Below are 243,793 nucleotides of genomic sequence, written 5' to 3'. Positions count from 1 at the left end.
CATCCATTTAATACTACAGGAAGAAAACTCCATGTCTCTTTAACCGTATACCTCAGTAGTGACAAACTGTATTAAACGGTATTTTTTAATGTCTTTTTAAAAGATTTAACATCCTTTGCATTTGAAATTATATAAATTGAAGGACAGTTGCAGGGAGCATCAAAAACACAAACCGTCGGTGGTGCAAATCCACACACCATTAGGGGAAGTCGTGGCCTAATGGTTAGAGAGTTGGACTCCCAATCGAAAGGTTGTGAGTTCGAGTCCCGGGCCGGTAGGAATTGTGGGTGGGGGGTGTGCATGTACAGTTCTCTCTCCACCTTCAATACCATGACTTAGGTGTCCTTGAGCAAGGCATCGAACCCCCAACTGCTCCCCGGGCGCCGCAGCATAAATGGCTGCCCACTGCTCCGGGTGTGTGCTCACAGTGTGTGTGTGTATGTTCACTGCTCTGTGTGTGTGCATTTCGGATGGGTTAAATGCAGAGCACAAATTCTGAGTATGGGTCACCATACTTGGCTGAATGTCACTTCACTCATTAGGTGTTTGGAAGGTGAAAAGAAGCCCAATGATTATTTACTTTGATATAAAATTAGTTGCTGAAGTTAAAAATAAACCATGTAAATGTTTTTCCAACGTATTTTGACTGATATGATATCAGACAATGGCTGTTTACCTTTGCACCCAGATATTTTAGGGATTTTAAGTTAAAAACAATGGTGAAATAGTTTGTGAAGCGTCTTCACATTCATAGAGGCATCTGGGTAGGATATGTGTCGAGATAAAATAAATCTTTAATTTAATCAGACAGAAAATAACAAAAACATTTACTTAATCGCTATCTGTAGGGTCGATATCGTAAATTGAAGCAGGAAAGTGCGGTGGAGTATGAGCTGCAGGGTTACTACAGTGACGTTGCGTCCTTCCGCCGCTTCACTCATATAAAGCCTTGGAGAGGACAACCCCCAGCAGAAAAGACAAAGGCAGCGGGGGGGTTTCTATCAATAAGTTGGTTGGCATTAGTGCTTTTCATTGTTATATAATTGTTAAACCTTCTTTATAGAGTCTAGTTTTTTAAATTTAATTCACTCAGTTTTAGGAAGGAAGAGCAAACATCGCACCTGCCCTCGGGAGTAGGCTAGACTGCAGTTAGTCCATTCGTGTACCGGGGCAGGACCAAACCACACATTTACACTCACTGAGAGACAGCAAGAGGTGTTTTCACCCTACAAAGAACGATCTCTGTCATATCAACAGAAACTGTACACGTTTAACCGTACACCAAGAGAAATCACAGTTGCCAATCCCTGGACTATTACAGCCATATCTAAATATAAAGTGACAGCTGATTGTACGAAATATCAGTCGAAGCGTTATTTTAACGGACGAAATGACTCCAGTTCTAATCTCTGTCAAAGGCTTCTTCACTTTCCAGCTGCTTCTTAATTTATTCTCAAGTGGTAAGTTCGCGCTTTTTGTCATTGTACTGCGCACGCGAGTGATGCGGCACGCGATCTTTCAATGGGCTGCTGTTGAAGAGATGCGGTTTGAAGTTCATTTGTTGTCAACTTAATGTGCATTGACTGATCTGCATGTAGGCTAAATGGATTCAAACAAATGTGTATGTAGTGATGACACAGATAGTGTTGTGTTAGAATAAAATTACTCAATTGAATTAATGGTCAACAGTTTAATTGTTGTTCTGATATCAGGCTATTTTCTTTTTAGCTTTAACTTGAAAGTCACTGACGTTCACTGCACTTTTTAAACTATTTCGACTTCAGTTACCGAAGAAGAGAATTGAGAAACTGAAAACGAACGCATGAAAGAAATTACTATTTTTGTGGCAAATTAATTGGTTGGGAACAAATTTGATGTCTTTTGATACGGTGATGAATTTTTACAGCGTTTTTGTTCTAGTAACATAACTTATCTGAAGGGATTGCATTTACTGATGTGATTTTATTGATGTTCACTTTTTTCTCAGTCTTTAAAATAAGGTAATCTGCATTGATGTCATTTGATATGTTTCTTACAACCAAACGCTCTGCCTATACCTATACACAGATTGTTTGGGGCAGCATTTTGCGGATTATATATGCCTAATGGAGTGTTAGAATTTGCGGGTCCCAAATTTTGTCTAGGTGTGCAGCTCACTGGGTTTTGAGACCCAGTCATCAGCACACTGTATTCTGGAACTAAATGAAATGCTTATTTGGAAAGCAGAAGGTGATCTTTCCCTGCTGGGGATTAAATCATTTTACTGATGTTTGCTAATTTTTCTAGGGACCCCAGTCATTCCGGGAACACCCCAATCTACACAGCTTATGATGGAAGAACAGTAAGGGCAGTGGGCACTTCTTGAATTCCTCCATCCTCAGGGACTAGTTAGTCATTCAGAGTCACTAAATACTAGTTATTCCAAGAATGGACACACATTGTGTTCAAAATATCAGGTGTGTTTTTGCTAACATCCAAAACAGTTTATTGTATAGGGGTAGTATGGGCACATCTCCAGGTCCAGTGTTGTTTTTGAGTTTGACAAGAGAATATGTGTTTATAAGAGAAAGTATATTGTTGAATCTTGGCTACTTGGACTTCTGGCAGCATCTCCTTATAAACAAGAGGTATAGTAAAAGATGGATGCCATTGTTCATTGAGACATAGCAGTTGTACATTACAGATACAGGTCTTCCTCCTGCTGTCCAAACAAACATCAGCTCTTACTCTGATCCAAACAGAGGAAATACTGCTGCCCCCATGACTTTCTGGGTCTTCAAGCTTTGTCTACAAGGTCTCCAAGTAGATTTCCTTCACTGTCCTCGCACCATGCTTGGGAAAGACACATGAAGGAAACGGATGGAGAGGCAAGATTCTTGCTTACTCCTCTACTCCAAATGTGCGTCACTCGCCCCACCTCAAGACAATGGTAGTGCGGGAGAACATGCCATTATATTTTATATGTCAGGGTTATATGGTTAATCCATTAGTCAAAAATAGGCCATGAAGGTTAGCCGTTTGCCACTTTTCTTCTGTCATCAGATTTTTGGTGGTGCATTTGTGATTATTACATTTAAGTTTTGTTAGCTGAAATTTGAGAACTGATCAATGTAGCGCTACTAAATGTGGGGGGTGGGTGGGGTATGAGGTGCAACTGGTGCTGTGAATGGATCGAGGGGGAGCCCCCTCCCCAACTCCCCGGTCTTGTGATTTCTTAAGTATTAATAAATCAACTGAAACTGTTACAAGAAATATGAGGTGAGTCAGAGCCACTAGTCAAAATCTGAACTATAGCTCTACAAACTCATATAACACATTTAGAGAAGTGAAACACATTTTGAATTGGCTGTTAGAAATTACTTACAGGAATGAAAAGGATTAAAGATCAAGTCTGTTTTAAGTAAGAAAAATATCCAAAATGGCTGCTGTTTAGAGAGATATAAGACATCTTTAAAAGATCCAGATATTGCCCAGGGCTCTGTATTTAAATTTTGTCAGACCATTTAAAGGTTAAAATACTCCAGGAATTTTACAGATCTGAGAGCCCTCTGCATTGCACTACTTTCCAGAACTCACTGACTTTTACATCACCACATTGCAGTAATTCAACATTTCATCACTGGCTTGACAAATTAGTTCTGTTTCACTTTGCATGCATAAGAAGCACGTAAGCAGAGCATAACTGCAGGTTCACTTTGTGCTTTCAGTCTGGAAGCGTTCATGCTGCATAACAGAGATTTGACAGAAAATAAAATCATGTCTGATATCTTGATAACAAACATGCATTTTAAGAAATATTACCAGGAGTTGGCCAATGAAAACTTAAAAGTTGTTTAATTTGATTTGCATGAGGAAGTTGAACAGTAAATGTAACATTGCCGGATCCAAATCAGCAGTTAAAATGTGCCATGACCAACACTGATAATTCAACTTCAGTTTTCCCGGAACATTCAATGATGTCACAAAACGGTGATGACACAACTAACCTATAAGAGCATCGTTCACAAGTTTCTGCTTGGAACTAACTATTCAGCCTAGGTATTCAAACTCTGGGTAAAAAATGGGTTGTCAGGATGATTTAAGGCAAATATATAAATTACATTAAAAATATCAAAATTTGTTTCCATAAAAATAAAATACAATCATAATCTATATAGTAAAGGTATAAATATGTGAAATATATCTTGCATAAATAAATAACAGATATAAAACAGATGTGAGTCGCAGCGATCCGCAAACAAGTTCACATAAACGTGCATCCTGTTTGTTTGCTTAATTACAAAAACACAAATGTTCTTTTTATTTCGATAAAAATTTTTATTTTTTACTTTTGTTAATTGTATAATAAATAAATGCTAATAGTGCCTTTTAATTGGTATTCTGCTGCGTTCAGTCAAAATAAGTTCAGTACTGAAACTTTACTTGCACCTTGCTACACAGAACTTACTAAAGCAGTGTAAATACAGTAAACCATTAAATGGGTGGCAAAATAATTAATTGAACATGTACTATACAAAATAGTGCCTGCAGGGTTAAAAGTGTGTAATGTTTTTTTCTGGATTACATTTTATTTTCCAGGCTCAGGAAGAACATTAAGTGCAGTGCACAACAGCAGTGCATGTCGGGATTAATACAGTAGGTAGGGGTCAGCCAAGTGCAATTCAAGCTCATTCACTCATCCCACAGAGGTGGGGTGGCACACATTAATAGACTGTGCACAGACGTACTTCTTTCTTTCTCTCTTTCATGATCTCTGGCTTCTTCATTTTCTGCCTTCATTGAACATTAAAACATTATAGAGATATAACAATTTGACTGGCTGTCAATTGTTTTATCAGCTGGGAAAAAAGGCTTGTGAAGGTGATTCCAACAATATTATTCCTCTGTCATTACTGATAAAGTTGGGTAATGTGGTTATCCCACATGTTCTCATAGAACTGTAGTGCCATCGTCTATCTGCCATCTGTGCACAGGGCTTTAATCAGACAGGCAAAGAGCTCAGGTGGTGTGCTTTGGAGACATTTATGTATCATATTTTTGGTCATGGGTTATTACCTCCAAGTTGTCTTTTCTCTTTGACACACTAGTTAGTCTCTTTGCAGGCCATGATGGCTGCTCATGTTCCTTTATATTGCAGTTTCAAGGAGAATCTCCAGCATGAAGTATAGCACAATCCCTTGAGCTCCAGAAGATATTGTGGAAGCTTATGGGATAAAGATCCACTTATGGAGACTATTTCCAAGGTTCTTCATTTTCCATTGTTTCCATATTTGATCAAATATGACCAGAATTATCACTCGGCCTATAGTCAGCTGTTGTTTGTACAAGCTGTGTGTATGTGGGTTTTCAACTCCACCATCCAAAGACCAATCCAGGAACTAATAAAATCTGCATTCTCCATTGCTGTTGTCTTAACCTTGCGGTTTGGCAGGGATCAGTAGTTGTAGCAAAGGGACTTGTAACAAGAGAGCACTTCAATGAATAAGAAGGCACAGCAGGCAGCACAGCTGGAGGTTCTGTCTGCCATCAGCTCCTTGAACATCTTATGAATTTGTTTTACTGTTGTTTGTGTGACAGACCGGACCAATGATAATTCATCATTAAATGCCATTAATTATGTAAAAGCTGCATAATTAGAGGCAGAATAACCACCATTGAACTATCACATAAATTACAGTAAAATTATAAGCAGACATATGATTATGTTTTATAATATAGCTCTCAGGAAAACTTAATTTGGTCAAATATTTTTGATTATCCTATATGTGGTCATTTCAGGCTTCTTTAATCACTCTGTTATGTCTTTCTTCATAACAACAATAATAATATAAACTCAAATCAATATTACCAATAAATCTGTTATTCTAGTATTTATTTTTTCTGTAAATAGTATCTGGTAAATAGTCATTAATCATAACTGTACAGTCATTATAACAAAATAAACATGACCTGATTGCCCTGTTTCTTGATTTTTTGCCAACAATGTCCACCTCACTGTACATTACACATTACATGATTTATAATATAAAGTATATGGATTACTTAATGAGGGAAATTCTACAGTCACAGTATCTCTTATAAAAAAAAATCTTGTTTCTGTTATAATGTGTAAGCTTATATAGACAAATATTCACATTCAATTTCTTGTCTTGCATGTCTTGCAAAATTCCAGTATTTATAGATTTTACATGTCCCAGAAGGGTGGTTTGTCTTCTTTTGAAAAATAAATTAATGTGTGATTTCTCGCTTGCAACTGTTGCCTGACTTTTGGGTTTTGTGACTGTGGACATGCTTACTATTGTTTGACGTTATTTTTTATTTATTAAGAAGCCTTCGTTGCTTGTAAAGCCATGAAATTACAATGGATAGTGTGGCAAGGTTAAATGATTAATAAAAGTCTATTGTTGTGTAAGGCCAAAATCCCCCCCCCCCCCCCCCCCCCCATCCTCAGAGCCTGTTTTACCGACACTGTGTATCACATGGGTGGACGGGAAGCACAAGCAGTCTTGTATCGCCACAGAGTAGGGAATTCCGCATATTATGACCAACACTTACTGGGCAGCGACAGGATATCCTCTCTATAAAAGACAGTACAAGTAAATTGAAATAAATCTGTAAAAAAGTCTAACACAAGCATCATCTGACTTCATAAGTTCCAGCGTTTTAACATCCACCAGGGACGAATGACAATGTAGCTGAACAATAGGGTGGCCCTTATTGGGGGGGTAAAACATTTTTATTGTAAATATTAACCTGTCACCCTCTCATTTGTTTCTACACTAGAAGTATATAATGTAAGCAACATACCATACAGATAATTCGATTTTTTAGGTATGCTCAAAGAATGTACTTCAAGATTTGATTGGTAATTAGTGAATATTTTGTTCACTGACAAACTTTTGACTGTTTCTTATATCAGATCACTCTCTCTATTAGGCCACAACTGCCCCTTTCTTTATCCAGAAGTAGGGGCAGTTGTGGCCTAATGGTTAGAGAGTCAGTTAGAGAGTTGGACTTGTAACCCGAAGGATGTGGGTTTGAGTTTTAGTACTGGCAGGGATTGTAGGTGGGAGGAGTGAATATACAGAGCTCTCTTCCACCTTCAGTCACCACCTTCAGTAACAAGGCACCGAAGCCCCAATTGCTCTCCGGGCTCTGGAGCAAATGGCTGCCCACTATTGTTTGTGTTCACTAGTCAGTGCTGTGTGTGGATGGGTTAAATGCCGAGCACAATTATTATGTCACATTATGTCACAACAATGGCAGAACACTCGCAACTTCTTTGTTATTCTTGATCTCCACCAGGACTTCTTAAATGAATATCCTGGTTCCTGGACAATGCAAATGCAAGAAGGAGTTTGTCAGAGAGAGACAAAATTGGTTTCCAGCTCCCCACAAGTGTACTGTGGTTAAAGGACTTGTCGGATCATCATAAATATCTAGATCAGATCTCAGTTTTGTTCCAAGTTCACTTTCTTCACACCCCAAACACAGAAAGTTGGTTTGTGTCCATTTCTCATAAAGGGAAGTGAACAGTTTTTGGTCTAAATGTTTCACAACACAATGCTGATATTATTTATAGTTCTCCAGAAGTCAACTTTCCATGAAAAACCCACACATTTCAGCTTAATTTGAGAGTGTTTTGTACCTCCCCAACATTTAAACCTATCATCTTTGTGAAGGCTCCTCTGCTTTTCTGGACATGAACCTTCTCTTGTTCTTCCTAACAAACTACAAACATCAATTAGGACACCATGAATGACTGATTGCATGATTGTAAGAGGTCAGGAGGAGCACAACTTTTGACAGTGACATGTCTTTTACTTGTTCCCATGTTCCTAATTATGCGGGATGTGGCAACCCACATAGCATCAGCGCTGTGTTTTTTCCATTCTTCCATGGTTGTCTTTTATTTTTCACAAGCTTTAATTGAAACCAGGTCCCAGACCCCTTGAAACACCACAACAAGCCTCATTTTTGGCATTTTTTGTCTCTGTGTGGGAGGAATTCAGGACACAGCTGGCGGAAAGGGGGGCGAAGTGCTGGACTGAGGTCAGCACTGGGCAGACATCAGGGGCAGGTGGGGGGCTGTGTGCTGTTGGAATACGTTTATGTACAGCGACAGAGATGAGCTCTTTATGAGAATGTACTCCTCTTTAAGTGGGCTGCTGGGGGCCTCCTGCTGAAGAGAGCAAATGTGAAGACCTTGAGAGTTGCTGGGTTTTATAGGATGTCATTCACGGCTCATGTTTGTGTGCAGGTGTACATCTGTGAATGAGGCTTCATTGAAAAATAAGAATAAGTGGATGTCAGCAGGAATCAATAATTCTCATAAAAACTTACATGGTGTCAGACAAAAGCTTCTGTGTGGTAGACACATTTCAGAGCAGTTAAATCCAGTTTGACTCTCTCTGACTAATATCTCTCAGTTGCACAGTGTGAGCAGAATGTTCTTGTACAGTAACTCTGATTGAATGGATTTAGATGTACAGTGTTTCAAAAACATCCTTATGAGAATGAGTGATGATGACTCATAAAACATGTGGACAAAATTTACGAAATATGAGCTTTAGGAAATGTCATGATGAATTGTGTCTCAGACAGAAGGTAGTCAAGCAGAAAGTTACTGTCTTTGACACCATTTGTTCTGGGGCTTTTTTGTGAAGTCATCAACATCACAGCAAAGACATATTAAAGACATTTTTAATATGAGTTTTATTTTTTGTGTAAATGTAAATCTACAAATCAAATCTGTCTTAATATCTACAGAACAGCTTTCTAGAGCACTAAGACAGTCACTGTAGGGGAGAGTACTTTTTGACTAGTACCGCTGTGGTTATGTCTGGTTTTGTCTACTCTAGACAGAGGGTATATCAAACTGGTAGAGGTGTGTTCTTTGTGTAAAAAGCTCTGGTTACATCCCTTCCTCATGACTAACCATAGACTGTGAAATAACAATGACGTTGAAGCATACTGAGATGAAGTTCATAGTAAGTGGCAGTGTTGGTGTAGTAAATTAATTCTGTGCATGCAGCTGTGACTTTAAGCCATGTGAGGGAAAAACTGCATGAGTATTAGAACATGCCAGTCAGTATTTATTAGTAAGTATGTTTTATCAGAGAGAGAGAGAGAGAGAGAGAGAAAGTAATATGGGTATTGATAAGAAGAAAATGAACATTGTGTAATGCTGTTATATTCCTGACAATGATCCTTTTTAGCTTGCGTATTGAACACAGATGCCATACTATAGAACTTGCCAATCTTAAATCTTAAGTTAAGATCTGACTGTTCTAGATGAGTTTCTTACTCAAATAGTTACCAAAACTATTATGGGTTTTTCACAGTTATTTTAACTTGAGATGGTGATTTGAGAAGAATGAGATACACATGCAAGAGGCTCTGGAAAATTGAGGATGTCTGCAAACACAGAAAAATAACGAAAAAGTGAACATGTCCACCCAATATATGTTTTACATTCCACTTAACTAGTTTTGAATTGCCTTTTTTTATGTAAATGTGTACTAGATGGTTGTCTTCATCCTTGCACCACATCAAGCTGCTTTTTTAGTGTCTCATGCATTAGCACTGTGCTTGTAATACTAAAAAACTGGTAATCAGCACTGCAGTGCTGGTCCATTAGTTAGATCAACAAAAACCAGTGTGGACCAGAATGAAAGCCAATGCTGATCTAAGATTGTATTCGATTGTATTTTTCGCAATGGGGAGATTTCCCAGAAGGCTGCTCTTATAACAAATAAATTGAAACAATACCGTTTTTGCCTGGCAACACAAATAACCTGCATGACAATGCCACAACAGAAAGCGTTCAGAGAGTAGGTTCAAAAGAAGGAAATCACTTATGAGACAAATGTCACCCGTCCTGGGCAGCAGTGGGAATGATACTGCTTCCTGTCCTGAGCGTACTATGGCTCCTATCATCAGCTTTACCTGGCCCCAGACCAGCAGTGAACCTTCACTATAATAATAGCACACAGAACAGATCTCAAGAGTTCTGGGTTAAATGAAGCTCTTCATCAAAGTATAAAAGTACAAAATTATGCAAGGACAGAAAATAGGACTGACTGATGTGAAGGATGTGTTTAAGGACATCTGATTCATCTGGGTCTGCCTTGTTCTCTCACACACATGCTGACAGAGGTGACCCCTCCATGGGGGGCACAGCTGTACCTCTGGTCTCCCTCCTCTGATCTAAAATGTATACACATGCTCAAATGCACTTTTTTCCACTAGCTTCTGGAGTTCTGGAGTTCCACATGGGAGCGTAAAGGCTTTTGCATAACATTCAAGTTGGAAACTTGGAACTTTTTGTTACTGTATCGGAGGGTGTTAGTTTGACCACACTGTGGCATTTGTGATGCTTTTGCACTTGTGATGTTAGTGTGTCACTGATTTTGTGTTGTGTTATATTGTGTTTTCTGTAGGGTTGGTAGAGGGATCTCTTCTGCCTGATCCACAGCTGATTCATGCCGGAGACGCACACCTACAGCATGTTGGTGGCACACTCACACTCATCTGCAGGTACTGTGCCCATCAGCTGTCCCATCTCACACAAACGCTAAATCTAAAATATTTTAATTTTATTGATATTATACCAATAACCATTCCATTATTCAGACAGAATAAATGTAAACTCAATTTAGAAAAACATAAAACTACCAAATTATTTTAAATATCATCTTATGATAAATATCTTCTTCTATATTTCACAGAAGAAAGAAAATCAGACAGGTTTGGAACAACTTGAGAATGAATAACATAGTAAATGAATAAATGACCATTTTTTCAAACTATCCCTTTAGTTCTGTATAAGCAATTGGATGGCAGCTGGTGTGTATCCAAGCACACTAATCTCACACCAACACTCTTCAAAACTAAACTCATTTGCTTTTACTTTGACATTGGATGAGAGGCTCTCAGAAGGCAGTATAGTCCCAAAATAGCTATCTCATCCAAATGTAGGAAAGAGAAGGGGGACAGGGGCTTCTGAAACATGCACATCTGAACTCTGAGAGAACATTGCATGCTATTGCAGTAATGCCAGGAATGCTGACCCCGAAGAAGCTTAACTAATGCAATGCTTCCTAGAAGGCCGTGTGAGCCAGAAACTGATACTGTCTTTGGCTCTGGACAAAGATTTGAGGCTGAAGTTGCATGACCCATTAGTCTAGAGGCAGCAGTAGTATGTGAGATATGTCTGGTTCTCCATTGTGGTCCTTTTGATGTATTCTTTTAAAACAAACACTGTTTTAAACATGTAATTTAGACACTTCATCTGTTAAATACCTGTTCCTGTGTGAAAGTGGGACACTAAGAAACTTTAAAACTTTCCGATATAAGCCCATTTGAATATGTTTCTTTGAATATGGATGAGGAATCTGACATGCTCTTATTGTAAAAACTCAATAAAGATGTCAATCAAAATGCCTGCTGTTAATTTTATGATTATGTTTGTAATGTCAGAGTAAACTAAAAGAGGCTGCAGAATGTGTTTGTATGTGGTTGGTGGTATAATTTTCCTGATTTTGTTTTTAAGTTCGGTAATATTATCATGTATAGCTAAAAAATAAAATGGTGTAGTGACAGATACTCTCTGCAATGATTATTTAATCTGGCATATGCCTACTTGCCTTTAAAAAAAAGCTTCTAATGCTCTGTTTATTTGGCATGACTTTCATTAGAGGATCAACTTCCCTGCAGTGGAGGCTGGCTAACAGAAATGTGTCATTGGTACGGATTGAGCCATGCGAGGAGAGAATGCACAAGCACTGCAGCAAGCTGGTCATACACAACCTGATGTACAACGACACTGGCTTCTACACATGCAGCTGTCACCAAAAGTCTAGAGATCATGAGGTGTCAACATATGTTTTCGTTGAAGGTAAGATAATAAGAATACTTACTAAAGTTTTTAGCATAGAGCCAGAGATTGTAAAAAATTCGTTTAGTAATATATACTGTATATATTTACATAAAGCTTGAGATTTAAAAAAAGAAATGAAGTAATTACCTCACTGAAACTACAACAAACCCATAAACGTGTGAGCCAGGCAGTGGAGCTAGTTACTATGCAGCTATGACTGCATTCAGAAGATTTGAATCACTGACAACCGGACCATATCTGCAAGACAGAACTCAGCTGTCATAAGACTAGGAAATATAAAATCAGTGACACAAAAAAGCAAGGCTTAAAGCAAGGCTATTAAGCTGGATGTCTTTAGAGATGGAAACAGAGTTCAGTTGTTCTAGAAGCCTGGTCTTTGATAATTTCCTTTTTGGGCTTCTGCTTAGACTCTTCCTGTGCCTCCTGACAACTGTGTAAGCTGTTAACATTTTAAGCAAGTGCAATAGCATATATTTTTTGAATGTCCCAAGAAAGATTGTAATAATGAATATTGCTGTGTTTCCTGTGGTGTTTAATAAAATAAATTCAGTCTTGGTGAGCATAAGCGACTTCTTTTAAAACTCTCATTGGCCCTAAACATTTGAATGGTACTAGTGTATGTCCCAAAGAGCTGATCTACAGTTTATCTATAGTAAAAGACAGTGATAACTTTAGCTGTGAAAATGACAGCAAAGCTCACCAAGGCTCTGGCTCACCAACTGTTTTGTTTAGCATACTTCATCCACTGCAGACTGCTGCATGTACAGCCAATTTAGAACCTGATAGTCCCCTGGTTCATCTCACTATATTATTCCACTGTTTATGCGAGATAAGTTTGTTTAAAAATGTATTTTATTACATGAACACTGCCAGCACACAGAAGATCTTGTTTGTTTAATCACACCAATTTCACAGCATAGCTGTACAGTAACATCCCCTCCTGCCAAGCTGTTTCTGTTTCTTTATCCAGCAGCCTGTGTGGCAGTTTGCTGTTTAAAGAGAAAAATGATCTGACTTTATCTGGGATATTTAATTGCTCCTCTAGGATGGATGTCTAGGCATGTATTCGAAGAATTCACTGATATAAGATTAAATACTTTTAAAAATGCCATTTAAATTTATAAGTGATTTAATGAATTATTGTGTTTGTGGTCAGTAAATTAGATTTGTGCTAAACAAACTGTTATTATTTTGTGTTTACTGTATTATTTCGTGCTTGATTTTAAATCACAGATCACAATCATCCATTTGTGGAGGCTAACAATTCACCACACCTGCTTTTTGCATATCGGAATGAACCTTTTCTTGTGGTCCCATGCAGAACAACATCCCCAAATCAAAGTGTTATCCTTGAGACTGTGAGTATTTTTTTATGTTAGTTTTTGAACCCACTGAATGTAAAAATATTCACATATAATTTAAGGCCGTATAGAATGGAGGTGAAAGTTTTACCTGCTTTCCATGCCCCAGAAGCCTTGAATATAAAAAAGAGGATGTGTTTTGTATGGACTGACATTGAAGAATGCCTTGGACCATGGAGTTTCTCATACCCATCAAAGCCCTGAGTATTTGTATTCAGAGATAGAGACAGTGTGCCATAGCTCAGGGGAGCTCAAGGAGGCCTAAGGAGTCACTCTGTCTGCTTCCTGTGAGAACAGGAAGGCAGTGTTATACTGTTGTTTTCACTCAAAATAGAAACTCAGTCTATAAATAAAATACCTTTTTTTACACATCATGTCCATAAAGACTAGGTTATGGAAAAAAAACTGGTCCAGTTCACCAAAAATGTTTTTATTTAATTTAAATTTTATTTTATGTATACTAGCAAGAAGCTTCTTACATAATGTGTGAAAGCAGTAGCTTTCATCTATCAAACTGCACTGGCAGCAAGCAACTTCAATTATAGTGTTTTATCCACAATGGCCATGTAGTGGGTCTATGGTCATTTCTCACAGTTCTTTGCTATGGATAAACACTTCTAGGCCAGATGGCACAAATAGTTATGTGACCTTTCTGCCATTGGAAGATCTGTGGCAGTCTTTCCTGTTTCCTTCCTTCCCTTGTTTCCTAGCAGGGCACTTTGACTTCGAACAAACAAAAGAAGTGAAATGGAGTATACAACTCATCTATGATCAGTTCCTCACAGACAGGTTCATCCCTGTCTTGCTCATTACTGGATGGGCTACTAATCATGGGCCGTAAAAGCTTTACACAACTTGTTTTCTTCTTCACTGAAAGAACCATCACTTATATTTAAAGAAAGCTTAAGAAATTCTCTCCTCTTGCTCTTCAGATGAATCCTATGTCAGATCGTGTAAAAAGTGAGGTGGAGTGGGATCCAAAGACAGGATTCAAGATTCCCTTGAAACCTAATGACAGCTACCAACTGATTACATGTACGACCAGTGTGGATAACAAAACATTTTCACTGGACTACATCCTCTCAAGGCAAAGTGAGTCATTTTAATTAAGGAGAAAATCCCAGTTACCCAATTACCTTTTGAAACCTGTCATTGAAAATTACAAAAGCTTTTCATCATGACGTAATCTGAAGTCATGTTGGTACCTCGTGTTCTCTGTGCCTAGCGTTGGAGCTGAAAAACACTGCCATTGAACCAGAACGACCAAATTTATTGGTCGGTGACACCCTGGTCCTCAGCTGCTCTGCAGAGACCACTTACAACGGCAGAATTGAATTTGAGTGGCAGTTCCATAAGAGTCGGGTGAGTTATCAGGAGATGATAAGATGTTAAAAATGCTGGAGTTTTACCTAAAGACGTGCAAATTAGATTGCTAGATGAGTACACATGTGAAGCTTGGCCTGACTGACTGACTGACTCTGAACTTGCTGTCTATGCTTTTAGATCAATCGCACCCACCATAATAACAAGACAAGGGACAAACCTGGCGAAGTCATCATGATGACTAACACATTAATCGTGCCTAATGTGACAATGGAGGACAAGGGCACTTATGTGTGCATATCATCAAATGAAGAGAAAAGGAATGAAGTTTCAACTAAAGTTTCTATATACAGTAAGGATGTGATGTTGTTGTGCTACTACCTAACACACTTTTGTACATTCTATTGTAGAAAAGTTTAATACAATTCTTTCTGTTTGTCTCTACAGAGCATCCATTCCTTAATGTGACCCATGATAAACGCAACTTTATCTCTACTGTAGAGGGTAGAAAGGTGCAGTTTGAGCCACGGGTCAATGCCTTACCCGCACCAGACAGAGTGTTGTGGTAAATTCATGCTTTTCATTAAAAAAAAAAGATATGTGACTGGGATGCCATGAGAGGAATTTGATGTGTAGCAACCAACTAAAAGTATTCCACTAATCTTGAATTTATTGTATGATTATTGTATTGATTGGGTCTTATTTTTTTCTGCTGCCTATTTGTACAGGTACAAAGATGGAGTTGCCATTTCAGAAAATTCCACATGTTATGAGACAGCCGGCTACAACCTCACCATAAAACAAGTGAGGCAGAAGGATGCTGGGATTTTCACTATCGCTCTGTCGAACCTGGAGAAGGGCCTCTACAGAAACCTCAGCTACAAGCTGGAAGTCAGAGGTAATGCAGAAACCTTTATGGACTGCACATGATTATGATCAGCTGAGAGTTTTCTCTGTTGCATGCAATACCGGACCAAATAAGGCTGCCACAACTAAAGACAAAACACTAGTATAAATAGCTAACAGAACAAAATAAAATAGTTTTAGTTGCATTTTAATTACATGTACATAAAGGCAAACAGATTCTTATGAAAACATTATGTGTCAGGGAGAAAGCAAAATAAGCTGATGAATTGAAATGCTCTTCTCAAAAAGCTTTGGAATTTGCTTTCAAAACTGAGATTTTGATAATGTGCTGACTGGATTTATGCAGACTTTTTGGAAACCTTCCATCCCACAATGTACACAAGTATGATTACCCCCTCTGGCCTAATATAAAATCTTTATATAAATGCTTCTCTGTCCTCAACCTGAAACAAAGTATATGACATCATTACAGACCCAAAAGCAAAACCAAGGTCAAAAACAATAGAAACAGAATTAAGAGATTTTTAGAGATAATTATTTTTGGGGATCATTTATCAAATGCTGAAATCTACCTGATGCTAAATCTTCAAACATGCTTTAAACATTTCTCCATCATGGGGATGGAGGTGCACATATGCACTTCAATGACATCTATATAGGCAATATTGCTGCCCATTTTCTCTGTATTGAAGTTCATATAAGCCTGCATATTCTTATTCTTCCATATTGGAGTTATGAGGTGAACGTTTTTTAGTGTTAGCCAATGATCTTCAAATGATCTGTATTCTTTTCTCGGACTGACCATTTAAATGACTGATGATCTGTATGTCCACATGCACACAGTGAAGCCAAAGATCTTTGAGGAGGATGTGGCTCCAGTTGGCCTACAAACTTACAAATATAATGAGGGGCACCAGCTCAGCTGCACTGCATTTGGTATTCCCATGCCAAACATTACCTGGTTTTGGCAACCTTGTGACCCCAGACCTGATCTTACAGAGTAAGTCAATAATACATGCAAAGAAATCAGTTGTCATTCTCTTGTTTGGGAGATTTTTTTTCTTGGTGAGGTGTTAATATCAATGATGAATGTTTGCCTTTACCCACAGCTCTCATTATTCAAATGAACTGCATCTGTTTCCTTGATATCAGGCCAAAATAAAGTATGCTTACTGATGAAAAATAGCCCCAGAGCTGCATTTTGTAGTCACTGGCTCTGTAAATGTAGGACGATTTATTGTTCTAATTCCCCAAGCTTGCATTGTGCTGAAAGCAAGAGTATTGCAGTGTAAATACCAGCCTTTTAGTGAACCTTTATGGATGCTACGAATGTCCCCTAAACTTAGTTGGTGTGTCATGACAAGGTTTTTGTCGTAATTGAGAGTAATTATTTGTCAAGGAGTACTGCCAATTTTGCGACAAAAATACCATTTTGGCAGTTTTAAATACAATCAGAGATGGCAGTAAACATAACAGCTCATAATATAGATGCTGAGAAGTCCTGATTTTAAACATCTAATGAGAGAGGTACATTGAAGGGTAATTGCAGTGCCCTAGTTGGAAGGAAATGAAGAACAATTCTTTATTTTCAGTAGAATTAATTTATTTCTTGAGAAGTGACCAAAAAGAAAAAGTAGCTACATTCACACTGCCAGATTTGGGAGTTGTGGGAGTGAATCCCCTAGATGATCATATTTTAGTTGTGATGTGCCATTAAGTGTCCATAAAATCAGTGTTTTGTTGGAAGGGTCCCATTTTAGAGATCTCATTATTGGGCTCATGAAGGTGATCTCTCAGAGGTCTTCTTAATCAAGGGGCGCTGAGAAGTTATCAGCTGTCCCATGTTGACCATGAAGGTCTGGGATCAGCCTTATCTCAGTTGGCCAGAGACTGGGGGTGTTTCCTTTGAACAGTGACACATGACTCAGCCCTTCTTGTCATGCTGTGGTTTCCTCTCCGACCCCGACTCTCATTAATCCGATTGTTCCTCCACTCAGATTGATGCAAAACAGGTCTTTGGTGCCCTGCGGCTAAATAAAACACATGAACTGATGTATGGCGCTCACATTCTAAAAAAAAAAAAACTTCATTCATCGGAGTCCATGAAACTTTACGTTCAATGGCAGAAGATAAACGTATCTGTGCTGTGTTTGGCCTCATTTTTAAAAAAAAGTTAATTTTCCCAGCAGTTTCCTCTTTTTTGTAAGGGAAGACCTCACTGTTTCTCTCTCACAAGTTTCTCACTGAAAGTAGAGGGCATTCACTGAAATATTATTGCTTAATACCTTTGTATTTCTTTGTGTACATCCTGTTTTGACGTAAAAAGGCAAAACGTCCTCCGTAATCTCCAGATCAGTATCCATCGTTAATGTATCAGAAATATAATTTCTTATTACAGATTATGGTTCAACAATTATGATTTCTGTAAATGTGTGTGTTTTTGGCTGATAGGTGCAAACCATACACTGATCCTCTTCCTGTTGGAGATGCCACTGAATCACACAACCATTATCCTCATAATCTGATTAAGGATGTCACCAACAAGGTTGAATTATTGAAAAGTAAAAACAAGGTATGTATTACAGTATGTGCAATTTTGTTATTTATTTGTAAAAGTTTTTTTACTTCAAAGATGCACTTCTTTTTGTACCCTTAAATAAGTTTTATGCATAAAGAAATTTGTATATTTTTTGAAAAATGTGTTAAAATTATGAGCATTCACGTGAGACAAAAAAAAGCTGTTTATTGTATTTTACATGGAGCAGGTTTCGTCATTGGAGCTGTCATGTTGAGATGACATGACCAGGCAACATGTAACTTATTTTTATCTTGTTAATAACTCATGTTATTGCTCTCATAGTGGCTAACTGAAAATGCTGCTTTGCTTCAGTGGTATTGGTTAATGAAAATTTAGCATGACGCTATATCCACATCGCTAGGAGTCAGCTCAGTATATTGTCATACTGTGTTGATGATTGTCATACTGCTTACATAAAAAAATACTAGTGTATCTTTAAAAATGTAAAAGACTTGTTAGTTAAATATATGCAATCTGACAAAATGGAACAATTAAGTGGAAATTAATTTGTTTAAATGTCTGCAAGTCAAACTTTTAAAACTAAAGCTTTTACATAATGCTGAAACTGGGTTGCTCATCCAGATTAATGATACTTTCAGCTTCATTTTGGTCCAAAGTAATTGACCTCAAAATACTGCAATTTATGTGCTCATAAAAAAAACGAGGTGATTTCGAGGTGAAAGGGAAGAATCCAAATCTGATGTACAACATACATCTGTCTTCCATTTAAAACTCATAAAGTCTATTGAACATTCACATCACCAAATTGCCCCTTTAGAATGCATTTTGAGAAAATAAGTCTCAATATAATAAACCACAAAAAAAGCATCAATCTGCATTATGTTTCTAAACAGCGCAGTTCACTTCAGTAGTCTTATATGGCTGAAGTATAAATAGATTAGTGAAGAATGACATTCAGTGTGAGTGACTATGTGTGTGTTCTCTCCTAATGGAACTGATAGCTGAGGCACATTTAGCTCTGCTGTGAATTATGTTACGCTTCAGTCACCTTCAGTGGAGAACAGAGGCCAGTTAACAGGGCAGCTGCTGCTTTGAGTTTATACTGATATATCAGTCCATCTTACTGAGTGCACTGAAGCCAGTAAAATCCTCATAAACAGAACTTTCTCCCAGGACTATTCATGCACTGAATGTTGATTGTTTCAGGCCTGTTTTCAAATAAATGCGATGACTTCCAATGCTATCTATGTACAGGACACTCAACTAATGTGTTGAAATAGTTCCACAGTATCCATTGTTGTTTGCTTAGACCGATATCTTATATCTGTCACTCTGTCATTCTTTGATTGTGCTGCCAAATGTTACAGTGTACGCTGCAGATATTTTGGAAAACATCCCAAGAGGCCTTATTACCAAAACCACTATGTACCACTAGCGTACAGCTAGATTTTCCATACAGCACGATTTATGTGACACAGTATATTCTCACAGTAGGAATGTCATCTAAAATCAATCATGCCTGCCCTCCCTTGTGCTAGGAGGTTCGTTCTCACCATGGAATAGGTGTAATTTTTTAGCTTAGCTGTATTTAAAGGCTTTTGTGACAAATATATGATGCTTTGCAGGGATGAAGCACAGCGGTCAGTGATAACAAGGCCCCATTTAACAGGGTGGGATTTGTTTAGGGTGAATTCCTTTCTGTCACCTCATATAAATTTCCCAGCACACTGAATAACAGCCTGGTAAGAGTTCATCTACTGTATGGTGCCTTGTAACCAGAGAATAAGAAAGGGCGGTCACAGCAGCTAAAAGACAAAATAGGAAGGTCACTTTGAATTTCTGGCTACACCATTAGACTGAGAGAAATGCTAAATGTCACTCAGGAAATTTGACATTGAGTTTATCCAGTTTGTGAATAATGTACTATCTATGATGAGATTAATTAGCATGGGCAAAGAGGTGTGTTTACACTGAAAAGAATGACAATTAATTTAAAAACAACAGAGAGCTATGTTTTTCCACTAAGTCCACAGATTTACATTAAATGAGCTCCACACCTCATCTCTGTCTGTCCAGCATGGTAATGTTGTGTACAAAAGAAATTCTAACCTTTGCAAAAATTATTTTGTATTATTATGTCTGTTCTACATCTCTACAAACTAAAACGGGGGGAAAAAATCAATACCTGTTGTTCAGAGCCAAATCCATGCTTCTTACATTTCAAATACGTCTTATAAACAATCTGTGAACCCCAGGAAGTAAGCTGAAGAATGAGTACATTGCTCCAGAAATACACCCAGAGTGTTTTATACCTTTGATATGATGGCCAGGAAAACAGATGTTGTTTGAAACTGAAAAAGAGCTCCGGAATCTGGTATTTTGCCAAAAATCTGCATTATTATTAGTATGTCTGCATAGGCTATTAATGAGTTCCACTTGAATGGTGACAGTGTTAAGTCTGGCATTTTTAAATGTGTATCAGGAAATGAGATGGAACACAGACACACCTTCTTTGCTGTACTCTCTGTGCTGTGTTTGGCCTCAAAACTCCAGATGTAGTCTACGAAGCATGTGAGGCTGAGTGTAAAAAGGTCCAGTTGTGTCCCATCTACTTGTAGGTTATAAATGCCTCAAAGTTTAATATCATATATTGTATATACTGAGACTTATGTTATTGTGTCATTCCTGTTAAAAGAGCATTGTGTTATTTTCTCAAATTACGGATTTACATTCCTAATGATCTTTGTCCATTTCTTTAGACTGTAAGCACTCTGGTGGTGGAAAAAGCTAATGTGTCTGGATTCTACTACTGTACAGCAAAGAATGAACTTGGGAACCGGACTATGAGAATACCTTTCTTTGTGTATAGTAAGTGGACCATTTTTTATTTATCTAAAGTAAAAATTCTACTTTTTTTATAATTCCACTAAAATCTGTGGCAATTCATTTGATTCTACCACACGTGTCCAAAATATCAGTGTGGTACCGTCATGCTTTTTACTTCCTAAATGTATGTGTGAGTGTGTGTTTATATATATATATATTTATATATATACACACACACACACACACACACACACACACACACACACACACACACACACACACACACACACACACACACACACACACACACACACACATGAACACATATATATTTTCACAGAACCAATTGTATTTTTAATATTTCACAAATTCCATCTTTGTATTTAGTCTATTAACACTCTTTTGTCACGTGGTGAATTTTGGCAGATTTGTGACTAAATTCTGGACAGTAAACATGCTTATGATTTAGTAGTATTGAAACAATTTTGCCATGAAAAAAGCTCCTCACTCCAGGCAAAGTCTTGTAACTCCCCTCCCTGTTCTGCTTCTGCTTACATACTTTGGAATGGACTGTGGTACTGGAATGCCAATCATGGTTTTGTATCGAATCACTTTATTATGTAGCTGACCGGGTTCAAATGTGTTTGAAATTAGAGGCTCATTACATAATGAAGAGTGTGTCAGCTCTTCAGAATATTCAGAGTTACCTAGATTACAATGATGAGGAAAAAAATAGCTGGAATCAATATCAGACGAGACGAGAAAAATGAGAACTGTGCACTAAAAATGAAGACGGATAAAATGGTGGATGTCAAGTGGCATGTCTCCAGAACAGAGCTGAAAACCCCAGAGAATATGCTTTGCTATGCAAAAGGTGAAGATGACTTTGTGCACAGGAATGCTGGTCAGAGGGATGAAATAGTAATAACAGCTGTCTTCTCTGGTGGGACATATATTGCTGTGAATAAACAATCATTTTGCCAGCTCCCTGGAGGCCTGGCCTTAAGTCTGGTTCCTATTGTAATGCTTAAAGTCAGCCATCACTGCCGCCATTTGCCAACAATGTGCTTCCAATTAGAAGTGATGAAACAGGAAATAACTGCAAATTTCACATTCCTGGCATTGCAGTGTACAGCTTTGTGTGTAGTGTGGGCCAACAACAATCTCTTTCAACAGTACATATATAGCGTAGTTTCAGGTTTTCAGATTATGCATAAAAAGCATGCAATAAATGCATCATGTTGACTGACATGTTCAATGAATTGTTCTTTCCATCCTGCTTCTTGAAAATAATGTCTTATTTTATTTTATCTTCAATAGATCAGACACAGCCGTTTGAGATTGGGCCCTCGACAGCTGTTGCAGGAGATGACGTTACATTGACCTGCAGAGGCACGAGATACCTCTATGATAGGTTGCATTGGTATGGTCCACTGGGCCGCATAGTGCCCAAAGATGAAACCACACTTTGGATCGAGCCCTACTCCATGTCTTTGTCCATCAAGTTGCCCCGTGTGTCCAGAAACCAGACACTGGGCTATGAATGCCAGGCTTTAAACATCAACTCCAATGAAGTGGTCAATACAACATCTCATTTGTCTATTAATGGTGAGTTTCACCTACCAAGCACCAAATAATTTCTTTATGAAGAGCATTACACCATTTTACATTACATCATGTGATGTAATGTAAGACCCAGCTTATGTTACAGATCAGTATGAAACAAATGGCCATAGTGCATGAATCTCAGGAAGAGTTGTTATCGTTATACTTGGAGTTTTATGATTAGTAGCATGTATGGTTGCTTAATAATTAGTGTAATTAAATGCAATGCATATACAATAAATTCTAATGTATAATATCAAAATTAAATGTATTACCAAATATACATTTATAAGAAAAATAATACAATAATTGAAATCATCCAGTCCAGTTGTTTATATAAATTGGCATTTATTAAATGTAATTCCTTATACAAATACAGTTGTACAGTTGTTAACTCAAAGTAATTTACAAACAATTTATTATATTTATCTATTAAATGAATTTTTTATCTTTTATGCATATATTTAATTGGTGATACTTTACAGTAAGGTTCCATTAGTTAATGTTAGGTAATGTATTAACTAATATGTACAAACAATACATTATGACACTATTTATTCATCTTTGTTAATGTTAATGAAAATAACATTCACTGTCATTCATTGTTAGTTTATAGAAGTGTGGTATGTTAATGAGAACAATGTGTAACTCTCCATTGTCTGACACAGAGAGACAAAGGCCCACGCTGAAGCAGAATCTGACTGATCAGGATGTGAACAGCAGCAGCACGCTGATTCTGTCCTGCTTAGCTGAGGGTGTGCCAAAACCAGGTATCAAATGGTACAAAGACAAGACTCCTGTCACAGAGGGACCAGGTGAGAAAGCAGTAAATGGGTTTTTCTACGGTCACAAGTGATCAGTTATTTTATAGTGACTTTATATGTAGATCCTTTTATCAGGGATCTAGATCTTTCTGGATCTGTTCTGTTTTATATGGTGTACCTTTTTATAATGCTCTCAGGTATCACTCTAAAAGATGGCGTTCTGGTCATTGAGAGGGTGAAGAAGTATGATGAGGGCATTTATGAATGTCGTGCCAGCAATGATGGAGGGGATGCAATAACCAGTGCGGTCATTACTGTAGTGGGTAAGTACCTAGATGATGACCAACTCTTCACTTGCCTTTACTTCTTTATTCATCATTCATATTATAGGAAAGAATTAATAACTCCAACAGTTAATAACTGTGCAAATTGTCCTGTTATAAGACTTTCACTTCAATTCTGACATTGTGAAGATGATTCAAAATCTCGTAAGCACTGCTCTCAAAGTTTCCATATAGTAATGTAAACAGTACAAATAGCCTTTTTTGGCCAAACTTTAAATAACTATTGAATGAGAATGACAGGCTGCCAGGAATACCATGCAAATTCCTAAAATTCCCATAAAATTATTTTTAGTTAAAGTCAGGGAGTTGACTTCTTCATAGTCTTTAAGGATATTCAGTAATGACCAATGAGAAATGTCTTTAAAGAAGGAGAGGGTTTGAATTTCAAAAGGACCTTTCCAAAAAAAGTTCTTGTCCCTGCACCCCTCAAAGCCAACTGCAACACTCATCTCAGTAGTGAAATGCAGTTTCACAAAAAAAAACAGGCTTGACTTGATTTAACAAACCCAAGCCAAACACATTAACTTAAAGAGAGCAGAGTGTGCTTTTAATTCTTTCTCCTTCCTCTTTTGGAAATAAAAACATATTTTGCTGTATATTGTATGTGAACACTGAATACATGATAAAAGTGAGTGAGTGGAACACTGCACAGACAGTGTGTCAGATCAGAATCAAATTTACTGTAGGGCAAAGGCAGAAAGTAGCATGGCATGATAAATCCAGTTTACAATGTGAAATGTGGTTTTGTATTTGATATACTTGGTATGTGACTACATGTAGAAATATTATTAAAAACATGATTATCTGTGCAGATAAAATTTGTTAGACAAAAGCATTGTGTTGTTAAATATTTATTAGATAAAATCACTGTGATGAATATGGTACACATGGTTCTTTAATTGAAAACACGTTGTTTCCGCATTCAGGAGAAGAGAGTAAACCAAATATTGAGTTGATCATTTTAGTGTCTACTGGAGCAGCGGCAACATTTCTTTGGATAATGCTTATTCTCTTTATCCGTAAAATAAGAAAGGTAAGGACTTGACTCTAACTATATGTAAACTGTAACTGAACTACTGTAGGAGTTTTACAAACAAGTCTCTTATGATTACAGTATAAAAACTCTTACAGTTAAAATATCTTATTACTATTTTATTTATTAAATTTTTTTTACATAATTTATTTCTGTGATTTCTGTCATTACTCCAGACTTTTGTGATGTTTATTCTAAAAATGCTATGTTCGACAGTGCACACTAATGCTTATGTAACATGCGGTCTTGATTTGTCGTTTTATTTTTGTTACTTAGTCATGGTCTTCTCTCAAATCTCTTAATGATCTCATACCCAACAGTCATGCAGTTACATAGGAAGAATTACAGAACCCTGTTCTATTTTTTTTAAACATTTATTTACAAACTTAGATTTATTTATTTCTACCAGCCAAGTTCAGCAGATTTAAAGACAGGGTACCTGTCCATCATCATGGATCCTGACCAGATGCCCCTTGATGAGCAGTGTGATCGTCTGCCCTATGACAGCAACAAATGGGAGTTTCCCAGAGACCGCCTCAGACTCGGTGAGTTCAAAGAGCATTTTCATTCACTTTTACTAACTAACAATTCAGATTTACATCTGAGAGCAATGTAAACAAGAATGAACTCAAGACCTTCCTAACTCAAAATATCTTCTTTCATAGCTCAGGAGACTCATTAGAGATATTATGCTTCATTTAGGTGTTGACTTTTCCTCATATGTTTCTCTTAAAATGCCTTTGGACAAATAAAAATAGCCACAACTTAGATAATTGCTGTCATAAAGTATAGAACAATAAAATCAATATAGATAGCATAGCTCATACAACTTAGTTTTGGAAGAAATTGATGTAAAATGATAAATTTCACATTGAAGTCTCTTTCTTATGGGACTAAACATGTAAAGAGCCATAAAATACAAAGACAAACCTTTCCATACACAGCTCAACACAACTGGCTCTTTCTGCTCCTTAATTGCCTTAATCTTCAGGCCTATTGTTTGAGAACGGTGGGCATCAGGGTTGTTATGCCATTATATATCAGCAAGCCGATTTTGTCATTCAGTCTTGCTCCATGAATTCTCAGTGGAGGGTCAGTAAAGCAGTCCCAACCTCTGCAGGCTGTTTTAATTACAGCCTCACATCTTTTCTGACAGGGCATCCTGCCTGATTTATGAGCCCCAGGACATGGCTAGCTCATGGAGATTCTCTCTCTCTTTCTCTCCCTAACAGGTAAAACTGTGGGCCATGGAGCATTTGGAAAAGTTGTAGAGGCCTCTGCATTTGGCATAGACAAGATTTCTACTTGCAAAACGGTGGCAGTGAAAATGCTGAAAGGTATTTGTGATCTATGTTTCAATGTTCTCCAAAAGCAAATGACAAATTACAGTTTGAGTTGAAAGTTAAAGAGAAAAATCTAAATTGACATGCAGCGTTATGGCAGTGTTGAATACACACTGATCCAGTATATTGAATGCAAATGTAAATCAGATATTGAAAACAGAAGTCTATAGTGGATCTTTTGTATGAAGATAATTGGCAGCTCTTCAGAATATTGCATTTTGCATGTGATAGTCCACAGATATAAAACCTTGGACAACAGCTTACGTACGTGAAGTGAATGTGCCAATACTCACTTAGCATTTATCAATGAACAGATGTTTCTTAGATCACACTGAACCAGAACCATGTAATGTGTTTGCTATTTTATTGCTTACTTGCAAAATGTCTGCTGTAATACAACAGTATTGAATCAACACAGGGAATTTGTGTTATGCATTCAAGTAAACAAATATTTAGGACTGTATCCTCTTGAATTGGTTTAAACTCTGGCTGTCTGGTCAGCTGGCTGCAGTGTTTGTTTAGTGATGGTGCGTTCTTGCAGAGTAATGAGCGCCGCTCTGGTGGTGGTGTTTTGTCTGTTCTTGATGGTGATAAATCTGTCAACTTGTGTTTTTCCACTAATGCTATTACATCTGTCATCCCTGTGCATTAGACATAGAACTCTAGTAAGAATGATGCCTCCCTATGCACCACAGGTCACCTCTTAATAAAAAGTTCCCTTCATTTAAATCCCTTCAAATTATTAAATGTACTGCCTTCACACATTTTATTTCCAAATTATAATGTGGCCCTGCTAAACAAGCTGTCAGTGTTTCATTATTTGCATGTTTTTTCATCACCCAAAACTCTAAAAATGTAAAATGCAAAAGAAAAATTGGTCTGTCCTTCATGCTTGTTTCATACCTTCTTCTACTTTGAAACAAGGAGCGCCAATATTCCTCTCAGTAAAAGTCACTGTGTGGTGTCTTTGGTATGAATCTTGTACGAATTATTGTTCTACATCAAACATAGCTCTCCTGTGTCAAATTGATGGGTCTAAAAGACAGGACACCTGACGTGTTAAAACAACAGCCCACAGTCTGACTTCATGACCTCATAAGGTCACCAGGATAGTGTTCCTGACCACATATTTCCCTAGAATGATGTACAAACTACAGAGAAACTGAAAAAACATTGTTTCTATTTCTCTCGTTCAAATCCTTTAGACAGTTTATAACAATGTTTCCGCCAGATCTGCGCACTATAATTTATGATGTGCATTAGGTTGTCTGTTCAAGTTGTGTGAACCCCTTGATTATCAAAGTGCTGCTCAAAAAGTTTTTGTTGGTATGATTTAATTTTTGCCCATTTTTATTTATATGACAATTATGATACATGATATAATACAAACTTTTGTTAATATTAAACTTATGTAATGTAATACATTTTAGATATGTGCGATATGTAGATATGTGTGTTTATTGAACAAAAATATTAATGTATAGATTATCTATATTTATACAGATAAATTGTATTCTTTGTATCCAAAAAAAAAAAAAAGTTTAGCATTTTAAATATCAAGTCACATTTATGTCAAGAAGATATTGACAGAACATTTTATATCCATTGGAAACAATGGTAACTGTAATTGAAAGGTCCGCCTTTTGTCAGGAGTCCTGAATTATAAATCATGCTTGAGTCCTTCGCCACAAAAACATGCATTTTCCTAACATTCCAAACAAAAATCCTTTCCGATCATGTAAGACACTCCATTAATTCGTTGTCCCTCTTATCCTCTCCACTCAACAGCGGGAGCTACAAATAACGAGTGGAGAGCTTTAATGTCTGAACTGAAGATTCTGATCCATATTGGTCATCATCTCAACGTGGTCAATCTGCTCGGAGCCTGCACAAAGCGTGGAGGTTAGAGGAAGCTGACAGAGAGAATTCAACCATGCTGATATGAGAACTTTGTAACATTTTCTAAAACTTTTTCCTCTCTGTTTTTACATTTGTTTGGTGTACGCTCAGATCCGCTAATGATCATCGTGGAATACTGCAAGTATGGAAATCTTTCCAACTACTTGAGAAGTAGGAGGGGTGACTTTGTGGTTTGCAAAGTAAGCAGTAAAGTCTCTTGTTCATTTAAGCAGTGATTTGACATGATGACACATGATATTGACCCGGAATGTATGCTGATAACATCCACAGTCTCAGGACGATAAGGCTCTGCATTCCAGCTCTGGGTGTGATCTGAGCGAGCTCATAAAGCACAGGTTGGAGAGCATGGCCAGCACCGGAAGTTCAGCCAGCTCCGGCTTCATTGAAGATAAGAGCTACTGTGACTCGGAGGAAGAGGAGGAAGGTAGCGACTTAGTGTCTTCCTTCCCTTCTCCCCTCCTCCCTCTCAACCCCTCACCTCCACCCCACCCTCTCTGCTCTTAAGGCTACACTGATTGTTTTTTCCCCTTCAGTCTGATAGGTGACTTCCTCAGGCATTCATAAATACAACTGATATTTTGTACGAGCCACTGTCACCCACTGCGTGCAGAGCTAGTCTGCTGTGGGCACATTGGGTCGTGCTGTCCCATGCTGGTTATTTCTGGTTTGATAAACTGTTTAATCAGGTGGATGATCCACCCACAAGCCTCTCACTTGAGTATCAATGACAAAGTGCACGTCGCAGTCTTCATCTTAAAAAAGAAGTCACATTTCATTGTCTCCCTATTGGATGTGTGATATTATGAAAGCAAAAATATTACAACTTTATTAAGGGTTTGAAAGAGGATCCAAAATTTCACAGATTTGTAGTAAAACAGATTCTTGGAAATTCTTTTTCCTTTTCCTTTTTTTCTGCCTTCCAACACTTGCATAACAAAACAATGGTTTTGATTTAGCTAATACCCTTTTACCCTTTTCTTGCAGAGCAAGAGGATTTGTATAAGAAAGTGCTCACTCTGGAAGACTTGATTTGCTACAGCTTTCAAGTGGCTAAAGGCATGGAGTTCTTGGCTTCAAGAAAAGTAAGAATCACACTTTCTCTGGATTCCATGACAAATAGCTCTAACCCTTGCAATGAATCATTGTATTCTTAGTTTGTAATGGCAGGCCATTAAAATACCAATTTCCTTTTTAAATAATTTTCTGGCTCTTCTGGTTTTACATTAGTAATCAATCTCTGTATTTTGGCAACACTTTGAGAAGCTTGTCTAAAACTCCAGAATATGAAAACCCAAATTACTTTATTTATCCAACACATTCACACACATCCAGCAGATGAGATTAATTGCCACATATTAAGATGTGGTTTAGCATACGTCATTTAATCTCATCTCAGGTCAGAGGTTCCCCGATGGCAGTTCCATATGTTTTACATTATCACAGCTTTTCATCATGTGCTTCATCTGACAGCGTAATGCCACACATGGTTCAAATAAGACACAAAACACATCTTCACTACAATCCCTTTCCCTGGTCAAGACACTGAGAGTAGAAAGAATAAACAATTATATCTTGCTATTACAATAATCTGATAGATTAAGTTTTGTAGATCATAATGTAATAGGATCTCTCTTTTACTTCTACAAGTGTATTCACCGCGATCTGGCCGCACGTAACATCCTGTTGTCTGAAAACAACGTAGTAAAGATTTGCGATTTTGGACTTGCAAGAGATGTATACAAGGACCCAGACTATGTCCGCAAAGGAGACGTAAGTGTGGAAGATTCTCCAATTATTTCATATCGGTCATGGATACATGTTGCAGACAGGCTGTGTAATGTGCACAGTGTTTCAAAACTACTTAGTGTGATGGACACAAAGGATAACAGTCCAAAAACCACAGACACTGTGAATATTCATCTGGAAAAAGATCAAATGTTTCTGTTAATGCCAAGAGTCTTTGGCATGCTGTTAGTCATTTTATAAGCCCTAATAATATTATTCTGGTCAAAGGATGTTTTCTTGTGGTCAAGTGTGAGCCAAGACGTCACACAGATTATATTATCAAATAGACAGCATTGTATAAGCTACACTTTGTTGAACTGAATTTAATATTGGGAGTTGTTCCTTTACAGGTGAGAGTAAAATGGACTGCTTCTCTTTTTTAGGCCAGACTTCCCTTAAAGTGGATGGCTCCAGAGGCAATATTTGACAAGACCTATACCACTCAGAGTGATGTGTGGTCTTTTGGAGTACTTATGTGGGAGATCTTCTCTCTTGGTAAATACCATCACTGTCTTAAAAGCATAACTCACATTCCTTTTAATTCACCTTTTCATTGGAGACACACACAGCACTGTTGCAACGCTCCAGGAACTTGTAGTAATTAAAAGAGTTTAAAATACTCTCTAATGTTTTATTTTATATTGTCTGTTAACACAAACAATCTTGATGTAATATTTAGGGGAGATTCGATTATGAAACGATCAAAGTAATAATTTCAAGCTTTTATGAATTCAGGCATTCAGTTCTTGGAACAGTGTTTTCTGCTCTGATGTTTTCCGTGAAACGAAGTGTTGGCTTTTCCTTCCTTTCTTCTATATAGACGTCTCTAAGAATTTGTTTGTTTGCTTTACTGGTTCTTTGCATTTTACACCAACATAAAAAGCCCAGACAGGATTCAGCACCCATTTCACAGTTAAACACATGAAGTACGAAAGCAACTCAGCACATGCTGTGCTTCATCATTTAAATGGAAATAAAACGAACATGAGGGTACTCAATCAAAGACACCTGGCACAAACCAGGCTGCTCATGAAGTGCCCTGCGCTATCAACCTCCTCCAGATGTGGAGGGCAATAACTGTCAGCTGCTGTTAAAATTTCCTTTGGGAACAAAAAGGATTGCGTTGTCAGCTTGAAAAAAAAAATGCTATTTTCATTCCACTAGTGCAACAACATCTGTGAACTTCAATGGTGTGTTTTTTAATCTTAAATAAAGGTTGGAAAACAGGAGAAATCATCTTCCATTTGATCAGGTTTCAAACTGGAAATGTAGTTAGCAGGCAGCATTTAATGAAAACGTACTACAACCTTTAATGGTTTATTGTACAGTGTCGCTTTGGCACCTTTCTCATTAAAGGCTATGAGCAAACAACTTTAATGTGACCATTTGTATATATATGTATTTAAAAAAAATTCATTACAAATTTCTTTAAGACGATTACCAGGGCCCGGCGAGGGAGAGGGAACCCAAATGCGACTTCTATGGAGGGGAAACCAGTAATAGTGTAGAAATAAAAAATGTTGCAGAATTTTGCATTATAACTTTTTCATAATAACATCAAACATCATAACACAATGCAAAGTTTTTCACAATACTAAGTAACTAACATTCTAGATTATTAAGTGGTTTCAGACTTTTGCACCCTCATATTAATGCATTTTTAAAGATTTTCCTTTTAAATGCATGTTGAATGAACTAGAAACAACAGTAAAATTTCCCCAGATTTATATTCACACTTAATGCAATGAACTTTGTGGGAAAATAGTAGGCCATCATTTTGCATGTTAAAATAAAGCAACATTCAGGAAAACACAATATAAATAATCCATCAGTGATATTGAAGGAATAGGATCTTAACTGATGACTCTTAGCTGTCACAACCATTGAGCTTCAGTGATTTAAGTTGGTGTCAAATAGACTAACATGAAAAGTTTAGAAAAATTATTATTGCTACTTGATAGTATCCAGGGGAGAAACATTTGCACTGCACCCAAAGTACACTCTCATGTTTTGTGTTGTGGAATTGAATTTCTTATTCCTGTTTTTCTTGGCACTCCACATCTACTGCACTCTTTTCCCAAAGTTGCAGGAGATTTTCAAGTGCTGTTAATGTATTTGTTTTTAATGACTACCCAATCTATGTCTGAGGGGGGTTTAGATCATTGTTTAGTGAAAAATTTACCTTTTCTAAGATCTGTTATGATCCGCATATTTTAGTGGTTATCAGTTATTATTAAAAGGATTTAAGTCAAGTAAATGAAAATATTTTTTCATGAATCATGGTTTTTGCAAGTGTGCACCAAAGTCTCAACAGTCTCCAAATTCATGATGTCTTAATAATTGAGCGTTTCTGGAGAAAACAGCTTTGCACAGAAGTACAGTCAGATAGGCCCCACTGATGCTGATTGTGCAGAGGTCTTTCCATTGATCTCTCTGTGTTCCCAACCCACTTCACAGTTTAATGAGTTTCTTGTCAGACCCTTTGAAGTGGGCAGATCTCTATTTCATGGAAAAGTCTTGATAACCCCATTATTCTCTTTCTTCTCCCCAGGTGCCTCCCCTTACCCTGGCTTACACATTGATGAGGAATTCTGCTGCCGACTGAAGGAGGGCACCAGGATGAAAGCTCCTGAATATGCCTCCTCTGAAATGTAAGAGTCGCTCTGCTTGTGTCACTAATGTCAGGCAGTCCTGATTTGAAATTTGGGCCACTGTACCCAAAGTATACATGAAAACTACTATCTTTAAGGTATTTATTTTTAAAAAGTCTCTAAGTAAATTCCCTCTGTCTGATCCCAAGACTTTTAAACAAAAACAAATCTCACCTCTCTCTGTAACGCCCTTCAAAACTCTTTGGGGTTATTAGCTGAAATCTGCACTCTGGGGAAATAAAATCCTCTCCTATCGATACAGTTGAAATGATCAGAAATATCTCATTTAATTGCTTTGACACAAAACTGAAGCCTTAAATGGAAACATATCAATTATTCGCTGAGTAAAAGGAAAGGAGCAGCTTCTGATTGGAAGCTAGTTTATAGTGCAGCTGATGTGTGCTGGGGATCCATTACTGACTTACACCAATGCAGCTGAAACTCAAGCTCACATTAAAGGCTTCAGACTACCTAGGCAGCATGGGGTGGCCAAACACAGTGGCAGGGCCCCTGAGCATCAGACAGGGAAACCCATTGGCAAGATACTCCCATTGTGGTTACAGGTTTAGATTGCAAGCCAAACCTAAATCTGAACATTTTCAGATGTAACAAGATATGAGAGAAGGGGTCATGGTATCAGTTTTAAATGTGGAAAGGAAATGAAGCGGACAACTTCAGATTAGTGTTGGTTTTAAATGGGTGTGGAGAACTGAATCGCCTCAGTTTGAGAGAGAATATTCATTGCCTGTTCTCAATAACAACCCCTACTGCTGTCTATGAAGTGCTCTACTAAATCTTTGTTTCAAAACTATGGGCTGGTTCAGGGTGGTAATTTTTCATATCTGAAATTCTGTAACTATATCAAACCTACTGTCTCAAACATTGGGAAACCTGGACAGAGCACTTATGTGTAAAACATTGCATGTAATGCAAGTCTCACATTTGCAATCACACACACCAACTGAACATAACAAGAGGCCATTAAAGATGGTGATTGGAGATGACCTACAAAATAAAGTCCAGACCTCAGACCTGAATTGTATTTCACACTCATAAATACAGCCTTTCTGGTGACAAGTCCTCAAAACCCAAAAGTGTTTCCATTGAGCTTTAAAGAACTTGTCAATTAGCATTGCAGATATGGGTCAATTTAATATACTGTATCAGCTGTAGCACTGATAACACTGTTCTTCAAGAGAGCAGAGAATTTGATCAAGTTTAATGATGAACAGGTTTCCACTGTCCCACACTCGTTATTACTCAATACAATGAACTAAATGCTTTAGGCTGTCATTCATGTATTTTGCATTTCCATTTCCATAAGCGTGAGTATGATTTGAAAGGATATAAAACATCCTGGTGTTTCGTGGATTGCAGAGGAACCACCATTCACCATTTTTCTGGACTTCCTGTTAGTTTAAGGAGAGCTCCATCTGGATTCATTAAAACAACAAGTCCTGCTAATCTCCTTCACAGCCCATGAGAAGCATACCTCCTCTCTGATCACTAACATATTCAAGCCCAGATGGATATATTAGTTGATTAGCATAAGGAAGTAATGAGTCATCAGCTAGTACAGTAGTTTTTCCATACTCCAAACTGCACAGTGTTGTGCTAATCAGACAGGATCAGAGAGTTTCATGGGTAACAGGCTTTATTTATATAAGGACCTGTGAGGGCAATATCATAGTATAAACAGGATACAGCTCAATCATCATCAGTGATCATTTACTTGAATGCCTGCTCAGTGCATTGACGCCCCAGAGTTTCACAACTGAAACTTAGCCTTTAGATAAATGAAACCATTATAGGCCACTGCAAAGTCCAAAAAAGGACCCCAGACGTCCCTTGTGGAGAAAGATGCTGACAGCTTGTGTAGAGCAGGAGGAAGTTCCTCTCAACACAAACTCTCACCCTGAGAACGGTGCAATGAAAACACCCAGCCTCGCTCCTTGTGTCACGCATCGAATATTATTGATGACTGTAAATAATTGGATAAGCCGGATTTGTAGACTAACTTAGAGGTCAAGGCACAGGGTGTAATTCATGAGGGTTTGTGTAGCTGCTGAAGAATTGCAATTTATGGTTATGGTGTATTAATCACTCTGAATGTTCAAAGGAAGTTCTTTAACATATGCATGTTTCTGTCCATAGATATCAAACCATGTTAGAATGCTGGCATGGAGAACCATCCAAGAGGCCCACTTTCACAGAGCTGGTAGAGAGGCTAGGAGATCTGCTACAAGCTAGTGTACAGCAGGTAAGAAAGTCTCATTCACTTCATTACATTGTATGCCTTACTCACAGACTTTATTTAAACGTTTAGTGTTTAAACACATAAAACTTATGGGATGAGAGATGCACTACCATTACACGGGCAAAACCATGTTAGCCTGTCACTGCAAACTGTGTTTAACAACTAGTCATAGAAAAAAGGTGAATATTTTATAAATGTGATGAATGGAAAGATGCTAAGCCAAAGTTTAAATCTAACCAAAATCCAGAGGAGATTGATGGACGGACTGCTGTTTGTGCGACACATCAACTATTGGTTTGTTGCGGATGTGTGTGTGGGATGCTATGTGTTGGACCAGGAATATTGCCAAGGCAGAGGTTCATTCCATGGGTGGTAAAGGAGAAGTGTACATGTCTCTGTGTGTGTGTTTGTTGGACTTCTTACAGCACATAACTTTTGCCATCTGTTCATGACTGTCTCTAGTGACTGTAAAGAAAATTTAAGACACGCAAAGTCCAGGGTCACAAATAATTCTAATATGCTGATTATTATTATCAATTTTGAAAACATTTGTGCAGCTTCATATTTAGTTACATTTTTTCAGGATTCTTTGATTAATATTTATTTGAAATTGGAATATTTTGTAAAATTCCAAATGTATTTATTCAGTTTAATGCGTCCTTTCTAAAAAAAAAAAAAATCTTTACCCTAAATGTTTGAATAGTAGGGTACAGTATGCTACAGCATAAAAATGTATTTATATACACATATCATTTATTCTCAATTAGGGGTGCACCGAAATTTCGGCCGCCGAAAGTTTTCGGCCGAAATGGCATTATCGGTTTCGGGCCGAAATAAAAAAAACAGCCGAAAACGTAAACCGAAAATGAATGTCACCCGCCCCTCCCATCCGTGCGCAAGCGAGGTTTCACTCACGGTCGAGCTGTTATCACGCGTCTGCCTATCAAAGATTAAGCATGTCAAAGGGCTGTCACAATCAAAAAAAGCTTGTCACAAAAGCTGCACAATCGATCGGACCAACCAACACAAGTTTCGAAAACGAAAACAGGGAATCGATTTTAACGGCCTTCTCTCAGAGCGCGTCCAGCTCGTCACTATACGCTCGCAGCGAACGCGCGTCACACAGCAACGGCAGGTTTTGACACACACACACACACACACACACACACACACACACAGAGCCTATTAGTGCATAATATCAATGTAGCCTTCAGTAATGTTTTTCATTGATGTTATGGCAGTCCACATTGCTGACTTGTGCGCGTCTCAAGCGCCCTCTTTACGTTCGCCCTAATGCCTGTTTAGTTGTATGTGGATTTGTCTATATTTGGCGTTGAAAAACGGATCAACGCCAAATATAGGCAATTTACTAACGATACTAACACTTTGCCTATGTCTCAAAAATCGAACAGGATTTTTTTTTCACAAAAGTGACAGCCCTATACGAGAGGACACCAAAGTTGCAATATGTAACATTTGTTCTGCAAAAATCTCCAAAATTGTGGATTTTTTTGCACAATTTTTAAAAAACTATTTTATTTGATGGAACATAAAACTTGAAGAATAATTATTATTTATATTTATTGTAAAAAATATTTTATGTTTTGTTATGTAACTGTTAATAAAAGTTTGATTATTATATTGTGATTTTTCAATTTAGATCCATTAAATCCAAGCAATATATATATACGTTTTTAAAAGAAGCCATTTTCGGCTTCAGTTTCGGTTTTCGGCCAAGTGCATCCTAAATTTTCGGTTTCGGCGCAGAATTTTCATTTCGGTGCATCACTATTCTCAATTACAAAGTCATACAAATTCTCATAGATATTCAAACAAGAGAAAAGTTAAGGTAAAAATCTACAATTTATGTTAAACATTTGATGGCGTAGTATGTTCCTTTAAATTCTTCTTAGGTCAAGAAGAAAGTAAGGAATGAATCTGATTTATAATATGGCTTGAAGAGAAGATATGTTCTCAGTAAAAGACTACATAGAGATCAAGACATATTCCAAGCCATCTGAACAGGAAGCCATCCAAACTCCCTCTTTCTCACATAAGGAATCAAGATTAGAGAGTACTGCCCAGACTGCCCCTAATAACATCATCTCCTTAAAAAAATATTCTTCATACATTCCCTTGCAGATTTATGTACAGATTCCTCCAGGATCTTATAAAACCATATGCAGGGTGATGTCACAGTTTTAAAATGAGTGTTTAAACACTTTGTCTCTCTCAGGAGGGAAAGCACTACATCCCGATCAACACAGCCCTATTGACCAAAGCAGACCCCTCAAACATGAGCCCCACAGAGGAGACCTCCACCAGACCTGCCTCTCTTAGAGACTCTGGGACAGCTTGGTAAGATAGCTTTATCAGATCCATATAACAGATATAGGCTCAGACTGATTTGTATTTATTCTTCAGTTGTTAAAAATCACTAAGAATCCCATTTTTCATGAGGACTATTTCAAGCTTTTTAGAATGTTATTATTTTTTTTGTAGATAAACTTACTATACTATATATATATATATATATTCCTGTTTCAAAAATGCACCATACTTCATCCCATTGGCCTTGAGTTGGAGGGTTTAAAAGTAAAGGAAAGCACTAATTGGTTCTTGACAAGAAACAGTCCTCGTAGCATTAAGGACCCCTCAAGGAATTTCCTTTTTTGCCACAAATGCAGTTTCAGAAATTATGCCTACTTAAGATAATATTTATCCATCTTGTGTTTCCACAGCTCCTTTAAGTATATTTGTAGAGAATAGTGTCAAAATGCTGCAATCCCTGTTATCCCTTAAGCTGAGTTTACTTAACCCTGCTGAACAAAATTAAATAAAAAATATTTTTTCCAACATAGTATTGAACGTTTACTTGGAAACTGTGCTACCATAATGTGTTTCATGTTTTGTTTGGATCTGTCAGACATGATGTCATGATAAACCTTTCACACTGAGCTGATATGGAGTATTTGATGCTTTCAGGAACATGAAGATCCCTCCAGCGAGTGTGAAGACCTTTGACGAAGTAATCATGGAGAATGGAACCAACAAGATCCATGAGGTGAAGAGCCTTTTCTCACTCTCCCTCTCATAAGAAAAGTCACATTACAAAATAATCCAAATATATTGTGTCTATGGTTAAGTCAAGTTTGGTCTTTCACAGGGAGGGCAGTCAGACAGCGGAATAACTCTATCTTCAGATGACCTGAAGACACTGACACGTCTGGATTCACTGGCCAGATCCCAGAGTTTTATGGCCCGAGCGTGAGTATAGTACATTCACTCTTGTTTAGACCTTGCCTGGGCACATCCAGGACCACAGGAATATTGCATCATATGCCCCGGAGACCCTCCCACCCTCCCATACAATGGCACAGTGGAGAGATATTGCCAAAGGTGACAATCTCAACAGCCAGGCTGGGTGTGTGACTAGTTAAAGCTGGCTGTAAGGTCTGGTGACCTGCATCTTTTGTTTGTACCGGTTGTAATGATCTCTGATTCCATTACTGAAACAACACAGCTACAGATATGGCACATGGCCATCTCATACAATAACATGCATTTACTTTATTTTAGGAAGTATTTGATAGAATGAGTGTTTATTATTGTAAGTGATCACAATATATTCCATTCTAATATTTTAATACAAAATATAAGCTGTGAATATAACTTAATATTGAATGACTAATAAAAAAAGGATCTCATTTAAAACAGGGTCAGTTCTTGCCTGAGACCAGCCTAAGAATTTATTAACAACAGACTTAGGTGTACTGAGGTCTGAGACAACATTACTTGTTCATAAATGAGCCCCAGGGCAACTGGCGCTGAACAATGTAGTGAAGGTGGCCTTTTAAGATATTAATGGCAGGCCATTGGGGAGAATTAGCCTTGGTTTTGTTAAAGCGTTTGAGATCTGAGACAGCGTTTATGGTCTTCCAGTCCAGCAAAGGCTAGGGATAATCTACAAAGGTTATCCTCTAAATTGCATTTAAAGCCTTGTGGACTATACAGCATCCTAATATTTCAGGGCAGCAGTTTGTATACCACCAATTGCAGCTAAACAAATAGTAATAATCTCTTACTGATTGGAGGTTTATGACTCAGCAAAGGGGTTAACTGACTAATCTTGGCCATGCTAGAAGTTTTCTGTCTAAATATGTGATTAGCATTAGATAAGGGCATCTGAGTACACCACAATGCCAGAGCTATATTATATGATATTCAGCTATAAAAGGATCTTTTTTAATCATATAATGTGTCTTGTAAAAAAAATAAAAATCTATACTACAAATCCATGCACAGATTGCCATGGTCACAGGACGAAGAAATGAGAAGAAAGAGCCATTTGGAGCATGTAGAGAATGATGTATGTATTGTAAAGAGGCGGCCCCTGTCAAGGACCCATTCAATCACTGTCACCTTTGACCTTCTACAGCTTTACTGCTATGTCCAAGAGTCTCCCTCCACATTGTGCGTCTGGATTCCCCCTGGTACTCCCACATTTAGTATGCACATATGTGTAGTGCTTGGCACTGACAGCTCTGCTTCACACTGTGCACAGACCCCAATACATGCCATTCTGTTTTGCATCGGTATTTACTGCAAATTATCACCACTTGAGCCCCTGTAGACTTCAAGCAATGCAAACTCACAGACTCCCTCCGGGGTGTCTGACCCATTGACCCCAGATGAAGAGTTTCAGCAACACACAGAGCAAAGTACAACAGAATAATACTATTTCAATTTGGATTCATTAAAATCTGTTTGCTCCTTCCACAGGATGAAGAGCAAAAGTAAGGAGTCAGTTCTGCTGGAAGGCGAAAAGGAGAAATACCCACTACTTGTTTCCTCACTGGACTTGAGTCTAGAGGACTCCTCTCTCGACCCAGAGCTGGAATGTCATAGCCCACCTCCAGACTATAACTATGTGGTCCGCTACTCCACACCACCCGTCTGAGTTGATCTCCACTCTTTATTCGCCAGAAGTTTCCCCCATTTTTGGAGGATCTGATTGGTTGGGTCTATTTTATCTCTGCCCATTAGATCTGTTTTATATTTTCCCCTACTTCTTTCCATTCCACGTTATCCTGATACTGGAATGGTCACTCAGAGTTTCACATTTTCTCTTTCTGTGCACTTTTTCAAGTTAGTCTGTGAGTACAGTGGGCTGCCACTTATACATATCATCGTGGCAGTCTGAGATAATATTATGGACCACCTCAGATATTCCTGCTGTCTACTGTGAACACAACAAGCACATTTTATTACAATGATGGCACTGTTTATCCCAGTGAAACTGCATTTTTCATACAGAATGGTGGCTAATTATGAAATCATTTGTTCAGCTGTTAGAATGAGGACAAAGGCAATTCTTATATTATATTCTAGATAAATATTGTATTGTAATGAAAACTGGAATTTTGGTTATATGATTTTTTTATTTTGCTAAAATAAAAAATCTTTTTAGGGAAATATTTTTCTTTAGAATAAATTTCACTCATAATTTACTCTGTCAGACACAACTGTCAAAAAACACCACAGATCATGAATAATTTAATGTGTGGTCTGAAATTCCTTCCCAGAACTCAGTCTGAAATTGCAGGACACAATGATCATCAACACTAAGGATGCACATTGTGTTTCCAGGTTCTGTCACGCCAGTCTGAGGGCCGTTTTCCTGAGTCTTGCTCAATGAAGCTAAAATTAATCACTTTTGCTCCTGCATTAAGTATATTTATCATCATAGCTTTTAATCTGAATCATTTTAAAGGAATTAGCCAATATTAACATCTTCAACTGCTTACATATGGCAGGACAGAATGGCTTATGGGTGCCTAAAATCCAGTCTATCACTGTGAAAAGGTTTCAAAAGCCTTAGCAAGGAAATTATTCATGCACATTAAATAGGAAACATTCTGTTAATTATTGATCAAATTTGGACCACAATTAAACAGCCTTTCTCTATTCAACAATAATTACACTGCGTTGTGTACTTTTCATATTTATGTTGTTTACACTACTGTATACATAACAGCACGTAATATGTTGTGCAGCTATTAACCAGAGGAATGTATTCTGTTACTGATTCAGTAGTCTTTTATGCTAAAATACTACTAAGCTTGCAGGACGGGCTGTAATATTGTCAACAGGCTGGTCATTATATAAATGGTCATGATAATTATAATAAAAGCATGTGCACAAATGTAGTTGCTATCGGTATTAACTACTTAACATGATGAAACAGGTGGGAAATCATTGTATTGGTTAAATCAGATCATATATTGACAGTTGTAAAAGCAATTAGGCCGGCTATTGCTAATTATTGTTTTAAGTCCAAGAATTACATTCAAAGCTAAAAGACTGTCTTTCAAATAATGAAATGTATATACTGACAAATAATGCTTTCAGTAATGTTGTTTTGGCTCAGTTGTATTTGTGAAGAAGAATTGTATGCACTGATATTTTTTACATAATTTTTTTTATATTATACTTGTATTTTAATGTTAACCAAGCATAAATAAAGATCTATATATTTATATATAGCACCTTTTCAGAGTCATGATTGCATTTGTACTAGTACATGCCTGTATATTATATCTATTCAATTAAATTAAAGTTTATTTGTATAGTGCTTTTAACGATACAAATCTTTGCAAAGCAACTTTACAGAAAATTACGTTTCTACAATATTTAGTAGTAGCTTATTAGAGGTGACTGTCTGTTTATGTGCATATGGCAGAAATTTTCGGAAAAATTCATACAAGACGTAGTCAACCAGACGATGAACACTATTAACAGCAATTATTATATGATGCAGTCACACTTGTAGCAATATTTGTTAGTTCTGTAGGTTGTTTCAGGGTTAGCATCATCTGAGGTCCTCTGAAGGTCAGCATCATCTCTTCTCAGGTGTTCTGGATCCAGACTGGAGCTGGTACTAATCAAGGACATCCCGTGGCAAAACAGAGAAACAAATAGAGACATCATTAGCGTAGCTGCTGTTCCAACCAAGTAAAATTAATTACTTTAAACCAAGCAAAAGAATAATAATGCGCATTTGATCAGATATAACTGCAGCCCAAAATTATGAGATGCATTATTTGAATGCTTGGCAAAAGAGATGTATCTTTAATCTAGATTTAAACAGAGAGAGTGTGTCTGAACCCCGAACATTATCAGGAAGGCTATTCCAGAGTTTGAGAGCCAAATGTGAAAAAGCTCTACCTCCTTTAGTGGACTTTGCTATCCTAGGAACTACCAAAAGTCCAGCGTTTTGTGATCTTAGGGAGCGTGATGGATTGTAGCGTGGTAGAAGGCTAGTTAGGTACGCAGGAGCTAAACCATTTAGGGCCTTATAGGTAAGTAATGATAATTTGTAACTGATATGGAACTTAATAGGTAGCCAGTGTAGAGACTGTAAAATTGGGGTAATAGGATCATATTTTCTTGACCTGGTAAGGACTCTAGCTGCTGCATTTTGGACTACATGTAGCTTGTTTATTAAAGAAGCAGGAGCTTCTAGAATTATAATAGTCCAGTCTAGAGGTCATGAATGCATGAACTAGCTTTTCTGCATTAGAAACAGGTAACATGTTTCTAAGATGGAAGAATGGTGTTTTTGTATCTACTGCTACTAATAAATCAAAATGCACAGAAATAACAATACCAGTGGTTCGCCTGCCAAGTATCGCATTCTTCTTCCTACAGTGTGTTTTCCGATAGGTGTATACATAATTCCAGTAAGGTTAGGCTAAGTATTATAAGATTCTTGGTAGAGATGGTTGGGCTGTGTGTCATCTGTGCACACTTCTTCCTGATTCTTGGTCACAGAGACACATTTCCTGAACAGAGCGAGGTGACAGCAGTCTGTCTATCACCAGGACAATACCTCTATGACTATGACCAAGAAAAGGAAGGGCTTCTCATTCCCATCATGACAGGGTTCTAAACACTAAACTTACTAATGGCCAAAAATTCCCCCCAGCTTTGGCACTTAAACGCTAAAGGTGAAAAAGGTGCATATTGTTGCCGTTTCTGTGTTTACAGTGTTTAAGGTACACTTAAAAGCTCACTTGACTGATTGAGGATCGGCGGTGTGTTATTGGCTTGTTATGAAGGATATGAAACATGTAAACTGATTAAAGAATTAAAGCTATAAACAAACAAGGGAAGGATGTTGGGAGAGTAAGAGTTCATCATATTCTGGCAACAAGTGCAAACGTGGCATTCACGCACACCTCATATAACTTCCAAGCTCACAGGAACTACATATAGTCTCAGAGCTCTGCAGTTAATCAGTTCTCAATTTCCCTTGCTCTAAATGAATATGGACATTACATGATCATGCATAATTTCCTATTATATTTTTTACATTTTATTAACCAGGAAAAAGTACAAAATATCACATTTACATTAATCAAGCTATATACAGAATCCACAAGTCTATGGTCAGTAAGTTTTTTATTTTTATTTATTTTTTTAAGAAATTAATATTTTTATTCAGCAAGGACACGTTTAATTAATCAAAGGGACAGTAATGGCATTTATGATGTCACAAAAATGTTTAAATAATACTTTCTATTCATCAAACAATCCTGAAAAAAATATATTATGGTTTCCACAAAATATGAAGCTACACAACTGTTTTTAACATTGCTAAAAATTCATGTTAAATTTTAATAGTATTTCACAATGTACCTGTTTTTACTGAATTTTATCAAACAAATGTAATTTTGGTGAGCATGAGAGACTTCTATCAAATTTGTTTTATTTTTTTTAATCTTACCGTCCCCAAACTTTTGGGCCCCCTATATGACATAGACTGTAAACTGCAATCTTTGTCTAACTTCATAGTTTATAATGGAATCTTCTCAAATTATCTCGTCACGTATGCTTCTAATTAAAGGCTCTCTGCTATTGGGACTGTTTTTTGTTTTTTTTTTCTACAGTATGTAGTTCCCTTCCAAGGAAAATGGTGGTATATTGCCAAAACTCATTCCTGCAATTGGTGACAAACCAGAATGCCTTGAAATCCTATCATAGCCCATTATCCTTCCTCTGTATTCCCATTAATGGAGTGCTCTTCCCTCTGCTCACACTTCCCACGCTGTGTTCTGGTGAGGGAGTTGCTGGGAATGGCAGGATCGAGGGTTGGGGGAAACCACATCCATACCTCTCACCTACAGCCTGAGACAATGGGGTGAACTTCACCTACCATGTTAATAAACTCCCATGATTCCCAAAGACTGAGACAAAGAGTTCTGACTAAACTACACAGAACGTCTGTCTTAAAAATAGTCGTCTTAGACTTTGCCCTTCAGAACAAAGTAAATTATTTTTGTCCCCACTGGGTCCCGATGACTAAAAAGGAACTGTTTATAATCTCTCAAGAATTCTGACATTGAAAACAATTCAGAAATATCTGATCTACAGTACTATGGGAACTCTGGACAAAAAACTGCCTAAGCAATGAACCAAAGACTGTCTAAATGAAACTGTATGCTATTTGACAGGATACCTATTATACTATACTGTCTTGAATATTGTCCTGGTTTCTGTTGAAAAGAAAAACAAGATGTGGATTCTGATGAAGAACTCATAAATGATGAATGTTAATTCAAATTGTTGCAAATGTTGGCAAAGTGGGAAAAGCTTTCAGAATGAAAAGCGTTGTTTGAGTACAACCACTGAACTGATGGGGGTCTGTGGTTGTGTCTGACAGAACCCCAGAAAAAGTACACAGTTTGGACAAAACAACTAAGATCTCACCAATAAAATCAATAATGCCTTCATGTCTTTCCATGAATATATGAACATTTATGCCACTGCTCTTGTTTCAGATATGCTGCCTTAGAGCAACTCTTCTGTTTTGGAATTCGTTGGATACATAAATCTATAGCCATAGTATTTAAAAAATAAAAATCTGAGGATATACTTCAACAAAACTTCCCATGACATTTATTTATTTCAGATTTCACACAGGAGAATTAAAACCTAGGGAATTACTGTAATAAAGTTTCTGTGAGAAAAGCAAACATTGTGTAATGATTACATATAACATTTCTGAAATAGCCCATAGTTCCAAAAACAGAACTAAACTAAACTTCCTAGTAAATATAAATGTAGCAATATTCTTATGAACAGTATCAGGACCTAATTATCATGGTGGAAAAAAGAAAGTATATGATTCATAATTGAAACTATTTGGAGTACAATCTGTCCCCAACCCATTGTACATTACAGTCACATCATACAAACAAGAAGTTTCCAAGAAAGTTGTAAATCTGTCATGCTGAGAGCATCTCTGCCCTCAGATAAAGAATTTAATCATTTTTCAATAGACTGTGCACACACAAAAATGTTCCTTTATTTGTAATCCATCCCCATCCTTAAAGAATTTCAACAGACAAACATAACGTCACCATAATATACTAACAAATAATTAAATAATAAAATAGATTGGCCATTTCATTATTAGGCTACTACTAAGAGAGTGTTCTCTCTCTCTCTCTCTCTCTCTCTCTCTTTCTTTAGCAATTCTTATGGATGCATAGGCTTAGCCTAAACATTTTACTCATTTGTTTTTGTTCATGTATTAGAACATACAGTGTACAGTGTCATTACTGCTATCGCAATTGTCATATCTAAACAGCGTTCAGGCCAACGCCAAAGGTCACTTCATATCACATTTTCATACCAATAATGAATAACGAAAAGCAATGTGAAAACATTAGGCAATTGTGCAACAGAAATTTATCTGATCATATATGTCACATACAATCATTGCAAGTAATTCGCAGATATGTGATGCTCAGTGATCCGTAGAAGCTACGCAAACAAATGTCTTGGTGAATTCCGCCCTCTAGAGGTCCTTCTGTAATTGTGCTGATTAATTTATAATAAAATCACAAGATCATTTTTCATTTCATTACAAAATGAAAGGATGTAAAAATAACGTGTTGTACCATAAATGTCATCATAAATGTGTCCGTTGAAAATATGTTTTAATTCGCTACTTTTTAAGTCGCTCTAGCAGTTGTTTGACCAGCAGAGGGCGTCGCTGCGCTGTGCCTTGAATCTCCAAACCAACCTGTCGCCTTCTTTATTGCGTCTGCATCAGAAACGTGTGCTCACAAATCCCAGTTCTGACTTTCGGATACTGATGGTAGGATATATTATGAACACATATTCAGCTCAGACATTTTGGGGAATTCAGTGGCACTGAAACGGTCAGTGGAAATTCCTGACTATGTTCAAAGGTTAATCATTATCACACAGAAATCACATTAAATATTGTTCAGACATATGAGGGTTGTAGCATAAAAACGACTGATTGCATAAAGGTTTTATCAGTGCACCGTCAGAAATCTGCCAGAAACTATCCTACTTTTTCTTAGTTCACTGTATCATACAGACATGTGATGAACTATGATGGAAATCATGATCAGCTGTATGTTTTCCAAAAGTTTACTCAGTAAACTAAAATGTATTTATTCATCTGTAACAGTATATCACTTTATGAAGATGAGACATGGGTTTATGCATTGCCTTCTTGGAAATGATTGAAAACGTGTGAATGTCCCTAAATTGATGGTTTAAAATTATTTAAAACATTATTATAAATTGTAAAATTAATACACATGTATTTTATGACAGTGTATTATTCGAAAAACTTTATTCCTTCAACTTTAAAGTCATTGTATTTTATTTTTTAAAAATGCATTTGTGAGAGCAAAAGAATTTAAATTAACTGAAAAAATTTATAGTAAACGAATGTAACATGAATTAATCATAAATCTACAAATTAAGTCATTTATAGTAAATAAAGTCCAAACACACATATTTTCAGATGTAAGATGTTCTTTCTGCCCTAAAATCTGAGACAGAAAGTCAAGCCTGGACAGGCTACTGTCTGCATATGTTAATGATTCAAATACCCCAGAAACCTCGCAGTAAAAAGAATTGACAACTCGTTAAATATTTCGACTACATGGCGACACGCACGACACATTGTCGTCGCATGGGTACTGTAGGTGATACCTCACATTTCCATAAACCGGAATTAGCAGTGAAGTGTGACCCGAGAGTGTCATGGTGTGAGAGATACGGAATGTAAAGAGTTCGCCTTACTTCAAGACACCTTCTCCCGCTTTGCACCTCTTTTACAAGAGTATCCTTCAACCAATACGCATGGACTCCGAGGGCGAGAAAGTGGCATGGGTACTATGCAGATGTGACGTTCCCATATCCACAGGTTTAGCTCCATTAGAGAGAAAAGAGCAGTAAAACTTCAAGCGACCATTAATCGCTGAATGACGCTGCCTGTCTATAAGCACGTCACAGCTCATTTCACTTTTATGATCAACATTTTTTTTAACAATAAAATATATAATCAAAAGATGTCATTGCTGTTGTTGTTTTCGCTTGTGTAATTAAATACAATTCAAATTTAATATGCACCTTAATTTATATTAACAAAATAAAAACATTATTATATTTGTATTAATAAAATTATATATATATATATATATATATATATATATATATATATATATATATATATATATATATATATAGCTTAATATAATGAGTTATTAGTTAAGTTATAAAAGTTATTTGCTCCTTTGAACTTCTTTTTGTCTTTGAAGGACTTTTTTGAAGTCAGATCTGACAAAACTTCTTTCAAATTGGCTTTTTTATTTTATTTTTTTTTAGGAAAGAAAATTATTTTGAACTTATAATATTATTCACATTGTATTTTGTTGATTCCTTAAGTCATCAAGAGTGAGTATATATGCCTATTGAATACTGATGAACATTGAAAAAGTGATTTAAGGTGCGTGTAAATCTTAGGAGATGCAAAAATCTGGCGCTAGGGGAATCTTTGAGGGCTTCGTGGTGTTATTGGCTGGTCATTTGCATGCAAATCGAGAGCTTTTAAAGTCGTGGCTGACGTCAGGGGGGCTTGGTTATACCTTTTCCACCACCACCTTGACAACAGAGTCACATCATGTTTGATTGAAGCACGTCAGGGACTACGTCGCGTGACCTGGAGATCATTTTGGACTACCACACTTGAGATAACGAGTATTGAGTCAGGCCTTGGTTTTGAGTGATATTTGGCTTGATGTATGGCTGGCATGTTGCCTTAAAAAAAGTTATCTTAGGGGTTTCTTTCAAATCATGTACGTTGGATACCTTTTGGATAAAGACGGAAACATGTATCACCAAGGAGGCGTGCGAAGATCTGGCATCAGTCTTCCACCACAGAATTTTGTGTCCACTCCACAGTATTCAGATTTTACAGGATACCATCATGTGCCCAACATGGACACACACGCGCAGTCAGCGGGGGCATGGGGCCCTCCTTACGGCGCACCGAGAGAGGACTGGGGCGCCTACAGCCTGGGACCTCCAAACACTATTTCTGCACCTATGAGCAGTTCATCCCCGGGACAAGTTTCCTACTGCTCTTCAGATTATAATGCAATGCACGGTCCGGGATCAGCGGTGTTGCCTCCTCCATCTGAAAATATATCTGTGGGTCAGCTTTCACCTGAGAGAGAGAGACGCAATTCCTATCAGTGGATGAGCAAAACCGTGCAGTCCTCATCGACTGGTAAGGCCGACAAATGCCTTTAAATGTAATACATATATAATAATATAAAAGCTTGCTGAGAATTTAAAATATATGAGGAAAACGTCAAAGAGAAAACGTTTTAATATGTATGAGGAAATCTTAAAACATGCACACTGCGCAATAATTTAAAAGCCTTGAAATCAGTGATCGAAACGTAGAAAATGACAGTAGTTCACGCTTATGATGTATTTTCTCGATGCAGCAGAATTAAAATTACATAATTTAAGTCATGCACCCCATTGTAGCCAACTAATGTAAACGTTTTTATATATGTCAATGATTAGAAAAATATGTCTACAAAGTCTTGCAAAAAATTCAAGATCTAAATAGTTGCTTTGTTTTATTTTGGTTTAATATTTAACAAATAATTTGCACAAGGACAAATCGTGTAAAAGGCAACACTGAAAATATATATAAATATACATTGTTTGTTAGGCTAGTCACATCTAACAAAATATTACGGAATAGTAAGGCATGAGAAAATTGAATAGTTTTACACTCACAAACTTCATTATTTGCTGAAATCGTTTAGTTTAAAAAAATAATAATATATGAGTTATATTAATATATTTGTTCCTTTACGCATGGGACAAATAGTTAAAGTGTTGGGAATTGGCGCCAGGGTCACTTGTAATGCTAATTTGCGACTCCTGTAAACCAGATGTGAGGTCTACTTTTCCTGTTACATTGTCTCGGGTTTTGAGGGTTATCTGTCATATTCAGGCGGCGACTTCTTTCAACACCTTTTTCACTTTGATATGCAGCAGCGCGTCTTCCTCCGTCTCTGTTCTTGAGGGTTAGGCCTATATTACCTCAAAGAGTGACACATTTCACAGCACATAAACTTCTCCTGTCTCCGGCGCATGATAAAACAACTGCAGCGATTATTTTAAAGAAAACAATCACTTACAAAGTTAGCTACATGACCTGTAAACGGCCTTTTTCATTTCCACTGCTGAAAAACAGAAAGTTTGGGAAATGATTTGAAGTTAAAGGGTCATATTTATATTTACATTATATTTAGTCATTCAAAGCGACTTACAAATGAGGACAATAGAAGCAATCAAAACGAACAGATTTAACATTAAATGTTAGAACTTTCACTGTAGTGACTCCATCTAAAATTTTAAATAAAAAATAAATTAATTATATATATATATATATATATATATATATATATATATATATATATATATATATATATATATATATATATATATACAATTTGCGTTCTTAGTTGAAAGCTGTATAAAAATTGTTATAAAGGCTATAGCTGGTGTGTCCATCAAACAAGTCCAGCCTGCTCTTGGTTTGAGGAAAAGATTTTTGATGTTATCTCCTTGTAATTCTTTGTAAAACGTGTATTGTCTCTTAACACATCAGTGGCGTTTGTGTAATGTCTTTGCGTCTCTTTGTTCTGCAGTTTGTTCAAAAAATCTCCTCAAAGAAGATCAGAAGCTCAGTTTGTATATCTAGCAATGTAATCTTAGTTTATACAATTGACTGAACATTTCAATGGCGTTAAGATTTATAGCGTGGTTGAAATGAGAGATCATATAGGCCTAGTGATTGTAAATGCAACATAAATGTAAGATACGAATGTCAATATGATACGAATACTTTAAATATAACTTATAGAAATTAAACAATTTACAAGTTCAGTAGGCTACACATTTTACGCACGTTTAATTGGTTATTATTTCATCATTCATCTCTTATCCAGTGTGTTTTATGACGAATGTGTTCATTTTATCAACATATTTTTCACACTTATTCGTTCATTTATTTCTTAGGCAAAACGAGAACGAAGGAGAAATATCGAGTGGTGTACACAGACCATCAGAGGCTGGAGCTGGAGAAAGAATTTCATTTTAATCGCTACATCACAATCAGAAGAAAATCAGAATTGGCAGTAAACCTCGGCCTTTCAGAAAGACAGGTACAAATGACTTCACTTTAGATTTTTACTTATAGAATTAGATTCATCTCACTAGTTGACAATTAGACTTATTTAGTTTGTATTTTGTCTTCACAGGTAAAGATCTGGTTCCAGAACCGCAGAGCTAAGGAAAGGAAAATAATCAAAAAGAAGCTGGGTCAGTCTGACGGCAGCGGAGGGTCAGTCCACAGCGATCCCGGTTCTGTCAGTCCTCTACCGGTGCCAGGGTCACTGAGTCCGTCAGACATACACGGTTCTCTGTACCCACCACCAGGAATGAACGCCTTACCATCTATGAGGAACATACAGCAAGTGACTGTCACTCTGTGAACTCGAACTTGAAAGATCCAACTTTAACTGAGCACTCCAACACGCTGAAAGCGGACCGCTCTCGTGGCCAAAACGGATTACATACTTAAACATGACAAGCATCAAGGCGCGTGCTGTGGATTGCCACAGAAGAATCACGTCTTATATACAACGAAATGCTGGAGGCTCTTCAAATATTGTTTTAATAGAATAGTTTTTAAAATTAAGAAAATAAAAAACCGTCTGGATTGTCTGATCCAGAGACTAAATATTTTAATGGTTTGTTTGTGTTTGCTCAATTAAGATATAAATATCATTTTCTGTATGTGGTGAGTGTATCTAAATGTTTGTAAATAAAATGAAACTAAAGGTACAGCGTTTCTCGGGATGTGTAATGATCCTTACCCAGGAACTGTTAAACTTTTATTGTCTGTGTAAACCAATGACCTGCGATGGAAGGCTGTTTTATGCTCCAGTTTGTGTCCGAAGCGCACGTCGTTCACTTTCTTTTCACAGTGGTGATGTGCAGCTGTCACATTCCTAACACGGGTATAACGTTTGATTCCAACAATATGTAAATAAAAAAGTTTTGCAATAGTTTATTTTTTATTGTGTCTTTATATATTAGGCTATTAAACCAATTAAATAGCCTATTGTATATTTATCTGGTTTAAACATTTAACTTTAATTTACATTTTAAACGTGAGACCACAGTCACTCCGTAAATGTAGCTACAAACTGCATTTGGGCTTGTTTTTCAAATTAAGGCTGAACAACTTGAAAATTTTTAAGTTCTATAACTAGGATATAGGCTAATGTGTTTCTGTACAAATGCAGTAGCCTATTCATTGAAATCGGATGATTACACAAACAAAAATAGCTTATTTTGGCGTCACATATTTTCAAGCAACATAGCTACTTTTAAGTTAACGCTTTTCAAAAAACAAAACAGTTACAAATAGGCTAATGTCTGAAAACTAAATTGTGGGAACAGCTGTAGGTCATTAAATATTGAAAAAAGGTTTACACATATACAAATATCTGTGAGGAACTATCGTATTTTCTTAATCGAATAGACTTTGGGAGGGAAATCTGTACTATAGGGTAAATTTAATTTTTTCTTGTATCGGACTAAACACTGCACATCATCAGTAGGCCTATGACAAAAGTTATTTTATGTTTTAACATGCTTATCATTTATTTTTAATTAAGTTTGAAACAAACAAATCAACAGTTTGCTAACAGCAAGAAAACTGGTTTCACTGCTTTGCATTTATCTTTAAATGGCACATCCATAAATCCAATACGTGTCCCTTGACTTTATTAATTTAAAGCATTAGAGGCACAAATCCCTTTTATGTGAGGCTTGTTGTTGTTTTATATTCTATATTACAACAATCTATTAGGCCTACTGTATATAACATCAAATTAACCAGAAAAATATAAAATATCTGGTAAAAACAGCAACATAGGGATTTTGGCCTATACCTTTAAACAACTTGACAGTAGGCCTATAGCCAACAGTATTTTTTTCCAATTGATTATATAATTCAATATCACCCAAAAAACGTCATCAAACAAATATTTTTCCGTTAATTTTGTGGAAAAGGCCTATAAATGGAGGCCTTTACCTCCATATTTGGCCACAAGCCTAAATGTGCAAAAATGTTACACACTGTGATGTTTTTAAAATCGTGTCTATTTAGTTTTATTTTTATGTAGCCATTTTGTTTATTGCTAGAAAACTATAAAATCGCTCAGTTCGGGGTCATAAAAGCTCATAGAAAAACTGAAGAAAATTCAGCAGCTCAAATAGCTAGGCCTAATACTTAATTCCAGCTCTTGAAATCGATAAGCCATTAACAGCTCCTCACTTTTTGTTGAAAACGACACACATTGAAGTGTTTTAGGGTCCTTTAGTCATTTATTCGCGCGCAGTGCCAGAATGATGTCACCGGCGCTGTGCCAGAGACGTCATGAGCGTCCTGCTGCCCAACATGGCGGACTTTGATACCATTTATGAGTTAGAAGAAGAAGATGAGAGAATTGTGAGTGAAGAACATCTCGTCAGATACTGTCCCGAGCCTGTGGTCATGCGTGGGGCTGGTCACATCACCGTGTAAGCGTATGAAATCGGCACCAGCGCTGTTAGTCACTGTTAGCTCATGTCTGTGTTTGTAGCCTCCATGCTAAGCTCACTGCATGTTTCTGTCGCTAAGTGGGGGTATCAAAACATACGTAACGTTAAGCCGAGCTTCTCCAGCTGTATCCTGACAGTGATTTTAAGCGGAAGAATCAGCTCTCCTAACCCGAAGTCTTGTTGTTAGCACAGAGATTTATGGTTTTATTGCTGGTCGTGGATAAAGGCTGCCCCGCAACCACAATCAAATTCATTAGGACCTTCACTTTAATTTGAAGTTGTTTGGTAACTAACGTTATGATGTTCGTATGCTGAGGTAAACTTGAGAGATAATATTTTAATTAATGCAGTACTTACTTGGGACAGTATAAGTACCTCTGTTAATGCACACATTTCTGAAATTCAATCACCACCTAGACTAGTAGAGTTGAGTTTGAGTTATTTTATTATTTAATGAGGTAAACAATGTGATATTTCTACTTTGGGACAGAATAACATAGTACTGCAATGGATTATAAACAGACAAAACACACAAGACATTTACACATCCTTCAGATTTCCTGGCAGTTCAAGTTAAATGTAGAAACTGAACTCTCTCACTTTGTTGTATCTGTGTGTTGCTTGTCAAGTCTTTAATGACATTTACATCTAACTGAAATTAACCCAGTGTTAACCAGTGCTTTTTTATTTTATTTTATTTCCCCCTGTCATGACACATCCAGTCTTTGTTTGGAAGGTTATCAACCACATAAGAAAAAAAAAATCATGCTTTGGTAAACATGACTAAATATAAGATAAAAAGGCTAAATTGTGACATTACGTCATAATTATGTGATTAAAAAGTCTTTATCACATTAGTCAATTGACTGTTTATGCCTCAGACTCTAATTCCAATTTAGAGTGCCATAATTGAAATGTTTTATCTCATAACTTTGACTTTTTATCATAATTGACTAGTTCAACATTTGTACTTTTTTGTCATAATTTTAACTTTGTATCATTATTCTATCAAAGTATCTCATGAATATTGTTAACAAATACATGATGCTTTTGATATGTGGCAGAAATGGCCTTCAATATCTTTACCCCATAATCATAACCTTTTTAAAATAATCTTTGTTTGCAGGTTTGGACTAAGCAACAAATTTGACACAGAGTTTCCCTCTGTTCTCACAGGAAAGGTAATGATTTCTGACTCCCATCTATAAAATAAATCATATTAAATGTTCTTTATGGTGTGAATAAAATATCTTTCCCCGTTGACCTTTACCTTTACATCATTATTCACCATGGCGTGAGCTTTTGATTAATACCTTGATGACGTCTCTAAAATGCGTTTTTGCAACAGTTCTGTCAATAAGTAAACCGTCCAGGGCTCTGGAAGGCAGGGATCCCAGCTCTGGGGGGACACAGCTCCCGGTGACAAAATAATGAAAGAAACACTGTGCCATCCACAAGAATAGGAAGCTTCCTGGGTCGGACGCAGAAATACAAAAAGGCTGCAGGGGGATGAGCAGGCCGAGGGAAGTGCGGGGCAATAAAGCAGAGCTCCAGTATTGTGACCCAGGGTGACATGTGATGGATGAGGTCAGGATTATGATGACTGAAGGGTACAGATCAGGCCTGCTGGGCTTTATTCTGAGTTCTTTTGCTGTTTGCAAAGAGACCTTTGCATCCTGTCATAAAAGATTACGACCCCGGTTTTATGGCGTACATACCCAGAGAGGAATGAGCAGCCATTCATGTTGTTTAGACGGCGCAGCCACAGGCCACGGGCTTATCTCATCTTTTTGTTCTCCCTTTGCCCCGAGAGTCTCTGAGCTCGGTTGGAAAGTTACAAGCGTACAGTTGCAAGATCTCTACAGAGCATCTGCAAACATGGAAGCTTTTCTTAAAAAAAAAAAATTCCAGTGGATTTTTTTTATGAAACTCCTTTTTTAATGTGTTTTTTAAATGATCGTTTTGTTTTTATTTGACCACGTATGTTCTATTAAATATTTTTTATTAATATTCTGTCACTAATAATGCACAAAGAATGATTTACTGGCTTATTTACAGTCCTGTTTTGCTCCTCTCTCGTCTGCTCTAGGTTGCTCCAGAGGAGTTCAAGACGAGCGTCAATCGAGTAAATGCTTGCTTGAAGAAGAACCTACCGGTCAATGTGAAATGGATGCTCTGCGGCTGCTTGTGCTGTTGCTGTACGGTGGGCTTCAGCCTGTGGCCTGTCATATGTCTCAACAAGAGAGTGAGTCCTTCCTCAAACTTGACCGGTCCTTGTCCCATTAATCTATATTAATTACTTATTGCCTTATTTGAACGCCTAATAAATAAACCAACTCAGTGATGAAGCAAATAACAAACTACATCCACTTATTAACTGTGTGAAACTGATATATGTCAGATGTCATGGCTTGTTGAATTGTGGAAAGGTGGGGATTTTACAACTACAAATTTAAGTTATTGGCTTACAAGGTGCCTAACTACAAGCTTTGGTCCATAAATGTCTCTGTAGTCTTCATGCCCCGCGAGTTTTATTGCCATTTGTTAAATGTGTTTGACAGGGTGATTAGCTTAGAAACCTGTCTCTCTCTATTTTTGTTTGCGTATTATTATTAATTTGTATGAGCTCATTTTTGTTTGTGTGTTTCAGACACGAAGATCCATTCAGAAATTGTTAGAATGGGAAAACAACAGATTATATCATAAGGTAAGCTCATTGCAGAATTAATCTCAGACACATAAAGATGAGGACAGCGGATCATCTCCAATTTAGCTGCCCTGTTGTTGAAGTCTTGGTGTGTGGTGGATAGCGATCATTAAAAGGGCCGCTAACATTTGACCCTGTCAAATGCTTGTTGGCCTCGCAGCCATTTTGGTCTGATGCAGTGATATAGTGCAGAGGCTGACCAGACTGTGGAGAGGTCAGCAGTAAAAAGCCACGTTCGTTTTGTTGTCTTGAAGCTTTGACTGACAGTCAGTAGCGGCGCAGACATGTTAAGGAAACTCCGCTTGGCACTGGCCACTGCTTGACCTCGGCTAACCCTTGTGTGAAAAGTGTGTCTGAGCATCTGAAGTGCATGAGTCTATTTTGAAGATCTACCATGCGGCTTTGTCTAACCTGTCTCTTCCTGTGTCTCGCCTTCAGCTGGGGCTGCGCTGGAAACTCAGCAAGAGAAAATGTGAGAGCAACAACATGATGGAATATGTAAGTTTCGTAACAGTAATTAAAAAACTAAATAATTTATTTTCCATTTCAGGGCTCTAAACTGCTACTTTATTGCAAATGCAGCACAAAATTAAATGTTCTACAATAATTTCAGACAGTTAGGAAAACTTATATCATCTCATTAGAGAATTTGTCAGATTTATTTTGCACAAGTGAATTGTGACTTGCAAAGCATGTCTCGTATGAGTCAGTCAAAAAGATTCAGACTCTCTTGTCATTTTATAGTATGATTCAGATATATAGTTTTTTTTTATTGTAATCAATTATAAAAATCATTCAAATATTGTAAAAAAAAAAAATATATATTGAAACGAGATGCAATTTTAGGTTGCATCAGCTCTGATGGAATATTTGTTTGGATGACTATATTCAACAATACTGTATATTTTTATTTTAAAAACAGGCACAGATACAATTTTAAAATGAAGACATTTATGTGTTACAAATATAACCATATTCAATAAAGTGATGGCATCAAATTGTTATTTATTTATGGTAAATACAACTAGAAACACAACCTGTTTTACGGTACCTTTCAAAAATGTTTTTTAAAGATGTCTTTTATGCTCACCAAAAATTTCAAAAATACAGTAATATTGTGGAATATTATTACAAGTTAAAATAACACTTTTCACTGTTTCTGCATCATTACTCCACTCTTCAGTGTCATGTATTCTGATTTGCTTAAATGTAAATCTTTTGTTATATTTTTCATTTATTTACTGTCACTTTTGATAAATTTAGTGCACCCTTGCTGAATAGAAGTATAATTTCTTTTTCTTTTTTTTTAAGTCTTACTGACACCAAAAGATTGGAACGATAAACACTCGTAATCACAGTACCTGACTGTTGTTAAAAGCTTAAGTAGGAAACTTTGCACTCCGTGAAGGCATTTCTGAACAAACATGTTTATCTTGTGATTCTGTAATTTGTAACTAAAAGAGAAATTTTATTCCTTAAAGTCTCATTCAGTCTTTTTTTTTTTTTTTTGTCTGGAGATCTCCATTTTCTTGCAAAGTCAGACGATAAGGTTGTAAATGACGAGGCTGGTGATTTTTATCCGTCCAGTGTGCTTGCTTAACAATGCCTATTTTTCTGTCTACAGGTGATTCTTATAGAGTTCTTACCAAAGTATCCTATATTCAGACCTGACTGAAGGACTTCTACATGATCCTCATGGAAGTCCCTTTATTTCTCTCTTTAGTGCCTTGTATATATGTCGGATTGAGGGTCTTCACTGGGTTTCTACAAGACCTCTTCTCCCAGTACCTTGTACAGTAGAATTCGCTACACTGTCACTTTGCTTTAGAGCAGATTTTGCACATTTCCTGATGTAGTAGAAAGCACTCCTGTGTTGCACTCAGATGTGTTGTTACATATAATGAGAGATGGGAAGAAAGCAAACTCTGATGCTGTTTAAAAAGTGCATTTATCCCAAAGAGCCATCGAGTCCTCCTCCCCACATACTATATTATGGTATTGTTAAGAACAAGGCACCTTATGGTGTGAATTTGCCTTATGTTAAAGGACAAGCTTCAATTGGACGTGTAAGTGCAGGAGTCAGAATTGTGTCGTGTTTAAATGTTTTTGGAGTGTGATGTCTAGCATTGGGGCTTTTTGAAGCTAGTGCAGCAGATGTTTGAACTAGCTTAGAGAAACAGTCAGCACCGTGATCTGGCACTTTTGCGATTGTCTACTACACGGGGAAGTCAACAAACTGACTTGTAAATATCATGGACAGGATGTACAGTATGGTATACCATGTTTACATTATGTATGGTTATTAGTTTTTTGCCAAGATATTATTGTAGCATAGTTTGTTTATAAGCTGTATCTCTGTAACTTTAAAGTTTATATGGACCTGTTTACCCAGTAAGCCATAATGTACATACAAGATGCCACTTGAGTTAGGGCTGAAAATTGCACTTGATTGTCCTTGAGGTATTTGATATTGTTTTACAATGTCATTAGTAGTGTTTAAAAAGTATAACATATGCCAATCAACCAATTTGTTACCAAGAGTAATGTCATTCATTTTTGCACCAAGTGAAATTGATCTATTCCAGTTTTTGTTGGAATGTAATTTGTGCCCTGTATTTTTTCTGTTTTGTTTCTGTTCATTCAGTACAGCATCACCTTGAAGTATGTGTATTAATTGTGTTCGTGGATGCTGTATGCTGTGGTTCTGCTCCTGATGTAACTACACACACAGCATTGTATATGTAATGGTTAAAACTGCCCCTCATCTATTTTCTATAATGGTATGACATCTTTGCTCCACATACTGTAGACATGACTGCGTTAGTTGAGTGCCTCTGCAGATGGTCTTGAGAGGGAGCTGTGCTTAAGAGGAATGATTCTTTGCCTAGCAATCTAATGGAGAGAAAGGAATCTGCTCTCAGTACTGGTTCTGTTAAAGTACCTGTAAATGTTTGTCCCTACCTAATCCTATGGAAAGCTTCAATAAATTCCTGATTTTGATGTTTTTGAACAGCGTTCTTTTTATGTGTACTTTTTAGTTAGTTTATTTTAATTTTAACTAAGCATGTTTAATTATTGTTAATTTCAACATTTACTAATTATTCAATTTAAAGCTATCATTAGCTATCATTAATTAAGTTCATGGTTTGTTCATGTTAGTTAATACATTAACTAACAATAACTAATAGAACCTTATTGTAAAGTGTTACCTATATATTTTATATTATATGTAAGGTACCATTTAAAATAATTTCCCTTTATTTCATTATAATTTTGAAATATGGCTATTCATTGTTCCGTGAATTGGTCGAAAATTTAAGTTATGACATAATCAGTTAATTTGAGAGCAAAGTGAATAGTTGACTTTTATGCAAACATTTTTTGAATGTTTATTTTTTAATAAGGCTTATTCACTTGGGATCTTAATTTTACTTTCTGGCAAAGATAGAACTGACCAATTGGTATTTATTCCTTCACTTTCAAGCTTGTACTTATTTGAACAATGCCTGAAACTTGGTATTATGAGCTGTTTGCCTCTTCAAGAAGAATGATGGTCTGTTCACTTTCACTATTTAGTTTAAGATGCTTAAATATTAATTTAGCAACAGATTACAGGAAAAGAAAAATTGGAAACGTTGAGCTTTATATGGACTCTAGGGGGCAGTCTAAGACACAATGAAAAATCCGGTGCAGTTTGAGTGCATGAAATATAAAATATGGCCTAAAATAATGTCCGAACTGTCCTGGTACATGACATGTAATCACTCGCCCTTCAAACTGGTTAGAATGTGTAGTACTCCACGGGACAAAGCTGCAGATATTGCCTGGGAATCACACGGGGCCTATAATGAATGATTTGGAAGGGGAGTGAAATATGTGGCTTTAACATTAACTCTTGAATAACAGAAAAGCATCACTGTGTAAACCAAACAGAGTTAAAATGTTGATGCCACTGTTGTTCTGCCAGATAGGATTTTGATCTCATGCACTGTAGAATAATTATCAGCAGATTACATGTATATTTACATGTATATATATAAATATGTATATATATAACCATTATTTTGAAAACTGTCATTTAATAAAATTATATAAAAGACCTAATATAATAAATTACAAATATATTATACTACGAATCAGAAGAGTCAACATAAAACTGCCACTGCTTAGGACAAGGACATAATAAAATAAAGCAAATATTTTATTGTCATCATAACCCTTTTACATATACTGTGCTTGTCTAAAAACCAAACATCATTGAACTTTCCTAAAATGCATTTAAAAGTAAAAGGGTTGAACTTACAGATAAAAGAGGCAAAAAAAAAAACCATCCAATTAAACGTTCTACGGTTAATGAAAGCCCAAAGATAACAATTGGCATTTTGGTATACAGGCAATTAAGGCAGGTGTTGATCATTGTGTTTGTACATATTCATAGCCAAGGCACCCAAGAGATACATTCTTAAAAAGGTGTCAAACTAGCCAAGCTGTGGTTTAAAAAACTGTCCAACCTATCAACCAAACAGCAACTACATAGTTTTTCACAAATGTAACTATTCTCAGAACATATAACAGTGTAAAAAGTGCCATCAGAGAGGCCATCAACATGAGAATGTGATGTGGTTTAACTCCAGGTAGTCAAAAAAAATTACCTCACTACTGACCATTGGTCAATCATAAACCTTCGAAAAGATTATTAGTGGTTATATATGGAAACAAGAAGTTCCATACTAAAATGGCATGATAAATATAACTTCTTTTTAAACAGGAAGTCAAGCTTGTCCAGTTCCCTCAATTGCAGTTCACACTTTTTCCACCATCACAGCTCAATAAAGTGCACTGCACACTTTTGAAACACTGAATGCCTACAGTGGATTAAATAATGTCAACCTTTCGGCTTGCTTTTATACCTTGGGTCAATGATTGTTAACAGACTTCCTCAGTTTTCACAATGTTCTTTGGAGAGACCACAATAATGCCCAATACATCTCTTGTCTAATAACTGACGTGTGCATCTTGTGGTGGACCCAGTAACAGTGATAAAGTCCAAGCTAGTCTTTAAACCAGGCTGCCAGGCCAGGAGACCACAGTCAATGTGACTTTGTTCTTCTGCAGTTTCAGCATTGGGATCAAGGAGGAGTTATTCATGCCGACTGTAGTGACTCCATTCACAGCCACAATCTCATCACCACACCTGCAGGAGAGCAGGAGGGAGTCATTAAATAAAGCATTTCATTTTATAGAGGAAAACTCCACGCACTCAAGAAAGGTTTTTGTTCAGTAAGATGTTTTTGAAAGAAGTCTCTTATGTTCACCTGAACTATTAATTTGATCAAAGACATAGTAAAACCAGTATTGTGAAATATTACAGTTTAAAATAAATGTACTCCATTTAAATGTATTTTAGAATTTATTTATTCCTGTGATGACAAAGCTGAATGTTTCCTTACTCCAATTATCAGTGTCACACAATCCTTCAGAAATGATGCCAATATGCTAAATTGTTGAAATAATTCATATTATTATAAATGTTATAAAACATTTGTGCTGATTCATATTTTTGTGGAAACTGTGAACCCCAAACTTTGAACCAGTAATGCTGTTAAAGAGGACTGGAGACTCACTTGAGGCGTCCATCAAAGTGAGCTGGTGTTCCAGGCACTATGGTCTTAATGAAGAAGGGCTGCTGGCCACGACTCTCCTCATATCCTCCCACGATACTGAAGCCCCAACTCTCACTGTTGGTCTTCATCAGCATAATATCACGACACCAGTGGATGTAACTTGGGATTAAAAAGATATGGTCAAATTAAACATTTTGCTCATATTTAAGCCCTCACGTCCATATACTAGCCTAAACGTTATAGAAGAGGACATCAAATTTAAATATTGCACTCCATAATTAATATCACAACACGCCCAGTGAGAAAGAAAAAATAATAATCGCACCTAGGCAAACCCAACCAGCGGGTCCAGAGAGGAGCCCACTTAATGTCATCCTCTTTGGGTCCCTCCAGTGTGTCCATGTCTTCTCTAGTGCTGGATTCTCCATCCTGTTCCTCCTCCTCAGAAAAAGTTTGGATGACTTGCAGCGTTACTGTGTTCTGAGCAGCCTGAGTCTTTAGGATGGTTACCGCCTCATTGTAGGTCAGATGGGTCAGATCCATACCATTTATACTCAGCAATACATCACCTGGGAAACGGCAGCCATGAGATCACAGTTAACTCAAGCATTGCACATGAAGCTCAAAGAGAAGAGCATTTTATATGGAGCCATGACGGAGGAGACTAACCTGTTTTTATGGTGCCGTCTTTGTGCAGGCAGCCCACCGGCTGCACGCTAGTGATGTAGACAGGCAAATGGCAGCGGCAGTCTCTCCCGCCTGCGATGGTGATGCCTAGAGAGTGTCGAGGTTCCTTCTTCAGACTCACTGTCTTCTCTTGACTGGAGAACCCAACTGGAGGCTCCTGAATCAAGATAATGCACATTAAACAACTTGCAAAACACAAATCTACTCAAAAGAAATGTTTTAATGTGGATGTAAGTAACAAAAACTTTCACCAGCAGCTGAATTAAGTACATAAGTATATGCACAAACAGTCATGTAAACACTGTACCAGTCCAGTTTTTTTTTGCATAGTTGGACTAACAGATCTAGATTTTGCAATGCGATTGTAACTTGGTTTTATCTATTATGTACAATAACTTTCAAAAGTTGTTTCCCAAGATTTTTTTTCTTTGACCTTTTAATGTTTTTTTCTGTTTTGAATGTCTCTTTATGCTCGCCAAATTTGTATTAATTGATCAAAACTGTATTTTTTTCCTTTTATAAATAAATAGTACTGAATCCAAACTTTTGAACAGTGTTCATACAGTAAACGGACTGCCCTTGCATTGTGAGCATGCTTTGAAAAGCAAATATTTGATTAAGTATGGTTACAGTTGTGTCATGTATACTTAAAAGACTGTACCTCAGCTTACTGCAGATCCATTAACTGCGCATGCAAGTGTGCTTCATGATTAATGATAATTGAGTATTCTGAAAAGCTTTGTACTTGGGGGATGGGTGAAAAGTGAAAGCTTAAGACATGTGTCTGACTCCTGCGGTGAAAACATTTGTAAAAACAAACATCCCAGATCCTGCTGCGAAGCAGAGAGATGCGTTAAAGTGAGCGGCTCTGACACGCTGCCATCGTAACTCATAGATTATGGCAAAACGCTCTTCTTCTGCCCTATTCTCTTAGTCTTACTGGAGTCTTCCTACCCAGCAGGGTGGCCCTTCCTCCCAGCATGAGCTCAAGCTCCATCTCCATAGGTGAAAGCTAACTGTCACCAGCTTTGATCCCCAGCTAAAACAAACACAGAGGCTGAAGCAGCTCAAGAGCAGCACCCCAGCCTTTTGATCAGGGACGAGTCCCAGTGAGAGACGGGGGCATCTGCTTTCATCTCCCACTACCCAGCCTGTGTTTGCTGCCTCTGCCTTCAGCTGGTGAGGAAGCGTCACAAAATCAGGGTGTGACTGATCTCTGGGTCAAAAGACACCCCATGTGCAGGCAGCACAACCTATGAAACATGCAACCAAGTCTTTGCAGAGGAGTCAAACTTTAACTACAAAACACCTTTCTTTTACTTTTTGATCATAATACAATAAACTACCTCATAATATGCAAAACACTACAATACATGTTAATTTAATAAACTGCAATCCAAGATATAATTCATGATTAAAAATGTGAAATTTACAAGTTAAATTCATGCTGTCTCAATGATTTGCAGTCTTTCTTGTATGGTTTTCTTCACTTTGACCAGTTTTTTTCAGATATAATACTTTTATTCAGCGAGGATGCATTAAATTGATCAAAAGTGACAACAAAAACAAAAAAGTCTAAGTCAATTTCTACAAAAATAGAAAGCAACACAGCCATTTTCAACATTGATAACAGCAAATGTTTCTTGAGCAGCAAATCAGCATATGAGAAAAAAAAATTCTAAAGGTTCATGGGACACTGAAGGAGTAATGATGCTGAAAATTCAAATTTGCCAACATAGGAATAAAATCATATTTTAAAATCAAAAACGGTTGTAATTTCTATTTAAATTTTTAGTTTTTAATAATAACAGTATTTCACAATATTACTGATTTTACTGCCGTTTTGAAAAAAAAAAAAAATGACCCCAAACTTTTGAATGGTGCATACATTCTCTATATATTTAGAAGCAAGAAGGGGAATAGAATTGGGTGTGAGCAAAACTTGCATCACCTAAGTAAGCATTATGGTAGGCCACAGCTATGACTATTTGTGCCTTTAAACCAACTACATTATGCTATAAGGCTTGTGAAGCACGCTATTTTACCTTCATGTATTCGGATCGTCGTCTGAAGTACTGCGGTTCCGGGACCCTCCTTGCCCCCCTGCTCTGACCCTCACTACCCTCCTCAGAGAGATCATTAAGCCTCATCACTACGAAGTTCACGCGCATTTCACATGCCTGCCACACACATAACAGAGAGCATAACAATCTCTTACATTTACTATAAAAACTTAAATCCTATATTATATTCATTTATATTATATATATATATACATATATATATATATATACACACACACACACACACACACACACACACACACACACACTGGGTATGGAAAGTATTCAGACCCCCTTAAATGTATCACTGCAGCCATTTGCTAAAATCATTTAAGTTCATTATTTTCCTCATTAATGTACACAGAGCACCCCATATTGACAGAAAAACACAGAAATTGTTGAAATTTGTTGCATATTTATTAAAAAAAGAAAAACTGAAATCGCACATGGTCCTAAGTATTCAGACCCTTTGCTCAGTATTTAGTAGAAGCACCCTTTTGATCTAATACAGCCATGAGTATTTTTGGGAAAGATGAAACAAGTTTTTCACACCTGGATTTGGGAATCCTCTGCCATTCCTCCTTGCAGATCCTCTCCAGTTCTGTCAGGTTGGATGGTAAACATTGGTGGACAGCCATTTTCAGGTCTCTCCAGAGATGCTCAATTGGGTTGAAGTCAGGGCTCTGGCTGGGCCATTCAAGAACAGTCACGGAGCTGTTGTGAAGCCACTCCTTCGTTATTTTAGCTGGGTGCTTAGGGTCACTGTCTTGTTGGAAGGTGAACCTTCGGCCCAGTCTGAGGTCCTGAGCACTCTGGAGAAGGTTTTTGTCCAGGATATCCCTGTACTTGGCCGCATTCATCTTTCGCTCGATTGCAACCATTCATCCTTATCATCTTGCACTGAGGAGAGGCTTACGTCGGGCCACTCTGCCATTAAGCCCCGATTGGTGGAGGGCTGCAGTGATGGTTGACTTTCTACAACTTTCTCCCACCTCCCGACTGCATCTCTGGAGCTCAGCCACAGTGATCTTTGGGTTCTTCTTTACCTCTCTCACCAAGGCTCTTCTCCCCCGATAGCTCAGGGTCCTATAGTTCGAGTCTCGGTGCTGGCAGGAGTTGTAGCTGGAGGGAGTTAATGAACAGCGCTCTCTTCCACCCTCAATACCCATGGCTGAAGTGCCCTTGAGCAAGGCACTGAACCCCCAGTTGGTCCCCGGGCACTGGATCTATAGCTGCCCACTGCTCCAGGTGTGTGTTCACGGTGTGTTCACTTCTCACTGCTGTTTGTGTGCACTTGGATGGGTTAAATGCAGAGCACCAATTCCGAGTATGGGTAACTATACTTGGCAAATTATGGGGTGCTGTGTGTACATTGATGATGAATTTTTTTTTTTTTTAATGATTTTAGCAAATGGCTGGAATATAACGGAGTGAAAAATTTAAGGGGGTCTGAATACTTTCCGTACCCACTGTGTGTGTGTGTGTGTATATATATATATATATATATATATATATATATATATATATATATATATATATCGCAATCAATCAATCAATCTAGTGTTTAAAAGTAACAGATTTTATTAATTAAAGACATAAAGAGTAATTAAAGACATTCACTTTTTTCTCTCTGAAGTGATTCTGTCTGTCTGTACCTGTATGATCTGAGCTGCACTCTCTGGGGTGCAATGTCTCAGGTCTTGTCCGTTGATGCCCAGCACTTTATCATTGTTCCTCAGTTTGCCATCTTTGGCAGCCAGTCCCCCAGGCAGCAGGTCTAGGATGAAGACTCCTGGCTCCTCAGATTTACGGATGAGTTTGATGCCCAGCGGCTCAGAGTGCTCACGCTTTACTAGGGTCACCTGGATGATGGTGCCGGGGTTCTGGTTGGGACTGGGTGACTGTGACGGGGGAGAAGCTGAGGGTTGAGTAAGATGGTCCAGCCGGGGCTTGAAGCCCTTCTCCTGCATGACAGTTAGCCTGACACGGGAACATGACTGCCGAAGCACGGTGATGGCACGAATGTGGGGGATGGATGCCAAACTGACATCATTCACCTGAAAAGATCATACTGTTAGCTTGAGGTCACAAAGCAATGAAAGTAGCTACAGATCTTTTCTTTCATATCATGTCATATAGCCAAGTGAAACAGGTTATATATATACATATATATATAAAATAATAATAATAAAATTAGAATATAAGACAGGGACTCTGTTCTGTCCATCATTTATTGTTTGAGTGGAGGCAGATCTAAATGCAAGCTTGATTGTATGAAAGGAATGCGGTACACGTCACCAGAGAGAAGTCTGTAGTTTCAGAGTTATGACCTTTGGATTTTAAACAAGGTAATTCTTTTAATGGAACATGTATGGATGAATCATTTACAATAGGATAAATAAGAAGCATTTAGAAACAGATTTTTAATTTTTGCCAACTTGACACCAAACATCTATAAAGATCATTTAGATCATTTTGGTTCATTAAGCTTCATGTTTAAAAGCTAAAACACCCCAAACATGGGTATATCTCAACTGTTTTTGAGGCGTTTTAATGTTAAAGTCAATATTTTTTACTTGGACTCACAAAATCAAAGCACTGTCTTAATATCTACTCATGTAGGAATTCAAGTTAAAGTTGCACCAGACGATTTTTGAAAAACACTTTTGACCACAGTGTCAGACCGAGTCCCAAAACACACTCGCAGCTAATCAGAAATAAGGGGTGTGTCTAGTAATGATAGAGAGAAGAAAGTGAGAGAAGGCAGATAAAAAAAAAATAAATAAATAAAAAATAAGAGGAAAATTTCAGATGAACAAAACATTAAAAAGAAGGGTTACGATCAGGCAAGAGGACCGCGTAAATATTGGAGCAGCTTTCCAGCAGTGGATTGAACTCTAGGAGTGGGAGGGAATCGGGTGCCAAGGTTGTTTTGTTTCTTCTTGATAAAGTTGTGTTGATTTTGCTTTTCAACACAACTTTTCTGTGTTGGCTTCTGCTTGAATATGGTGCGGCCGACAGGCAGAGCAGATTCCACCATCATCGCCGCCAGGGTTGTGTACCGATGGGTTATGGACATGTTTGTTCTGGTACTTTCAAATATCAACATCTTTTGGCAAAAATAGCTAAATGCACCTTTAATGTCTTACCTTTAGATCCAACCAGTATGCTTTGTTTTCATATTAAAAAGGATCCTAAAGTAATGCTTTTATTTATTCTTATGGATCAAAAAAAAGAGAGAGAAAATCTTTCTGCCAGAGGCTAGGAACAGTCCTTTGTGATAATCAATGCTGTGTTGAACCAGAAGAGGGAAAAAAAAGAGATCCCATTTCAAGAAATAAGATATCTAAACCATCCACAGATCTTTACAGCCGTTAGCTCCCTAAAAAAGCCAAGAAGTTACGCTTGGGATACTGATCATCCTAGGGCTGATGGCTGACCTCATTGAGATTTCCATATTTATGTCCTCAGAGAAGACAAGCCGGAGGCATACATTAAAACTCAAGGTTGAATTTGAATGTGAACCCAGCCATACTGGTTCACTTAACTAAGGCATTGTATTCCAGGACAGTTAGAAGCAGAAATCCTAGGAGAATGCAGGATTGTGGGAACGAGAAAGTAAATTTGCTTAACTGAACTGAATTGTAATTAAGAAGCATTACTGTGTAGCTGAGCTTTTTAAAAGGTGAATTATGTAGTTTCATGCCAAATTAAAATGTTTTACAAATAAACAAATAAATAGTGTTTAGGATGAAGATAGTATGCATAATAGCTTTTTATGCAAAGTGTTTTAATTATTTTGCTGTGTTCCGCAGTGTTTCACTAATTGGAGAGCACAGGCCTGTCACAATAACAACTTTTTGTTGTGCGATATATTGCCCCGGAAATAATTGCAATAATCAATATTATTGTCATTTTAAAGACCATTTCATGCTACTGAATATAAATCATAATGTAACAGCATAAAATGCAAGAATGCCTTCACACTTCCAAATGACAACAAACTTAAAATTTTTGAGAATATTTAGATTGTGGAAATTAAGTATCTAAATATTAGATACCTTAAAAACCTTAATAAATAGTTAATAAACTTTTATTTTATTTTATTTTTTTTACAAGAAGTGCAAAGTAACGAGGGGAAAAAGAGAAAAATGCACAGGGAACTTGTATGGAGATTTTTCCATCTACAGATTTTTCCCGAACCTTCTTTTCTCTGTGAATAAAGGGTGCACACTAATGTTGAAAAACCACAATCACTACTCGGCAGTCAGATGTCTGTATGCAAAGGCACAGATCCCTAGACAAGACCAAGTTTCTTTGATTTTGCTGAGACAGATAAAGAAATTAATAAATTTGTAACTAAAACTCACTAGTGTAATAAAATTCTGATCTCTGTACTTAAAGAACAGCGAAGCTAACGTTAGCTAAATAACTAATGAATGGCCCATTAAAGTCTAAATTGGTCATAATGACATCTGAATTTTAAAGGGGTGGTTCATTGCAATTTCACTTTTTTAACGTTAGTTAGTGTGTAATGTTACTGTTAGAACATAAATAAAATCTGCAAAGTTACGTAGCTTAAAGATTTCTTTTAAAATTCTGGCAGTTTAATGCCTATAAAAACGGCTGGTAGGGACTACAACAAGTTACTTCACAGGTTCGTGACATCACAAACCCAGATAAACCCCAGGCGAGGCGATGCTGTGCTGCTTTAGAGAAGAGGAATAGAAAACTAGAGGTGCACGTAAAAGATTCTGTCTTCTAACGATTCTAATGGATTTACAAGTTTCAAAATCAATGTTCTAATTCAGCTCAGCCTTTGCAATGAACTGTTACAATTATACACTGCATGATCCTCTTCAATAATATCCTTTGCTTCTCAATCACGCTCAAACTGATAAGCGATATTAACAACGCCGCTGTTTACAATACAACTGGAGCACATGCCGCTGAGGTGAGGGGCAGGACGTTTAGACGTGCACAAGAGGCAGTTAAGCCAATCACAACACACTGGGCTAGCCAACCAATCAGAGCCCATCCCTTATTTCTGAAAGAGGGGCATCAAAAGAAGCAAATGATCAGCGTGTTAATTGAAGAAGGGATAGAGCAGTGTGGAATAAAGGTAAATGATGTGAAAAATAATGCATTTTATAAAAAAAAACAAAGCATTAAAACATGTTAGACTGCACCCCATAAACACAATCAAGCCTAAAAAGAAACCCTGAACTACACCTTTAAAATTTAACATGTGAATGACTCCCTGCTCCATCTTCCATTCTGTAACTAAATAAACAAACTGTAAATCAGCTAAATATGACCATTTAGAGATTGTGAAAAGTGGGTCAGTTCTATAGGATGTGTACTGATCTAAACCTATTTTGATACATGAACTATAACAGAATTTGTCTACTCAACTGAAAATGATTTTAATTTTACATGGTCAATGTGCTAGCTAGTGGAAATTTCCCAACATTTAGGAAAGCAAGGTCTTGTGACCTTTATCCAGGGATGTGACTGAAATGCAAACACAATGTTGCTGGTGTTTGAACACTGACAACATGAGAACTGGACAGAAAGAAAGATTCTGAGAGATAAAAGAGGTGGAAAACACCTAATGGGTTCACATCAATAGCAAATGATGATCTAAAACAAACATGATGGTATGGTGAGCTGAGATATGCCTCACCTCTAGAATATGATCTCCAGGAGCTAGCTTGCCATCCCGAGCAGCTAGTGAATCACGCACAATCTCCTGGATGACAATGTTGCCCAAGGGTGTGTCCTTCCCTCCTACTATACGCAATCCCAGATCCTTGTCTGGATCCTCTCGAAACAGTTCCACTACAGTCGCCTCTGCCACAAGACTGGATCTTAGAGGGGTGTCTAGGAATCCAAAAGACCATCAGGAATCTGATTTACAAATGCTTAAAAAATACTAAGTAGTTCAACATGTGGCAAAAATGCAAGCAGTTTGTTCGTGGCAGCATTGGAATGAATCATTTAAGGAAGCACACAAACATATGATGTAATATTCCCATGAGATTTTGAGCGAGTTGTTAAGTGACTTTATGACTAACAGCATTTCCAATAATCCAGATGACAGGTAAATATCTATGTGTATACATGTTATCAGACAGTGACGATTGTAGGTTTTAATGCCATAATTTATTCATCCTGATACATACTGGTTATCTAATCACAGGATAAAGGGGCACATAAAAAATTCCCTCTGTTTTGGTTTACCCAAAAGTAAACATAGCTGCAAATCAATTTCCTCTGATTTTCACTGTCTGTGCTACACTCTTTTCAACTTAACTCCTGAGTTACCACAAATCGAAAACATGTTACGTAATTCACCCAAAAAAAAAAAAACATTTTCTTTTATAAATCTAATCCTTACCAGGTGGTGTACAGTACAGAAAAAGAGATATTATATAAATAGTAAAGAGACAGCGATATTGAACATTTTATTTTTATGCTATAATCAATAAACAACATTCAAATTATTATTTTACCTTAAATTATTATTTTACAATCATCAAAAATTAAAAGTAAAACACTAAAAGCAAAATAAGTGATTTTAAATGTTCTAAAATGAAACATTTTATATTTATTGTGCTTTTGTTTGTCCACTGACAGTGTCAATCTAGGGGAAAGAAAGAAAGAAAGAAAGAAAGAAAGAAAGAAAGAAAGAAAGAAAGAAAGAAAGAAAGAAAGAAAGAAAGAAAGAAAGAAAGAAAGAAAGAAAGAAAGAAAAAAAAGAAAGAAAGATTGTCTGATAACCATTTTGGTACTGATATTACATAAAATTATTTATATATTCCTGGTTTTGTAATAACATTTAATGGACAGGGTACAAGAAAAACAGAAAGTGCCGCTATACCATCTTCACCCTCTTCAAAGGCTGGATTGACCAGTCCAGGTTCTAAGGGTCCATTGAGTTGACCTGTGTGTGCGATTGGGGTAGATTTGGCATCAGCTAAATCTCCATCTGATTTGCTTCCCTTTAACTCATTCCAGGAGGGTCTCTTTTTTCTCTCCGCCTCTTCCCTGAGTCGTCTGAATGCAGGACATCTGAGAAAGAGAATTGGAGCACACTGAGTCAGAGAGAACTTCTGCATCATTACTCAGTGGCCTGCTGTTAATTAACCTACGAGACATTCATTACCATATGGCAGCAGCAGTAACTAAAAATATCCTAAACATGCACCAATGCTGACAGCTGATCTGGATCTGCCATATTCAGCAGTCAGCAGAAAACAGCAGTGAAAAACAAATCAATGCTTAATCAGTTCAGTGCAAAGCTACATAGCATTTATCTATTAAAGACGAACATGCTCAGGGTGTGTGAATTCTCTGTACAGAAACAAGAGGAGCTATGCAGATGAAGTCACAAACAGGCTTTTCTACTGCATTGCAGTGATAGAGATGGTACAGGTTTAAAAAAAAAAGAGCAGTATCAGGTCTAGTCTTGGTTTCACCATGTCAACACCTCCCTCCCCATCCCACAGCTGCTCTTTGTGTTTACACTGGGCTGTTCCTGACCACGTGAACTATCAGCCAAACAACCTTTAGACCATGCTTTTACATCACAGAAGATAAGAACATGATAAAAACACAAGAAAAAAACCCATGTAAGGGAGATGAACGCTGAGGCACAGGGCCATTGTATGCAGTGTTCCAATGGCTCAAACAGTAGAGTAATAACACCAAAGTCATGGGTTTTATTCCTAGGGGCTTTTTCCTTTTTTCATACCATATCACCTATATCATAAACTATGGCTTTGCATTCAATGAATCAATATAGTGAATTCTTGTGAGTGGGGTTGAACTCTTATTACTGTGTAAATCCTGTAACTTAATATGTAAAAATTAAACTTGTCAACTCCCATGTGTTTCTGGCAGAGGTGACGAGGCTGAACTATCTGCACACATTCTATAGTAATCACTTATGTGATTCCTAATTAACTCCATAATATAAAAGAGAGACATCCAGTTATTTTAGTATTCAGTCATACTGTCCACTTATGTCTATTCTTTAATCCTACTCAGCTCTCAAATCTCTCCGTTCACATGAAACCTGAATAAGTGGAATTCCATACATTTTTGAGCACTTCTCTTAATGACTACATCTGCATGTTTATCCACGGACTTCTCATAACTGATTTAATTTTGATTTATACATAATGATATCTGCATTTTCTATGTCTATAGCTCTTTGACTTTATGCTATGCTGCCCTAGTGATATGTAAACATTTCCTTTATGGCATGCACTTACCTGTTGTGAAGATGGGGCTGCAGCTCGCAGCGTTGCATGCTCTGCTGGCACTCACTTTGGAATGGGCACAGAACGGCCAGTTTGTCCAGCAGGTTGCGCACCAGAAGGCTGGAGGCACGGCATTGCTGGAGCTGAAGCCTCTGGCGGTCGACAGGACAGAAGTCCTGGTCGTGCAGGAAGTTGCTGAGGCACTGGAAGCAGTACGTGTGGCCACACGGCGTGTCCATGGGCTGCAACAGAGGCTGCAGGCAGATGTGGCACACCAGCTCATCATCCACCTCGTCCTGATACTCAAACAGGTGACTGTCCCGACCATCATGACACTGTCCACATTCCTTACACACCCACACCCATGTTAAGCCACCCGCTGGTGGAAACTCCTTGGGCTCTGTCATGACCTGATGAAGTTAAGATGGACGTCAGCAGGGCTGGAGAGCTAATGCCACTTTCTCAGCTTGTAAACTCTACATCAGAGTCATCAGATGAGAAGCAATCAAATATTTCCAATCCAGAAAGAGAACAAACTATTAGCCGCTTCATCTACACCCTGGTTTCTGTTGGAAAAAAGAACAAAGGAAAAGTGAAGCTCACATCAAGAATTCTTTTTCTCGGGCTAATGCTGGCTGGACAGGAAATGACATGGATCCACTTAACCACAACAATATAGGAAGAGGGCTGCAGCTCTATCCTTTCCACGAGTTTCCTTCCTCAACAGCAATCTGAGTTTGGCTAACTATCACTGTTCAAGTCATTAAACTGTTTAAGCTCTGTGAAATGACAGGAGGGCAGAAGTCAATACTCACCTACTAGGGTGAACAAAGAAGCTGCTCAGAAAAAATAAAAAAATAAATAAGAGCAAGAACTCAAAATGAATAGTGTAGAAATTCCAAGCTTGTAGTTAATGACTTCATGCCCGATCAGTAATGGGCCACTTCCCTCTGTGAAGCACATAATCTCTGCTAAATCCATCTACAATGAAACCTAAACTATATGTATTGTAACATTACATAAACTACATTAACGATGTCATGTGGTGTGACTCCGTGAAAACTTCAATATTATAAATTTAATTGATAATAACACAAAAAAAAACATCTTTAACCTTTCATATATTTTATTTTAAAAAATACAACTTATTTACTGTGGGCACTCATGTCAGTAACCCTCATAATGAATGATACTACAAAAACTCTTGTTTAGAATACCATAAATACATAACCATAACTCTACACCAAAACTACTATTCAATACATGCAATGCAATGACACAATTAACAACCGGCATTTCAATGGATGAGCAAAACAAACACACCATCCGCCATGAATGTTAGGTAATAAACCTCAATCATTATTCCAACCCACCTCAGATGCTGGCAGTGCAGTCAGACTCCCAGCAGCCACTGCATGAAAACAAGAAACCCAAGCCCAACAGCTGCGCTGGCCGCCTGCAGCCTAACTGAAACCAGAGCCCGTCATCTCAACTGGGGACAGAGTGTGTCTGTGCATGTGAGTGTGTGTATGCAAGGACATGCAGTTAAAAGGGGAGCTCAACAGACTGGAGAGAAACGTTCAGAGTCCGGCTGTGTCGACTCAGGAGGAGGGGTTGAGAGCGTGCTGTATGCGTGTGTGCGTCGTGTGTGTGTGTGTGTCAGGGGACGAGGGGGAGTGTAGACTGCTGATGTGGTACTAGTACAGGCAAAGCATTCTAAGAACGAAGCTCAACCTCTGACCAATTACACAGTGAGGTGTGTGTGTGTGTGTGTCTGTGTGTGTGTGTGTGTTATCCATGGTTGAGCAGAACATATTTCTCTCCCTCACTCACCTCCTTCATATTCTACTGAATGGACATAACCCACCAAGTGAATTAATTAACACAAAATCAGTGATTCACAACCTAAAGCTAGGTTATATAAAGATATTATATATTTGGGGTTTTCAACATTTTAGATGCAACAGACCTCTAATATTATAAAATGTAAATCGAGGGACCCCCATTCTAAAATTTAAAAAGCGGCTTTATATTTCATGTATAAAGACCCAGTTTGTACTGGGAAAATTATTTATAATATAACATTATTCATGTCTAAAAAATTATGTGGAATTTTTTCTTACCTACAGTACTATACTGTTTGATGTATTATTTATATAATTTTGTTTAATGTTATTTTTGCTATTTATATTTACATTTTCTATATGTAAACTTTTTCCACCAACCCTCTCATGGTTTTATATATATATATATATATATATATATAAACTGCTCAAAAAAATAAAGGGAACACTTGTGGGTTACACTGTGTTGTTAAGTGTTCCCTTTATTTTTTTTAGCTGTTTATATAGCAGATATGTATATTTAATTGTGCTACTTTTACATTTGTTATCTTTGTTATCGATCATCTAAATCCAAAAGTTAAGCTTTAAAAACACTTTAAAATGTAATAATTTATTAATTTAGTTCACTGTTAAATGTAATCATTTGCAAACATCAAAATATCCCATTTCCATACTGTACATCATGCTCTGATGCGTACAATTTGAAAAGTATTTAATATGCCTGATTTTAAGTTTAGTTATGGTTTTGGAGACAAAACAGCATAGAATTATAATATCGGCTGTAAAATTTTAATAACTTAACAGAATTTTAATATTGCAGCTAGGGCTGTGATGGTTGCCCTGACAACCGCGTCACCGCGGTGGTCGGTTGCTACCATGGTTGTCTACTGCCACCGGCGGTAGTGCACGTGACGTCACAAACATACATACAGTCGTGGCCAAAAGTTTTGAGAATTAAATAAATATTAGTTTTCAAAAAGTTTGCTGCTAAACTGCTTTTAGATCTTTGTTTCAGTTGTTTCTGTGATGTACTGAAATATAATTACAAGCACTTCATACGTTTCAAAGGCTTTTATCGACAATTACATGACATTTATGCAAAGAGTCAGTATTTGCAGTGTTGGCCCTTCTTTTTCAGGACCTCTGCAATTCGACTGGGCATGCTCTCAATCAACTTCTGGGCCAAATCCTGACTGATAGCAACCCATTCTTTCATAATCACTTCTTGGAGTTTGTCAGAATTAGTGGGTTTTTGTTTGTCCACCCGCCTCTAGAGGATTGACCACAAGTTCTCAATGGGATTAAGATCTGGGGAGTGTCCAGGCCATGGACCCAAAATTTCAACATTCTGGTCCCCGAGCCACTTAGTTATCACTTTTGCCCAGTGTTGGGAAAGTTCACTTTCTACATGAACTAGTTCAAAGTTCAATTCACAAATTTTAAAATGAACTAGTTCAGTTCATAGTTCAAACTACAAAATTTTGAACTAAACTTCACAGTTCCAAAAATGAACTAGTTCATAGTTCTTTTTTTCCATACGTTGCTGCGAGCTATTATTTTTCAAAATTATTGCCACAGCCCATATAGAATCACAGACAGCAATTATTTTATCAGTTTTAACAATGAAGCTATGCGTCAGATTTCATCTTCATATCCAATTTTGAATCCTTATCCAACCAGGGTTTACATTAGCATTGAGGGGACAGCATTTCCCCATTGTTGCTTTAATGCTTTGTCTCCCATTCTCACCGACCTTGTCATAAACATCATAAAATTCTTTTAAATGATTATACGCCTTCTTGCTACATGCTGCTGTCGTTTGCTGTTTTTTTTTTGATGACGCGTCACGCAGGCAGCGGACGGCGGTGCGACACTGGTGGCTGGTGTTGCCATATTGGGTGTTTTTCCGCTACATATTAAGATCCGTTTACGGTGTGTTTTAGCCGGGTTTTCGCCTGGAAGGCTCTATAGAAATCTGGCACCCTATTGAACGAAGTTAACCTGAGAAAGCGTGCCATTCACAGACACCAGAATGAACGAGTTCACAGGAACGTTCATCAGGCATTAATACAGCACGTTCAGTTCACGTTCGCCCAAAATATGAACGAGTTCATGAACTATCGTTCAATGAACGCGTTCAGGCACAACACTGCTTTTGCCTTATGGCACGGTGCTCCATCGTGCTGGAAAATGCATTGTTCTTCACCAAACTGTTGTTGGATTGTTGGAAGAAGTTGCTGTTGGAGGGTGTTTTGGTACCATTCTTTATTCATGGCTGTGTTTTTGGGCAGAATTGTGAGTGAGCCCACTCCCTTGGATGAGAAGCAACCCCACACATGAATGGTGTCAGGATGCTTTACTGTTGGCATGACACAGGACTGATGGTAGCGCTCACCTTTTCTTCTCCGGACAAGCCTTTTTCCAGATCCCCCAAACAATCGGAAAGGGGCTTCATCTGAGAATATGACTTTGCCCCAGTCCTCAGCAGTCCATTCACTATACTTTCTGCAGAAGATCAATCTGTCCGTGATGTTTTTTTTGGAGAGAAGTGGCTTCTTTGCTGCCCTTCTTGACACCAGGCCATCTTCCAAAAGTCACACCTGCCTGTTTCCTTGAAGTTCTTGATGATCCTATAAATTGTTGATTTAGGTGCAATCTTAGTAGCCACAATATCCTTGCCTGTCAAGCCATTTTTATGCAACGCAATGATGGCTGCACGCGTTTCTTTGCAGGTCACCATGGTTAATGGAAGAACAATGATTTCAAGCATCACCCTCCTTTTAACATGTCAAGTCTGCCATACTAACCCAATCAGCCTGACATAATGATCTCTAGCCTTGTGCTCGTCAACATTCTCACCTGAGTTAACAAGACGATTACTGAAATGATCTCAGCAGGTCCTTTAATGACAGCAATGAAATGCAGTGGAAAGGTTTTTTTGGGATTAAGTTAATATTCATGGCAAAGAAGGACTATGCAATTCATCTGATCACTCTTCATAACATTCTGGAGTATATACAAATTGCTATTATAAAAACTTAAGCAGCAACTTTTCCAATTTCCAATATTTATGTAATTCTCAAAACTTTTGGCCACGACTGTACAAAGTTTTGTATATAAGTGTAATAACTGTAATAGTTGCAAATTCTAAGTCTAGGTATTTAACAAATTACCTCAAACACAAGAGTTTCCTTTAGATTGGCAGATTTGAGCGCAGGAAAATACCTGAAAGTTTATACATTCAGCAAATTAATTTAATGTTGGGCGATGGATCTTGTTGGGAAAGCAAATACCACCTCACTGATCTGGAGTCATCTGCATTCATGTCACCCATCAGCGTTTGCACAAGTTCTCGTGATCGCAAAAGCTGGCTGGTCAGGTTTGGTGAGGCTTTCTCCAAACGGGCCAAATACAAACGAGACAGCGATAAATAAAAGATGGTAACAAGAAATATGGCAACGATTCCTATTTCAAAGAGAGCGCGGACAGATAAGGAGTTAGCTACTGAGCTTGCTTGGTGGCGGAAAAGTAAACCAGCACAACAACCGCGTTGCGACAGGTTTAGTCTGTCGAGTATCTATACAGGACATTTGAACTCTGTGTCAGTAGCCTAACTCACAGACCGGACGGGGGATTTATCATGTCGTGTTTTGCTGCATCCAGTGTAGCATCACTGATTATAATGAGTATTTTGTCGCGCTGCGTCGCTCGCGTCCGTTAGACAGGGTGTATTTAACTTTCTTATTTAGGCTACTTTCTTGTAGCCTAAATAAGCATTATTTCTTTGATATTTATTTTAGTTTTTTTGCAGGTGGCGTTCACTGACCGAAGTTCTCAAATAAACACGAACTGACAAGTTAAATAGGATGTGTTAGATGAGTGAGACAGTCCCGGGCTGATTTCTAGACGTGCATATAAATATATCCTGTATATAATATATATAAAATATATTACATGCATGCACAGTTTAAGTCAGCTTTAATCACCTTTTTGGTAATTCGATGAATTAACTGACCACGACACTGCTTGCACATAGTTTATTTCGCAGTTTGATATGAAAGGATACGCACAAAGGAAGCGCGCACCGCCTTTGAGCACAGGACCGGCCGCGCTCGCTTAACTTGCACCTGATAATAAAGTGAAGGGGAGCGCGTGTCTGAAACGTTTCCTGTTCAGTCATTCTGCGAGTCTGCGACTGAATAAATTCACTTCTTGTCATGAGAAAAAGTGACAGCAGCAGTTGTGAGTGGGTGTGAATGGGAGTGGGTGGCCATCCCCGCCCCCACGTAAAATAATTTGAATACGTTAAACTGGAAAAAAATTATCGCCTTTGTTAACGAACAAGTTTTGACACTAATATATATAAATATATATATTAAAAAAAAAAATTTTCAAACACCGCTCCACCGGCGGTTGTTGGTCCATGACTACCGCGGTGGTAAAAATCAGCCACCGTTACAGCCCTAATTGCAGCCCATTCACGTTTAATACTACCGGCACATAGGCTACCGTAGAAAAATACTGATTGATGCTTGCCAATGTAAAATTCATCACTACAATTCTAGGGTGGGCTAGGTCGCAACTTGCAACTATGGCCCTGAATGGTACCAAATTAACAATATTTTCATCATAAGAAATGGTTTGGGATCCTACGATGATAGTAAATATACACTCTAAACAGTAAAAGTGCCTTACTAAACACCACAAATTAAGAGCAGCCTTGATCAACATTCTAAAACCCTCAGCCGTATGGCTCAGTGATGTGTTCAGCTAGAATTACTTCCACACTTGTCCACTGAAGCTGTGACCCTGGCTAAGACAGATGGACTCATCCCATAGCCTCATGGGAGTATCTTACACACTGGAGACAAGCAGCTTGTCAGTCTCTCCTCTCCAGTAAAGATGTAGAGTTTGTGCATCTCTCAAAGTGGAATTCCCCTACAAAACCTAACAAATCTAAGTCCACATACCTCTCTGAGTACACAAAGTATCACTTGTTTGTGTACCAAACAGTCACTTAACGTGAACTGTTTCAAAGTCCATACTGTGTTTCCAGAAGTTAGGATTACCAGGAGGCTGATGTCATAAATGAGCACTATTCCTGTCCTCTCCACCGAATACAGAACAAATGGTAAATCAAAGAAAAGGTGAACACCCAGTCTGAAATGATCTCACCTACACAATTCTAGCAGGGGCCATGAATCATTCCATCTGACACACCCTTATGAATACATGGACAATGGCACAGCCCCAACAGAATGACTTAGTTTGGAAAGTATGAAAATATTTCTTTAAAAAAAAAAAAAAAAAAAGAGTTTTTCTTCACTGTCCTCCAAGTCAACAGAAACAAGCAAAAATGCTGATTAAACTTTGTCTACTCTAACCATTAGTACTTGCACTCCCTCTTATCAACATTTTAGGCCTTAAAGAGGCAGTTCACCCAAAAATGCAGTTCACCCCCCCCCCATGTCATTCCAACCCTTTCCTTTTATGTGGAACACAAAAGGAATAAGGAGACATAATGATAGGGAACGACAGCTTCAGTCATCATTCACTTTCAGCGCATCGGTGCGCTGTCAACATCTTTTTTTGTGTTCCACAGAAGAAAGTTATACAGTAGAAGTAGTAAATGACGACAGAATTTCAATTTTCTGGAAGAACGAACAATTTCACAAGTGTGAACAACCAGTAGATCAACACACTTTCTCTTCTACAAGAATAAACAAGCTATATTAAAAAATACACACCACAAGCAAACAACCAGAACAATTCGACAACGAAAGTACAACATATATTATTTGCTTACTTCTGGAAGTCTGTTGCAGTTTTTATTATGAAAGGAGACTCCACCTCTTCTGGACAGGGGGGGGGGGGGGGGGTAAATTTATCCATTAAGCTAATTTTAACAGTAGCCTATGCTTTAAAGCATACAATATGTTTTACTTTATTACAGCATATCATCTGATACAAAACATTTCATTTTTCTAACCTTCTACATACTCTGACCCACACGTTGCAGGTAAATGACACAGGAGAAGGAAGCCATAAATCATTCATCAATCAGCCGACAGGAAATTCTGATGGGAACTTAGACAACCCAGTGCCCTTGAATCACATGTTGGGCTAAGAAGCAACACAACTAACGCATTTGTTTCTTTGAATCAGTGTTGCCAGACGTACGATAATTATCGTATTTGTAAGATAATCTTTACCTATGTACGATCAATAATGAAAAAAATCCCGTAATGTGCGATAATTTCAGAATTTTATGAAAAGTTAAATGATGACAGTTGCAGTCATAGGGCTTCTTTACTTATACACTTAATCGGCTCATTACAGACACTCTAAATGCGTTCGTGTGCACCTCAGGGAGGGTGGGTGCCCTGCTTTAAAGCCAACGAGCACTATGTTGCGGTCCATGACAGCAAGAAATCCTTCAACATCTGGCAACACGCAGTCTTCCAATGAAAGCGGCTCAGATGTGTAGTTATGAGTTAACTGCGCCACACCGCAACAGCTAAATTCCGCCTACACTGGACGCGACAAAGCAAATGTTAAAATCATTTTAATATGTTTTAATATGCGCCGCGACGCAGTCACTGAAAATAATGGGATAGTATTTTGTTGTAATGATTCCATCCAACCATATACGGCTTATTGGTAATTTTTTGACTCGTGTACGATAATTTTCTTCCAAATACGATAATTTTGAACATCTTGTACGATACTTGGGCATTTACAATCTGGCAACACTGCTTTGAATATATCAACCTAGTTACCTTTATCTGCTAAACCTTCCTACAATGTGTTGGAGCAGACCTGTTATGAAAGAAGCCTTGTAATGTTCGCTTTAGCCTCATTCATTCACATTCAATAATAATAAGGCAACAACGTTAACTTACAGATGAAGTTAAAGCAAATACTGTGAGATTAGTGTGTCATGTAAGAAACGAGACGCGCTAGATGTTTCGCGCTCAAGACCGAAACTAGTCTTACCTGTGCGGATTTTCCGGAAGTAATAAAACAAAGACGCTGTCGAAATATAGAACATCAGTCGTCTTCACTTCGTCTAAACTCCAAAATTTGAGTATCTCATCATTTCCTTTCCCACGTTTTAATAACTGGACCAGACAGCAGGTATTAATGAATGGTAGGCGACGCAATGAGCGTGAGTTTCAGGCAAACAAGTCGGATCTGACGCTTTCACAGGAAGTCCGCGCAGGTAGAGAATAAATTAACATTTGGACTCAAAAGGGCAGGTGCAAATATTAGTAACGCGGGTAAAATACTGAAATGTGAAGTCGGGATAATTTTTAAACGTTGACTGGGCATGCTGTCACACTGTATGGACTAAGTTGCCACAATGCTAATAAACAGTAAATTATAGCGACATTTAAACTCTTAACATATTTATGAAACACCAAGAAAATCATGAAACATTAACAAAATAGGCCAACATTTTATAAACTTACTAAATATAAACAACAATTTACAAACAGACCCAATAAAAGTGTGATTTGACATTTATGACGAAAACTTCATTTCATTTCTTCATTATATTGTTGACACTGATAATGGGATACTGTTTGAATGTGTCCCATTTATTTTTATCGTGCTCACTTGTTCACTAAACTGTTGTAACAAAAAATATTCTGATATTTAAATTTGAATGGAGTTAAGAATTTAATTTCCTATTATTATTCTAATTTAAAAGAGAGTGTGACAACTACCCCCAGTCTCCCATGTGCACAAAATATCAGTAGATTAATTTATGTGGCTTTCTCAGAGTTTTGATTAATCTGCAGGACCATTTTATTTGTTTTCTGAATGACTATAGCTATGAATATTGTGCATTCTTCATGCTTTGACAATAGTGTTAATGTTTAATGTCAGCAATTCATTAGCGGCTGTGAGAATAGCTGAAGTTTGACAACACTTGTATGGGCATCATTCATTTAAGAATAATGCACTTGTCCAACTTCTAAGTGTCCTCATTCAAACAGTTCATGAGTAATATTGTTTTATGATTGCATAATTAACAAATAAATTGCAAGGACCTTTGCTATTATTCTCTAGGATTTATACCCCTGTATGTCCAGCACAGACAATGACTCTTGTTTATCAAACTAATCACTGTTCAAGACATTACTTTTTTTCCCAAAATGTTGTCTGTTGCTCAAAATACTGTTCTAAGTTACATTATAAATTACACAATCTTTAGAAAACATCCAGGTCAAATCTACAGGCTTTATGATAAAAGCTGGTTTTGTAGTGAATCATAAATGTTTTTTATATTTGTCATTGTATCTAAATGTGTGAGCTTGTACAGTTGTTCAGCAACCCTTCGACCCAACAATACAGAGAGTGATGCACAAACATCACGTAAGTTAAATTGATTTCATAATTGATAAGTGAGCTAAATAAAATTTTCTTATTTAGATTTCAGCTGTGCGAGTGTCACATTTCTGCTGCTATTCCCCAGTTTACACTCACAGCTTGTAATCACGGATGTGATAAGTTATGTAATATGCAGAATAAATTTATATATATCCTTCAATGTACAGCCTTTATTTTATCTATAAATTGATTGCCATTTATAACCATAGTGGGATCTGATTGGTACAACACAATTTTCCAGCATTATAGCCACTGTATTCTAAAACATTCCAGCTGCGACCCTGGCTGTTGACGGGAACGTCTGTGTGTATGAAGACACAGCTAACATGAAAGGAAATGAAAAACAACAATGGCAACAATGACCCTTTTGCTGATTCAGTCCTATTGGCTCCTGTGTTTGAGCACAACTCCCACAAATAAGAAAGAACCTATTTGTCTTTCCTGGGATCGGTAAACATCCTCAACACAAACGGGCAGTGTGAGAGAAGAAAGTCACACTACCAGGGCAGCTGCACTCTCACTGTATGTGTCTTTTGATGTCTGTAGGAGGGAATTGATAATGAAGGCTCTTACGTCTTAATTCTTTTAATTGTCTTTGTCGTTGGGCCATGAACAAGAATTAGTCTTAATACTTAAGATTGAAATCTTTATATAAATCTTTTATTTCATCTATACATTTTCCAAACCTCTTGTCATGGTGGTCAGTCCACCAAAGATTTGATTTGATTCATCCATCCATTCATCTTCCAATCCACTTGATGAATGGTCTTTTCTGTTCTATTAATTTCATTATTCATACATTCATTCATTTTCCTGAATGGTTGACCAGTCCATTTAATTTAATTTTATTTTACAAATAGCTTGTCCTCAACTGATAGCCAGTCCATAACATATTTTATTTTATTTGTATCCTTTTTTTATTATTAATACAAAGCATGTTTTGCTTGTAGTCTTTAAGTGTGTGTAATGCAAGAGTGCATTGTCATCAAAAGAGAAAAGTCTTTGCTTGATTATTTATCACTGATGTAATATTCATGTGTGACCTCTCTATCCTGTCACTATATAATAGGTGCAAGCCAATATACATAATTATATACATGTGTACTCACAGATATCCATTGTAACTTACTGCATCCTTCTCTTCACATGCACACTTATTACTGACCTGGTGCAGGTGCAGTAAATATTGCAGCTCTGTTGCTAGGAGGACCAATCAAAGCACATTAACTCCACAGGCAGTTCCCCACATTTTGTCCAAAACAGACCCCCCTTCTCTTCTGGCCCGACAGCCAGGCATCTGTTTCAGGCTGCAGCTTGCACCCCCAGACTTCAGGCTCTGTCTGGCATCCACATGCAGGCTCTAAATGAGTGCTATGGGAGCAGGCAGATGCAGCCCACCCCCGCTATACTTTAGTTTGACACTCGAGTGTCCCTTTAACAATCTTCAGCCATCAAATTGTGCAAATGTATTTAAAATCTATGATGTCTTTGATTCAGTGTGCTGTTTTGGTGAAGCATGTTCTAACTTTGCCCTTAAGTTCTGGCATAGTTGATTTAGCTAAAAAGGAAGTTAGTTTATTTCCATTAGGTAAATGGAAACATGATCACCAGTGCTTGAAGTTATAAATAATGCTCTCTACTCATCCATAAAATATCTAATATAAATCTAAAATACTTTGCTCAGTGAGGCAAGTGTACTTTGTTAAATTTTCACTCCACTTTACTCCAAAGCAAAATGGCTGATTGCCCATCTGCCATTCCTCCTGTAGCTATCTGGCTCTCCTTGCAGACATCACCTCTGGCGCTGCGTTTGCTTGTTTGTACCTGTCACGTGGGTCTGCTTGTCCACCCAGCATGCCACTTGGTAACATCTTATCAGTTTCTTAAAGATCAAAGACCCATGATGATCTTTATCAGCCGATATATACCTCCCCTCGTTCTTCACTCGGCCTCCATCAAAGTACTAAAACAGTGTATACCATGCCTTTAAGCACTTTAGCCTTTCCTCTTCTTATCAACGGAGAAGGGGTTTCATTCTTCACAGTCCAATAAGGCCTTGGAACATGAGAAAGAGACCAGACTGACCTGTGTGTTCACAGTTACATATAGAAGAGCCCATTAGGGTTAAGGAGGGTTAATTCAACATTGTAAATCTGAGCATGTTATGTAAACTCTCAGTCACTCTGTGAAGTGATTTGTGTAATTTATTATTTATTATGATATAAATGTGACAACTTTTCTTGTGATCCTACTCCTTTGCTGATATTGTATAGTTTTTCTACCATTAGAATTTCAACTGACTAGAACTCATAGATTTATGATTGTTTCTTTTTTTTAATTTTATTTTATTTTTTTACTTTTTCCCGCTTTTATTCCCCTCTAGGTGCATTTCAAATTCAGCCTGATTGAACATTTATGCATATATGGATGTGTAGACAGCATAGACGGTTAAGGGGTAAGTTACCAAAGTCACGACCTTGCCCTGACCTGGGTGAAGGAAGTGGTCATGCAGCTCTGGACAAAGCTGTGGAGGAGAGAGACTGAGAGGCCAAGCAGTCATGTCTGAACAATAGCCGCCGCACATTCAGCCTGGGAGTTGCACAAAGGCCAGAGCTGCCCCCTTCACCCTAGTCACACCTCACCATAGAGCTGGCATTTCACACTCCTCTGTGAACAGTCATTCAATCAAACTACTGTTTAACTTGTTTTTTTTTTGGATCTTACTTTTTAAAATTGTGACATTGTCTGTGTTAATCCCTGGCACATACTGCTGTGTGTTTTAAGAAAAATGGTTTCCAACAATGGTTTTTACAAGCCTATATCATGTGGTGTTGTATTAATTATGACGAAAGTAGCCTTTGACTCAAATTTAAGTATTCAGATCTAGCCAAGGAAAGCCAATAATGTTAACCATTTATTAAATACAGTTTCTTATGTTTAATGTGAAGGTGTTAGATGGGTGTAGTTAATAGGTACACTATTAATAAGGTCAGTAAGATTTTTTTAAGTTATGCTTACAAAAGCTGAATTTATTTGACCAAAAATACAGAAATTGTGAAATAGTAATTCAATGTAAAATAATTATTTTCAATTTGAATATATATTGTAAAAGGTCATTTATTCCTGATAAATATTCAGGATCCATTACTCCAGGCTTCAGAGATCATTCAGACCAAAATCTCATATGCTGATTTGCTGCTCAAGAAATATTTCTATCATCAATTTTTAAAACAGCTGTGTTAATATTTTTGTGGAAACTATGATGCATTTTTCAACCTTTTTTCTTTTTGCTATATTATAAAAACTTTTATAATACACTTTAATGCATGCTTACTAAATAAGAGTATTCATTTCTTCTTCTTCTTTAAATATCTTACTGACCCTAAACTTTTGAATGGTAGAGTATGGTTAAATAAATAAATAAATAAATAAAGTACTATAGTATAGAGTACTGTTACATGCTGGTCTTGGAAGCTTGGAAGTACCATGAAGTACTATGTAAGTCACATAGTACATGAATTTGAGCACCAGGGTATATTAAAAAGTGCCACAGATACAATATATATATATATATATATATATATATATATATATATATATATATATATAGCATTTAAAAAAAAGGTTGTTTTATTATTTATCTGTTCAGTACTGGACACTGCATACATAAGTCCCATTAGGACCACAGAGAGCTCCATGCAACCAGGCCACAGCTGTGAGCAGTTCATGGGGCCGACTGCTCTGTAGGGAGTCGGAGATCCTAAAAGATTCTTTGTCTGAGTCTAGTGCCCTACAGCAAGACCTAAGAGGAGGATTCTACAAGCCCCCCCCCTTGTTACTCAATGTACTACTCCACCCCATTACCTGTCCCGGCTCTGGATCAAGGTGTTGGGGCTGCATATCAAACAGTCTTGGGCCTTTGATGTTCAGAGAAACACAAACACTGATCTGACCAGAGTCGTAACAGCTTATTTGTCCCCTTTAGTCATTCATAGCCTCCTTGTCGAATGTCTAAGCCTTCAAAGGCTCCTCTCTGTTGGTCTGGCTTACAGTAGCCATGCTGGCTTTGAGTGGCCTGTGACCCACTATGTTGAGGGTCTGGAAGGAGGCCATCTGGCTCCCTGCTAGATTTGATATTGATTTATTGGTTGTACATGTGAAGATAGGAGGACACCAGCTGCTAGGAGCCCTGGTCCATCTAGCACTTGCAAGCTTCTATAACTAAATGACTGTCATGAAAGCTTCTCAGTGCTCATAGTAATTATTCTTCATGAGGAGATGTTAATGCTGGCCTAAATTGCCTATATCAGGAATTCCCAAACTTTTTTTGTCTCCTTTGACTTCCCCATCAAATTAGTATTAGTTAGTATTTCAATAATTTAACAACACATTTACATGTTCACAGCTCTTTAATGTCGGATAACAATAATACATAACAAAGTATTTTAACAGTTATTTTATTTAAATATAATATTAAATATATACATATTACTTGTTATTTTATTTAAAAATATGATATTTTCTAATACTTTGTGTGTATGTATATATATATATATATACATGATAGTAAATGGTGACTGTATATAGCATTTCAAAAGCATGTCAGAAAATGAATAAAGCATTTTTTTTGTGTGTATGTGTTTATTAGTATTATAGTTTTTATGATACTTAATGACTACAAAACATAACAAAATATATTCTGAAAAAATATTCTTTTTATAAAAATATTTCCTTTCTGTGGAGTGGATTAGTCAACAATCTGCAGTATTACCAGGTGAAGCGTGTCAGTTCAGCCTTTTCTTCCAAATCATCTCGACATCCCCCTTCTTTCCCTTTTCCCACCTGGCAGTGGGCTGTGATGTGGCTGTGTTCTTGATAATGAGGTGAGAACTTTATTGCTCTTGTCTCTGCCCTGGCAGCAGTTTGCAAGAGGAGGCCTGTCTCCAGTGTGTGTCCACTTCGTCCACTGACTGACAAAGACCGCCCTCTTTTGATACTTAACATTTACAACACATTATATCCTGACCTGCAGGCCCACAATTGTGGAGGACCTCCAAATAGTTTACATTGGCTTAACATTATTTGAATAAACATATTCTATTGCAAAAAATAATTCATTGTAATTTGTGAGAAGAATTGTTTTTATAATAATATAAACTAAAGAGGGTTACAAAGAAAGGCTAGTTCAGAGACTATTGCATGAGTCAGTATCTCTTCCTCCAGAACTCCATTTCAAAGCCAGGGATCAAGGGCAGACTTGCGCATGGCATACAGTGAATGACAATAGCTGTCCTCTCCACTCGCAGCCCCCTAAAGTATAGAGAAGAGCAAGACAAAGGAGCTCTGGATGTTCCCAGGTTAATAAGTCCAGGACACAGAGTCAGTGCGGGAGTCAGGAAGGGCACTGTGTGAATTCAAGAGGAAGTCAGTGCCCTATCCACTATAGTAGATGCAGATCACAGAGGAGGCAGGTGAGGATGGCTAACAGTGAATAAACAAAGGTGAGAACATGATTGAGAGACACATTAAAGGGGCCCGAGAAGATATTTTCTCTCGGAAGCACACAATGTGTCCGTCTTGTCAAGTGGCTCGTCCACTAATTGATAAGATCCAGCACATGCGCACACTTCACACCTGATCTTTCATAAATATCACTCCATTATCTTGTAATTGGAGCCGCATACATATGACTGAAAGATCAAAGGAGTCCTTCTTGTCATATACAAAGGAAGCGCCGGGACTTTTACTGCTTCTGAGGGCAGAGAAAATTCACTCATTCTCACTGCCGTCAGATCTCAATGACAGTCAACGTGACTGTAAATACTGAATGTGTAAATAAAGTGACTCCCAGAGGAGGCTGTTTACTTTTTCACCATTTATGCTGCAATATGACACATATGCATAACTTAAACCTGGGTTTATTTATATGGCTATCAAATGTTAAATAATTCATCAATATGCGATGATAAAAGATGTCTCGCACTGCTCTAAGTCATACATGCCCACCCTCCCCCAGCAGCAATGCTTTGGCTCTTTTGAACAGACTGTCATTTCCTTCTCGGGGCACTGTTATTCCAGTAGCCTTTGTGAAAAAGCCAAGTGGTCCGGCTACAGACAGGAGGTGGGATCTTCACAGGCAGCTGAGGTTGTCGACTCAGCAGGGGAGGGAGGCATACATCGCAGGGGGATACAGGCTGAAAACAAACACTAGCCGTAACAGGAAAGGAACTACAAGACCCTGCTGGGAAATTAGGGGAATTGTGTGCTCATTTTCATACATAGGGCAACATGCCACAATGTGGCATCCTTTATTGTGTTTGTTGTCGTGAAGAGTTTGAAGGTATGATTGGCATGGACTAGTTGTTTATGTAACTCACAGTTTGGTGGATTAGAAGATATTGACACAAAGAGATAACCCACAAAACCAGTGTCTGCTTTGAAGATAAAGCATGACCCCCTTTAACATGTGTTTTTTAAATTAATAGTTACTCAAAGTGATCAAATGAAGCCATGAGATTCATGAACAAGGCAAGTTCCCCACTGAACTGATACAGATGCAGTTGGCATATTCAACATTAAATGCAGTAACCCTAAAGTAAAACAATGCATCTATTTTTATGTACTTGAATTGCTCTGCCAATAATTATGCGAGATTATGAAAGTGTTGAAATAATTACAAAATATTATTAATCTAAACAATGTGTTTTCCTTTGGTAATATCAATAGTACTATACATACATAATTTAATCATTGCTGAGGTTAACAGTATATCTCATTTGTAATGCATACTATCCGTGGTTTTGAGTAAAGACTGCCATCTGCTGGCTGTTTAACCAGCGGTGGATCATCATAAGACTTCTCTCTTTACGTAAAGCAATATATACAATTATGAAGAGTAATGATTGTATATGCATACAAAGAAAATTTTATACTGAAATAAACAGTTAAACTGCTGTTCAAAAGTTAATTTTTTTAAAAATATATTTTTAAAGAACTGTTTTATGCTGGATTTATTTTATCAGAAATACGGTAAAAAAAAACTGTTTGTAACATGCATACATATTGTATACATATTGTAAACAGTAATATTGTGAAATATGATTACAATCGAAAAAAAATTAAAATGCAATTTATTTTTGTAAAGCTATATTTCCAGCAGCCATTACTCCAGTCCTCAGCGTCACATGATTATTTATAAATTATTCCAATATACTGATTATCTGATCAAGAAACATTTATTATTATTATTAATGTTGAAAACTTGTTTAATGTTTGTGTTATTAATGTTGTGCTGCTTAATATTTCAACCTGGTGTGAAAACTGTGAGTTATGTTTTTTTTTCTGGATTATGTGCGTTATAAATTTATTTACTGTCACTTTTGGATTTAATGTACTTAATAAAAGTATTTATTTATTTAAATAAATAAATCTTAATGACCCCAACGTTTTGAACTTGTTATAGTTGTTTCTGGCTAATATTCTATATAAAGAATGGTGTGAGTTCATTTTTCTTCATTCTAAATACATGTTATAAGTATAATGTGACCCAAAAACTACTGTGGACTATAAATGTACAGACTATTCTAAAGACTTTCATCTTTGATTATATTGTTTATTAATTATTTGAGATGTATTTTTTCCAAACTTTATATTTTATGTATTAGATAGCTGATTCATTATTTCAAATTTTGCTATTGTTCAACTTCAACCGAACAATTTAAGATTAAACAAATAGATTCAACATAACTTCAAATTTTTTTTGCCCAAGACTGCCATCGCCTGGTCATTTATTGGTACTTTTTTAATGCCACACTACAAAAAAAAAAAATAATAATTAATCAAAAATTTAAAATAATATTTTAAATAAACTGTTATTTGAATGGAAAAAAGATCGAATGAATCTTTAAACATTTTTATTCTTAATATTCATCGATCTATCTTACACTATCATATTAGGCCTACACGTTATTCAGATATCCATAGTGAACCGAAAATATATATAGGCTACATTATGTGTACGATGTATTTTGAGACGAAACAAGACCCCAAATATATAAAAAACTATAATGCTCATAATTCTATACTGACTAATTAGGTCACAGAGTTCTGATGTTACCCATTTTTTTTCTTGCTGGAATAATAGCCCTACATTCAAATTTCCTGCAACAGAAGTACATATTGTAGAAACGCATATCTTCATTTAATGTATTTAGCTGATCTGGTTTTGACAAAGGGCTTTTCAAAACTGTTTTCACACACTGTCAAAGACTAAGAGGAGTGTATGTATTGACACCACGATGTGTCCATGATCCATTCATTCATCGTTTTTCAGACGATTTGCATTGGCCCCATAAGCGAAAAAAGAAAACACATTAAATTTGTGTGGCTCTCTTAAGAAACACAAGATTGTTTGTGGGGTTTCTTTCTATCTATAGCTTTTTGGCAGCTATTATGGCTTGATTTTGCATGCAACCAACCTTGCGCGTGCACTAACCACACCCTGCCTCCACCAAATGATCCACCAATGTGACATGTTGCGCTGCAGCCGGATGCCTGTGTGTCAAACAGAGCCGTTAGTGTTTATTTTCATCCGCTACTTATTTCTACTTTAACGGCTGGAGCAGAAAATCGTTGTCCTTATGAAGTATGGCCACAGTAAAAAAGGACGACCGACTGACAAGTTCTCAAAGTTTACTGTGCGTCGGTTTTGCCGGGATTTTTAGCAAAACAGTAACGTCGCCTCTGGAAGTCGTGAAGATTTTGAGTCAAATAGGAACATTTCACTGTAAACGCGGATTCATCCACAGCTTTGTTTTTATTTGTCAGAATGAGGGACTTCGAGCTTTTTGGAAGGGGAATATGGTTTCCTGTCTACGGTTGTTTCCCTACAGTGCTATACATTTAGCAACTTACAAAAAGTAAGTATGATACATTTCTACTATTAAATAATGAATGGTTGATTTTCGTCTGATGCACGTATTGATGACTTGTGTCATTCTTAAGATATGATAAACTTTTCGATCAGCTGTGATGGTAAACAAAGACAACAGGAAGTTGACGTGTTAGCTTGATAGCCTTTTAAGGTTGAAGAGTAAAGATAATTGAATTGTTAATTAATTATATACTAACAAATCAGGACGCATTAAAGTATGCTTAACAAGTTAGATTTACGATAGATCGTTTTAAGAAATTATGATTCAAATTTCCCTTTTTGCCTTTATTAGCTTAGCTTGTATTACTTGGGGGTTTACGTTAGTTCAACGTGACGTAATACATCACGCCTTCATTTCCCTGACCAATCGTGTAGCATCCTGAAGCTGCAGTGGGTGTGGCCTTAATTCTGTGCATTCATAAAATGAACTATGTACTTAGCCACGCCCATCAGAGGGGGCTCTCAGAAGTACTTCATAATTATACCGGTCACGAGTATTTTCACGTGCTGCAGGGGTTAACGGAGACACCGGAAACTGTTTTAGGAAGACTCGTACATAGTGTTCCAGTATTCCAGGAAAAAGAGTGGAGGGCATTCCGACCTGTATTGTTCCTATGAAAAGAACGTGTATATTAAATACAGTTAACAGTTACATTTTAAAACGTGAATAAAATGTATATGAGCAGTTTACTGTTTGAATATATTTTAAAATGTAATTTATTTCTGTGATGGCAAAGCTGAAAAGCTTTCTGCTGCTATTACTCCTGACTTCACATCACATATTTTTTCAGAAATCATTCTCATAAGCTGATTCCCATATGCTGATAACCTTTTTGGTTGGTAAATAAATAAATAATACACAAACTGATAATGTTATTTGCCATTAAACGTATGTACATTTCTTTCAACCTTAAGACACAACGCAATGCACAATTCCAAATATGGGTAAAATACCTGTGAAATTGCAATACAGTAAATTCCTGCATATTAACACTGGGTCATATTTTTACACTTTCTTAAAATTTAGATACATCGCTGTAAGTTTAGTAATTAAAAGATTATTAAGTTAAAGCATTTAACAAAATTTTAGCCTTTAGATTATTAGGTTTTAGGTGTCAGATGTATCTGGTAGATATGACTGATACTCTTAACTCAAAAATGCTGAAAGTTCTGTGGGAATGGTATTCAGCTATATTGCAATATCACAACTATTCATTTCATTATATTTTTGGCAGCATTGTCCACCTTCACATTGATGAACAGGGTGATATCTCGCAATGGAGAGCTATAGTTGCCGGTGGGCTGGCAGGAATATCTGCCGCTCTAGCAACATATCCACTGGAGGTGGTTGAAACCAGACTTATTGCTCAGAATTGCCAAGAACCAACATACAGAGGGTTGCTGCATTCTCTCTCCACCATCTACAGAAATGAAGGACTTCAGGCTCTCTACAGAGGTTTTTCACTCACTGTGTTAGGTATGTATTAGTTGAGTCTGTTTATGCCTCAGAACCTTCAAATTAAGGTAAACCTGCTTGCTTTTAATAACATCAAAACCAAGCTAAAACATTTTAATTAATAATATTACTAAAATTCGGGATCTCTCACAATTCTGCTTGGAAAGTTAATGGGACTTAATGTTTGGATTACTGTGGAATAGGTGCCGTTCCCTTCTCTGTTGGCTGCTATGCGGTGTATGTCAATTTGGACAAGCTGTGGCAGGAGCGTCATGTTCGCTTCACGTCTTTGCAGAACTTCATCAATGGCTGTCTTGCAGCAGGAGTCGCTCAGACTCTTTCCTTCCCCTTTGAAACTGTTAAAAAGAAGATGCAGGTGAGAATATTATTGTGTCCCCTTGTGGTGAGATGTAGCACACAATACAGTGGGTATTGTGTGCTATATCTCACCACAAGGGGACACAATAATACCAGTGTCACAGACTTAGTCTCTCTAAATTTCATACCTTTTTAACTTGGAGGTGGCCCCTTTGTTAATTTGTGTTAAGAATGAAACATTAAAATGTTTTAAAGAAACATGAATTTGAGTTCTAAATAGTCTAAACAGGTCACACAGAACAATGCGAGACCCCATTCTGAAGGACAGCAGCTGAGAATGTACATAGTGTCCAGCGTCTGTCTGTGCCAAAGATAAATTGTCTAAAGATAGTTGACCTCTCACATACAATACACACAACGCTGTATCTGATCTGGTTAATTTATGTTTTGCTTTGCTCAACTAGAAACAAAAAAATCTTTTTTTTTCCCGCTTTTGCAAGTCAAATTGCAATCTCAGGAATAAACCTCCCAAAGCTGCTAAATGTTCTGAGACTTTCAGTTTGGTGCTGAACAAAGTCTATAGCCTCAGTCAACACAGCACACAGAGAACATACATCAAGAGGGTTTAAGGGTAGATAAGTGTAGGAAAATGTGATACAGCAGAGTAGTCGGTTGTTACTGGAAAACAAATGCATATGAATTTAATAAAAACTGAATGTCTTATTTAGTTTCATCTACACTGTGACTGTGCATTGATTTGATGTAACTTATTCTCATCTACACTATGCATTAATTTGATGTAACTTATTCCTGTTTATAAACAACAGTGTCAGTATTCTCTATGCGAGTATATAGTTAAATCTTAATGATCAGGAATATTTCTCCAATCTTTACTCTAGGCCCAGAGTCTTCTTTTGCCCCACTGTGGAGGAGTTGATGTCCATTTTAATGGGATGATAGACTGCTTCAGACAGATCATCAAAAACAAGAGCATTGTGGCTCTTTGGAGTGGCCTTACAGCCAACCTGGTGAAGGTGACATTTGTTTTATATGTTTACATGATGACAGAGATAAAATGATTCAAGCACTGCATGATTTCTGTGTAAATTGTTCTAAAAAGTTTCATTAAAATAATCACAGGGTTGTATTATATCTTCAACAACAGTCTCTTTTCTTGCACTATATTAAATGATTAGGACAAATTGAGTTTCTTGAGCTGCCTCTGCATGAAATAGCATGCTTAAATGTTTTTAATTGGTGTTTGTGTAAGCACCTTATATAAATAATGCTTTTTTACTTCCTTTCGTTACTAATATTATGTTTTGTTTTGACATTACAGATTGTCCCATATTTTGGCCTGCTTTTCAGTTGCTTTGAGATGTGTAAGCAAGTGTGTCTTTACCGGAATGGCTACATCATTTCTCCACTAAGCTACCAACCTAAACCAGGCGTGGACCAGAGCCTGGGCCCACATGAACTGCAGGAGTTTAAGCGCTACCTGAGAAACAGAAAATCACACAAAGCACAGAGTTCATCCATAGGAAACCGCTGGTAACTAATCCAACAGGAGTTATCAGTAATAAACAAAACTCTGAGAAGTGCATTGATTTCATTTAATTTATTTATATAGATACTGATAACAAGTATAAGGTGTTTGTACTGCCGGAAGGCACAATGTATTAATTACAGATGTACATTCTTTAAACAAGTCCATTACGTACATTGTACTGTACCTCAAACCCATCAGACTCAAATGACCTTAAATGAAATTATTGCACCTAAGAGGCGGTATTAAAGGTGCCCTTTCCTTTCAGCGTTATGACATTTAAGGCTTTTAGCTTTATGCTCCACTGAAAGAGTATTTTTCAAGAACTGCAGAAATATAAAACGTTTGTTTTAATCACTTCTCAGGAAATATGTTGAACATCATTTAAAAAATATAGAGCAATGTCTTTATCTGAGTATTAGTTTTTACTGAAATTTAGCTCTTGGGACTTTTTAAAGGTCTTCTGTCATTTATAAACCACATGATTTTTAGGTCATATTGTGGTTAAATTTATATATATATATATATATATCCTGCTGATCTGGACACGTGGTAACTCTGTCACCATCTTTGATTCAGCTGTGAAAAGGATGAGATTTGTTAAAGATGAAATCTTTAAGCACATTGTAAAAAATGTGTAAGTATAAGCAATAAACCTATCTTAGTACTAATTGTCAACTTATTGTGTTGTTCATCATACTTTATTATCCGTTCATTTGTTTGTTATAATACAAACAAAATTTAATTGCATTAGTAGAGATGGTAGGGATGCAGGCAGTATTGATTTTTATTTATTTTCTTGTGATGTCACATGTTCCCTGTCAAAAGTCATGTGAAGGACTTTGTACTGACATGTTGGCTTTTTTTCTCTTGGAGATCATTAACTAAAGACAGTCGTGTCAAGCTAGTGACAAATATGCATGCTATGTCACCTTGTAGAACTGCTTCGTGGCTTGACAGCTGAAACTAAGAACTGGACAATCCTGATCCTCTTGCTGCATTGGATTATCAGTGGGCATCAAAAACAGGGCACATTTGTTTTTGTTATGTTTTAAATATTGTAAGTCATGAATTAATGATTAAATTGAAACATTTTTATAGGTTTTAAAAACTTCCTGTTGTCCACCTTGAGAAGGCTTAAGGTTACCTTTCTAACTTTGAGCCATTCATCTCTGTCATCATAAAAGCGTCCCGCCTTCAGGAATCTGTGACGTTTAGTCGACAGTCCAATCGAATCTTAGAAGCAGTGGCTACGTTTCCTCTCGCGAGACGAACCTTTTAAAAATCTCTTCTCAACTTTTCATTCGGCCATTTCGAATCAACCGGCCTTCCACGCGAGTCCTGTGGCAGAGCGGGATAGTCCTCTTGAAGCTACACCTCTCCAAGAACACCCAAGAATGAACGAGACCGCCATCTCTTTCGCCAAGGACTTCTTGGCCGGTGGTATCGCCGCTGCTATCTCTAAAACCGCCGTAGCCCCCATCGAGAGAGTCAAGCTGCTGCTTCAGGTAACGCTAATTTACGCGGTTATATTAATGCGATTATACGATTGCATAATTTTAAGAAATAAGATTACATGATGGGCTAAAATGTGAACACAAACAACACCGTGTTATCCTAGAAGAGTTTGTGGTTCAAATACAACCCAAGAGTGTTTTCAGATTTTAACCTGGGATTTTTATTTTATTTGAACAAAGAGCGCCTAACGAAACGGTGAACCTCTTGATTAAATGAGAATCTTGATCTTTGTGTGTTTCTAAAGTAGACTTTGAGCCGTTTGAAATAAAGCTGGTCGTAAAATAATTTGTTAGAAGATCGACTATGCCTTGAGTGCTCCCTAACATTTACCAACCCTCCTCGAGAGAACCTGAGAAATGCCTCAACCACTAACCAATGTTTGACCATTGTGGTGTTTTTTTTGTGGTGTTTTTTTTTTTTTTTTGTAGGGATTTGGAAAGACGTATTTTTTATTTCTTTAAAACCAGCATCCTTACTGATCGTGCCAAGGTCGCGAGAAGGGGAGGCCTGTTAATAGCTAGGCCTTTATTGCTAGCTTGCAAGCTAACTCTCGCGCCCTAGAACGAAGTCCCACCGTTATTGTTTGAGGACATGGTGTTTAATGGGCGTATCGTATGGCGACATTGATTTAATGTTGCATATTTCTAGTTTTCACATCCTTTTATAACAATTTCAGTGTTTTCGCCGACAGTTTTTACAGAAACCACCTAACCGTCACCGGAAGACATCGCGTATTTTGCCGGCTTTTTCCATTTCGCATAATCACGCGATGTTCGTGGATCCTTAGTGACTTTGTTCTGTACAGAGGAAATTGGTTTTTCAACTATTTTCCACCCATTTCAGTTTTAGTTGCTTCAGTTTGGGACGTTGGAGGCTTCAATTAGTCCATTTCAATCACTGTTTTCCATTGCATTGCCTTTCATTGTGTGCACTCACTGATTTTTCTTCTGTGTTTACAGGTGCAACATGCTAGCAAACAGATAACTGTGGATATGCAGTACAAGGGCATTATTGACTGCGTGGTGCGTATTCCCAAGGAGCAGGGTTTCCTGTCGTTCTGGAGAGGAAACTTGGCAAACGTCATCAGATACTTCCCCACCCAGGCCCTCAACTTTGCTTTTAAGGACAAGTACAAGAAGGTCTTCCTCGATGGTGTAGACAAGCACACCCAGTTCTGGAGGTACTTTGCTGGTAACCTGGCCTCAGGTGGTGCTGCTGGTGCCACATCCCTCTGCTTCGTGTACCCCCTTGACTTCGCAAGAACCCGTCTGGCCGCTGATGTCGGCAAGGCTGGAGCAGAAAGAGAGTTCAGTGGCCTGGGTAATTGCTTGGTAAAGATCTCCAAGTCTGATGGCATCAGAGGTCTGTACCAGGGCTTCAATGTGTCTGTGCAGGGTATCATCATTTACAGAGCTGCCTATTTCGGCATCTATGACACAGCCAAGGGTGAGTCATGTTGCGTTTGAGGTATCACCGTTAATGTGTGGCATTGCTAAAGTCATTACATCTGCTTTTTTGTCTTTAGGTATGCTGCCAGATCCTAAAAACACCCACATTGTTGTCAGCTGGATGATCGCTCAGACTGTGACTGCTGTTGCTGGTCTCGCATCCTACCCCTTCGATACAGTCCGTCGTCGTATGATGATGCAGTCTGGACGCAAAGGAGGTCAGTTGACCCTTTTTAAAGATGTTTCCAATACAGTTTAACAAGTTAAAGCAGTGGATTGACCCCTATTTTCTTTTGTTGCAGCCGACATCATGTACAGTGGCACAATTGACTGCTGGAGGAAGATCGCACGTGATGAAGGTGGCAAGGCTTTCTTCAAGGGAGCCTGGTCTAATGTTCTCCGAGGCATGGGTGGTGCCTTTGTGCTGGTCTTGTATGATGAGCTGAAGAAGGTCATTTAAGCGTTTCCTGTCTACCATTCAATGTGAGAGGTTAACTCTAACATATCTTGTACATTCGGAAGGACTCTCAAATTCCGCCTTATTTATAGGGACCAACTAGTATGTCCATACTAGTTGAACTGGGGGAAACTGCAAAAACAATTTTCTTTTGCCCCGGTTTCTCTCTTCTTGTTCCCCTCACCATCCTGTCATTCCCAGAGAGAAAGAATCCCAGGTGCTAAAATCTACCTGTTTTCCAGCTGGTCCGTTTTTAGTCAATGTATCAATAAAGACCCACTGAATGAACCTACACCATAACTTCCTGTGGTGTTTTTTTTTTTGTTTGTCTGTTCGTTTCTACCTTTTATATCTTGCTACAGGTGTTGTGATTCAGCCATTTGGATGGCTTCTGCCCAGTTCCTTAATTCAAACAAACTCTGTCCCCACACTTGTCAGCAAATTAAACTAGCAGAATTTTTTTTTTGCAGCTTAAATTGTCAGAAATTGATGAGATTTTCTTAAGGCAGTCAGGGAAGTAGGCCCATTTTTTTTACGTGGTATTAAAACAAATCAAGGAACCTTTATATAGCTGCCTCAAAGCAGCTTTACAGTGTTAAACAGAAAAAAATGTGCCGATAAGACCAGAGGACAATTGAAAACAGTCAGTTTATCAGTTAAAGTCTGATCAAATCAAACTGCAAATCAGAGAGTTGTCACTTGGAAGTGTCTTAGTGTTTCTTTAGATGCTAGATGTCTATCATGCCTTTAAGCATTTCCCTGAGTGTCAGGCGGCATTTCTTTTATTTATAAGCTGTAACCTCATATCCTGTTGGCCTTCCAGAGTTATGCTTGAGTCTGAGCCAAGGACAGCTGAGGGGACACTTGTGCCCCTCAATGTAATCCAGTCCCACAAGACTTATGTTTTGGAGCCCTACTTGTTTCTGTATACTTGAATCTCCTCAATTTGTATGAATTCATGTGCATCTGCATTTTTGCTGATTTAGATATTCCTTGTTCAAGTTCTCACAGACTGAAGATTCAAATGTTTGTGAATCAAGTTGAGATTAAAGCCAGTAGAGCAGGGTTCTTCAAATCTTGTCCTGGAGGGCCAATGTGCTACAGTTTAGCTTCAACCTTGATCAAACTCCCCTACCTGTGATTTTCTAATGTTCCTGAAGACACTGATTAGCATGCTCCGGTGTGTTTGATTCGGGTTAGAGCTAAACTCACATTGGCCCTCCAGGATAAGATTTGAATAACCCTGCAATAGAGGAATCCCATGAAAGAAATTGAAGGCAAAAAATGTCTTCAAGCTTGTGCTTCCTATCCATAGGTTATAGGTGATCTGTTAACATTTAAGAGGCATGAATGAAACTGAACGTTTATAATAGCTGCAAGACTAATGGCTCTTCTCCAGTGTAATCCAGTATGTTGGAAAAGGCGGCTTGTGTGTGACCTCTTAGCAGTCATCAAGCTAGTCGTAAATTAGCACACTAATCCGTCCTTGCATCACCCTCACTTCAAGCATGGTGAGTTTCTGAGTAGGGTATTACAGGATGTTCAGCAGGGATTAATAGTGGATGGTGGTGATAATACAGCCCTGAGATACTTAAATTTTTTTTTTGAGTTTTCATAATATACTTAAATTGTGTGTGATGGAAGCCTTTTGATTGCTTGGCACACTGCTGCCCCCCCAATTTTTTTTTATTTTTTATATTTTTTATAAATGTGACAAGAGCAAAGTATGGTGACTGCATTTAACCCATCCAAAGTGCACACACACAGACACACACACACACACTGTAAACACACACCTGGAGCAGTGGACAGTAATTTATGCTGCGGGCGCCCGGGAAGCAGTTGGGGGTTGGTTCCTTGCTCAAGGGCACCTCAGTCGTGGTATTGCCAGCTCGAGACTCAAACCCACAACCTTAGGGTTAGGAGTCAAACTCTTACCACTAGGCCACGACTTCATGTATTAGGATTAATAAATAATTTGGAATTCAAATTAATTAGCAATGTATCACGAGTAATAAACATTGATATGAATTGTACACATTGTATGAATTTGTCGGTTGTCCTGTTAACTCTTCTGTCACTGCTAGATGAGAAATATGCAAAGTTCACTAGAACAAATTAAAACATTTCTCTAAGGGATCGTGTGATATGCTTTAACGGGATACACCGATTACACAAGAGTCAGACTTGTTGAACGTGTCGTAATCCTGGGAAGGTGGTTCAAACTTGCGCTGGCTGGCAGCAGGTTCTACTCTCAGATCACATGACTTGTGCAGATTCAGTCATAGGGTTCTATTTTATGGGTTTAATCTCTGGCTGGCAGTGGCTGGGTGCTCTCCATGTGACTGTAGAGGAGAGTTTAATCATATGTCAGCTGCCTGAATGAACGTGTCCAGGAATCCAAGCCTGTGTCGTAACGTTCATACTATCCATCCTAAAAAATATGCGACATAAAAATAAGTGTGTCCAAAAGCATAGTGTGTTAAAAATAGTATGCCAGAAGTCCCCAGATGATCTACTTTTTCAGGTGGATTTTTGGACTGTGCATCCGTGCACACCAAAGACTCTAAAAGACTAAATACAGCTGCATGCTCTATGGCAACTATCTTCTTTAGTGTTTTATTGGCGGTTGGGAAACCAGCTTATAGGTTTATAGGTACATTACCTATCTTGTGGCCCAAGATTTATGCTATATATTTGATGGGGGAGAGAGGGGAAAGGGCCATATATATATGCTTACTTACTTGATTCACAATTGTCTTTAAGTCCAGTATGCCCAATTCTAAGACGTGTAATATTTCCTTCTCTTCGATTCCTACTCTCTCCCAACATAAATTGTTTTTTGTATTTTACAAATGTCTACCTGTTTCATGATCATCTCAATATATCTGCCATACTGATTGTGTATATGTTCTAATGTATACTTTAGCTTCTGCTTTACTTAATGGAATATGTAGATCTATTTGCTTTATTCTTAGTTTGTTTAGCCAGAATATCCACCTTCTCATTTCCCTCCACTCCAACATGAGCAGGAACCCAAATGAATTGTGTAGACTTACCCTGAACTTTCATTTCGTGCATCTTGCAGAATATTTCATTAATAATATCCATCCTAACTGATTACCTGCCAGAAGTGCTATCAGATGCAATGACAGTGTTATTTATTTATTTCTCTTCTGCCTACTGTAGGGCCAATAATATTGCCAATAGCTCTGTAGCATATACTGACAAATAGTTACTATTTTCTTAATATAAAATTCACACATTGGAATGTATACTGCTGCACCTGTATATCCAATATCAGGATCTTTGGATCCATCTGTAAATAAAACCATTGACTGTGGGAAATTTTGGTCAAAATAATTCTGGACTATATATTATATCAGAAGTTGATTAGAATTGTCTTTCAGTTCCTGTTGTATACCAAGGTCATCAGTTGGCAAGGGGAATAACCAGGGAGGAATAGAGGGAACTGATACTGTATTATTGTACTGTAAAATGATGTAATCCTATATTTCTTGCTTTAGTGAAAGTAAAAAAAAGTGAAAGTTGTGACGTTTGTCAAGTATGGTAAGCTTGGTAACCCATACTCAGAATTGGTGCTCTGCATTTAACCCATCCAAAAACACACAGACAGCAGTGAGAAGTGAACACACCGTGAACACACACCCGAAGCAGTGGGCAGCTATATACCGAAGTATGTTGATGAACTTTTTCCCTTTCTCCTTCATTTTATTCAGATGAACTTTCCATGTTAATTTTTCATCAAACCAAACCCTAAGAAACCTTAAGGATTTGACTTGCTCAAGTTGTTGCCCATACAGATTCAAAGAAAGAGATGAGATTTTGTGCAGTCTTAAAAAAAAAAAAAAATAACCTGTGATTTTTTTTTCTACAAATAATTTAAATCCCCATTTATTGGTCCACTTTTCCACTTCATCAATTGCTGCTTGCATTTTCTTATTGATATATGATATATTGGGGCCTCTAATCCACAAAGCCCCGTCATTTGCATACAAAGATTTATATCATTTTGAATAATAATGAACTACACGCACTTGTGGAGTACCATTCTCCACAGTGTATACTTTGCAATATTCATAACCTACCCTCACTTGTATTTTCCCGATAAATAAAAAGTCATAAACCCAATTATATATACCGTTAATTAATGATTTTAATTTTATCAGTAATCCTTCCTTCCAGAGCATATCATGCTTTCTCCACATCAAAGAAGACTGCTATTACTACTTTGTTGGTCTGTGCTTTTCTTTATGTCTGACTCTAGGCACAATACAGAATGACCCCTACGAATCCCACTCTGATATGGGGTAAAAGAGTTTTAATTTCCAGGAAGTATGTAATTCTTTCTGTGATAATTAGTTCCATGATTTTGCATTAATGTGAAGTCAAGGCAATTGGTCTGTAGCTAGAAGGACTTTATTCCTACTCTGTCTGGCCTCAACTGAAAGATTATCTCTTGTAATTCATAATTTCTTCTGACCCCCTCCCAATTCTTCTGATCAGGCCCCATACATGTGATAGTTGTACTTCTCTTCTACAACCCGAATTCCGGAAAAGTTGGGACGTTTTTTGAATTTTCATAAAATGAAAACTAAAAGACTTTCAAATCACATGAGCCAATATTTTATTCACAATAGAACATAGATAACATAGCAAATGTTTAAACTGAGAAAGTTTACAATTTTATGCACAAAATGAGCTCATTTCAATTTTGAGTTCTGCTACAGGTCTCAAAATAGTTGGGACGGGGCATGTTTACCATGGTGTAGCATCTCCTTTTCTTTTCAAAACAGTTTGAAGACGTCTGGGCATTGAGGCTATGAGTTGCTGGAGTTTTGCTGTTGGAATTTGGTCCCATTCTTGCCTTATATAGATTTCCAGCTGCTGAAGAGTTTGTGGTCGTCTTTGACGTATTATTCGTTTAATGATGTGCCAAATGTTCTCTATAGGTGAAAGATCTGGACTGCAGGCAGGCCAGGTTAGCACCCGGACCCTCTACGACGAAGCCATGCTGTTGTTATAGCTGCAGTATGTGGTTTTGCATTGTCCTGCTGAAATAAACAAGGCCTTCCCTGAAATAGACGTTGTTTGGAGGGAAGCATATGTTGCTCTAAAATCTTTATATACCTTTCAGCATTCACAGAGCCTTCCGAAACATGCAAGCTGCCCATACCGTATGCACTTATGCACCCCCATACCATCAGAGATGCTGGCTTTTGAACTGAACGCTGATAACATGCTGGAAGGTCTCCCTCCTCTTTAGCCCGGAGGACACGGCGTCCGTGATTTCCAACAAGAATGTCAAATTGCCTTGGCCCACAGGACACGACGGCGCTTCTGGACCATGTTCACATATGGCTTCCTTTTTGCATGATAGAGCTTTAGTTGGCATCTGCTGATGGCACGGCGGATTGTGTTTACCGACAGTGGTTTCTGAAAGTATTCCTGGGCCCATTTAGTAATGTCATTGACACAATCATGCCGATGAGTGATGCAGTGTCGTCTGAGAGCCCGAAGACCACGGGCATCCAATAAAGGTCTCCGGCCTTGTCCCTTACGCACAGAGATTTCTCCAGTTTCTCTGAATCTTTTGATGATGTTATGCACTGTAGATGATGAGATTTGCAAAGCCTTTGCAATTTGACGTTGAGGAACATTGTTTTTAAAGTTTTCCACAATTTTTTTACGCAGTCTTTCACAGATTGGAGAGCCTCTGCCCATCTTTACTTCTGAGAGACTCTGCTTCTCTAAGACAAAGCTTTTATAGCTAATCATGTTACAGACCTGATATCAATTAACTTAATTAATCACTAGATGTTCTCCCAGCTGAATCTTTTCAAAACTGCTTGCTTTTTTAGCCATTTGTTGCCCCCGTGCCAACTTTTTTGAGACCTGTAGCAGGCATTAAATTTTAAATGAGCTAATTAAGTGGATAAAAGTGTAAAATTTCTCAGTTTAAGCATTTGCTACGTTATCTATGTTCTATTGTGAATAAAATATTGGCTCATGTGATTTGAAATTCCTTTAGTTTTCATTTTATTAAAATTTAAAAAACGTCCCAACTTTTCCGGAATTCGGGTTGTAATACTACTGCAATATTGTCTCCAAAATATAAGTTTTTGTATTTTAATTGCTTTCCTTACTATTGCTTGGGCCCTTATTTATTGGATCAAAGCCTCCTGAGAATTATGTTTTCTGAGTTGCCTAAATGCTTTATTTCAACGTGATCTCATGAGAATACGTGTGTATTTTTACGTTAAATGTGGTTCTACCACACGTACATTTACTTACGTTTTCATGCACATAAAAACGTACAACTTAGACGTATTTATAGCAGTAAAACGTACAAATACGTACGTGTTAGCAGCTAAAAAAACGTAAATAATCTAACGTAAAGTGTGAATTTATATGAATTCCCATGTATTAATATTAAAATCGTGGCTTTAATGATTTAAATCTGTTGTATTTAATTGTCATATCAATAAATGTTTTTATTCAATTTATTGAAAGCAGTTTACTCATCTACTTAATAGGAAATAACATTTCTGTGCATGCTGCAAACCATAGATACACAAAGCACAGCATAAAATTACAAATCACATCCATTTTATTTGTTTGCTGTACTCCATATCTTTAGAATCCAGATGTTTGCAAGGAACATATCCATATCAATCGATCTTCATCTTCATTCTCAGCAACAGCGTCCGTCACAGTCAAAGCCCGCGCTCGTTATGATTCGAATTTGAAAATAGCGCCAGTGCGCCACAGGAACGTTACGACATGGTTTACGGCACTAATATCGAACTCTCATTGGTTCTCACATAATTCGTCACAGATTGCGACATGTCGTGTTTCAGTTGATCATTTGAAATCAGTACTGCTACTGCGCAAGTGCGCCTTCACGGAGAGAAGACAGATTCATAATTTCACGGATTAATAAATTAAATTCTGCTCTGTACCCTATAAAAATATATTACCTTCAGAGAGGACTGCGACTGGAACTCATTATCATTTGAACTACTTTTGATACCACTTTTGATATTTTTTCGCAAAAAATAAATGATTAACATTATGTTTGTTTGTTATTTGTTTATTTATAACAGTAAAGTTATGTAGTTTTAAGAAATGGTTATGGGTAGGTTTAGGGGTAGGTGTAAGATTAACGTTAGTGGCTCAAAATAACGTTTTAATGTTATATTTTTACTAAAATTGTGTTTTATTATGTTTTATTCTTTTAACATTCTGTATAAAATGGGTAGGTTTAGGTTCGGGTGAGGTATAGGGATCTTACATTTATCAAAAAAAAATTATAAAAAGGGAAAATATACATAAATATTTAAAAAAGTAATCTGATACGCATTGAAAAGCAGCTTCATGAGCAAATTTCTATGGATAACTGACTGGTCAGAGAACACGTTCTATCTGTACGTATTTGAGGTTGTTTTTACGTAAATTTCGATACGTATCGAACCTGTAATTACGTCCAGATAATACGTAAATGACACTGTAAATACGTAAAGGCACATACGTATTGGACAGTTTTAATTTACGTCTAAATATGTACGTTTTGATTGTGAGATCAGGCTGTTTATTTCTTTCTTTTATAGCTTCTTTGCACTTAATATTCCACCAGGGTGCACTCTTGGAACATCTAACTCATGTGGTTTTAGGTATTGTTTCCTCAGCTGACTGAACAATTTGCTTCCCAATTTGCATTCTCCAGTTTCCATCTAGAATTTCCATTTCAAAATAAATTTTTATGCCAACTTTAGTCACTATGGGGTAATGGTCACTCCCTGCAGTATTATCTTTGGACACACTTCATCTGCTGATCCCTGCTATTGAACTAGATATAAATGTCAGGTCAAGAACTGCTGCTTCTGTATTATGATTGTTATTATATCTTGTTCCTTCTCTATTATTAATACATACTAAATATTTCTCATCAATAAATTCTTCAATAACTAGGCCATTTGCAGCAGTATCATTACTCCCCACACTGAATTATGTTAATTAAAACCCCCACACCATGCTCTGCTGAATTGTTGTGGTCCCACTACATCTTCTAAAATGCTTGGATTCAATTTTTCACATGGATTACAATTATTAATAATATCCATACAACCTCTTTCAGTCCATATATTACTACTAAATGATTCCTAATTTGAATTTATTTGTACTTCCTTATATTTCATACCACTTTGAATAAATGTTGCTAGGTTCTCTGTCTGTTCTAACTACATTATATCCGTTTATAATAAAATCTAATTGTAGTTTTATGCATGTCTCCTGTATATATTACATTAGGTTTTTCTACTAAATCATCAATATACTTATTAAACTCTTGACCGTTCGCAATTAGGCTCCTTGCATTCCACTGTATAATGATCAACACCATTGTAGATCCAGCCCATGTCTGAGAGAGATTGTGTTTTTTCATTGAGGGCATATCTAACTGTTTCACAGGGCAACTCTTTTACATCTACTGTACATACTTCTCTGTTGATTTGACAATTATTTTGATCCTTTCATACGGCTTTTCATCTGTGTCGAACAATTTATTATTTCTGCTATAAACAGTACAAAATCGTTCTTTTTCACTATCTGAGACTCTTCTTTCAATATATCACATCCTTGACATTTTCCTATTTCTTTGTACATAATTCCACTTTGTTTTGTCATTCTCATATTTCCTGAAACCTTCTTTGCTGCCTCTTCATAGCTGATTCCCTGAACCACCTTGATTCTTTGTACTTACTAACTAACTTCACAGCCACAATACGCTGAGCTTTGTTCCCCTCCACAATTACAAAATTTCAGCTTTGCACCCTCATCACATTTGCCACGCTTGTGGTTTCCTCTATATTTACCACATCTTTGCTTTCCTTTGCACACCGCTGCCACATTTCCAAATGTCTGACATTTGAAACATCAAAGTGGAGGATGTATGTATAGCCTCCCATTGTAACACATGTATCCAATATATATCTTTCCAGGGAGAACTTCCTCATCAAAAGTGACCACAACTGAGGTACTATCACTTACACTTCCGTTCCTATTTGCTTTTAGACGTTTGACTTCACTTACATTTGTTATGATTTTTTTTTTCACATCTTCTACCAATTTGTTTACCGGGATTCCTGTGAAAACCCCTTTTATGAATTTCTTGCCATTAGCCGTAGAACATTCCACTCTTTCCATTTATCTTGTTCATTCTCATTACTCTCCCTTGATGTTTTGCATCCTTACAAATAATCAACAATGATCCATTTCTAAGAATTTTAGCACTCTTTATTTCACCAATTTCCTTGTTTAGCATTTTTGTCAACTGTATTGGATTCCTACCTTCAAACGAGTCTCTTTCATAATATCTTTCATAATCTCTCTCTTTATATTCCTTTTTCTTCGTTTTTTTCTACAGGTTTCTTTTTTCGTTTATTATTTTTAACCGTATCCCATTTTTCCCATTATATTATAATTTATAAATAATTTATAAATGTTTATTTATTTATTATAACTGTGTTATTTCATCTACAACAACAATGTGAATTTTTATAAACATCCGTTTTGCCATTAAATTTTAAATGCTCAAAAAGTGTGTACTTTTTCTTCACCAAAAGAGTACATACTTTAAGGGTGTAGTATAAGTAGGCACATTGTGACACAGCACATTTCTTTCCTGTAAACTGGATCCTGCAAAAGAGGAAGGCCTTACTCAACCAGTGATGAACACTTTAAAGGGGTCATATGATGCAATTTCATGTTTTGCTTTCTCTTTTGAGTGTTACAAGCTGTTCATGAATAGATGGGATCCCTTAAGTTGCAAAGACTAAAGTCTCAAACCCAAAGACATATTCTTTATAAAAGTTAAGACTAAAACGCCTCATTCAAACAAGGCCAAATATGTCTACCTCATGATGTGGGAAGATTTGCATATGCAACCCCAAATGTTCACGCAAAGAAAGAAGGTGTAACTTTATTGTTGCTACCACCGCCAAATTGTGAAGATGCTGCGTGTCTCATTGCAAAAGTGAAAATACTGTTTGACCTTCCAAAAGAGGACACGACTAGAAATCAGTGGTTCAGTTGTATCCACAACACTGTTCCAGAATGGTTCAACCCAAATATTCAAATGCAGCGGATTTTATAGAGGACTGTTTCATGATCCTGGGAGGGAAGACAACAATGCCGGCTGTAAGTAAATTTGCATTTATGTAAAGGATTTGCCACTTTTGATTCAAATGCATGTTTTGAGCAGTGTAGAGTAGCGCTTGTTGTTTGTCGTTTCTCTGATCACACGGCGCGATGCAACGCAAAGTGTTAAAAGACAGTTTAAGTCATTAGATTCTGTAATTGTGTCCCCAATGGATGCAACAAATGCCCTGGGGCAGCTGTGGCCTAATGGTTAGAGAGTTGGACTTGTAACCTGAAGGTTGCAGGTTTAAGTCTCGCTGCTGGCAGGAGTTGTAGGTGGGGGGAGTGAATGAACAGCACTCTGTTCCACCCTCAGTACCCATGGTTGAAGTGCCCTGAACCCCAGTTTCTCCCTGGGCAATGGATATATAGCTGCCCACTGCTCTGGGGTGTGTTCACTTCTCACTGCTGTGTGTGTGCACACTTGAATGGGTTTAATGCAGAGCACCAATTCTGAGTATGGGCTACCATACCTGGCAAATGTCATGACTTTTAATTTATAATGTGTTTTAATGTTTTTGTCTTATCGCGCTGGTGTTCTGACTGGGACACCACATGACAGTATGGTAAGAGTTGTAACATTTCCGTCAGACTCTTGCGGCATTCGGTCAATCACAACACACTGGACAGCTGGCCAATCAGCATACACCTTGCTTTTCAGACGATGAGCTTTGAAAAAAATCGACGTGTTTCACAAAGATGGGGCATAGAGGAGAAACAATAAAGTACAGTATGTGGAAAAACATACTATATTATACCATATTACTATATTAAATATTATATATAACATATATTATATATACCTTAAACCGCATAAACACATTTCATTACACCAAATACATAATAATGTTCTTTTTAGCAACATCATATGACCCCTTTAATTTACCTCAGTGACTCGAATCTGTTCACAAAGACTCATTCGTTCACAGTTTCGTTCAGTTGTCTAAAAGATAAGTGTGACTGAATCATAGGGAGGCAAAAATGCAGGGAGCTGTTAAACTACCCGTCCACTAGCCATATGGGGAAGTCGTGGCCTAGTGATTAGACACTATGACTCCTAACCCTAAGGTTGTGGGTTTAAGTCTCAGGCTGGCAATACCATGACTGAGGGTGCCCTTGAGCAAGGCACCGAAACCCCAACTGCTTCCCGGGCACCGAAGCATAAATGGCTGCCCACTGCTCCAGGTGTGTGTTCACGGTGTGTGTGTGTGTGTGCTCACTGCTGTGTGTGTGTGTGTTTGTGTGTGCACTTTGGATGGGTTAAATCCAGAGCACAAATTCTGAGTATGGGTCACCATACTTGGCTGTATGTCACTTTCATACTCGTCCCTCCCCCGTCCACATACCACATGTATTATCAAACTACTGATATAGACTGATATAGACATTAAGAGCTGTAATAACTTCCTTACGTAATTTTCATTTTGTATACCTGGTTTGTTCAGTTCAGCACAAGCGGTTGAAGCGAAATTAAACCAACAATTCAATATTTGAAAGATGTCTGTCTGTCACAACATCTGATATGTGCAACTAGTCTACCCGTGATGGAAAGGGTGCGTGACGTTTCCGGACAAAGTAGCTACAATAGGCGGTTAGCGAATTTCGACTTCAGAACCAGAAACTCAACACATCGTTTTGACGAAAAACGAAGCATGAACACGTTACACTGCAACCCATAAACACAAACAAGCCTTTAAAATACTTTCTCGTTAAAATGTAGGCTACTCAACGTGTGCCATCCTGCGGCGACGGTTGAAGAAAGACAAAAGAGTGAAAGTACACTTCACAATATGCTTGATGTTATCGCATGATGCGCGCTTTACTTTCCATATGAAAGTGAAAGTGAACGATAACGATTTTTCCATAAAATTAATGTTGAGCTACATGCTATACATGTATTACTTACACAAAGCAGATTATAGTAAAGATTAAGCAGAAGCACCATGGGGGGCAAAATGCAACACCTTCAAAAGCACCGATCATCGCAAGTTCCTAGAGCCAAACTAACCTTCCGGTTTTGCATTCAGTATGTCTCGTCTGTCTGGATGCAAGCAGATGAGAGGGAATATGTGCTGCGTTTAAGTGGACGAATTGAGCTAGCTGAATCTAATGTAAAGGAATTTATTTCTGAACCTGGACCTCTTTAACAATGCGCACTTGCCAGTACATCGTCTCTATTATATTTGTACTTCTTTGGTACTTCTCAGAGTTTGAACAAATATGGACACAAGCCCTCTGTTGTTTTTTATGCCTTATGAATTTCACTTTAAAAAAACAAGACTGTAACAAAAAACAAGCGAGGTTGGAAACGAGCACTCAGACGGATGATACACCTGAAGAAACAGAACTACAGGTAACAATCAGATTAATCCGGCGTTCCTGCATATTTTAACGTAGGTGACTTGAGAACACTAAGAATAGCCTATTCTTATTTATATTTGTATTTGTATTCTTACTTTGAACTTGTGTATGGAGTGGTTGATACCGTCTTGTTGAAAAATCGAATTAATTATTAACAAGGCTATGTTTTGCAACAAAAAGCTTCCATTAGCTGGTTTAAGCTGGTTATTAAATGTTGTGTTCCAAAAACCTGTTTAACTGGACTGCACTGACCAGCTGGTAGCTGGTTTCCGGCTTGTCTTTTGGTCTTCTAGCTTACACAATGTAAATAACCATTGCAGACCAGCTAGAAACCATTGTCTATGTCCCAAAACAAAGCTTCTGCAGTGAAATTGAATATTTACCTTTAATGGTTATTGTAAATTGATACATAACAAGTAAATGTTTAGGCAGAACTCACCGTGGGAAGCATTTGGACATGTCATTACTATAGTAGGCTATATAGCGGAATTATTTAACAATTTGGTTGGGACTTTTGGTTCTCAAGTCAAAAGAAATCATCAGATTACTTTTTGTTCCTTATTTCTGTATGCAGTGTCTTCCAGTAAAAAACAAAAGCTCTTACTGACCTCATTTCTGAATTCATGACTCTGATATTAGACATCATCAGTCAAATTACTGGAATTTAATCCTTTGCACTTTCACTATCCTGTTTCAGACAAAGAAAAGTCACCATGTTGGTGTCATTGATGAGATTGATGCTACCAGAAGCGGACAGATTTTGTCTCAGACAGTGCAATATCCAAATATACAGAGGTCACTTCTCCAGGGTAAATAAGAATTTTGTTTTTCATAAGCTTCACCCCCATTTTGCTTAACAAGCATATCTGGAGAGAGTGACTGAAGGAATTTTCTTGACATGTCCATGACATTTTGTTGTAAACATGTCAGAACAGGAAGCTGACAATCAGATAATATAGTAATACTTAATTGGTTTGTGTGGCATTTATATCCTGTAAATTTTCCCACCAAAAGTGATAGAGACTTACATGGTATAACAAGGGGATTATTGCAGATGTGCTTGATTTAAATTATTATTATATATTTTTAAATGTCTTTTTAGTCTTTGAATGTGCCTATGCTCAACTGGTCCAGCCGTGGTACACGGTTCCAGAATTTGGTGACAGTCAGCCCCTTCATAGGGCACTACAGACGGAGTTTAACCTGATAGTCGAGACACTCATTTGCAAAGCAAAGAACTTCAATCTGTCTCTTACCAGTGTGGGTTGTATTAGGATCTTCACTCAGCACCTGCATAAAGCAAAGCAGTCAGATGGGTGAGCAAGTTTTTTTGTGTCATTATGTATGCCTCATTTATTCTAATAATATTATAGTAGAATATTATGATGAGTGTCATCTTGATGACACTATCTAGTGTCATAATTTTTTTTCTTCCTTTTCTATTTAATGCTTGGTCCATTAGAGACCATCAGCATAGCAGCTGGGCTTGAGCTTATGTTTTAAAATCAAGGAATTTCTGCCAAAACATATGGACTTTCTATCCTAACCTATGACTGATCACCTGATGTAGTTCCAGGAATACTGCTAGTAAAATGAGTCATTATGGCTTGTTCGCTTGTTTACATGTTTCAGTTCTCCAATGTTTGGTTCAAGATCTGAGGAGATGGCAGTCCTCAGGTCCTTCTCTGAAGCTCTGGTGCGAAACCTTTTTCCTGAGTACCTTTTGGAAGCAAAACTCTACCAGTGTTTCCTAAATGAGATTGTTGCTACTAAAGGTTAGTCCTACTGACCTTTGTGCTATATCATTTCTAATGATATTTCTAATGGTCAGAACGTTCATCAGCTATCTGGTATCAACATTTGTAGCATTCATTGTTATGTTTAGGACAGTATCTCTGAACTTTACTTTGCCACTCAATGCTTCAAGGCTTGTCTCAACAGGCTTGTCACTTTCTACAAACTTGTTCATCTTCATTTTTGTGTGGATCACTGATCTTGCCTTTGTCCACAGTGGTTATGGCGACAAAGAGTGAATTATTTCTTGAACTGCCTCCAACATCATATTTAATATAAATTCAAAATGAAATTTATTTTATAGAATTAATTGTAAATCAATATGATTTTTTAAATCAATGTTTTATTTTTTTGTATACCAAATCATGATGGTTGGTGCTTCTTAATTGTCTTTTAAAAAGTGACATGACATGATGTGACATTCCACCAAGTATGCTGACCCATACTCAGAATTCGTGTTTTGTATTTAACCCATCCAAAGTGCACACACACACACACACACACAGCAGTGAACACACAACCGGAGCAGTGGGCAGTCATTTACGCTGCAGCGCCCGGGGAGCAGTTGGGGGTTTGGTGCGTTGCTCAAGGGCACCTCAGTCATGGTATTGCCGGCCTGAGACGCGAACCCACAACCCTAGGGTTAGGAGTCAAACTCTCTAACCACTAGGCCACGACTTCCCCCAAAACCTTTACTGTCTTTCTTAATATATTCTCTTAAAGCGCTGCACTCATCTGATCCAAAATGTAGAAAAAATTATGTGAAATATTATTACAATTTTCTACATCATTACTTCAGTCTTCAGTCAGTGTCACATTCTGATATATGGCGGCGTAATCTGTACATTTTGGCTCTCCGATTGGTAAAAGCCTGGGATTACATATGTTTTTTGTAGCGTGACTGCTCTTCACACATCAATGTGGCACACGGTGTGTTTCCCAGTCCCGAATGAAACAGGCTGGTCTAAATGGAGAGGGGAGGGGCAGGTGTGAGGAGACAGGAAATGGCACAGGTTCCAGAGCTCAGGAGATTGAATTCACCTCCAAATGCCACCCAGTGTTAAGGAACACAGCCCAGGGCTTTAGAAAAGAAAGCCCATTCTGATATGTTGATTTCGTGATAAAGAAACATTTCCTATAATTATCAATGTTGAAAATGTGTGTTGCTTAATATTTTTGAGGAAACTTTGGCTTCAGAATTGGGTAACACAATTGGGTAATACAATAAGGTTCTTTAGTTAACTTCTTTAACATGAACTAAGAATGAACAATACTTCTACAGCATTTATTAATCTTAGTTAACATCAACTTCAACATTTACTAATGCATTATTCAAATCAAAAGTTGTGCTCGTTAACATTAATGCACTGTTAATTAAAATGAACTAACAATGAACGACTGTATTCTCATTATTAGTTATTTTTCATATATAGTTTTATAATTTATTTCATATAAATATATATATTTTTTCATATACAAGTTATTTTTGTGCTGTTCTTATTGTATTGTGTAGTTTCTACTAATACACTGATTCTTTGTTACTCCTGTTGCCCATCTCTAGCTCTTGATGTGCTTGTGACATACCTCTGTAATCCAGACAACCTGAATCAGATGCTGGTTTCGCAGCTGGATAGAGTAACCTCTAAAAGCTCAACAGGAGACCGGCCAAACTCAGATAGGAAAGGCACATCATCTTCCATAGGATGTGAAAAAGGGTAAGTCATTTCAAAAACATATATTTTAAGCATATTTATCATATTAATCTCATTTGGTGGCCTTGTTATGGATTCCACAGATCGACAGATGAAGCAGAGGATGCTCGATCTGAAGTCAAAAAAGAAAAGAAGGGTGATTCGATCTATAGATATCTTGCTCTTTCATTTTATTATTTTGATTAATGAGCAGTAAGTGTAAATTAATAATGTAATAAAGTGTAATTGAAATATGTTTTATCACTGTTATTTAAGCAGGCAATAGGATCAAAGAAAAAATTAATAAAATTGTTGATAAGGTCAAGTCAAAGAAACCCAAAAAGAAAAAACATAAGGAGCAGAATACTTTATTGGCACAAGGATCTGCTGCTATGGAAGCTGATGATGAAAGCAGCAGAGAGAGCTCCATTAGAAGCAGCATGGACTCCGATTGTGTATGGAAAAATGTGCATATTAAATTCATTACAAAGCTTTTCAGTACAACTAAGTTTGTCTGTGCTTTCTTTTAAAAGGACAGTGAAACGGATGTTTACCTAACAACATTTTTCCAAGAGGACATGATGGAGTTTAAGCTTTCCTATGAGATGTGGCGGGTGGGGAAGTGGGCAGTCCGTGTTACAAATGTAAGGCATATTTTAAAACAAGGAAAGCTAAACAACGTGCAAGCTAAGTTGAGTTGAATAATTAAAAAACAAACAAAAAAAATTGTCTTAGGTTCAGAAGGAAAATGAAGAGCTGTGTTTCACGGTTCACCTGGAGGAGAGAAATAACCCTGAGAATCTCAACTGGGATGTGAAAAAGACCCAATCAGATATACTTCATTTTCACAACCTCTGGCAAGAGAGTGAGGAAATGGTGAGGAATCTTCAATGCATCCGTTCTATCAAAACCCAGACTATTTTGTATGTCAGACATTAATATTTTTTCTCTTTTATTATTGATTAATGCATGTGGCTGCTTGTTTTTTTTCTTCTTCTCTTTTTGCTGTTATTTTTAAGGGAAGTTCAACTTTACCCTCCGTATCTGCAATAGTAGAGAAGACAAAGAAGGATCTTGACAGTGCACACGCAGAAGAAGTTAGATCAGCCTTGGAGCACTTTTTGCAAGTAAGCGGGGACACACACACACACACACACACACACACAGACACACACAGACACACAGACACACACACACACGTTTGTTTTTGTGAAAAGTGGGGACATCCCATAGGTGTAATGGTTTATACTGTACAAACTGTATATAACTGTATATTCTGTAGGGGAATTTACAGTTAAAACCCAAGGACCAGATATGTCGCAATGAAGACCAGGAGTCAGAGATGATTTCAATTAATAATAATAATTTTACTTGAAGAAAATAGTTTGCAATTTCAATCAGCAGAAGTCAGCTTCAATACTCTCGACGGAGTTCGTAGGCCGCCCCCGTACAACTCAAAATCAACCACAGTTATACCCTGACAGAGGATACTAATTGCGTCATTACATAAGTCAACAAAATTCTGATTGGTTCCAAAACCTAGATAAACTCTCCAAAGACGTATATCTGATACACTGGACACTGGCAATTGATCGTTTGTCCTGGGACTGTCTGAGCTTCTCCCTGTGTAGACAGATACTAACACACATACACAGAGAACTTATCTAAAATTCAAGGCTTTCTAGCACTGGCGAGTGTCTTATCATTACGGTTGGATACACACACATAATATGTGGACATTAATCTTGAGGAAAAGAAATACAGGGTAGAACAGGATTCTTTAATATCTCATAAGCGCACATAAGGTTACACATTTCACTCTATGGCCCTACACCAACCCTAACCCTCACAGGAAACTGTGCATTTTAACTTTCTCAAAAAAACTCATTCTGTATGATTTATAAGCAGTGTTGGGAAGGTTACTTTGGAAATGTAATAGGTTACAGATTACAAGTTACCCTGTTTAAAATGTAATAGTAGTGTAACTTTTTCAATTACTTTATTAAAGTAATGTAACTAATTACTTTTGAGTACTTTTTGATTACTTTTCTAAATTTGTGAAAATTAAAGAATAATAAATAAAAGCATACACATCAACATAAATACAGTTATCTAATAAGCATGTGACATATTCTGTGTACTAAACTCCTGAAACATTGGTGTTTTTTTTAAACTGCTGTCTCTTTGTATATGATGATAGTTTTCTCAAAATAAGTAAAACGCACATGAAGTGACACAGAGCAGTTCTAGAGATTATGTTTATGTGCTCGTGTACTCCTATATTGAGGCAGCAGAGGTTGAAAACACTGCGAGCTTCAGTAGGCCTATGTGTAGTAGATGAAACCATGTCTTTGCCATTAATTTACAGGAGGGGCGGACTGGGAAAAAAATTCAGACTGGACAAATTCAAACTCATACAAACAAATTCATGGACAAAACTATTTTTTATCTATTTTAAATCTTTAATTTGGGGACATGCAAAATAATCAAAAGTTCTCTCCTGAACTGCACCTTCACTTCCATTCTTCTCTTCAGTCTCTTTATTTATCTCTCTCATGACTTTAATACTCAAGATTGAACAAAACTATACTTTACAATACAATACTCTACAATACTACAATATCTTTATAGAAAAATCCTAATACTGTACACGAGTCATATTTTTCCCTTACAAAAATTAACCATGCTTTTATTAGCCTATATAAAAGTAAAATAACCTTGTTATGTTTTTGTCTTTTTGCAAATGGATTTGTATTTATTTTTAAATAAATACATTTGTAAAATAATTTTACATTTTTGTTTATCACAGTTAAACAATATTAACCATTTTCTCTGGATTTATAGTTAAATATTAAAATGTTAATTTTCGTAAGGGTTGTGTTGTCTGTCGTAGCTCCCCCTAAACCTATAAAAAAAATCTGATTTTTTTTTCAGCTAAATTACTACTGTAACATTACAACTGATAATAATGATGTCCTTTATATAGTATTTTGAGTGATGACTGATGAGCAACGTGCTGCTGCTTGATTAAATAAATAAAAAACCAAAGACAAAAAAGCATCTTTACAGATGAAACTGACCCGAAACCCTGAACAGGAGTTCTGCTTCTCTGCTCCAGTTGTGCGCTTCCACATTCAACTCTATTCTCTCTCTCTCTCTCTCTCCCTCTCTGTCTCTCTCTCTCTCTCTCTCCCTCTCTCTCTCTCTCTCTCTCTCTCCATCTCTCTCTCTCTCTCTCTCTCCCTCTCTGTCTCTCTCTCTCTCTCTACCTCTCTCTCCCTCTCTCCCTCTCTCTCTCTCTCTCTCTCTCCCTCTCTCTCTCCCTCTCTCTCTCTCTCTCTCCCTCTCTCTCTCTCTCTCTCTCTCTCTCTCGCATTGATTACTCTGTGTCTGATCCAAACCGTTTGGCGCAGGCGCGGAGAGCGCGCGAGTCATGACTAACAATTCATGATTTATTAGAGATCAAATGGCGGATTCGCAAATGATCGCTTTAGTACATTCGGCAGGCAATTATACAATAATGATATTAAATAGTGGGGCAAAATCGGCTGCCAGGACACCGGGAATTGTCCCGGTTCTCCCGGTGTCCAGTCCGCGCCTGATTTCCACAGACACGCAGAATGTGCAAGTCATATATTGCATTTTTGGGGCTTAATATTTACAGACACTAGTCGATGTCATGTTTTGATTCAAGTGTACTGACCTACTTTTGATTTAGTCATCCAAAATGTGGCATATTCCGTCCGCGTTAGGCATTTCGTTTTTATGACTGGATTCTACGAACCAGACTGTATTTCCGCATCCCGGAAATTATTAGGGCGTATGTCTCAGAATAGTCAGTGAAATTTGGGAAATAAATCAGTTAAATCTGAATGTGGATGTGTGTAAATATTCAAATGTAATCCCCTTTGTAATCGTTAAAAATTTCATAAGTAACTGTAATTTAATTACTCATTTTTTTGTAGTAACTGTAACTAATTACAGTTACATTAATTTTGTAATTAAATTACGTAACGCCGTTACATGTAACTAGTTACTCCCCAACACTGTTTATAAGTGAGTTGTGTCCTGATCAGTGTTGGGGAGTAACTAGTTACATGTAACGGCGTTACGTAATTTAATTACAAAATTATAGTAACTGTAATTAGTTACAGTTACTAAGAAAAAATGAGTAATTAAATTACAGTTACTTGTGAAATTTTTTACGATTACAAAGGGGATTACATTTGAATATTTACACACATCCACATACAGATTTAACTGATTTCTTTCCCAAATTGCACTGACTATTCTGAGACATACGCCCTAATAATTTCCGGGATGCGGAAATACAGTCTGGTTCGTAGAATCCAGTCATAAAAACGAAATGCCTAACGCGGACGGAATATGCCACATTTTGGATGACTAAATCAAAAGTAGGTCAGTACACTTGAATCAAAACATGACATCGACTAGTGTCTGTGAATATTAAGCCCCAAAAATGCAATATATGACTTGCACATTCTGCGTGTATGTGGAAATCAGGCGCGGACTGGACACCGGGAGAACCGGGACAATTCCCGGTGGCCTGGCAGCCGATTTTGCCCCACTATTTAATATCATTATTGTATAATTGCCTGCCGAATGTACTAAAGCGATCATTTGCGAATCCGCCATTTGATAATTAAATCTCTAATAAGTCATGAAGTGTTAGTCATGACTCGCGCGCTCTCCGCGCCTCCGCCAAACAGTTTGGATCAGACTCAAGAGTAATCAATGCGAGAGAGAGAGAGAGAGAGAGAGAGAGAGAGAGAGAGAGGGAGAGAGAGGGAGAGAGAGAGAGAGAGACTATGGAAGCGCGCTGGAGCAGAAAAGCAGAACTCCTGTTCAGGGTTTCAGGTCAGTTTCATCTGTAAAGATGCTTTTTTGTCTTTGTTTTTTTAATTTATTTAATCAAGCAGCAGCATGTTGCTCGTCAGTCATCACTCAAAATACTATATAAAGGACATCATTATTATCTGTTGTAATGTTACAGTAGTAATTTAGCTGAAAAAAAAATCAGATTTTTTTTATAGGTTTAGGGGGAGCTTGACAGACAACAACATAACCCTTACGAAAATTAACATTTTAATATTTAACTATAAATCCAGAGAAAATGGTTACTATTGTTTAACTGTGATCACCAAAAATAAAAATTTAAAAATAAATACAAATCCATTTGCAAAAAAAACAAACAAAACATGACTCGTGTACATTATTAGGATTTTTCTATAAAGATATTGTATTATAGTAGAGTAGAGTATTGTAAAGTATAGTTTTGTTCAATCTTGAGTATTAAAGTCATGAGAGAGATGGATAACAGGGAAAATAAAGAGACTGAAGAGAAAAATGGAAGTGAAGGTGCAGTTCAGGAGAGAACTTATAATTATTTTGCATGTCCCCAAATTAAAGATTTAAACCTTTTTTATGTCAGGTCCATACAAAAAAATAGTTTTGTCCATGAATTTGTTTGTATGAGTTTGAATTTTCCAGTCTGAATTTTTTTCCCAGTCCGCCCCTCCTGTAAATTAATGGCAAAGACATGGTTTCATCTACTACACATAGGCCTACTGAAGCTCGCAGTGTTTTCAACCTCTGCTGCCTCAATATAGGAGTACACGAGCACATAAACATAATTTCTAGAACTGCTCTGTGTCACTTCATGTGCATTTTACTTATTTTGAGAAAACTATCATCATATACAGAGACAGCAGTTTCAAAAAAACACCAATGTTTAGGAGTTTATTACACAGAATACGTCACATGCTTATTAGATAAATGTATTTAAGTTGATGTATATGCTTTTATTTATTATTCTTTAAATTTCACAAATTTAGAAAAGTAATCAAAAAGTACTCAAAAGTAATTAGTTACATTACTTTAATAAAGTAATTGAAAAAGTTACACTACTATTACATTTTAAACAGGGTAACTTGTAATCTGTAACCTATTACATTTCCAAAGTCACCTTCCCAACACTGGTCCTGATATGTAACAAAAACAAGAGCACACACACACACACACACACACACACACACACACACACACACACACACACACACACACACACACACACACACACACACACACACGCACACACACACACACACACACACACACACACACACACTATCTAGAATTAAAGGAATTGTCAGTAGAAATAAATACCTGGCAATGTTTTCCTCTCATTTCCCACCAGGAGCTGGTTTCTGATACACAACTTGGTCAGACTCCGCTTGTATTCCAATTCTTGTGTCCCATTGCACAGCTGCTGAGTAATAATGAAGATAATGGAGGTGTCTGGAGTTTTCTGAATGGACTTGCAAACTTTCTTACTCCTGGCAAAGACGAGGATGAGGTAAAAACAGATTGTAGGTCAATAGCTTAATGGAAATCTCATGATGAAACACTATGGTTTAAAAGTTTAGGGTCATTAAGATTCATTTTAGAAATGAATTGTAATTGAAATCTTGTATCATTTTAACTTCTGTATTTTCTGTTCATTTGTTTTTCATTTTGTGTTCATGTAATTACAAAAAAAATATTAGCCAGCACAATGGTTTTCAACATTAATAATAGTTAATTTTTCTTGAGCAGAAAATCAGCATATTAGAATTTCTGAAGTGTTATTCGACACTGGAGTAATGTCTGCTGAAAATTCAGCTTTGCCGACAAATTATTAAATAAAAAAATGTAAATAGAAATAGTTATTTTAAAATGTCGTAATATTTTGTCTAACTGTAGCCTTTGTGAGCATGAGAGCCTTCTTTTTAAAACATTTTTAAAATATTTGAATGTATATTTGAGTGTATTTATATAAATATTTCATATATTTGGATCAATAGAAATACAGCAAGATTTGAAACCTTGTCCAAATAGAGCTACATTTTGTTGATTTATAGCATATGCTACAGGTCAAAAGATGATAATAAGATAATAATAAGTCCCCAGGAGTTTTTTTTTATTTTTTACCATTTTTTGTAATTTACAATATTGATGCTGTGCAATTTTATATCTATACTATTATATATGTATAACTCTGGGTATTTTTTTTTCACTTTAAAATGTTTATTATTATTATTATTATTATTTATTTTATTATATTTTTTGTAACAAGATAACAACATATTAACCAGCTGTCTTAGATTCATTAACTAACATTAGTTTAAGAATACCTGTTTGAGCAATTTATATGTGTCCTGAAAAAGGCTGTTTTGCCGAGACGCATAGATCTACATTTAACTAGTTGTAATGGTTTAAGCCTAGTTTATTAAAGGCTTTTTTTTTTATCTTACCACGCGAGTGCCTTGGAAGTATTTCGTCCACATACTGTAATTTGATGTTTATCTCCATCACATCCAATGAGCACCAGCGGCTATATAAATACACCCGTGTAGCACTCTCTGCTTCTGGTTTTGCAATATTTAATATATCTGGATCAATATATGTACACATCAAGATTTGATTACTTATCCAAAGAGCTAAAGTTCGTTGATTTACATTAGACATATATCTTTAATGTCAGCACAAGGTCAATTATTGAGAATACTGCCATCCTCTGGTGATATTATGTTTTTTTTCCCTAGTCCCATAACCCCAGAGGAGAGGATAAGCTTGATGAAGCAGGAGCCTCAGTACATCACAGTGGACCGATGGCACAGCCAGCCTGCATCGACACAGATAAAGAGCCAAAGGAGGACATTGTAGAAGGGCCAATAGCTACAAACGTCAGGTTCAGAAATGGAGAACCAGAAACAGAAGACCAGACCTCTGATGAACAGGATGTGGTTTCAAATGGACAGGAGAGTCTTGCTGAAAATTTAGATGTCTCTGTTAATACGTCAAAATTAGTCAGTCCTTCAGGACACTTGAGTGATAGCTCAAGCTTACAGTTTGACTCAGTCGATGGCTTTATAAGTGCTCAGTCTGTGGGGAAAACAAACAAAGAAGAAAAGTTAACTCACAAAAAGTTAAATGTAGAACAAAAGTTCAAAGTAAAAGTGAAAACTGGACAGCTCAAGGAAGAGATGGCAAATCAGCCAAAGGCTCAGAAAAAGGAGCCCCAGACCAACTTGGAGCAAACTGAGGTTACCAAAGCCATATTTGAATTACTTAAGGAAATAACTGGTATGATGTAACTCCCTTGTCCTGTTTAACTTTTATGATCACCAAGAACTGAAACTTAAAATCTGATTTTCTGCCATTCAATGTTTGTCTTTAGTGTCTGAAGGTAACTCAGTTCTCATTTACCTTTTTGATGTCCTTCTAAAAGCAGTCCAGCCTTTGGTTAAAAAGTAAGTATCCCATTTCATATCCATTCAAACACCAAATATATTTAACAGTATGAAAAGCTAAAAATAAGCTTTCCTCTCATTCAGGAAAATAAATAACTTTTTAAAAAGGATGCATCCCACTGAGGTTCAGATTGCATCCTACATTAACAATTTCCGGGAGAATATATGGCCAGAGGGAAATGTGCCCATCCAGCCGCCACGTGACAGTGAGGAGAAACAAGCGACCAAGGAGAAGGCTCTGCAGCTTATAAATTCAAATTGTAAGTGTAATATTTTCCCATGCCTTGTTTAAAGACCAATTTTAATAATTATTTCATCCATACCAATATGCAGTAATTGTTGTGGTGGTTTAGATTCAAACGTTTTAATCCTCAAGAAGACTGAAGTTGAAACTTTGTTCAAGATCTTTCAGGACACAGAGGAGAACAAGAAACTGGTTTATGTGAGGACTCTAGCTAAGATTGTTATGCAGTAAAAATCCATTTTGAAACGTATATCCAGATTAACATTTACATTTCTTTGTGTGTGTGTATGTCCATAGAAGCTGCTGTCATATGTTCTAGGGGAGTTCCTACCTGGAGAAACTGCCAAGGATTTTGTTTTCTTATAAAAAGAAGACTTTTTTATTTTTTATTATTGTAGTCTGTCTGATGTCTAATCTAATGTGAATTATATCGATATACCTCTGAAATCAGCCTTTCACTTACGCTTTAAGCAGTGTGAACAATCTTTTTTTTTTTTTTTTTTTTTTTTTACCGTTTAGCATTTTAACAAAAACACTGTAATTATGTTTCACTTCAACAATGTTACAATATCTTGGGTTTAAATTTTAAACTCATATTAAAAAAGATCACTGTATATGTAAGTTCACTTTTTGTTTTGTACCTTAAAATTGTACACTGTGAAGAACTTATTTCTATTTTAATAAACAGCACAGGTTACACAGGACAAAATACATAGTCATTGTGATACTGATTAAAATGTTACATTTTTAAAAGACTTGATCCACACTGTCGATCTGTGAGCACAGTATTCGAATAACGATAATGCCAATAAACTTATTTTACTATTAATTTCGAGTCATTACATTTTTTTTGCACCTTAGAAATTCCTAATATAAGCAAAAATATTATTGAGTTAACACTGTTTTCAAACATATTTTCCGTCATCGACTTTGAGTTACAATATCAAATGTTTGCTCCCATACCTACCACGTCTGTCAAACCCTCTGACTTCCATCAGCAAGTGCTGCTTTATTGGAAATTATTGTTCAAGCATAATTTTACGCCTCATAACACTCCAGGAATAATAGATATAAAAAATTTGGTAGAAAATCTGTTTTTTTTTTGGATGATAATGGGAATTTGTTCCTACATAGAGAGTTTTGTGAGAAATTCCGACTGCAATGTACCATTAATATTTACAATCGAATTATTAGAGCCATTCCAGTTGCTTTAAGAGTAATGGTTAAAGAAGATATTGTGAACTCCCAAGTTTCCCCGGAATTGAGGCAGCTTTCCTTAGAAGGTCATGATTTTTGTCATAAAAAATGCTCTAATAGAGTTATTAGAAAGTTGATTTAACAGGTTTTCTATCCGAACCCAATTAGACGAGAATATGTGCTTAAAGATTTTTATAGGAATAAAGTTAAAAAATTAGAAAAAACTATTTGTCTTACCCCCTCCCTCCAAAGGTTAAAGAGGCGTGCTTCAAGATTATAAATGAGATTAACCCTACCAAAGAATTTTTAAGGTTGAAATTAAATGTTGATGCAAATTATTGTGTATTTTGTGAAACAAGTATTGAAACTTTAGAGCATGTTTTTTTTTTTTTTTTGGTGTGATTCAGTTCACTTCTTTTGGAGTGAGATGCAAAACTGGTTATGTTCCAAAGATGTTAAATTACCACCATTCAATGTGAAGGTAGTTAGGTTTGGTATTTTTCATGAAAACAAAGATTTTTAATTTGCTCTCAATTCTCTGATATGTTTTGGGAGGTTTTTTATTCACAAATGCAGATGGTTTAAATCTAAACCCAACTTTATTCATTGGTGTAACGAGCTAAAACTTTTATATAAATCCTTAAAATTTGTTAAGAATAAAAAAGCCCTTAAGCTGACCTCTATGTTGGAATTATATAATTTACCGTAATTGAAAAGCCCATTTTGAAGTATTTTTTTTTATGTGTGTTTGTTGTTACAAGTTTGGTTATGCTCAACCAAGTCTGAATAATTGTGGATATTTTTGGAAATGTGTTCATGTACCTTGTTTGGTTGTAATGTTGTTGCAATAAATGAAAAAAAAAAAAAGTCTGTCAAACCCATGACGTAACTATGCTAGGCTGCTTCAACTGTACGTGTTTGAAGGGTTTTCTCTAAACGGCTTTAACAATATCTCTTTTTCTTTTTAATCATAATCACTCGACTTAATAATGAAGCAAGTCACACTTGATGTCGTCTAATGATAAACCACGAATAGGTTTACAGTTTTGTGAAAGGCCTCACTTTTATTTAATCTCACAGTTCCTTCTCCCCCACGTTATGTTGGTATGGTCCAGTCCCAGAGAGACGGGTTTAGTGGAGAAAACAGGCAGGAGGAAGATTCAAGCGAGCCAACGGCTAACGTAGATATTAAGCTGAATCGACGAAACCGACGTCGGTTGAACTAAAGTAACCTTATTCAAAGTAACAACGTCGATACCTTATGTTTACGTCTTGGCTATCCAATTAAACAATGTCAACCCCAGCAAGACGGCGTCTGATGAGAGATTTTAAACGGTAGGCGACACAGAAAATGCTAAAGGCCCTCGGTAGCTTTTTGAACACCGGCTTTAACATGGCGACTTTCCTCCCCGCAATAGCCATTTATTAACGCCATTATCCCTCTCCGATCGTGTATTTGGATGTCATGTGTGCTGTATTTAGTTTTGTCGTAGTGTAGGTGTAGTATATGTAGTGTAACTTATCCGGGTAACTTGTTTTTCAGTCTCCAGGAGGATCCACCAGCAGGAGTTAGCGGAGCCCCGTCGGAAAACAACATCATGGTCTGGAACGCTGTCATTTTTGGGTTTGTATCATTTGCATTTTTTTGACATCTATGAGGAGTAAACAGAATACACTGACAATTTTGTTTGTCTCAGACTATTTGCGGTCTGTAAGATGACATCTAGCTTGTTAGCGGTAATATAAGCAGTTTTAAATAGGCCAGATGGCCAGTGGTCCCCCATAAGAGGTGCTGGTTATTTGATCTTTGACTGTGACTGGCCTGAATAGAGCTGTGTGTTGTGTTGGAAACATGTTATTATAATGTCATATCCGTAGACTGTGTATTTTGTTATTTTGGGAATATAGTAATGCACGGGTCTGTTGCACATTGGCCAGTGCTTTTGGCTTTGTTTCTTGCTGTCACGCCAAGTGTTTTGTGTAACCTGACATGTTGACCCATTTCTTCTGCCTACAGCCCTGAAGGAACACCCTTTGAAGATGGTAAGTCAACAAAACACAAGCTGTTTTTTTTTTTTTTTTCAGTTTTAATGTGATAATTGGACAATTGGCTTTTAAAGGTTTTGGTTTATTTATATATATATATATATATATATATATATATATATATATATATATATATATATATATATAGGTCTTACATTATTAAGACTTTACAGTGTGACAAAAAATGGTCTGTTTAATGTGATCTTGCTGAATAAAAGTATCAGTTTCTTTTAAATAAAAACTTACTGGCCCCAAACTTTTGTGCTATGCTGTATTTTAAAAAAAATATTTCATAAAATTATAGTACTTTTAAATGTAATTTTTAATCAAATTGTGTAACATTATAAATGTCTTCACTGTTTTGATCAGATTAATATGTCATAATGTAAATCTTAATGTAAATCACACTGACTGCTGAATAAGGATTGAGCTTTGGGTTCCAGATGACAAGCGATTAAATGTGACACTGTATAATTGTGTACTGGTATTTGGCTTGGTATGGTTCTTTTTGTTTACATGTGGAAAATGGTTTTGCTTCATATTTTCTTTTACTGCCTGTCATAGGAACTTTCAAACTAACAATAGAATTTACAGAAGAATATCCAAACAAACCTCCTACAGTTCGGTTTGTCTCCAAAATGTTTCACCCTAATGGTAAGTTTTACATTTATCTTATTGCATTTATAAAATCTTTGCTTATTAGATTCACATGAGTGTGTACATGTATCACATTGTAGAAATTATGTGTCAGTGGACCATGAAATATAAGTGTATTTCTTTGTGCTCAGTTTATGCAGATGGTAGTATATGTTTGGATATTCTTCAGAATCGCTGGAGTCCAACATATGATGTTTCCTCAATTTTAACCTCAATACAGGTATGATATGTCTGCACTTATTTCTGTTTTTTGCACAAACTACAGGGTTCCAACACAGGTGTCACCATTGCCCCGTGCTAGGCATATTTTTAGTCTCACTCAATTCCTGATGGATCATTTTGAAATGAAAGCACTTTTTTTTTTATAATCAAACAAACAAATTTGTATGTCTTATAAGTAATTAAAACAAACACTTTAAACACACTTTTAAGTTCTGTGTGCTTTCATTATAACCAACAAAATGTAAACAAGAGATTCATTGTGCAGTGTAGATGTATAAATTGATCATAAAAAAATCTGATGTCAAAATAGGTAACTAATAGACTTGCCACTTGTTCTATATAATACATTTATTTATTCTTAATTTTATTACAGACTTTTCACTTGACCTTTATAAAGCAATGTTTACTTAATTAAAAAATATTTGAAGGCTACATGCTACAAATATTTTTTGCTTTTGTACTGAAATCAAGTGCAATTTTATTGGTGAAATTTCGGTACTGACATCACTGGTTGGAGTATTAAATTGTAAATTCATATTGTGAATTTGATCTTTAATCATTACACCTTTAATCATTGATTTTTCATAATATTGTTTGAAAATCTACAGAAAAGCCTTTTTAGAGTATGGAAAAGTATGGAATTTTGAAATTGGAAAATGTGTAGGACCCTAAAACTGAATGTTTAAATTAGCATGATTTTTTCCCTTTTTGATTGTACTGTAAAAATGTGAGGACATTATTCAGGTTGTTAACATGCCTTTCATTGTCACAGTCTTTACTGGATGAGCCGAACCCAAACAGCCCTGCCAACAGCCAGGCAGCTCAGCTGTACCAGGAAAACAAGAGAGAGTATGAGAAGCGTGTGTCAGCCATTGTGGAACAGAGCTGGCGTGACTGTTGACGCTCCTTACAGTTCACATATGAACAATAGTCCGCCTTGCCAACAAGAGGAAAACCACCTTGCAAAGAATAAAATAAAACACATCATGTTTTGAATCTCCACATACTCTGTAGAATTGTCTGTTCTGTAGCTGTTGAAGGATTAGAGTGATGTTGTGTTGTGGTCTCCCTCTTCATGCAGAACCTTATCCAAGATGAGGATAAACCTTAGTTTAACAAAATATTGTTGCTAGGGTTACTTGCTTTTGTTTGGCCTGCCCTTATTTTTGTCATCTTATTTCTTTGGTTTTATAAGTTGCTCCAACTGTGTGGGCTGATTTCATTTTGGGTATTAACATGTTGGTTGCTTTTTTCAGTATGAATCCAGAGTGATTATCTTTGCTTCTCTGCAAAATGTCATACAGAATGTCGCTTAATGTGTCTTTCAGAGTTCCAAATTAAACTGCAAGAACATTAAAGATGGATGATATATTGTGTTGTATGGAAAGCTTAGATGTTTCAAAAACATGCCTTTATAACTGCACTTGGAAAACCTGACCGGTTAGAAAAAAAAATTACCAAATGTTGGAATTGGCCCTTTTTTATCAAGTGCAAGTGGTTTGTTCTTTTAATTGAGCAGTTCATACTGCTCATGCATTGACACTGTGCTAGTTTGTCAGCAGTAATTGTTTGAAAGTACACCATGATCTGTCTGTCCCACAAAGCCCCATGCCTAAAGCCTGGGATTCAGAATATGACACATTGGCATAGTTGAGTGTTGCTTTTTTTCCCAACCATATTCATTATTTTGTGTCTGTTGCACCCCAGATGCATGGTTATTTTGCTTGTTTTCTTAAGTTCCATTAAAGTGCTGTTTATTTTTATATTAAATTGCTTCTCCAAACATATGGATGTGATGCTGTCATGCAGTATCCATTTAAGCTAATCTTCATTTTTCTAATTTACCAAGAGTGTTGGATTTGCACTAGTAACCCATGTAAGAAACTGTACATTTTCTCAATTCTTGTAAATAAACAGTATAATTAACTATATGGTGTGTGTTCTTGAACAGAGATAAGCATCTACATGTCATTAAATGGACTACAAAATGAACAATGACCAGACTAAATTTAATGTCAGTACAAGCAGACTGGTTGACAGTATTCGCAATAGCAAACTTACCAGGGATTGCTGTTCAGACGTTTGCCAGACAGGGAGTTGAAAGATTTAAAGTTGAGAGTAATATTTAATTCTACAATCAACAGCCAAACAAATTACAAAAAAATATATACTGTTCTGTAATTACTTAAAGGATATTTTTATATTTCAAGTGTTTTATCTTACAACAGATGAAAGATTGAGTGGATGATTTCATTGTGAAAACATAAAATGGAATGTAATTTCAGAGAGGAGCACATGCTGCAATAAGGCCCCACTACTAACATCCATATCAATAGATATAATTCACAGGATATATATGACAAAAGTTAGTAACATAGGTTTTCATCATATGGTCTTGAGCTAACCTATGACAAATCTGGACAGTGTACAGAAATATATGGTAAAGAGAGGCAAAGGGTACACACTGTAGTCATTGAGAACTGACAGGTTTTCCGGGCTTTTAAAAAATATATATTTTACACTCCTCAGAAACAAATGAACAGGAAAAGTGACAAGTAACACCACTTTGCTTTTATTAATGGTCATCTGTTGGTTTCTCAGCAGCCTGTTGAACCTAGTCATTGTGAAGCCTGAGGTTTCACCAGTTCATATCGTCCCACCTGCCCCTCCTGCAATAGCTGACCAATTAGCTGTTCCTTTTGAACTCTGCGGCTAACCACGAGGAAGCGCTGTCGGCTCTGTCCGTACGATTTGCTGCGCAGCCCATATCTTTGGGATACTTGGTGTATCTGCCTGCGCTCTTCATTGTTAAGCTCTGTGGAGAAGCGCAGGTCATCTTGACGGTCTGAACTCGCATAATTCCGAATTATTTCCTCAATATCACGCTTAGTCAGCTGATTACTGTGCCTGTCCATGTCCATACCAAGTCCTTCCCTGGTAAACTGCTCTTTGACCTTGATGGGTTCAGCAATACCCTCTCCTTCTCTACCCAAACCACCACCCGTCCAGCCCATCTTCCGTAGTAGCTGGTTACCAATGTTGTCCTCCTTGATCTCCTGCTGCGTGGATTCCTCACCAGAATGAGCCATGATTTGATTTCGGGAAATTGCATCCACATGGCCCTCTTTCCTGAGGTTGGACTTCACCACAGCTTGTGTGCGCCGAAGTGTGGCGATGGCCTCCTCTGCTGCAATGTGCTTCACTGTCTTTTTGGGTCCAATGCCTGCAGCCACATACTGACCATCGAGGTAAACTTCACACCTCCAGCGATGGTCCGGCAGAACCGTAAACTTGTAGTCAGCAAGCACTTTATTAAATTGAGCAGTGTCATTTATTATGCAAATAGCGTTATCAGAGTTTTCAAGGATGACCAATTCACCTAGCTGTGCTTCCTTGCTGCATTGCTGGGTGTAGTGACTACCAGGCTGGTCTGAAGTGTGGTTGCCTCCAGAAAAACTCTGCTGCTGTTGCTGCTCTTGTTGACGAGTAGCCTGGTTCATTCTCAACTTCCTTACCGCCGCCTCTGCCGCTGCATGTTTTGAGCTCTTCTTGGTTCCTCTGGCTTGTGCCACCAGCTCATCCTGTAAGTACACACTACAGAGCCAGAAATTGCCGTTGGGAACCGGGTCAAAAGTGTAATCAACTTTCATGCGGTTGAACGCAGCAGAGTTGTTGAGTATACAGATTGCATCATACGCGTTCTCCATGATTACAAACTCTGTCCAGTGTTTGCTTCGATCAGGCTCATACTGGCCCTTGGTACTAGGCAGTGGCTTGTCCTCTGGGTTGCGAAGAGGTGGGGGAAGGATTGGGTTTGGAGTGTTAACCTGGCATACCACCATATCATTAACGTAAGTACGCTTGTACAGCCGTTGCAGGACACGAATTTCCACCGGCCTCATGAACAGCTTGACGGCCTGTTCTGACGCTCGGTCTCTGGCACCGTTTTTGCTACCAGAGTACCCTGTGGCAAGGTACACAGACTGACACCTCAGTTCACATGCATACCCTTCAGAAGGTACTTTTCTGTTTTTAGGAAGGTCAGCCGGTGGAATATCTCTTAAATTTACATAGATGTACTCTGGGTTCGTCTTGCAAGCCTGAATGCTGCGGCTAAGTATGAAATTGTAGTTTGGCATGTCGGGTCCACTCATGAACGTAGGATCTCTCAAGGTAATGGCAACGGCCGATGATACTCTGGTAATCAGCCTCAGTTTTTCATCAATTGTTGATGAGGGGATAGAAGACGGCAGTGAGGGTGTTGGGAGAAGGCCAGAGCTGCCTCTGCTTGGACCATTGTATACCCTGTTGAAAGCCTTGCTGGACGTTGGCCTATCCTGATGTCCGAATCCCAGACCACGCCATTTGCTATCCCAGGTTCCAGACCGTCCAGCACTTCCGTATTCATCAGCTCGGCCTGCCTGTGAGAATGAGTCAGAATGTCTGGCAGTATGCGCCTCATATCTACCGGTGTACTCCTGTTGCACTTTGCTCATGAAGTTCGGGGTGGACCCTCTGCTGCCATAGCCAAACCCACTTGTGCTGCAAGAGGCCACATCCTTACTTCTGTGCTCAGGCCAAGAATCATAACCGTACCTCTCCATCTCAAGGCAGCCTGAGGAGGAAGAGGAGCCGTTGCCATGTATACCATTATACGGCTGATGATCTGGTTCCCTTTGCCTCATGTCATTTATATCACTCCTCCTGCGCTCCTTCTCGTTTTCTTTTTCGTCAGTTTCTCCAATTCGACTACCACTGCTTCCGCCACTTACAAAGTGTACTGGTTCAAATCGCGGTCTGGATGTGAATTTGGACAAAGGCATCTTCCTCATGGGCTCTTCACCTGAGACATGAAATAAATCATGTACATGCAAATGATTACTCAATGTTATTTTGTTTAAATGCTGAATAAAATATTTTTATTTTATATATCTGATGCAAACAGCCACAGAATAACTTTTCAATGCTGTGATATATGGATAGGTAGATGGATACGATGACCAATAAACAGACAGATAAGATTGATTCCAAGTATCGACAGACTTACTTCCATCAGATGAATTTAGCCTCTTTTTTGCTTCAAGGTTTGGAACTAGTTCATATGAGGGCATTTTCCCAACATCAATCCCTTCAGCCATCTCAAGCACCTTGTGCATCAACTGGGAGCCATACCTGCCCCCCAAAAACGAACATTCGTGATGTTTACTACATGCTTTGATTGGCATTACTACTGCATAACTTTGCATTTAAGATGGTCTGTATAAATAAAACACGAAATAAATTTGGCCATGACATTTGTGATATAATTATTCACTCAAACTCCCTCCAAAAATAAGTTAAACAGCCCATTTCTCACGTCCTATTAAATCAAATTCCCACCTGCATCCCAGGAAAACATGGTTAACCCACACCATCGACAGCGCCAGTAGCTTATCAAGAGCATTCCCCTCGTACTCTTCAATGTGTTTCACAATGAACTGACGTCTAGCAGACCACTGCTTGTCACTCTCGTACTGCTGACGGTAATCATCAATATTACAGTTCCAATAACGAAGACCAGCGGGTTTACTTAAAACACGCGGGCCCGTTGAATGAGGTTTGATCATCCCGGTGTCTGACGGTAGCCAGTTGCTAACCGGAAACAACGTAATGCGCGCAGTGTATGCTGGGAAGTTCACACGGCTCAATAAAACGATAATACACCCGATGCAGAACAGAATATGTAAACGAGCTAATGTTTATATAACAATCACGCAATTGATATTTTAGTATAGAGTCAGATTTTTAGTGTTATGGAGTGCTTTGCGTAACAAACTTAACCAAACAATATTCTCTGATTTGTATTTGCCCAGCATATTAACTACAGACCGAGCAACACAGTCTGTCCTACAGATAGATTTACAGCAATTTAAGCGATATTTCTCGGACATTTCTCGCAACTCTTTAAAGTACAGCGTTATTCAAACATGCACTTCGGAGCACGATTGTTATTTTCCCTTATGCTTAAAATAACAAATGGTTTCAAGTTAGTTTCAATGGGATTAAATTGAAAGTGACGCAGTTGAATCTTCATTCTCTCAAAAAAATATTTATCGCGCTTTGTCATCCTTATGCGCTTTAAATGTGAACTATGCTACGATGTGCACGAATGCATAGCAGAACATTAAGTGAAGCTTACCTTTGTCATACAGCAGCTCTGTTTAGGTGACCTTGAGTGTGAATTCAGACGCACAAGCGAATATGCAGCAAATTGACACTGCTAAAGCTAATCCACTGCTGCAACCAGGAAAAGAGTCATGCATGCATGCAGTCATTCATTCCTTCATTCATTCATTCATTTTGAATCGGCGACTCAATCGTTATCACCAGCGACACTCACGGTTTTAATCTGTTAAGAGATTATTTATATTCATAACACCCATTTAACAATACATAAGATTTGATCTGAAGTCAGAAGTTTATATAGGCTATATGTGTCATAACAATATGTATAATTTACTATTATAGTGTAGTAATAGTTTTAGGATGATAAATAGTAATAATAATCAACTGCTTCACTGCTCCCTTGCATAAATATAAAGTCATGATTTTTGGTAGTGGTCCAAATAACAGTCCAATGTTTATTAATTTCCACCATCACCACAGACAGAGAGAAAAAAAATATATATAAATATATATTACTCCTTTATATTTTACATTCACACACAAAAGGAAACCGAAACATTATTAATCTGAGATCCCATGATAAAGGCAGAATAAATAAACATTACATTATCAGCATCAGACCAAGCTTGATTTCAGCATCAGTGAGTTTATCTTAGTGTACAAGGCTTTTAGCCCATGTGTAACATTATACAGCTAATTCATTTTACAAATATTTGCAACTAGGGTCTAGTCTATGGCTCATGAAATTAGGTTGTTTGGAATCTGCATCTATTCCTGAGTGTCTCTCCTTCTAATTTGCTGCCCTCCGTCACTGGCTGTATTTTATTCAAGGTTGATATCAGTCCTGGATGATATGAGAAAAAAAAATGGTAAAGCCTCAAAGTCTAAGATTCAAAAGGAAAACAAAGATGTTTAAAATATTATTTCTGTCTCAACATGGAAAACAAGTTTACATGGATACTTACACTTCTGCTCAATTTGCAAATGCACAAGGATACAGTTAGAAGACAAGAAAATTACGCTTTTTAGAATGTTTCAGTGGCACTTTATAAACAGGGTATAATGTGTATTATTTGAAATTTAAAATAAGTTATGATCACAAATACAGAACAGAAACCTCACCTGCTGGTTTAGGTGCCATCAGAACCAGAGGGAGTTCAGCGGTAATATCACTGTGTACAGAAGATAAACATGTCTTGAGTACTTTCACTGCTCACAGTGGTAAATCACATCACAGCATGTACAGCTGGATTTATTTTCATTGTTGTTTAATGACAAGGTAACTAAGCAGACTGTTCTTTGTTAAGTAGTTGTGTTCGGGCATTATCAAGGGAAATGTCTTCTTTAATAGCAGAGGAAAAGTCATCAGAGAAAGAAGGAGGTAAAATGCTCTCTTCTATGACTCTTGACACTGAGACATTGGGATGATATGTAAAGATGCAAACCTTAATGTTAGGCTTCCCAAGAGGCCACCTCCCATCATGAGGGTAACCTTAATTTTGTAGGAAACAACAAGGCCTTGCATTTGTTTATCCATGTTGGGTAGCAGACTGCAGAGAGACAGGGAGATTCAGATATGTCACATTGTTTATCTGCCTGTGTATTTTTATATGTAAAAGCATTTAGATTAGATTTCTTTACTGTATAACAATACATGTCATTTGGATGCACATGAAGATGACTTTTACATTTGCCAACTACCTATTTAAGGATATATTCATGTTGTAATAAAGATAAACTGACATTGTTGAAGAAGCCAGGTTGGTGTCTTCATCTTTCAGTTTGCCATCCAATGCAAGACCACGTTTCTCTTTGTTATTGGCAAGCAGAGGAGTGACTCTATATTCCTTCTCAAAGGTGGAGTTTGCGTTAATTTGGTCCCTGTTACAAAAAAAAATTTTTTTAATCAATTATTATTAAATAATCAATTGTAATCTTCACATTTTTGATGTGAAGTTCTTTGCACTCACCCAAATTCTTCATTCAGGACACATTTGTTGTATTTGTCTGATGAGTACAGCAGTACATCTGTAATTTGGTGAACTGAAATATGCAATGAGCTAAAGTTTATTTAGGATCATTGTGGGAAAAACACACACTTCTACGTAAAAGCAGTAATGATTCATTCTTAAAGGTTCTATATACGCCTTTTAACCACTAGATGTCGCACTGGACCACTGCATCTCAGACCACATTGTCCATCCACACCTTCCTTATTCAACATATCAAGAAAACGAAATGTATAACGATACTGAGATACATTTGTCTTTGCTAAATAATGTCAAGTCACAAGGCCAGTATTAGGCTACACTAATACAGAAATGTGACATATATAATGATGGGCCACTCCATCTTGCTTTTACAGAGCAATAATTACCAAATTACCAATATAGATTAATCAATTTCCATTAAATCCAATACAATTCCCATTATAACATTTAAAACCATTACAAATTCTATAAGGGTTTCTATTGTTTTTATATATATAAAAATCATATATATCACTTTCACCTAGCGTAAGTAGATGAATACTGGCTGTTTTGTTCATTAAAATGAATAATAAAAATACTTACCACTGATTTTGATTTTTTTCACTACTTTACTGGTCTCATTATTTACTTTCACTTTGATAGGAATGGGATCTCCGTGATAGTAGAGCTGAAGGGTGAGAAATCAGCAGTGAACAGTGAATGCAGAGACATAGAACTGCATATGATGAAAACATCCCAATTTTTTATAAATGATTTACCACAGGCATTTAAAACACTGTACCTCTTTCTCAATGGAGGCCTCCACGTGAATTGGTTTGTCTGCAGTGATAAACTGTTTGTTGAGATCGGTTTTTGGTCCAGCTGCTAGCTCATTTGGTGCATACTGGATTTTACGTATAATCAAACGACAAGTGTCCCTAGTAGTGAAAGAGATATTGTAATCAGAATAAAAAATGTATTAATTGCATATGAGAGTGTCTTTATGTTGTAGCATTACATACTTCTTGTCAACTTTTTCATCTGTTTCGTCTTCTTCATTTGCAATATAGGCTTTGACTTCATAGTCTACCCCGCAAGGCTGTAAGAGTAAGCATGTTACATATTAGAGAAACAGTTTTCTGTTTGTAAGTGTATGTGCATGTATTTCTGCTAAAGTACCTTCCCGGCATCCTCTGGTGCTGGCTGAAGGGACACTGAGCATGGGAGATGTACTGGAATCTGAGACAGGACAGGAGAGACACAAATTAAGGATGTCCTTGAATGATTTCTCAATGTATAATGCATAATTGTGAATTTACATCAAAAGTGAATGGATGTCCTTGGTCTCCAGCTTTCTTCAATAGCGCATCCTGCATTGGTGTGTTTGAGGGCTTGGTTCCCTCGAAGGGATACATCTGAATGCGCTTTATCCAGATGTCTTTTCTGAAGGAAACGCCAATCACATCCAGATCCTCTCTGCCATAGCGGAAGGCACATGCAAGCTGTACCCACACTAAAAAATTCAATACATTAGATGAAGTGTCTAAATGATTTAAATTAGTGACACATCTTCATAATTATTACGTATTACATTAAATCATACCTTTCCTTCCATTAAGAGCTGAAGGATCAATCTTGAGCACCCCATCTGAGAGAGAAATTACAAGTCTTTTGAACAAGAAAAGTGAAGTGTGTATAGATATGAATATATACATTTAATTTAAAAAAAAAGTAAAAACTTTCCACAATATTAGGGAATAATACTTTTTTTCAGTGTAAAGTAGCGTAGAACATACCAACTGGATCAATACGTTCCACATGGTCCACAAAGTCTCTTCTCCCCAAATAAAGGCATAACTGTAATAAATAATTACTGAGATCATTATCATGTGTGCTTGTGTCTTATAAATATGTTGAGAGCAGAGTTGCCAAGTCTAAGGTTTTCCTGAGGAACAGGGCTATTTTTAAACTGTTTCTGGGGTTGTTGTTTTCCCAGCTTGACATATTGCATAAATTATATTTGACTGAAATGCCTAAATTGATATATTTTACTTATTTTATGATCTATTAATGATAAAACTGTACTAGATGATGCGTTTTGTGAGGGATGGGAGTCACTGAACTACTGTGAGGTCCTTTATGAATAGACTGTTTTTATGATTCCAGCTAGCCTATATAGTGATTTGAAATTGTGTGTAATGCATAACAGAGACTGTAAATTGTTTGGCATGTTTTGAGTTTTGATGTTTGGGCTAGGGCCACTGGGTTAGTTTTATTGCTCAGATCTGACAATCCTGATTGAGAGCATGTGCATGTGGAGCAGATGACAAGTAATGGGAAGTATAAGCAGTATAAAAGGAGCCTTACCGAACCATTGCCACTAGTCTTCTTGTAAACTCTGTAGAAACACAAAGGCTTGATATTATAATCATTTTGTATGCTTTTAATATGTTAGTCTCCGTGAGGTGATTAGTGGTCTGCATATGCTAAGCTTTGCACTGTAACTTTTAAACTCTTGTGGTAATCCTGTCAATCCACTCTAAAAGGGATTTCTTATAATCGGATAATCCACTAGGATTGAAGACCAGAAAGACTTCTACAGATTTAATACTACTAATGAACAGGGTGTAGGAGCATTACATGAAGGCTGCTTAATCTAGAGAGGTGTCAAATATGAATAAAATATCGAATAGTCTTTAGGATACAGAGAAATTATGGTCTTAAATGCCTTTTTAATGTTGATTATGATGTTTTAAATGTCTTAATGTGTAATATTTAAAGTATTTATTAATTCTTGGAATAAATGAATATGCAAAAACTTACTTTGTCATGGTTATGGAAAGTCAGCTGGGGCTTTCTGAAATGAGAAGTGAAAAGGTTGCAGTGTAAAATGTGCCAGTAGAGGGCAGTCGAAAAACCATTCATGTTTGTATGTTGTCCTGCTGAAGTTTCAATCCACTAGGGCTAATCAGGGAAAAGGAGATTAGCATAACGATAGACTGCTTCATAATCCTCCACCGAAGCCGCACTCAGGATTAGCTCTTATCTGTTTCTAATGTGTCTCTGTGAATCAGACCAACAGTTTCAAACCCTCAAGGAGCCAAAACATCAATGATATTTTTAAAGAACTGCAATGTACTTTACACTGTGTTTGAAAAATGTTTAGTCAACTTTTTCACTTATTAAAATGGGTGCAAAATGAGTGGCACTTTGCTAGCATTTAGTAATATTTAGTAAATATATTATAGAAATTTGCATAAAATATTTTAACAGAAGCCAAAGTATATTGCTTTGAAATGTGGGACTGCATGGCCTTTGGAAATATTTAAAAATAAATATTTAAAAATAAGGTGATTTAATTACTTTTAATTTGTAAATGAGTATAAATAAATCACATGAAATATGAGCCACTTATATGGCCTGCAAAATTTATCCATCATGCCTCTTTTTTTTAAATCATACTATATTTCTATTGATTTGGTTGTGTTCGTGATTCAAAAGTAATACAATTAAATGAATATTACACTTTTTGTTGTGCTATAGAAATTATAACAAAACACAATGATCACAATCTTTTCTAAAGTGCAATCAAGATGCAAAGTCTAAGCATCAAATATCATATTTAGATGACTATTTTTCTCATGATTGACTATGGATATTCTTGAATATGCAAGCAACTGATGCTCCTTGGTCTCTTGTCTGCACGATAGCATTATGTTATCTTTGTATTTAAGAACACTCTCAGAACAAAAAGGTAGAAATAAGCTGTTACTGGGGCAGTACCCAGTACAAAAATGTACCATTAATATACTAATATATACATTTACTCTACAAAAGTACCAAAATTTACCCTTTGGGTGTTAATAAGGCACATGTGTACCTTTTTTAAAAGGGTACCATCCTAGTGACAGCTTTTGTGCATTTTTGCTGAGAGTGTACAAATACCATGCCAAATTTCAATCTTCTCATAGCGGACAAAAATGCTTATCTTCACACTGAATAATCTCATATAAACAGAATCCAAATTAACAGCTGTCCTGAACTCTCTCCCTTGCACCTCAAAGTGTATGCATTTTTTTAAGTGTGATATAGTCCAGATCTTACCTGGTTTTGGGAGGGTGTCCTCTGCCTTGTTCTTGACTGTTGCACGTGAGCACCGTTCTGTAGCTGGTGTTGTTAGTTTTCTATAGTGTGTTTCCCAGTTTGTCTCGTCCACCTTTATAGTGCAAACTCTCCTCCCTCTATTTGGCTTATACGGACTATGTTATAAAATGTACATTTCACACCCAATCCTATTAGTTTATTAGTAGTCACCTTTTTCTGGCTACAATATGTATAAAAATAGACACAGAATTGGACTTGGAGGGATTAGCTATTGAGGAGTACATGTATAAATGAGAGTGTCAGCCTCAGGGTCATTTGGTTGGCTGTAAAAATACACTTGCATCTCTTGTCTGTGTGCAGAGCTCCACCTTCAACATAGCATGCATCCATTTAGGGCATGTCCTCACCCTGGCATCACTTTCCAAGTCATGAAGCCAGAATAACAATAATAACTGCTCCTAAAACTTCATAACATACAGCATGTGCATCATAACAGGACGAGCATGGACAGCCATCAAAGTAAACTAAGCTTTAAAACTCCTGCTCATATTGTTCCTGCTGGTGTAATACATTTGTAAATTGTTTTTCCTGGCATTAGTCTTCTAGGGTTTTGAGGGAATGAGGTGGATGTCAAACTTTAAAAGTAGTTAGAGGGACATTGTCATTGTACCCTCAGGGGGATTTGTGACCATGGCATATAATACAAACAGCTGGTTGGCTTTTACTACAGTATTTGCACTAACCAATACACTCTACTAAACATTTCTTGTGATAAACAGACATAGCTTACTTGAAAGTCACAATAAGAAACCCATTTTCTATTCAATAACACTTTTTGCTTTTGAAATAAATGAATCATGACAATTATACATATCTACAATGGTATTGGTAATTGATCATCTTTTTGAATGATACTGCATCAACGGCACTAGGTACCACTATTAGTTGTTTTACCTATCTGTTTAACTATCATTTTGCATTATTGACACACTGTTTTCCTAATGAATGTTGTTCAGTTGCTTTGACGCAATGTATTTTGTTTAAAGCGCTATATAAATAAAGGTGACTTGACTTGACTTGACTTGACTTGACTTGACATGATGTAGGCTAACTAAAACCCAGCTGAAAAAATATGTTTTAGTCATTAAAGTCCCCACTCTTTCCCAGACAACCTGAATTAGAAAAAAAGGGTTTGTTAAAAAATATTGAGAAAATCACCTTTAAAGTTGTCCAAAAGTTCTTAGCAATGCATATAACTATTTAAAAATTAGGTTTTGATATATATACAGTATATATTAATGGTAAGAAATGTACAAAATATCTTCATGGAACATGATCTTTATTTAATATCCTAATGATTTTTGGCATAAAAGAAAAATTGATAATTTTGACCAATATTTTTTTGGCTATTGCTTCAAACATAGCCCAGTGACTTAAGACTGGTTTTATGGTCCAGGGTCACATATTGTTATTAATAGAAGTAGTGACTGATGTAATCCTTTTTCTGATAATGAAAGCGAGAGGATCAGACTGGGACGTCTGGGCTCTCACCATACCTCACATCTGCTGTAACAGATGGTTATAGGGCTTGTGCTCTCTTCTCAAATTGCATGTAAAGGTGTTTTGATCACTGTAATGCTTGGTTAACTCGTACACCAACTGGTTAATTGTGTGAAATCTATGATTACTAAAATCAAAGTATCAATACCTTTGCCATAGCTGAATGGACAATAGTGATCACAGAACAAAATAATATTGACATAGACCTTGTCAGACCATTTTAAGTTTCCGTCACTGCTGTGGTGTGCAGAATTAAAAAAAAGTTATTCCAAACACACAGTTTGGAATATAACCCTATAACCCAAAATAACCCTAATATACATTATTTTGCACATAAGAAAAAAATGGATGCTGATTTTAAGAGTCTGTTTGTTCAAATGGGCATCAGTTAAAGACAGCTGCTTATGTCTCTAACCCTGCTGGACTGAACAGCCAGATCGTGACTGAGAGGTCACTAACACTTCTTTGACCTCCAAATCATTATACACAAATTAGGTTATGAAAAACTTCAAGTATATACAAGCCATTTATAAGTAAGAGACGTAGTGACTAATTAGACACAACTGGATATTATGCTTTTACATGATTTAAAATTCAGTATGATGTTTTTACTTTTAAAACCATTTCAGTAAGTATTCATTTAGGAAAAAACAAATATATTATTTGTAGTTTATTTATCGTAAAATGAATGTATAAAATTCAGAGTTATATTCAAAACGGATGGTCTAGATGAAAACAAATGACTTTGCTATCTCCAAGCCACAAATACTTCACATCTAAGAATTTCCAAACCAAATTTAGTTTTCAACTGTGCACTAAACATCTTGGTTTCATTTCCTGTGTCCTCACATGCTCAGTCACTCCCCAGATGATTTAAATGACTTATCTGAAGACTGCAGCCTGTTACCTAAAACTCAAGAAGGAATGTTTGATTACAGAAAATTTAAGTTGAATTTAGCATATATATATATATATATATATATATATATATATATATATATATATATATATATATATATATATATATTTTAGTAAAACAAACAAAGTGATTTATCTTGAAGGGGCTGATTGTTAATGCTCATGTGCTTGGCGTGTATTCTTAATCCTCTTTCCTAATGTCTTAGACCTCTTCTTATCTCCTCACGGTTCTCAGACAGACAAAACACACAAACATTGCTGTAACACGTTACTCTTATGCTATAAGACTGTCTCTTGAATTTCTCTCAATACTCAAACATTTTCTTTCAATACTCAGTACTCACATTTTAAAAACTCATATAGAAAGTAGGCCAGTAGACCTATACTGTAATACTATTTTCAAAAGCGTTTTTAACTTAAGCAATTTAAATAGCCATACATTTCTATTTAAGCATGAGGATTCTATCTTTAGAGAGGGCAAATCCTCTTCTATCACCTGTTTCTTTCTCATAATACTTTGGAATAAGCAGGTAATGCTCTTTACTAGTCTGATCTTTGCTGGTCTTAATGGCTCACACTGAATTACCGGCCAATGCAGTCAAAAATTAATGTGATTAAAATAAAGGTCAAGCTCTGCTTGTGCTAGGATTGGGGAGTTTTAGCATGCAGAAGCAAAGCTCTGAAAACAGTACTTTGCCGTGTTTGGTGCTATTCCCTCAGGTGGAAGAGTAGCAATAGATTATGTGACTGTATGAACTGTTGGACATTGAGAGCATGTCTTAGATGGCTTAGCCTTTGTCAGAGATGGATGTAATCCATTGTTTGTTGTGTAAATGTGACCCAGGAGTAACTGGATGGACTGTACATTCAGAAAAGAACATAGAAAAACTGTACCATTCAACCATGTGACCTTCAAATATTTATCCATGACCACACATCTAAAAAATCTGGATCACACTCAGATGTTAATACCAGGTGTACACTGCAATATAATTGCAATATGAATAATTCATGTTTTTTTAACTTAAACTTTTTTTTCAAAAAATTCTTTAAATAAGATCAATTTACTTGAGAAGCAATATTCAAAAGACATTTCCATTGCTTTCAGACAGTGTATCTTTAATAAAAAGCATATGTTTTCTTACTGCACCAGTAGATATTTTTTTCACTTATTTAAAATATAAACAAGTGAGAAAAATTGGAGAAAAGGAATCTCTTTTTGTAGGCAGACAGGGTAGTTTACATGAGATATCAAGTCTTTATCTTTAATATAAAGTCAATAAATTTTTTGATTTTAACTGGAAAAATTAGATAATTTTTTTTTTTTTTGCACTGATGCAAAAATAGATCACCCAACAATGAAAATTTCCTAAAACTTTACTCACTCTCAGTCCATCCAAGATGTTGATGAGTTTCTTCATTGGAACAGATTTGGAGAAATTTGGCATTACATCACTTGCTTGCCATTGGATCCTGTGCAGTGAATGGGTGCCGGTAGAATGAGAGTCCAAACAGCAGATTATAACATACAAAAAGCAATCCACTAACAGTGGAAGCACTCCAGTCCATCCGCTAACATTCTGTGAAGTGAAAAGCTGCATGTTTGGTAAAATCAAAGCCATCAAGGCATTTTAACCTTAAAGCATCACTTCTGGCCATAGAGCCCATAATCCATATTAACACTTCCTCCTATGAAAAAAATCCATCCACTGTTGTCCTCACATCTTTGTTAAGATTCGTGCTTGATCTGTGCATATTTTTCTCCTGATTGAGATGGGACATCTTTTTCAATGGAGAAAGCAATAGGACTCAATGTTAAGCTGGAAGCAACAATATGAAATAAAAAATGTTTAATGTTTTGTTTCCTACAAATACATACATATATTTATAATATTTAAACAAAATGCAATAAATTGCTTATCCTCTTCCCTTTTTCTGCTTACAGTACATTGCTTACACAAAATATCCAATGGGATTTATAGGCACAGCCTAGGGGCCCAAACGAGGAGAAGCCAATTTGTTTTTTTTTGGAGTGTCTTTACAATAAATGCAAATAGCGTGCTTGATGGCAAATTCTGTTTACACTAGCTCCGCCCACCAATGTCTGGTACACTAAAATTAAAAGAAGACACATTTGGTTCAATGTATTGAGTGGAGTAGGCAGTAGAGAGTAAGAAGCTCATGCGATCGACCTGGGTTCAAATCTGCCTTCTTCCAAACTATGAACAGTCATTTACACACTACAAAAATACACTCTACACTCAAAAAATACTGAAATGCATATTGTATCTTCCAGTTTAAAATATAGATAACATAATTACTACTTAAACTTATTGCAAAAATTGCTGCTGGTCCAGGAAAGCATAATCGCAATCAAGTAGTGTAAATCCTGTATGATGGAGGACGTATACATGTAGTGTTGATCAGTGTAAATCCTGTAGAATATACAGGTGTTGATATTGTTCTTCAGGTTGTGATTATAGGCTGTAACCTTTGTAACTCTTTTTACCATCCAATTAATTTGGGATGGATAAAATCAAATTCAAAATAGTATTTTTTTTACTCTGAAATGCATCACATTATGAAAGCTACTGCATGTACAAAAACCTGAAACCACATACGACCTAGTGTGATCTATTGCCACAACACTGAACAGACAACACTACGGATGAAGGGTGCGGTAGAAACTTCTAGGGCCTGCCTGACTTCCTTCATATCTACTTAATAGTGGAAAAACAATGACTTTTTATAACCCACTCACAACAAACAGAGAAATGGGGGTGGAGTGCTTTATTTTTTTGTCTGTTGGTGAGATTTGCAGACTACAGAGTACTGAGGGATGGTGTTAGTTAAGCAGCTGGAAACAGAAAGAGAGAAGAAAAGGAGGGCAGGAGGAGGAGAAGGAGAAAACAAGAGACACAGAGAAAGGGGGATGATCGTATCCATATGGCAGAGCTTGTGTTCTTCACTTCCTGTATAGAGAGAGCGAGATGGGAAGCCAACAAGGAGTGAGAGAAAACAACTGGAAGCGTAGCACAGTAACCCAGATCTTCTGAAGTTGTTAGCGTATGACTGGGAGAGAGACCGACTCAAAGCATGTGACAATGATTTAGCTACAGTGTAGCTACTGTGTAGGTTTTTCTGAAGGTCCCTCGGAGGGATAGACAGAAAGAATGAGTGAGACTGGAAGTTCCTAAAACGCTGCGTTCAGGTTCATGCACCAGCGATGATGTGAAGTCACTTTGAGGAATTCAGGTTAGTGTTTTCATTTTTTCCGCTCTCTCTTCTTCCTCTGCCATCTGGAGTTGTGAAGCACTTCCTTATTTTACCAGGGGTCCATCCGTTCTAATCTTACATCTACATGCCGACCCTCATGGTTTTCCATCTTTGCAAATGGAGTCCAGGTCTAGTTCTCACCACAAGGCTTGTTGGTGAACCTCTAGCTGGAGTTAACTGTTCTTTAGTGGAGTTTTCATACATCAGCTAAAGTTCTCAGAGGGGTGTTGCCTTGCCCTTATAAAGCAAAACCAACTGAGTGGAAAAGTATTTGAATTTGTGGTGGTACTGCTCCACTGCCTTTTCATGTCTGCGCAGTCTGGGGCTGGTGCTTGTCTTCACTCTTGGTTCCTCTTCTTGGATTTGTTTGCTGCCAGACAATAGGTGCTTTTGTCAGTGCGGTGGGCAGCATGTGTATGGATGCTCTGTCATCTACCTCAGTCTCACTCTGTAATGAGCTCTCACAAGTGGAATCGTTGTAGATCACAAGAGGAGGAGGCCGGTCCTGGATCTGCCCTCAAGCCAAATATGCGTTCTGCCTTTAAAACGCACATGCTCATGGGAAGGCAAACACAATAGACAGTGTAAACAACAAAGCTTTTGAATGCCGGAACACTCTCTGGATCTGACACTGCATGCTTAGCTCTTGATAGAGAGGAGATGAGAGTGTGGACCTCCGGTTTTGGGATCACTGGAGATCAACAGTATCAATATGAAATCTTTCATCAAACTTGTGTCAACCTCTTTGGTTTTTGGAAATTAAATTTTATTATACTCTTTTAGGACACTCTTTTGACACCATGACAGCAGCAGCATGGTACCATCGGGACATCAGCCGTGTTCGAGCCGAAGAGCTGCTGGCCCATGCAGGGAGAGATGGAAGCTTCTTGGTGAGGGACAGCGAATCTGTGCCTGGAGCCTACGCCTTGTGTCTGCTGTAAGTACAACACCTCAAGACTGGAATACACTACACAACAATTGCACAGAATTGCAGATGAGTGATAAGGCAATGCTAGCTACCAGAGAGTAGAACCAATTTGAAGATTTTGGGTGGTCAGAATTGACCAATTTCATCCAAAATTAACAGTGTGTAATGATTTCAATCAGTTAAAGGATTTCAAATATGTTTGGCATTTTAGCCAGTTTTACAACACATATAGTCATGCATCTTCTAGGAACAAGTTGCATGTTTCTGCATGAGTTTGTCGTGTTCAGAAAAACATGAAAATCTGGTAGTGTCCAATCATCAGTAATTTGTTGTATGTTCCGTTTTTTTTTGTAACCCCTTTACAAACTATATGATGCCTAGTGTTTTGAATACTTCTGTTCCAGCCTGTACACATACTTAGTTGTGATGTGATAAATTTACCTAGAATGAGTTTGGTACCACACCTAGCTGTCTATTTACAACACTTCCTGGTGATGCACAATGACATTTTTAAGTAAATCACAATAGTAACCAGGTATTGTCAAAAAGTCAATGAACTATTGTAGTTCTTTTCTATAGTCTGCCTGTGAGGTTGATTTTGCAGCCATGTGTCTGACTTCCCCATCAGGTTTCAGCAGAACTTTGGCAAGACAGTGACTCTGGCTACTTTTCAGATAGTTTAGTACTGTCTATCTCAATGCAGAAGAGCTCCAGGAGACAACACCCAGTCTACAGCAGTCCCTCTAGGCCCCACTCAGTCAGCTTTGTTCAGGCCTCAGTTTTCCCTGTTTTCCTCCTATCTCTGGCCCCTGTAGGAGGGAACAGGCTCCAGTGACCACACTGCTTTCTCTCCACAGCGGCCCACAGCCAGACACATTCCTGAAGGCTGAGCCCTCCAGCTCCAACTGCACTCCCTACTTTCTTTCTTCCATTCTCTCTCATTCATTGTATCCCTTGCCCTCTAACTCATTTCTTCTCTGTGAAACAGATAACATGCAAAACATCTACTCACACAGTAACAATTCCTCTCTGTGCTTTGATATCTTCTTTTAGATTACCTGGAAACACTGAGCTTTCTAATTATGTCTTTTCTGGGCTCAGTTGAATACATGTTCCAGGTTGTGTGGCCAAATGCAAATGATCACAAATTGTAGTTTATCTAACCTCCTATGGGCACAGAAATATAATCTTGTATGATATGACACATACCGATGGCCTTAATGACCACATTAACTGGTTGTCTTTTATTTTACTGTGGCCTTTTATATGGTATAAATTAATTTTTTCCCTACTTTCAGAATTAAACATGCTGCCCTGTGGTGACCATGGAAAACATCGATGTCAGGCGTGAACACATTGTTTCATGAAGCCACAAAATGTTCCATTTATGTGATTATTTAAAGGCTTGGTTGGCTTTCTATTTTCTGCTAAACACCAGATGAGAAGTTTAGCAGAATGTCTGAGCTGTTGTCTTGTGTACAAGCTGATGAATTCTTAAAAAGGACAAAAAGCACTATGGTACAGAACATGAGCAGCCTTATTAAGCCACATGTGTTAAAACAGACTGTAGTTTAAGTTGCTCTTCATTGAAAACCTAGCTTGACAGTCGTGGTCACCATTCACTTTCATTGTTTGGAAAACAGCAGCATAAACACCCCCCCCCCCCAACATCTCCTCTTGTGCTCCATGGAAGAAAGACAGTCACTAGATTTTGACAGACACAACAGAATATTCATTTTTGGGTAAACTTTAGCTTTAAGACTATTTTAGTGTATAATCAACAGTCTGTCTTGTCCATAGGTTCCAGCGACATGTTCATACATACCGAATCCTTCCTGATGCAGATGGGCTACTGGCTGTACAGGTGAGCAAACAAAGGACTTTACACAGTAAAATGCACAGTCACAAGTATAAAGTAAATGCAGTCGAAAATGTTGCCTTGTTAGGCAGAAGACCTAAAATGATGGTTTTATCTTTAAATGAATTTGCAATTTCACATGGAAATTGCTTGATACTAATCTAGTTACTTTCACTTCTTCATATTCTTTAAAAAAAGAAGCAGACTTGTTTTTGTCTGCTTTCTGAAGCATGGAGCTGCGTGTTTTCAAATTGGCCACGGTGGCACTTGCTATCAACAAAATGTTTCACACAGATTCCTCCTGCACCCACGCTCCTGATCCAGTACAGAATGACTGGAATGGGTTTGTCTGTCTGCGTGGAGATTAAAATATGTATGACATAATTGTTTCTATGTCAGAAGTTTTGGCCAGGCAGCAGTAGTAGATGTATTTTTGCTTATTCTGTCCTGTGCATGGATGAGATGTGTTGGTGTGTTTCAGAAACACTCTACCAATAAGGTTTATATTTTTAAAGTGGATTAAATTACTGATTCCTATTTAAAACACAGAATGGATAACATATACATGCACAAGAAGAGGCTTATTAAGTTAGTTGCTTTCTATTGTGAAAAAGAAACGTTCTCTGAATATTCTCCCCCTCGCAGTGTCTGATTTCTTTTAATCGCTTTTCAAGAGCTGCACTCTTGGAAGGAAAACATGCGTCTATTTGGAGATTTTAGGGGAAATAATTCAAAGTTTTAGCAAAAATGCTTTCATCGACCATGATTTCAAAATACAAGCTTCTAAAAAAAGGCATTCAAAGAGCGGTTATTTTATTTGTCATGATGCCTGATGGTTTAATTAGAGTATGTGTGTGTGTATGCAATTGTTTGCACAGTGGGTAGCTGGCTGTTCGCGTTATGTAGAATTTGGCAGACACTAGAATGAGGGCATCATAATGTAATTGTATCTTTGGTCCATAAAGCGGAAAAACATATGTTTTCGGAGTTACATAGACTACATAGACAAACTTCTTTTTGTGGCAAATCTAGCACATCTGCATTTTCTGCCATTCTTTTTTTAGTTTATGCAGGAGAGTTTCAAATAATATTTTGGCATGCAAGTTTAATAGGTCTGTCAGAATTCCAAATATTTGTTATTTAATAAAAAGTTAGCCAATTCTGTAATATAAATCAAACATGTAACCTCTGGTTTCACAGAGAAGGCTTAAGCCTATTCCCAGACTAAAATGCATGTCTGGGCTATTTTAACTGAAAGTTTTAAAATATGTCAGGGCAATTGTTTTTTCTCTAGATGCACACCAGTAATACGCATGTTTCTAAAAGATGTTTCTTAAATGTCCTAATTGAACTATGGCGTAAACCTGGCATAACTTAAAACCTGTTTGTGAACCCAGGCCTAAAAGTATTAGGCTGTGATAAAGTTCAGGATCTGTCATCATACAGATTTTGTAGGAAAGTTTTCACACTTTTGGCAGTATGATTTTTCTTGTTAACCTTCTAATACACTGATGATCCTTTTCCACCTTTCCAAATTAGAACCGAATTTTAAAATCTTGTGATGCATATTTCAAATACTTATATTGTCCTGCTGTAACTGATTCCTACATTTGTTTGCCTGTATGTGTCAGGTCATTTGTGTTTTTGTTTCAGTCCATGCAGGGAGTGCAGGTGAATTGTTTCTGTACTCTTAGTGATTTAGTTGTGGGTTATCAACACCCACACAAAGGTCTGGTGGCCCCACTGCTTTATCCTGTTATGCGTGAATCAGAGCCCAACGATGAGAGCTCAGGTAAGATAATAAAAGCCAAAACTGACAAATAAAAATCTCTCAATTAAGATGTTAGAAGTGCTTTAATTCAGTGAGTGCATTGATTCAAATTATAGTTTTTATAGTTCACTGTGCGGTGAAAAAGGGGCAATTTTGTTTTTTTTATATTTAAACTCGCTCATTTTTATTTTATTTGTCGCATTTGCAACCATTTTATTTGTGGCCTGAAGCGCTGTTAACGAGTTATTAGTCTATATTTAGTGTGAGGCTGCTATGACATAGTTAATCCCACAGACACAACATTCAAATGTTTAAGATTAAATGCAGGTGTCTTTTTGGTGCAGATGGAGAGGATGAGAAGCCAGGTTCAACATTTGCCACCCCTCCACCACGTGCAATGTCCCCTGCAGGCCAGCCTTTACCTTCACCTTCCAGTTCAGCAGCTCATTTATTGCTACAGAGGCTTCAGGAGCTCAGGCCAAATAGGTACATTCATTCACACATGACTTATGGATCAATATCAGTCTGTGGCTCTGTGCCTGTATATAAAATTGTGTGAAAACAGTGTCACTCCTTACAGCTCAGTGTACCAATGCTTACCTCTGCAGTGCAGGCTGTGAGATTGTACAATTACTGGATGAGTATCTACACAGTAATGTGTGTAAGGACCTGGAGAATGTGAAAGGAGGTGCATCAGGACTGCAACACTTTCAGTGCATCCTCAGCCGTGCATGTGACAGTCTGCACAGGTGCAGTTTCTCTAACACCACATGTCACTTCACACACAGCTGCAATTATTTGAAATAAGAATGTCTGAATATTTTCAAGAAAAAGTTTTTGCTGATTTGTTTACCACAGTGAGATTGACCAGACTCTTTCCAGTTTGGAAACCTTAGCGAAAGTGTTTGATCATCCTAGTGGGCACCTCACCTTCTCCACAATGCAGGTATACAAACCTAAGTCTAATACAGGCTGCTATTATCAATCAGTCATATTTTTCTTTAATAGATTTTAATATAGTTTCATAAATTGGCTTCGCTTGCACAATTTTCCTGAATCATGAAACACTGGGGAACCATAAATTCAAAGATTTATTACAGGAATGGGATCTTTACTGGTCTTTGCATCACTATTACTATTGCTCATGCTTCTTATTAGGAATTTGAACAAAGCCCTGAGCCCTTGACCCTAAGTATTAATATAGTTTAAAATAACTTAAATCATGCAGCTTGCTGAGGAAAGGTTTACTGTTTACTGAAAGGTTCTGTTACTTTTTCAAAGATGGATGAAGTTCAATTTACTAAACATCTTGATTATATGTTTTTTTTGAGCATTTCAATACAAGGTGGATAATAACAATAATATATACATTGCAATAATTGAAAGTTTTCTGAGGCCCCCTAGTGGGCTCTGGCCACCGGGTTGAGAACCAGTGCCTTAGATCCTATCATTAGGGACCAGACTATCATAGAGCCTTGGAGGCAAACTCTTTTAACTTGTGCCAAGAAATAATCACATAGTAATCCCTCAGAACGACTTTGCAATTTCGCATAATGCCTTAGCAACAGCATAGCATGAGCATGCAGAGCGGAGACATCATTCCTATTGTCTAACAAACTCTCTTTTTGTTAGAATACATGGAAGAGCCCTGAAGAAAACATGGATAATTTGCTTCACAAGCTCACTGCCCTCTGTAACCTGCTGTCATCTCTGGAGAAGAGGGTACAGACACATATGACAAAACAGCTTGCCAACCAACACAAACCGCATACTTGTCATCTTTTTGAATTTCTGTCTGTGATGATGATAACAATGTCTTTTCCAGGTTCTCAAAGCTTTACAAGAAGCTGTAACCAATCACAACCTATCGTTGCAACCAGTCACACCTCCTGAGTCCATCACAGCCCCCCAAAAACAGGCCAGACCTAACACTGCCCACAGCTTTCAGGTAATACATTAGTGCCTATTGTTTGCTCACTGGTAATATTTAAACTATGAAAGTGTTTGCATTTATTTATGTGCATGTCAAGGTCAAGGTGGTCAGGTATGGCAGGCAAACAGTGTCACTAGACATAGATGCAGGAGTGCTGCTGTTTGAAAAGAAGACTGGCTCATTCGGCGTGGAGACTGTCACACACAACAGAAGTGAGTTTATCTTGCCTTAAAACCTGAGTTACTTCAGTCTCCATTATTAACATACAAGGCTAGTAAATGCCATCTAATGCTTTTATGTTTTAGTCGTGCAGTTGGTGAAGATTCAGAGAAGCCCTGCTAAGCTGAAAATGGTCATAGACAGTCATCACAATCCTCCGAAAGAACTTGTGTTTGAAAGCATGAAGGTGAGGAGAAAGACTTGAACTGGCTTACCTTAAATTATCTAAATCTGATGTACTGCTATGTTTCCCACAGAAACGAGAAGCATTCTGTCGGCTGCTGCAGCTTATGAAAGCAGCTCACTCCCAACAATCTGAACTTAATGTCATCTCTGTGTTTGTGGGCACCTGGAACATGGGTATGGATATACAGTATATCATTAATGAAAGATAGTATGGCCTCAACAGTTGCAGCAAAATATTTCATTGTTGTTTCTGTATTTTACCTGCAGGGGGCACTCCACCACCCGGTTCACTTCAGTCCTGGGTTACTTGCTGTGGTCTGGGTCTCACCCCAGACGAGTCCATTGCCTCCCTGCCTCATGATATCTATGCAGTGGGCACTCAGGACAACCCGCAGGGCGAGAGAGAATGGGCTGAACACATCAGAGCCACGCTTCGGAGTGCAACCAACATCGACTTCAGACAGGTCTGATTTTATGAAATCAAAATGTTCATAGTCAAGAACACTCCACATTTCTTCTTTTGTGATCACATATTTATATTAATCATATGATTGGATGACATGGTGAGAGCAGATTGTGATGAGAGTGTTTCTCCTGTAGGTGGCAGTACAGTCCCTTTGGAATATCAGACTGGCTGTGTTTGTGAAACCAGAGCATGAAGGACGCATCAGTCAAGTAAACACTGCTAGTGTAAAAACTGGCCTGGGGAACACACTTGGTACAAATCTCTCTTGCTCAAACAAACCAATAAACACATTTACTAATTCTTCTTTTTCTCTGTTTTCTCACCTCGTTTATATCCTTGTCGTTTAGCCAAGCAGAACAAATCAAGTGCTAAATAAAACATACTGTGTTTAAGATATTTTGTTTTTTTCTTTGTGGTTACAGGAAATAAGGGAGCTGTAGGAGTTTCTCTTCTCTTTAATGGCACCTCAATGGGTTTTGTGAACTGCCATCTGACTTCCGGTAGTGATAAAACACTCAGGTATTCACGCATATCTTTAAAATAGAGAAGTCGATTTCAAATGTGGTGATGGATCAACAGTAAAAACTGCAGACCACATATCAACCCAAAAACACTTTAGAAAAAAGTAGGGCACAAAATATCCTTAAGGCTGGAATACATTACAAAACTTTTAAAATCTGAACAGGTTTTAAAGCACTGAACTTCCAGAGAAAAACTGTTCATCAGACAACTGTATGGCTATTAATGGCTTTAATGGCTAACTAACACGTGACACAATATGAAATTATCCAAAATTAAGGTTAACAAAATCAGTTATTTAATTGCTGTGAGTTGATGAATCAGTTGATTATTTCAATGTGTATGAATTATTTATTTTATTTATAATTTTTCAACTAATAACTCTTAGACTACAGTTTGAGAACCACTGCATTAGTAACCCTGCTCAAAGTTTTTTTTTTTTTATTTAAGTATGAATATGTTAGTCTTAAGGTTATCTGTATGCTAATGTGCTCTAAAATAATGGCAAAGTTTACATTTAGAAGATAATAGCATTCTAAACTTACAGTCTTTCAATTTGGCAAATATGGATAGATGATTTTGATGACATCACCCTACACGTCAGCTTCTCATCAGCTTTTCTGTCCAATCAGTGCTCTCTAGAATCCGAAGTGTCCCGCCCCCTACAGACGCTGATATAAACTGTCAAATGCGGCTTTACTGAGCTCAGCAGCTCTGGGGCCTTTAATGATAATTACTGAGTCATTTTATGATTTATATAATTATTGTGATTCATATTATTATTATTATTATAATTATTTATTTTTCACACACTAGAAATTTTAGTTTAACAGTTATTATAAATCATTTATTTTAAATAAATATTAATGTATACAGATCATGTAATATAAATAAGCCGTAGTATCAAAAGATTGCACTATTTAAAAAATAAAAAATCTGACCTTACATGTTCGAGTCTCTATCACTATATATTTTCAAATGTATAAACTAAGTTAACAAGTTTCACTTGTGACTGCACTGATATAGCAAGATCATTTATTTCATTTGTCCTCTTTCATGTTTCATATGACGTTTCAATTTGTCATATTCTCATATCTCTCAACCTTTTGAATCTCGCTGGGTCTCTCGCGAGAAGTAAATCAAACTTGCTTTATGTTGCAAAGCTCGTGATTGGCTGTTCTCCAGTGATGTCACAAATTCATGTGCACGCGCTCCACAAACTTGGGATCAAAGCCTTAGTTGACAAAGAAAGTTGATGATCAGCATCATGGTACCAACAAAGCCGGATTGGAGAGTTATGGTTTTGTCAACTCAAAACTAATCCTGTAACTCTGAATTTGTTCAGCTAACATCATGCTACAGGTCCTTGGTCCAAGTTGTGATATGAACAAAACACTATTGGATATTTAAAAAAAGGGTGGAGCTGCTTGATAAGTCCCACCCTGTCTTCCTGTTTCATTTAAAATTGTCAACACATAGGATGAGCTTGTCCAAATACCCCAACCTTTGGTCTTTTCACTTGACCGCTTGTATACTTGCATGACGTATTTTCTGTATTTAGCCCAAGACCACAAGTGTGTTTAGAACTTTTCTATTACCCGACGGGACACAGATATAGTGTTTTAAAAATGCAAGTGTTTACAGAGCTTTATTTAGATTTTCGTTACTTTGCATTAGGAAACAAACTTGTCTGTGTCTCTTCAATAGTCCCTATAACAGATGAGACAATTTCGTAATTGTGTTGCTTCTAATTAAGTGATAAAAAGCAGTTGCAAATGTTGTACAAAAGATACATACTCACCTTTGCGCCAATAAAATGGCAACACTTTGTGTAAAATTCAAATGATTATTCATATTTAACTTACACGACAGCTCGCATAATCTCTGCAAAAAGTCTCATGATTTATTTCTAGAACATGGTGCATTATGGGATAGCTATACTTAGCCTTGAATACTCCTGCCTAGTGTGGATTTAGTGTGGGTTAAGGGCAATGCACTTTGGTATATATAATGTTTATAATGTTAATATAATATATATAATGTTTAATAAAATTGATTAAAAGTGACAGTAATGACTTAGATTGATAAAAAAGAATTCAATTTCAAATAAATGCTGTTCTTTTGGATTTTCTATTTTTCAAAGAATCCTGAAAAAGTACTATTAGTAATATTAGTAACTAATAGTAATATTTCACAAAAATATTAAGCAGCACAATTGTTTTCAACAATGATTGATAATAACAAGGAGTGTTTCTTGAGAATCAAGTCAGTATATAGTGTATATACTGGATACACACACATCCAGTATAATGGATGTGTGTGTGAGTGTCCATTTTGCATTGTCCTTCTTTCTTGTCTTAGGAGGAACCACAACTTCCAAGACATCCTCAGACTCTTGTCTCTTGGAGAAAAGCAGCTCAGCACTTTTGACATTAGCCTTCGTTTCAATCATCTCTTTTGGTGTGGAGACCTCAACTACCGCCTGGACCTGGATGCTCTGGTCACATAGCTTATATCTACTTTATTTATTTCTAGATATTAGTCACTCCAGCTTTACTTATTCTCTCTCACTGCTTTTTATTAACTGTGATCCATAGCCATTCAAACATTGCTCTAAGGAGACCCCATTAAGCGCATTGAATTGAGTTGTTCTATGAATATTTGTGCTCAGTTGTATTATATATTGAAGGTCATCTGTCCCTGACTGAGGTCTTCCTTTTGTAGGACATATTAAAGCATGTTTCAAAGCGAGAATTCGAGGAGCTGATGTGTGCAGACCAATTGACCAGAGAGCGGCACAGAAGAAAGGCCTTTTTTAACTTTAGTAAGAACCGCAGCTGCTCTTCTCCTCCCAGGGGACACCACAGACACATGAAATCAATAGATGTAATTACACAACAACAGTGGGACAAAAAAAGCATTAACAGACACTTTATTATTTCGTTCTTGGTTATGTTCTTGCTCTCTCTGTGAAGAGGAGGAGAAGATTTTGTTTCCACCCACCTATCGGTATGAACGTGGTTCTAGAGACTGTTATCTATGGCAGAAATACAAGTCAAGTGGGGTAAAACTTTTCATTTCATTTAATCTATCAGCTTTTGTTAATGACATCCTGTTTACTTTGTTTTTTTTTTAAATCAATTCAAACTTTCCTCAGGTGCAAGTCAACGGGCCCTCATGGTGTGATAGAGTTCTGTGGAAATCCTACCCAGAGTCTCACATAATCTGTACCTCATATGGTATGCTATTCCTCTTTCTCCCAATTCTTATTCTCATTAGAAACAGTTTGAGAAGCTTTCTAATCACATGTAAAAGAAAAATGTAGACCATGCATTACAGCGTCTTCATATAGCATTTTGTTGGTTTGCACTTTAGCTTGAGGGAAGTAACTAAAACATTGGACTGCTATTTTTGTAGAATTTTGGAATGAGATGTGTGTAGCTACCCTGCACAACAAAGGTTTACTTTGGGTACAATTGTAGGTCTGCGGTCCACAATCAGAGTCATATCCTGTCTCTCTGTCTGCTCAACAAACGTGTGAATTCAACCTTCTCAGCAAAGGCCTCCAATGTATATTATGATAGTGTATATAAACACAGCCAACACTGGCCAAATGCTTAGTATTTCATTACTATCTAACATAAGTATTTTCGAGTCTTTTTAAATGGCAGCATTCAATGAGATTGGATTGTGATGTTTAATTAATTAGGTTATTTATTAATGGGATGGTTGCTAATGTTCAGATGACGGTTTGTATGTTTTTAGACTCATTAAATAAAAATGTAACTCCACCCCAACTATAGCTTTAAGAATTTAATTGATTAGTAAACAAATATTTTAACTGATCCTTTGGTTCTGTTCATCAGGATGCACAGATGACATCTTCACCAGTGATCACTCTGCTGTTTTTGCTACTTTTGAAGTGGGTGTGATATCACAGTTTCCCAGAGCAGGTATGGAGTCCTTTTCAGCTTTAGTCTCTGACACTGGTGTTTTTGACATTTGCGTCATTATATATATAACACAAAAAGAGTTAAATTAGGGGTTGCTGAAGATGCATTTCCTTAACCATTTCCCTTTGGCACCAAACACTTTTTTTTTCAAGGCTGGTTCATTTTAACAGAATCAACATGACAGCCTAAAAATATTTAAACTATTAAATCATTCTTAAAGGGTTAGTGTGCCCAAAAGTTTAAATCCTCATTTACTCACCCTAATGTTGTTCCAAACTCATAAGACATTTGTTCTTTTTAAAAATTCAAATGAAAAAAAAAAATTGGTTGTTGCCTAAGTTCAAACTTGATACGCAAGGACAAACCTCACTGGTTCTCAAACGTCAAGCAAGCACATTTGAGTTTCCATTTGCTGTGTTTGCTATGCTTTATGTATGTGCTCTGATCAATGTTTATATGTTAATAAAGTCATAAATGATCAACACTATTATATCACTTCAGAACACTTTGATAAAACAGCTTGATTCACATGGATTTCTTTTACAATCTTTTTTCTGTTCTTTTTTAATGGACTTTCAGTGGATGGACACTGTAACAGAAATCATTTTTCATTGAAAATGTGTTTCGAAGATTAACAAAAGTCTTATAGGTTTGGAACAACATGAGGGTGACAGAATTTTTATTTTTGGGTGAACTAACCCCATTAATAAAATCAGCGATCATAATTCAAGCATTTTTTGAATTGAGTATTTGTTTAATGTTTCTCTTAGTGTTATAAACATCTCACAGTCCTCTTCTTCCATCTCTGTGGATGTAGAATTGGGTTCAGAGAGAGCCAGTATTGAGCTGGAGGCGATTGAGGCCATAGTGAAAACTGCTAGCAAGGCCAAGTTTTTCATCGAGTTTCACTCCCGCTATCTAGAAGGTATCTTGTGTGCAATAATCAATCAGGCCATCGAGCATGCAGTGTTTCATTGCCAATCAGTTTCCTTTTGAAATGCCAGGAGGTCATGGGATGAATATATATTTTTTTCTACTTTATGCTTCTCCTTGTGTGTAGAGCCTCGACGTTCTGCTGAGAATGACTCACAGTACTGTGAGGTAGCAGGATTTCTCAAACTTGGCTGGTCTTCAAAACAGTTCCCCAAGGTTGTGATAGAGGCCATTTGGCTCAATTTGATAATTTGGAGCCATGCTATTTTTTATAAGGATTTGACACTTTTGGTTGGAACACCAAATCAATTTTCTCTTTCTTTTCAGCTCCACCCAGTGTTCTCCGATCTAGAGCATCTCCGGGATCAGCACTTGTTGTTGTCTGTGAAGTCATGTGATGGCTTTGAGTCATACGGTACTTGGTCATGATGAACTTCATGTATTTTTTTTATGAAGTTTCTCTGGAACTGTAGTTTGTAGTTTTTAGAAACCATTACATCATAACCAGGAAAATACACTTAATCTTAATTTCTTAATTTTTTAGTGAAGGGCACTGTTGAAACATTATGGTCATATTGATTTTATACGTAATCGGAGTTATGCCATTTCAGGGGAATGCTGTGTGGTGCTTCGCTCGGTAACAGGGAAATTATCGGATCCATTTGAGACATGCTTGACTCACAGAGGAGAAGAGATGGGTTCTATTCGTGGTCGAATCAGGGTTAATGTACCACCAGACCGCCTAAGGGTCCGGGAAAGGGTCAATGGTGTGTCTATCATTTCCTCAAATATTTAGTTCTTCCTCTGCTTCGGCACTGTTTTCACTTTTCTATCTACCATGGCTTCCTCTTTTGCTGCTGTGCTACCTAATCTTGTCCAGATGCATTCTGAGACTTTAACTGAAATATGAAACTTAGCGTCACAGATGATTACAATATTAAAAAATTTGGACATGAGACATGTCTTCTGCACTTTACAGAGTGGCTCTGCATGGAGAAGGATGAGAAGGAAATTACAAAGGATCATTTGTCTCGACCGTCTTCTTGTGCATACCCAACCCAGTGAGTCAAAAAAATAGACCTAGGTTAATAAATAATGTTCACTTCATCTATGGTAAAGTAGTTTTATTAACATACTTGTATAACAGATGACCATGTTCTGCTACCTTTTCCACTGGACATCACCTTGATTTACACTTCTTGTTCCCACTGTAGAGCACCATCATCCTCATATATGGCAGCGCCAAACAGCTACACCAATCCTGCATACTTCATCTTTGAAGGGGTGCCTGTGTTGCGAAGAGTTGAAGAGATTCCCTCATCCAGCAAAAAATCCCAAGTAGAAAGGGCCAAAGATGCTGTGATACAGCTCCCTAGAGTGACTGAAGGTCACAGCCATGGCAAAAGGTCTGCTCGGAGGTCCGATTTCACAGAGATTGACATTCCTGGATCTTTAGCACCCTATAAATCATCTTGCGAGAATCAAAGTGAACTGACATCAACTGCGTCCTCTTATCAGCTCTTCCCAGGTCCAGATGTTCCTAATACATCCCCAAACCAAAGACACACCACCTCCTCCAATATATCTTTACAATTACAATCCCATAAGAACAGTATGACACAGGATTCAGTATTATCAGTCAAAAAAGTCACAAACTCCTACATGAACAGTTCTGTTTTTTGTCGGGACATACAGGCACCACTCAAAGAAAAAGTCAGAAAGGACTATAACAGGATACACCAAGTTCGACCCATGCCAATACGGAATGGACCAAAGCTATACCCATATATGTCCACAACAGTTCCCGTTCATGAATCCACAGCACCTTGGACAGTAGAGCAGTCAACTACATCTTCAGGAGACAACTCACTTACAGCCCTCCAAATTGCTAAATCACTAAGTGAGGTGGATTTTCAGCCAGTAGACAGGAAGTACCAATATAATCAAATATTGTCTCAGGAAAGACATCATGGATATGATTATGGTTTAGCTAGTGAGAGAAACTACAGCTGGGAGAAAGAGGTGAGTTGAGTAGTTTTCGGTCATGGTTTATTTTGGTTATTGCACCATGTAAATATGGACTTTAGGATAAGCTTTGGGGTTGAGCTTTAATATTTACAAAGGCAACGTGTGTCCACAGGTGTCAGTCTTACATGGAGCTCCAGAAACAGTGTGGGAGCTGCTAAGCACATTGGGTTTGCAGCGCTACACGCTGGACCTCAGCCGTAACGGCTGGGATGATCTTGATTACTTCAGGTAGGTTGATGTGAAGTAGCCCAATATCTGACAGGCTTAATTTTTTTTCTGTTGTCACAGGCATTTGCTTCAGTTAATGATTTTAAGCAGCAATGGTGCTTTGTGAACATATATATATACAGTACACACTGCCAAATGTCATTGCGTGTTCTCTTCTCATGCAGTGGTATTACAGAGGAGGAGCTGTGTGCAGCAGGTGTGTCTAACCCGTCTCATCGACAAAGAATCTTGGAGAACCTTCCAAAGATCTGGGACTGAACTGAAAAGAAACTGAGACTATATGACAAGTTCAATATTTGTATTCTTAATACATATATATATATATTTAACTCTTGTTTGTAATTTCTAAAGTTCATTCATTAATAAAGTTCATCACACAATGTGTTAATTCTGTCCCTGTGGTCCTCAACATACAGCATGGAATAAACTACAGTTCAACAACTGCTTCTAACAATCAAAACAAATCATGGCTATCACTAAAATACAGACTATTAATTTTTTTTACATTAGCTTTGACCATCTTGAAACTCATACTGTGTATTTAGCACAACAATTTTATATGAGCATTAGCTGTGAAATGTTCTGGTTCAGTACCTTGTCTGGTGATTGAAATGTAGCTTGCCCATATCCCTGTTTTTAGCCTAGTTGCTGTATATTTTCCTAGGAGACCCCTTTAAAAGTTTAAAAGTGCATAAACCAACTGTTTGCTAAAGGAGACAGCTGATCCATTTTTTAAAGAGGAATAAATATTTTACTATTTACCCCAGGGATTTAATTGCAGTGATGCTGTTCTCCACTTTACTTAAAAGTAGGGGTGTAACGATTCACTCGTTTTCTCGATGCATCGATTAAAAACCCTGACGATGTATATGCATTCATCTTGAAACATTATTTTTGAATCGTGAATAGCCGATCTCAGACTGTAATCAATTAAGAAAGCTAAGAATAGAATGAATCGCGATTTCTATATCGAGTATTGCGCTCGCGCTGCATTCGTCTCTGACACAGCTGATGTATGTTCTCTCCTTAGGACTCGTGGCCCGTGGCCAGTAATACTAAAGTGAAGTAGTTTTACTTTTCTGTAATTTTTCAATGGCTCTCTGCATCTTACCAACAGCGTTACAAAAGCAGTTGAAAGCTGCATATTTATTGCATGGATGGAGCAGAAATGTACAGAGTCCCGCACATGACATGCAAGAAAAAATAAATTAATTGTGCGCACCATTTACTAATTTGTTCCCTCAATGTACTAAAACCTGCACACGATTACTATTGCGTTCCTTTGAATTGCGTTCCCTCGATTTGCTAAATTGTGCGCACGTAGTAAAAAAAAAGGGAAGGCAATAGTAATCGTGTGCACGTTTTAGTACATTGATGGAACGAATTAGTAAATCGTGCAGACGAGTTAGCCCAATATTTTTTCCTGCATGTCATGTAGAAGACTCCGTAGAAATGTAGGTTAAGTGTCTAAATCATATGCACAGTGCCATTGAATGATAAATGTGTTTTAACAATGCTGATGAACCGAATGTACAAAGGAAAATGTTAAAACAACCCCAGCATTAACAACGACCTTGAAATGAGACCACAGGGGTTTATTTGATAATCAGATGCATGAAAGTAGCGTTTTGCTTTAGCAAACAGACATCATGCGTTTTCTCTCAGAATCATCATTTGCTGATGGAGGGGAAAAGTTAAATAGCTACTATAGCATTTTATTTTGTGAAAATTAGATAAAAAAAGTTTTTATACTGAAAGAGAAGGCATTTTGGACTAGCTGGAGTTTGTTTATTAAGTGTGCAAAATAACCAACCAATAAAGCATTACAATAACCTACCTTGAGGTCATAAACGCATGGATTAACATTTCTGCATTTAAACATTGAGAGCATAGACCGTAATTTGCAATTTTACAAATGCTAGAAATGTGGTTTTCTAAGGAAAGATGGCTATCAAATAGCACATCTAGGTTCCTAACTGATGACGAAGAATTGACAGAGCAGCCATCAAGTCTAAGACAGCGTTATTACATGCAGAGTTTTTAGGTCCTACAATTAAAACTTTTTTTCCCCCAGAATTTAGCAGTAAGAAATTGCGCGTCATCCAGTTTCTTATATCGACTATGCATTCCGTTAGTTTTTCAAAATGGTATGTTTCACCAGGCTGTGAAGAAATATAGAGCGGAGTATCATCAGCATTAAGGTGAAAGCTAACACAGTGTTTCCTGATGATATCTCCCAAGGGTAAAATGTAAAGCATGAAGAGTAACAGTCCTAGTACTGAGGCTTGAGGTACTCCATGCTGCACTTGTGATCGATATGATACCTCTTCATTCACTGCTACGAATTGATGGTGGTCATATAAGTACGATTTAAAGCATGCTAATGCACTTCCATTAATGCCAACAATGTTTTCTAGTGTATGCAAAAGAATGTTGTGGTCAATAGTGTCGAACACAGCACTAAGATCCAGTAGCACTAATAGAGAGATACAACCACATCAGATGATAAGAGCAGGTCATTTGTAACTCTAAGGAGAGCAGTCTCAGTACTCTATCTTGTACTAAATTCTGACTGGTAATCCTCACAGATACTATTTTTCTCTAAGAAGGAATATAATTGTGAGGATAATACTAGTAATAATAGTATCTTGGACAGAAAAGAGAGATTCGAGATCAGTCTATAATTAACTAGTTCTTTGGGGTCAAATTGTGTTTTTTTATGAGAGGCTTAAAAACTTTAATAAAGTTATTAAAGTTATAAACTTAATACATTTTGTAGGTTTTGGGGACATATCCTAATGACAATGAAGAATTAATAATAGTCAGAAGAGGATCTATGACTTCTGGAAGCAACTCTTTTAGGAGCTTTGATGAAATAGGGTCTAACACATGTTGTTGGTTTAGATTTAACAAGTTTATACAATTCTTCCTCTCCTATAGTAGAGAATGAGTGGAACTGTTCCTCAGGGGATCTATAGTGCACTGCCTGATGTGATACAGTAGCTGATGGCTGAATGGTTACAATTTTATCTCTAATAGTATCGATCTTAGAAGTAAAGTAGTTCATGAAGTCATTACTGCTGTGATGTTGGGAAATGTCAACACTTGTTGATGCTTTATTTCTCATTAATTAAGCCACTGTATTAAATAAATACTTGGGGTTATGTTTGTTTTCTCCTAAGAGATGGAAAGTAATCAGATCTAGCAGTTTATAATTAATTTCTGTAAGATAGGTTACTTTCCCACCAAGCAATATGAAATACCTTTAGTTTTGTTTTCCTCCAGCTGCGCTCCATTTTCTGGGCTGCTCTCTTTAGTATGCGAGTGTGCTTATTATACCATGGTGTCTTACTGGTTTCCTTAACCTTCCTTAAGCATAAAGGAGCAACCGTATTTAAAATTCTAGAAAAGAGAGAGTCCATAGTTTCTGTTACATCATCAAGTTGTTCTGAGGTTTTGGATATGCTAAGGAATTGGGATACATCAGGAAGATTACTTACAAAGCAGCCTTTTGTGGTAGAAGTGATGGTTCTACCACTTGTAACAAGAAGTAGGATTTACAGTTTTAGCTATATGAAGTTTGCACAAAACTAAAAGATATCATTGCTTGGCTGCATAATTTCAACAACATCAACATCAATTCCATGTGACAGTATTACATCAGTAATAAATTGAAACGTATCATTTACATGAAATAAAGTGTCAGGAACACTTTTATATACTATTCGTGTAATTTTAGAGACGAACCTTACCTTAAATTAGTGAAAACCACATTGAGAGTCAACTTATTGACACTTGAGCTACCATCCTGTTTCCATGGTGACTTCCTCCGCTCCAGTTCAGCACACGCGCACATTAAAACACAGAAGTCATGCAGAATTTACGTTAAAGGGTTAGTTCATCCAGTTAATCATCGAAATTATGTAATTAATAACTCACTGTAAAGACTGGGTGAAGGAGTGGCAGGAAGCAAGTGCGAGATTAATGAGATTTAATGAAGACAATGAAACAATACAATACTGAGACACAAATGACGCTGGGAGGAATGCACAGTCCAAGATGGTGGTGATGAATGATGAATCCGGAAGGCGGAGGTGAGTTGGCAGCAGGAGAGGGTGACACAGAAACGGGCCCTCCATCAGCTACCGTTCAAAATGTTGACACAGAAACGCTACAGCAGGGCCCAATCGAGCCTTTGCATTCAGTTGAGCTAAAGTTTCTTTCATTGAAAACTCTGCTCCTGCTTGCACTGGCCTCCATCAAGAGGGTAGGGGACCTGCATGCATTTTCGGTCGACGATTCGTGTTCGGGCCGGCTGACTCCCAGGTAATCCTGAGGCCCCGGCCTGGCTACGTGCCCAAGGTTCCCACTACACCCTTCAAAGACCAAGTGGTGAACCTGCAAGCGCCGCCCCTGGAGGAGGCAGACCCAGCCCTGGCTTTGCTTTGTCCCGTCCGAGCATTAAGGTGCTACGTAGACCGGACACAAAGCTTCAGGACCTCAGACCAGCTCTTTGTCTGTTACGGAGGCCGGCAGAAGGGGAGTGCCATCTCTAAGCAGAGGATGGCCCACTGGATTGTGGATGCCATAACCCTGGTTTATCAGGCTCAGGATGTGCCCTGCCCGTTCAGGTTGCGAGCTCACTCAACTAGAAGTGTTGCATCCTCCTGGGCGCTGGCTCGTGGTGCCTCACTGACAGATATTTGTAGAGCTGCGGCTGGGCAACCCCTAACACGTTCGCTAGGTTCTATAGCCTTCGTGTAGAGCCGGTCTCCTCCTGTGTTCTCACCTCAAACGGGTAGTGGCACTGAGAGGTCCCGGTTAGTGTCGGCTTGCTTAAACTGCTCCAGAGTGTCCGTACTGTAGACCCTGTTGAGATCCTCCATCACCCTAAGCAGCTGGACGCGACGGAACGTCCGGCGCTAGGCCTTCATGATGTATCCGTGAGAACCATGGAAGGGTGGGTTCCACATTGAGACCTAAGCGGTACTCGTATGTGTATAGTCCACGGTATAACCTTAGAGCCCGTGTTTCCCCGGCAGACTTCTGCCTTCCCAAGAGGGTTTTTAATCACCTCAAATTTCTCCGTATACTCTTAAAACAGATGCTATATGTGTATTTGCCTCCGAGACCTCCTTCCGGAAGGATGGGGCTTCCGCAGCGTCCCGGTTCCAAGCGTACCTGGTACGTTTTCCCAGTGTTATCCAATCTCACCCAGTTTCGCTCCTCAGCGAAAAAACTGGAATGCATTGCACCTGCTGCCTTCTTATACTCACGCAGTGATCAGCGGCAGCTGGATGCAATAATTGCATGCTAATGTGCATTGGCTCGTTTAGTTTACACTCGAAGTAGATTGATCTATCGAAGCGATATCCCATATTCGTCAGTCACCGACGTGGTGTCTCCGTTCCCTCCTTCAGGGAATGAGGGTTACCATACGTAACAGAGACGTTTACATTACAATACTGAGTCACTGACCCATTCACATTCCTGTACAATTTATGCAATTTCCCATAATTCCTTTTTGGACTAACTATCAGGTCAGCACTGCAAAGGAAGTGGGTCTCACTATACCAACAATGAAAACGAATCTCCCAAGCTTTCATGACACGCGACTTAAATTATAATTTAATGTTTTTTATAACATCCTGTCAGTGATGTATAATACTAACACTATAAGTCTAATGAATTTGAAAACTATATTACAGATTATTTAACATCAAACTATATAGTTTATTACTGCAGCCAACATCATAAAACAATTGTGCAAATATTTAATGTGAACTTTAACTCAGAGAGGCATAGCACTCATGAAACCTATTATGACACTCAAACTGATCACAAGCAGACAAAGGTCTTGCTGTAATCTTTTGCCCTGTTCATTTAGCTTTTTAGACACTCGCTCTTCTACACTGTCTGCCATGACCAAACACTGTTTATATTATTAACGAAAAGCACATCTGAGTGGTCTGATATAAATGTGTGTGATGATTTCTGAGTTGCTAAAGAATCAGTTCCAGCACCAGCGTATAAGGTCTCTCTAAGGCTAACCTCACATTGGTCAATTGGGATGGGACTGTGTTTTACTAAAGATTAACTTTATTCCAAACAAATATGCATAAGCTCCCCTAATACTTTTGGGAAACACCTACATTTCTTTTTATCTCTGTTACTGTGTATGGAAAACATGTAACTTTCTCGGAAACGTTGTGGGATATATGCACAATTCCATATGGTAGCCCACACAGTCACATGATGTTTACTGGAAGTGAAATTACAGTGAAAGTGAAATAAAACAAAGGACTGTAATTTGTGGATACAATATCCTGAATTTTAAATATTAAGAGGGCCTTGCTAGAGTTTCCTGTATCTTACATAAAACGGAAAAAAGGAACACCATGTGTTCGATGGGTTAACGTGTCGTATAATTTACCTTCAAGGATTTTATCATAAAAACTGGGCAGTATAATTTACGAGAGAAAACATGTAATGTTTAAAGGGAATGTGAGATGAGCTTCTGCTTGTAAATTACTGTCTGTGTGATGAACAAAGATGGTAGAAACTGATAAGCGCTTGATATGATAATGAGACGAGTACGTTACAGAAAAATACAAGAGTTTAATATCTTAATTGAATAAAACTGACTATGACTTTTAATAACTTATCAGTTTGTCGTGGTATTTAAGAAAAAAATATGAGATACAGATCAATACCTCAGTAAATATTGGTGAATTGCCTCGAGGAGGTGAAGGGAGAAACTCAGTTTGGCTCTGATTCCCCGCCCCTCAGCTCACGCGCTCACTTACTGAAGCGGGACCTTATCAGCTCGAGCGCGCGCAATCGGTATATCTGGATGCGTGAATCTCTTAGACAAGTTGAATGGTTTTTGAACCATTAGCGTCAACCATCTAAGCTCATGTTTTTATCTATGGAGGGGCGTGTCGACCTCGTTAAACTGAGTGAACGGTAAGTTTTAGCACGTGAAAACAACTCCGCGTGCTTCTCTTTCTCTTATGTCTCTTGTACTACCCTAAATGTGCACGGTTGTGGCCAAAAAAACTTTTTCTTTTTGTTTTGTGATTTATGAGTTATGATGATATGTTTTCGTGTTTGGACATGGAGTTTAAATACTTTTTTAGCCCTAAACTATATGAGATGATTTGAAAAATCATGACTTTTAAGTACACATAAGAGTCTATTCTCTGTAGACACGTTCAGCCTGTAGTTCGTTGATTTTATAGCTTGTGACATAATATTTTACACTGAAATCTAATTTACTGTGTTTACTTCTAACTCATGTTTCTAAAATTGCTAAAATAATTTGTGTTGTTATTTTAACAGAGAAATGAATCCACTCTTAAGAAAAAGTGTCTCAGGGAATTTTTCCCTTCCTTCCACTTCTTTGATGCTGAGGTCTGAGAATGAAGTGAATTTCAGCTGTCTCTTCAATGAGGAGTTCAAGTATATTCTGCTCCCTGTATCATACTCCCTGGTGTGTTTCCTAGGACTGATACTTAACTCTGTGGCTCTGTGGATGTTCATCACTAAGATGAGGCCCTGGAAACCCAGTACAATTTATATGTTCCATCTGACCCTGTCAGACACACTCTATGTGCTCTCATTGCCTATGCTTATATACTATTATGCAAACCGCAACCACTGGCCTCTTGGTGTTTTTCTCTGTAAGATTGTACGATTTCTTTTCTATGCCAACTTGTACTGCAGCATCCTGTTTCTCACTTGCATCAGTGTGCACCGCTACATTGGAATCTGTCACCCCATTCGTTCTCTGACTTTGGTGAAGCCACGCCATGCCCACGTGGTGTGTGGTTTTGTCTGGATAGCTGTGATAGCCTGCCTGGTGCCCAATCTGAGTTTCGTCAACACTTCCCAGAGAGGAAATGATACTTTGTGTCATGACACCAGCCGCCCGGATGAATTTCACAACTATGTTACCTACAGCTCTGTGGTGATGGTCCTGCTGTTTATCCTGCCATTTCTGGTCATCATGGTTTGCTACTGTTTAATGGCATGGGCCCTTTGTCAACACCAAAAGGGCCTGTCCCAAAGTCAACAAAATTCATCCCGGAAGAAGTCTATTACACTTATTATAGTGGTGCTGGTTGTGTTTGCGATCTGCTTTGTACCCTTCCACATCACCCGTTCGCTCTACTACAGCTACCGTATTCTAGACGCAGATTGCAGGTCCCTTAATATTGTCAACTTTGCTTATAAAATCACTCGTCCACTTGCTAGCATGAACAGCTGTGTGGACCCCATCCTCTACTTCCTGGCAGGGAATCAGTACCGCTCTAAACTCATCGGAGCGTTCACTAAACAGACTCTAAAAACTCGTTCTACTATGTATGTGCATGAAAACAACATTGGGATGGGCTTTAAGAAACCAGATGCCCAAGCTGGCACTGAGTCGAGACTCTAGGGTCACATACCCAGACATTTTGGGTAATCATTTAAAAAGCAGTTCTGGAAGACTGCCTCAAATTTTGTAAGACATCTCAGGTGTTCTTTATTGACGGTCAAGTCTTCTACAGCCACAGACATATGCATCCAAAAGAATCCAGGACAGTCTCGTTGGAGAAAGGATGTTGTTTATTTCCTTTGAGCACTCTTCAATGATTTGTTTTTCATTCATGATTCCTGGTAGTGTAGTGCACAGGAACTGCAGCTCATTTTATAAAAGCTCTGATAGCCGATCACTCCTGGTTACTTGTAACGTTGAAGTTTCTCACTGTTGGTCAAGGACACAACTTGGCAGTGTTGGGGTTCTGTCAACACTGAAAACAAAGCTCACTCTATACTACTCTACAGAAATGCAAGTACAACGCCTTTTGTGTGTTCTGTTAAGTCTGAGTGTCCTATGGTAGGAAACGGAAGTGTGAAATCCTCTTGCGAAAACTAGGACTTGAGTTTTCATATTATTTCACAAATTATTATAATTATTCTTGAATGGATTATTAGAATACCAATTGTATTCTACTGTTTATGTTGATACTGAACACATTGTAATTTGTTTTATAAGAGGAGACATAAAATGCTATTAAAATATCATTTATTGTAAATAGAAAAGTTGGAAACCATTTAAGGTACTCTGAGTGAAAAGGTAAATGTTTGTTGGGGAGGCTGAAATTCAAACAGCAGTTGTGCAGATATTGCTTCATTCCTCATACAGCTGTTTTTGTCTTTTGGCGGAGCACATACAGCTGTGTTGCTGTTCATGTGTTTGTGTGTATTTGTGAGTGATTGCATAGCAGGGCTGAATGAAGGGGAAAAAAGCTTGAAATCAGATCAGTTTTGGCATATTGCAGAGAGACTTTTTTTCTTCGCATGTTACCTCTGTGGGGATGTTTGTGCACTTTATTATTTCCTGTTTAGTTTCTTGTAATGTAAATATTTTATGACAGTTCTGTGGTCTCATGGTATTTGTTTAAGTTTAAATTGTGTTTACATAATGTGTTTGTACTTTGAAGTGAAAGTACAAACAGCGGTTGACTTGATTGCAAATAAATGCACAGACACTATTTAACTGAACAGAGATGACATAATTGAATTCAATGATGAACTGCCTTTAACTATCATTTTGCATTTTTGACACACTGTTTTCCTAATGAATGTTGTTCAGTTGCTTTGACGCAATGTATTTTGTTTAAAGCGCTATATAAATAAAGGTGACTTTGACTTTGACTTTTGACTTTGAAGTGAACAGTTTTCTGTGTGTTTTCCGTCAGTTTTATATGCCCCTCTGATTGTCTACTAAAATAAATCAGAAAGAGCGACCATACCACATTGTTGCAAAAATACTTGTTTACAAAATAAGTATAATAAAGGGATCTGTTTTATTTGGAAAATGTGTTGCAAAGCCGATAATTTCAGTCTGCAATGTCCTTTTTAAACTGCCAAGCAGAAGACCGTAGACAGAAAATGCATTTATTAGTAATTTTTGTGAAAAATGGAAATTGCTTATGCTTAGAGAAAATTTCAAAAAAAGCCATTTGAACTTTTTCAAGTGATATGGCATTATTATGATTTGATAATGCTGCATTTGTTGATGTGATGTTTTCTTTTTTTTAGAGAGTGATGCTCTCAGGGGAAAGCTCTTCATTTGTTTTTCTTTAAGCCAGTAGAGGTCCCCAGAGCGGTTTTAAATGTTTTCAAATGAGGAATGAGTGCATGGACTTAATACCCACATATCCTTGAGCTCTCTGTCCAGTGCCTTTGACTGTGATAAATAGACCTGTTGGCTGCTGCTTTTGTGGTGGAGTTGTTGAGGTCATGAATAGTTTAATATACACAAGAGATGGAGAGTTAATGTCCCACTTTTTTTCTTGCACTAAAATCACCCTGAATATTTGTAAAACAAATGGCATCAAATAAGTCAAGGCCATACACAATACATGTATATAAATAATGAAAGTAGCCAAAAAAGAACTGCAATGTGGAGCAAGTTTACTCCGCTATGGATTTCTGTTTAAAATGGGAAAAACCTCTGTAAATAACAAACAAGTGTTTCAATGTTACCAATTGTAAGATTTGTTTTTGAGGTGGTTATAATACTTTTAAAAGTTAATATTACCACCCCCCCCCCCACCCCCGGCCGCTGTCTCTCATATCCTCAACTGTTTTCATTCTCTCATTCTTGTGCACTGCCCAAGGACAAAGGTTGGGAGAAATCATTGTGAGAAACGCAATACAATACTCATAAAAGACATTGAGCAATAAAATAAATGTACTGCTGGAAAAGTTTTACCAATCAGTTCTATAGCAATAAGTAACCTTTATGTGTTTTATTTGTGTTGTTCACCGATGTAAAAAGAGATTTAACAGTCTAAAGAGAATTGATTTCTTTAGTCACAAAAGCATGTCAATCTTTATCAATCTCTACATAGCTCTGTAAAATGGTAGTAACAGGGTAGATATTCATATTAATCTATGAAGCAACAAAACAAAGTGTGTGTTTGTGTGTGGAAAAGAATCACTTCCCTTTAGAATAATAAAATTTTGTTGCTTTGCAGTCTGAAATTAAGACAGACCCAGTTTTTGTTTTATCCAGCTTTATTTACTCTGTATTTACATCCAAGTGAAAGATATAACACCAACATGTCAAAAGCATCAAAACAATAAGTTTAATACAGTTTTATTTATTTTTCTTTACATTAAAATGTGTCCTGAACAATAAATAAATAAAAATTTACATATAAAAAAAATAACAAAAGATGTTTGAAACATTTAAATTAGACACTTTACTTGCATTTAATGTGCTTTTTATGTATGAAAACACCTTTGTAAATCGAATTTGATGCAGACACCAAAATATATACATATGCATACACACATGGATGCAATTTCTGTTTTATTTAATTTTTCTTTTTTGAAGAAAGGTGACATGATCCTTAGGCAGCCCATCATCTCCATCCAGAAGGTATGGTGAGAACAATGTCTCTATAGAAGATTTATATAGATGAGTTTATTGCCATGCGTTTTTACATTCCCACATACGTTGCTTTATATGCATGCAGTCAACAACAAAAATCATGACACATCTTTGCAAAAATCTTCATGTCACCATTAAACCTGATTTATATAAGGGTAGACGAGGAGTTATGGATGTGCTTTCCAGTCATACAGACGTTCTGTTTCTATCTACTAAGCCATACTTTTTATAAGCATAATGTTCAGCCTGGGATGCGTGATGTCTTTACTTTCATGTTCTCTCTGTCCTGTTTGTCACATTCAAGAATAAATGAATGATTTCAAGGATGTTGACGAGGACTGAGATGCAGAGAGTGGAGAGGAAGAGTAACATAAAGAGGAAAGAAGTTCATTACCCAGTTGAAAAGGAGGCAAATGGCTTTCATAGTCGCCATGGGAACAGGGCTTTCTCTCCCTGACAAACCTATAATAAGGTACTTCACTGGCCTAAACACAATTATTGCATGTTAAAAAGGGAAATATTGCTTTCCAGTGTAATAGGTGGTAGATATTGATTCACGTAGACCTTCAGTATAAATGTTTAATTTGCCTTTTAATTCAGATTTTGAACATTTTCACATGAAACTTTTCTTAATCCTATTACTAAACTGACAAAGCAGTGAATGAAGGGTAAAAAAAAGCTACATGAGCAATTAACCCTAACCCAATTTTGTAGTTGTTTTAATATTCATTTAATATGAGTCAAATGCCAAACAACTATATAATGTGAATGAAATGTGAATTTCCTCTCCATTTTTTATCCTTTTAGAAATATAATAGATTTTGCTGTCAGGTGTTACATTCTAAGCATAAAACACATCCACACACATAAATTACAAAATAATATTACTGTTTTAACATATTATTAATAATACTACTTATTTATAAATAACAGTGTAAGTAAAATAGCAGAATGTTTTATTTATTAAGGTTTATTGAAGTTCAAGATATGAAAAATTGTAACACATGATCATTAAAAATATTGCATTTATTTATTTGAAAGTGTAAATGAAATATATATTTTTTAATTGTATAAAATTGAGACATATGATTTTAACATAAAAAAAAATCTTGAAAATTTCAAAGAGTTCACAATATTTTGTAATATATAAATATATATATATATATATATATATATATATAAAATAAGCCTTCTCCGTAATGAGGGATGAGTTGCTAACGAAGCCAGAGGGTTACTGATCAATCTGCTCCAGGTGCAGCAGAGATGCATGTGGCTGATGATCACACATATAGAGCCGGGAGCTGTGTTTAAGGGTTACTGGGGATTAAACAGCCCAAATCAGCTGGGCCACCCCAACCTGGGCAAATTGTTTTAAACCCCATTACAGCAGCCACACTATTTCCTTCTTATCAAGCCCCCTGCAGCTTCTCATTAATATTCCAGATATATGGCCTTGTACTCTGTATCATTGTCTATTAATGAGACAGATAATCATTCATTCAATTATCAGACCGTAAGCCCATGACCGTGCCCACCGGTTTAGGCTGGAAGAGAGGGGTGCCAGTCAGGAGGTGAGGGTGATAGCAGGGATTACACCATAATAAAGCCTCTAATAAGACAAACAGCTACCAGGTTTTTTTATTGTGTGTGTGTGCTTACATAGAGAAACTTGTGAACAAGACAAATTCCTAATTAAACAGGAGCGGCCAACACTTTTAAATTGTGATGTGATTTGTGTATTGACATGCTCAATGAATCCTTTCTCATCTGCAGGTTGACCCTGACCTCTGTTGGCCAGAAGCTGCTGCGAGATCAAGTACATCAAGATATTCTGCTGTGAGGACAACCACCTGGGCCACAACAAACCGCTGAGGACAGTGATAAACATGTCTCTTAATTGACATACACACACGTTAGTATACATCAGAGCAGACCCCCAAAGCAAGTGCACTCACTCTCCTTGAATGAACTTAACTTCTGTATGCACTGAGCTTTTGCGGTTAGCAGGAGGCTGGAAGACCCCGGTCCGAGAGGGTCAAATGAGAATGTGGAAAAGATAGGAGGTGAAATGTTAGCAAAATCATAGAAAATCCTGAGTTTGATAAATTCCTGCATTTTAAATGAACAGAGGCGGCCGCGGCTGTGGGAGAGCTTTGTCGCCGGCCCATTTTCTCAGCACAAGGCATGCAGTCCCGGGGTCAGCGAAGTTACGAAAGTAATTAAAACAGCTTGATTCACTGCCTGCTGCAGAGAAAAGAAAGCAAACTGTCATTCTGATTTAGAAAAATAAATTACAATTTTAATAAAGGGGTGTGGGATGGGGGTGCTGCGCTGTCTGGGAGCTTGCTTGCCTGGATGGAGGAAGGGAGCAAGAGGGGGTGGTCTAAGGGTTTCTAGCTACCTACTTATCAATAGTTGCAATTTTTTGAAACCACATCGGTATTGCATTGCGGATACACAAGTGCCCTTAAAAAAAGAAAACCTGGGGAACATTAACATACTGATTTCATGTGCATGGCAAAGGGTCTGTGCCAATATCAGAGAGGACTCAGCACTCCCATTGTCTGCTAGAACTCTGGTCTCCTCTGATATGAAAATTCAATTATATTATAACTAGATCTCGCGCTGCGTTTTGACAGTCGACGGTAGCGCTTTGCCTGCTGCATCAGTGTGGGGGACCAGAGGGTCCTGATAGCGCTGAGGCAGCCTTTCAGCCATTGACATGTTTTTGGGGGACAAGATTACTTAAATGTGTCGCATTTAAGGGAGGAGAGTTAATCTAATGCATTGCCATTATCTTTCTCAGGTAATTCCAAGGCCACCCCCAATCTGAGTGTTTACGCAGATGCACATCCTTTCATATTCCCACTTACACTACGCTGCCATCAGATTCACTGCTGTCTCTCTGCTCAGCACAATGTGTGTTTATTTATTTTTTTATCTAGTCATTGCTTGTAAATAAACTGGAAGTTTGGGCTGACGGGAATCATTTTCTCAATGCAAAGCACTTTTTAAGTGACAGCTTTCATAGCTCTCTGAATGCCCTGAGAAGTGAATTACGTTGTCACTAAATTGCTTACATTCATTAATTATTTTGCATATGAGGTGCAGAGTTTGGAACTGTACGTTGTAAAAATGCATTGAGTTGTTAAAATACATTGCTTCACTCATTTAACTTATGCCTTCCGAGATGTATTTGCAAGAAAATTTAGAACCCTAAAAGTGACTTCAAAGAGCAAACTCCCTGAACTTTGTGCAGCAACATTTCTGTCACTTTTGACTTTTTTAGTCCTCCTGTCATTGGAAATGATTTGATGTACTTACTGTTATGTTCCTGTCAACTTTAGGCCTTAAAGGGATAGTTCACCTTAAAGAAGATAGTCAAATTGGTCTGTTGTCATTTTGAACCCCACTGACTTCAAAGGCATGGCAAAAACAGTTTTCTATGAGTTTATTCTTTTAAATTTCTTGTTTTATCTGCCATTGAATAAAGAAAGTCAAACAGATTTTGGACAACATGAGGTACATTTTTGGGTGAACTATCCCTTTAACGTAGATACTGTAAGTTAAGCTAGAGAGCACATAGAGAGTTGGAAAGTGTAGATATACTAGGAATCTTGATGGGGTTTCTTCCTTTCACTGGACTTTAGTCCTCATTGTGTGTGTATGTGGTTCTATCTATAGGCCAAGGCACAGGAAACGCCCCCCTCTTCAGGTCACAGCCCTGAGACCTGAGAGTGGACCCCCCATTAACCCAGCATGCAACACACATACCTGCCTCCCCTCATTAGGCCGTGTTGAAGTACATGCTCACCCAAAAGACGAAAAGAAATCCTAATTAGTATTCTCTGCACTGCCACAACCATTAGCACTTAATTAGCATAGAGAGCATCCCTCTTTTTGGGTGTGAGGTGGGAAGGGGGGTTATGTTGAGTACAATATTTCTGCATATTCGCTGTATGCCTTGGCCATGAAGAGTTTGCTTTTGTTTTGCATGTGTGCTTGTGTTTGTACTAACATTTCTGAGCTGTGAAAATATGACAGTTAAGGATCACGTCTGGATTTATTGTCATTCACTTTCATGGTCTAAAACGTAAGCAAAAAAAATACTGCAATGGGTCAGTCATAGTCTTTTTTTTATTTGTCCAATCTATTAATTTATTTAGAAATATAATAAAAATGCAATTCATACTGTATATACAGTGAATTTTAATATATCTGTTTTATGAATTTTGTTATTTTTATTTTTGGGAGGACATGAAGATTTCAAGGTGTTACAGCTGTCATGATGTCTTAAGAGAAATGAATAAAACCAAACGATAAAAAAATAAACGTGCTTCCGTTTAAGATAATATGTATGTATATACAGTATATATATATATATATATATATATATGATAATTGTCCTTTTTAATAATAAGGCTAGTTTAGTTCAGGTTGCAAAATAAAGACATGCTAAATGTGACACAGTTACTCTAAAAGTATGATTTATGAATTATTAAGTCATGATTTTTGATATTCCATGTGTAGACTCAGTGCTCAGAATAGAGATGCTGGGGATTTTATTCTCCTTCCCAATTCCTCCTTAAACTACTTTCAGTCCTCAGCTGAACTCAGGGTGGTGCCACCTTTCACTTCCTGAAACTTTAGAGGTGGAGAGTCATCATTTGACAATTTGGCCTGAATGAGGCGGCCAGCAGATTGAATGTCTTTTTCACACCAGGCTTCTCCATCCAGCCCAGCGTGGAGGGGGTTGGACGAGTAGGATTGGGTGTAATGTGCAGAGTAAAATTATCACTTTGATGGCAGGTAATTGTTTGAGATGAGTGCCACTGACGTAGATTTCCAGGAAGATCTCTCTTTCTCCCTGCAGCTTGCTCTCTCTTCCCCTACACACATGTAAGATCAGACCGGGCTGGGCTCTTCTGTCAAGGCTGTAATTTGTCCCTAATCAATATAATTATGCAATTCTAGTGTCCTCCTCCCGCTCAGATGGACAGTTTTCCGGGTAACTAATCCCATAGTTTAAACCCTGGGAAGTCACACAGACCAGATGAAGAGCACACCTCACAGCACTCCAAATTAATTTCCTTTAAAAGTCTTGATTACAGCATAATTACTGGAAAACAAATGCATAATAAGTGGCATCAGTTAAACTCTCTGTTATGATATAGTGTAACCATGTAACTTGAAAACAAATACAAAACTGCCCTCTGTGGCATGCATGGTAATGCTGTGGAGAACAGCTGTCTGTGGTCGGTAGGGTGTGAATGTGATGATGGCCTTTAGATGGGGCTAAGAGTGGGGTCACAGTAGTAGTGATTTCTCATCTTTTTTGAATGAAATGGTCATTATTCCTCTGAGAAGCTGAATTATGCCACGTAATTATGCATAGAAAACATAAATGCAACAGAAATTCTCAAATGCCTCATATTACCTCAAATTAGCCTATAAGGATCCCCTCTATGCTCATGTAAGCCTTCAATTGCCCCAGGTTGCATAATGACAGATGGCTGTTGAGGGCTGTGTTAAATGTCTTTATTAATCTGTGCTTGTCATTTTGATTAAGATGGAAATAAAACACCACTTACTGTCAGGAGCCATCAAGACAATCAGAACAACAATTAAAGGCTGAAATGGATGAACACAGTAGGGTTGTCATTTATATGGCAATTTAGGAACATGTTTGCATTGCTTCGATTTGACCTGTTCACTGTTCAACCATTGCGAAATGCTTTTTTTCTTTCTTCCAATAATGAAAATGTATTACATTACATTACATTAGATTTAAGGTTTTAGCCTTTTAATAAACCCTATTCCTGCTGTAACCATGAAGCATCTTGTTTAAGCTTCAAAACTAACATTCTGTTCTGTTTTATTTCAGATTCTCTGTCATATGCTGTGGTGCTTTTCAGGAGCTCCAGGTCAGCTTCCCTACCAAGTTTTATGTTCTGCCATGTTGTCCATTCTGCTCAGCTATTTAAAAAATTTTGAATATCAACAATGGCTTTCACTGGGGCATTGTCAACTTTTGTATGTAGCAATCTTGGCTGAATGTGATGGCTCCCAGTGCAGGGAGGGCTCGGCTCGGCGCTGCTGCGGAATGGAAGACTGCTGCTCGCCTGCCCTTCTGTCTCTCGTCTAGGCTCAAAGTGCCATGGTTTGAGAGTCTTACCTGGCTCTCTTCAGATAAACAGTCTTCAGGACCCTAAAGGCGCAGAGGGAAGGATTAAGAAGAACGGCTGTGCAATGGTGAGTGTCTTTCTGGAAAACTGTAGCTGTGGGCTGGAGTACATTTGGAGGAGGGGGGGGGGGCTTATTCAGGGGTGGGGGTGGGTGGATTTATTAGCATTTCACTTTAGTCCAGAGGCTAGACAGACTGAAACTGTTTTTAAGATTTTACTTTTGACACAAAAACATTAATTTGTTTGTGAGACTTCTTGTTGTTCATCAATGTCAAATTAAGTCATGAGCTGTCATTCTGTTAAGTCATTGTTAAAGCAGTCTTTCTGTATTCATATTCATAACCATTGCCTTATTTAATCATCTTGAGCCTTTAGATTAAAAGACTTCCGATATTCAAAAAATCTGCAAAATTCTAATTTAGTTTCATTTCTTGCTAAATTTGTTTTGAGGCATACTTTGACCAAAAAATAAATAAAAATAATAATAAAAAAAGATGACACAAGTCCCTAAAGATATGGAGGAGTGCTCTGTCTGTGCTACATACGGTCTATACATGATGTGTGTAGCTCTGAAAGGTAGTAGAATGTCTTTGTCAGGCTGTCATAGAGAGGAAGTAGTTAGCATCTGTGATGTGTTCCTGCCTGTGCGACTGCAACAGCTTGTATCTGCCATTGACATGTCAGTTTTCAGGGCTTTGAGCTGTCAGCCCTACTGCGCCCTTCAAGCCCCAGCAGAAAACAAGAGAGCGGAAGAAAGAGGGTGTTTGTGTGCAGGTTGGCAAACTGCCATATAAGTGGCAAATGAGAATACATGATTAAAATAAAGAAAGAGTAATGCACATTTTCTCTCGAAGGAGAGTCATCTTAAGTACTGTTCAGATTACAAAATAACTGCCGGGTCAAGCCATATTGGAAGAATAACTAAAGTAATGAGTCTTAATAAAAAAAGTACAAAGATGTTGGCAGCCTAAACCTATGATATAATTTTTCAGGAGTAGCTATTATTGTAAACATTAGGGGCAGTGCACTTTGTAGTGTCCACCTATGAGGGTCCGGTGTAGTCCTCTGTGTCTCCTCTGTGTCTCTGTCTGCCAAGGTGAACAGATTCATCCCCAGGCACCCAATCCATTATCCTGTCAACAACAGCAGGTCCCTGCCACAGTTAGCAGCAACACTGGCCGTAATGAAATCATCAGTAATCCCAAAACTCATCTCATCATACCCAAGGTAATTCATGCATTTGGAGGGCGATGGCTAACTCTTAATTAAATTATGCTTCTTTTAATGAGGCCTTTATGTAGACTAAATTTATGGCCAGTATCTCCATTATCAAGTGCTTGGCGCTCAACAGAGATTTGTCATTTTCACTTCAAATCACTCGCAGATGCCCATGATTAATATATCAATTTATACTTGTTTGTTTCTTTCCTCCAGATTTAATAAATTACCCCGCATAATTAGTTCTTCAGGATTTTGCCACAGCCAAAACCTCCATTCTGGCTAATAATGCATAAAGTAGAATAATTTGGAGATAACAACTTTGTGGCATTAATCATATTACAAAATTGATTGTATTTCATTAATTAAAGATATACCTTGCAAATTAATTGTGCATTTCACAATATTATCTTAACTAATGAAGGTCTGACGAAGCGACTGTTTCATTTTTAAAAGGCACCAGATTAGTGGGATCTTAATTATGTTTAAAACAAAAGCCATCTGCTTGCCACGTTTGGTGCAACGCAAAATCAGACAACTCAGCATTCTCTGCTAAACAATAAAAAGAGAAATTTTCTATTGTTTTGGAGAAACTGTAGTACATGGAAATGATTCAAAAGATACATGGGAAATAATGAGGTCTGTAATTAGCCTTGCAGCCAGTGATGGCATTTCACTGATGGCAAATCTGATCCATTTCTGCAAGTCTGACTGACAAAAGACTACATGGAGTTAAAATGCTTTCTGTGTATTTTGCTCAGGATGTGATATTTATTTATATGGAACTAAAAAAAAATTAAATGTAAGGTTTTCATCTTACTAAATATATTTATTTATTCTTTTCTTGTGTTTTGAAAAAAATCAGGTCATGGCATGACACCCTTATCGTTTGCCTGACAGGCACTTATCCTAGAGACATTATAAACATTATCACATTGCTGATGTGCAGGAGACAGACATACCACTTTAACACATTGAGAAATTCCTTCACAGATACATTTAGCTAAAGCTAATAACACCTCCAAACTCAAAGACAATTGCTTGTGCTGTTAGAATTTGCTCAGTGATTTAATCAAAGCCATACTTATAGTAATTTTCTGCTAAATTAAATCAGCGGTTTAATTGAAATTAGCTTTCATTGGGTTAGAATTAATGCAGTTAAAACTATTTTCATTTAACGCATCATGTACTAAATGTGGCTTTATTAATGTTTCACTTAAAATTTTCCTCCTGAAAGTTTAAGATATTGTAGAAAAATTTTGTCATGGGGAGCAGATAGGGACTGTGTATTCAGACCATGTGCTGCAAGTCTTAATATCTTTGCAGATGATGTGTGCACATTAGCTTCATGCTGCATTAGATCAGAAATCCTATTCATCACTGACTGGGCTAAAGAGATTCTCAAATATACCTTTATTCTTCTTTTGCAACATACTTTGTAGTGTGCGCCTACTGTGAAAATTATTGTATTCCTTGTAAATAAAATAAAAAAAAATATATATATATATATAAAAGTGGCATAAATTTGAGCAATTTAAAAAGTTGAAAAGAAAACAAAGCACGCTGTTTGTAATCTGTTTGTATTTGTATGCAGTGCACATGCTTTAGGCAGTCATGCCTTGCTTCTAGTATAAAGCCTGCATACCACAATTAGATGTGAATAGATAGTTTTGTGTTGTTTGCGAGGTACTTGATAATATTAGTTCTGTGGCAAACAGGACTAAACCAGGGCGATAAAAACACTTAACTGAGATGGTAAAAGAATGTAATTTGCATCAGTGGAATTTCTTATATAAATCCTTTTATATCTAGAGTGTGATGGACATGTAATTTCCCTTTTTTTTCAGGTACAAAATCTTCTCTCTGACTGTATGATACCATGACAAAACAGTTAAACAACAGGCTGTGGACATCAGTGGAAGACACAGGCTGTAGCCTAGTCTTTAACAGTGAATTACCTGTAAAACATTTGCCTGCAGGAAATGGAATCTGACTTACCTTTAGTGGTGAAGAAACTCAAAGAAATGGATATCTATGGATTATCAGTGAGAAAACTGATTTCATTTTTACACTGTCTAATGGTGAAATCATTTCATTTCAGCTCTATTTTTCAGTTCTTGTATTATATTTGAAAAAAATCTGCCGTTGGGAAATCTCATGTTTATAATTGTAGGGAAATGTGAATTGCGAAAAGATTTTTATTATTATTATTTTTTTTGGACAAACATGATAATTTGATTGATTTAGATGGTGAACTGAAAATTAATTCGTCTAACGCATTCGAGTAGGCTTTGAGTCCCATGTTATTCAATCGATATTAGGTATCTGTCTTCTGCAAGTGATTGAATGAAAGAGCTTAAGCGCGGTTTACAAGCTTGCTAAGGATGGACAGTGTCTTGTAATATTTATATATTTAAAACCGGTTTATCATTACATATTTTATGATTTATATTGTTTGTTTCGGTTGCAAAAATGTTGAGAATTCACTTTTTATTTTTATTTTAACGTTTTTTTTCTTTTAATAAATCTGTTATAAAGACAAATGTGTAATTTTACACTGAAAAGTTGCACGTTTATTTTTCCCCTCTCACTTATTAGTAACTCAAAATGCCTCAAATAAATTAAAATAAAAAAGTTAGGTGAACAGCGTTGTCCTTTTTAAAAAGCGGTATCATGCTTCAAGATAAAAACAGGATATCATTCCAGCAGTTCGCAGTGACATCTGAAAGAAGGTCAAAATCAAGCCTCTTCTTTTATTGACCAGTGAATATTATTTTACCAGTGTCCCAACCAGAGGGGACGCAATCATTCAGCAAAATACAATAGGAATAACAGACCGTGCTGAAAATGCATCTTCATTTGCATATTCGGTTCAAAAATCATGCAAATCCCAATGAGACGCTCTTTATTGTGCCTGCAATTGAAAAATCATTCTGTTATCCATGGTAACTGTGGCCTTATTCGTAGCCGTTGAATTGAAACAAATAGATATTAATTCATACGGTATGACTATGACGTTTAAATGGACTCCGGAGCCATGGTTAATGGTTCGGCGACGTATGGACTATTTGATCTCATAAATGGGAGGTGCAAATTAAATCATTTAAAATAATTAGAGTTTTCCCGCATAATTGTGGCTCTTGCTTTTGTATCTCAAAGTGGGTGTGTCGCGTGCAGGATTATTGAACTACAGCTTACCAAGTTCACTTATTTTGACTCTGTATAGCGCGGACAGCACCTGATTATACCCTTATTAAACTCGAAAAACGGTCTTTTTTCTGGCACTGTGTGCGCTTTGCTATAATTTACTTCCACTTTAATTGTTTAGGTCGAACTAATTTACAAGTGAATCCACGGGCTCAAAAAGGACTTTAAACGGTGATAAAGAATATTAGTCCTGTGGTGATCTATTGTTAGCCTATTGTCTCCTCAATAGTTCATCACGACATAAGTTGTTAAAACATTCAGCTAATAAAAATCTTGCATCCTAAATTTTACACCAAAAAAAAAAAAGAAAAAAAAAGTGACATATAAATCAGCAAATAACTGATATGAATTTTCCATCTCATGTTTTTTATTTTTTATTTATTTATTACGGTAATTAACAAACAATGGCCTCCTTAAAGTATTTATCTGCTGCACAGTGACACTTTTAGTTTACTCGGGTCATTTGAACAGTCGCTTATTCCCTAGGCTACTAATGGACAATTGACTGCTCGGCCATATAAGGCTACACGTGAGTGATTTTCGAAAGCCCTGTGGCTCGGAGCTCAATGATGTCGAACACTGCAGGCTTTCCTGGTGGTCCTCGGCCTTAGCTCACGTTAATTAGGAAATTTGGAGAACAGAAGCCCTCATTACCGAGGTCCTGGTAACTGGGAGTTTTCCTTCTCCCGCTGTCTCCTACATTTCCATAAGCAGATTACAAGAGGATATGTTGCTGAAACCACTCGGATAAATCACCGGTTTCGTGGAATAGCTAAGTCTCTAATTAAAACTTTTATAATAACGGATGGTGCACCGCTATTCATAGGCTATTTTAATGTAAAGTGACTAATTGATGTTCCAAATGACAATTGTATGTATATATATATGTTTTTTAATAATGAAATTCCATGATGAATAATTTATGCCGCTTTACAATTGGAAACCTTTGGCCTGAAGGACATCCTCGAGTGACAACACTGGCACTTGTTAAGAGTAATTTGGAAAGTAGCCTAAATAGCGGAGGCGTGTTGACGTCCTAAATGTCCTAAAAATCAGTCACACACGGTGAAACTTCTCTAAATGGCCGAGTCGTTAGTGTCTGGTGTTAAACGTCCATCGTGAATAGCCTATTCAGTGCTGTAATCGGTTTTAGTGGCGTTGAATATGTTAAATGACGATGTTCTCGATGGACGACGTGCTACTGACCCACTGAAAGGTGTAAGTTCTCCCCAGGAGACAGAAAACTCTCAAAACCGAACACGTGTCGAGTCACCAGGAAATCGCATAATAAGACGCGGAATGATTGGTGCTGTAAAATAAATAAATAATTAACATAGGCTATACGCCACATTGGCGTGGCAGTTGTAAAAAATTTTTTAGAGCAGTTGTAGTTTTTGTCACCTCAGAGAATTTTTTTTCATCAGAAAAATATAAAATTGTTCCACATGGGGGCGTTACTGTATTAATTTTCTATTCTACACTAAAGGATGTCGTGGACGCAACAAAAACGCGAAGTGTATTTTTAAAATAAAACTATTTTTGTTGAATGTTTTTTTTTTAGTTATAATGTTATAGTGTAATAATAGGTTATTGAGCTGTCAAATCAAATTTAGAAAATATTAGGAGACAAAGAATGTAAGTAGCCTAATTCTCCTGATGTTAAAATCGTAGGCTAGCCTACTTTTAATTAAAGTTTTAAAATCTTAAATTCCCATCGTGTAATTTTGTATCAGATTATCTTATTTAAGAATAATACTAGGCCTACTAATAATTAAAATCATATATTAATGGTGAAGTAAGCCAAGGTAAAAAGGTTCAGTTTGATGTAGCCAACCAAAAGTAAAACCAAACTTTTGCATTAGTGGATAAAATATGTAGCCTATTTAAATATAGCTATATATATATATATATTGAACTTTTAATTAATTAATTAATCTATTATTTGTTTAATTAATGATTATGGTTGTGTGCCATTGCAGAGGCAAAGTTTATAGTTGAAATATTTATGTTTGAATCCAATAAGTAGGATCTATCCTGATTCTTGCCTTTATTTTAGGCAACAAATTAAACATGCTTTTTTCCTTTAGTTGTATTACATTGAGCAGTTTCCGCATTTTCCGGGGGAACATTTGAAACCCATAACTCTTTCAGTACCGCAAGGCTAACATTCTCAGTGGATAACGACCGCTTTAAAACAATATTTGCAGTGATTATTTTTGTCAAAAGTGCAAAGATGACCCTGATGTATTTTATCCGACTTAAAGTGCATCCCGAGACACAGTGCACTCACTGGCAGCGCTCTGGCGGACTGTGAGGCGCTCTCTGATTGGTCGGCGCTGAGCTCATTGTTATGCTGTCAATCCAAATCACATGGCCGAGCCTGTAATAACAGCTGAGTTTAGAGCACAACTTTACAGAGTTCCGTAGCAGAGCAGAGCAAGACACACGGGACTAGAGTGGGAACAGTTGAAAGGATCTGAAGCTTTTCACTTGACCAGAGTTTTGGCTCTCTTGAACTTTTGACTGACTACATTCTACTTTATTTTGTGAGGCTATTTAAACTCCAGCGTTTTCTTTCGAGTGCTCGGCACCACTTTCAAGTCGTTTGAATGTATAACATGATGGAAACCGAGATTAAAAGCCCCCTTCCGCAGTCCAACTCGGTGGCGGGTGGCAAAAACAACAGTTCCAACGACCAGGACCGGGTGAAGCGGCCTATGAATGCTTTCATGGTGTGGTCCCGCGGCCAGCGGAGGAAGATGGCTCAAGAGAATCCCAAAATGCACAACTCTGAGATCAGCAAGCGCCTCGGTGCTGACTGGAAAATTCTGACTGACGCCGAGAAGAGACCCTTTATTGATGAGGCCAAGCGCTTACGAGCCATGCACATGAAGGAGCACCCGGATTACAAATACCGTCCCCGCAGGAAGACCAAGACCCTGCTGAAGAAAGACAAGTATTCCTTGCCCGGAGGACTCTTGGCACCCGGTGCCACCGCTGTCAACAGCGCCGTGTCAGTGGGCCAGCGGATGGACTACACGCACATGAACGGCTGGACGAACAGCGCGTACTCTCTCATGCAGGACCAGCTGGCCTACCCTCAGCATCCCAGCATGAACAGCCCCCAGCTCCAGCAGATGCACCGGTACGACATGGCGGGACTTCAGTACCCGATGATGTCCACGGCCCAGACCTACATGAACGCCGCGTCCACCTACAGCATGTCCCCAGCATACACGCAGCAAACTTCCAGTGCAATGGGTTTGGGCTCCATTGCTTCAGTGTGCAAGACGGAACCCAGTTCTCCTCCTCCGACCATAACCTCTCACTCTCAGCGTGCTTGTTTGGGAGACCTGAGGGATATGATAAGTATGTACCTGCCCCCCGGAGGAGACAGCGCCGACCACGCCAGCCTACAGAGCAGCCGGTTACACAGCGTTCACCCGCACTATCAAAGCGCAGGGACTGGCGTGAACGGAACGCTACCCCTGACCCACATTTGAAAGATTCCTAAAAAAGACTAAGTACATCGGATACTTGAACATTTTGATTTGCAAAAAAATTATCGAAGTTCAATTTCTATTTTTAATCTCAATGAGTTGTCCGTTTTAGAGCATTTTTATGACGACATATCGGGACTTCTGAATAAACTGTATTGCAGAGGAGCTTTTTGTCATAAGCTGTAAAGCAATCAACGTCTGTCGGAGAATATTGGACTTCTGACTTATTTGCCGTCAGAGTTTGACTCAATGAAAAAGGCACGTGGTTTCGTGTAGAGATTGTAGCCTATTTCAAAAACAAAAAAGAAAGAAAAATGGAGGGAGACTACGTTCACTCATAAATGTTTACACTTATTTTTAGAATGCCAGTTTTGTCCAAATCTGTGTAGTTTTTGTTGTTGTTCATTTATGAACTAGGTTTTATTGAAATGAAAAACTGTGCTGGTCGCAAGCGCAAAGTTTGTTTTATTTATAGTGAGGTTTTTTTAAGCTTGTGAACGATTGTAGATCTTGTTGAAATGTTCCACTTTTGTTTTGTGAATGTTTCTTTCTGTGATGCTGTGGCAGTATCAGGTTATAGCCCATTATGTGGGACGGAGAGTTTTATTTAAACTGACGTTTCTACTCAAGACCATCCTGTTCCTAAAATGAATAAATTTGTTTTACAAAAAAGCTTAATGGCTAGAAATGTTTTATTTTTTATTATAGGCCTATATATATATATATATATATATATATATATATATATATATATATATATATATATATATATATATATATATATATATATATATATATATATATATTCAATGACTAGTTTAGTTATCTGAATAGTATGTCTAGCAGCAAACAGTGAAAGATTTAGTCAAATTTCATTTTAAGACGAATGTGGTAATTTGAGGCGATCGGTTAAATGAAGAGCAGGCTAAATAAGCGAATTCAGACACGCTCGCTAACAAGCAGATGTCATCACCCGTGGATTGTTATTAAACTTTCTCATCAAACAGAAAATATATTTCCAATAAATGCATTCGGTCTGTAAATATAATATGATTCTGAAGCAAATTCAATTATCTCGTTAAATTCCGGATGTCTTGGAGATCCCGAGAGTATCAAGTGGTGTCTATTAGGTTATAACTTCAGTCTTGATAATAGCCTATACCAGCCATAAAACTGAAACTTTTCTTATAGGCTATGTAGGCTAGGCTACACTCTATTGATGTGACAGTTCTCCTTTGCAAGAATATGCTACACATTAAGAAACAAAACAATAAATCGTAAATGCTTCAATGTAACAAAATATTTTTTGCTTCACATGATCTGACATGCATATATTTTCAAACGGTGTAATTTCCTCCTGCGTTTTCACTTGCTGAGTCGTCTAAGTAACCTACATACAGTTCCTCAAAATTATTTTGTATGGTTAACTGTAAATATCTTTAATCCCTTCGATTTGTCAAAACAAGGCGATGATAATTTCTGATAATTACTTTCATAATAAGGGATTAATGCATGGATTATTTCATTGCTATTTCGCTTTAAACTACTAAATTGTGGCCGGTATTTTCGCGGTCAAATGGAGGTTAAATATTTGCTGTACATTATTTAGTGATTTGAATACCACATAATATTGTATTCTGGTCTGTGTGTCAAGGGACCATTTTTACCATATCTTTCTTGTTGTATTTAGTCAAGCAAAGGAGGCATATACAAGGCCATTACAGACTGCCTCTTGTAATTTATGGTGTCAGTTCCACTACCGAGTTCTCGATATATATATATATATATATATATATATATAATGTATAATAGCCTATATGTATTGTGCAACATACACTTTTAGAAATAAAGATTATTTAATGACTCTTTACAACATCATTGGTTAATAAAGATGTAATAAAGATGCAAAGATGCACTCTTCTAATAAAGATGCATTTTGTCAATACGTTTTTTGGATGTTTTAGAAACATTTAGACTGTTAATTTTATATATATTGTATGTATTTATTTTTTAGGTTAACATTCTAATGTTTCTAATATTATAGTTTTGTAAATAAAATCATACTTTTGTAAATAACTAGTAATGAAGGTTTCCTGTGACAACAGTCAAATTACTCTAATTGGAACCTTTACTTTTTTAGAACCTCTTAGGATTTTCCGACATGCTGTAAGATTTTAAATTGAGCAATTTTTTTTTTAGCACAGATGCTTGATTTAACTTGTTCATCCGTTCAACAATTATCCGTTTTTCAAAGCCCCTCACATTTTCCGAGACCAAATCAACCCACTGATTTGAATTCTGAATCAAAGGACGTATTGCATTATAAATACTATCTGGATTTTTAAAGTTATTTAAAAAAAGTTTTTAAACTTATTTTTTCTCACTTTAATGTCAGCCATTTATATTTTTACTTAAATTCTCAAGTAAGATATTTTTATAGGGAATACTTTAAGAACTCAAATTCTGCTGTCATTAGTAATTTTGACATGCAGCAATATGAAACAATATTTTTGAATGGGATTGTAACATGACATGCAACAGAATTTCCCAATATTGGTGCACTTGACATTTTTTACAGCATGGAATGAGTTTCACGGCCTCCCAAGGCATTTATTCCACTGAGCCGTTGAGTGTATGTGCTGGCTGCTGTCTTTCCCACATTCACTGACAGGTTTGATCCATGCCTCATTGGTGTGCTTGGATTAGCCCTGTACAACTCTATGGATGCCAACAGATTAAACAGACCTCAATGAAAGTAGTAGTGTGTTTGAGACAATCTATCAGGTTATCATGCTTCCTAAGATAAAAAAAACCTTTTTAAATCAGAGCAACTATGGCCGATGCAGTGGTGAAATTGTTGCATGTGTCTGATATGAATGGCATGCTGGGTACCAGATTTTTTTTTTTTTGACATCCACAGTGACAATATTAATATATTTAATCACCAATTAAAAGGAAGAAATGTATTTAAACTGATATGAGTGAAGATGCACTGTTAGAAAAATACATTAGGTCTCAGGCACAGAGTGGGCCTCTCTCTCTCTCTTTCTCTCTCTCTCTCTCTCTCTCTCTCTCTCTCTCTCTCACTTGCTCGCTCAGTCATATGTAGCACTGTGCCCACTCAGCAAGTGCAGGCCTATTCCACTTCCATCTGCATATGACCTCACTGGAGCTGTTTGTTTAACCCTTCTTCCAAACCAACATAATTGCACGCTACTGCAATCTTGCATGCTGGATTCGGAGTTAACATTAGAGACATAAATATTTTTCACTTCTTTCTTCTATTTATATTATTTATACTTTCTACCATCCTTTGTTTCTTACCGTTCTGATTATTCCTGACATATTTGAATACATGTGCCAGTCTAAGATTAAAAACATAGCACTAGTCCTGTATTAATTTCATTCACTGAACCTGCCCCGGCAACTCTCATTGTGAACTTATTCCAAATCTAAATGTATTTTTTTCTTCTTCAGTGTTCCTGTCCGTGAACATACACAAATTGCAGTACATCAGTTAAAAAAAATGGGTGTGTTTGAAAAATAAACTGAACAGGCTCTGTGGTATTTCAATGGTGCCAGACTGGACTTGCTGTGGCATTAAAAACAGAATATCCTAGTATTGATTAGCAGGCTGGCTCAGGGCATTGCTGTTGGGCCTGTCCACTGGAGTGAGTCTCATGTGGGCTGTGGGGACGGACTGGAGGTAAGGTGTGGGGGCGAGTTAATCTCCCTGAACTGGGGCAGATGTTGTTGACGAGCCCATATTAAATCAGCTCCCGCCGTGGGAAAATGGCATCCAATCCTTACGGGGTCAGGACTTTGAGCTGACCCTCACAGTCTCTTCCGACTTCAGAGAGCTGTCCATTCTCCTGCACTTTATCTAAGAGACAGGCTCACCTCTCCTGCCTATGTCCATTGTCTCGTGCTACTATTGTATGTTTGCTGTTCTTGTACACGTAAACCTAACCTCTTCCTCTTCTTGCAGCACGTGTCACAATTTTGGTTCCTCTCTGTGTTTTATGTTCATGTATTAAATGTGTTGATGCCTTGTTCACTTTAGTTTCACTTTTCTCTTTAGTTTACACCAGTCTCAATATTTGACTCTATTATTTGCACTCAGCACTCTTAAAAATAGATTACAAATTATATTACTTTTTTTCCTGCAGTGATGCAATTTTGGGTTCCCCAAAGGACCTTTCATGGAACAGATCTTAAAAGAGCATTTTTTCAACTTCTAAGTAATCCGAAGGACATTTTTTTCACTGTCATAAACCTTTTATACAATGCAAAGTTTCCAAAGATGTTTAAGGTTCTTCATGGAACCATCAATGCCAATAAAGAACCCTAATTGTTTAGTAAAGAAACTCCAAAACAGTCAGGCAGTTTGAATGTGAATGCCATTTTTTAAATATGTGTATATCAGATCAGGTCATACGTTTTAGATATGAGCAGTGTCAGAATTATTTAACATTTAAATATTATATTACAATTACAAATCATGTCTAGGTGAATGTGCCAACTTGCTTCTCTTCTCCAATGGTTCTGATGTTTATTGGTAATTATAGCCATGGTTGAATCTCCATGGCATTACACAACCACCAAGAATGTAGAGTGGGAGGTTTAAAGGGTGGTTGCTGCTCCAATTCAGGCTTGGCCCTGCAGTCCACGTGCAAGTGATTGCATTGAAGTCAGCATAGAGTAAATAATTCTAATTAATAGAGTCCTAATATAAATGGTCTGACTCTAATGAAAAGACTGTGGCTTTATAGAGGAAGGAACAGTTTAAACTTTAAGTAGGTGATATTGTGTTGTAATTTGATTTGTCAAAAACTTTTAAGTAATGTTTCACAATGCCAATCTCTAGACCCTTTACATTCATATGTATGTATTTAAAATATTTAATGTATATGTATGTAAAATATGTAATATTTTATAGAGGTTTAGGTTGTTTGAGCCAATATCCAGAAATTCCATTTCTATGTTCCTTAAATTGCTGTCAGCACATTTCCCACAGCTAATCACCAGTTACAATAAAACTTTAACCTTTCTCTGTTGCCACCAGTCAAGGCCACCCTTCGTTGATGTTAAACGCTGCACATTTGTAGTATTTGGGGTAGAGTTTATTCATTAAATGATTCCCCGGAGCTTCTGTTGTCAATCACTCTGAGAAGAGGTGGCCTGAAGGGGAATTAGTCATTATGATATTTCAGTGAAACCCCTCGTAGAGCCGTGGAGCCTTAACTGAGAGTATGGAAATTTCCCTGAATGTGGAACTACCCTGCCCTTAACGTCTGCACTGCTCTCTTGGGTGGAGCAGGTACAGTGAGTTTCTCTGACGCAGGACGGAAACAGGTTTTAGGGTGCCTGTCTCTAACCCAGCCTCTCCAAGATGGAAGTGGGTGGAGTATGAGTGACACTAGGGCAGATGGCACCGTTTTAGGGACATATCGAGCAAGAGGAAAATGTCAGAGGTTGTCTTTCACAGATTATTTTATTCAACCTGATCTCATCAGAAAACAATTTTATGAGCTGGCAATTTCATATGAATTTTTACAACGTGATTCGCTTTGAAATGTGCTATTTTTAGAAAAAAAGTAATGATGAATGTCCTAACCTGTAAGCAGATTGTATGAATTCATATGAATTAGCCACAGTTTCACCAAAACATAAAGCAGTTTTGAATTGCCAAGAGAGTGGGTTGGTTGAGTATCAACTTCTAAACTGTCTTAAATTCCTTTTAGAGAAATAAATATGGACATAGAAGAAGAAAGTTGTTTTTGTACAGTAAGAGTATAGAATATAGTAAACTAACATGGAAAGCAGAGTTCAAATCATTTTGGTCATAAAGGAATTTGCTGAGATATATCTGTCTCTTGCCGTTTTAGCTGACTACCGATGACTTCAAGATTTCTTCTGAAATTCTAAAGGAGACATGTGAGACTATAAGGGTATTTCCCTCAGGGAAAAAAACCCACCTGAGAAGCAGAAAACTTCAATAATTAATTTGCCTTCTATTTAAAATAACACTAACTTCTCATTTGGGAATTTTCTTTATGGAAACTTTTGAACCAGATCTTTATAGAGTCCACATATTTTGTTTAATAGTTGATAAGTGATGCACAACCTATATGTGCAATGACAGTGAAAGCAGTTGGGAAAGTAGAGACAGTACGTGCAGTAAAGAGTTTAAGGGGTTGGGGGCAGGGATGTGAAACTGGGGAGATTAGGTCTCTCATCTAGGACACAGATATTGATTAGTGTAGGTTAGGTCATTGAGAAGAAACAGAGATTGACAGATGAACAATAGTCTTATGCCTGCGTGATGACTCCTTGTCATGTCTGTAATGTCAATGAGGTTTTGAGGATGCTTGGAAAGTACGTACATTAGTCCAACTCACCAGACATTCTCACCAATCCCTCTCTTTTTTAACCCTCTGTGTTATTGGTGAATGTCTTCACTCAGGAGAAAATCTTATAACTCTCCATGTGCATAGAAATAAGACCCTACGCAGAAGTGCCTCACTTGTTTATTGATTAGTTGCCATTGTCAGTCAGTCAGTTCTCTGAAAGATGTGTATTTGTGTGCCAAAGTCTCATATTAGGGCACGTCAGGAGGGGTCTAAAAACGTAATTCTTGTTTCCCTATATATGCTTCTTTTTCTGTATCTGTGCCCCACTCCAATTCCTTTCACTTCTGTTTCAGTGGGTGAGATATTTCAGTCAATAAAAGAATGATAATGAGCCTCAATGTTTTGGCATTTCTTTTCATTAAAGGGTTAAAGGGGTCATTTCCCAAACCTCATTCTTGAACTTTTTTTTTTTTACTGTTTTTGTCTCTACAATGACAGCAAGTGAAGAACAATCTAAGGACCAAAACAAGTGACTCCAGTGACTTTCATTATATGGACAAACATTTCTTTTTTCTAAATATCTTCTTTTGTGTTCCTCAGACGAAAGAAAGTCATAAAGGTTTGGAACGACACGAGGATAAATGATGACATAATATTTATTTTGGAATGAACTTTCCCTTTAATTTACTCTAGACGTAAAGCACAATAGCATAAGAGCATAAGCATATTGCATTTAGGCCATAATACAATAGAATTTAACAAAAGACAGATGCTTGGTTCTATTTGTTTTGATATTTCATGTCATAGTCAGTCACCCAGCATTGTGTCCTGCTCTTAAGTATTGTCCTCTTTGGTGAGTCTCAATCACAATCGTATAATATGATATTTTGAAATGCTTTAAAGACACTTGCATACATCAACAGCCTTATTATTTTGTCCACTCCAGCCTGTCACTCACATCAGCACTCAAGAGTCTATTAGCATGTGAGTGAGCTTGTAGAAAGATCAGTTGGTGTAGTTGGTGTGACTAGCTACTTACAAGAGTGAGAAGGAACACCAATTAATGAGCAGTAGCCAAAGATAACGTAAAATAAACAAAACCCAGCATAAAAAGCCCAGAATCCCATTTTTCTTCTCATTTTGGCCGCCTTTCATCTCACTGAGTGTTGTGTACGCCGATGTTGACTGCGCCTACAGGCCTCACTTGTCAAAGTTTTTTAAAGCTTTTTCAAAGCTCATTAAAATGCCCTGTTTCGTGGGAAACCAATCTTGGCTTTTAACTGTGGGTTAAGGTGATATCCTTTTCACCAGTGCCTTGAAAATGCTCTCTGTAGGTCAAATGAGACGTAAAGCTCTGAAACGCGCACTTTGTCCCACGAGTCGAACCCGAAAAAGTTCATTCGCATCCCTCTCTCCAAACCCCCGGCAAATATCACACCTCAGATGCATAAACATGCTTGAGGTCCACACATCAAGCCACGCAGGGGGCCTGGCCGGCTATAGAGCCGCACTGTGACACCAATCAGGAATGATGGCAGCCCCTTTTGTCATGCTAACAGGAATTGCCTCTTCTCTTATTCAAATGCTCTCCTTCTCTTTCTCACTCCCTTCATCCCTCTCTCCTTTTCTCCTTCCTCATGGGCCATGTAAATCCATACTTAGGGAGTTTGAAAAAGAGGGAGAGCGAACGAGAGAGGGAGTGAGAACTACCTGTCCCCAGAACCGTTGATCGGTGGGCCTCTCTCTTGGGGGTCAGCGTGGCTCTGCAGTGTCGAGCTGTTTCCATGCCCAGCCGAGCGCATTTCATATTCAAATGCTCCAATCAGGCCTGTGACCTGCGGGGGGCTTTTTTACAGCCCGGGCCTTGGGTCAGCGGGTCAAGATGGTGATTTAATAGCCAGGGCGATGGGAGAAAAAAGGGAAAGGAGTGATTTAGTGACTGAATGAGTGATAAAAAAAGCCTTTTTCTTAAGTTGTTTTGTAAATGCGAGTTTGCATCAGTTTAGCGCTTTTCTATCTTCACTTGATTTAGGCACCTGTTTGCCCCGTTAAAATCGCTGAGGATGTGTCAAGAGTGACAAAGGTTTAAGGTCCTTCTGGTGTGGTGTGTTATGGGGCAATCTTACCTGAGCATCTTGTTATTCATGTCTCGACAGGTGTGTTTCACTGCAAATTACATAGAGCTGGTGTATATGTGTAGGCTTGTTGTCATGTAATAATTATTCTGGAGACTGTCTTGACTGCATGTGAATGCTGAATAGAATTTGATGTTAAGTTATCATTATTTAGTACACGTCTGACATATGATGGTTTGCCCTCTGGCGTACATTGTGGATTATTCTTTTTTCTTTCTTTTCTAAAAAATAAAATAAATAGTACGGCAATTTACAGTTAAAACCCAAGGACCAGATATGTCGAAATGAAGACCAGGAGTCAGAGATGAGTTCAATTAATAATAAAAATTTTACTTGAAGAAAATAGTTTGCAATTTCATCAGCAGAAGTCAGCTTCAATACTCTCGACGGAGTTCGTAGGCCGCCCCCGTACAACTCAAAATCAACCACAGTTATACCCTGACAGAGGATACTAATTGCGTCAATACATAAGTCAACAAAATTCTGATTGGTTCCAAAACCTAGATAAACTCTCCAAAGACGTATATCTGATACACTGGACACTGGCAATTGATCGTTTGTCCTGGGACTGTCTGAGCTTCTCCCTGTGCAGACAGATACTAACACACATACACAGAGAACTTATCTAAAATTCAAGGCTTTCTAGCACTGGCGAGTGTCTTATCATTACGGTTGGATACACACACATAATATGTGGACATTAATCTTGAGGAAAAGAAATACAGGGTAGAACAGGATTCTTTAATATCTCATAAGCGCACATAAGGTTACATATTTCACTCTTGCCATAACTTGATTAATAGTCAAACAAGAAATCATGTAATAATATAATTAATATCAGTATGAAGGATTTGGCAACTCGGCATCCACTCCTTCAAAATAAATAAGAATAATACTAGTGTAAACCTCTGGAAAAATAATTATCCAGAAACTGAGAAAAAATGTTTATAGTCAAGAAATCAGATTGTTTTATTTTGTTTTGTTTGGCATTATTTAATTTTTTGCTATTTTTATTCTTTTAAATTACTTCATTATTAATCAGAATAATGAAAATGATAATATAATTAAAATGTCCTTAATTATGTGCTAGTATTATTTTCATAATTTTTTATTTGAACTATTTGTATTTTTCTTTCAAAGTGAAAACAATAATTGTGAAAACAAGATTAAAGTAATTAAAATGATAAAACAATTAAATGTTCTTGAAGTATGAGATAATGGAATGCAATACTACATGTTTAGCAAGTTGCTCCAGGTTTTCTATAATCTTCTCTAGACCGTCCTAAATATACTCTAATATGTGAAGGGCTGATGGTGATGGGTGTTTAGACGTCTCTTGATTGGGAGTCATTAGTATTTAGCTTAAGTCCGTTGAGATGTAAAAGAGGCCTGTGTGTGAGAGCTGCACGGCCTGCTGAAGCTCAGTAGAACCCACCTCAGTGACTGACAGGTGGGTCAAAGTGTTTTCCAAACATTTTAAAAGTTTATAACTAAATTTATTTATTTTGCTATCTAATTATTTGCACTTACATTATTTGAATGTTTTTTTCTGCACAGAACTATGACCTTTTTTGAGTCCCGACAGGTACAGGTTTGTCACTGCTCATGTAAAATTGTTCTTGATAATTACTACAAGGACTTTCTTAAAAATCCTTTAATACTCCACAAGCAGCATATTAAGGATTTAATGCAGTTTGACAGAGCTCAAAGGATTTGTGCTCTAGACCCTCAAAGGCTTCCCGAATGTCATAACCCTTTGTGTAGAGCTTTTAATGGAAAGGACTGCATTGTAATGAAGCAGAGAGAATCACTAAACACTCTGGGGATGAGAACCTGATTTTCATTGACTCTAAGCTGAAAACAACCATACAGTTCCAAAGAACTGTATTTTACTATTTAGATCATAAATACACTTCTCTCTAACTGAAATGATGACTAGAGCTTTTGGGTTATAAGTATTATTTTGTAATAGTCAAGTTTTTATTATTAAAGCTCATATATAAACAACAACAAAATTAGCAAAATCTAAATTGCACACCATACATACACAAGATATAAAAAAATGAAAGACAGTAACACTTTCCAATAAGGTCTTAATAATGTATCGCTAAATGTTTAAATTAACTTTAAGATTAATAAATTCTTTAGGAGTATCCTTAATTATCCTATATTTCTATTATTTGTTGCTTGGAGAAATTTTGTTCATATAATGTGAATATATTTAAAATGTATACATTATAAATTATATTTAAACATACACTACCATTCAAAATCTTGGGCTCAGTAAGATGTTTAGTCTCATAGGCTTAGCAAGGCTTCATATATGTGATTAAAATAGCAGAAACAGTAATATTGTGAAATATTATAAGTCTTCAGCGTCACATGATCCTTCAGAAATCATTCTAATATGTTGATTTGCTGCTCAAGAAACATTTGTTATTATTTTCAAAACTGAAACCTGTTGTGCTCCTTAATAGTTTGTGTAAACCATGATACATTTCCTTTTGGATTCTTTGAAGAATAAAAAATTCAAAAGAACAACATTTATTTGAAATACTCTTTACTAGGGGTGTAACGGTACATGTATTCGCACCCGACCGTTTCGGTACAGGGCTTTCGGTACGGTGCACGTGTGTACCGAATGCAATATTTCGTTTGCGGAACATAGGTACATTTTCATGTTTCCAAACAAACATATTAAGTGGCGGAAGTCTCCGCGTTCAGCGCAAATCCCTCCCTGCAGCTGATTCTAATGCCGGTGACACACTGGATGCGTGGCGTGAGCGTGGCGTTTTAGCTGTGTGTCAGTAACGTGATGGCTGCTTCGCGTTTTCTGTGTCTTTACACACCAGAATCGTGCCTGACGCGGCGCTGGCGCACTGCTGCTACTGTAGAGCCCCTTTCACACTGCCATTCCGGCAGATACACGGGTAAAGTGTTCCAGCAATTGTTCCCGCTTCATCACTTCGACACGGCATTAGATCTGGCTTTTGTTCACACAGCGCTTGTCCCGGGTCGAACCCGACAATGTTACTAGGTCCCCGACCCGGGTTCAATGTCGGAATCAATCCCGGGACGTGGTTGCTTTCACACAGAAGGCGACCCGGCAATGTTCCGGCAATATGCCTGGTCTGACGTGCAGTGTGAAAGGGGCTTAGGTGACATAGAGGGAGACCGCCGACAGACCAGGATCTTGTCTTCATGACAACAATATCTATACTTCATGTTGAGCATAAATATAAAGCCTACTGATAAAGGACACCGTCAACAGTATTGACGGCAAAATAGACTATGTTTTACAGGTGCAATATGCCAGTGTGTCACCGGCCTAAGGTTTTCAAAAGGCATCACGCGAAAAACGATTGTAATTCAAACGCAGCTCCCGTCGGCATTTAAACAGACATTTGCTCTTAATTCCGATTGGTCCAACACAATAACGAAATCTGAGCAGGTCTAAAAACTGAAACTGTTCATGCTGCACTTTACACTTTGGAAAAGTTATATATTTTTTAAATATGAGCAGGCCTACAAGCTGGGATTGGTAATGCTGCACTGTAATCATAGTTATTTATTTATATTTTTCATTATATTTTATTATATGATATTGGTTTGAGACTGAGAGTATTTTATTTAGTGGAGAACTTTGCAGCAGTATTTTATTTCTTATTCTTTTTTTATTTTATATATTTTATTAAAAAGTATTTAAAAAAAAATGTAAACAAAATGTAAACAAACCGAGGTACGTACCGAACCATGATTTTTGCGTACCGTTACACCCCTACTCTTTACTGACTGTACTGTAGCTTTTTATCAATGTAATGTTAGTGTATTAACTGCTTTTGTACTGACCCCAAACTTGTGAAAGGTAGTATAAAATCAAATTATAGCTATAGGTATTTAATCTCTGTCTAAATTGAATTGTACTTTGTTATATTAATATAATAATGTGCCATGAAAAAAAAAATTTTAAGGTCAGACTGCAAACACTTCTTTTCAAAATTTTCCCAAACCACTAGCTCAGTGTTATCCTGTAATATTTCAAATATAACTTTTTTAGTTCTGTTACATGCTAGACCTCCCAGGCAATAATACAAAGTTTTCTCATTGTGTGGTTTTCTCCAGAAAGCCCGTAAAGTCTGAGAAAATCGAACCAAACAAGCTGTCAATTCTGTCATTAGGTGAGAGAGAGAGTCGCTTTGTGATTGGCTGCCCTTCTGCTCCATATTCAGAGGTGCTGAATGAGGCAGAGGGCCGCAGAGAAATTGGTGTTGTAATCAGGAGCCGGCTGTGCTGCCTGATCAGGTATGAAGTCAGCTTCCACCTTCCTCAAAATCTTTCCTCATCTTCCTCTCGTCTCATTCATGTGGAGCCTGTTGTCATGTACTATTACACTACGACCGTGGGCTGTTGATAGCTGGAGAAATGAGACTGCGAGAGAGTTTGTGTGTGGGGTTTGGGGAGTATGAGATGTTAGTGCTAGTAAGTTGGGTGGGGGTACTTTTTTGTTACTAAATTTCTGAACTAATAAAATTCGGATCCCCTTTGGGGGCTATTTACATAAATTTCAATCCCCCCTCCTACAGCCTCCCCAGCTTCTGTCTTTTCCCCCTGAATGTGAAAAAAGAATAGGGCAAAGCAACCATGCCTGTCTGGTCTTTAAGATGTCACTGTGGTGTGAAATATAGGCGAACAAGCAGGGCTTTGAAACTCAAACTGAACCCACCCTCTAACCCCTCACACACACACACACACACACACACACACACACACACACACACACACACACACACACACACACACACATTTACCTTCTGTTGCTCAATCATACAAGTACTTGCACAGAGAGACAACATATCACCCCACTCTCTCTTCATGCTGCCTAGTTGGTGATGCTGTGCCCACTGAGACAGATCCATCTCTGGGGTCATGTGTATGTTCGTGTGAGCATGTGTGACAGTGTGTTTGTGTGTTTAGTAGGCAGGTGGGGTACAGGCACCAGACACAGATGATTGGGACAGGACTGGCAAGGATGCACCTGTAGTCACTCCAGCGTGTGCCAAGGACTCTGGCATCTTTTAAAGTATTGGTCAAAACAATTCATATGGCAATTTATCTTAAAGGGATAGTTCACCCCCACCCCCCCAATAAAAAACTATTTGTTCCAAATCTGTATGGCTTACTTTTTTCTGTGGAACTAAAAAAAAAAGAAGACATTAAGCAAAATATCTCGGTGTTATATCTTTGTCCATATAATGTCTGTTGGACCTTATTGACTTTTATTTTATTGGAAAAAATAGTAAATTATTTTGGGGTAGACCCTCATTTGAGTGAGATGTGTTTTGTTGTTGTTGGTAATGCCAATGCTTAATTCGAAAGAGGCTCACTGTTAATTTTACATAACACAAACACATGTCTCCTTGGATTGATTTATCAAGGGGCGTGAAATAGTTTAATTGTTTCAAATGAACACACTCGCACCCCTGCATTGTGGATTAATTTTCTGACGAAGTCTCTGAGGGCCAGGTCTTAAAATTCCGCATGGGCCCTGTGCCCGGCAGTCACTGGAGAGATAAAGAGAACACATATGTAGCCAGGCTCAGTCACGCTCCAGTTGAGCCATCGCAGCAAAGAGAGTTACAGCCGGCATGATGGGAACACTTGTTTGTTTAGGGTTGTTTTTTCTGCCAAGTGCCATGGTCTGGTCAGATGGTACTTGTTTTGTATGCTCCATCTGTGTATGTGTCTGTATGTGTTTGGTAAGTATCAGGAGCATGGTGAGGGTGGTGGTGGGGGATGGCAGGGTGGCATTAGTCAAACAGTGTTCCTGGCCCTCAGTATCACCCCCCTCCCCCAAGTTCCCCCAAGTTCCCCCCAGCTCAGCCGTGTTCGCTCTCCGGTGCGCAGGCAGAATGCAGCGTCAGGAGCTCAAGCACTGAGCTCCCATTGTGTATGCTAAGCAAAGCGGAATGGCCGGGTGACAAAAGAGGGAGGAGTGGGGCTCAGGGAATACAAAGCCTGGGGGAGGGAAGAGATGGTTTGGTGGGGGGGGGGGGAGGGCGTTCTGCTGCTGAGGGCTAAATAGACCCACTCAGCCCCCCAAACCTCATCCATAACCCCTGTCCTTACCTCCGAAAAACACCCCTCTTTCCCATCCCAACCCCTCTGGAGAAATGGGTGCCCACTATACGGGAAGAGCTGTAAACTTAATAGTCAAGTTTGAAATAAATTTTGCACTGTTTTGAACAGCAAAATGTGTAATGCAAGAAGTCTGAAATGGATCAAAAGTTTTTGAATGACTGACATCTGAAGCAGTGTTGGTTTTGTTCACAGTTTTGTTTAAAAATTATTACAACTTAATATAACTCACAATATGACTTTTGTATATCACAATTACTACTGCAAATACATAATACCGTTCAAAAGTTTTGGGTCAGTTAGACTTTTTTATGAAAGAAAAATTTATTAATGAATACTTTTACTTAGCAAGGATACATTAAATTGATCAAACTTGACAATAAAAATGTATAATATTATAAAAGATTTCTCTTCCAAGCAAATGCTTATATATTTATCAAAGAATTCAGATTTTTATTAGCTTGGTTTCCACAATTGTTTTGAACACTCATAATAATAAGAAATGTTTCTTGAGCAGCAAATCAGCACATTAGAATGATTTCTGAAGGATCATGTGCCACTGTTGACTGAGCAAAAATAAATAAATCACCAACTTCAAACTTAATATTTCACAGCAACTTAATATCTCATGATGTTGATTTTATGATGTTGAGTATTTTGCATGCTTGCATCTCATAAATGTTGGCATTACTCTAGTATACAATATTTGTGTTTGTCAGCTGTGGTTACTGTCTTAAAGTTCAAAATAGAAGTATGCAAAATTTTCTGCAGGACCTGTAATAAATGCCAGTTTACTCTGCCATTTTCAAATATGGCTTCATTGAGAATAACAGATTATTTGACTTGATATTGTTTGGCTTGTGGATTCTGGGACCTCAAGCATACTTAAGTCACTATACCAGTTGGGTCGTGCCTTTCTCAATGATGATGTTCAAGTTAACATCCGAATGGCCTGTAGTCTTGGGGAGCTCTGATTCTGCCCTGTGGACTGGAAGTTCACAAAGCCTGGGGCTAGTCTTTGATGAACCCTCTTCCTCGTTCTGCCCTTCCTCTGCCCTCTCAGATGCAAGGTAACCTCAGCACATCAAAGAGAGGATCCATACAGAGTCCACTTGATGCTATTGCCCCCAAAACACACACTCGTAACCCCCACCTCTCCTTACACACACATACACCGGTCAGCGAATACACTTTACATTTGAAAAAAAAAAAGAAAAGAAAAGAAAAGAATCACCCGTCCCATCTGTGTGGCTATCTACTGGTCTCCTTGCCCTCTGTTTGTCCTGGTGCGGTAGGAAGTGGCTCACTAGGTGACTTTCCCCATCTTTTGTGATGTGAAATGAAAGGGGATGTTTGAATTTGCTGCTATAAGACCCTCGGGGCAACAATTCAGGTGCCCACGACGACGTACCACTGAGATAAAGATGCCACCACCCAAAGGTGTGTATATGTGTTGGGCCAGAGGTGAGCATGAATGTCTCTCGTCAGCCTAGCGTTCTCCCAGCAGGCCTGACCCATGGAGTCATTATCCTTCCAGGTAAATCACCTCGCAATCAGTGTGTCTGAAGCCCCCTGCTCTCCAGATGATTCCCCTGCTGATTGGCCTAACTGGACTCCTGTCTGAGGAACAATTACCCTGCATTGTTTTCTTTATGGCTCATAGATTGAGCTGTTGTTAGCTTTCTTTTGCAGGGAGGAGGCAGCGTGTGTGAGGCCGGGATGTGAGGATGTGCTCTGAGGTTGCTCTCTCTTCGTTTGATAAGAGTAACAGGAAAAGCACAGGCGAGCTTTCATTCTAATGATTTTGAATGAGCTCTTGAAATGGCAAACTGATTTCTTGAACAGGAATTTGTAGCCAAGTTGGTCGAGGTTAGTGTGATGGTGTGAAATGACATTCGGCCAAGTATGGTGACCCATACTCAGAATTTGTGCTCTGCATTTAACCCATCCGAAGTGCACACACACACAGAGCAGTGAACACACACCCGGAGCAGTGGGCAGCCATTTATGCTGCGGCGCCCAGGGAGCAGTTGGGGGTTCGGTGCCTTGCTCAAGGGCACCTAAGTCGTGTTATTGAAGGTGGAGAGAGAACTGTACATGCACTCCCCCCACCTACAATTCCTGCCGGCCCGAGACTCGAACCCACAACCCTTCGATTGGGAGTCCGATTCTCTAACCACCAGGCCACGACTTCCCCTAAAAGTTATGGTCAGATTCACCAATGCCACAACTGGGGAGTGAAATGATCAAGAAATAATTGGAATGTTGTTAGTGAGATTATTTGGCGTTGATGCTAGAAGAGGGCACTACTTAGACACTACTTGCAAATGAGCTTTTATAAGCCTGATTTCCAGTTCCAGTGGTCAAGCCTTTATTTGTTTAGCTGTTTACCCCTACCTAAACACAAGAATATATATTTTCAATGACATTTATGCGCATGTTGGGTTTCTCTTCTATTTTGGTAAACTGGATGAAATTTGATCCTAGTATTCATGATAGACTGACAACAGTATTGAGGTTCTGCTACATCTTACAAAACATTGCTTCTGAGACATACTGTACGGTTGTTCATGTGACGAAGTAGGTTCATATTAAAACAAATATCAATTCTCTCAAAGTCCTTCTTAAGAAACAATTTATTTAATGCCTCTTCTGAATTTTCTAGAAAACATGCAGGGTTGTAATTGGGGGTAGACATTGGGAGACTGTTTAAGTTAATGGTTAACAAGTTAAGGTTTTTCAGTATCATATTTTTAAACTATAACCTCTAATCCTAAAAAATGTCTTCCCCAATTATGTGTGGGGAAAGCCTGAAGAGCCAATAGGATTGTAGGTGAAAGAGCATTTATATGTATATGGAATCCAAAAGTCTTAGATGACCCTGAAAGATCCAGTATTCAAAATCAAATTTAAACATAGAATAAACTGAATATTTTAGACAAACTGAAAAAAAGATTCTGCACTATTCTAGGTCACCTAAATAATTAAATAAGTCACTTTGTAACATGTTATGTAACTCTGTATACAGACGGTCACAGTCAGATGTTCTTGTTTCCACTGAAGCTCAAGATGCTCACAAGATTTTACATTTAAGGTGTGTCAAAAACAACAACAACGTTTTCAATTCATTATTATTTTTCAGCCAAATATAAAAGCATTTTCACTACTGGTTTTAGACATGTGAACCTATATATATATATATATATATATATATATATATATATATATATATATATATATATATAGGTACAATTCTGCTGAATTGTAATTATCTGCATTTTTCTTGCAAGTATATACGCCACAGGACGGGGTGTTTCCACAAAAGGAACAAACAGCGAAGAACTGCTTCAAAGAAAGAGGGTCCATGCATTATTATAAGGATTATATAATGTATACTTTATGAATCTTTTTAGCTCTTTCGTTTTTCATAGGCTCATGAACGTGGGTAGAAAGGTCTTTCTCTCTCTCTGTGTGTGTGTGTGTGTGTGTTCGGAGCAGGGGGCCAGAGGCATTAGGCTGGCTGTGTGAGGGAGTGTGTGCTTAAGGGGGTGCAGAAACCTGAGGCCACTGTGAAGCTGTGGAGACAAAGGGAGATCCACGTGAGACTCAGGCACATGCAGGCTTGGCTTACCTGCTCACCTGCTCTACCTCCTCCATGAACTTTTGGCCCAGAGAGCACAACCTGCAGCCTCTTGTCACTGTAGGCCACACCCTGTCTCCCTCGCTTCCTCTTGCCCCCTCCGTTTCTCCTCTTTCACCTCTCTCTTCTGACCCCTCTATTCTCCTTCTCCATTCACCCCTTCATTTCCCAGCCACTTTTCTTTCCCTCAGCTTCTCTCTCACCATCCTCTCTGTTACGTGTTTCTTTGTTGGTCCGTCCCTCTGTCCACTTCCCTCACTATTCTTCCTCTTCAGAGTCAGTGAACCTCACTCTCTCTCTCTTTCGTAATCCTCAATTCCCCAGCTTACGGCCTTCCTTAACTGTTGCGTTCGCCCCACACTGGACTAACCTGTCTTTCAGGTCTTGTTTGTGGGCAATATCAACTGTAAATTTGCTAGAGAGAGAGAGAGAGAGAGAGAGAGAGAGAGAGAGAGAGAGAGAGAGAGAGATGAAGAGGTTGTGTTGGGTTTGGGCTCCTAGGTGGGGTTAAAATGCCACACAGCTGAGCAAACCTGGGCCACCACAACAACATCTTGTGTTTTCTTTTTTAATCCACACTTTCTCTCGGCTGTCTGTTTGAGGAAGGAGTAGGAGGAGGAATTTACCAGACCCATTATGGGAAAATAATAGACTCTGAATGCTGATGGCTTTCTCTCTTTGTTAGTCTTCACCTAGAATACATGAGGCAGGGCGCAGACATCACAAACACTGAGCTTCTGCATCTGGTTCACATGAAAGGCCTGTGTATGGCTGGTGTAAACACGCCATGAATGAAAGGCCAGATTGACATCACGCTGCTTTGAAGTATTGTACGGTAAGTTTGAAAGTTGAGGAAGTTTAGGATCACCATCCATTCACAAGAGATTATTGCTTTTTTAGATTTATACCTTTCATTTCTTTTCTTTTTTTTTTTCTTGAAGAAAGCAAAGGATTTTGGAAATATCAAAGCTTGCCTGTCTGTCTGTCTGTTTGAATATCTATTTATAAACAGTGTATCAAATTAGAACGTGTGCACATTTGATACCACAGTGTTTAACCACAGCTTGTCTGTCTGTCTGTCTGTCTCTATCTATCTATCATCTGACTGTTTCTATCTATCTATCTATCTGTCTGTCTGTCTGTCTGTCTGTCTGTCTGTCTGTCTGTCTGTCTGTCTATCTATCTATCTACCTACCTACCTACCTACCTACCTACCTACCTACCTATCTATCTATCTATCTATCTATCTATCTATCTATCTATCTATCTATCTATCTATCTATCTATCTATCTATCTATCTATCTATCTATCTATCTACCTACCTACCTACCTACCTACCTATCTATCTATCTATCTATCTATCTATCTATCTATCTATCTATCTATCTATCTATCTATCTATCTATCTATCTATCTATCTATCTATCTATCTATATATAGTCTTTCTCTCCTCTGTCTCTCTGTCTATCTGCTTGTCTACCTGTCTATAATCAGCCAAAAATAGGAACAAGATCACCATTAACATACAAGCTAAATGCTATAGAGAGAGTTAAACTGGGTTTAGTCAGCATGGTTATTTAATTATTTTTTTTGCAGTTAATTTATGGTATACTTTACTTAATTTAACAGAACAAACATAGTACAAACAATATGGTTTCCACAAAATGTAGCCTGTGAATCTCTCTGTTTGGGTGTGGGTCATTTCCTGATCTTTCTGCAGGTGGAGGCCTGACAGACGTGCCAGTCCTGTTGCCAAATTGTCCTCCACCTCAGCCTGCAGACATGGCTTAATACTCACACACACACACACACACACACACACACACACACACACACACACACACACACACACACACACAAACACAAACACACACTCATCCAGACTTACACATGCATACTTATTTCAACCTCATCTTTAAAATCACTCAAATCATGCACCCGTGCCACAAACACAAATACTCACCACCTACAAAGGCTGCTGAAAGCATGCATGATTGCCAGCCTGTCAATCACATTTATATGTCAACTATCTCCCATGATTCCCAGGCTGTCACAAATGATCTCACACAGACCTGTTTGTGCATTAAGAACATCACACAAGAATGCAGATACTCATACATAATATGTAGATTTAGGTAACTATTTTTAAACTCTTCTTGTCACTCTCTCTCTTACGTGCGCGCACACACACACACACACACACACACACACACACTTCTATTACATAAAACAGCTTACTCAACCCCTTTTCCCCCACCGCAGTCATGTATGAAAGATGAGTGAGAGCTCACATGTTCCTGTCAGAATCCTGATTTTAGAAATCACTCTATCAACAAATCTCACTCTCTTTCCTCATACGTCACAGCACGTAATGAGCAGTGCGTGAGGAGAGCCCATGTTGTAATTGCATGTGAGATACCTGTTCAGGGTGTTCTCACACTGAAAAAGACAAAGAGAGAGTGTAAGGGGAAGGCTATGCTTACAGCACTGAGTGTTATTCCTCTCGCTTGTTTACCATAATAATATACAGTGTTGGGGTTACGCTTTACAAGTTATGCGAGTTACGTAATCAGATTACTTTTTTCAAGTAACTAGTCAAGTAATGCATTACTTTTTAATTAACAAGAGTACTTTTTCCAAATAAATAACGCTAGTTACTTTTTTTCCCCAATTTATTTATTGATAGAGAAATCTGTTACTTTAGTTCCAATTATATATAAATATGCATTACAGTTTTTCTCGATTGGTTTGGCTCATTTCTTGAAACCGAGATGACATTCTCAAAACCATAAGGTCATTTGGCCAAACAGTCTTACAGTTCTGCTCAACATTATAGCTCACTAGCAAAATCAAATATCTTTCCCCAAACTCTTCTTCCATGCTTCAAAAGCAGATTCCTTTCCCATATAAAAGGTCAGTACAGTCAAAATAGCACAGATCCTTCTCAATTGCCTTGGCACATGTGCATTCATTTAGTGCTTTTGTCAAAATAATCTGGATGGTTTAGCACAACACCATGGATCCCCTGCAAAAGCTCATATCTCTCCCAAAACAGTTTATCCATGTGTCAAAACTAAATATCCTTCTCATATAAATAGTCAATGCCCCCAAAATGCATTATACCTTTGGCATTGTTTAAGCACTGCAAGTCAAAATGCTTAGACGTTTTGTCACTGAGGCACAGGACTAGCAACAGAATACCACTATGAATAAAACTAAAAGATTTTACAGTAAAATCAGCCTCCAATAAACCACTCATACTCAAGGAAACTGTAAACATTTTTATTCGTACAAAGAAATATTAACATTAGAGAACATACTGTGAAAAGAAAACATATACAGGATTCTGTAAATGTGAACAGTTATAAACACAAACAAAAAAAAAAACTCTAGCCTACCATACTGTAAATAAAGTTTCAGAACTATAGTACAGTAATATTTTCAGTGGTCGCCATTGTCACCCTCTCTTTCCTGGCCACCATCCTCATCCTCCTGGCCATCGACGCGCTGCTCTCTGTTAGGCCATAAATTCTCATCCACATCGCAACGGATATTTTCTCTTGCGATGCAGCGAGGGAAGAAACGGCGTAAATGTCTCAACCATCCCCTACATTGATCCCCTGTGAAGTCCTCACATGCAGCATCCATTGCATGCAGCAGGGCCCTCTGGTCTTGAGCCTGATGCTCATACACCCTCCACCTCAAAGCTGAAAAAAACTCCTCAATTGGATTTAGGAAAGGAGAGTAAGGTGGAAGAAACTCCATTAGCATCCGGGGATGGGTGGTGAACCAGGTTCTGATGCGTGGGCCACGGTGGAAGTTCACATTATCCCACACAATGACATAATGTGGTAGCTGAGGTCCTTCTTCACCTCTCTCATTTTCCGGGATCAGATCAGTATAAAGGTGGTCCAAAAAATTGAGGAGCTTTTGTGTATTGTAGGGCCCTAAACTGGGAATGTGTGTGGCCACACCTCTTTCTGATATAGCGGCACACATTGTTATATTTGCTCCTCCCTGGCTTGGGACATCCACAGTGGCTCGGTGGCCAATGATGTTATGGCCACGCCTTCGACCTTTGGCCAGGTTGAAGCCAGCTTCATCAACGAACACTAGGTTGTGAGAGGTTCCGTTGCCTTCTAATGCCATTATTCTCTACAATAGAATACAAATAAATCTAATCAGTCAAGTAGAGACAGATACTGCAGGGAGGATCTAAAGTACTGTAAAAAGAGGGAGTGAAAAACTGAAGACTATTTCTAGGCAAAATGCTCTAGTCACACAAAGCTGGATTCTGAAGGTAAAAAGGATAAAGCAAAACAAAAAAAAGTGGTAACCATGTCTTTCTGTAATAGTGTTACAATGATAGACAACCAGTAGTTGACTTACATGCACATACTGGTACCGCAGCTCTTTCACTCTGTCAGAGTTTCTCTCAAATGGTACCCTGTAAATCTGTTTCATGGTCATCTGATGTTTCTTCAATACCCGGTCTATTGTGGAGATGCTGATAGAGTTTATATTTTGGAACATTACATTGTCTAGAAGGATTGCATTACGAATCTGTCTCAGTGTGATGGCATTATTTGCAATGACCATGTTGCATATTTCTCGTTCTTGTTGTTCATTTAGAAGTTTTCTTCTGCCACCCACTTGAGGCTGTCGTCCAATCCTAGACATACAAGTCAAAGGTCAACACTGTAAATTTGTTACAAAATGAGTTACCAATGTAATTGTACTGCTGTTTTATGGTACTAAAAGTGTGATGCACTGCACAGTGACTGGAATACTATTCACAGTATTTTCTCCATTTTTTTTTCTTTGTCATTTTTATAGTATCATATAACATCACATGAAGATATTACAGTACTCTAGGCCTACACACACACCAACACTGAATAGTTCAATAGAATAGTTCTGTACCTGTTTTCCCTGCGAAAGGTTTGGATGATGGAGGAGACTGTAGACCGAGGCACATTAGGCTGCACTCGGCGACCTGCCTCTGCCATTGTGAGGCGATGGTTTATAACGTGGTCAATAAGGGTGGCCCGGATTTCATCTGGGACATCATGGTGCCTCCGTGCTCCTCGGCCTCTTCCCCCTATTCCTCCATGTGTTCTCACTCCTCCTCTTCCTCTTCTTCCTCCTCTTCCTCGAGCAGGAAGTTGCTGTTGTACTTGGCGAGGTGCTTCCATGTTCACACTGCAAATGAAACTGGCCCCGGGCCAAGCTCTGTCTATATACTTTTGGCAGCAGTCATAATCATAGACAACACCTGTCAGGTAACTAAACAAACTGTTTGATTGGTCATCTGAGATGTGGGAAACTGCTCCTTCGTTAGTTCTAATTTCACCTGATTGATTGTCAAGTACTGTCATAAATTTATCAAATGTTCCAAGAAATTCTTTCATGGTATTATATCTTTGACTAATTTTGACAGTTGAACAGACAATTGTGCATATGATGACTTACACAATGAAACCATGCTGATATGTTTTGGAGAGAGTAACCATTTCACTGAAAAATCAACTAATCAGTTTAGATCAGCAAGATCTATTTATTTGGAAAATGTGCTAAATGTGGGCTCATTGTGCTAACTGTAGCTACTTGTATATAATCATTTGAAAAAAAGCACAGAGTCACTTGAGACATGTACTAAAGCATTTGCAATTTGATAAAACCAATGAAAAATGACATTCTGTTGTGAACAATTGCAAGGTGGTTTGGAGATTTGTCCATGTTATTTTGAGAATGTCATCTCGGTTTCAAGAAATGAGCCAAACCAATCGAGAAAAACTGTAATATCACTCACTCACTCACTCACAAAAAAAACACCAAAAAAAAAAACAGATTTAGTATTCCTGAAAATGAATAAAAATAATGCATCTCAGATTATGACTCAAACCTGCAATAATTAAATGTTAAACAGCACAAATATCCTTTATGTATTTAATCCCATTCTATAAACCAATGTCTTTGCTTCTGATCTTCGATGATCCAGCTCAACCATAGTAATAAGCAAAAAATACTCTAGACAAACATTTGTGTGTCTTTTTTTTATTGCTGAAGTGTGTTGAAATTTCTTCTTCTGCATTCTACTGTACAGACAATTTACTTTCCCTTCAGCCTGAGGCTTATTAATTTCACTTTGTGTGTAAAAAGGCTTTTTTATTTGGTAAAAATATAACTTTTTTATTTTAAAAACAAACAAACAAGCCCTGTCCAGATTTAAATGGTAAATGGACTGCATTTATATAGCGCTTTCAACAGACCCCATGGTCATCCAAAGCGCTTTACAAATTGCCTCACATTCACCCATTCACTCACTCATTCATACACCGACGGCGATGTCAGCCATGCAAGGCGCCATCCAGCTCGTCGGGAGCAGCTGGGGTTAGATGTCTTGCTCAAGGACACCTCGACACTTGGTCAGGTGGAGCCGAGGATTGTACCACCAACCTTCCGGTTTGTAGACAACCTACATGAACCACTGAGCCACTGCCGCCCCTTAAAAAGTAACTAAGTAACGTAATAAGTTACTTTTTTATGGAGTAACGCAATATTGTAATGCATAACTTTTAAAAGTAACTTTCCCCAACACTGATAATATCTATATGCCTAATAACATATGCATACGTATATACAGAGTCAAAAGTGTAGAATAATTAAGACTTATTAATGTTTTTAAAAGTTCTCTTATTCTCACCAATGCTGCATTTATTTGATCAAAATAGTAATATTATTTTACAATGTATTTTTACAGTGAAATTTTATCATCATCATTATTATTATTATTAAATTATAATGTAATATTACAATTTAAAATGTTTTCTATTTGAATATATTTTAAAATGTAATTTATTTATTTCTATTTCAAATAACTGCTCTCTTGAACTTTCTATTCATCAAAGAATCCCAAAGAAACAGTTTCCACATAAATTTCAAGCAGCAAAAATGTTTTTTAACATTGATAATAAGAAGAATTATTACTACTTGAGCACCAATGATAAATGATAATAACTGAGCACCATATCAGCATATTAGAATGATTCATGTGACACTGAAAACTGGAGTAATAATGAAAATGTAGCTTAACCATCACAGGAACAAATTAAAACAAATATTTATATGAACAGTTATTTTTCAATTCTAGTAATATTTCACAATATCACTTTATTTTTGATCAAATAGATGCAGCCTTGTTTCGAAAACATTAATATGTATATATTTATTATTATTTAAATATTATCTGTATTTAAATATAAGAATTTAACAAACAGAGATATACTGTAGTAATAATAATATTGCACTGTAAAATAAAAAAATGGTGTATTTGATAATAATAATAATGTAATTTTATATTATATATTATATATTTTATATTATATATATTTATATAAATATAAATATATTTGCCCATACATGATGTAACCTCCTGTGGTTTACCTTCAACCACAACACATGTATCCTCATTTTTATAACAATTATTTTTGATTAAAGATGTTGTGATTCTTCAAATGGCACAGTATAGAGTGTACACCCAATGTGAGTCAGTGAAGTTTGTTTGCATTTGCTTCAAAACTAATTTCTGGATAAAACTGCTCGTACGTGCATGCATGTCTGCATGTTTGTTTTGGTGTGCGGTATGAACAAAGTTATGTCTATAAGCAATAAGATTTGATTCCATGGGTGGATAAGAGTTTGTGAATCTGTATTGTTGTCTGAGCATGCATCTGTGCGTGTGAGCATGCATCTGTATGTTGTTTTTGAGTGTGTAATGTATGCATTTTGTGGCCTCTGGGTTTTCCTGTGAGTCTCTCTCATGAGGTAAACCCCAGTAAAGCTGTCCTTGTCCTCTCTAATTCCTCATTAGCTCATGGCAGGCTGTCTCAGGGGGATTTGTGCTGCCTGTGTGAGTGTGTGTCCGGGTGTGTGTTAGTTTGAGCCCATGCGGTCTGAACGTGGAGAACCACAGGGCCTCTTTGTGGGAGGCTGCCGTGAGCCAGGTGTGTGTCCGCTGGCAGGTACTTGTGTGAGGGGGTGGAAGTGTTTAAACAAGCTCATTGGGTGGGTCGGCACAGTGGTGCATTAATTAGATCACAGTTTGGGATGTTCTCCTGGGATTATGCACCATCAGTGTATTATAACCTGTTTAAAATCTTCTCTGGGACGTTCTCATGGCATTAACCCTCACAAAAAAGTACTGTGGTATAATCATGGTATTTGATGCTCATACTGTAGTACTGAATTATAACTGTTTCAGAGAACTTTTTAGCAATTTTTTTTTAAGGACATTTGAAACAAAGCAGAGTATGTAATATTTTGTATGTATCTCGTTATCTTCCCTAAAGTGTTCTTTTAATATCTAATCACGTAAATGTTTGACTTTCAGTGATTTTAATAAGTGCTTTACAGGTCTTATACCACCATGATGGCACAGTTACTGGTCCGACCCACTTCTATATTTAAATGCATTGAGCTCAGCAAAACAAGTGAGCCAGATGTGTGTAATCAGTGTTCATTTGATATCACTCTGTTTGTCTTGTGTGTAAAGTGTTTCTGTTCCTGTTTGCTTTTGTAAGGGACACTGAGCACCCCTCTTACCAGGATCATCTGTCTGCCTGGTGGACGAGCTGCATCCTGCCCACTGCACCAAATTCACATAGAAATGTACTCAAATACTACAGGTACTTTAGTTAATTTTTGAACGTGAAATTAATCTTTGTTATTAATCTATTATTGTATATGTTGCAAATGGTTAACATTAAAATATAGTTTTGATGTGGTTTTGTTTACAACTATGAGATTGAATCATTTTCTCCATTAGTTCTGCTCTCTTTAGCGCTAACCAGTGGCGATGAGTGGAAACACATGATTTGAACTGAGCTCTTGACAGCATGAGAAGCTAAAATGTATTTGCATTTTTTTCTGCATTTTTTACACTTGATACCTTATTCTGTTAAATCTGAGAAAATATTTATTATAATTGATGTGTTTCATTTTTAATGGGTTTAATATTTGCATTACACATTTGTACTCAAGCAGTTATTACTGGACACTCCTGTAATATTAGGGAAGTGCATTTACTGTAACAGAAGACTCATTCTTCCCGTAGTAGACCCAGTCAGTCCACATGAAGTGCTCATATAAATGTGTGTCTGTAAGGTGTGATTTTTTTTTAAACCATCTTTTCAGCTGTGTTCTGTCTTTTTCTCAGTCTGTATTGTCAGACATCGTGTTTGCTGATAAATGAGTAATTACCTGTATAAGATAGCACTCCTGCCGGGAAACACTGCTAATCTCACTGACTGGCCTTCCCCGCAGAACAGCGTTTAGCTCAGTTAGAGGCTAAATGCTCAGTTTAGCTGCACAATTTAGTGTGTGCATGCGTGTTTGAATGATCACTCTCATTTCTATCTGCATCAAATGAAGGCAGGCACAGGGAACAGTGTTTTGAACAATTTCCTTTTCTTAAAGGATAAGATGATAATAGTGACAATTTAGGGAATCTTTTTTTTCAGTGCTTTTCACTGGAAGAGGCTAGAAATGCCAGCAAAGTGGTTGTAAAGTCCAAGTAAATGTAGTAAACTCTCCTAGTGAAAAGCAGCTTGTGTTCAAACGATTTATCACTAATTATAAAGTTTGTGTTCTTTTAGATGTTTTTAGCGGTCACATAAACTGTGCCTTATAACTGACCGTAGTGCGCATGTCTTTTGGAATGACAATGTCATCACACATACACAATTTTTTTTTCTTAATTAGCATTATTGTCTTGTTTTAGATAAAAACAAATATGTGAACGTCCTTAAAACAAGATCAGCTAATTTAGAATTTATCTTTATTTAAAAATTGTTCAATATTGTTTACTTGTTCCTATTGGCAATTTGTTGTTAACCATTACCCTAAATTTAGTTTTGATACATATATGATACATGATTTTCATGCATATACGTAGAGTAAATAAATCAAGATTTACCAATAATTCATTTTGAAAATAGATTAAATTTATACAAATAATTCATTTTGAAAATATATTAAATTTATGCATTTAGCAGACGCTTTTATCCAAAGCGACTTACAGTGCATTCAGGCTATCAATTTTTTACCTATCATGTGTTCCCTGGAATCGAACCCCCAACCTTGCGCAATGCTCTACCAATTGAGCTACAGGAACACTAATATATTGAAATAGAAAACAGTTGTTTTAAATTGTCACAATATTACGGTTTTACTTTTATACTATATTATATTACTGTATATTCATCAAACAAACACACAAATAAACTAATTAAATACACACACACACACACACACACACACACACACACACACACACACATATATATATATATATATATATATATATATATATATATATATATATATATATATATATATATATATATATATATATATATATATATATATATATATATATATATATATATATATATATATATATATATATATATATAACTATAACATTAGTTATGTACCTCTCCTCTCCCAGTCTCAAATGTCTACATCAGACACCGTTTTGCTTCCCAGGTAAATGTATAACGTTTTAAGGATGACTAGAGGTTTTATGCTGAAAAATAAGACAAAAAATACCATTTAACAAGGTTTTATTCAGACAATCCTTTTGCAAATCCCTTTGGGTTTCTCTTTATTACAGGGGGCCTCTTTTTTAACACACATTCAAAATGTTTGTTAAAGTGTGTACTTCCTATTCACTTTTCCTAAGTTAATTATACTTTTTACACAATAATCTTAAACATTTGAGATACAAATGAAGAAATCATTTAGTCCCTTTTTTCCTTGTGGGGACACATGTTTGTTTTTCAGAAAGTATATCCCCATAAGGACAGTAAAATTTCCACACACACAAATCTTTGCAGTCCTCTGTTAAAAGAAAAAAAGAAAATAATAAAAAAACATTATTTTGCATTCCCTGCAGGTCCTGAAACAGGACTGAAACCAGAACAAACCTGAATATTCAGTTACGGATGCATTTTCATGTGATTGTCTAAGAGAGGGGCAAGAAGCTGTAAATGATATGCCATGAGGAGATCATATTAATATAACGAGTGAGGTGACATTCAGCCAAGTATGGTGACCCATACTCAGAATGTGTGCTCTGCATTTAACCCATCCGAAGTGCACACACACAGAGCAGTGAACACACACACACACACTGTGAGCACACACCCAGAGCAGTGGGCAGCCATTTATGCTGCGGCGCCCGGGGAGCAGTTGGGGGTTCGATGCCTTGCTCAAGGGCACCTAAGTCATGTTATTGAAGGTGGAGAGAGAACTGTACATGCACTCCCCCCACCCACAATTCCTGCCGGCCCGGGACTCGAACTCACAACCTTTCGATTGGGAGTCCGACTCTCTAACCATTAGGCCACAACTTCCCGGTTCTTCCTGGTTTAACACACACACAAGCATACACACACAAACAAACACACAAAGATACACTCAACATAGTCGCTTAGTACTTCCGTTGCATTTCCACAAGAGTCACACCCCAGCCAGAACAGTAATATGAGAATGTGTTTCACAGGGTCACTGCATGCAGGGAACTCCGAGGTGGAAAACACACTGTTTCATTCTTGAGTTTGATTCAGAGCGATATGATTCTTCAAATGAATCTGAAACACACACTGCATGTCCCTGAGACCGACAGCCTCGGCTTGTCTCTCGGTGGTTCCCCTGAGTGCAGGTACTCAGAAAGGGACAGCAATATCCACTGATGTCATGTGAGAGATAGCGATCTTTTATGCGCTGCATTAGAACTTGAGGGCGTAATGTGAGTTTGGGGTGCGTGAGGGGGCGATGAAGCAGTGTCGCTGGAATCAGCAGTGTTGTGAGAGCTTCATACCTTTCAGCTTCATTAAACCAATTTCACGCCGAGGTGAGCTAAGAGAGGAAACTCTGAGTCTCTGCCTCCGTAACAATGGCGCATTGAAGGGACGAGGCGAAAGTAAATTAGGTACCACTTCACAGAAGGCAAATTAAAATCTGAAAGTTGGACTGGAAAAGTTGAGGGGGAGATGATTATGTCTTTATTGTGCTGCTCTCAATCTAAAAAAAAAAAAAACTTACCCATCCTTTTAGCAACCACCTTTGCCCCCCACCCCCCAAGCCTCTCTGCTTAGAAGAAATAATGATCTATTTCTTGTGTGGTAATTGGTTTCTAAGATGCCCTTGCTAAAAAAAAAAAAAAAGCACAGGTTTTAAATTGTGTAACTACTCTTAGCCTTCCTTTCAGTCACGTAATTTGGTTCTTATCAGTGATATGATATCCTGAGAGAATCAAAGAAATTAAACAGTGTGGGTGCTTATTTTTGTGCCGACATTTTCATGTCCAGAGGTGTGATGTCTGTCAGGGGCCTTTTTGCTAGAAACTGCTCTTCATGTCACAATTTTCATGTCCTTTAATTTTAAGATACTGTCAATGAATTAAAAGAAGCCTGGCATATTAGCAAAAAACTATTTCATATCGATGGCCTTTCTGTGTGTGTAAGCTGTGCTGTGTGCTTTCTCTGAGGTAGTAGTAATGTGACCCTGCAAAGAATAAAGGAGGCACTGTAAACAGTGCGCAGTCATTAACGGTGTGAAATCAGACACTGACAGTAGCACGAAGAGCGCTGAGCACAGTTATCTGTGTACTGAACACTGTGCTGGTTGTTGGTCAGTGAGACCTCAAAAAATAAACTTTCACAGTTTGTTCAAATGTGTTTAAATGTGTTCAAATGAGAGTGGGGTAAGATGTGTCAGTAGGAAAGATACATCGCCACCTTAATCTAGCAAGCTGTATATGTCTTTGTCACATGACCATGCATAAGAAAGACCACAAAAGTTTTTTTAATGGTTTTTAAGTGGTTCAAATAATTTACCTCTTGATATGACACAGATTACCCTAATTCGGGGTAAATTGCGCCACTGGTTTCTCTGGCCTTATGTTATAGCCACTTTCCTGGTAATTCTGTTAATATTAGGCGTCATCAAATAGAATTAGACATATTCATTATACATTTTATTTCTCTTGCCTTGAGGTCAACTTAAGTATAATTGGTCCAGCTGACCCCACTCTCTAAACTTTAAACCTCTCTTTATGTGTAGCGGCTCAATTTAGCTTTTATTTGTTTGGCTTTAATGGCTCTGTTTTGTCTGGAAATCCTCTACAGGAGCGTAATTGTTTTTGTCAGTCTGTCTGTATTGTGAAATGCTCCCTGATGATCTGCCGTGTCTCTCAGGCCCTCACACTCTTTCACACCCTCACACAAAGCTCTGACAGCAGTTAGGCTTTACTGCCCCACAGCCCGCTGGCTTTACGAGGCAGACAGATCCCTCTTGCTGTAAACCCATCAGCTGGGAACAAAGAGGGCAGGTGCGAGTCTGCCTCGAGTGCTCACCTGCACCCAGCGGGGGATGAAGCCCATTCAGCACACCCAAGAGCACTCCCAAGAGGACTCCTGAACTTCTCCGTTCCCCATCTGAAGGTCCTCACTTTGTTCAGTTATCTACATCTTATCTGTGAAGAAAACTGCTGCCATACAAAGGGTCCTGAGGAGATGAGAGAGCTCAGGATTACAGTCAGAAGAAAAGGAAAAAGTGATTCATGCTGTTGTTTATAGAGTTGACAGGTGGAAAGACTCTAAATGCTCTCAAGCAACTTTGTTTTAATTTTAATGCAAACCCTTATAATAAGATAAAATTCAAGAAAAGCATACTTTTCATTCATTCCCTAGGAATCATACTCATGACTTTGGTGTTGCTAGCAACATGAAGTTTAAAACACAGGGACAATTTTTAAAAAGGGGGGAATTAGAAATTTGGGCTGTGGTCAAGTGGTTAGCACACATAATGCTCATGCAAGAGATTTGTTTTTATTTCTCAATACTATAAAAAGGTGCAAAAATTGCACGTTTAGAGATACAATTTGATAAATATTGTATCATAAAGTATATGATACATTTTTAAGGCCTTTAAATTGTGAACATCATCAAAACTGTTTTACACAATGCCTTCTGTCATCAGTTTGATACTTGATTCATACTTATTTTAGCAAGTAAAAGTCAATTTAGTAAAAACGTTTACCTTCAGGTCATCGTTCACATGTCTTTTTGCTTTGAAATAGTACATTAAGCGTTTGAGCAATGTTTATTTGTACACTTTCAATCAACATTGTATTGCATTACTAAAACTACAGAACATTTGAAGCCATTTTATAAGACATATTAATCTGAAATCAGTGTTGGGGAGTAACTAGTTACATGTAACGGCGTTACGTAATTTAATTACAAAATTATTGTAACTGTAATTAGTTACAGTTACTAAGAAAAAATGAGTAATTAAATTACAGTTACTTATGAAATTTTTTACGATTACAAAGGGGATTACATTTGAATATTTACACACATCCACATACAGATTTAACTGATTTATTTCCCAAATTGCACTGACTATTCTGAGACATACGCCCTAATAATTTCCGGGATGCGGAAATACAGTCTGGTTCGTAGAATCCAGTCATAAAAACGAAATGCCTAACGCGGACGGAATATGCCACATTTTGGATGACTAAATCAAAAGTAGGTCAGTACACTTGAATCAAAACATGACATCGACTAGTGTCTGTGAATATAAAGCCCCAAAAATGCAATATATGACTTGCACATTCTGCGTGTCTGTGGAAATCAGGCGCGGACTGGACACCGGGAGAAACGGGACAATTCCCGGTGGCCTGGCAGACGATTTTGCCCCACTATTTAATATCATTATTGTACAATTGCCTGCCGAATGTACTAAAGCGATCATTTGCGAATCCGCCATTTGATAATTAAATCTCTAATAAGTCATGAAGTGTTAGTCATGACTCGTGCGCTCTCCGCGGCTCCGCCAAACGGTTTGGATCAGACTCAGAGTAATCAATGCGAGAGAGAGAGAGAGAGAGAGAGGGAGAGAGAGGGAGAGAGAGAGAGAGAGAGAGAGAGAGAGAGGACTTTTGTCTTCTGCTTTTTTGTCTTTGTTTTTTTATTTATTTAATCAAACAGCAGCACGTTGCTCATCAGTCATCACTCAAAATACTATATAAAGGACATCATTATTATCAGTTGTAATGTTACAGTAGTAATTTAGCTGAAAAAAAATCAGATTTATTTATAGGTTTAGGGGGAGCTACGACAGACAACACAACCCTTACGAAAATTAACATTTTAATATTTAACTATAAATCCAGAGAAAATGGTTAGCCTACTATTGTTTAACTGTGATAACCAAAAATGTAAAATTATTTTACAAATGTATTTATTTAAAAATAAATACAAATCCATTTGCAAAAAAAACAAGGTTATTTTACTTTTATATAGGCTAATAAAAGCATGGTAATTTTTTGTAAGGGAAAAACATGACTCGTGTACAGTATTAGGATTTTTCTATAAAGATATTGTAGTATTGTAGAGTATTGTATTGTAAAGTATAGTTTTGTTCAATCTTGAGTATTAAAGTCATGAGAGAGATGGATAACAGGGCAAAATAAAGAGCCTGAAGAGAAAAATGGAAGTGAAGGTGCAGTTCAGGAGAGAACTTTTAATTATTTTGCATGTCCCCAAATTTAAACCTTTTTTATGTCAGGTCCATACAAAAAAATAGTTTTGTCCATGAATTTGTTTGTATGAGTTTGAATTTTCCAGTCTGAATTTTTTTCCCAGTCCGCCCCTCCTGTAAATTAATGGCAAAGACATGGTTTCATTTACTACACATAGGCCTACTGAAGCTCGCAGTGTTTTCAACCTCTGCCGCCTCAATATAGGAGTACACGAGCACATAAACATAATTTCTAGAACTGCTCTGTGTCACTTAATGAGCATTTTACTTATTTTGAGAAAACTATCATCATATACAGAGACAGCAGTTTCAAAAAAACACCAATGTTTCAGGAGTTTATTACACAGAATACGTCACATGCTTATTAAATAACTGTATTTAAGTTGATGTATATGCTTTTATTTATTATTCTTTAATTTTCACAAATTTAGAAAGTAATCAAAAAGTACTCAAAAGTAATTAGTTACATTAATAAAGTACTTGAAAAAGTTACACTACTATTACATTTTAAACAGGGTAACTTGTAATCTGTAACCTATTACATTTCCAAAGTGACCTTCCCAACACTGTCTGAAATACAGAATGACAACTGATATTTTTACAGTGTAGATTTTATGCTAGTATGAATTGTCATTGTATGCACCAGTGGTACAGAACAACAAAATAGTGTTAATAGCTCTTTAAGAGACAAGATAACAAGTACAGAGCATAAATAGTAACAATAATAAAAAGTAACCTGTTATATTGTTATAAAGATTACATTGATTTACATAACAACCTATAAAAATGTAATCTTATTTTTTCTCCATATAAATATCAACAAATGCACCACATTGCAATTTTTTTGCCTGGTTTGAGCCTCTTCTGTGTTTTTTCCTTCTTTAGTATGAACTCCATATTCTATATCATATATGTTCTATATCATGCTATATGAGCCATAAAAGCCTGATGTATCGCATATGATACACAACAAAAAATGTTTTAAGAAACTTGCTTAAAAACTGGAAAAAATCCTCCAAGTCTGTTTAAAAATGTGAGATGGAATTGAATTTGGGTATTGAAGCAAACAATTGTTAAAACTGGCTAAATGAGAGGCAGGTCAGAGCTCTAAATGACGGAAAAAAATAATTATACAGCCCTAATGATTGAATTGGATTGGTCTTTTTAGCTATTATTAAAACTGAATATAATATAAATGTTAATCTGCGCTTGGCAGGAGACGGTTACCAAAATGCAGGGTTCGTTAGGCGGGTGATTGAAGTTGCTGTGTGGTTTGAAGATGCACTCGCTCATTAAGAGGAATTAGAAGACGTGTGTGCAACAGGAAGCAGTTGGTCAGTAAGGCTGACAGTGTGGTTAACACGCAGAGAAGACACATGCAGGTTAACAACAAGTCAATCAAACTCAGAGAGACAGGTGGACAGCATGCAGTCACATATTAAGGGGAGCAGGCAGGAAGACAGACAGACAGACAGACATACCCAGGCAGGCAGGCAAGCCAGCAGACAGCGGGGGTAGGTGCCTGAGAGTCCGCTCTGTGGCAGAGTAACAGATGTGTGGTGAATCTTTAACTTTCCTCACTCCCCACTGTTACTGCATCTGTCCACAGCCTCTCTGGGTTAGTGTAGCCCCCTCCTGTGTGAAAAGACCCAACAATAAAAACCTATCAGTGCACTTATTGATTAGCCCATGGTGTCAGGGATGCTGATATTTAATGATCTGCAGGTCATGTTGTCTTTCTGCAGGTTAAAACGTTCATTAAGTTAAAAGTTCAATCAAAAATCTATGCGTATAAACTCAATCTGTTATCAAATCTTTATTATTGTCGATTATCTGGTAAATCAATGGTTTTACATTAGGCTGGATTTGTTTAATCAAAAATAGAGTGAAACAGTAATATTGTGGAAAATTATTACAATTTTAAATGTTTTCTGTTTTAATATATTTTATCTGGTAAATCAAAGGTTTTACATTAGGGTGGATTTGTTTAATCAAAAATAGAGTGAAACAGTAATATTGTGGAAAATTATTACAATTTTAAATGTTTTCTGTTTTAATATATTTTATCTGGTAAATCAAAGGTTTTACATTAGGGTGGATTTGTTTAATCAAAAATAGAGTGAAACAGTAATATTGTGGAAAATGATTAAAATTTTAAATGTTTTCTGTTTTAATATATTTTATCTGGTAAATCAAAGGTTTTACATTAGGGTGGATTTGTTTAATCAAAAATAGAGTGAAACAGTAATATTGTGGAAAATGATTAAAATTTTAAATGTTTTCTGTTTTAATATATTTTACTTTGTTTTCTGGCCATTACTCCAGTCTTCAGTGTCCCATGATCTTTCAGAAATCATGATGATTATTTGGTGCTCAGTAAACATTTCTTATTATTAGCTGTGTTAAAAACAGTTGTGATGCTTAATATTTTTGTGGAAGCCATGATACACTTTTCTTTCTTTTTTTTGGAATCTTTGATGAACAGAGAGTTCAAAATAACAGTGTTTGTTTAAAATAGAAATCTTTTGTAACATTATAAATGTCTTATGTATTGATCAGTTGTAATGACCCCTTACTGACCCCAAATTTTAAAACGGTTGTGTATATATGACTGGTTTAAAAAAATAAACATTATATATATATATATATATATATATATATATATATATATATATATATATATATATATATGTATTGATATGTATTGATCTCAATTTAAGAAATAAATTAAAAATCCATCACTTAATACTGTATGCCATTTCTTTATGATTATTTTAAAAGGACAGCACATAGTACAGACAGTGCTTGGACTCTTAGGCTTATTAATATGCAAAAGTGATTCAGACATCCCCTGGTTAATGTGACCAAACTGAAACAGCATCACATCTCATTGTCTCACAGTCTACCCTTAATTTAAAATAACAGATATGGCATTGACATAATACTCAATAAGTAGTGTTTTATTGTCATTTCTGTGATCAGCCTAATCCCTTTAGACGTCTCAGGGTAAATAGTACTGGGACTATCTCTCCCTCGCGCCCTCTTACTCCCCCCTTAGTGCCATGGTTTATTTTAATTGAAAATTAGCAAAACAAAACATGGGCAAGAGGCTCTCTGAATGAGGCCCCTTTCTCTGGGAGCTCCTGTGCCGTTGAATAATGCATATGGGAGAGAGTAAACAGCAGTGGCGGGTCTGGCCCTCGAACAATGGGCAGCTCTGAGCTCAGCCAGCGCGCCTGATTTTATTACTGACCTGTAAATCTCCCCCCAGCCGGGGAAGCGTGGGACCTTGGCCAGGCAGCAGCTGCTGACCAGCCAGTGCTGACCTGTGCACTTAGGCGAACTGGATTTCACCACACGCCCACCGGCCTGGCCCTGCATACCTCCACAGGCGGACCGCGGTTACGTGTATCCCAGCATGCCCCGGTGTAGCCACGTGGACATGTATGCTTGGAAGTGTCAGTGTCCAAACAACAACAGCAACAAGAAAAACACAGTTAGACCAGTGTTATTTTTATTGGTGGTACTAAAAGAGAAGGATAAATCTGTACTAAATACAAAATTATTGTTCAGTGTTTACATGAACATTTATAGAAAATATAACTAAATACTTACAGTGTACTCTATTTAATTGTTTATTAATGAATTCTGTACTTTATTTCATTCCCTTTCAACTACAAATTGACCCCCCCCCCCCATTTTTTTATTATTTATCTATGTATTGTTGTATGAGACAGCAGAAAATATGTGTCATTTTTTAAAAATAGTTTGCAAAAGAGTGTAAAACGTGGTACATTGTAAAAGAGAGGAGTTTGTACACTTCTGTCTGTCCACCACTTTTTATTTCCCTACAGCCATTGAGATTCCACTCTTGCCTCTTGGCTTTGGCCTACTGTAATTTCCATGGCAACCAGTAAATTGGTTAGCAGGATGAGTAATGAAATGACGTGGTGGAAATAGAAGGTCCCAACAAAGAACTTATTACAGCTGCACCTTTTTTATAACATTCCATTGTTGTCAAGTGCTCCTGATATTAACCTCCCTCTGCCAGGGTTCCCTGGACCTAAAACAGTGCGTGTGCATATTGTCAAGTCTCCAGAGAGAACAGAGAGTGAAATGGGAGCAATGGGAGGAGGGCTATATCTCTCTTCACCACTCTCTCTCTCTTTTCATCACCTTAACAATTTCTGGGCTGTAGGACATGCAGAACACTTGTTAATTCACTTTCGGTTTACCTTTGGACTAACAATGCTGAGATAGTGAAATATGAATGGAGATCAACATAAATGTATCCTTTTTTTATTTTTTTATTTTGTACCACATTTCCACAAAAATATAAAGCAGCACATCTGCTTTAAATTCAGCATATTAGAATGGTTTCTGAAGGATCATGTGACACTAAGTAAGGCCATAGTACTCACTTGTAAAAATCATTGTGAAGAATCCACACAAGCAACGTAGAAGGTAAAAGAGCAATGAGAGAGAGGTAGATTAGGGGGAAGTGATAGAGCTGGCACAGGATGTTTGCTCTTGCTTTAACAACATCCTCTGCACAGACAAACAGGCAGGTAGTGAGATGAGGTCGGAGATAGAAGACTGTAGTCGGCCTGGTCTGCTGCCTGACCCATTGTTTTACTTATCTCTGTCCTGGCCTATCTGCTGGGCCAGGGGCTATTGAAGAGTGGGCAGGGGGATGGATGACCACTGATAAAAAAGACAAAGACAAGTACTTCTGCTTCATTCAGAAACCGCAGGGAAGTACTGGCTCTAATTAGTAGATCAACATATTGGTGCTCAATTATCCAGTGCCTGGTCGGATTGAGTTGGGATGAAGGCCTGCCTGTTGGAAGATATGAGGGGATCTAATTTAACTAATTAACTAACACATTTCGATATTGAGTAATCTTTGGGCTTTTAATCTACTGTTTGAAGAGAGAAGCCTGGTAAAACATCTTGGAAAGGTTTAGTACATGCAAGATTTGAGCTTGGAGCAGCTCATAGTAAAATCCAGGTACACTCTTAAAAAAAAAAACTTTGAACTGTTCACTGAAAGGTTCTTTGGGGAACCATGATTCTTCTTTGGTATTGCTGTGAAAACTCTCTTTTGGAACCTCTGTTTTTAAGAATTTAAGAAAATGTAAGATGTTTTTGCCATTCATGATTCCATCGAGAGCCTTGAATATCCACCTTTTTAAACAAAAGGTTCTGGAGAAAAGTGTCTTTGGATCATTGAAATGTTCTTTACACTTCTTTCAAATATTGTTCACTGAAAAGTTATTTGAGGAACCAAAATGTCTCTTCTGTCAGTGGGTAAACCCTTTAGGAACATTCTTGAAAAATAAAGTTTCCTAAAGAGAGGACTGAAGGCGTTTGACATTTGAGATTGTTTCTGAACATAATCAGGGAATCAGATTTCCTTTATCATTCACTGTGTTTTAGCAGGAAGGGGTTCCAGGGGCTCTCAACACCCATCAGTGTGGGAAATCACATCCATCAAATAAAGGGCAGCATTGCATGTGGTTCAGGTAACATGTTAACGGTAGAGCAATGCTGGCCAGTGGTAAGAGAGAGAGAGTAACACTGACCCTGAGATGTCTTTAGGTGAGCTGTTGTTCTGGAGGTCTGCCCCCCCTCTCTCTGTGGGGTGAGGGTGCATTGCCTCTGGACAATGTGCTCCCTCAGTAGGGTCACTATAGTCCCAGAGGGACACTTTACCCTCACACATGGTCCCAGAGGCAGAGGGAGCATGCTGCATGCTGCAGGAATTCCCTCACCATGATTTATTTTTTTATTACACATACTATTGTTTGACTGTAAAGCAGTTCACATGTCTGCCTCTGAGAGAAGAACATATGCACAGTTATTTTTAATTTGAGCAAAGGTACTTCGTACGATTTTGTTCTAATGGTTAATTGCCATTCAAACAATTTCAGTTTACGATATAATTTTGTATTTCTTGGTACATAAATAAAAATAAAAATAATAAACCAGACCCATATGATTTTCTTCAATACTATGAAAATTAATAATATAAAATAATAGAATAATAGAATTAAACTTAATTATTGTTGTTATCTCAAATATCTGCAATTAGTTCAAATAACCACAATCAGATGATTATTACCATACATATGCAGGTTTCTCAGTATAATCTCTTAGAAAAAGGACTTGTCATTTTAGACTGATGTCATTATGGCAGTGTCATTATGGCAGTCAGAAATGCATTTGTGCTGAGGCACTGTTGATCATCTTTGTGCATACTGAATCTATCATGATAAGCAGGCTCTTGACTTACACCTGCTGATATTTATATAATATAAGATTAAACTTGAGAAGGGGTGGGAGTTTGGGCAGGTGGGGGCAGGTGTGCTCCTGCCAGGGCAGAAAGAACAACAGAAAGAACAACATCTTGACTGCTTGAGCATGAGTGCAAAGGGTTACAAGGTCCTGTTTACCTGTGGCAGGTATTTCCTCTATGGGCTGATAAGAGCCGACCAGGGGAAGTGCTCCGTCACAGGTGAGTGGAGAAAGCGCTGGGGATGCCAGATCTGCTGCTTAGAAGTGGAGACTCTGACACACAAACTCGTTGTGTAACCATGCCTGGGGCACAAAGCACACCTATATACACATGAGTAACTAACTAATATTGTGACACTACTACTTTAACTACGTTTTAATACTGTGACCATATTTTAGCAATTTTTATAATAGTGTAGCCTATCTTTTCTTGTAACAAGCTTTATCCAAATGGTTGCAATATAATGCAACCCAACAGTCCTTTCTTTTTCATACCTAGCGATGGAAATACAATGCATTATTCTGGTCATCCTAAATGGTACCCTCTTTTGTTATGTAGCATTGGATAGTCCAATTTATTCTAGTGATTCGTTTCATAAACTATTCTCTCTATTTTGTAAGTAACGTTGTTTAGGCCTACTCCAAATCACTGCTGTGATTTGTTTCATCCTAAACAGTCCTCTTTCTTATGTAGTGTTGGCTTGTCCTATTCATTCTAATGATTCAGTTGATCTTAAACAGTCCTGTTAGAAAAACTGATTCATTCTAGATCATGTATAGATGAACAGTTTCACTATAAAACTTCCTTCTAAGTTCATTCTAAATGGTCCTATCTCTTTCTGATGTAGTGTTGGATAGTCTGATTCATCCTAAATTGTTATGATGGAAATGATTCAATTTAGTGAATTAGTTCATCCGAATCGGTTCGTATAGTACCTGCACCTACCTTTTGGCATGGTTATATAAATTAAGGTTTTTTTTGTATTAGTAATATTTACCAGTTCAAGTTTGACACTGTCACCTTAATTAAGATCATTAATTCATTCAAAACCTTATTTGTGGTGCAAATTTGACTTTGAAATAAATCATAAATACTGTCATGATTTGCACATTGCCCCCAACTTCAATGTCGTCTGCTTTAATTTTCATGTCCTTATAGCCTTCATTCTGAATGCTTTTAGGGCTAGAATTGTGTGGTATATATGTTTTATGACCAAACAAGTCTAGCCACAAAAATAATGGTTGACTAGTCATTGATATGACAATACCTCTGAACACTGCACTCTGCAATAGGTAATCCCACCCACAGACCCCTAATGTGGCCCGTGTCAGAGTTTGAAATGGAGCAGAGCAGGTGAGGCACAATGGATGGACGGAGACTGAGGTTGTTTATTTTTTACTCTGCCCTTCCTCTTCTTCCATTACCTGAGCTCCACTTGCCCTCAGGTGCTGAGAGGAGGCGGTGAGCCTGAACATGTTAACCAGGGAGGATCCCACAACCTTATTGAGAGACACGCTGCACTGCTGAATGGAGCTTTCAGTGAGGAGTGTGGAACAGACCACAAGACAACCCCCTTTTTTACTTCTCTAAAAATAAAGAGTGACATTAATTACGGGAAAATGATTAGCCAGTGCAGTTTTTATGTGTTTGTTGTACATCCCCATCTGGTCACGGCCCATTTCTTTAATTGGTAATGAATGATCTGAAGAAACCTTAATATACATATACATAATTAAATAGCTATTTATAATATTCTGTGTCTGGACTAAAAACACATACGAATGCTAATTTTCTATTTTGTATGTGACCATGCATCCTTCACTTTCCAGAAATTTCTTCTTTTTATATATATGTTTGCTTAAAACAGCTTGGAAAGTGAAATAACATGGGCTAGATAATACACATTTTAGATATTTTTTAACTCATAAATGTTTTTTTGTTTTTTTTTTGTATTTTGCAGGATACAAACATTTGAGAAGCTGGAGGAAAGATCTTTATTAGGGGGGAAACAATAAAAAAAGGGGGTCCCTGCAACTATTCAGGTCAAGTGACTTGGTATAAAAACTCTTTTAAGACTCCAAAGTCCTAATTTTGGAAAATAGCAATATATATATATATCTATGTATTGTATATATTGTATATATATATATATGTATATTTATATATACATATATATATACATATATATTTATATATATATATGTATCTATATATATATATATTTATTTTTCTTAGAAATTAATTTTATTTATTAAAAACTGTAATTCATTTATTTATTTAGTAATTAACTTTATTTATTGATATTTATTTTTTAAGAAGTTAAACACACACCACATATTTCAGTTGCATCTTTATTTTCATATTTGAAAAAAAAAATCAGTCAGAGTAATAATAATAAATAATAATGCATTTTATTTAACAGCGCCTTTTATAAAACCTAAAGTCACCTTACAAGCAAACAAAAAATAGTCTAAAAGAATAAATAAATGAATTAAGGTTAACAAATCCCATTAGCATCACAACAACTTAAAAGAACACATGCATCAAAGAAACAGTAGATACAGTACAGGTCATAAAAAAGCCTTAGTAAAAAGATAGGTCTTAAGACAGTATTTAAAAAATATGCAGACTGTCCCTGTTACAAATTACGAGAGGGAGAGAGTTCCATAAGCAAGGGCCTGTGTGGCTAAATGTTCTAGCTCCCATGATAGTAGTTAAAGGGTTAGTTTACCCAAAAATGAAAATTAGGCTGTGTTTTACTCACCACCGAGGCATCCTAGGCTTTAGGGTTTTCCACAGAAAAACAGTCCGATTTGGACAGAGTAGATTTTGTGCTTACAAGTAAGACCTCAGTTTTATTGCTATTAAGTTTTAAAAACTTAGCTGTAAGCAAGTCTTTGATTGACAAAGAAGGTGGAGGAAAGGTGTCAGGGGGTTTATAAGACAGGTAGAGCTGGGTGTCATCGGCATAGCAGTGAAAGTGAATACCATATTTCCTGAAAATGTGACCAAGCGGGAGTAAGTAAATAATAAACAGAAGTGGGCCCAAAACAGAACCCTGACAGAACCAGTAGTAACTCTAGATGATCTCAATCATAATTGCTTAAGGCTTGGACGAACTGAGTGTAATCAGAGAGATATGAAATAAACCAGGATAGGGGTGTGCCAGTGATCCTAATAGAAACTAAACTGTCAAAGAGTATCCTATGTGAGATGGTATCAAAGGCAACACTCAGGTCAAGAAGGACAAGTATAGGTAATAAACCAGAGCATACTGTATTATTTAAAAAGCTTCATAATAATGATTTACGTAGATTAAGTTTCTCTTTAACTTATTACATAAGATCCATGCAACATTTATTTAGATGATGCACATTTTTATCTTAATTGCATTACATAACAATTAAGCAACATAACTGTTCGTGTTCATGCATTGTTTTGGATGTGGCTTAACGTCATTATCAGCAGTAGTCTGGGGAGACAAGGATGCCATGAGTTACTAAACACAGTTTGATGTGTTAATGACTAAATATAATTGAGAGTAGTATGCCAGAGTTCTATAGTATATATTGTAATTAATTTACATTTACCATGATCAAAATATACATAAAGTTGTGGATTTGTACATTTTGACTTGCATTATTTCAGTCATTTATGGACTTATATATAAAGGCAAAGTGTTATGAATGAAATATTAATGTTACTTTTATAACACTTACAGTTCACCTCAGCACACGTGTGAGAATATATTCAACTCTGTAGTTAAAATGCTTCATCATAGTTACAGATGCTTTCCACTAGTGCTTAGAAAGATCACAAGAGTACAAGTTATGAATAAGTCGAGCTGAATTAAACAAAGGTGATTATTGTTTGTGAGCACTTTCCTTCCTCAGGCTCTCTTCCCTTCTGCAGATCCGCTCATTATAAGCGAAGAGCAAAGGTAGCGCGCGGCAGCCATTGTAGCCGATTGGAACCTGAAGCACCCTCAAATAAGTAAGAGAGCAGCATCGTAGGCATTGCAGCACCCCACTTCAAACCTACCAGGCCCCACAGCTGCCCCGGCTCTGCAAGAGCACTTAGCCATGTCATTCTATCCGGCTCTCTGGACCAGAGGACATAGGCACGGTTTTGTGTGCCGCTGTCTCTGATATGACTCCAGAAATGGAAATGAGGCCATGGATCTTCATTAGAAGAAGCAGGTGTCCTCTGGCCTGCCCAGGTGAAGACGCTGGGAGGAGTGGGCAAAGGGGGAAGGGATTCATCACGATGACTGGCGTCCCTCGGTTTGGCCCCTCATCCCCCTCCACCAACTACACTTAATTGCCCGTGTAATGAGCTACTATTGAATGGGCTTACTTGTGTGGAGGTACTTGAGGAGGCATGCATTAGGGGTACCTCCTGCAGCTCCTAATCTCAGACCCCATATACAGAGAGCGCAGCGTATGAAACGCCAGAGAGAAAGACACTCACCTCGACTCTGCATCATTCTTGTTTGCATTCGCCCCCGCCTCCAGCCCCTCTGCTTTGTCTCCAGGTTCATGCTGGTGAAATTAACAGGGCTTTGAAACCTGTGGAAGCGAGGCAGCCTTTAAGGCCCTTCAAGACATATGAGGATCCTGGAGAGTGAGAAGTTTTCTTGTGACAGGACACCTGTTTTTGGCTCATATCTTGTCTTTCTGTGCTTGAGGATGCAGAACACCTGCACATAGACAATTACATGCACGTTTACTGCAAAAATCATCCAGATCAAACATCACGTGCCGTTGAAAATCTCCAATTTAATGCTGATTTAAAATACTTGAAATTGGGAATGTGTTCTATTTAATATATAAATGTTTTAAATTATTATGCTAAAGTTTAAAAAATGGTTAAAAAATTCTGAATCAACTTATAGTTAAGGTGCTTGAGAATTTAAAGTGGCGAACAACATGCAACAGTGCAGCTTGCACTTATAATAAACAGAACATTATCGCCCTTTGGTGTGGATGTTAATAGTTATCGTTATAGTTGTGAGCGGGCGATGATTCATCTGAATTCATATGATCTCATTCATTTGTTTTCATTATCGGCCATTGGTGTGCATGCTTATACAGTTATCCTTATAGTTGTCTTTATGGTTATTGTTACTTTTGTGAACAAGCCGTTATTCATATAAATTCTATCATCTTATTTGTTCATTCATTTTGTTATCGTCTGTTGGTGTGGACGCTAATATAGTTATCATTATAGTAGTCTTTTTAGTTCTTGTTACTGCTGTGAATGGGCATTTGTTCATTTTTTGCTCATGCCTCATTGGTTATGTTTAGAGGTAGACCTTAATTTTTGTTCTAAAAATCACACGTTTTTGAAATAATATCATTGCACAAATTCGAACAAAGTTGACATTTCATAAAATAGCTAAATTTTCTCATGAGATCAGTAATTCTTAAAAAATTCAAGATGTGCATTATGTATTCTAGGAGTACTCATCCAGCTCTTCCCACACTGTTTGCTGCACAATCTTAGTCCCCTTGGACCCTTCGTAGGGTGCAAATAAACAAATAAGATGCTGTTATTGGGCTACTTCTCAGGGCTGGGGGTTAATGATTAGTGCTGCTGGGGGTTAAAGCCCAGAGATAGGGCCTTTCTCCTGTGCCTCAACAGATGTTGGTGGGCCTTTAATGTGGTTATCAGGATGGAGGGCATTCTCAGGCCCGCTCTTCCATTGTGTGCTTCTGCATTCCAGGGCTCAGCCACGGCAACAGGGCATCACGGTAGAACAGCCAGGGCTCCCGCTGGGCCACTGTGGGCCTGAGTTCTGACAGCCAGAGCAGCCCCCTCTCCCACACTCCATCCACACTACTGATCACACACTATTCTTCACACCTACTGCTTACTCCACACTCACACCCTGTTCCCCTGCCAACCTGCACTTTCCCACACCACCTTTTATGGTCTAATTCTTGGGCAAAATGTCTAAAAATGCTCCTTTTCCAATTTACCCTTAAATGAGCTAATTCACTGTGGGCTGTTTAAAGTGTTTACTTCAAACCCCAATGTCCATAAAGTCATGCTGTCCGTTAGGAAATGCTAATTTAATTGATTTAATTGTATTTGTGTATCAGTAATACATAAAAGTTCTATATTTTCATACATTATATTATCAATTAAAGCTGTAATATTGTGAAATACTACAATTTTAAATAACTGTCTGTTTTCCATATGAATATATTTTAGGAAAATAATAAAATATACATTTCTGTGATGCAAAGCTGTTTTCAGCATCCCTGCTGATTAAAGTATTAATCTCTTAAATAAATACATAAATAAACTACGCTCCAAACTTTGAATGGTTGTCTATATATATCATAATTTGAATAATTGAATGAATGTATAAATAAATAAATAAATAAATGTGATCATCTTTTTACCAGTTTACCTGTTTCTTGTTCTTAGTTAAAAAAATATGTCTCAAAACTGTGCTTAATGTTTTATAATTATGATTTTTATATCTCATTGTGTGATTTTTTTTTGTCATAAACTTGTTTTATTTTTTTCTTCTGAACCAGAAATGGCTTCCATACTTTTTAGCCTTCTTTAGTTAATTTTAAGTGATATGACAAACAAAATACAACCATTCCATGGAGTCTTTTACTATTAATGAGCTCTTTAAAGCTGCATACGTGTTTGAAATAATCACACCACAGAACATCAACTTTCCATAAGTATTTAATGTCAACTAACCATGTATGGATGAATACACAGGCATGTTGCCATCAATGCCACTCTCATGTGCCATGTATCATGAATGTCAGAGAGCTAGCAGCTGTGTACTTGTTTGTATACAGATGCATGGAGCTCGTAACGATAATTACCCTGCAGCTGCACTCCAGGGCCCTGGGCTGCAGTTTCTCACCGTGCCACCATTGTGTCTGTGCGCAAAGAAGCAAGAATGTGGGAAGGTGAAGTAATTAAAGTATTCTGTAACCCAATTAACCAAACTGCCCCCCAGCACCATCAGCAGGCCAGGATTACCCACTCAGAGAGGCCAACGCTTCACCCAGCCTGCTGCTGCCCACAGTGTTTAAAGACTAGTTTAGTTAGGGGGGTGTTTAACAACTAACTTGTCAAGTAAAGACAATGTTTGACAGGCTTCAGGATGAAAAATTGCTGAAAGAGATCAGCGGGACTCACTGAGTGGGCAGAGAAAAATAGGTAAGACTCTCTTCTCTGCTGAGTAGAGCTATTCATTAGCGCTCTGATTTATTCATCCTTCTGCTTTAATCTGCAGCCAGGCCAGTGAAGATGGATGGGTGACAGTCCCATCGGACACAGCGATTCAGCACTCACTCACCACGGAGACAAGCAGTGAAATGGGGAATGCTGAAAGCCCACAACAGGATAAGAAAAAAAAAAAAGAGAGAGTAGATAAGTTTTAGAAGTGTAAATCACAAACATTACTTTGGGGTTCTTTGGGGATTTTTAGTATTACAGACACAAATTTCATGTTTTGTGTTGTGAATTTTTTTTTATTTTAGATGAAAAAAAAAAAAATGTAACTTAAAGTAATGTAATGTAAAGTAATGGAGACTAAACACATTAAATAAATGCCCGCCATCAAAATGGTGATATGATAAGTAATTAAGGCTAATTTGCAACCCTGTTTTTTAATTGAAAAATTAGCATTTTTATGATTATTTACTGTTTATTTTGATGTAACATTTTATAGTCTATGTTTAGTTAATGAATGAATGAATGAATGAATTCTTTAATTATTTAATTTGTTTGTGTGTTTATTTTACTGGAAAATAACAATCAGGTTTTAAACTTTATTTACTCTTTGTATTGGTATATGTTGCAAAATGTAAAATATCATTTAAATTTAATTAAAATAAATAAATAAATAAAACAATTCATTTAAAATCAACTTGACATATAAAGTATGCAAATAACATTTTCTTATCTCAAACTCCTTTAAAGGACCATCAGTTCAAAATTTTTTATTTTATTTTATTTGGAATGCCTTTTTTTTCACAGAAAAGGAAATAATTTATTTAATCTATCTCTTCTGTTCAGATCCCAAAATGAGATATCGTCTGCTTCCTCTGGAATAAATAAGCAATACATGTACTTTAATGTCTCTTTGTTGAGTTGCTTTATCCTGTGCCTGATTGCTGGGCAGTGTGTTTGAAAAGAGTGAACAATGACAGTCCACAATGAAGGTGCTCAATTAACTGTATAACCCAGCCATCAGTTAAGACATCAATTACCAGGTTGATTGATGGGGCTAAATGATGCAATTCATTTTCTCCATCCGGCGGAAAAACACTGGTAGCCACGGGATGTGAAAATTAGCTGATGAATGTTATATCCAGTCCACCTCGCCTCAATAAGACAAAGTCATGCAAAATATATATTTTTTAAATTCTTCCTTTTAACTGCATTTAAAAAAAGAATATTATTAGACATTTTTCAGTGTGAATAACTGTATAACCTATAAATTATAAATTAGATTCTTGAACATATTTTACATATATTTGTTATATCATTCCATTCTAGAAAAACAAATTCACATTTGATCACATCTGAAATAATAGAACTCCAGTAGATGAGGCCATATAATGTTGTATTATTAATTGTATAATATTGTTAAGATCATTTATTTTCAAGCAATCCTACTCAAACCTTCACAAACTAACTCAATATGCTTAAAGTTCTGTAATAAAAAAATACATTTTTCACTTTATTCACTTTATTTTTCACTGAGCAGTTACTCAGAAGTACAATATCTTGCACACTGATTTTAAAGGGAATGGTTAGGCTACAAAAATGAATGATTTAGCAATGCATTACGTTTTGTTATAATTAGTTGAAAGCTATTTAGATGATATAGCAAATTGTTGTATGAGCATTTGAAGTGCTTCTATTTTCTATACAGAAAAAAATTGAGTTTGTTTCTGAAGATTCTTTTGTAATTCTGTGTTTAGATTTTCTAATTTCATTAAAAATGCACTATAAATTACTGTTTGTTGAATCACACAAGCTGACATAATTCACTTTATTCTTTAGATTTATATTGTATGTCTCCATACAAAAATTAACAGGCAGGAACAAGATAAAAAAACATCATCTTTGTTTCCTGTGTTTGCAAACTCACAAAATAATTTGTATACATTATTTTGAATTATTATATATTTTTTTGTGTATGTCCTAATGTTTTATATTACATTTATGTTTTATAAAACAAAAACTTTCCTGTTATTCTAATCATCCTATCTGAGCCAAAATTACAACACTTTTTTTCTTTATTAGCAATTTGACAATTGCCCCCTTTGTTTAACACTCCCATATCATTCTGCTTGACTTTCCCCCGGTTTTGAATTCAGTTATTGATTGCCTGTTCTGTTTCACTTGGAAAAGGTTGATAAAAAGAGGTTTTCACTTTCTCTATTGGATGTGACAGCTCCCTAACAAGAATAATGGAAAGGCTCCATTCACAGGCAAATCAGCCCAATTCAGCGTGCCCCTACACACTCAATGGAGGAGTCACAGCCCTTCCCTGCCCATTCCATCACAACCATCTCTCTTCAGCACCCCTCAAACTTAGCACAACCCTTCCAGCAGACAACATTTCTCTTTGTCAACCTCTCTGCCCAGCCATCAAGCAGATGAATCGTCAATAAGCACATGCTGAATTTTTAAGATGACAACTAAATAGATGACAACCATCAGCTGATCTTCTGGGCCTATCTGCAACAGCTGATAATGCTTTGAAAATCTCTCAGGAAAGTTTCTGTTGGGATAAACATTTGGCTTTTAAAAAAATTGCAAATTGCATGTTTTAAAAAATCCTTTCAATCAATTGCAAACAAGCACTTCCCAAACACAGAAATCATACATCCTCTAAAGAAATATGATCACGTTCCTTTCACAATCTAATACCTTGGATTCATTAAGAGAAACCCTAACCCTCGGTTTCACTTGTGCAAAACAGCATCCTTTAAGCTGCATGTAACGACAAGAGGCCAAGCCCCTGGAATTCTTGTGTTCGGCTCTACAGCAGCCAGGTGACAGCAGCACACAGGTGTGAGGATTCAGAAAACCATCGCTGGGCTTGTTCACAGGGGATTATGGTATCAGAATTAACCTGGCTGGAGAGAGGTCATGGCTACTGGGCTGTTAGCTGTTACGACCTGTTAGCTGTGAACTCTGGTTTAGGTTAAGTTGGTTAATTAGAAGAGGAAACTAGGTGAACTATACTTGCACAGCACAATATATAAACATTGCTTTTATTGGTTTTACTTGCATCACATTCTCTAATGCAGAAAAAAATATCTCATTACACATAATGAACCCTTAAAATAATTCAATGCATTTTCACACTGAGTTTAACCCTTTTTAAATGACGCAGGGTTATTAAATCTGGCTGCAGAGCAACGTTAGCACAGTCATGACGTTAAAATGTAGCTACCAGTTGTTTAGCAACAAACAACCAATCATTAACCGAACAGTGCTTAATTAATTTAATAATAAGGCACGTTGCAAGTCACAGAAAGTTTAACGCGCTTTATTTCGTGAGGGGGGAAAAATCAAGATATCAGTCAACTGGGACGGAAGACAGTGAGTAATAAAACAATGTGAAAATTCTGTTGTAGTGTAGAACGGAAGTTCAGCTAATGCGCAAGCATTTATTTAAAAAGGTTGCGCGCGTGCTGTGAATTTGTTCAATAAGTGATATTGTTCCCGCGAATAAGAACGTTGACCTGTGGCTTTATGAATGTAAATTACCTACTGGGTTACAGTGAGTCACTACAGTGCAAGTGAATGGGGCTAATTTGTAAACACTGAAATGTTCGCTTTTCTCATTTAGTACAGCTACAAGATGTAAACATTTGTGTCACCATGATTTTAGAGTGGTAAAAAAAGTTTTACAGAATAAGTGCTGTTTAAAAAAAAAAAAAAAGCTTTAGAACTACTGAGGAGCCTGTATCATTGTTTGTGATAATCAACAGTATGCCACAAATGCTGTTGACTGAACTTGTATTGAACCTTTAATATTCCTTTACCAACAAGATTCATTTGTTCAGAAGATGGAAAAGTATCTAGCAGTAAGTATCTGAGCGGTTGCCTTACAGTTCATCAAAATCATCACTTTTCTCTTCATTTATGACCATATGTTTAAACCGTAGCTATGACACACACTCTCTCACAAACACACACACACACACACACAGAAGCGCCCAGAGGATCATCTAGGCTTAGCTTGATTCTTTGTCGATTAGACATGTTGTTGGATTTTGACTCTCCTAAGCACACACAGTCCTCTGTTTCCTGTCATGATTTTTCGCCCTGTCCTGAAAAGCGACTCTGAGGAATGCACGTCCCGTTCTGAATGCACACTTGTTCCTACTCTCAATTGGCCATTCAGCCCCGTCTAAGGAGACAAGCCCCAATCACAATATTGTCAAGGCTCTGTTGGTTTTCTGGTTCAAATCCTTGTTCACGCTGTTTGCTGAGTACTCATCTGCTGTGACAGCCTTCAGACACACAGGGGCTCCTGAAAGAGGTCTTCCACAAGCAGATCCTTCCTGCTGGGCAGTGGCTGAAATGGCCCTTTCTCTCGCCATCAAGTGGAACCCAGCCTATTGAGCCGGCCCCGGGAGCCCCACATTGAGGCAGGCCATGGGCCAGCACTTCGCCCCTCGGGCCCTGGGCCACCCTCACGTTGTTCCAGGACACCTGTGCCTACCTAACACCAGTGTGGGAACCCTCTGCGGTGAACCTTGTTACCTTAATCAGCTGGGGGCTGAAGCAAGAGACCAATTTAGACATGTTATTTTTAATCCTGTGTTCTGGTGTACTGGTGAAACAAAAATTGGTCTCAAACTTTGTTCAAACTTTTCTAAACAATTTTAGGTGATAAAAATGGCCAGACTGAACCAAGAAATTGGTTATTATTTAAAAAGTTGACCCACTTATTTACCCCTCATCCCCATCCCCATGGACCAACTAAATCTCCATGGCACACTGTAGAAAAATGGCATCAATTAATCAGCATTCATGAACTGTTTACTTGAGCCCCCCTTTATTCAAAGCAGGATTTAATCCAGACAGGGGCCTGGCTGGTTAGATGCAGACAGCAGTCGGACCATACGCTCACATCCACTGGCACTGCACAAATTCTCATTCCCTCACACTCTCATTTGCTCATTTGTCATCAACGACAGCGCTCTCAGCTTTCCAGAGATGACAGCTATATTCTCTTTTGCACTTCACAAAGGTGAACTTAAAGCGAGCTAAAATCGTCCAAAGTAATTAGATTACATTTATGTGACAGATTACACTCAGGCACAAGTATCCGATTCATTTTCCAGTTGTCATTTGTGCGTGTTTGCAGGACCTGAAAAGGCAGGAAGTTCTCACTCTCAGCGTATTTCTCTCCCTCCCTCTCACCGAATGCCAGCTTCACCAATTCACTCCACCGCATGTGTGAAGACATCTGTCCATATTCCAAATCTTCCATTTTGGTGCAAATGATCCTCCTTGAAGGAAGCAATTTTTACAATGTGGCAATTCTCAGATTTCCATCAAGGCTCGGTGCCTTTGCCTTTCGCTTCACTGAAGAAGCAAGTTTAATTGGAAAGCTGCATTTAAAGTCATTCCACAATTATACAATTATACTGAAGATGCATGTCTGCATGTTGCTCAGTTTGCACCAATTTACTGCACTTTCTGCACAGTTAAGACTAGCGCTCCTTTCAGTGGATGCAAATTCCCCTCATTTGGCTCCAAATGAAGCATAATTGCTCATATTCAAGCAAACACCTTGCTATGAGAGGTTCTTCCTAGTTCGTTCATATTACATCTGAGGAGAATGAAAAAAAATCCCAAAATCCAATTGCGCACACGTGCCAGCTGGATCATTCTGTTTGGAGGAATGATGAGGAAATGGATGATGCAATTGAGCACATTGAACATCCTGCTAGAAACTTTAATTCAGCAGCCCCCGTCTCCAAACTTCCCTGTATGTTCCTAAATGCCAATTAAAGAAGTGAAAACTGATTCTATCCATTAAGTTGGGTTCATTTAGATTTAGCTTAAAACATCCTGAAAAAGTGAATCAAAAGCAATTGTATTTTGCCATCACGGATGACAGTGTCCCAATTAGTTCAAGTACAGACGTTTCCCCTTTAGTCATAAAGCGAAATGGAATTATATCACCCAGACATTCGACCATCAAACTATACTTTAGCCTTTCCGCTCTTTTGTTTTGAATGCCGCAAGTTAGAGAGGGTCTCGCAATTTAAAAGACCCAAAGTATCTGAAGTGGCGACACAAGCACACCACCAACAAGGGCTTACAAGAGTCTGTTTTTATTCATACCCTCTTTTTAAAAAAGGGGGACAGCACAACAAACCGTTGACCCACTGATGTACAATTAAGAGTGATGCGGCAGTTAATGCTACAAGCAACTCTGTTTAACAGTCTGTCTTTGACCCAGTGCCACTGAATAAATATAATGCTGAGAGTGAGAGACTGAACGAGAGAAAGAGAGATTTTAAGCCACAGATAAGTAGTTAAAGACCTTTATAGAGTATAACACCATTATCCTTGCTGAAAAAAAATGGGATTTAGTGTTTTTTCCACTTAATTTGAATCAAAAGAATCACCACCTTACATATTGCACTGGTAATGTAATGGAGAGAGAATCACAAAAAGGCTTTGTGGTTCTGACAACTTCTATAGTGGGCCTGTGTTGTCCTACGAGCAAAAGGGAGAGTAGGCTTTTTCTTCGTCGCCTTGCTATCTGCTAACACATTCTAATTGATGCTGCTGCATTCCTGCACTGGGCACATTCAATGAATAACAAGTGATGGACTCAATGCCCATGAATTAGTCTCTTCTAAGAGAAGCAGTAAAACAGCCCCCCTGCTCCCCAGCCCGAGATCTCCCCCTCTAGCCACCGAGCTCCCCTTCAGTCCTGGGCCAAAGCCTGCTCCAGCTTCACCGCCCATTAAAGTGCTACTATTGTGCACCGACGTAACCCACAAAAGCTGTCCATCTCCCAGAGGCCTCTAAAGCCCGGACTCACACAGACTGGAGTGACAACCTCTGCGACTCCCCCCGGCCCCCTTCCCACACTTGCTCTTCCCAATAAATCCCCTAATCCTACCCCTTCCACCAACACGCACACACACGTGTGCAAGCAAGTTGCCCTCTCTCTCTCCCTCACTTGCCCCTGCTTGGCACAAAGAATCAATCTGTCTTCGGCGTTGGCACCCTCAGCCCTTTGTCCAATCTGCAGGTGTCTATGAAAGCAGCTATGGTTGCCCTAGACCCACAGCTCGCCACGCCTCGGCCAGGGACAGGAACTGCTGACAAAGACCCATGCGTACAGGGAGTGAAAGTGAGGGGGCTCTCCTAAAACTGATGTCTGAGGAAGCCTTTTAACTTTTAGGAAGTCCTGTCCACAGAGAATAACAACTTGTTAGAGTGACTACAGCTCAGTGTCACTATGGGAAAAGATGGAATGCAAGCTGTAAATTCCTGTTTTTGTGCATAAAAAGAGAAAAGACTGGAAAATCTGTATAAACTATGCTCTTTTAAACAAACGTATTATGTACAAAAAAAGTAGAAAAAATATATTCTTAAGTCAAATTAAACATGCTATTATTAAAAAACAGTGAGCCATCATGGTAATGAAGTGAAGAAAAAAAACTGAATTAATTACTTATCAATTATCCTCAGCTGTCATTAAAGGATGAATAAAGTATGCATGTTTTTGTAAAATTACCCTATTTAAGATCACAATACAATCAGATTTTTAAGAAAAAAAATGCTTTAATTTCACATTTTAAATACAAAATATTTCCAACACTATTCTGTGGCCCTGAATATTTAAAGCTTTCTTCCAGCAAACTAAGTGTGGAAAAGGCTTTATGTTGTAAAGTGTTTCCTGTATGAAGTTTGAACCTGCAATCATAGAACGTTTAAAAGCAACCGAGCCCACACTTACTGCATTAGGGCTCCATCGTGTGGGCTTATTATATATGATTTATTGTTTAAGCACGAGCTAAAAACGAAAACTACAACTTTAAAACATGTTCTTTATTTAAAAAAAATAAAGATTAACTGAAGTAATATTGTCTAAACACGAGATAAAAACGAAAACTACAACTTTAAAACATGTTCTTTATTTAAAATAAACGTTAACTGAAATAATATTGTTTAAGCACGAGCTAAAAACGAAAACTACAACTTTAAAACATGTTCTTTATTTAAAATAAACGTCAACTGAAATAATAACAATAACACGTGTAGCTACACATACACACACACACATATGTAAAATGACCGTAAATAGGCAGTTTCTCTCTTTATGAACGTCACGTTTATTCACATCCAGCCATATACTAGTTCACACATACTGATTTCCCCCCGTGTCATCCCCCGACACGCCCCTGATGATTCACGTCACTCAGATTTAAAGTAACAGTGTTGAAACCACCATACACTATATCACATCACATGACATCTCCCCCTTTTTCTGAAAACAAAGTCTGCTATTCTCTTCTCCTCCCCCCTTTTTTTTTTTTTTAGAAAACCCTTGACAGTAACTTTATCATACATAACAAACAGCATGTAATCAGCTTAGGTAAACATCTCTCAATAACATGAATTTGAGCAATGTAACTGTTAATGTACTATCGAACAGAACAAACACAACTACTGTAGCACAACTAGTTACGAAGCATATCGTTTCCTGATTTTTTTTTTTTTACAGGTCAAGCCTGACAACCGGTCTACTGACTCTTCCTGACCTGGTAAGCAACAGTCCACGCTTTGGAGTATGAAATGTTTCCCTGCATGGTTGGGTCGGTACAGTCTCGGTTGTATCAGTATGTGTAGGCTCAATGTCCACAGTCCCTTTTGTTTGTGGTGCAAGTGTGTGTACAGCCTGTTTTGTTGCTAATGTTGGTGTTGGCACTGCTTGAAGATGACGTCGGTTACGCCTCAGTACCGCTCCTTGTTCCGTCTCGATGACATAGGAACGAGGTGTTACACTTTCGTGCCTGATCACTGCTGGTGAAGCCCAGACCTTCTCGTGGTCCAGCTTGGTAAGAACAGTGTCACCTGGTCTTAGTGTTGACAGATTCTTAGCTCCATTGCGACGATTATAGTAGAAAGCTTGTCTGTCTTTCTCTATTTTGTCTTTCAGCATGACAGACTTCCTATTTGGCCACCTGGGATGAAGATTCTTCTCTAGGGTTGGAAGTGTTGTTCTGATCTTCCTTCCCATAAGAAGCTCTGCCGGACTAACTCCAGTAGTGGCACAGGGAGTCGATCGGTAGCACATGAGGGCTAACAGAGGATCTGTCTGCTTCAGAATTCTTTTTGCAATCTGCACAGCCCTTTCGATGTGCCCGTTTCCCTGAGGATGGTGAGGACTTGATGTAATGTGTTGGAAATCCAGCCGATTGGCTAGTTCTCGAAACTCTGCACTAGAGACCTGAGGACCGTTGTCACTCACCACCTCATTTGGAATTCCGAATCTGGCAAAGACAGCCGTCAACTTTTGTGTGACATGAGATGTCGTTGTAGAAGGTAAGTGCAGTATCTCCAGAAATCTGGAATAGGAATCGGACACAATTAGATAATTCTGTCCCCGGTGTTCACAAAGATCAGCTGCGATTCTTTTCCAGGGTCGTTCTGGGAGTGGTGTGGAGATCAGGGGCTCTTTCTGCTGTGTACTTCTCAACTCTTGGCATATCTGACATGACAGCACTGTGTTCTTTATGTCCGCTGAAATTCCCGGCCACCACACAGACTCCTGTGCTCTCTCTCTAGACTTTGTAAGGCCCTGGTGACCTTCGTGAATCTTTTCCAGGATCTCCTTCCTCATCGCCCTTGGCACAATGATTCTTCTTCCCTTGATCACTAAGCCCTCATGCTCTGAGAGCTCTGCTTTTGCAACCGTATAGTCTCTGGCTGCTGCCGGAACTTGACTGCGGTGTTGTGGCCATCCAGCTCTGATCAGCTTAATTACGGCTTGTAGCTCACCATCTGTTATAGTGGCGTTTCTGATACAGTCCATTTTATGGGGCGTCGCAGGTACCCCTTGTATTACTGCATTCACGTAGCGCTCCACATCGGCATGCGTTTCTGAATCTTTAGTGATAACAGTTTGCGGGCTTCTGGACAGTGTATCTGCAACGACAAGTGTCTTGCCTGGTGCATACTCTGCTTTGGGCTTAAACCGCATTAGACGCATCAAAAGTCTCTGGCACCGTACAGGAACGTTGTCAAGACTTCTGCTATTGATGAGAGGAACCAGCGGCTTATGATCCGTCACCAGCTTAAACTCATCCAAGCCGCTTAGATACTTTTCAAACCTCTCACATGCCCACACACCAGCCAGACATTCTTTCTCGATCTGTGCGTATCGGGTTTCTGCATCAGTGAGACATCTGGAGCAGTATGCTACCGGCTTCCATCCTTCTTTGTGTAGCTGCAAGAGCACCCCCCCAAGTCCATAACTGCTTGCATCAGCCGAGACAGCAGTGGTCTTAGTGACATCATAATACGCAAGAACTGGTGCCTTCATGAGAAGCTCTTTAATATTTTCAAACGCCGTCTGCTGCGTGTGTGTCCACATCCATACACTTTTATGTCGGAGTAGTTCGTACAGAGGCTGGCTGACCGTTGAGAGGTTAGGAATGAACCTCCCCAGGTTATTCACCATGCCCAGCACCCTTTTCAGTTCCTGCACATTTTGTGGTGGAGATAGCTGTCGGATGGCATCCATCTTGTCTGGATCTGGCTGCACCCCTGTCTCATTAATAAGGTGACCCAGGAACCGAAGTTGGCTTTGTCTGTACGTACATTTTTCAGGATTTAGTTTTAACCCTGTAGACTCCACTCTCTGAAGCACTTGCTCTAAACGAGAGTCGTGTTGTTCCAGGGAGGACCCGTAGACCAGTATATCGTCCATGAAGACCTCTACCCCCTCCAGACCTTGAAGCGTCTCCTGCATTTTCCTCTGGAAGATCTCTGGAGCACTCGAGATCCCGAAGGGAAGCCTCCTGAAACAATATCTCCCAAATGGTGTGATAAAGGTGGTAAGTCTGCAGCTATCTGGATGAAGAGGGATTTGCCAGAATCCGCTGGCTGCGTCTAAGGAAGAGAAAACTTTTGCGCCGCTCAGTTTGGCAATAATCTCCTCTGCAGTAGGTAGCACGAAATGTTCTCGTTTTACTGCTTCATTCAATCTTTTGAGATCCACGCAAATGCGTGCTTTGCCATTTTTCTTCAGAACGGGAACCATTGGTGCACACCATTCAGTCGGTTGTGTCACGCGCTCTATGACGCCATTTTTCTCCATCCTTTGCAACTCCTCTTTCACCTTTTGCAGCATTGGTATTGGAACGCGCCTCGCTGTGTGTGTCTGACATGGCTGTGCTGAGTCTTTTAACTGAATTTTGACGGGGTCGGTTTTTAGTGTGCCGT

At 37.6% G+C, this 243,793-nt stretch overlaps 13 protein-coding genes and 2 long non-coding RNA genes across 20 annotated transcripts; 12 read left to right on the top strand and 3 right to left on the bottom strand.

Annotated features, from left to right (window-relative positions):
• The first annotated feature begins 980 nt into the window (after nucleotides 1–980).
• Nucleotides 981–41,065, top strand: LOC132113633 (vascular endothelial growth factor receptor kdr-like). Of its 2 annotated transcripts, XM_059521490.1 has the most exons (30): nucleotides 981–1,460; nucleotides 10,443–10,539; nucleotides 11,700–11,899; nucleotides 13,136–13,260; nucleotides 14,196–14,355; nucleotides 14,489–14,625; nucleotides 14,767–14,938; nucleotides 15,034–15,151; nucleotides 15,315–15,484; nucleotides 16,297–16,453; nucleotides 17,905–18,025; nucleotides 20,752–20,860; nucleotides 22,139–22,426; nucleotides 23,092–23,238; nucleotides 23,385–23,510; nucleotides 24,458–24,564; nucleotides 24,974–25,109; nucleotides 25,797–25,901; nucleotides 27,696–27,809; nucleotides 27,918–28,006; nucleotides 28,098–28,251; nucleotides 28,812–28,909; nucleotides 29,475–29,597; nucleotides 29,996–30,107; nucleotides 32,164–32,263; nucleotides 34,418–34,523; nucleotides 36,757–36,878; nucleotides 37,506–37,584; nucleotides 37,687–37,787; nucleotides 39,303–41,065. In XM_059521490.1, the coding sequence occupies exons 1-30, from the start codon at nucleotides 1,391–1,393 to the stop codon at nucleotides 39,478–39,480; spliced, it is 3,921 nt and encodes a 1,306-aa protein (XP_059377473.1). In that variant the 5' UTR covers nucleotides 981–1,390; the 3' UTR covers nucleotides 39,481–41,065. The 2 variants fall into 2 exon arrangements, with proteins under 2 accessions (XP_059377473.1, XP_059377472.1); XM_059521489.1 differs by lacking the exons at nucleotides 22,139–22,426; nucleotides 23,092–23,238; nucleotides 23,385–23,510.
• Nucleotides 41,066–47,498: 6,433 nt separating this feature from the next.
• On the top strand, nucleotides 47,499–50,570 carry LOC132113632 (homeobox protein CDX-1-like). The gene is made up of 3 exons (XM_059521488.1): nucleotides 47,499–48,141; nucleotides 49,956–50,101; nucleotides 50,198–50,570. The coding sequence occupies exons 1-3, from the start codon at nucleotides 47,706–47,708 to the stop codon at nucleotides 50,429–50,431; spliced, it is 816 nt and encodes a 271-aa protein (XP_059377471.1). The 5' UTR covers nucleotides 47,499–47,705; the 3' UTR covers nucleotides 50,432–50,570.
• A 1,787-nt stretch (nucleotides 50,571–52,357) lies between these two features.
• On the top strand, nucleotides 52,358–58,267 carry LOC132113631 (cysteine-rich hydrophobic domain-containing protein 2-like). Its single transcript, XM_059521487.1, has 6 exons — nucleotides 52,358–52,529; nucleotides 53,677–53,731; nucleotides 54,640–54,795; nucleotides 55,201–55,257; nucleotides 55,696–55,755; nucleotides 56,882–58,267. The coding sequence occupies exons 1-6, from the start codon at nucleotides 52,387–52,389 to the stop codon at nucleotides 56,930–56,932; spliced, it is 522 nt and encodes a 173-aa protein (XP_059377470.1). The 5' UTR covers nucleotides 52,358–52,386; the 3' UTR covers nucleotides 56,933–58,267.
• A 1,173-nt stretch (nucleotides 58,268–59,440) lies between these two features.
• On the bottom strand, nucleotides 59,441–80,956 carry LOC132113630 (ligand of Numb protein X 2-like). Of its 2 annotated transcripts, none has more exons than XM_059521485.1 (10): nucleotides 80,739–80,956; nucleotides 71,911–72,464; nucleotides 70,515–70,705; nucleotides 69,318–69,514; nucleotides 65,287–65,688; nucleotides 63,614–63,748; nucleotides 61,551–61,725; nucleotides 61,207–61,450; nucleotides 60,882–61,040; nucleotides 59,441–60,451 (listed from the first exon to the last, which is right to left on the bottom strand). In XM_059521485.1, the coding sequence occupies exons 2-10, from the start codon at nucleotides 72,303–72,305 to the stop codon at nucleotides 60,316–60,318; spliced, it is 2,034 nt and encodes a 677-aa protein (XP_059377468.1). In that variant the 5' UTR covers nucleotides 72,306–72,464; nucleotides 80,739–80,956; the 3' UTR covers nucleotides 59,441–60,315. The 2 variants fall into 2 exon arrangements, with proteins under 2 accessions (XP_059377468.1, XP_059377469.1); XM_059521486.1 differs by lacking the exon at nucleotides 80,739–80,956 and adding an exon at nucleotides 73,272–73,438.
• A 1,350-nt stretch (nucleotides 80,957–82,306) lies between these two features.
• Nucleotides 82,307–138,904, bottom strand: LOC132113629 (arrestin-C-like). 2 transcript variants are annotated; one of them, XR_009425188.1, is made up of 15 exons: nucleotides 138,796–138,904; nucleotides 137,515–137,548; nucleotides 137,059–137,089; nucleotides 136,488–136,548; nucleotides 136,295–136,339; nucleotides 136,011–136,204; nucleotides 135,871–135,930; nucleotides 135,714–135,790; nucleotides 135,494–135,629; nucleotides 135,295–135,379; nucleotides 134,692–134,764; nucleotides 134,465–134,602; nucleotides 134,167–134,271; nucleotides 133,253–133,893; nucleotides 82,307–82,318 (listed from the first exon to the last, which is right to left on the bottom strand). XR_009425188.1 is itself a non-coding variant. In XM_059521484.1 (14 exons), the coding sequence occupies exons 2-14, from the start codon at nucleotides 137,520–137,522 to the stop codon at nucleotides 133,818–133,820; spliced, it is 1,089 nt and encodes a 362-aa protein (XP_059377467.1). In that variant the 5' UTR covers nucleotides 137,523–137,548; nucleotides 138,796–138,904; the 3' UTR covers nucleotides 133,239–133,817. The 2 variants fall into 2 exon arrangements, 1 of the variants encoding a protein (XP_059377467.1); XM_059521484.1 differs by lacking the exon at nucleotides 82,307–82,318 and having other exon boundaries at nucleotides 133,239–133,893.
• LOC132113628 (solute carrier family 25 member 43) lies at nucleotides 90,641–94,452 on the top strand. Its single transcript, XM_059521482.1, has 5 exons — nucleotides 90,641–91,057; nucleotides 92,307–92,548; nucleotides 92,731–92,903; nucleotides 93,745–93,879; nucleotides 94,185–94,452. The coding sequence occupies exons 1-5, from the start codon at nucleotides 90,786–90,788 to the stop codon at nucleotides 94,398–94,400; spliced, it is 1,038 nt and encodes a 345-aa protein (XP_059377465.1). The 5' UTR covers nucleotides 90,641–90,785; the 3' UTR covers nucleotides 94,401–94,452.
• On the top strand, nucleotides 95,693–98,106 carry LOC132113627 (ADP/ATP translocase 3-like). Its single transcript, XM_059521481.1, has 4 exons — nucleotides 95,693–95,899; nucleotides 96,869–97,355; nucleotides 97,435–97,575; nucleotides 97,660–98,106. Exons 1-4 carry the CDS (start codon nucleotides 95,789–95,791, stop codon nucleotides 97,815–97,817), a joined length of 897 nt encoding a protein of 298 aa, XP_059377464.1. The 5' UTR covers nucleotides 95,693–95,788; the 3' UTR covers nucleotides 97,818–98,106.
• On the top strand, nucleotides 110,012–113,949 carry LOC132113626 (uncharacterized). Its single transcript, XM_059521480.1, has 5 exons — nucleotides 110,012–110,385; nucleotides 111,091–111,202; nucleotides 111,496–111,709; nucleotides 112,026–112,168; nucleotides 113,749–113,949. Exons 1-5 carry the CDS (start codon nucleotides 110,182–110,184, stop codon nucleotides 113,904–113,906), a joined length of 831 nt encoding a protein of 276 aa, XP_059377463.1. The 5' UTR covers nucleotides 110,012–110,181; the 3' UTR covers nucleotides 113,907–113,949.
• Nucleotides 121,933–122,863, top strand: LOC132113624 (uncharacterized). The gene is made up of 5 exons (XR_009425187.1): nucleotides 121,933–122,023; nucleotides 122,118–122,190; nucleotides 122,275–122,450; nucleotides 122,544–122,632; nucleotides 122,732–122,863. It is a non-coding gene; the product is annotated as an uncharacterized LOC132113624 (long non-coding RNA).
• On the top strand, nucleotides 124,752–128,487 carry LOC132113623 (ubiquitin-conjugating enzyme E2 A). The gene is made up of 6 exons (XM_059521479.1): nucleotides 124,752–124,966; nucleotides 125,175–125,255; nucleotides 125,649–125,674; nucleotides 126,242–126,331; nucleotides 126,466–126,554; nucleotides 127,329–128,487. The coding sequence occupies exons 1-6, from the start codon at nucleotides 124,923–124,925 to the stop codon at nucleotides 127,455–127,457; spliced, it is 459 nt and encodes a 152-aa protein (XP_059377462.1). The 5' UTR covers nucleotides 124,752–124,922; the 3' UTR covers nucleotides 127,458–128,487.
• Nucleotides 128,545–132,864, bottom strand: LOC132113622 (NF-kappa-B-repressing factor-like). 2 transcript variants are annotated; one of them, XM_059521478.1, is made up of 3 exons: nucleotides 132,735–132,864; nucleotides 131,604–131,728; nucleotides 128,545–131,399 (listed from the first exon to the last, which is right to left on the bottom strand). In XM_059521478.1, exons 2-3 carry the CDS (start codon nucleotides 131,710–131,712, stop codon nucleotides 129,175–129,177), a joined length of 2,334 nt encoding a protein of 777 aa, XP_059377461.1. In that variant the 5' UTR covers nucleotides 131,713–131,728; nucleotides 132,735–132,864; the 3' UTR covers nucleotides 128,545–129,174. The 2 variants fall into 2 exon arrangements, with proteins under 2 accessions (XP_059377461.1, XP_059377460.1); XM_059521477.1 differs by lacking the exon at nucleotides 132,735–132,864 and adding an exon at nucleotides 131,936–132,221.
• Nucleotides 138,905–144,189: 5,285 nt separating the features above from the next.
• On the top strand, nucleotides 144,190–159,889 carry LOC132113620 (phosphatidylinositol 3,4,5-trisphosphate 5-phosphatase 2B-like). Of its 2 annotated transcripts, XM_059521475.1 has the most exons (28): nucleotides 144,190–144,528; nucleotides 144,606–145,486; nucleotides 147,278–147,341; nucleotides 148,989–149,127; nucleotides 149,451–149,592; nucleotides 149,715–149,855; nucleotides 149,965–150,052; nucleotides 150,739–150,828; nucleotides 150,932–151,054; nucleotides 151,137–151,251; nucleotides 151,345–151,445; nucleotides 151,516–151,618; nucleotides 151,712–151,908; nucleotides 152,045–152,162; nucleotides 152,333–152,429; nucleotides 154,791–154,929; nucleotides 155,154–155,253; nucleotides 155,405–155,493; nucleotides 155,587–155,668; nucleotides 156,296–156,382; nucleotides 157,200–157,307; nucleotides 157,443–157,531; nucleotides 157,643–157,730; nucleotides 157,927–158,082; nucleotides 158,295–158,376; nucleotides 158,530–159,337; nucleotides 159,456–159,571; nucleotides 159,736–159,889. In XM_059521475.1, the coding sequence occupies exons 2-28, from the start codon at nucleotides 145,350–145,352 to the stop codon at nucleotides 159,827–159,829; spliced, it is 3,693 nt and encodes a 1,230-aa protein (XP_059377458.1). In that variant the 5' UTR covers nucleotides 144,190–144,528; nucleotides 144,606–145,349; the 3' UTR covers nucleotides 159,830–159,889. The 2 variants fall into 2 exon arrangements, with proteins under 2 accessions (XP_059377458.1, XP_059377457.1); XM_059521474.1 differs by having other exon boundaries at nucleotides 144,190–145,486.
• A 6,475-nt stretch (nucleotides 159,890–166,364) lies between these two features.
• LOC132113621 (P2Y purinoceptor 4-like) lies at nucleotides 166,365–169,057 on the top strand. The gene is made up of 2 exons (XM_059521476.1): nucleotides 166,365–166,537; nucleotides 166,913–169,057. Exons 1-2 carry the CDS (start codon nucleotides 166,488–166,490, stop codon nucleotides 168,009–168,011), a joined length of 1,149 nt encoding a protein of 382 aa, XP_059377459.1. The 5' UTR covers nucleotides 166,365–166,487; the 3' UTR covers nucleotides 168,012–169,057.
• Nucleotides 169,058–176,921: 7,864 nt separating this feature from the next.
• LOC132114213 (uncharacterized) lies at nucleotides 176,922–180,932 on the top strand. The gene is made up of 4 exons (XR_009425261.1): nucleotides 176,922–176,944; nucleotides 177,062–177,272; nucleotides 178,302–178,432; nucleotides 180,271–180,932. It is a non-coding gene; the product is annotated as an uncharacterized LOC132114213 (long non-coding RNA).
• Nucleotides 180,933–184,040: 3,108 nt separating this feature from the next.
• LOC132113619 (transcription factor Sox-3-like) lies at nucleotides 184,041–185,806 on the top strand. Its single transcript, XM_059521473.1, has one exon. It carries the CDS (start codon nucleotides 184,240–184,242, stop codon nucleotides 185,131–185,133), a length of 894 nt encoding a protein of 297 aa, XP_059377456.1. The 5' UTR covers nucleotides 184,041–184,239; the 3' UTR covers nucleotides 185,134–185,806.
• Nucleotides 185,807–243,793: the final 57,987 nt, after the last annotated feature.

Source organism: Carassius carassius, chromosome 33 (assembly GCF_963082965.1).
Source record: "Carassius carassius chromosome 33, fCarCar2.1, whole genome shotgun sequence".
In the NCBI taxonomy this organism is placed as follows: Eukaryota; Metazoa; Chordata; class Actinopteri; order Cypriniformes; family Cyprinidae; genus Carassius; species Carassius carassius.
The sequence above is the reverse complement of the archived record's forward strand: the minus strand, read 5'-3'. Positions and strand labels throughout refer to the sequence as shown.

Bases quoted from the DNA above. Each gene is read 5' to 3' on its own strand.
- LOC132113632 (XM_059521488.1), top strand. From the start codon at position 47,706: ATGTACGTTGGATACCTTTTGGATAAAGACGGAAACATGTATCACCAA. The intron at 48,142-49,955 runs GTAAGGCCGACA...TTTATTTCTTAG, and splicing joins CGTGCAGTCCTCATCGACTG to GCAAAACGAGAACGAAGGAG. The intron at 50,102-50,197 runs GTACAAATGACT...TTGTCTTCACAG, and splicing joins TCGGCCTTTCAGAAAGACAG to GTAAAGATCTGGTTCCAGAA.
- LOC132113627 (XM_059521481.1), top strand. From the start codon at position 95,789: ATGAACGAGACCGCCATCTCTTTCGCCAAGGACTTCTTGGCCGGTGGT. The intron at 95,900-96,868 runs GTAACGCTAATT...CTGTGTTTACAG, and splicing joins GAGTCAAGCTGCTGCTTCAG to GTGCAACATGCTAGCAAACA. The intron at 97,576-97,659 runs GTCAGTTGACCC...CTTTTGTTGCAG, and splicing joins GCAGTCTGGACGCAAAGGAG to CCGACATCATGTACAGTGGC.
- LOC132113631 (XM_059521487.1), top strand. From the start codon at position 52,387: ATGAGCGTCCTGCTGCCCAACATGGCGGACTTTGATACCATTTATGAG. The intron at 53,732-54,639 runs GTAATGATTTCT...CGTCTGCTCTAG, and splicing joins CCTCTGTTCTCACAGGAAAG to GTTGCTCCAGAGGAGTTCAA. The intron at 55,756-56,881 runs GTAAGTTTCGTA...TTCTGTCTACAG, and splicing joins GCAACAACATGATGGAATAT to GTGATTCTTATAGAGTTCTT.
- LOC132113633 (XM_059521490.1), top strand. From the start codon at position 1,391: ATGACTCCAGTTCTAATCTCTGTCAAAGGCTTCTTCACTTTCCAGCTG. The intron at 1,461-10,442 runs GTAAGTTCGCGC...TGTTTTCTGTAG, and splicing joins TCTTAATTTATTCTCAAGTG to GGTTGGTAGAGGGATCTCTT. The intron at 23,511-24,457 runs GTAAGTACCTAG...TTCCGCATTCAG, and splicing joins TGCGGTCATTACTGTAGTGG to GAGAAGAGAGTAAACCAAAT.
- LOC132113626 (XM_059521480.1), top strand. From the start codon at position 110,182: ATGCGCACTTGCCAGTACATCGTCTCTATTATATTTGTACTTCTTTGG. The intron at 111,203-111,495 runs GTAAATAAGAAT...ATGTCTTTTTAG, and splicing joins ACAGAGGTCACTTCTCCAGG to TCTTTGAATGTGCCTATGCT. The intron at 111,710-112,025 runs GTGAGCAAGTTT...TACATGTTTCAG, and splicing joins AAAGCAAAGCAGTCAGATGG to TTCTCCAATGTTTGGTTCAA.
- LOC132113628 (XM_059521482.1), top strand. From the start codon at position 90,786: ATGGCCACAGTAAAAAAGGACGACCGACTGACAAGTTCTCAAAGTTTA. The intron at 92,904-93,744 runs GTGAGAATATTA...TCTTTACTCTAG, and splicing joins CTGTTAAAAAGAAGATGCAG to GCCCAGAGTCTTCTTTTGCC. The intron at 93,880-94,184 runs GTGACATTTGTT...TTGACATTACAG, and splicing joins TTACAGCCAACCTGGTGAAG to ATTGTCCCATATTTTGGCCT.
- LOC132113630 (XM_059521485.1), bottom strand. From the start codon at position 72,305: ATGACAGAGCCCAAGGAGTTTCCACCAGCGGGTGGCTTAACATGGGTG. The intron at 70,706-71,910 runs GTAAGTGCATGC...TCTCTTTCTCAG, and splicing joins CAGCCCCATCTTCACAACAG to ATGTCCTGCATTCAGACGAC. The intron at 69,515-70,514 runs GTATAGCGGCAC...TTGGATTCCTAG, and splicing joins CTTTGAAGAGGGTGAAGATG to ACACCCCTCTAAGATCCAGT.
- LOC132113623 (XM_059521479.1), top strand. From the start codon at position 124,923: ATGTCAACCCCAGCAAGACGGCGTCTGATGAGAGATTTTAAACG. The intron at 124,967-125,174 runs GTAGGCGACACA...CTTGTTTTTCAG, and splicing joins CTGATGAGAGATTTTAAACG to TCTCCAGGAGGATCCACCAG. The intron at 125,675-126,241 runs GTAAGTCAACAA...TGCCTGTCATAG, and splicing joins AGGAACACCCTTTGAAGATG to GAACTTTCAAACTAACAATA.
- LOC132113621 (XM_059521476.1), top strand. From the start codon at position 166,488: ATGTTTTTATCTATGGAGGGGCGTGTCGACCTCGTTAAACTGAGTGAA. The intron at 166,538-166,912 runs GTAAGTTTTAGC...TTATTTTAACAG, and splicing joins CTCGTTAAACTGAGTGAACG to AGAAATGAATCCACTCTTAA.
- LOC132113629 (XM_059521484.1), bottom strand. The intron at 134,272-134,464 runs GTCAGTTTATCT...GTCTCTCTGCAG, and splicing joins AACCTGGCTTCTTCAACAAT to TCTGCTACCCAACATGGATA. The intron at 133,894-134,166 runs GTTTGCATCTTT...TTCTGTACACAG, and splicing joins TTGGGAAGCCTAACATTAAG to TGATATTACCGCTGAACTCC.
- LOC132113622 (XM_059521477.1), bottom strand. From the start codon at position 132,162: ATGATCAAACCTCATTCAACGGGCCCGCGTGTTTTAAGTAAACCCGCT. The intron at 131,729-131,935 runs GTGGGAATTTGA...TTTGGGGGGCAG, and splicing joins CATGTTTTCCTGGGATGCAG to GTATGGCTCCCAGTTGATGC. The intron at 131,400-131,603 runs GTAAGTCTGTCG...TTCATGTCTCAG, and splicing joins GCTAAATTCATCTGATGGAA to GTGAAGAGCCCATGAGGAAG.
- LOC132113620 (XM_059521475.1), top strand. From the start codon at position 145,350: ATGACAGCAGCAGCATGGTACCATCGGGACATCAGCCGTGTTCGAGCC. The intron at 151,909-152,044 runs GTCTGATTTTAT...TTTCTCCTGTAG, and splicing joins CCAACATCGACTTCAGACAG to GTGGCAGTACAGTCCCTTTG. The intron at 152,163-152,332 runs GTACAAATCTCT...TTGTGGTTACAG, and splicing joins TGGCCTGGGGAACACACTTG to GAAATAAGGGAGCTGTAGGA.
- LOC132113619 (XM_059521473.1), top strand. From the start codon at position 184,240: ATGTATAACATGATGGAAACCGAGATTAAAAGCCCCCTTCCGCAGTCC.